General features: G+C 48.4%; 3 protein-coding genes, 1 long non-coding RNA gene and 1 other non-coding gene across 26 annotated transcripts; 1 reads left to right on the forward strand and 4 right to left on the reverse strand.

Moving 5' to 3' along the window:
- Nucleotides 1–23,710: 23,710 nt before the first annotated feature.
- On the reverse strand, nucleotides 23,711–77,082 carry ARFGAP3 (ADP ribosylation factor GTPase activating protein 3). Of its 3 annotated transcripts, none has more exons than XM_036864604.1 (16): nucleotides 76,863–77,082; nucleotides 70,215–70,333; nucleotides 62,551–62,623; nucleotides 60,042–60,173; nucleotides 59,039–59,122; nucleotides 56,320–56,407; nucleotides 53,141–53,203; nucleotides 51,788–51,834; nucleotides 51,063–51,205; nucleotides 45,819–45,947; nucleotides 44,795–44,917; nucleotides 39,283–39,414; nucleotides 31,708–31,828; nucleotides 30,607–30,697; nucleotides 26,010–26,131; nucleotides 23,711–24,792 (listed from the first exon to the last, which is right to left on the reverse strand). In XM_036864604.1, exons 1-16 carry the CDS (start codon nucleotides 76,929–76,931, stop codon nucleotides 24,775–24,777), a joined length of 1,554 nt encoding a protein of 517 aa, XP_036720499.1. In that variant the 5' UTR covers nucleotides 76,932–77,082; the 3' UTR covers nucleotides 23,711–24,774. The 3 variants fall into 3 exon arrangements, with proteins under 3 accessions (XP_036720499.1, XP_036720500.1, XP_036720501.1); XM_036864605.1 differs by having other exon boundaries at nucleotides 53,144–53,203; nucleotides 76,863–77,075; XM_036864606.1 differs by lacking the exon at nucleotides 59,039–59,122 and having other exon boundaries at nucleotides 76,863–77,075.
- A 160-nt stretch (nucleotides 77,083–77,242) lies between these two features.
- On the forward strand, nucleotides 77,243–91,606 carry LOC118901476. Of its 2 annotated transcripts, none has more exons than XR_005021399.1 (3): nucleotides 77,243–77,682; nucleotides 83,198–83,370; nucleotides 91,241–91,606. It is a non-coding gene; the product is annotated as an uncharacterized LOC118901476 (long non-coding RNA). The 2 variants fall into 2 exon arrangements; XR_005021398.1 differs by having other exon boundaries at nucleotides 83,198–83,366.
- Nucleotides 87,948–224,637, reverse strand: PACSIN2 (protein kinase C and casein kinase substrate in neurons 2). Of its 8 annotated transcripts, XM_036864610.1 has the most exons (13): nucleotides 224,491–224,633; nucleotides 196,283–196,373; nucleotides 129,657–129,795; nucleotides 111,194–111,350; nucleotides 108,955–109,190; nucleotides 106,609–106,764; nucleotides 102,516–102,691; nucleotides 100,336–100,456; nucleotides 98,680–98,685; nucleotides 96,505–96,626; nucleotides 94,292–94,414; nucleotides 93,653–93,849; nucleotides 87,948–89,747 (listed from the first exon to the last, which is right to left on the reverse strand). In XM_036864610.1, exons 3-13 carry the CDS (start codon nucleotides 129,714–129,716, stop codon nucleotides 89,635–89,637), a joined length of 1,467 nt encoding a protein of 488 aa, XP_036720505.1. In that variant the 5' UTR covers nucleotides 129,717–129,795; nucleotides 196,283–196,373; nucleotides 224,491–224,633; the 3' UTR covers nucleotides 87,948–89,634. The 8 variants fall into 8 exon arrangements, with proteins under 8 accessions (XP_036720505.1, XP_036720502.1, XP_036720504.1 ...); XM_036864607.1 differs by lacking the exon at nucleotides 196,283–196,373 and having other exon boundaries at nucleotides 224,491–224,637; XM_036864609.1 differs by lacking the exons at nucleotides 196,283–196,373; nucleotides 224,491–224,633 and adding an exon at nucleotides 177,665–177,757.
- On the reverse strand, nucleotides 187,093–187,199 carry LOC118902948. Its single transcript, XR_005021658.1, has one exon. It is a non-coding gene; the product is annotated as a U6 spliceosomal RNA (small nuclear RNA).
- Nucleotides 224,638–247,521: 22,884 nt separating the features above from the next.
- Nucleotides 247,522–284,482, reverse strand: TTLL1 (tubulin tyrosine ligase like 1). 12 transcript variants are annotated; one of them, XM_036867340.1, is made up of 13 exons: nucleotides 284,315–284,482; nucleotides 280,912–280,943; nucleotides 276,177–276,250; nucleotides 275,638–275,778; nucleotides 272,726–272,842; nucleotides 266,299–266,507; nucleotides 264,443–264,623; nucleotides 263,123–263,257; nucleotides 262,250–262,358; nucleotides 258,047–258,190; nucleotides 254,373–254,459; nucleotides 252,406–252,569; nucleotides 247,523–247,784 (listed from the first exon to the last, which is right to left on the reverse strand). In XM_036867340.1, exons 5-13 carry the CDS (start codon nucleotides 272,836–272,838, stop codon nucleotides 247,655–247,657), a joined length of 1,272 nt encoding a protein of 423 aa, XP_036723235.1. In that variant the 5' UTR covers nucleotides 272,839–272,842; nucleotides 275,638–275,778; nucleotides 276,177–276,250; nucleotides 280,912–280,943; nucleotides 284,315–284,482; the 3' UTR covers nucleotides 247,523–247,654. The 12 variants fall into 12 exon arrangements, with proteins under 12 accessions (XP_036723244.1, XP_036723235.1, XP_036723240.1 ...); XM_036867345.1 differs by lacking the exon at nucleotides 284,315–284,482 and adding an exon at nucleotides 284,090–284,108; XM_036867347.1 differs by having other exon boundaries at nucleotides 247,525–247,784; nucleotides 266,299–266,996; nucleotides 284,315–284,451.
- Nucleotides 284,483–288,358: the final 3,876 nt, after the last annotated feature.

The following is a 288,358-nucleotide window of genomic DNA, read 5'->3' on the forward strand; positions in this document are numbered from 1 at the left end:
CAAAAAGCAAAGTCCCCCCTTTCAGCCGATTACCTCCAGTTCTCTCCTGCCTTCAACCAGGTTTCTCCGAAGAGTCACCTCCACTTGTTGTTTCTGTTCTTTCCCTTCCTAGTCTGCCTTGCCTGTTGTCATCTGCCTCCTGCCCCCTACTGGGAATGGAGGCTTTTGCCAGTATCATAGTGACCTGTTTGTGGCCAAATCCCATCAATATAGGATAAACAACAGTATTGTTAACCTTTGTTAACAAAACAACAGACTGAAAGAATTGACTGTAAATTTAAGACCTTAAAGATATCAGTATTTCCAGCTTTGTTTCTGACAAGAGAGGCCCAAAAGCCACAGTAACTTTTGGTCTGCCACCTCCAAGTCTCAGGGACACCCCAGTGCCCAGACTTTGGTTTCTAAGACCTTCTTCACCAAAGGAAAACAGGGTTCCTCGGAACATTAAAAAACAAAATTTGGAGTGGGGGAACAGTCCAGAATGTCCTGTTGTGGCCAGGAAGTAAGGCCACCCTCAGAAATACTAGGAAAGCAGGGGAAAGATGATGGAACAATCAGAAGTCTCTCCCAATGCTAGCCAGCCCATAACAATACAGGCATCAAAAGTTGTTAATGGAAATATAGTTAATTTGAATAAATTCACTCTGTGAAAAGCCATGGCTATAATGATACTCAAAAGTGAAACGTTACCATAATGTGCCTTCAGAGAGGGTTGTAGTATAAGAAAGATGACTGCCATATGACTTGTTTGAATTTTTATGGAACTTATTAAGTTGGGATGTGTTAGTTTGTGTATCTATCTTGTTTCTTTTATTGGTGTTAACTAATTAGAGAGACATGTTTGCTTTATCTGTGTAATCAGAAAAGAGTAAACTCAGAGCCCTGGGCTGGAGGCCGGGGGCAGGCAGAAACTGCACCATGAAAGGAAAGGCTGACTTGTGGTGGTCTCACAGGACCACCGGGTTGATGAGGCTCCTTCAGGTACGCAGTGTGGGGTCACCCTCAGCTGTCCAGGAGAAGGAGGGTTCACAGAAAATGTCCACAATGATTAATTAGCCAAGTGTCACCCCAGTAGAGACAGTCAAGCCCTGTGTCCTAGCCAAGGACCAAGGTCAAACATCCAGATGCAGTGACCTCAGCTTATCTTGGGAGATTATCACAAACATGAGAGGGTATCCAAATTCCATCAGCAAAGCCCTGGGGAGAAACCACAACAAATACAGCAAAATCCCTAAGAAGAAATAAAAGCCAAGTTGGAAATGACGCTCACGGTCTTGACATTTTACAAGAGTTTTAAGTATAAATGTTATGACAGTGTTGTTCTCGGATGTAGCCGTAAGAAATCTGTAACTGCAGTTTAAATCGACAGGGATTTACTTATTCAAGTTTGTAATCAAGGTTGGAATACTCAACAAAAATTGGATTTTTAAGTTTTATTTATGAAGTAGAAGAGCTTTAGGGTCCACATAGTTCTAGGGACTGAGGTGTCTTGATAGCAACAGCTCTGTCAGCAAATGCAGCTGGTGGTTTATAGGCTGCCTCTCTGATTCTCCCGGTGGCATCTGACAGTTGACCATGAACTCTCTGTGCCCTTGGCCTCCTGACCCTCTGACTGGTCATCCTCGAGTGGACTCTTCCTTCTCAACCCACCCGTGCCACACACAGGAGTCCTCAGGCCCTTTTCCAGCCCCCTCTCTCCTTGCCGCGCGCATTCCCCATGTGTCTCCTGTACCTGTGGCCTGGCCTCCATTCCACCCTGGCCTCCTTCCAAAGCTGAAACCTTGTCCAGCCCGCAGAGGGGCTGCAGGTGCCCAGAGCTGCCATCTCCTCAACCTCCTGAAACGGCAGCATCAACGCTCCTGGGCCCTCATCTCTCCCGCTCCCTTGTCCAATCAACCACCAAGTCCTGCCAGTTTCACCTTCTCACTCTCTCGAACACGCCTTCTCCTTTCTGTCCCCTTACAGCGGCCCTCAGCTAGCCATCAATCCATCACTCGGTACTTTCTGACAACTCACAATGTTAAGGTCCTAGAAATACACGGCGGACCAGGGCCTGCCATTCGGAGCCTAAGCCAGCACTTCTCAAGCTTTACTGTGCACACCATTCCCGGGGGACTGGTTAAAATGCAGATTTTGATGCTACAGGTCTGAGCTGGGGCCTGTGACTCTGCATTTCTAAGAGGCGCCCAGGTGCTGCTGCTGCTGGTGGTGGTCCCAGGCCCACTCTTTGAGTACCAAGGTCCTAGATCACACAAGGGTTTTGAGTCTTGCCAAACAGAATGGGCAGAGGGCCATGGAGGGGCCAGGAAGGAGGGGTCTTTTCACCCAAATGACGTTAAGTCCTTCTCCAGGGCCAATGCAATAGACTCTGGTTTCTTTCATCAAATCAATTTCCCTAGGACAGGGCTCTTCTGCTATTCTTGGCTGGATCAGGGAATTTCCCATGATGCTTAGTGAGCCTCTTGCATCCTGAGCTTGGTAATTAAGATGCCCAAGGCTTTCACCCCATCTCGGGAGAAAAAAACAAACAACACTGCCTTCAACCCCTTCCTCTCTCATTGCATCCACCCCAGCCTCTGAAAGGGCTTTTGCCTGGCCAGCCCTGCGTTCCTCCACCAGCAGCTCCTGAATGGTCTCCTGCTTCTAAGATACCTCATCTAATTTTTCTTTCGGAACTTCCCGAAGCTCCCAGGGCTAAGGATGAGGTCCAGCTCCTTTACACTGCCCTCCAAAGGCCACCCTCCTGGATTTCTCCACTGCCTTCCAGCCCAGGATTCACAGGTTTGTTCTAACCAAGCAGAAACATCCTTTCCCTCCTGCTTCTCTGCTCTCCTCCTGCTGGTCCTCAGCCTAAGAATGTCCTTCCCAACTCCTTGACTGACCCTCTAACTTCTTAACAGGATTTTACAGTGTTTACATTTATTTAATTTCTGTGCAAGCTTAGGAAGAACATATTATTTTGACCATTTTGTAGATGACAAATCTGAGGCTCAGAGAGGCTTGGTCACTTACCTCAGGTCACACAACCAGGAAGGCATTGGGTGGAGATTAGAGCTAAGCCTTTCACTCTATCCTTCTGTTGGGTCACCAGAGTTTTGCTTGTTTTTAGCATTTCCTCGTGAGCCATACTTTGATGGAGGGCTATGCATGGTGTGATGTGACCCCAGAGGAGGCTCATCCACCTGTTATGTGCTTGAGCTGACTCATGTCAGCTGGAGAGAGCTGATGGCGGGCATCTCTTCCCAACTCATGTTCAGTGACATCACATTGGTAGCATGAAATTAGCTATGCTGGGAGTATTTACACCATGGAAGTTGGCAAATGCTACAAATCAGGGCTTCCTTCCTGCAAAGCAAGTGGTTAAACATTAGCCAGCACACCTTTGCAACTCATCCGATTCTGGGAGGTAGAGACAGCCTCCCGGAGAAGATGACTTCTGAGCTGAGCCTGGCAGGATGGGTCGGGGGTGGGCAGGTGGACAAGTGGACAAGTGTTGCCTTCACCTGGAACATTCTACCTGTCTGCTTAAGTCTCACAAAAAGTGAGCAAGGCACCTGGTCTATCCTAGAAAGGAAGCAAATGGTTTAGAAGAGAAGAATGCTAGGAGTGCAGAAGGGGTTCTAGTTGGAGGGCAGAGCAGGTACAAGGGTCACCTGACCTTGTGTTGTCACCTGGGAGAAACAGAGTTTACCCTGCATACACTTGGAGGCCAGTGGTGGTTTGCGTGCAGGAGAGAGACACAAGTGAACATTTGGGGGGAAGATCTCCCTGCTAGCAGTGGGAAGGAGTAGAGGATGGCTGAGAGGGGCCAATGAGGGGGCCACTGAGACAACCCACGGAAGAGATGCTGAGGGCTCTAAGACAGCTGCCGGGGGCTGGCTGTGGGTGAACCAGCCCGCCACAAACTCCATGACACCCTGGCTGACAGGTACTGTGGGGCTGGGAGAGAGGCAAGCGTCTAGAAGGAAGCTTAGATTTCTGGTTTGGGCACCTGGATGCCAGTCACTTGAGACAGGAAACCTGGGCTGTGGATTAGTTTTGGGGGAAAAGATGGTGAATTCAAGTTACGTGTGTGTGATATGCATTTGAGGCACCTGTGCCATCCAGGTGGGAGGTCAAAGGCAGACAGACATTGGAGCTAGATCTCCAAACACAGATCTGGGCTGGAGATACACAGTTGGACGTCATTGGCTCAGAGTGATGGACACCTGGACAGAGCTCTGAGGGGCACCAGTGTTCAAAAACCCATCAGGAGAGTCGCCAGATGTCCACTATCAGGGTGGTGGGGTTTTTTTCTCTTAAAAATAATGAGAACTTCCAGTTTCCAGTCCAGCACGTAAAGAACTTGAAAGTCATCACTCCCATTCTCCCAACAAGAAAAAAATCTGAACAAACTGAAAATCAATAACTCTTTTCAGATCCCTCAGAGAACTGAGGTCACAGGGCAAATCAGTGGCCTGAAAACTGGAGAGAGAGGTGGATGCAGAGCTACCCCAGAGCAGAAGCCCACAGCTAGATCCAGCACTGCTGGTAGGACACTTATATGGCGGGTGACAATTGCTGGAGACTCCAGCGTAGATTAGCCTGAGAGTTAAAAACTTAAGGGGACCCCAAACTTTCACGATTTGGGCAGTGAGAGGGGAAACCAATTATTTGGAAATACATCATGAGCATTCTGTTCTCTGTAATGTAAGGGAAATAAAAATTGTTCTCTACCCTCTTAGGGTTTCCAGCTGGGACTGACATAAAAGAGATTAACAGCAGAAAAGCATATGGATTTTATTTACATATAAGTGGGAGCCCTCACAACAAAAACAGAGACCCAGAGAAGTGACTGAGACCCAAGTGAATTAACAGTTAGGGTTAGCTGGGACTCCCCTGGTGGCGCAGTGGTTAAGAATCCGCCTGCCAATGCAGGGGACACAGGTTCGATCCCTGGTCTGGGAAGATCCCACATGCTGCAGAGCAACCAAGCCCATGTGCCACAGCTACTGAAGCCCATGCTCCACAACAAGAGAAGCCACCGCAATGAGAAGCCTGCATACTGCAAACGAAGAGTAGCCCCCTCTCGCCACAACTAGAGAAAGCCCACGTGCAGCCCAACACAGCCATAAATAAATAAATAAATTTATTAAAAAAAAAGAAAACAATGACAGCAACCATGAAGATTTAATCATAAGATTATAGAATGTTTCTCCTTCATAACCTTCCAAAACAGAAAGCACCAGGCCCAGATCGTTTCGCTGGTGGATTCTACCAAACATTTGAAGAAGAAATGACACAGAAGCAGAGGAGACACTTTCCTAACATTCTATGAGTCCAGGCTTACCCTAATACCAAAACCAGATGAAGACATTATAAGAAAGGGAAACTATACAGTTCATACAGCACAATATCAAAAAAACAAACAACCCAATCAAAAAAATGGGCAGAAGACCTAACTAGACATTTCTCCAAAGAAGACATACAAATGGCCAACAGGCACATGAAAAGATCCTCAACATTACTAATTATTAAAGAAATGCAAATCAAATCTTCCCTCCTGCTGCTTCGTGTCTCTTGCCATGGCTGTATTATGGTTATTTAAATGGTCCCCTCTTTCTGGACACCCTTTTAATCTTTTTTTTTCCTTTTCTTTTCTTTTTTTTTCCCAAGGGGGAGTGGCTCTTACAAACAGTGCTGTAATTAAAATGTTTGTGCCTATTAAATCAGACTGGGTTCACATCCTACCTCAGTTCTGTTCCAGCTGTGTGATCTTAGATATGTTCTGTAATTTCTCTGTGCCTTGATTAATTTTCTTTCATTCTTTCTGGTTTGTTAACATAAACAAGTCCTGTCATTTAAAATGTATAGAGCATTGCTTTATCCCGTATCCCAAAAGTTCTGACATGTGTTTTACTATTGTCTTCTCTAAATGTTCTGCAGTTTGAATTTTGATTTCCTTTTTTCCCCCAAGTATTGTTTAAAATTTTCTGAGTGATAGGACCTTTGAGGAATTTGTTTATTTTACTGTCTGTTATGGGCTGAATTGTGTTCCCCCGCAAAGTTCATAGGCTGAAGTCCTAACACAGTACCCTCCCACAGTACCTTAGAATGTGACGGCATGTGGAGATAGGGTCTTCAAAAATTTTGTTTTTTCTATTTTTTGGCCGCATGGCTCAGCATGCAGGATCTTAGTTCCCCCACCAGGGGTGGAACCCGCGCCCCCTGCAGTGGAAGCGCAGTGTCTTAACCACTGGATGGCCAGGGAAGTCCTGAGACAGTGTCTTTAAAGGGGTTATAAAGGATTCTTAACCACTGCACCTCCAGGGAAGTCCCTGGATGACCTGCTTTTAGGTAGAAAGGGGAGGGCAGAGAGCCCTTCCTGTATCTTCTGTTCCTCAAGTACCTTCAGCTCAGAGTAATCGATTTCCAGAGCGGTGTATTTGGGGGTAGCATGTTCTGAACCTCTTCAAATCCAAATCTTGGGGAAGGCAGAAATGCCCCAAAACTGGGGCTCAAATGCCACCCCTCCCCACCCCCGCCAGAAGAAGAGGGATCTCCCCCCACCCCCCGTCCTGATCTCTCCTAGGGACCAGCTTCTTCCATGGGGTCAGAAACGGCTCTGCCAAAGGCTTCCAAGTTCCACCCTGGGGAACGTGACATTCTCGTCCTCGGCTCCAGTTTGCAAAATCCCGGATCTGGGTTTTGACAGGTCCTCTCGGCCCATTGGCTGTGGTTTGGACACGCCATGGCTGGTCAGCGTGTTCTCTCCCTCTGGGAGGACCCTCCCCTCAGTGGCCGTCTGGTGTGGCAGGACATTGAAAACCTGTGAGGGTCTGGGGTGGGGGACACTCAGACGGGGCTGGAGCCAGACCGCCCTCAGTCCCGGGCTGCTGACCGACCACTCAGAGGACGGATGCTTCATTTTCGGTTATGTCAGTGCTTCCGGGGAGCTCCACCTGTGCCCACCTGACCTGCCCCCTCTCACCTCCCCTACTAGGGCCCCCAGGGGATTGGAGGGAACATCTGGGGCCCCCTGACTGATATCCACCCCCAGAGACTGGGGTTGCAGCCCCTGGTGGGGTGGGGGCAGGCATTTGGAGCCAGGCTCAGGCTCGGCCCTGGGGATGGGCCTGGCAGGAGACCCACCTGGTCTCCCCCTCTTGGAGCCTTTGTTCTTTCTGTCATTTGGCCTTTGTTTGCCCCCAGTTTCCTAGGAAATTTGCTTGAGGGAGATTCCCTCTGGTCTTGGCTAAACCAAGAAGACAACACTCTGGTCTGTGCTCATCCCTCAGGTTTGTCAGGCTGGGGCCTGGGAGCGTCCCTGGAGATTGGGTTTGGGGGCGCAGGGGAGTGTGAGAGGGAGGGAGAGAGATGCGGGGGGAAAGAGAGGATGAAAGAGTGATGAAAAGATACAGAGAGAGGACCAGAGATGGGGCAGAGAGGGAAAGGGTCGTGAGGGAGGACGGAGACCAGGCCCAGAGGCAGGGAGAGGAGGCCGTGGGAGGGAGCCCTAGAGGCTGACCCCCTGCCCCCCACACTCCATCCCCAGGGACCTGAGGTCAGTCTCAGCTCCAAGCAGTTTGAGGCCTTTGGCCACCTGGGCCAGAGGCTGAGAGCCCTGGGGGCCCCCTTTGATCCCAGAGCCTGGAGAGAAGGGAGTTGAGAGCTGCCGCTCGGGCCGTGGGCCTCCTGGGATGGACACGTTTGGGAGCCATGCTCCCAGGGTATTGCCGCGAACAGTGGGAACACTGTTACTGGACTGAGCCAGGCCACACGCCACATCGGCCATGACCACACCACCCCTGGGCACTGGTTATGGGTCCGGAGCTCCCTCAGTGCGACCAGACCCTCAGAGGCTACTGGGGGTAAGGCTGTGGCCACACTCATACCAGCACAGGGTATTCTCAGCAGCAGACCCTCTCATTCATTCAGCAGACCCTCTTGGAGCACCCTCGGAGCAGGATCTGTGCTGCCAGCTGGGGACCTGGCCACCCCGGGGGGCTCACGCCTTAGCGAGGGGGACAGGCCAGTCGACAGTCAGGGCAGCACAGTGTGTCCAGGGGCCACGGGAGCCCAGCAGAGGCTTCCGTCCCAGCGAGGCACGTTGGAGAGGCTTCCTGGTGAGAAAGAAGAGAGGAAAATTTGGCTGGAAAAGGCATTGCAGGCAGGGAGACAGCCTAAGCAAAGGCCCAGGGGTGGAAGGACAGGAGCCTGCTGTGGTCTAACCTGGTTTTTTTTTTTTTTATTAATTTATTTTTGGCCGCATTTGGTCTTCGTTGTTGCGTGCAGGCTTTTTATTTATTTATTTATTTATGGCTGTGTTGGGTCTTCGTTTCTGTGCGAGGGCTTTCTCCAGTTACGGCAAGCGGGGGCCACTCTTCATCGCGGTGCGCGGGCCTCTCACTATCGCGGCCGCTCTTGTTGCGGAGCACAGGCTCCAGACGTGCAGGCTCAGTAGTTGTGGCTCACGGGCCTAGCCGCTCCGCGGCATGTGGGTTCTTCCCAGACCAGGGATCGAACCCATGTCCCCTGCATTGGCAGGCGGATTCTCAACCACTGCACCACCAGCGAAGCCCTAACCTGTTTTTTTATTTCTAAACATTTGAATCTTGGTTTTATAGTCTAAGTCTGATATCAACTACCTGTACGTAGTCTTCGGTGTGGGGGGAATTATGGCTACTTTTCTCACGTGTTATATCAGCTCTCAGAGCCTGTGTGTGTGTGTGTGTGTGTGTGTGTGTGTGTGTGTTTGGTAAATTCATATGTTGTTGAACTTAATCTGGAAATCCAGAGAGCTTGAATTGGGGACGTTTCCCTCCGAAGAGGATTTGTACTTGCCCGTGCCAGGAGCCAGCCACAGGCCTCGTGAGCCAAGGCCACAACCAGGCTCAGAGCAGGGCGAGCACAGCAGAGGGGAACTGAGACAACCCAGCAGCGCTGAGAGGAGGGAACAGCGGAAGGGGTCACATCTCCCTCAGGCCCACGTGGGATGAAAGAAAAACTAAGCTCATTATAGCCGCATGAAGCTGGGATCTTCAAAGGGCACGAAAGTCTCAGGTTAGTGATAGATAATCCAGGAACCTGGCTCCTGGCACGGGCAAGTACAATTCCTCTTTGGAGGGAAACGTCCCCAATTCAAGCTCTCTGGATTTCCAGATTAAGTTCAACAACATATGAATTTACAAAACACACACACACACACAGGCTCTGAGAGCTGAAATAACACATGAGAAAAGTAGCCATAATTCCCCCTCCCCACCGAAGACTACAGGTAGTCGATATCAGACTTAGACTATAAAACCAAGTTTCAGATGTTTAGAAATATAAAAGATGGAGTAAAAATAGTGAGCAGGGAACAAGAGACCATCCAAAGCGGTCAAACTGATTTAAAATGAAACCAAATAGAACGTGTAGACATTAAAAATACAATTTTTAAAAATTAAATTCTCAACCAAGAGGGGCTTAAACAGTACATTAGGCACACAGAAGAATTAGCTGGAGGGTATAGCTGGAAGAGAGATATAAAGACATTACTCAGAACACAGCACAGAGAGACCAGGAGACGGAAGTAAGAAGACATAGCCCATCTAACCTGAGTCCCAGAGGGCAGGGGCGGGGGTGTGTGTGTGGCAAAAGAAGAGATAATGGCTGAGAATTTTCCAGAAACGGTGCAAGTCGTGAATCTACAAATATAGGAATCACAACATATATTAAGCAGAATAAATAAAAATAATCTAAACCTAGGTATGTTTTTGATGCCGAAAGCACAGCTTCTCTGTACACCGGTGCAGAACTGAATCTCAGAGACAGAGTTTTGGGTGAAGTAGAAAAGGATAGCTTTATTGCTTTGCCAGGCAAAGGGGGCCACAGCGGGGTCCTATCCTTGGAAACTATGTGTCCCAAGCCAGGGGAGTTTGGTGAGGAGTTTTACAGCAATGGTTCAAGGGTGGGGTTGCTGATAAGATTAGGGTGTGTGTAGGGCCTCTCTTCCTTTAATCTCACCCCAGGTAATCCTTTTTTTTTAACCTTAGTTTGGCTGTTCTACATGCAGGATCTTAGTTCCCCGAAGAGTGACCGAACCTGAGCCCCGGAGTCTTAACCATTTAACCACCAGGTCACCCTCAGGAAATCTTCTCTGGTCCCTTTAATCTTGCCTCAGGTGGTTTCTTGGTTGCTTCTCCCTTAATTGGCAACTGTTTGAATCTGCTCTTTGGAACTCAGGGAAGGTCCTGGAGGCTGGAATCTTGCCTACAAGAAATGGGGGACAAAAAAGGCCTCCGTTCCCAGGAGCCCCACAGGGTCCCATTTGATTTCATTTTCACAAACTGCAAAGTTCAGACACCTCCTCTGAGCTCCCGTGGCCCCTGCACACACCGTGCTGCTGCCTCGATCAAAGTCAGCTCCCCTGGCTTCACAGCTGGGCAGGATGCGGGCTCACAGACTTCCAGGGACTTGCCACTCTGCAGCTCCCCCAACCCCTTCCTCTCCTGAGAGCTGCGCTTCTGCCCTCCCCAGCCTCGTGGGCCAGGTGGCTGGCCCTCACCACCCCCCGAGCCAGGTTGGGGTGCTCCTGCATCACTGCCCGGTCGCCAGGCCTGGCTGGGCCCATTCCTGCAGGCTCCCTGTCCTCAGCCTCAGGAGGCCTGGGTCAGCCACTGAGCCTGTGTGGTCCTGGCTAAGCCCCTGGCCTTCTCTGGGCCTCAGCTTTTTCCTCTTGAAGATGGAATGAGGATCCCTGCCCCAGCAGCAGGAAAAGCATGGCAGCGCAGAGTGCAGCTCACCCTGGAGCAAGGTTTGGATTCTTCCGTGGGTGAGGGTCCTGAGCCCTCCTGTGGGGCTTAAAACATCTCCCTTCCTACTCTGTGCTCTCCTGAGTTCTCGTAGGCTGGGGCTTGGCTGTGGGAAGAATGTCTGGCCTGCGTTTCCTTCCAGTGTCCACTGGGCCCCACCGTCCCTGTGGGACCTTGGGTGAAACACGTCATCTCTCTGAAGCAGAAATAAGCGTAATTACTGCCACACAGCACATTCTCAGGGTGGACGGGAACACCTGCTCACAGCAGGAACTCAGCACAAGGTAGAGCTTGTATTGCTTCTTTGTTTCCTTAGAGTACATACCTCATAGTAATTGTTCTTAACAAGATGGGATCATCTTGCAAAACTCAGGTGCTGCCTGATTGCACCTGAGGGCTGCCCAAGTGTCCCTGCAACTGTTATTTCCAGGTCCCCTGTGTGTGTGGAGGTGGCATCGGGACCAAGCATGATGGTGAGCGTCCTGGGCACTGAAGGTCCTGCCCCCCACCTCTTTTTGGGATGACGGGTGTGTCCCCAGCATGTCCCATCTTACTGGGTGGTTTCTCCAGGTGCCCAACTGCCCCTGTCAAAGGCTAGGCATAGATCCAGCCAGGCCTCTCGTCACCCTGAGTGTAGGTCCATGGTTGGCCGATGACCAATGGCCTCAGCCTGGGCCCAGGTCCTTCATCACTACTGTTGATGAAAAATTAATCAATAGTCGATCTAAGACAGAAATGGAAAATTTTATTCGAGCCAACCTGAGGATTATAACCCAGGAGACAGTCCTTCAGAAAGCTCTGAGGACTGTTCTGCCCATGAGAGGTCAAGGCACAGTGATTAAGTGTTTGAGACAAAGGGTTATACGTCAAATGACATGTTATTGACGGTTTACACAATCCAGATCTACGTGTGGAAAGCAAGTCATAGGTCGTTGTGGCCTCTTACAAGATTAAGAAAGGTTATCTCCTAAGGAGTTTTGACCTTTGGTGAGATTAAGGAGGAATGTTTTCTCCTAAGAAGGTCTGATTAATGCAGATACACAATATACACTAAAGGGGAGGGAGGAGGCCCAAACGGACAAAGAGAAGGTTAATATTTAAGTTTTTCTCATCTCGCTGTAATACAGGAACTTCATTTCATCATTATAAACTACAGCCCCGTGAGTTTTGCTTTCCCATCAGCCAGAGCTCTGGCTCCCCGTCCACTGAGCACCCGCTACGGGGGCTGGCTCGGCTCCAGGGCCTTCTGGGCCTCTGTTCACCAAACAAAAGGCAAAATCAAGAAGACACGCGGGGAGGGAGCGTGACGACCAGGTCGCTTCGCCCTCCCCGAGCCTTGTGAGGTGGGAGCGGAGGACGAGAAGGGGGACTGCAGTCAGCAAGGGGCCGGCAGCCGGGGCTGAGTCGGGCTTTGGAGCTGGGCCCCAGGACCCCAGGGCTCTGAGAAAGCCAAGAGCCAGGCCTTCTTCTTAACCTTCTTCCTTAGGCAGTGGGCCCAGACACAGCAGGGTCAAGGCAAGGCCCCCCACGGCCAACATTTCACTATAAACGTTGCTCCCGTGGAGGTGAGACCTCCCAAAGGGCGAGGCCAGGGTGAGTGGAGAGCGAGGGCCATGGCAGCTGTGCACACCCGCTGGCCCCCGTCCTGCCGCCCGAGCTCAGAACCCGGGTCGTCTTTGTGGGGGGCCTGGGGCTGGGCCCACAGCTCCATGGGCCTCTGGCTGTCTCACAAGTCGGCAGGATTAGGCTGCCCCTGGGTGGGATCTAACTTTCTCTCTCTGACTACCCCGCTTTAAGCTGCTTAGACCTGTTATTTGTAGTCAAGCCAAACAGGATATAAAAATAGTCCCCTAAGGAGTTCCCTGGTGGTCTAGTGGTTAGGATTCCGGGCTTTCACTGCCGTGACCTGGGTTCAATCCCTGGGGGAACTGAGATCCCGCAGGCCCCGAGGCGTGGCCCCAAAAAAAAAAAAAAAAAGTCTCCTGATCGACTTAAAAATGGTTCCCCAGAAAAGCAGGACAGTTGCTGCCCAGAATGTGTCAACCATTTAGGAACCAAGAGAGGACTTTAAATTGTCCTTCGTATCACAGACACATGTGGGAGGGGGTGACAGGCGTTCCTGGTACTCAGGCAGCATTGAGAGGCATTGTCCCTGGGTCCCCCTGCGGGGCAAGGGGAGAGAGGAGGGGCAGAAATGCCAGGGCCCCCCAGTCCCTCTAGGCCAGAGGAGGAAGGGGCCAGAGGCCACACCAGACTCCCCACCACCCACCCCATGGTCCACCCCGCCTTGGGCTTCCTTGGGTGTCACTCGGCTGTTCATCCTCCAGGAGACTGTGGGCCATCCAGAGCCTCCGTTTCCTCATCCTCAAACTAGAAATAATATTCATCCTTCCCTCCCAGGTTCAGGGTGAAGTGCCGGCTACCTGGGGGCCTGGGCAGGGAGGGCACCATGGAGGTGGACAGGGTAACCCTCTCGCCATGAGGGCTTGTGCTTCTGTGGTCCGTGGCCTCACTCCCTTGTCCTCCCAGGACACTTGTCAGGCTGTCCATCCACACAGCTTTGGCCCTAACCAAATTATCTGGGCATCTGGCTCCAGTTCTGGCAGATTCCCTTGCTGTTCCACTCTCCAAATGGATAAGACAAGCAGATTAAATACCAATTATGTCTCCATGATCCATGGCTGGGCTTTCCTGGCCAATGTGGTATTTTTCTGAGTAAGAGGAAGAAATCATCGAGGCAGACTCCTGCCATTTCCGAAGCGCCTTCGGTCTTCTGGGTGAGTTCCAGGGAGACTCTCTTACCACCACTACCCCTACCCTCCAAACCCTGTCTGCATCGCCTCCAGGAAGCCCCAAGAATGTCTCAGCTATAGCCACCCTGAAATATGTCCCCTCCTCAGGCGGGTTTGTCTTTCTCTTTGGGCTCTTCCTGTCCTCCAGCCGGAGCCAGCCAGGAACGATGGGCCAGAGTCACAGCCCCTCTCCGGTTGCAGGATGCTCTGAGAACTGTAAAGTCACCCCAAATGCTTATCGTCATCACCGTTCTCCTCCAAAACAGCCGTGGGGCTGGATCTGTCTGGATTCAAATTCCAGCTCCGCCGTGTGAGCACTGCTTGTGCGCTGTGGGCACGTCCCCTGGCTCCCGAGCCTCAGTCTCCTCCCCAGCAGAATGGGGACGATAGTGAACCACAGGCAAGGCCCGGCTAGGGCCAGCCACGCCACAGGGCTCAGCAAATGGGGCCGATTTCAGCGTAGCAGCTGCCTAGGCCCTGCTTGTCCTTCCAGCACTGGTGTGGTCCTTCAGCTTTAAGGAAAATTTTAAGAAGATTCACAATTGTGTGTGTTCTTTTTCATAAATTTATTTATTTATTTTTATTTGTTTACGTTTGGCTGCACTGGGTCTCCGTTGCTGTGTGCAGGCTTTCTCTAGTTGCGGCGAGTGGGGGCTACTCTTCGTCGCGGTGCGTGGGCTTCTCATTGCCGTGTCTTCTCTTGTTGTGGAGCATGGGCTCTAGGCACGTGGGCTTCAGTAGTTGCGGCACGCAGCCTCAGTAGTTGTGGCTCGCGGACTCAGTAGTTGTGGCTCACGGGCTCTAGAGCGCAGGCTTCAGTAGTTGTGGCTCATGGGCTTAGTTGCTCCCCGGCATGTGGCATCTTCCCGGATCAGGGCTTGAACCCGTGTCCCTTGCATTGGCAGGCGGATTCTTAACCACTGAGCCACCAGGGAAGCCCTCACAATTGTTGAAATAAGAGAAATAACATGTAAGAGTTCAAAAACTAACAATAGTAACAATAACACACGGCTTTAATAAATGGTGTTGAGTCCATGGGATATCCATATGGATATAAGTGAGTTTCAGCACCATTCCCCATATAATGGAGCAGGACCCTATGGGCCTTCCTAGGAGAGAACGACCCCCGCAAAGTTCTCTGCCTGCCTCTTGTCTGTAGAAAAACTTTAGTCAAACAATACATTTAATCAGAAAAATGAAAAAATACAGCAGCAAAGGAAAATAGTCAAACAAGACAAAATAATAACAGTTTAGTCATTAAACAAAGTCAAGGACCTTTAGTTCCTCCTCAAGGGCTGTAGATAATATTCTGAGCCGCATCCTTTGCGCTGTTTTATAGGTACTGAAACCCCCACCAGGTGGAAGGAGTTAACTACATGATGACCAGACTGTAGCCATGACATAAGCTGCTCCATCTTACACAATTCAGGGAACTGGCCTCAAGGAAATGAGAACAAACCAACCTTGGAGCTGAAGATTAACTGTATTTAAAATCATCGAGATGACCCTGATCAGACTACCATATGACCAATTTTAAGATGATTTTCAGAGCTAACTGTGCTGTTCTGCATGTAGCCTCCCTACACCCCTGCCTATGCACCCCTGAAATTCCCCTTTAAAAACTCTTGCCCCTCGGGACTTCCCTGGTGGCGCAGTGGTTAAGACTCTGCACTCCCAATGCAGGGGGCCCGGGTTGGATCCCTGGTCAGGGAACTAGATCCCACATGAATGCTGCAACTAAGAGTTTGCATGTCACAACTCAGGTGCCCACCTGTTGCAACTGAGAAGCCCGCCTGCCGCAACTAAGACCCAGTGCAACCAAATAAATAAATAAATAAATATTTAAAAAACAAAACAAAACCAAAAAACTCTTGCCCCTTGATCAACAAAGGGGAGTTGGTTCTTTGGGACATGAGTTCACCTTCTCCCCAGGATTGCCAGTTTCCTCAATAAAGCTCTCTTTCCTTTTACCCAACACTTGTCTCTAAGTATTGGATTCTTTCTTTCTTCTTTTTTTTTTTTTTGGGCTGTGCCCGCATGGCATGTGGGATCTTAGTTCCCCAACCAGGGATCAAACACATGCCCCCTGCACTGGAAGCTCAGATTCTTAACCACTGGACCACCAGGGAAGTCCCATCAGTATTGGATTCTTGAGCAACAAGCAGCCAAACCTGAATTTGGTAACACCCACACCATACATAAATATCAACTCCCAGTGTACTGAGAATCAAACAATGAGGAAAGCGAACAAAGCTTCTAGAAGAAAACAAGGGAATATCTTTATTGGGTTATGCAAAGCCTTCTTAAAGAGGACACAAAAAATGCTAACCATAAATGAAATGATTGATAAATTAGGCTACACTAAAATTAAGAATTTCTGTTCATTAAGAGAGAGAAAAAGGTAACACACAGAGTGGGAAAAGATATTGCAACATAGAACTTCCCTGGTGGCACAGTGGTTAAGAATCCACCTGCCAATGCAGGGGACATGGGTTCGATCCCTGGTCCGGGAAGATCCCACATGCTGCAGAGCAACTAAGCCTGTGCACCACAACTACTGAGCCTGCGTGCCAAACTACTGAAGCTCGCGCACCTAGAGCCAGTTCTCCGCAACAAGAGAAGCCACCGCAACGAGAAGCCCGCGCACCGCAACAAAGAGTAGCGCTACCCTGCTCGCTGCAACTAGAGAAAGCCCACGTGCAGCAACGAAGACCCAGCGCAGCCAAAAATAAATAAAGAAAGAAAGAAAGAAAAAAGATATTTGCAATATAAATTTATGACAAAGGTCTGTATCTAGAATATATAGGAAACTCCTACAAATCAATATGATAAAGAAGATCAAAACAGGAGCGAATGACTTCACAGAAGAGGATCTGGAAAAGGTCAGTAATAAAAGCGTGGACGTGCAGATGTGTTAGTCATCAAGGAATGAGATTAAATGTATGCTGCCGCATCATAGCACTGTTTACCCGCCAGCAGGTTTCGAGTGAAAAGACAGATGCCACTCACTGCCGGTGAGACTGTGGAGGGGGAGGAACTGGGACACCCACGCTGCTGGTGAGTGTGCCCACGGTTACAGCCTCTTTGGAAAACATTTTGGCAATATCTTCCGAAGACACACACCCTATGACCTAGCAGTTCCACCCCTAGGTACATACAACAGAAAGTGCACAGATGTTCCCCCCAAATCTCATACCTGAATGTTCATAGCAGCTTCATTCATAATAACCCCAAACCAGAAACAACCCGAAAGTCTCAACAAGAGAATGGATACACACCCGTGGTGTATTCACAAAATGGAAAAGTAGCGCTGAAAATGAGCAAATCACAACACCACAACAACAGTGTGGACTAAGCCCACCAATACAACATTGAGTGAGAAAACGTAGACACACAAAAAAGAACAAAACACGCAATGCTGACTGCGGTTTGAGAAGACCTCACGATGGGAGATAGTGACTGGGAAGGGGCCCAAGGAGACTTTCTGGTGCTGGTTTTATGGGGGCATCACTTGTGAAAATCCATTCTGCTGTGTGTATCTTTGTAGTCATGGAATACTTAATTCGAGAACTTACTTTAAAAAAGAAACAGTAATAATTTAAAAACCAACTCCAAATCCTGTCCCCAGGAGAAAGCTGACAGGTTGACAGCTTTTCCTAAATGCATTTTTCCCCAGATTTAGGATGCATATCAAGCCTTAGATCATGTTGGTTCCTGATTCTTCATTTCTACTAAACTGGAAAATTCTATAGGCCATCAGGGTGGATGGAACCTGCAATGGTCAGTTTTATGTCAATGTGGCTGGGCTATAGCGCCCAGTTATTCGATCAAACACTAATCCAGGACTTCCCTGGTGGTGCAGTGGTTAAGAATCTGCCTGCCAATGCAGGGGACACAGGTTCGAGCCCTGGTCCGGGAAGATCCCACATGCCGCGGAGCAACTAAGCTCGTGTGCCACAACTACTGAGCCTGCACTCTAGAGCCCGCGAGCCACAACTACTGAGCCCATGTGCCACAACTACTGAAGCTCGCACGCCTAGAGCCCGTGCCCCACAACAAGAGAAGCCACCGCAATGAGAAGCCCACACACCGCAATGAAGAGTAGCCCCCGCTCGCCGCAACTAGAGAAAGCCCACATGCAGCAACGAAGACACAACACAGCCAAAAATAAATAGTAAGTAAAATAAATAAATTAAAAAAAAATTTTCACACACACACAAAAAAAAGCAGAGGACTTTCTTTGGCTGGAGGCAGGAGATGTGACGGCGATTCCAGGAGTGAGAAGGACTTGACGCACTGCAGCTGGCTCTGATGGAGGCTCCCTGGGTAAGGACGGGGAGCCCTCAGTTTGCTCAGGGCAGCCCCAGCTGACAGCCAGCAGGACAGCAGAGATTCAGTCCATAACTGCAAGGAAGCCAATTCCACCACCAACCTGAATGAACCTGGAAGCAGATTCACCCCCGATCCTGCAGAGAGGAACGCAGCCCTGTTCAGCAGGCATTAGGCCATCTCCAACTCCCCTCTGACTTATATACGGGACCAGACTATGCCACTTTGGCCTAAGGATGATTTTGAGCCGGAGGCATATGAGAATCAACAAATGCAGAAGGATGCCTTCCTGGAACCTCCCTCACCTGACTTAAAGCAGAAACCTCTGAAAAACGGGGACTGCCGCGAATCCCCGCTCCCGGGAGAGCTTTACGGCCACAAAGAAGATGGAAGTTCTGGGCCAAGACGGACCTGCACGAACAAACATTACTCCATTAGTTTCCCTGTATATTTACCTTCCCACAGTTTGCTGCTCTTGAAAGCCTAAATCCCTTTTCCTTTGTCTTCTCAGTTCTCCAAGGATTTATTATTCTTTTCTTAAGATGCTGGGGGCTTCCCTGGTGGCGCAGTGGTTAAGAATCCGCCTGCCAATGTAGGGGACATGGGTTCGAGCCCTGGTCCGGGAAGATCCCACATGTCGCGGAGCAACTAAGCCCATGCGCCACAGCTACTGAGCCTGCGAGCCACAACTTCTGAAGCCCGCGCACCTAGAGCCCGTGCTCCGCAACAAGAGAAGCCACCGCGATGAGAAGCCTGCGCACCTCAACGAAGAGTAGCCCCTGCTCACCGCAACTAGAGAAAGCACGTGCACAGCAAAGAAGACCCAACACAGCCATAAATAAATAAATTAAATAAATTTATTAAAAAAAAAAAAGATGCTATAGAAACCTTGGTCCTAACCATGGGTGCTCCCATGTGTATGTGCGATACACGTGTTAACACACTTGTGTTTGCTTTTCTCTTGTTAATCTGCCTTTAGTCAGTCTAATTTTACAGGGCCCCAGCCAGAGAAGCTAGGAGGGTAGAAGGAAAAAGAATTTTTCCGCCCCTACACTTACTACACTGAAGCCAGGTTGGGCCTCTCTCAGCCTCCCCTCCAAAGCCTGAGGAACTCGGGGAGGGGGCAGGACAGAGGCCTGAACAGGGACAGAAGGGGCACGGGGAGCCTGCTGGGCACTGGGCGCTGGTCACTCGGGTATGTGTTGAGAGCACACGGCGGGTGCTTCAGTGAAGGAAGGAGTGAGACCACTTCAGTGAGGCCGCCCTGCAGAGGGGGACCCCAGGCTGGCACCCCCCATACCCGCATTTACCCATGTGACCTGAGCACATCCTGGGCACACTCTGTGCCTCCGTGCTTTCTCCGTGAAGGGGCAGGGATGATTTACCTACCTTCGGGGGCCTCAGCCAAGGGCCCAAGCTGCAGGCCTACTGTGTGCAGGGGGGCCCCACTAGGCGCCTCATGCACTTCCTGTGGCTCCTCCCATCGCCCGCGAGGCGGTGGGCCCTGCTCTTCTCCCCATTTGGACGATGAAGCGGTGAGACTGTCATCGCCCCTCGTGGCCTGCTCACCTCCTGAACCAGCTCTTACCCACCACCCGTGAGGGTTCCTCCCAGCGCAGGCAACCGCTGGGGAGAGGCCCGGAGGAGAGACAGAGCCTGGCTGCCCCAGGGCCCGCGAGGGGCCGACAGGGAGGAGTCCCGAGGGTCTGCGGACCACCCTGAGGGAGCTGGTGCAGGGCGCGAGCTGGGGGGACAGGGGGGCCTCTGTGTGTAAGTGAGCAGCTGGAGGAGGGGCCCCCGGGGCTGCAGAGCCCCCCTGGCCGGGGACAGCGAGGGCTCAGCTCGGGGGGAGGCCGTGGGATTGGGCACACGTGGGAAGGAGGCTCTGCACGAGCTCTCCGCACGCGGACGGTGGGAGCAGCAGCAGGGCGGCCAGAGCAGCCGGGCAGGGGCCTGGCAGGTGCCGCTCTCGCCACGGCCCCGGTGGTCCTTGGAGGACCAGGTGCGGGTGAGTTGGGGAGGCGAGGGGGGGAGGCTGCCTGCAGGTGAGGGGTAGCCGGGGCCGGTTTGAGGGAGGAGGGGTGGACTCGAATGCCCGGCAGGGTTCACCTAAACTCAGGCCGAGCCCTGGGTGCCTGAGCCCCACGTGCGGCCCGGGGCCGTCTGCGCTGCTGGAAGGGAGGCCAGTTCCCACACCAGCGGCGTGTGGTGCAGACAGGGTGCAGTGACCCAGCCGACAGGAAGGTCAGAGAGTGCAAGAGAGGAACTGGGCGCTCAGAAGACTGAGGTCATGTCTGGTGCAGGCGGCAGGGTGGGGACGGGGTAGGAAAAGGGTGACCCAGGCGTGGGGAGTCAGCACCAAATCCTCAGGGCAAAGCTGGGACACTCAGCGGGCAGGGGGCCCCATGACCCGGCGCCTCGGGCCCCAGAGAGGGACCAGCACAGAGGGTGGAGGGCAGGCGAGGGAGCCTGTGTGGTCAGAGATACCCCTGGTGTCTCCGTCCGTCTGTCCATCCATCTGTCCAGGCCGGGCCCACGGCTGGCGTTCCTGCCACTGCGCTGTTGTTTTCAGCGAGACAAATGACCTGGGCAGGCAGGACGATAAGAACTACAAATAGAGGAAAATGGACCCGGAATGGAAGGGACGGGAGAAAGCACAGGTGCTTTTGTAAATCGATCACATGACTCAGTGCAAACAAGGGTATCTGAGCCACGTAACCACGGAGAGCAGAGCAGTTTTCGGGTCTGGGGGAAGGTCAGTGACCCCACATCCTGAGCGCAGGAGCACCACTGGGGGGAGGGCTGGGGCCTCAGGGTCTGACCCTGGGAGGTCACGGTCACCTTGAGTCCCAGTGGCGGACCCAGACCCTGATGCCGGGCTTCCCGAATCCTCTTACGCCACTGCCGCTGCCCACCGTGTGTCCTGGGAGGTTGTCACCCGTCTGCCCACCTTAGCAACCTGCTTTATATGGCAGTGGGCCCGCCGAGCTCTTGGGGAGGTGGGCAGGGAAAGCGTTGTGAACAAACCAAAACGAGTGGTGGTGAAAGAGATGGCTGGAAAATGTGCCTAAAACAGGGATTGCGGCACGGGGTTAGTGGTGCCGGGAAAGTCTGTCCAGGGTTCGAGCCCCAGCGTCCTGCCTGAGGCCTGGCCCAGCTTCCTGCTTCAGCATCTCCGTCACGCTAGCACTCACCCTCTGCAGGGCAGGGCTGGGAAGACGGAATTCCTTCCCTCAAAATGTGCTCCAGCCACGGTTCTAGGCACCGGCAGAACCCGTGAACCAGACGGACCAACTACCCTGTCCTCAGGGCGCTTGTGTTCTACCGGTGCTGGGAAGACACAAGCAATAAACAGGACGAGGGAGGCAACTGTGGGAAAAGGCGGGAAGGAGAGCAGGACTGGGGCAATCAGAAGTGTCTCGGGGAGGGCTGCAATTTCTAGAAGGGAGAGCGGGTCACTGAGAAGGACGGAGACCTGAGGGTGGGGCCTTAGGTGGGAGGAGGGGCACGCTGGCCAGCACCTAGGCCGGCCTAGGTCCAAGAGGGGCCTGGCAGAGTGGAGGTCTGGGGGAGGCTCTGACAGCTGGAAGGGGCCAGTGAGGAGACCCCGGGTTCCCTAGGTGGCGTCCCACGATTTGGGGGAGAGTCACATTGGAGCCAGGTGTTCAGGCTGGGTGTCCAGAGGCGAGAAGGATACAGGTGTCCTGAAGCCTCAAACTGCCTGTGAGCAAGTGGGAGGCGGGAGTCTGGCCGGAGTCCTGGCGTCCGTCTGAGGCCTTCGGGTCGGCTCTGCTCGGGCCCCCAGCGTCACCCAGGCCCCCCAGGCTCCCCACCCCCCTGGGAGCCCCATGGTCTCACTCTTGGGTTCAAGCTCACTGGGAAAGCCCCCTCCAGGCAGCACCTACATCTCCATTCACATCCATTTACCTACATTCCCAACAGCTCTTCAAGGTGATCAAAAAATGCTGCATTTTCACAGAGAGCTTGTTTGGTAAAACATTCCCTTCCGCTTCCCCTTTCTCTCCCTTTGTTTTTCCTAATTTCACAGAAATACCTGGCCCTCACTGGCTTTGCTCTCAAGAACAAAAGCATAATAAATATCTTTTTCAAAGCACCACTGCTTAACCCTACAGCCCAGTCTCGGCCAGTTTCCTTCAGGTCCTTGGATTGTCATATCATCATTTTCTTTCTTTTTTTTTTTTTTAAATTAATTAATTAATTAATTTTTGGCTGCGTTGGGTCTTCGCTGCTAAGCACGGGCTTTCTCTAGTTGCGGTGAGCGGCGGCTACTCTTCGTTGCGGTGTGCGGGCTTTTCATTGCGGTGGCTTCTCTTGTTGTGGAGCACAGGCTCTAGGCGAGCGGGCTCAGTAGTTGTGGCTCGCGGGCTCCAGAGCACAGGCTCAGTAGTTGTGGCGCACGGGCTTAGTTGCTCCGCAATATGTGGGATCTTCACGGACCAGGGCTTGAACCCGTGTCCCCTGGATTGGCAGGCTGATTCTTAACCGCTGCACCAGCAGGGAAGCCCACCGTTTTCTTTCTTCTTTCTTTTTTTTTTAAATTTTATTTATTTATTTATTTATTCATTCATTCTTGGCTATGTTGGGTCTTCGTTTCTGTGCGAGGGCTTTCTCTAGCTGTGGCAAGCGGGGGCCACCCCTCATCGCGGTGCGTGGGCCTCTCACTATCGCGGCCTCTCTTGTTGCGGAGCACAGGCTCCAGACACGCAGGCTCAGCAGTTGTGGCTCACGGGCCCAGTTGCTCCGCGGCACGTGGGATCCTCCCAGACCAGGGCTCGAACCCGCGTCCTCTGCACTGGCAGGCAGACTCTCAACCACTGCGCCACCAGGGAAGCCCACCATTTTCTTTTTTAATCAATAGATCCCAAATGTGACTTGTTAGAACAATTATTAACTAACATCTTTACTATTTGAAGCACTCATGCAAATTGATTACAAAACAAAACACCATGGGGCGGGTAGTGCTGTGCAGTGGGGTGAGCCCATCCAGATGGGGCTCTTGCCAGCCACGGCCCTGTGGTCCAGAGGCCCTTCGTGTGAAGAAGTTCAATGATGGAGAAAAGCAAGGCCACATTCAGAGTCGGGGGAGGACCTTTCACTGAGTCTCACTCGCTCCCCCCGTAAAATGGGAACATAACCTGCTCGGAGGGTTTCCTGGAGGTGGACTGAGCCCAGGCCCCAGCCTGGAGCAGGGCTAACTCAGTGTGGGAGCGTCTCATGGACACTGTCATGGATGGAATTGTGTCCCCCTAAAGTTCAACATGACTGCATTTGGAGATGGGGCCTTTAAGGAGGTAATTAAGGTTAAAGAGGCCCAGATCCCACAGGACTGTGCCCTTATAATAAGGGGAAGAGACAACAGAGGGACCTCTGCTTCTCTCCGAGGAAAGGCTGGGTGAGACACAGAAGAGGAGGCAGCTGTCTGCAAGCCAGGGAAAGAGTCCTTTCCAAAACCACCCTGACGCCACCCTGACCCTGCACTTCTCGCCTCCAGGACTGTGAGAAAGTACATTCCACTGTTTAGGCTGCCTGGGCTGCGGCACCTTGTTAGGGCAGCGTTTTGGGCTTGAAAGACGCCACTCTGCACACCCTCACTTTCAACAAGGGCTCCAGCCCGCTCCGGTGCTATGGACGACACCTCAGTTCAGGACAGCTGCACCTCAGGCCTCACAGACACCCTAAAAACAGATCCATCTGGAATTACGTGCTAATCAAATGTGCATCAATGTTACAACATGAGCCTTGATTTATGATTCATTGGGAAAGCTTTCCTTAAGAAAAAAAAGTAGGCAACACGATCTGCCGCAACTGTTTATTGTATTTAGAAGTCTACAAATTTGAGCTTTTAAGAAAAATTCACAAAATATTCAGTTGAAACCACATTTTCTGGTTCATCAAATGTCAAATATATTTTACCTGTGCTGAACAATATATTCTAATGCTGTCTAAAACACAGCCAAATTATTTTTCTTTCATTCATTTGTATACATTCTGTAATTTTTTGAAAACCAAGATTAAGATAAAAATGTTAAGAAAACTACCCAATTACAATGACTATTTCCCATGTACTGGAATATTTTCTGTGGGTGTGTCTTCTTACCTTATCATTTTTACTTCTGTACACTATTCGATTTATAATGCACTTAGGGAGTTCTCATCTTACATTTCTCATAAATTCAAACAGCAACACCTTGTCAAAAGATTAATTTGCTTGGCAATGTAGAAGATTAGGCTGTTAAAAGCACTCACTGAAAATTATTTTTAAATTTATCGATCATCCAAAATAAACAATTTCAAAGGGACAGACGTCTTTAAACATTATTTTGAAATCACCTTAATATGTGGAAATATAAATGAAGCAATCTGTCAAATTAGACACCAGCCATTTTTGGTCTTTTGTTTTTATTCTTTGTTCCCTTTTTAATGAAATATACGTTGTGAATTTTGTTTCTCCAGGCCCTTCTCGTATCAGCTGACGCTGGTAACCCTTAGCCCATGAGCCTCACAGCACTGACCGCACCCCCACCGCCCCCAAGGAGAGGCGGAGGAGCCCTTGTTTCCAGACCCCCAGCTGTTGAAACCAAAGAGTCCAAGGAAATAAAGCAGGGGTGTGCACGGATATGCCAGAAGGAAGGTGTGTGCACGTAGTCACGCAAAACAGAAATCGCAAGGAAGCTTCTACTACATCAAAAATAACAATTTCTCAAAAGAAATATTAAAAATCAGTAATGTATGTATACCCTGTGAAAAAGTAGCGAAACAATCCACAAAACTGGCTGGTCTTCACTGCAGTCTGTGATGTGGTCACTGGTTCATTTAAAGAGGAATTTCTCCAGGAAATACATATCGCAACGTCAGTATTAAGAACCATAGCGATCCTACAGAAAGAACCAACACGAAAGTTTACGACTATCAGCATCAGTTCCTCATTCTCAGTGCCACCAAAACGGGTGCCGCAGCGACGGGAACCCGCACCCGAGGAAAGTGGGAGAACTGGGAGCTCCTGGCCCCCGCGCCGCGGCCCCTGGGCTGTGGGAAGGACCGTGAGGGGTGCAGGGCCCCATGGTGAGCCCCTCCGGGGGGCAGGTGTGATGGGGGACAGGGAACCCTGAAATTCTGGTTCAGCTGAGTGATCTTGCAGGAGCACCTGAACCTCTCTGTGCCTCTGTTTTTCAATCTATAAACTGGGGATGATCACCTACAAAAAACAGGGATGTCACCTCCGCGGAAGGACTGACGTGGGCTCGGCTGACCTAAGGGACGTGAAGGAGCTCTGCGAATTCTAACCAAAGGTTGTGTCACCAACAGCAGGAGCCCCAGGGCCGAGGACCTCTCCACAGTGGGGGCACCTCCCCAACCCGGGAGCTCCCTTTAGCGGCAGCAGAGTCCACGTCGATTAGGTCCTACTCCCTACAGCCGTGTTTTACGTTAATAATGGCGTCCTAAAATAACGTGACGTAAGCTAGAAGGTTCACAAAATAGTCTTCGTATAATCAGAGTCAGCCTTAAAGCGTTATACATGAGCATGTTCCACTCTTGCCTCATTTAAAAGATTGAAATACAATCTAAATACCCAACTAGGGGAATATTTAAATAAATTACATCTATTTTCACTCAGAATGTGGTTTCTGAAGACTTTTTCACAACATGGAAGTGCTCATAACAAAACATCATGAAGAAAAAAGAGGATGCAAAACCACATATACAATACAACCCTTTAAAAATTATAAACAGGTATGCACAGAAGTCTAGAATTAAAATAGAATAAACCAAAATATTAACGGAAGTCTCCCCTGTGAGGTGGGATTATGGGTAATTTTTTATTTTCTTAATATTTCTGTTTCAATATAGGAAAAACGTAGGTCATGATCATGACAATTCCTGTAACAATTCCTCTGGAGTCATAAATTAGAAAATTTAAACAAAAATGAAATTATAATTTCTGGTTTTCATGATGTCCTGGGTTACACTGTAGCAAACATTAAATCAATAATATAAAATCTATTTTCCAGCAATTGAAGAGTGGTCCAAATCTCATTTTCAAAACTATGAACCCACCATCAAACTCAGTTAACGTTATCCCCGTTTCACTAACCTGAATCGAAGTCATGACTCCGTTAGCAAAGACGGAGAGCTTTCCAGCAACGGATCTCACTCCCTGCTTAAACTGGGCCATGTCGGGGGCCGTGGGCAGCATGCTCGTGAGGTTGTAGTTTCCTGCACACAGAGCAGACGCTGGCTCGTCACTACCGCAGGGATGGCACAGCCAGTGCCCAGGGACCCGATGGCTTTGGAGAACTCGGCCCCCCTCCCCTCCAGCCCATACGCAGCAGCTGTGGTTAAGGGAAAAGGAGCCTGCGGTGGGTTTCAGCGCCAGCCCTACCACGAAGCAGCTGCAAGACCCCAGGGTGAGAGAAGATGCAGCACTAGGTCTTAGGACCACCACGGGTTCAAATACTGGCACTGCCACTTCCAAGCTGTGTGCCTTTGGAGAGGTTCCTTACCCTCTCTGGGCCCCTGTTTCCTCCAGGCACTTAACACAAGACCTGACAGAGAAGTAGTCAGTCAATGGCAGACGGGTGGACATCTGTGGGTTTTTCGGACTCAGCATCCCTTCCCTCTTTTGGTAAAAGCCCTCCTCCCTTCCTCTGCAGGAGGTCTCTTCCCCAGCCCCCTAAACCACGCGTGGGCACGTGACCCAGACCTAGCCAATCAGAGCCTTCCTGGATTCCCGTATTCTCAAGGGAGGGGAGCCGTTTGCTTGCTCTGGGGTTACTGGTGGGGACGAGGCGCGCCGCTGCTGCAGCCGTCTGGGACTAGCGCTGTCCCCTCCCACTCACTCCTCAAGGAGGGAAGGAGGGAGCCTCTGGCAGTGCGGGAGGAGGCTCACCCCAGGAGGAAAGCCAGATGGTGGGTGAGGCTGTCTGCCGACTCAGCAGGGCCAAGCGCACTGCCAGCGCTCCCAGGTAGAGGCCGAGCCCTCACCTTCAGCGAGGCCGCCGTTGGCTGGGTTTCTGTTGCTTAAGTTTTGGTTGTCCCAACACAGACAGCAGCATATTGCACACAGGTGAAGCGCATCAGAGTTACTACACATAAAGGGGTCCCTAGAGCTGACAGATGGGCTTTTGCGGCGCACTTTTGTCACACAGCTGTAATAAGGTGCCGGAGGGGCTCAGAGACTTTGTGAGAGGACCCAAACCCTGCAGATCCTCCAGGGAGCCAGCCCAGCTGCCCCATGGCTCCGCAGGTCACTCTACACCCACCTGCCCCTTAAGCAGCAGCAGAAGCCAGGTCCTTTTCCAAGAACCAAATAGGAGGCACGCATTTACCCTCCAGCACGGACGCCACCCAGGAGAGACAGTGTGTCTTCCCACAGCGCCGTCCCGTGCCCAGCACTTGGGCAGGGGCCACAGGTGCGGCTGCTTCTCCTCTCTGCCTCTGGGTGACATCTTAGAGTCTTGTAGCCCTTTGCCAATGACAGAGCGACAGCCCAGCCCAGTGGCGGGACTTGGGTTCAAAGCCCAGCACAGTGGTGCTGCCAGCCGGGAAGATGCATCTGAGAGGAAATGAAGAGCTAGTGTGACATCCTGAGCGCAAAGGGCCAGAGTCACAGCTGCTCCGTGGCGTGGCGAGGTCCACAGGGGCGAGGGAGCTGTGCCCCAGAGGTCAGCGGAGGTGACCTCAGCAGAAGTGCCTCCACTTACAAGCTTCCAACTCGAGAAACGTTGAAAGAGGAGAGCAGAGCTGAGGCAGGAGGTTTAACGTGGAACCAAAGCGCTGCAGTGGCCGCTCCACTCGGGCGCACAGACGCCCCTTCTTTTCGCTCAGGTTGACAAGACTCCGGTTTGTGTAACTGAACCTGGTTGGCGACAGCACTGCACAGCTGTGACGTATGACAAACACGTTCAGCAAATCACCAAACAAAACCGCCCGACGGCCGACTGAAGTCAGTGCTTTGGAGGCCGACAGGCCCAAAGAGGCCAGGCTCCTGGACCCCGGGCCAGAGCCAGGAGGAAAGGAGAGAGTGGCCGAGGTGCCTCCAGGGAGCCTCGAGAGCCAGGGACAACAGCAAACGTGCCAGGAGCCCCTGCGACCCTGGGCAGTGCGCACCGAGCCCGGACAGAGGTGTGCGTCCGCAGCGCCCTGGGCTTCCCAGGTGGCCCTGTTCAGACTCAAATGATCAGAATCAGGTTTTGGAAAGAAATACACCGGAGGGGCAAGCTGGGTTTCCAGCTTCGTTTGTTCCGACACTGCTCTCAACAAAGAACAAAGCCACCTCTGCTCTGTCACCTGGTTCCCTCTGAGCCTGAGTGGCTCCCTCTGAGGCAGTGCCCAGCGATGGCCGTCCCCCGTCCCCCAACCGACCCTGCTCTGGAGTGACGGCGGGACGGACACTGTGCCGGCTGCGGATGCTCACGTGTGCTCCTCATCCACTCCCTCCAAGACCGTGGAAGGGAACGGCCTCCGAGCAAAGCCAGGGTTAAAGCACGTCCCCAGGAAGTACTTCACTTCACCGGGAGGCATTTCTAATTTGGAGCTATCTTCCCCTTAACCCTGAAGAAATTATAAAGGTGATCTACCCAGTGGCACTGATATTTCACGGATGGGGAAACATTTAAGATAAGGAACACAGAATACTCTCTTAAAACCAGCTTTTGCTCTTTGCTGAAATGCACTCTAAATAAAAAGTAAATATTTAATGAGAATTGTTCAATGGGCTTGCATTTAGAGCAGTTATTAAAGGCATCTGATGAGAGATGCAGAATGAGGGTAATCGTGGTCTGAACCATCTGGGTTTGGGATGGAGGAGGGAAGGGGAGGGAGGGCAGGTGCCGCGAGCTGGACCACTGGCCGCCGGGGAGGGGCTGCCTCGCACCCCAGGATGGTCCTATCATGGTTGCGAGTCCCCAGGACGGGAGCTTGTCTGGGACCCACAGAGGGCCAAAAGAATCAGTGGACCTTTGTTCTCTGAAAGGGGACAGGAAGGTAAACGTCATCGCTGGCTGCAACAATTGGAAAGGCTGCTCACTGGATCTCTGAAAGGTTTTTTTAACAAACAATAACCTTTCAGAGTGAACCTTCCAGTAACTTGAATTACAAAAACACACACGCCCAGGGGTGAGTTTCAACCTGTTAGGTTCTCTGGACTGCCCTGCCCCCTGTGCCAGGGCGCCCATGAGGCAGCCCAGCACTGACCCACGGGGGGCGGAGGCGGGACCCTGGGAGGCCTCCACAGGAGCCGAGCACCCCTCTGCCGGGGCGGCCACACAAGGAAGTGCCCTGACAAGAGGCCAGGACACCGGAATTTCGCGTATGAGAACACAAGCCCGTGAGCCGCACCTGCCCCAGCCCAGGCGCAGTGCAGGAAACGGCCAGTCAGAAAGCAGCCCCTCCGGCTCGAGGCCAGAGGGCGGCCTAGGATGCTTCCTGCCCGGGGCCCGCACGGGGCCTGCGTCCCGCGGGTCTCCGGTCCGCCCACCTGGCTAGAACCCTCCCTCTCACTGCAGCACCGCAGCCTGGCAGTGCCCGCTTCACCCCGGGGCCACGGCGGCTCTTGAAACGCCCCCCAAGCCCCAACACAGAAGGCCCCAGGCGTTCGGGTCTCCCCCATGACCTTCTCTGTGGAGGCTGTTTCTCTCTGGACTCCGAAAACAGTTGTTCTGTGGCTGCAAGGCCCAGCGGCCGCCCGCGTGGGGTCCCTCCGTGCCCACGCCCAGCTCCTCCAGGGTTGGAGACGAGGGGTGGTCCCGGGCCTTGAAGGCCTTGGAGATTCCCCCCCGCTTGGGTGCTCCTGCTGATGAGTGGGCTTCTGAAATGACCTCAGAGGACCCTGCTCCTTGAACGTCGGCCACGACACAAAGGGGGCACCGTGGCCCTCCCCTTACCCCGAGGCCTGACTCAGGGCTGACTGGGACCGGAACAACGGCTTTCCTACGGCTCAGGGTCAGAGGGACAAGCAGAGAGGCGCTTGGTTCTGGATGCCCGTGACGGGCCTGTGTGCCGAGGCTTACTCCCTGGGGGGGGCCCAGACATCTCCTCACCGGGGTCTGGACCCTCCTCTCCACCTGCCTGGCTCCAAAGCCCCACTCTGTCTCCCCTGGGAGGCGGAGGCTGGTGCACTCACCTGCTCTACCTGCTCTGACCAGCCCTGGGGTCCGGGAGGGGCCAGGGAGGGCCTGCCATGTGCCAGACCCCGAGGTGACACTTTACATAAGGACCTCATTTCAGCCTCAGTACAAACTGGTGAGATAGGTATGGATATTACCCACCCATTTTACAGAGGAGGAGCCCGAGGCTAAAGGCGACCTGAAATCCCCCAGGTCTCACAGTTAGGGAGTGGGTCCCGTCACACGGGAGCCCAGGGCTGTCCCCTCCAAGGCTGTGACACCACACGAGCCAGACACCAGGTCCACACCATGCTAGGCACCCCACCCGCCGTGGCGACGGTTCAGGGAGACGACATGCCGGGTAACTTTGGGGACGTTGCTTAAATTCCATGACTTGGTCTCTTCACGTGTAAAGCCCAGAATAATAACTTCTGCTCTGCCTGACTTACAAAGGCCATAGGAGCATCAGATAATGGCCGCTAACAATCCTGGAAAAGTGAAAAGTCCTATCCGGAGAAAACGTGTTCACACCGCAGACATGGTGGAGGCCAGCCCCGCTACCCGCCTGCCCCTTCCCTGCGCTACCTGCCGTCTGCTTCCTCTGCTCATCAAACAGATCAGCCGAACTGATGGACGAACTTGCCGAAAGCCTCTCCAGCCGGGCCCTGGTTTCATACTAGAGGAGACCAGGAGAAAAGAAACATTAGGCTCCAAAAACCATGAGCAATTTTGCAGAAAGAATCACTGAGGAGCTATCACGGCCGGGCTGGGGGCCGGCATGACGCTCACGTCCTGCGGGTCACAAGCAGACAGATGAACGCACAACGCCACGGCCAACAACGGTCAGTGGAGGGGAACCCAGAGGGAGAGTGGCAGTGACAGCTCTGTCATGTGCCGCCCTCACCCAGCTGCCAGGAAAGGCCACTCCAAGAAGCTCTCTCCCAATAGCCTTATGTTATTTCTTAACTGAACTTGAATGTTGTCAACTTTAAAACAAGGCAGATTTTTAGTGGGTGGAGAATAGCCAAGTGCAACTGTAAATACACTCAAAATGCTAGTGGAATTCTAATGCTACAAAATAAAATCGGTTACACTTGAGGAAATAATTATTCTCTGTATCGTGCAAGAAGCCTAGTAATAACACTTATCTATAAGAGTTTTTGCGTAAGCACATTAGTGCTTCACAATTAGAAGGAAACCTTTACGCTCCCCATTTCCATTTGAGTCTTACTGCTTAGCCAGACTCCACTAAGATAAGCTCATTAACATTTTCTGAGAAAAGAGCAATAATCTCTTTTCTGAAAATAAATATACCTACATTGAGAAACTATCTTATACTTCATTAACTGGTTAATAAAAATTGCTAAGTAAATTACAGGTGTATCAAAAATCTCCTGAAATTTACTCAAAAGATATCGAATGGATGGCTACTCAAAACACTGCGAAAGGAATAAGAGGAATATGAGACCCTGTCCCTACCTTCCAATCACTCCTCTAGCTGGAGCGGCAAAGTGGGGCGATTAGCCAGAAAGACCTGGGTTCGAGTCCTGCTCAGCACGCTGGGGACAGGGTCCCTTGCAGCTTGACTCCATCTCACTCAGCATCCAGCACCTCCTCCCACACCTCCCGTGGCCCTGCTGGCTTCCTGCTCTGTGGGGACCACACAGAAACCCCCTGGGCACTTACATCAGCTTTGGCTTGTCTTCCAAAGTACATATCTGAGGAAATGGCTTTGACATTGCCAAACTTCTTCTGGGCCTCATCTGTATTTTCAACTGGCTCATAGTCTGGCTTGCGGCGAGCAGGTCTACAGTTAGCAACAGGCAAAACAGGAATGACATCAGTAAGATGATGGAATAGGAGTTTTCTACCATTACCCCTTAGAGAACATTGGTTTTGACAATCACCCACAGATGAGGATGCCTTTGTGGGAGTCCAGGAGTCCAGCAGAGAGGGTCCAGCACACTGCTGGAGGAAAAAATCCAAGATTGGATGCATTAAAGAGGGTAAGAGGAATAGTTTCACTGGGCCCATGTCACTCCTCCTCCAAGGCAGCACAGCTCAGTGCCAACAGAGATCCACGTGGCCTGCAATTTCTCCCACAGGGGAAGGTGAGAGGGTGGTGAGCGGGTGCCTGGTCTCCCCAGCTGTGTGGGACATTGCCAAGGGTGCCTATTTCTTTCTCATCCCACCCAGGATACTGAGGTGACCAACACGGCTTAGGGGCTGGGGGAGGCTGGAAGCAGAGCAGCCAGGGCTCAGAACTCATCACAGCCACGCGGATTCCACTAACCACTTACCGAACTCCACGAGGAGGTCTGCTCACAAATCACTGGATACACTTTGCCCGGGGAGCCCCCAACTGGCCCTCCAGTGCTCCGCATGCCTCACCCATGCACCTTTGGCCCCACAGCTGGCTCCCTGCACGTGCCCCTGCAGATGGTGAGGGCAAGCCTTTGCAGACAGCAAGTGAGCATGTGCAGAAAGTCAGCCCAACTCTGTGGGATTCGCAGAAAGCACACAGACTTGAGCATTTCAGGGCACCACCCTAGGGAAAGCAAGCAGGAGGCTCTCGGCACCTGGTCCTGCTTTGTGGGATTGAGAGAAGACGTACCATCCTAAGACGTCACCCCCCAAGAGGAATAAGAAGTGTGGAGTGAGTGCATCCATAGAAAAGGTCTGCGTAAGCCTCAGCGTCTCTAGCAGGGCTGACTATTGAAGGTATTTCCCACCCAAAGCCAGGCAGTAAAGACTGGAGGAGGTGATTGCTCCTTCAAATGCAAAGACAGCAACACAAGACTCCAAGGAACATGAAAAACCAAGGAAACACGATACCACAAAGGGAAACAATAATTTTCCAGTAACTGATCCCAAAGAATTGCCTGACAAAGAATTCAGAATAATTGTTTTAAGGAAGCTCATCAACCTACAAGAACACAGACAACTCAATAAAATCAGGGAAATAATACACAGATAAAATGAGAAGTTCAACATAGAGATAGAAATCATAACCTCTCCCCATCGCTCGCATTACCGTCTGAGCTCCGCCTCCTGTCAGGTCAGTGGTGGCATTAGATTCTCATAGGAGCGTGAACCCAGTAGGTTCGAACCAGAACTGTGCATGTGAGGGATCTAGGTCGGGAGCTCCTTATGAGAATCTGATGCCTGGTGACCTGAGATGGAGGTGAGGCAGTGATGCTAGCGCCGGGGAGTGGCTGCAAATACGGCTTATCATCAGCAGGGAGGTGTGACTGCACAGAGACCGTAATAAATCAATTGCTTGCAGACTCATATCAAAACCCTATCAGTGGGGACTTCCCTGGTGGCACAGTGGTTGAGAATCCGCCTGCCAATGCAGGGGACACTGGTTCGAGCCCTGGTCTGGGAAGATCCCGTGTGCCGTGGAGCAGCTGGGCCCATGTGTCACAACTGCTGATCCTGCACTCTGGAGCCCACGGGTCACAACTACCGAGGCCCACGTACCTGGAGCCCATACTCTGCAACAAGAGAGGCCGCTGCACTGAGAGGCCCGTGCACTGCAGCGAAGAGTGGCCCTGCTCGCCGCAATTGGAAGAGGGCTGGCGTGCGGCAGTGAAGACTCAACACAGCCAAAAATAAAAAATAAATAAATAGGTAAAATAAATAAATTAAAAAAACAAAACAAAACAAAAAAACCCTATCAGTGAGTGGCAAGTGAAAACAAGCTCAGGGCTCCCATTGATTCTGCATTATGGTGAGTTGTATAATTATTTCATTATATATTATAATGTAATAATAATAGGAATAAATACAATAAATGTAATGCGCTTGAATCATCCTGAAACCACCCACCCGCCAATCCCGGTCCGTGGAAAAATTGTCTTCCACGAAACCGGTCCCTGGTGCCAAAAAGGTTGTGGACCGCTGAAGCAGAAGAAAGAATCTGTGAACTCGAAGACAACTCATTTGAAATTATCCAGTCAGAAGAGAAAAAAGAAAAAAAGAAAAAGAAAAAGAGCAAAGAAGCCTATGTGAATTATGGGACATCATCAAGAACACAATTCATGCATTATGGGAGTCCCAGGAGGAGAAGAAAGAAAGGGGCAGAAAGCTTATTTAAAGAAATAATCTCTAAAAACTTCCCAAATCTGGAGAGAGATACGGACATCCAGATACATGGAGCTCATAGGTCCCCAAACAGATTCAACCCAAAGAAACCTTCACCAAGAAATATATAATAAAACTGTCAAAAATCAAAGACAAAGAGAGAACTTTGATAGCAGCAACAGAAAGAAACTCATTCTATAAAATCGAAGCCCTGTAAGGCTATAAGCAGATTTCTCTGCAGAAATCCTGAAGGCCAGAATATAGTGGGATGATATGTTCAAAGTGCTGGAAAAACAAAAACAAAAACAACTGCCAGCCACCAGACCTGTCCTACAAGAAATGCTAGAAGGAGTTCTTCAAGCTAAAATGAAAGGATGCTAATTAGTAACATGAAAACATATGAAAGTATAAAACTCACTGGTGAAGGTAAGCATATAGCCAAATTCAGAACACTCTAATACTGTAATAGTGGTGTGTAAATCACTTAACTCTAGTATAAAGGTTAAAAGACAAAAGTGGTAAAAATAACGATAGCTACAATAATTTATTAGTGGATACACAATATAAAAAGATGTAAATTATGACATGAAAAACATAAAATGTAGGGAAGGAGAGTAAAAGAGTAGAGATTTTGTATGCAATCTAAGTTAAATTGTTATCAGCTTAATATAGACTGCTATAACTATAAGATGTTTTATGTAAGCCTCATGGTAATCACAAAGCAAAAACCTATAGTAGAAACACAAAAGAAAAAGAGAAAGGAATCAAAACATACCACTATGGAAAATCATCAAATCACAAAGGAAGACAGCAAGAGAGGAAGCAACGAATAGAAGAACTACAAAAACAGCCAGGAAACAGTTAATGAGATGGCAATAGTATATGCTTAACTATCAACAATTACTTTAAATGCAAACAGATTAAATTCTCCAACTAAAAGACACAGGGTGTCTGAATGGATTAAAAAAAAACGAAAACAAAAACAAGATACAACTATACACTGCCTGTAAGAGACTCACTTCAGCTTTAGGGACACACATAGGCTGAAAGTAAAGAGATGGAAAAAGCTATTCCACATAAATGGAAACCAAAAGAGAGCAGGGAGAGCCATACTTGTATCAAACAAAACCGACTTTAAGTCACAAACAGTAATGAGAGACAAAGGTCATTATAGAATGATTAAAGGGTCAATTCATCAAGAGGATATAACAGTTGCAAATATTTATGTACCCAACACAGGAACACCTAAATATAATAAGCAAATATTAACAGATCTGAAGGGAGAAATGGACAGTACTGCAATAATAATAGGGTACTTTAATACCCCACTTTCAACGATGGACAGATCATCCAGACAGAAAATCAATAAGGAAAACTGGACTTGAACCAAATGGAACAAAAGACATATTCAGGACATTCCATCCTATAGCAGCAGAACACACATTCTCAAGCACACACAGAACACTTTCCAGGATAAATCACAGGCTAAGTCACAAACAAATCTGAATGATATTTAGGTCTTAACAAATTTAAGAAGGTTGAAATCATATTAAGTATCTTTTCCAACCACAATAGTATGAAAGTAGAAATCAATAACAGGAGGAAAAGTAAAAGATCCACAAATAGGTGGAAATTAAACAGCACACTCCTGAACAACCAATGGGTCAAAGAAGAAATCAAAAGGGAAATTAAAGGATATCTTAAAACACAATCTTCAACAAAGGAGCCAAGAATATACAATGGAGAAAAGACAGTCTCTTCAGCAAGTGGTGTTGGGAAAGCTGGATGCTGTAAATCAATGGAGTAGAACATTCCCTCACACCATACACAAAAATAAACTCAAAATGGCTTAAAGATTTAAATATAAGACATGACACCGAAAAACTCCTAGAAGAGAACATAGGCAAAACATTCTCTGACATAAATTGTACCAATGTTTTCTTAGGTCAGTCTCCCAAGGCAAAAGAAATAAAAGCGAAAGTAAACAAATGGGACCTAATCAAACTTATAAGCTTTTGCACAGTAAAGGAAACCATAAACAAAGTGAAAAGACAACCTACAGAATGGGAGAAAATATTTACAAGTGATGCGACCAACAAGGGCTTAATTTCCAAAATATACAAACAGCTCCTACAGCTCGATATCAAAAAAACCCACAAACAACCCAATCGAGAAATGGGCAGAAATAGACATTTCTCCAAAGAAGACATACAGATGGCCAACAGGCACATCAACAGACGCTCAACATCACTAATTACTAGAGAAATGCAAATCAAAACTATAATGAGGTTATCACCTCACACTGGTCAGAATGGCCATCACCAAAAAGTCTACAAATAATAATTGCTAGAGAGGGTATAGAGAAAAAGGAACCCTCCTTCATTGTTGATGTGAATGTAAGTTGGTGCAACCACTATGGAGAACAGTATGGAGGTTCCTTTAAAAACTAAAAATAGAGCTACCACATGATCCAGCAATCCTACTCCTGGGCATATATACAGAAAAGGCAAAAACTCTAATTCTAAAAGATACATGCACCCCAGTGTTCATAGCAGCACTATTTACAATAGCCAAGACGTGGAAGCAACCTAAATGTCCATCAACAGATGAATGGATAAAGAAGATGTGGTTTATATGTATGCAATGGAATACTACTCAGCCATAAAAAAGAATGAAATAATGCCATCTGCAGCAACATGGATGGACCTGGAGATTATCATACTAAGTGAAGAAAGTAAGACAGAGAAAGACAAATTTCATATGATATCACTTACACGTGGAATCTAAAAAAGATGATACAAATGAACTTTACAAAACAAACAGACTCACTGACAAAGAAAACAAATTTAAGGTTACCAAAGGGGAAAGCTGGGGGAAGGGATAAATTAGAAGTCTGGGATTAACAGATACCACTACTACATATCAGTGTAAAACAGAGGGCTTCCCTGGTGGCACAGTGGTTAAGAATCCGCCTGCCAATGCAGGGGATACGGGTTCGAGCCCTGGTCCAGGAAGATCCCACATGCCGCGAAGCAACAAAGCCCGTGCGTCACAACTACTGAGCCTGCGCTCTAGAGCCCGTGAGCCACAACTACTGAGCCCACATGCCACAACTACTGAAGCTCACGCACCTAGAGCCCGTGCTCCGCAACAAGAGAAGCCACCGCAGTGAGAAGCCCACGCACCGCAACGAAGAGTAGCCCCTGCTCGCCGCAACTAGAGAAGGTCCACACACAGCAATGAAGACCCAATGCAGCCAAAAATAAATAAATTAAAAAAAAAAAAATCCCACCAATTTTCTAAAAAATAAAATAAAATAGATAAACAACATGGTCCTACTATATAGCACAGCAAACTACACTCAATATCTTATAATAACTTATAATGGAAAAGGATATGACAAAGAATATATATATATATTCTTACATATTCAGTTGCATCTATCTATCTATCTATCTGAATCACTTTGCTGTACACCAGAAACTAACACAATATTGTAAATCAACTATACTTCAATTACAAAAAAAAAAAAGAAAAAAAAGGATATCTTAAAACAAATAAAAATGGAAACACTTATGGGATATAGCAAAAGCAGTACTAAGAGGGAAGTTTAAGACCAACAGGTATATGAAAAGGTGTTCAACATCAGTGATCATCAGGGAAATGGAAATCAAAACCACAGTGAGATATACCACCTCATACCTGTTAGGATGGCTATTATCAAGAAGACATGAGATAAGCGTTGGTGAGGATTGGAGAAAAGGGAACCTTTGTATACCACTGGTGGGAATGGAAATTAGTATAGTCACATGGAAAACAGTGTGTAAAAAATTCGTAAAACAGTGTGTAAAACAGTTCGTAAAAAAATTAAAAATAGAACTACCATATGATCCCACTTCTGGGTATATATATCTGAAGGAAACAAAATCAGTATCATGAAGAGATCTCTGCAGTCCCATGTGCACGTCCGCATTATTCACAATAGGCAAGATATGGAAACAACCTAAGTAGCCGTCAATGGGTGAATGGATAAAGAAAATGTAGTATATAATATACAATGGGATAATATTCTGCTATAAAAAAGAAAGAAGGAAATCCTGCCATTTGTGACAACATGGATGAACCTGGAGGAAGTCAGAGAGACAAATACTGTATGTCCTCACTTGTATGCAGAATCAAAAAAAAAGAAGTTGAACTCAAAGAAACAGAGAGCAGAATAGTAGTTCCCAGGGAGATGGGGGAAATGGGCAGATGTTGGTCAAAGGGTACAAACTTTCATTTATAAGATGAATAAGTTCTGGGGATCTAACGTACAGCATGGTGATTATAGTTAATAATCCTGTAGTGTTACTTGAACTGTGGGAAGAGAGTAGAGCTTAAATGTTCTCAGCACAAAGAACAAAAACAGCCAAACTAGGTTAAACTGATTTGAAGTGAGGCAAATGCACTTCTCATTTATAATGTATGCACATGCCATTTTACTTTTTAAAAAGCCAACAGCAGTAATTTTGTAAAAGGATTTTAGGCCACTTTGAAAAGCCTGAAAATTCTAATTAGAAAAATGAATAAATATCCAAACCACACAACATTTGAATGAATTTTGCTATTTAAAATAGTCCTGTTATTTCACTCTTCAGTTAGTTCCACAGATCAATTAGTAAATACTGAATATATTGTCATGCACGTAAGACACTGCTCCACATTATGTAGGATACAAAATGAGTAGGATGACGGTATATCCCAGTCACCGAGGACAATCCCAGGTCACACCTGTTGTCCCAACGTACTAGTATTGTCCCCCTGCACTCTAAAGAGTTCCCTGGTTTGGATGATACATTACACAGCCCTTCACTCATAATCACCAAAAACTGGAGACAGTTCTTTGACAGGTAAATGGATAAACAGACTCAAAAATAAAGAGGGAGGAACACAGCAACATGAATGAATCTCAAGTGCACTACGAAAAGTCAGAGAAGCCTGTCTAACAAGGCTGGTTACTGCATGACTCCAGTTACATGACATTCTGGGAAAGGAAAAACTGTGAGGTCAGAATACAGACCAGGATACAAAGAATATTCTTGAAAGAGTACAACAAAATCATTTACTAGTGTTAGAGAATTTCCCTAGAGATGCATGGAGTCACTATTTACAATCCCACTGCTCTGGTATTCATACCTGTCTGTGTAGCCTGTGGTTTTCAGAATTATGTCAGTGTCTTTGATGGTCTCTTTTTTCCAGTAGGAATCCGAACTGTCATCCCAGCTAGAAAAAGAACTGCTCCTTAACTCCACTGGCTCGTCAAAGTACCTGTGTGAGAGAGAGCAGAACAGTGACTTGGGAGGACCTTTCCGATGACCACTCACATCTGGTACGTGGGGACTGCCCTTCCCAGCCTCTTCGAAGTTGGGGGCAGCCACGTGATCTGGCCAATGCAACAGGAGCAGACATAAGGCGAGTCATTTCCAAGGCCTTTCAGGTGCCCAGTCTTCTCTTCCCTCGCCGCATGGAAGAGGTCGGGTTTTCCAGGTGCTTCAGCCTTGGGCAGGTGAAACCACCATCCACCTGGACAATCAGGATTCCACCAGAAGGACAGGTAAGCTGGACAATCACCTGTACCCTCAGCTGACTTTAGTGAATGAGAGACAAACCATCACTGTGTTAAGCCCTTAAGATCGGGGCGGGGGGGTGGGGGGCAGTATTTCTCCCTGCAGCATAACCTAGCTTATCCCAACAGCGCATGACGCCTTTGAGTGCTACCCCACTCTAGGTTAGTCACAAATAATGCTTCGACCCCATCCGAGGAGCTCTTTGCCGGCAACCCTGCCATGTCAGCCACGGTGTAAGGCATCACCCCGAACAGCAACCAGCACTGAGTGTAAGTGGTGCTGACCAGCCTCCTGCTGGAACCAGTCACAGCGCTGCGATCGCTGATCACAGGACCCCCGCCCCGAGATGCCCTCTCGGTCTGGAGCTGGATGTGAGCTTTGTCTGTAAGCATCTCAGGGGAGCTGCTGGCCTTCTGGGTGGGTTTACACTTTCATTAGCTGAGCGCCACTGAGCAGGGCATCGCTGAGAGAGCAAGACTCAGTGACAGCTTTTGGTCCTGGGTGGTGGGAGAAAAATCTTTGACCAAGAGCAGCAGGGTTTGCCTGGAACAGGACAGAGATTGATAGGTGAGGCGGATGTGCCAGAGCCGCAATGAAAAGTGACCGTGCCATCTCAGAATTCAGGACTGCTTAGGGTGGAAAAAAACCCGGCCAGGCACGCACTCCTTATAAAGGTGGTTCCCGAAGTTCAGAAGAGAGACGCAGATCCCAGTGCTTGGGCCTTAGGAGAGGAAGGATGATGGAAGAGGGCACAGAGGCTTCAAAAATGTCACCAAGGTTTCTGCAGAGAGTAAGAACGGAAGCACACAGGAAACAAGGTGAGGGCCAAGCCCCGAGGGCATAAGGAGTTCAAAGATGAGCTAAGATGGGGGGCGGGGGAAAAGACTAAATATACTCTTTTATTCTCTCAGGAAAAAAAACCAGAAAAAGGAGGGGGGATAAACCTGCCGTTTGAAGCAGATGGTATGACTTCATATGAATAATAGAAAAAAGGCAGAATTTCCAAATGTGGTTTCTGCATTCTCTGGCAAGGAGGTCATTAGAACAAAACTTGTACACTAGCCTTCTCTCCCCAGGAAGGAAAACATGCAGTGTTCAAAGCATATCTGGATTTCAGCTAGAAACTGACCAGGCTCTCCCTGTGGCCGATCAGCGGATGAGCCCTGAGCCACTGCGCTCTGCTCAGAGGAACAGAGACAACCAATCCCTGTTCAGAGAAGAGACCAGAACGGCGAAGAGGCTTGAAGTCACGTCTGAGAAGGAAGGTTTGAAAGATGTGACTCACGTGTTGGCCTGGAAAGTTACCTTCAAATATTTGAGGGACATATTTCTAAGGGACCAAGTGAAAGAACTAGGACCGATTCAATAAGGAATTTTAAAACTACTTAATAAGCACCTATGAGGGGCCAGGCACTTGCTGGGTGAGGATACTGGGTAAGGAGACATACTCAGACCCTGCCCTTACGCGGTTGGCTGACCTGAGCTCAGAAACCCGGGGAGATATGTAAGCATAGGGCCGTGTTTCTCATGGAGCTGCTGTCGGACTGAACGGCTGCCTGGAGGAGGAGGGGGGGGGGGGGGGGGGAGGGAGGGGAGGGGGGAGGGGGGAGGGAGGGAGGGGGAGGAGGGGGGGAGGGGGGAGGGGGAGGAGGGGGAGTGCTGAGGGGCTGCGGCGTCCCCTGGAGGGCTCTGGGGTGGGGCTGGGGGTGAGCACTGGATGGAGGTGGGTGGAACTTCCAGGCCCTTCACAACTCTGAGGCACTGGTACTCATGACTTTTCGAATTTAGTATCACTCTAAGGGAATATTCTTCATTCTGGTAAGCCAAAGTGCTTATCCTGGAATGTAGGGCCATCGGATTTTTTCTTTTTAAATGACTGGACAATTCAAAAATCAGAAGGAGAGAGAAAGCCATTCTGCTAGGGTCCTACTGACTAGCAGGAGCCCGTTACGGCGCGTTCTCTGCGCTGCGGCGGGGAGGGTGCCCTTCCCACCCATCACCAGCAAGGCTCCCTGTGCTCCTACACGGTGCACACGGTGCGGGAGGGCCTCCAGATGCAGCAGGGAGGATGCGGTGGAGGACGGGCACCCACCAATGGCTGTGGGGCACCTGCCTTTCCTCGGAAACACAACAGCTGCCCTGGATCTCCAAATCTTTATTGACTTTCTAATGTTTTGATTTCTAGATCCTTGTTCTTAATACATTTCATTTTTATTTTCGCCCTCCCAGTCTGTCTTCACTCAACCTGAAAACATTCCTTACAATCCCTTGATAAGAGCCCCTAATAGCACATATCTGATTTACAGCTATAGACAACTGTCTATTCCCTTGAAGGCCACACTGGCTTTATAAGGCTGAACAAATTGTTCTAGTTTCATTATTTGATACTCAATATATAATTACATTGTTTATATCCTGGAAATAATGGAACTCAAAAAAACAAACAAACAGAAAAACAAAAACAAACCCCCAAGATATGGTTGGTCTTATTTTTAATAGAAACAGTACTCTTTCATAATTCATAATATTCAAGTTCTAATGGGCTAATGAATTATTTGGAAGCAATGAGAGCTCTTCATGGAATATGCCTGCTTTCCGAGAGTTCATGTTTATTTGACTTCATTTGCCAAAGTAAGTATTGTTCTACCAATAGTGGCTACCACAAGGAGGACCAGCAGAGGCGCTTACGTTCCCATCAGACAACCTGCAGGTGATGACAAACAACACACCAAGGTCTCTGGCAGGAACCCAGCAAGTGCGGTCAACATACAAACGCCATCTGCTCCCCGGTTTCAAACCGTGAATAACTGTTCCATAGCAACGAAGGCCTTTAGGGCTAACTCCTTTGACTAAGCTTTTGGAGAGGGAGGCCAACAGGATTCCTAAAGCACCCAACGGGCAGAGGAAGCCCCACAGGAGCCCGGCGGCGGCCTGGAGTGGGCAAGGCTCCCCAGTTGCCCCCCCAGGGCCCGTCCTCACCCGTAGCCACCTCTCCTTCCAACCCTGTGACCAAGCGGCACCACTCATGGAGCTGGAAACCTACTTCCTTTACTTGCCTATGCTCTCCTCTGCAGAAGTTGTAATGAGCAGTGAAATAATCAAAAAGGCTTTGTGGAGAAGCCAAGCGGGCGAGTGTAGACCCTGCACCACTGGGACTTTTCTTGACCCGGACACATCCTCTCATCTAGTGTGCACACCTGAAGTGACCTGACACACATGCAGCCTTCAAATCAAGTTAGACATTTAATTTTAGCCTGTAGAAAATGTATTTAAATACTTTAAAAGGCATGATTTGGAAGTTACTTCTAAGTAACCTGAAACCCAGTATGTTATATAGGTTACTCACAAGCGGCAAACATCAAACCATCCCTGTCTCTGAAAGCACTGACAGGGAACACCTCTAAACTACTAACTTTTTTTTGGGTAAAATATCTGGACTTGAAGTAATTTGAAGCTATGCTAGGAGAATGATTTAAAGATAGTTCTCTGTATTACAATTCCTTACCTACGAACTTTGATAGGAGAATACAGAATTTCAGGATTAGATTCTAATTAGTTAACATATATTTATATCTGCTATGTATATGAAAACGCTTCAAGCCTGTATAATTGCCAGACAACAGTAATGCCCTTTGAGATGTGGGTGAGTGATGGCGTCTCCTTGTAAGGACCGCCCATTACTGATGGGCACACATTCAATTTCCCCAAACTCCAAACTTGAAGGTGGCCCTCAATGCGGTTAACTTAAGTATCTAACAATAGTAATTAAACATTTAGACTGAGTCACACGGCTCCTGAACTGAGTTTCTATATAATAATAGCAGCTAAACATGACAGCACTATTCCCAGTGCTCTGTATTAACTCATTTAACCCTTGCACACCCTGAAAGGTTGGTACTGCTGGTGTCCCTAACTTACAGCTGAAGAAGCTGTAGCACAGAGAGGTTACACAGCTCGGCCCAGGTCACACAGTCAGTAAGTGGCAGGGCCAGGGTTCAAGTCCAGGTCGCCCAGCTTCCCAGCTGGTGCCCACCTCCTGATATCCCAAGTTCACTTGGTGCCTGTGAAGCAGGCCTCTCCCTGTGCTGCTCAGGTTCTTGGAGGAACCGCACAGAGTGAGTCAATTCAAGTTAAACTTGTTTCCGGCCTCTGCAGGCGGCTTGAACCTGAACCGCAGCCTCTCCATGGTCAGCTTCACACTGGAGTTAGGCAACTTGTCCCCGTCGGATGGGGAGTGCTGAAGGATGGGGCCTAGGCTTTATCCTGGGACACCCCTCTGAAAGCAACAGTGTTTTATGTTCATAAATATGCACACACAAAGAGCATTTATTTAATATTCTATCCTGCCAACTGGAGACTCCAGAAGCTGGTATTCTGAAAACAAAAGAAGCTGCTGAAGGCGCAGCTGTGAAATATTCCAACTGTTAGAATAAGACTAAACAACTTAACATATACCTTTGGGATTTTACATATTTCTCCAATTTCACATTTTAGATAAATACAACTTTCCCACCTCTACTTTTAACTCCGGGTTGCAGAGTTTACTTTATTTTTTTAAAAATTATTTTATTTATTTATTTATTTATTTATTTTTGGCTGTGTTGGGTCTTCGTTTCTGTGCGAGGGCTTTCTCTAGTTGTGGCAAGCGGGGGCCACGCTTCATCGCGGTGCGCGGGCCTCTCACTATTGCAGCCTCTCTTGTTGTGGAGCACAGGCTCCAGACGTGCAGGCTCAGTAATTGTGGCTCACGGGCCTAGTTGCTCCGCGGCATGTGGGATCTTCCCAGACCAGGGCTCGAACCCGTGTCCCCTGCACTGGCAGGCGGATTCTCAACCACTGTGCCACCAGGGAAGCCCCAGGTTGCAGATTTTATTATCAAACATTTCAATATTAGCAAACATCATCCACTAAAGACGGTTACCCCAATTTTTTTCCAAAGGACATCCTTGACTCCAGCCAAAGCTTTTAAAAACAATGAAGTAAACGGATTTGTATTTGTTCCTAATGCAAATAAACTCGTGAGTCCATAGTGATCACTGCTTTTCAAAAAGACACTTCAAAGATGATTTTTAACAGGTTACCTTGAGCTGGAAGCAAAATACGAGTCATCACTGTCATCACTATGCTTTTTTCTTGGTTTTGCTGTGATTGGCGTTTCCTGTTCAATGGTCTGCAAATCTGAAGTCACTGAATGCGAAATACCACTTGAGAAAATAGAGAATGAAATGGAAAAGAATAATATTAGTTCATGAAGACACTTGTGTGTTCACCAAAGAACGAATCGTTTTTTTTTTTTTGGCCTCGCTGCACGGCTTGCGGGATCTTAGTTCCCTGACCAGGGATCGAACCCGGGCCCCCAGCAGTGGAAGTGTGGAGTCCTAACCTCTGGACCGCCAGGGAATTCCCAGGAATGTTTTAATTTATACTCTCAACAAAAATATACTTATTAGTGGGGTTAAAAACATGAGCAATAAAAAAATATTCTTTTGGTGTAAGCATTGAAAGATACTGGACCTCAGTGAGGACTGTGACTGATTATACAAAACACAGTCACATGTGTCAGCTATGTTCACGGCATCCACTTAATGACAAGTCAGACCTGTTTCCTTTTACCTAAGAATCAAATGTGGAATTTTTCATGCTACAGTGAACACCACTGTCCCTCAGCTTCTGAGGGGGATTGCTTCCAGGACCCCAGCAGATAAAATAAATCCACAGTACTCCTTTGTACTTTAAATCATCTCTAGATTACTAATAACACCTAATACAATGTAAATGCTACATAAATAATTGCAAATACAATGTAAATACTATGTAAATAGTTGCCCTTAAGAGTGGTATACGCAGCAAATTCAAGTTTTGCTTTTTAGAACTTTCTGGAATTCCCCCCCCAAACATTTTCAATCCCCAGTTGGTTGAATCTGCAAATGCAGAACCCGTGGATACAGAGGGCTGCGGGCGGCCTGTATTAGAGCAAAAGCAAAACAACTGAAGAAAGTGAGTAATGAGAAAACATTTCTGAAGTTGAAATTAACAAGGAAAATCCGTTCATGATTAGCAAACTAGTTTAAATTCTGAAATCCAAGAAAGCAGAGTCTTACATACCTTCTGCAATTTCCAAATCCCATGCCAAGTCTCTCTGATTCCACCTTCTTTTTGCCACTCATGTTCATCTTTTCATCTTTCTTCATTTCAATTTTAAGATCCTTATAGGCTAATCGTAATGATGACACACTGCCAGAAAAACCAAATGCTCCTTAATTTAGCTTTAATTCTGTGTTCTTAAGTTAAAATACGAAGGACATTAAACATATCACTCTACTTTTAGCTTTGTGCTTCTTTCCATAAAATAACAATTATGAAGGCAAGTTGGCATTTTTTTTGGGTAAAGGTCTTTTTTTGAGTAGATGCTCAAGAAAATCTGAATGAGTTTACAGATACTTTTTGGTTGCTGCTGAACTTACATTACTATTCTAGTTTATATCACTTATTATCATGTCATAACATGATGTATACTGAAATTATTTCTCTAAAGGATAGTAAAAAGCAGAATTTCTTACTTGGACTAATATTTTACTATACTTCAACATTACATATCAAAAATACGAGGTTAGTCTTGTTGGTTTGCTCTGGTTTAAGATAAAAAATATATACAAATTTGACTTAACAAATAGATAAATTAAGAAGGGATTACTTCATTGCAAAAGGGTTCTTCAGTTTACAAGAAAATTTCCTGTAGGGTCTCTTTATGTAATCAGGCTCTGAGAGCATTTAAAATGGAGTTATCTCCAGTAATACCACTTCTGGGCATATATTCGGAGAAAACCATAATTTGAAAAGATACATGCACCCCAACGTTCATTGCAGCACTATTTACAATAGCCAAGACATGGAAGCAACCTAAATGTCCATCAACAGAGGAATAGGTAGAGAAGATGTGTGTGTGTGTGTGTGTGTGTGTGTGTGTGTGTGTGTGTGTATATATATATATATATATATATATATATATACACAATGGAATATTATTCAGTCATAAAAAAGAACGAAATAATGCCATTTGCAGCAACATGGATGGACCCAGAGGTTGTCATACTGAGTGAAGTAAATCAGACAGAGAAAGACAAATATCATATGATATAGCTTATACGTGGAATCTAAAAAAGGGTACAAACGAACTTATCTACAAAACAGAAATAGAGTTACAGATATAGAAAACAAACTTACGGTTACCAGGGGGTAAGGAGCAGGGAGGGATAAACTGGAGATTGGGATTGACATATACACACTACTATGTATAAAATAGATAACGAATAAGGACCTACCGTAGAGCACAGGGAACTCTACTCAATACTCTGTAATGGCCTATATGGGAAAAGAATCTAAAAAAGAGTGGATATATGTATATGTATAACTGATTCACTTTGCTGTACACCTGAAACTAACACACCATTGTAAACCAACTATACTCCGATAAAAACTAAAAAAAAAAAAAAAAGAAAAAACAATTGGAGTTGTCATTCCTCAGCCAATAGTTTCCTCTGCACCACCAGACAGATACTCATCACCTACCTCTCAAATATTTGTGACAAATAATGCACCCAGGTGAGAAACAACGAATAAAACACCATCCTTTACTCTCAGATTTCCAAAAATGCTATAAATACTTAATTTTTCATAAAGAAAACCAGGCCTATATTAACAATTACAAGAGTATATTATCATATTAGTAAAACAGCAACAAAATTTCAGGACCTTGAAAAATGATATACCTACCTTATCATGATTTCTGAGCTATCATCCATTTTATAAAATTGTGTAAAACGTCACGAATTCTTCATAAGAAAGACACTGTATAAATTCCATAATAATATAAATACATTTCTCTGTAGTAAAAGGGAATGACAACAGAATTTCTTACTAGGAAAAAATAATCTTGCTTTTGCTGTTTCCCTCCTTAATGAGTCAAGCAGGATTTCTATTTTGTTTTAATCTGGCAGTTTGTTTTCTTTACTATTATTCCTACAGATCAGGTAATGGTAATATACCCACTTTATTACTTGGAAAATATAATATACTCTTTCAAGTATAATTTTTGGAGGAAAACAATAGATCTGTTTAAAATCAGTAGAACTGTGGTAACAGAGTCTTCTGGAGATGAATGGATAGGGGTGGTATGAGATGGGGAAGTTTTCCTTCTTGGGGTACTTGATGTACGATTGGGTCTATCCTCCATTAAAAGTGTGCACTTTTAACAGCCGGGCCCTGGAAGCACTAATGGAATAAGGAAGCCAGGACTCCAAGCTTCTCAGACCCGCAGAAGCCCTTCCAGTACCAGCTCGGCTCAGGGGAGGGCTGGCCAGACACTCAGGTCAGCAAGAGAGCAGCTCCAGCGGCGCCACTGTGTCTTCTTACTCTTTCTACCAACTGTGCACACAGACGCCTCCGAGGATGGGCCCAGAGACTGCCAGGCGAGGCTCAGGCTACTGCACGCAGAGTTTAGTTTCACAGTCTGACAACACAAGAAACGATACTGCTCCTGACAGCTGACTGAACTGAAATAAATTTATTTACAGCTGTTAAAAAAATGAACTTGCAGAAGACTAACATAAAGCTTGGGCACCTCCTCATAGCTGGCACAGCGCTAGTTTGGTGAAACTGAGCTGTGATGTGTCGGAGCGGCAGGACAGTGATTAGGGCGTGGTGGTGCAGCTGTTCTGAACAAGGCCACGAAAGGGGTCAAACTGGGTTCCCGAGTCCAGTTCATAAATACCCCATGATCTGCATCTTTGCTTTTATGCTGTACTGAATGGTCCTAATGAAAGAGCCACGTTGAGGCTGGTGTTGTTTCTAATAGTAACATGCTAGCGTCCGTCCACCTGACCCGCAGGGAGGGAGCTGCTGCTTCCTGTGTTCCGTGTCTCCTGCTCTGATCAGGCGGGGATTTCACACGTTCTCTGGGAGAACCTCGTGCACAAGCAATCTGGACAGAGCCTGCTCCAAACATACTCAGATTTTTTAAAAACTATTTCTTAAAATTTATTTTATGTATTTATTTTTGGCTGCGTTGGGTCTTCGTTGCTGCACGTGGGCTTTCTCTAGTTGTGGCGAGAGGGGGCTACTCTTCGTTGTGGTGCGCGGGCTTCTCATTGCGGTGGCTTCTCTTGTTGCGGAGCGCGGGCTCTAGGCACGCAGACTTCAGTAGTTGCGGCACGTGGGCTCAGTAGTTGTGGCTCGTGGGCTCTAGAGCGCAGGCTCAGTAGTTGAGGTGCACAGGCTTAGTTGCTCCGCGGCATGTGGGATCTTCCCGGACCAGGGCTCGAACCCGTAGCCACTGCACTGGCAGGTGCACTCCTAACCAGTGCACCACCAGGGAAGTCCCAAACATACTCAGATTTAACCTTCCCCCTTGCCCAGTGTCAAAAAGCCTAGCGAAGTCAGAGACATCAAAGTGAAGTCTGTGACAACTCAGAGTAAAGCTGACATAGAGCATTTCAAATCACATTTTACCCAAATACAGTTTCGTGCTGCCCCCTAGGTTCTGTGAGTTTAAGGACAGTGAGGAATAACGAGCGATTTCAAATGATCTGGGCTCATCACATGAAAGTCCTCTTAGCGCACCGTGAGCATCGATAGCAAGAAGTCGCACTGGCTGAGCACCTACTATGCACCAGGCACTGTTTGATGCACTTTAATGAGAATTCACTAAAGGAATCCGCAAAACAACCTCATAAAGTATCTTCTTCATTAGGCAACCCGTAGTAATTAACTTAAGCTAAAACAGATACACATGAAAATAAGAGAAAACATATAAATAAAATAAACACGCATACAAAAGAGGAGTCCCAAGTTGCCTTTCCTCTCTTCTCTCCTTACCATCCTTTATGCCCAGTCACGGGCACTTTCCAGACGGCCATGTATCCCTTCTGTTTTCAACACAAACAAAAACCTCTCAGGAGCCTTAAGTATCTACCTAAAACAAGTCTCTAGTCTGGTCTCCTGGCCTCCAGTTTTTTCCCGTTCCTTCTGTCCTGGATATCGCCACCAAACGCACTTTCTAAAACATACCCCTTCTTCACAGCACTCCCCTCAGATGTGATGTAAAACTGCTGGCCTGACTTCAGGGTGACCCACAGCATCATTCCCATGTCCCCAATCCAGGCAGGACCCCAGTACCACCGTCTGGATTCCCTCTTCTTCATTCTCTTAGGCTCTTCCTGCTCCCCCTGCCCCGTGCCAAGTCTGACTCTGAGACTCCTTCAAGATCCAGGCTCAAAAGCTCTGGAGATGCCACCATACCCACAACCTTCCATCCATACAATTAGAATTTAGTCACCAAGTTCAACGGGGCTTCGCATTATAAACACTCTTTTCATTACTGAGATTAATTCACATACCATAAAATCCACCTTTCTAAAGTACACAATTCAGTTTAGCATATTCACAAGGCTGCCACCGTCAGCACCATCTAATTCCAGAACATTTTCATCACCCCCAAAAGAAACCCCTGCCCATTAGCGGTCACCCCGCGTTCTCTCCCCTGCCCCCAGCCCCTGGCAACCACTAGTCTGCTTTCTGTCTCTGGATTTGCCTAATTTGGACATTCCATTTCTAAGGAATCATACAATATGCGGTTTTCTGTGGCCAGTTTGTTAGCATAAAATTTTTAAGATTTATCCATGCTGCAGCACGTGTCAGTACTTTATTCCTTTTTATGGCCGAATAATATTTTATTGTATGGACATACACATTTTGTTTATCCATTCACTACTTGATGGACATTTGGGTTATTTCTACTTTTTGGCTACAGGGATTAATGCTGCTACGGACACGTGTACAAGTTCTGGTGTGGCTACATGGGCATATTTTAATTTCTCTGAGAATGTACTGAGGAGTGGAATTGCTGGGTCATACGGTAACTGCCACCAGCAAAGCACGAGGGCTCCAGTTTCTCTGCATTCTTGCCAACACTTGCTGTCTGTCTTCTTGGTTACAGCTACCTTGAGTGAAGTGGCATCTCCCTGACGACTGACGATGCTGAGCGCCCTTCCTGCGTAAGCACCTCCTGAGCGCTGTCTCTCCCCTCCCGCGACCCCATCCCAATCCTGCCTGCACAGCTGCAACCGGAAAGGGCGGCTGCAACCGGAAAGGGCGGCTGCCTCCTTCACCCCTGGTCTCTCCGCTTCTAATCTACACGTCCATGCAGTCTTCGTTATCATAAAACTGAATTTTGCATTATTCTCCTCACACACATGTGTAAGAATAAATGGCATTTGGAAAGCAAATCTCAGAGTTGTTTAATTAATAGGGTTAGTCACTAGAAACATATTACTATGACCCAATCAAACTTACACTGATTCTTCATTAGGTGCCGCCCTGGCCAGAAGGTCTTCCTGTTCCTTCATTTTATCTACGGCTTGGGCTTGTTTTTCAATTTCATTAAAGCACGTATTCGTCAGTTTCTGGGCTCCCAAACTTCCTTTTTTGGCCCCAAGCTAGAAGATACAGTATAAGATTATATTCTACCCAAACTGTTTGAAAACGTTTACAACAAAAGCTAACATTTATCGAGGCTTATTACTTAGTCCTCACGACTCCATGAGGCCGGCACTGTCACCATCCCCGGGTGATGGATGTGGACCTGAAGCTCCCGCCAGTTAAGCGACTCAACCAAGATCCCACAGCTGGCAAGTGACGAGGTCGGGACTCAAACCCCGCACCCGCCTCCAGAGCAGGGGCTCTGAACGGAATCACGGCATCTCAACATTCAACCAATGACAACTCTCCCAGCCTCACCAAACAGCGCTGCTTTTAGAACCGTGACCATGACAGAAACTCCCCGGGAGCCTCTGTTGATTTTTTTCAGAATTTTGTCATTGACAGAGCAATGTTAAACACTCATTCCAGAAAATCTTCACTAAGTATAACATCCCCTCATTGAACAAAACAAGCTTTTTATCAAAGCCACATTCATTATAATATGGCTCAAAATAAAAGTACAGTGACAAAGGTGGCTCTTCTGAGGGCATAAGCCGTTTTACAGCTAAACTACCAGATATTTTATACATAATACTCACTCCTCTTTTAGCTTGATTCGGTTTCTTTTTTATGATAGAGGAAACCTCTGTCAAAAAATAAAAAGTACAAAGTCAGACCAATGGAAATATATAATTTCAGTGTATATTTTCAGTGTATTTTTAAAAATTCTAAGATACTGTGTTTTATTATTTAAGAGACTATAACATCTTCCACATTAGTTTGTCATCCAGAAGGCTCAAGTATACGAGTGTACTTTAGATGAACAGAGTTTCATCAAAATAGAGTCCTCAGTATTTCCACGTAGTATCCAAACTCAGAGAGTACATATTTTTTTGGGACACCACACTAAAGAGAAATAAAGAGACTAAGTTTGCCCCATTCACTACTTTCTTCAGGAGCATTTCATATTACATTAGAACAAACCCTCCTATTAATCTCTACTCTTCAGAAATTTTCAAAATTGTTTTAAAGTAGAAAGTTAGCCAGGCATTACGTATACAACTAAAGCAGTGAAGTGCTTTCCACTCTGATTTATGTTATCATATTAAGCAATAAGAAATATAAAACACTCTATTATTTTGGTAGCATTACATTCTAAATTGCACAAAAATATATGATGCTTTCAGATAAAGTTTCTTAAAAATTGTTTTCTGGGTAAATTTTAATCATAGATTACATATTCTGTGTTTAGAATTATGTTAAAGAGACCCAGTAAGAATAAACCATTATTTTCTTACAAAGTGAGAATGTGCTTTAATAGGAAAAAGATAGCATAAAACCACAAACAACAAAGATTAAAACTTTTAGTCCTAATGAGGGAATAACCTCATTACATTTCAAGTGTAAAAAAGCCATCCCTGGAAATTCTCCTTTTCATCACTTTCTTTTAGATTTGTACTGCGGTAGTCACATAATCTGCTCCCAATCTCCTACAAGTCTATTATAAATACATGATGAAAATACCTGGAACATTTCTAATGGTTTAGTTATTTTTCACCAAAGCAGCTGCTTTCCAATTAATGCAGTGTAATATGCACTAATTTCACATTGTATTTCCCTGATAATGAAAAATTAGAAATTAAGTTCACCTACAATAAAATCAGAAAGCGAAGAAAATGCTCAGAGCTCTTGAGTAGCTAGGAATGACTTGGCTGCTCTGACCTCTGCTTACGCTGGGACATAAACCAGCAAATGAAAAGCGTCAAGAGCAACCTTCGCCGGGCACAGAGGCTGCTGCATTTCACAGTCATCAAGCTGGCCAAAACAGAACAGCATTTTTTGCTTGAATAAATCTCATTACATTTTAAGTTCTAGGCAGAATGTAAAGACAGGATTCATTTTTTTCTTAAGTTAATCTCACTCTCTAAGTCAGAATATAGGGTAACACATACCACCTAAAGCAGCCTTTGTTGGTACATTAAGACCTTCCACACTTGGTCCTTGTTCTGGTCCACCTGAAAGTTGAAAATATTGATATTAACGCAGAATATAGACTCATCAAATGTACTTTTGAATATATAATACACTCAACTCGCTCAGTACTACGAATCTTATCCAATTCTGTCAATGATTGTCTTTTCTTTTTAGCTCCATATTCTATTTTATCATTTTAAGAATTTTAATTTAAAAGTCCATTAAAACAGAAGTATATTTTGTATCCAGTTGCTTTGTAGAATAAAAATGTTATTGGTCTCCTTAATTAATATCATTTGGAATTCTACCTTATGGTCCGGTGTTATATTTTACTTTTATTTATTTATTTATTTATTTATTTGGTTGCAATGGGTCTTAGTTGCGGCATGTGGGCTCCTTAGGTGTGGCATGAGAAGTCTTAGTTGAGGCATGCGTGTGGGATCTAGTTCCCTGACCAGGGATGGAACCTGGGCCCTCTGCATTGGGAGCACGGAGTCTTAGCCACTGTGTCACCAGGGAAGTCCCATGGTCTGGTGTTTTAAAGTAAACTGTACTGAGGGACTTCCTTGGTGGCACAGTAGTTAAGAATCCGCCTCTGGTTTGCAGGGCAGAAATTGAGACACAGATGTAGAGAACAAACGTATGGACACCAAGGGGGGAAAGTTGGGGGCGGGTGGTGGTGGGATGAACTGGGAGATTGGGATTCACATGTATACACTAATACGTATAAAATGGATGACTAATAAGAACCTGCTGTGTAAAAAATAAATAAAATAAAATTCAAAAATTCAAAAAAAAAAAAAAGAAAAAGAATCTGCCTGCCAATGCAGGGGACACGGGTTCGAGCCTGGTCTGGGAGGATCCCACATGCCGCGGAGCAACTAAGCCTGTGCACCACAACTACTGAGCCTGCGCCCTAGAGCCCACGAGCCACAACTACTGAAGCCTGTGCGCCTAGAGCCCATGCTCCACAACAAGAGAAGCCACCGCAATGAGAAGCCTGCACACCACAACGAAGAGTAGCCCCCGCTCGCTGCAACTAGAGAAAGGCCACACGCAGCAACGAAGACCCAACACAGCCAAAAATAAATAAATAAATAAATAAATTAAAAAAAATGCTTTATAAAGTAAACTGTTCTGAGATACCAAGTACATATGTGGACTATACACCCAATATATGTTAACATTTGGAAATTCTAATACCAATTATATCAGTGATAGAAACCTAAATTTTCAGTTGCCAAGAAACCTGCTCTGTTTTCTAGTTGATCTAAAAAAAATGATTCTGGTTAGGAACTCTATTAAAGTTTTTATTTTAAAAATGTTGTTATTTTAATTTAATTTTATTTATTACGTTAAAAATGGATAAACAAAATGTAGTATATCCATGCAATAGAATATTATTTGGCCGTAAAAAGAAATGAAATACTGATACACGCTACAACATGGATGAACCTTGAAAACATTATGCTAAGCACAAGAAGCCAGTCACAAAAGACCACATAGAGTATGATTCCATATATATGAAATGTCCAGAATAGGCAGATCCTTAGAGACAGAAAGCAGGCCAGTGGTTGCCAGGGGCTGGGACAAGGAGAGAATGGAGACTGACTATTAACGGGTAGGGGTTTCTTTCTGGGCTGCTGAAAATGTTCTGAAATTAGATAGTACTGATGGTAGCACAACCTTGTGAATATACTAAAAACCACTGAATTGCATACTTTAAAAGGGTGAATCTTATGGTGTGCAAATTATATCTCAATAAAGCTATTTTTAAAAAAGTAGCAGGCCCAACAGTGGTTTAGAGGAAACTCAAGTATTTTATTTTTATGTATTTTTTAAAAGGTAGACTCTAGTTAAGGCATTTAAACAGGCAAAGCAGGATGAGTGAGAACAATGCCAATTTGTAGAAAGAGAACTGATTCTACATTTATTGATTACTTACTCTGGGCCAGGAACTGCTCCGGGCACTGGAGGAACAGCAGTGAACGACAGCACAGAAGCAGAGCATTGCAGGCCCCACATTCTATTTGTTAAAATTCTTTTGTTCTCTCGTTTTCACTGTGTGACCCTTACATTTACTCGAGACTGTACCTTGTCTCCCGATGCTAACACATGAAATTCTGGGTTAAGCCTTGAGACGACAAGTCTCCCTAACTAACCACAGCTTAAGAAAAATTCTAGATGGAGAAGAGAGAGGAAAATGTTGTTGCAGGTGCAGAAGAGGCGGGATTCCAAACAATAAAACCTTTTAGGGGAAATTCGTCAGCTAGGGACGCAGCTTCTGAGAGATTTCCAAGAAAACATCTTGGTCTGCATTCAGTTCCCTTAGCTTTCTGTTAGTAAAACAAACGGAGACATCTGAACTTCAGAGGTTACTTAGACCTCCCGTGGCAGGTAACCCTCAATCTCAGAAGGTGTTTTATGCTAATAAATTGTAAGAGTTAGAATATTCAAATTAGGGGGCTTCCCTGGTGGTGCAGTGGTTAGGAATCCGTCTGCCAATGCAGGGGACACAGGTTCGATCCTTGGTCCGGGAAGATCCCACGTGCTGCAGAGCAACTAAGCCCGTGAGCCACAACTACTGAGCCCGCGTGCCACAACTACTGAGCCTGCACTCTAGAGCCTGCAAGCCACAACTACTGAAGCCTGCGAGCCGCAACTACTGAGCCTTTGCTCTAGAGCCCGTGCGCCACAACTACTGAGCCCACGTGCCACAACTACTGAAGCCCGCGTGCCTAGAGCCCATGCTCCGCAACAAGAGAAGCCACTGCAATGAGAAGCCCGTGCACCGCAACGAAGAGTAGCTCCCGCTCGCCGCAACTAGAGAAAGCCCGCGTGCAGCAACGAAGACCCAACCCAGCCAAAAATAAATAAAATAAAATACATTAAAAAACAGAACAAAAACTGTAGCAAGTTGAAAGTAAAAATCCTCAGTAATTTCATTCTCCAGTGAACAATTTGGTGTTAACTGTGTGATTTGGGTTCTGTTTTTTATAAAAATGAGATCATATTCCGTGTTCAGTAATCTTTTCTCCCCACTTTATAACTGACCATGGGCATCTTTCCCTAGCAAATGCAAGATTCTCATTTTCTAGTAGTTCCACAGATGCCAGTGAAGCACAGGACAGCACTACAGGGCAGGTCTCAGCACTACCTTCATTGTTTGCTGGAGGAGCGTCCACGTTCCCTGGTGTTAAAGAAGATGGTTCTGGTTCTGCTGATGCCCACCCTGTGCCACTCACCTGAAGCAAGGGGAGAAAAGTCGTTACCAGCAAAGCAAGAAAAGTCATAAAACACAAATAACAGGGGAAGAACCTAGTAATTTAAACAGTCACCTTCCCACCTGGATTAGTGGGAAGGAAGGATAAGATTAAAATATACCTGTTCTTAAGTCTCTGTTTCCATGCTCAAATTCCTTATTTTTCCTCCTTTTCTTTAAATAAAAATTTTATTACGCAATAATTTCAGACTTACACAAAAGTTGCAAAGATAAAAGTTTCTATGGACCCTTCACCCAGCTTCCTCTGATGTTAAAATACCCAGGGTACATTTGTCAAAACGAAGAATCATCATTGGTACACTATTCGCTAAACTCCAGACTTTATTTGGATTTCACCAATTTCCCCACCAGTGTCTCTTTTCTGTTCCAGGACCCACCCAGGACCCCACGCTGCATTCGTCAGGTCTCCTCAGTCTGCTCTGCTTTGTGACAGTTTCTCAGTCTTTCCTTGTTTTTCAGGACCTTGAAACTTTTGAAGGGTACTGATCGGTATTTTGTAGAATGCCCCTCACTTTGAGTTTGTCTGATGTTTTCTTGTGATTACACTAGGTCTGGGGGAAGAACAGCAGAGAGGAGGTGCCCCCTCAGTGCCTCATGTCAACACGACTGTGCACTGGTGATGCCGATCGTTTTCACTTGGTTAGGCTGGCGCCTGGCAGTCTTTCCCCTGTAAAGTTACCGGTTTCCCCTTTCCATCCTCTAGTCCTGGGAAGCGTCACTAAGTCCAGTTCACAGGCAAGGGGAGGGGGGTTAAGCCCCACCTCCAGAAGGGTGGAGAGGTATATGCATGATTTGGAATTTTCTGTAAGGAAGACTGTCCTTTCCCTCCATTTCTTTATGCAATCATCCGTTTGTATTAGTATGGATATTTATTTATTCTTTGGATTATAGTCCAATACTATCATTATTTTGTTGTTCAAATTGTTCCAGCTCTGACGACTGGCACCTCTTCCAGGTTGGTTCCTGAGTCCTTCAGACATGTCCTCGTCCATTCCCCCTGCCCGGCCTCCTAGCACTTCCTTTCTTCTAGCACCATAGGGCGCTCCAGGCTTATCTGCCGCAGCAGCCCCAGTCCTAGAACCGGCCGTCTCTCCAAAGGCAGCCCTGGGTCCTTGCACTGGAAAACAGCATTTAGAAACCAAGGTGTGGTGCTGGGTGTGTCTGCTGTCCCGGGGCGTCACTGTCTCTAGGCCTCTCAGTGGACAGAGCTAGGTCATATATCTGTGTGTACCAACCCGTGTGTACACACGTATCTGCAATTAGTTCTCCATCATGTGTACGTGTGTGTGTGTGTGCGTGTGCATATAGATATATAAACAGAGAGAGAGAGAGAGACACTAAAATAAACATGAATTCATACTAATATCTCCAACTCTAATCCATACCAAACTGTTCATATCTCTCCTCTTTTTAGCCCATCATTTCTATTCCTAACATTTCTCAGCTACTAATCATGGATATTCCGTATCTAGTTCTATATTAAACAATAGCAGCAGATCACGATAGCACACCCTTCTGTTTTCTGTTCCCATCTTTTTTGATAACTATTTCTGGTAACTATTGATTCTGTCAAAGATAACATGTACATAATGTGCAAATTACAATAGCAAAAAAAAAAATCAAGGTTTAGCAATGTATACAACTTTACATAATTTTTACTTGAAAATCAGTTAAAGGACTGAGTAGCAGTTAAGCGAACGGCGGCCCCACCCCATCGGGAGTGGAAGACGCAGGGCAGCTAACAGAACATCTGGGGCTGTAAGCCAGGGTGGCACGCATTTTCTTAAAGGACCAGCTAGTAAATACTTCAGGCTGTGCAGGCCTCATGTTCCCTGATCTAAGCGATCTGGGGAAAATGCACAGAGGGACCATGGATTGCTGTTACTACTCCTATCTGACTACGAAGATGAGGTTAGTGAAACGGCACTTGTTGAAGGCTTCCTCTGCGCTAGGTACCAGCTACTTTTACCTGTGTTAACTCACTTCATTCTCACAATAGCCTTGAGATATGTTCTACGTACACAGCTAAATAGCGGCAATGCGTTTCAAACCGCTCTTAAAATCTGGGTTAAAAAAAAAACCAACAAAAAACTGTCTTCATTCTTTGTCAGTTCCAAAGCTCTGAACTGCACTGGGAAGACCCCTAGTAAGACGTCCTCAGCCTCCCTCGAAGCTGGGTATAGGGCATGGGACTGAATTCTAGCCAGCAGGCTATGAGCAGAAGTGACGTGTGCTACCTCTAGATTGTAAAAGGATGGGGCACTTGCTTTCCCGAATGTTTGTCCTCCTCCCACTGGCTGGGAAAGGTCATGAACTGCAGCGGCCACTCTGGACCCTGAGGCAGGAGCCACACAATGAGAAGAGCAAAATCCATACCCTGGTCAGCCCTGGACGGCCCACCTCTGCACTGCTGGTGGGAAATTAACTCCTACCTTATTCCAGGCCTGACTGTATTTCAGGGCTGTTTGTTACAGCAGCTTAGCCAATATCCTAACTGAAACATTATAATATATGCCCTTTATAACTTTACTGTTGATAACTTTAGTTATGTCTTAGAAGCACACATGAAAATTATGTGAAGTGTAACACATACCTCAGGAGAAGCATGAGAGGCAAAAAAGTCTTCCTCCTTTGGTGGAGGGGACAAAGGTGGAACCACACAGCTATCAAGCCACAGCTGGAACAAAAACACATGCACCGCTCAGCATTTCACCTGCTTTAAAGTGTTTATTTAATGCTCTTCACTCCCTCTCTGGAGGCCTGTCTGCTAAAGATTTGTACTTTCCATTATTATAAAGTCAGGGCCCCTGAGCACATTTTAGTAACACATCAATCCAGTAACTTCTGCCACCAAACCCTATGGAAGACAATCGCCAGCTCCCCAAGCCATTTCCGAAAAGGAAAGAGCCAGGGCTTCACGCCTAAGTGCAGGTTCCAAAGTACAGTCAACCCCCATCATTTGTGGATTCCATGTCTGTGAATTTGTCTACATGCTACAATTGACTTGTGACCCCAAATCTGCCGTCCTGCATGGACACACGCAGAGCAGCAGAGAATCTGTCACCCAAGGTGCACGTTCCCAGCTGAGGTGGAACAAGGCAATGCTCTGCTTCCTTGTTTCGGCTCCTGCTGTAAACATGGGTCCCTTTTACAGGCTGTTTACTGACACGCTTTCCACATTTTTGTGCTTTTTGATGGTGGCTCCATTGTTTACAATGGTCCGGAGCACGGTGCTGAAGTGCCACCTCGCGTTCCTAAGCACAGGGATGCAGTTAGATGAGTGTCACTCAGCTCGAGCCACAATGCCCTTGGCCGCCAGCTCAGTGTCAGTGAGTCAACAATATACACTGAAGAAGGTGTCTTTAAACAGAAACACAGGTAAAATAAGGTTAGTGTTGATCAGCTGACAAAGGTGATGCTGCAGGACTCTCGTGCAGTGTTCACAGCCACGTTATCAAGCAGGACCATGAATAATAAGAATCCACTATACGCTGTTTCCTTGTAAGAGAATCCGGCTAGCAAGTTTTACTGTTTGGGGTAAAAACTACTGAAACAAATGTTCCTCTGAAGGAGACCCCCCAACCCGCTGTGCTTACGTCAGTGCCATGCTTCCGGGTTGCCTGGGAGGCCAGCCCCTTGATTCTCTCCCTGTAGAGCTGGGCAGTGCGACTGTTGTACTTGGCATTGGTGTCGTTGGTGTCACACCCGTGTTGATGGAAAAAGGAAGACTGCAGAGGAAAATATGTAGGTTAACAGCAACGCTGCATTAAATCTGACATGGTGATCAAAAATGTTACTGCATGCTATGAAGAATTTTTTTGAAAATACTAGTGAAAACCAAAATAATTTAAACCATGAAAAATTTTTATAAAATTTTTCCTTGTAAAAGGGGTAATACCTTCCACAGACGTAACATTAATATTCTGGTAAAAGTGGACATGAGATTTGCCTCACAAAACAAAATAACTGGCCCTTCCTTGCTCCACTAAGCCACCTCCATCATCCTGAATGTTATTTGGGGGGACGCTTTCCACTCAGGACTACTTTTAATTTGAGGAAACCACTTTACTTTAGATTCCACTAAACTGGAATTTTTTTTCTTTTTTTCTTTGTATCTATACGAGATTTTTTTTTTTTTTTTTTTTTTTTTTTGGCTGCGCTGTGCAGCGTGTGGGATCTCAGTTCCCCGATCAGGGATTGAACCCGGGTCACGGCAGTGAAAGCCCAGAATCCTAACCACTAGGCCACCAGGGGGCTCCCTACATTGGAATTTTTGACAAGTCAGGAGCCACGCTAACCTTCTCCTTGTCGAGCACTATTTCTTCATCAGCGGAGACCACAGCATAGGCAAGGTGATGAAACAGATGTTTAGGCAATTAGAGGACACTGCTTTCAACCACCTCTGATCTATGTACAGACATGAATTACAGTATTCATATCTTAATTGAAGCAGGTGTTCTAAAAGTCTGCATGAGGGACCCTCTTATTAACTCAATGGGATGAATAACGGTACGGAGCACCCACATGTACCAGGTCTTGTCTGGTCCTTTGTGGGCACCATCCCGTCAAATCCTCGTGGCCAGACTCTCAGACAGTTGGGGAAACTGAAGCAGAGAGGTTCAACAACTTGCCCAACGTCACACAGACAAGCGAGGGGCAGAGCTGGCACTCAAACCCAAGCAGGATGGTTCCAATTCCACTGCCTGAGCTGAAGGACCCCTGACTGACCTGCCTCACCCCATCTGCCCCATCTCCGCTGGCTGAGACAAGGAAGCTGCTCTCTGGAGTTGGTGGGGGACTCTGCAACCTAGGAAGGTTTAGTAACAAGGACAGATACTATCAAACCCACAGTATTAAGTTGAGGAACAAGTTCGTGGACATAATGAAAATGGGTATGGGTTTCTAATAACATGCTTGAAATACTTAAGGCACGCATTCTCAACAGGGGCAAAAATGGTTTCCTGGAAAGTGGAAAAAAAAAAAATCTTAGTTATTACAATGGTTTGTAGCCTTCCAAAGATCACCCTTACCTGACAAAATCATATTCCCTAGTATTTAATTTCTCTCACTAGGGAAAACTAAATCCAATTTAGATTTAAAATAAGTTAATCAATTAATTCAATTTTTCTGCTTAAGGAACAATAATGAAAAAAGGTTGAGATACACTGGTCCAGGGGCATCTGGGTATTTTGAAAACTACTATTTTAGATTTACTGTTTTAATTTTAAATATTTAATTGATGCTAGACATAATTTTTATTTGAAATGTAGACAAATTTGATTTCCAATACTTTGAATGTTTAATGGTATGTCTAAAGGAATTCTATTTACTCAACCTATACCATTTTGGCATACCATTATAAAAACACAATGGTATTTTATATAAAGGATGATTTTGCTGGCTAGATTTATAAGGCTGACAGTTTAGCGTTTTAGAAATCAGATATACTGAATTTATAAATGAAGTTTAAAATGTGTGAGGATCCTTAACTACGTTTATAAACGGGGTTAAGGAAATTTGCTCTTTTAAAATTATAAATTAATTGAACACTTAAAAAGTTATTTTTTACACAGAAATTACTAAGTTTATAAATTGATACATGATATTTAACTGAAGATTTGGAAAACAGGTTTTTTAATTTGTAGATTTAATAAATTAAGTAAATTAAATAAAATTCAGGTAAAAGAAGCTAGAAGCATTCCATCTGAGTACAAATGTCACCCTCAGATATTAAAGAACTGTATTATCATAGAGAAGTCTCCCAATTCCTCTATGCCATCACTTCCTGGTTTAATTTTCTTCACATCACTTATCACCACCTTTTACTTTGTTTATTTACTGCTTTACTTGCTCTCTGTCTCTGCCTGTAAGGGCGGGGTCTCATTTGTCTTGTTCATCACTGTATCCTAGCCCAGAGTTTCGTGTTTATTAGGTTTTTAATAGATTTCTGGATAAACAAGCGAGCTGGGTCGTCCAGCTCCTAAGCCCATGTCTTTCCGCGGTCCGACAGGGCCTCCCAAACTCTTACATGGAAACGTTGAACTTCTTTACTAGTGCTACACATATTTATACAAGAAGAAAACGACAAGTCTGAAATGAACTTACTGCATTAGCATTTCCTCCAACTTGCATGCATCGCAATTGAAACCAAGACCAGTTAGAATCCAACTCTGTAGATCTAAATGGAAAAAATATTCTTAAATGTTAATACTGTTCTTCCCCATAATCAAGCCACTAAACTTTTGAGGATAAGCTTTCCTCGATCTTCAGGATCCTGAAGAATTCTAAGTTCGTGTTAACAGTGACACATGCTTCCAGGATGCTAGGACTCCAGGGTGCACAACAGTTGGTACAAGCCACTCCTGGCCCCTCTCACCCTTCCTAGAAGCCAAGGCTCCAAAAATAGATGTACTGTTTGGATTTTTTTCACGTTGGCTATCGATTTGTCCAGTGTGACCCCTAACAGGAGCCTGGAGGATGCTCACGGTCTTATCATCAAGTAGAAGGGACCTACTCAACATCACCACCATCAGGGAGCGGAGAAGACTCAGGTTTTAATGCTGCTTAAGTGCCTCCTATCCCCCACCGACACCTTATGCCCTACTTATCTATAATCCAAGATCAAATCAGAGCAAGAAAAAGGCAATAATTGTAGTCCCTAACAAAAAGAAATTCACCAAGTGATCACCGTAAAGCAAGATGTGACCGCGCGACGATATTAGAAATCTTTCTATTGAATCCATAGACATGAGCAGAAAGCAAGGCTAACCCACATTCAAAACTAGCTTGTCCCACACTAACTGGAAAGGAATGTGGACGTTTTAAAATGGGTATAGGTTGAACACCCTTTACAAAATGGGCAAGGTAGAAAGAAAAGAAGCTTTAGATTCACCAAAAAATGTCTTTTATGCTGCCGTTCCTATTTCTCTTATTCCTCTGCCTATTGGTATGATTTAACTTTTGTAAATACTAGGATGTTATTTTGAAGCCAACAGCTACCATAAGATTAATAATAATACTAATACATATTATTATTACATATACATAGGACAGATCGCCTTCATGGTAATATATAAAAAGTAAAAATTAAACCATACTTTATAAGAAACAGATTTCTTATAAAGACAAAAAAAATCTCTTTTTAGAATTTGATTACCAAGCAAGGTGACTAAATTATATATCTTGCTCTGAAATCCTTTCCCTGAAAGATCTTGCTTAGTCACCACATTTTTAGGTTGAGTTAGGTGCCATCCCCACCCCCCTTGGTCACAGGGTGGCAGTTAACAGCACAGTCTCTGGAGGCAGCCTGAAAGTACAAATCTCAACTCTGCCATTATGAGCTGTACGGCCTTGGAGAAATTACTTAACCTCTCTGCACCTTACTTTCCTCATCTGTAAAGTAGGTATAATTATAGTATTATCCATTTTGCTCTCATAGAAATTAAATAAGCTAATATCTGAAAGGTGCTTGGCTCATGGTAAACACCACATGGCTAAAATGCTCATCACCACCATCGTGATGATGATAATCGTCATCACCAGTATTGTCACCGTCACCATCATCATCATCATCACTATCACGACCATCACCACCATCACCTTCATCACTACCACCATCATCATGATGATCACCATCACCATCACCATCATTATCATCATCGTGGTGACTCTGTCACACTGTTATAAGCGGCAAGCTCCAGAGGACAGGAGTCTCCCACATGTTTCTCTCAACTCCTAGCACAGGCACGTAATAGGTACCTGAATATGGGCTGACTTTAAACATTTTTAAAAGTCCTAAAATTGAGGATATACGTACTCAGATTTGCTAATCTGCCTTACAACACTTTTTAAATTAATTTTTACTTGAGTATAGTTTCTTTACAATGTTGTGTTAGTTTCTACTGTACAGCAAAGTGAATCAGCTATTCGTATACATGTCCCCTCTTTTTTTAAAAAAAATTTATTTTATTTATTTATGTATTTATTTTTGACTGCGTTGGGTCTTCGTTGCTGCGCGCAGGCTTTTTCTGGTCGCGGCGAGCAGGGCTACTCTTGGATGTGATGCGCGGGCTTCTCACTGCCATGGCTTCTCGTTGCGGAGCATGGGCTCTAGGCGCGCGGGCTTCAGTAGTTGTGGTACGTGGGCTCAGTAGTTGTGGCACACAGGCTTACTTGCTCCGTGGAATGTGGGATCTTCCCGGACCAGGGATCGAACCCGTGTCCCCTGCATTGGCAGGCAGATTCTAAACCACTGAGCGACGAGGGAAGTCCCTCCCCTCTTTTTTTGGATTTCCTTTCCATTTAGGTCACCACAGAGCATTGAGTAGAGTTCCCTGAGTTATACAGTAGGTTCTCATTAGTTATCTATTTTATACACAGTATCAATAGTTTATATACGTCAATCCCAATCTCCCAATTCATCCCACCACCCCCTTTCCCTCCTTGGTGTCCATACGTTTGTTCTCTATTTCTGCTTTGCAAATAAGATCATCTATACCATTTTTCTAGATTCCACATATTTGTGTTAATATACGATATTTGTTTTTCTCTTTCTGACTTACTTCACTCTGTATGAGTCTCTAGGTCCATCTACATCTCTACAAATGACCCAATTTCGTTCCTTTTTATGGCTGAGTAATATTCCATTGTATATATGTACCACATCTTCTTTATCCATTCCTCTGTTGATGGACATTTAGGTTGCTTCCATGACCTGGCTATTGTAAGTGGTGTGGCAATGAACATTAGGGTGCATGTGCCTTTTTTTTTTTTTTGGCTGTGTTGGGTCTTTGTTGCTGTGCTCAGGCTTTCTCTAGCTGCAGCGAGCAGGGGCTACTCTTCGTTGCGGTGCGTGGGCTTCTCACTGCAGTGGTTTCTCTTGTCGCGGAGCACAGGCTCTAGGCACACGGGCTTCAGTAGTTGTGGCACGTGGGCTCAGTAGTTGTGGCTCACACGCTCAGTAGTTGTGGCGCACGGGCTCAGTTGCTCTGCGGCATGTGGGATCGTCCCAGACCAAGGCTCAAACCTGTGTCCCCTGCATTGGCAGGTGGATTCTTAACCACTGTGCCACCAGGGAAGTCCCTATGTGTCTTTGTGAATTATGGTTTTCTCTGGGTATATGCCCAGGAGTGGGATTGTTGGGTCATATGTTAATTCTATTTTTAGTTTTTTAAGGAACTTCCATACTGTTCTACATAGTGGCTGTATCTGCCTTACAACTTTTAATCCTAAACTATCTTTAAAAAAAAAAAAAAAAGGCAAACATTTCTCTATGTTTCTTAGAAATGAAGGTAAGAGGTAAGAACTAATTGTCCTTGAACTGACCTGACAGGGATTTTCTCTCCTAACACTGACATTTCGCAATAAAAGGTTGGTGGTAATGGACTCTGAATACAGTCAGCCGTAAGAAGGCACCCGAACTGCTCATCAGTTCCCATCCCTACAGCAGGGGGCGGCTCCCTGTAGGTGGCTTCTCACCTTAATTTAGATTAAGAGCTACGTGAAAGGAAGGGGTCTGTGACAGTGCTAAGAAAACAGTAAAGCAGAGAAAGTAAGAGAAGTTGGAGAATTCGTGTCACTTTAACAAAATAGCTTCTGTTAACAAATTAGGTAAATGAAAAAACAGGTTTCCCACAACCTCTATAATCCTTATATGAGTCAAGACATAACCTCCTTAAAAATTGCAAGAATTAGCTTCACTAATGGCTACCATAGTCAGTATTTTTTTAAGTAGAGCATTTAAATGGATTTCAGAAACTTATGAAATTCGAATGACTCTCACAAATAAACATGACAAAGTTAGGTAAGCAAAATTTTTACTTTTATTTATTTTTTTGGCTGTGCTGCGTGGCTTGCGGGATCTTAGTTCCCCAACCAGGGATCAAACCCTGCCCCCTGCAGTGGAAGTGCAGAGTCCTAGCCAGGGAATTCCCTGTAATCAAAATTTTTCAGTGGAGTAAATTACACCATAATTAATCCAGACTCGTACAGACAAGCCCAGCAACAGCTTCCAGGCAGCCATTTGTTTATAACTGGCTTGGTTGATTGATTTAAATCATGAGAGATGTTGCCTTTCTAGGCTAACATCATAAAAAGGTTCTCCTCTTGCTGGCACCTCTCCACTGAGCTGGCACCCAGATAATTCAGATCTGATCAGCATCAACAAGCTGGGGGGCTTCCCTGGTGGCGCAGTGGTTAAGAATCCGCCTGCCAATGCAGGGGACACGGGTTCGAGCCCTGGTCCGGGAAGATCCCACATGCCGCGGAGCAACTAAGCCCGTGCGCCACAACTACTGAGCCTGGGCTCTAGAGCCCGCGAGCCACAACTACTGAGCCCGCGAACCACAACTACTGAAGCCTGCGCGCCTAGAGCCCGTGCCCCACAACAGGAGAAGCCACCGCAATGAGAAGCCCACGCACCGCAACGAAGACCCAACACAGCCAAAAATAAATAAATAAAATAAATAAATGTATTAAAAAAATAAAAAACGAAAAAAACAAGCTGGGGTCTGGCCACGTGCCAGGATTCATGTGAGTTCATTTGCTCACTCCTCCCAAAGCCCTAAGATGAGTATAAGCCTTCCCATCTCCACTTTTCAGGGAAGGAAACTGAGACACACAGAGGTAAGGAACAGGCGCAGAGCTAGTAAGGCACGGCGGCGGGATCCAGCCCCCAGCAGCCTGGCTGCAGCATCCGCACTCCTGTCACCCACCCAGCACGGCCTTGTGACTCTCCGGGGCGCCTACTGCACCCAGGCTCACATCAGCCTTCCCGTCCCACGTGTACCCCGCAAGGGCCTCAGGGGCATAAAGTTTAAGCTCCCACACTGGCCCTCCCAAGGTCACACAGATCTTCCCCTCTGAATCTTATTTCTCCTCATTTTCCTATGCATATAAAAACTAGCTACTAAACATTTCACTTTTTCCCATCTCTGTATCTTTTCTTAAAGTCTGAGTGCTGCCCTCCTTTTTCCCTACCTTGTCTCCATTATCAAAATCTCACCAGACCTTCGAAGTTCACTGCAAATGTGACCTCCTCCTTTACACTTTGCCTAATTTTCCAACCGGAAGTAGACACAATGCTCTGTTTCTATCAATGTTCTTTATAGTTTATCTTCTTATTTATGTTGTATTTGTACCCCCAGCCCAACAACAGTGACGCAAGGGGGAGACCCCCTGCACGTGTCACAGCTCGTGACATACTTAATGGTGAACTTGAGAATAAACAGAGCCAGAGACAGGAGCACTGGGAGACTCAGCGGCACAGGCACTGCGCGAAGCGCTCCGAGTCCCGGGGGGTGGGGAGGGGCCAGACAACCAGGTCCACTCTGCAGTCAGCTCCCAATGCAGCTTGCCATTTCCATAGCTGCCTAACCTGCCTTTTCCTTTTTGCTTGGCAAAAGCCGTAGTTTAAAAATTTTTTTCCCTTTGTAAACTTGTTGACTTGAAATTCTACTTAAAAACAAAACAAAACCAAACCTCCTTTTAAATAAACATTCCACCCATGCCAAACTGTTAAAATGTTCAAGCCTGGGAAATGGGACTCTGTGTGTGTGTGTGCACGTGTGTGTGCAGCCAGCTAGCACGGGGAGAGGAAGGAGAGGGAAGGGGGTTCTAGAGCGGGGACTTTCACTTCCTACTTTATATACTCTCTGGGACTGTCTGGATTTTTTTCCCAGTGAACTAATGTTTGTAAATTTTTTAATCAATAAAAAATGTTTAAAGAGCAGCCCTCCACCTCTTAGAAAGAAAATCCTTAGTACCCTTATCATCCTTGACTTTCTCTTGCCCAAATCCTAGACTGTTGCCCTTGGGTTATATGTACAGTGATTTTTTTTTTAAACAGTTGTTCTTGAATCATTTATAAGCATCATGATTCATACAGTTATATTTATCTAACTTTCAAAAGGGTAGCGATTAAACCTGTCACATCCCAAACAGGCCCTGCTGTCCAGCCTCATCAGGCTCTCAGGCAGCCCTGCCCTCAGCTGGGGAACACGTCAGAAAACCACCTGATTTCCTGGAATGGTTCAAACTGGTGTTGCGCTGCAGTGGTGAGGAAAAGGGAGGGCCGGGTTCTGATGGGCGGGACCTCGCAGAGAGGAAGAGGGAAAGAGCACAGTAAGAGAGAAAGGAAGACAACAAACAAGTATTGCCTCGAGTCTAGGCATCGCGGCCTCTGGACAGAGTGGGTCACCATGTGCCAGCTGGTGACAACTGACCTGGGGGAAAAAGTACATGAAGAATAAACTTGCCCTGGCAACCAAATCCCTCCACATTTCAAAAAGAGACAAGGTCAGGGGAGTGTATTAAAAATATCCTGGGTCCAGCATCTAAGAAAAAAGAAAAGACAGGAAACTGATAGATATTCTGAAAGTAGTAAGAACACCCAAGAGAAATCCCTTTTCTAAATCATGACCTATGGAGTTCTATGGCTATAATATTTAGCCCATTCTGCTTTGATAAATTGATTTCTGAAAAAAAGAACTCAGGAAAGTACACAGTTTTTTTCAGTTAATACATTAAAAAGAAAGCTATGGGGACTTCCCTGGTGGCACAGTGGTTAACAATCTGCCTGCCAATGCAGGGGACACGGGTTCGAGCCCTGGTCCGGGAAGATCCCACATGCCGCGGAGCAACTAAGCCCGTGCGCCACAACTACTGAGCCTGCGCTCTAGAGCCCGCGAGTCACAACTACTGAGCCTGCACACCTAGAGCCCGTGCCCCGCAACAAGAGAAGCCACCGCAATGAGAAGCCCGCGCACCACAACGAAGACCCAACGCAGCCAAAAATAAATAAATAAATATGCTTTAAAAAAAAAAGAAAGAAAGTTATGTTGTTATTATTACTGTATAGTTTTTGCGCCAGGATACAAAATATCTTGTTATAAGTTATCATAGATTTTACCCTACAGGAACAAATGCTCTTTATGGTAATCACACTGTAGTATCAGTATTCCTCAAGTCATAATATAAAATAAAACTGCTTGCCATGATTTCAAACAGCCTGCCTGCCTAGCTGGCCCCTTCCCTGGAAAAAGAACTGGCAGGGAAATAGGTGAACTGACCTGGCGAGGCCGGCCACACAGAGGTCTGAGCCACGACTGCTCAGGGGTGCCCCTGCACTTCCAGCCTCCTACTGGCCTGTGGGACTGTGTCCAGAGGGGGCATCTTTCTCTGATGGCCACAAAGGCCCCAGACAGGCTACTACCAAGGAGTCAGAGCAGAGACAGGGACTCGCCAGAGGGGCCCAGGCAGCCCACGTCTTTCACATTGCAAACATTTGAAATTGCCACTAAAGTTCATGCAAAAATCATTCCCTCGGGCTCTGCTATAAGTGTCCTTGGAGGCTGAGCTGACGCATTTTGCTGGGGGCACAGCCCTGCTCTGACAAGGGTCTCCCGCCACCTGCAGTGACTCTCCACCTGGAGGAGTGACAGAGACCCCATCCCCCAGGAGGCATCAGAGCAAGACTCCTGTGTGCTGCTAATCATCAGAGACAAGAAAGGAAAAGGAGATGCTGCCTCAAGCCTTCTGTTCTGACTGTGGCTTCAGCACCGCTTCCTCTCACACCAAGCTCTACAGCACAGCGACCAAGTAGAAAATAACTCATTTTCCGAGTTTACTCAATTACATAAGATTTAAATCTCCATAACTCATAACCAACCTCTCATTTTACTTGACGTCAAAACAAACATAAAGGAAAAGGGGAGAGAGACCCACGTAACGAGGTAATCACTCCCACCCCCAGTGAGGAAAGGTCCCCTTACCGAATAAAACTCAGGTGGACGCCAAGCGAGCGGTGTGACCCCGAGCAGTCTATGCACAGGAACACCCCGTAAGTGATGCTGGCCCAGCTGGGATTCTTGGCACCGCAGTCAAAACACACCTGAAAGAAAATTTCAAAATTCAGTTACTCATCGATTCTTATTAGCCAAATGAGCCATCCTATAGGACAATACAGGATTTGGCTTGAAAGCTGCTTAATCTTTACAATTTAAACTGATTATTAGAGGGAATCCCCTGGCAGTCCAGTGGTTAGGACTCAGCCTTTTCACTGCCAGAGCCCAGATTCAATCCCTGGTGGGGGAACTAAGATCCCACGAGCTGCACGGTACGGCAAAAAAAAAAAAAAAAAAAAAAGAATAATAGATAAACAAACTGGTTATTAGAAAAATATCTCACCTAGACAGTACTTCAACTGATGCCATTTACATTTCTAAGTACTCCTTATCTCAATATGGTTGACTGTTTTCAGTTTTTACTTATTTTTGTTGAAGTATAGTTGATTTACAACATTATATTAGCTTCAATTCATTGTGATTCAGTATTTTTAGAGATTATCCTCCATTAAAAGTTATTACAAGAAAAAAAAAAACACCTCAAATTTCTGTTTCTTTTATTATTATAATAATGTTACTGTATTATATAATTATATATCAATAGACTATTAACATAATGCATTAATTATATAAGTTATATAGTATTGCATATCTATTATAATAGTACGTAGTACGCGTGGTGAAGAGAACTTAGATGTGTTTATTGTCTCAAGTATGACTCATGCATGAGCATCAACAGGGTTCCTACCAGTCACATGAACGAACACTAGACAGGGATGTCCCCTGCTGGAAATGCCCAAGGCCTTACTGTCCCCTGGGCAGTGGCTCTCTACCAAATGGCAGGCGTCTGTGCAGATTTCTTCTCTCCCCAGCCAGAGGAAGAGAGCCCCCTGGATGTCCCCCTGGATCCTGCCCTCCTGGTACTCACCCCCTCATGTAATCCCCACCCTCGATTTGCCCAGGAGGCCTGTGTGACCAATGATACGGCAGAAGTGCTGGCGCGTCCCTTCCGGGGTGAGGTCATAAAAGACCCTGGGGCTTCCTTTCTCTCTCTCGCTCTCCCCCCTGGATCACTGGCTCTGGGGGACGCCAGGTGCCATGTCTTGAGGACACTGGGTCGCCCAGTGGAGAGAGCCACGTGGAGAGGAACTGAGGCCTTTAGTCCAACGGCCAGTGAGGAGGGGAGGCCGGCTGACCACCACGTGAGTGAGCGTGGAGTGGAGGCCCCAGCCTTCGGTGACTGCAGCCTCCTGAGAAGCCCTGAGCCTTCCTTCCTCAGCACCGACTAAAGTCAACATTCTTCACCTGATAACAAGAGCACAAACGTACTTTAGAATACACAGTGCTTGCTGTGGAAATGAAAACTTATGAGTAATTAGAGCTAGGACAACAGGACAGTTAAAAATTCCACAAATAATAGACTTGTTTTGAATTGTTTTCCAGGAAAAATAAAACCATATTTTAGCTAACTGAGCCACCCCCAGATTCCTGGCCCTCAGAACCTGTGTGAGACAACTTGTGTTTGTTGTTTTAAGATGCTGAGCTCCGCAATAGATGCTAATAGAGAGAGCTGTCCCTGCGTGAAATGCCGTGTCCTTCATGACCTCTGCCCCCTCCACTCTGTCCAGGTCACTGTTATTACTCAGACACACAGCTCACGTCCAAGGAGTGGGCCCCCTCCTGCACAGCTCGGAGCTCCTGCAGGGTCGGGGACCCTTCCCTCACCTTGCCTTCCTCCTGCATCTGCACAGAGCCCGGACGTGGCTAACGCTCAATAAATGTTTTCTGTGTGTTTTTTCATCTCCCACAGAGCCTGAAAAATAGTGACCTACCCATACAAACTATTCAGGAAATATATGTTAATCAAATGAACAACTTACAAAACTTATTACCAGCTCAAAAATTAGCACCAACCCCCTCAACAATGAAGTCAAACATTCTTCATCTGATAACAGGACACAAAAGTACTTTAAAATACACAGTGCTTGTCATGGAATTAATATTTGTAATGAATTAACATCAGCACAACGGAGTGGTAAAAATTCCACGAATAGGAGGTTTTTTAAAAGCCCACATCTTTTAGGTATGCTTTATAGGCAGAGCCACCTATGTGAAGGTTGTCCCGACTAAAACCATCAAGAAAGATCTGGGGACTTCCCTGGCGGTCCAGTGGTTAAGACACCACGCTTCCAATGCAGGGGGGAGCGGTTCAAACCCTGGTCTGGGAACTAAGATCCCACATGCCATGCAGTGTGGCAAAAAAAAAAAAAAGCAAGCAAGCTCTGGCTTCTGGCCTTTTGAGGGCAATACAAGCGTGAAAACACGCGTGGATTTTCCAAAGCCCCTCATGGTGACAGGTTCACCATAAGCAGGCAGGAGTAGTGGCAGAGCGGTGACAGCTGACACGAGAGGCACCAGGCCTTCACTTCAGTGTTTACTGATTGCCTGCTGTGTGCCAGGCACTGCGGCAGAGGCTGAGGTATTAAGAAGTGGATGGCGGCACTGACCCCACAAGCGCTTGCTGAGTCTCCCCACCTTCCCCTACCCCCCGCCCCGGACAGGCCACTGAAGTGGGAGTAAAGGACACGGAAATGAAGATGCCCTGTGGTAACAGCCATCAGAGTAAGGAATGCCCTCCCCTGGGATGCCAAACAGTGGGCCCGACTCTGCCAAAGGTGCCGTCCCTCTGCGAGAGGCCACTGTGATCCCTCACTCACTTAGCTAACAGCTGTCACTATCAGTATGCCCCCGGCACACACGGAGTGCACGTACAAAGGTGGCCCGGGAAGACTCAGCCCGCATGGAGCTCACGGTCCAGCAGTCCCAGCGGGCAAGACAACTAGTTACAATGTTGAACCTTAGTAAGCAAGGATAGGATGCAAAAAGTTTTCTAGACAGAGTCCAAGTGGCATGTGGGATATCAAGAATAGAGTCTAAAAGGGCAGAAGGGGCAAAAGCCTGTGCAGGAAATGGCCCTGTGCAGGGACATGACCCAGAGATTGGGAGCACACAGCCCAGAGCAGGCAAGTCTGAGAATCACTCCCGAGGTGGTCGCAAGGCTGGTTACGAAAAGACAGCGGCGGGGTTTCTAACAAGAGGCCTCAGAATCCTCCTGACCCACCAACTAAGATGAGGAATTGCAGGCCTCTCGCCTTCGGAGATGGCCCACACTCTTGTCTGTGGAGTGTGTTTCTCCCAAGGCCGTTCTCGCCTTTTGAGACAGACCGCATTCGGTCTACAGAATATGTATCTCTCTAAATAAATCCATTTCTGGACTCCCCTGGTGGCGCAGTGGTTAAGAATCCGTTCCGCAATGCAAGAGACACGGGTTCGAGCCCTGGTCCGGGAAGACCCCACATGCTGCGGAGCAACTAAGCCCATGCGCCACAGCTACTGAGCCTGCGCTCTAGAGCCCGCGAGCCACAACTACTGAAGCCCGTGCGCCTACAGCCCGTGCTCCGCAACAAGAGAAGCCACCACAATGAGAAGCCCATGCACCACTCGCCACAACTAGAGAAAGCCTGCACGCAGCAAACAAGACCCAAGGCAGCCAAAAAAAAAAAAAAAAAAATCCTTCTTTCTCCTGAAAAAAAAAAAAAGATGAGGAATTGCAGAATGTAGCTCTGTGAGGGCTGGGGCCTTGTTCACCTGAGCTGAGCGCTGAGCACTGAGCCTGGCACAAAGTAGGCACCAAATGCAAATACAGGTGGTGGAAGAGCTCACGAGCCGAGACTGGGCCCTGGGGAATCTGAGGTCAGAGGGCAGTTTGAAATCCAAGTCTGGCTCTCTGTTGGAGCAGGAACTCCATTTTGTTTTGATGGGCAATCCTAAACCAAAGTGGAGATATGGTTTTCTACGCAGAATATCAGTTCTTATGGTGATAAAAAGTAGTTTTGGACGAACAATTTGTTTTGCCACATGGTGAGAATAATTACTATAGAAATCACAGCTAATATTTAGTGTTTGCTCCATGTCATGCACTGTTGTTGGCCAACGGAATCTTGATAACAACCCTATAAGAAAGTACTGTTCTTATGCTCATCGGAGCCAGCTTCCGGGCGTGTGTGTGATCAACGCAGTCACACAGGACACTGCACACAGAAGGGCCCATGGGTGGTTAATGCTCTGCTGTCTCATCTTGAAATTCTTAGTACTTTTCAAACAAGGGCCCTGCACGTTCACTTTACACATTTCAAGTTCCCTGCAGAGTATACAGCGCCAGTTTTCATCCCCGTGTTAGAGAAAACTAAGGAAACGTGAAGTTAAGTGTCATAGCTAAGACGTGGTATCACAGGGACTGGACCCCGGGCAGTCTGCCCCGGATCGCACTCGTCACCCCTTCACTACACTGCCTCTTACCCCGCCAGGCAGCCCTTTATCTGTCCTCCAGGCACCAGATAGACCACCTGCTTCCTGAAGGCAGGAGCCTGTCTCTTTTTCCATCAGTACATCCTCAGTGCTCTGCAGTGCTCCGCACGCTGCAGGTGCTTAACCAATATTTGCTGAATGGATATTTGCTGAGTAACTCAAACAATCAATATAACACTAAGGGAACAGCAGAGACAAGGGAGGATTTCACAAACTAGAAAACTGACCCTTTGAGTTAAAACCTTTGATCCAGAGTAAAGATTCATCACACATGAGAGGGAGAATTGGACACCACATTCTAAAAGTAAACCAAGGTGTTTTTAAGTACTTTCCTGTCTTGTGTGTCTTAGAGCTCTTTTTAACCACCTCATTTTAAAAATGCTTATTATTAACTCTTCCACATCATTAAAACTAGTTTTCATCTTTGCTTAGGTAATGGTTTCTTATTAACAATCAAATAAAAAGTCTTAATCAAGAAATGTAGCACAATACTGTGGAACACTACCAGAAAATATTTTTGCTCGATGCTTTTATGAATCCTACTACAGAATATAAAATTTTCTACAAGTGTGTTGTTCGTAATTAAAATAATAATAACAACAAAAAATTGCTAACATGTATCGAGGGCCAGTATATACAGGTACTGCTCTAAGTGCTTTTCTTGGATTTTCTCATTTAATCCTCACAATAATAATAATAATTCAGATCTCTGAATTAGATCTAGTTCATGCCCCATTTTCAGATGAGGAAAATAAGGCACAAAGTAGTCAAGTGACCTGCCCAAAGTGACAGTTAGGAAGTCCCAGGGTCTGGATAACAATTTACAAGCAAGCCCACACATGTCCCTCAAAAGTGTTCTTGGTATAAAGACACTGACTTCTTATTTAAAAGGGGCATCTTTTGATGAATTCAGTCAAAGAGAATATATGTTGGGTTTCTGAGATAAAGCAGACAAAACAATGTATAGTTTCTACACTGCTAACTGCAGATCCTTATCTGGTCTAGTTTACATCAACCCCTCTTTATAAACAGATTAACCTAAATTTGAAAATCAAGAAAATAGCACAGAAATTGGCACTGGAGAATTCCTGGAACCTTTCCCCTCCTGACTTTCCTATGTTCATCAGATAACACCTCCAATAAACTGTTTCCCCCCTCACTTCTCTTAGGCTGTAAAAACATGGGCTCCCCTCCACCTAGACCTAAAACAAAGACATCTAAGTTTTGTAAAACTCTGGGACTTTCTTTCTATGCCATCATGTCATGGCACACAGAGTCCACGCTGACACGACGGCCCTTTGCACTGTCCAGGTTCCACTCTGACCTGTGATCCTCAGCGGAGGGTGTCACTTTAGCCCGATGTGTCACCACAACATCTCCAGCCAGTAGCGAAAAGTTGTAAGAGTCATGGGTGGGGGGAAGGGACAGTCTCTGGAGATGAAAAAAAAAAAAAGGAAAACCCCCATCTCCAAAGAGAGAGACAAAAGGGAAGGAAGTTGGAAAGGGGTCTGTGGCGGGCTTTCTTAGCAAGAGACAAGAGCTCGAAGCCACTTAGCAGTGATCACTTAGCAGCTTTATCAGACAGGGAAACTGAGGCTGCCACCAGAGGACACAGCTTCCCTGAGGAGCTTCAGAGGTGAGCTCGGAGACGGGGAGGGGGCGAGCCGAGCTTCCCCGAGCGCCCAGCGCTACCAGCTGGAGTTTCTGGCCCGGCGCATGCTTCCCGGCTGGGTCATAGGTGGCCTGCGGTCTCCGCCCCCCATCGCAGGAGCCGCGGGTACGCCCCCTAGCCCTCTCTCGGGCCCCCGAGCTCGCCCCCGGCTCTCTCAGAACTCCCGTCCACTCCACCCCCACCAAAAGCCGCCTCCGCCCCCCGTACGTTCCCCGGCCCGGTGTTAGGAGCCCGCAAGTGTCCGCCCCCGGGCCCCTCAGATGCTCTCGCCTCCCTCCCGCCCCCAGGACTCCCAGGTGCCCGCCCTGCCTCGGACCCTGGGGTGCGCCCCCTCCCCCGCCCCTCCCTTGCTGAAGCTGGGGGGCGGCGCACAGTCCGGACCCAGGCGAGGCCCAGCCGCTGCGGCCGCACAGTGCGACGTGTCACAGGCCGGGCCGGCTCCTCCTCCCGCGGCCGCGGCCACTGGCGCCGCAGGGGCCGCCCGCAGGGTCCGGCAGGGATGCCAAGCAAGCCCGAACACGCCCGGCGGCCGTTACCTTGTTGGTGGGCACCGACCGGAGGCGCCTGAAGATGGTCAGGATGTCCTGCTTGCTGGGGTCCCCCATGGTCAACAAAGAAACGAGGCGCAGCTGGCCCCGCCAACCGGTAAGGGCAGAGCAGGAGCGGTTGCCGCCTCCGGGAGGTAGACGATGGCCGAGTGGCGGGGCTGCCCGTGACGATGAGACCCGGCCTCTCGATGTCCCCGCCCACTGCCGGAGCGCACGCGCCCCTCTCCCCCGTGGCCCTCGCTTAACCGTGCCACTGGCTCCGCCCACTCAGGCCCCGCCCCGCTTCCTGCGCAGGAGGCTCGTGCGCCTCCTCCAGGCCTCCGCCGGGCCTCCGCTCCCGGCAGTGCGTGGCGAAGCCCGGCTCGGGTCGGCTTTGTGCCTACGCGCACGGCTGGTCGAGCCACCGCCGCTTCGGCTGATGCACTGCTTCCTCGGCCAAAGTCCTCTCACCTCCTCCCCGTGAGAGCGGCAGAACCTGTCACTCCAAGTGGCAGAGGAGGAAACTTGCGGGGCAAGGGCCTCCCCGCCGTCTCCCCACACCCGAGGAGGACTCAGTCCAGGCGCCGGATTTTCGCTAGTCGCCTGAGCCCTGGTGGGAAGCGTCCTATGGCGAAAGGGATCAGTTTGGGTTACGTCAGTGAGAGAGTAAGCAGTTCTCCTGAGGCAAAAGGCGCTCAGTCAAATCTGATGAATATAGACAAGAAAAGAAGCTGGCCCTTTCCTACCCTTCGGCTGACATTACTAACTGGAGGGTTTAAACGCTTGGAGAAAGGTGCCTGTTTTGCGTTAGTGGGTGTGGAGCCACTAGGTAAGTGTCACCTGAGGTTCCGCGGGTCAGGAGAAGGATAACAGGTTTTGGAGTCAAATGCAACACCTTGTCTCCAAGCTCAGTCCAGCCAGCTCCTTCCCAGCTCTGTGACCTTGGTCAGATCACGTCTCTAAAGCTGGGTTTGCTCCTCTGTACAGTGGGGTGAGAGATGGAGTATCAGTGCTGAGCAGTGCAGGAGAGCAGCTTCCCAGTGAAGCCCTGGGAAAGGCTTTGGCAGTGGTCTTTCAACCTGTCTGGTTAGATGCCCTCAGGGAAGTTGGAAGCTTGCAGGGTTGGAACTATTCTAAGGAAGGGAAATGTATTACCTTCCAGAACAGTAAGTTACTTTTACAGTAAGTTTCAGCTGTGACTGAAAGTTCTGCCTTGTATTGAGTCAAAGTATATACATACCCCTGTACCTTGTGTCCCTAGGTACGGGTTTGACCCTACACAGAATACCTGGCATGTTTATGAGTCCTGTGCTTTCTGATGGGAATGGGAATGATGGTCCCATTTACTATTTGGAGTTGAAATCTTCTTACCAAGTTATATATCAGATTCAGGATATTGTCTACTCCAGTCTCCAGTACAGAGATCCCTGAGAAGAAGGAAAAAAGTGCAATGAAGTGTAGACAGTATCTACACTAGTTGGGGCATAGGGAGACACACACACCCAAAAAAAAATACCATTTGTACACCCATCTTTCTCTTTTCTATCATCTGCTTAAGCGTTCTTCATAGAACTTATTATCACCTAATGCCATAATGTGTAATACTCCCCTCAACTGAATATAAATTTTTTGAGATCAGATGTATTGCATCTACCTCTCTATCCCCAGCACCTAGAACAAAGCCTGGCACATAGTATGCATTCAATAAGGATGCGCGGAATGGGCTTAGAATGTAGAAAGCTGCAAAGAATGTCACTCCTAACATAGTAATGAGAAAAGGCTGGATAACCTTTAAAATCATAACTTCTCTTGAGCCCATCAGAGAGCTGAGGTTGCAAAGCAACCAAGTAAACTGAATTCCAAAGAGAGCCTAGCCTCTCCAAAGACACTTCGAACAAAGAGCTCTTTCACCTTTGGCAAAGCACAGGGGAAAGAGGTGGCTGCCACACAAGTGGGCAAGAGGAAATCAGTTAAAATTTTAATGAATTCTTAGAGGCCAAGCATGGGCTAGCATGTCAATTTGGAATAGCCAGGAGCCTCAGAAACAACAAGAGTTTACATTCATTCACAAGCTCTTTTCCGTAAACCTCCATCAGAAATCTTTCTTCATGAGAAAGATGGAGACAGAGATCTCTGACACCAGAGAGAAACCCCTTGGTAGGGCAGGCATCCAACTTTTGGGGGACGGGCACAAAACCCCACCCGCTTCCCTTCTCTCTTAGAAAGCAAAAGCAGCAAATTCACTCTCCCTCAGGCTACAAGCAAAGATCCATTGCTGCCAGGAGTAGAAGTAAAATCTAGTCATACCAAATCCTGAAGAGGATAGGAAATCCTCTTGCTCTCAAAGGAGGGTAGGCAGAAATTCATTGCTTCAGATCTGAGCATAACAGAACACAGAAGAGCTTCGAAAGAAGGGCCCAGCCAACAGGCAGGCCCACGTTGCCTTCTGGGTACTGTCCTTGCCATCTGTGTCTTATGGGGATATCCTGCTGTGGCTCTGGCCAAGTGAGACAACATTTAGTTTATTTAGTCCATCCAGTCGGACAGGAGCTTGCTGAAAGCCAAGTGCCACTCTAGGAAAAACCGGACATGCTTACATAGTTGTATGATGAGTCACAAAGTGAGAATAAGCGCAGATCTCCTCCTTGCCCTGGTGGACTTTAGTTAGTGCTGAAAAGAAAACAAATTGTTGACTTTAAAAAACAAAACAAAACAAAAAAAACACACAATGTAAGAGCTGTGAGTTGAATTTATTCAGTGTCTTCCTGAGGATTGTAACCCAGGAGACAGCCTTTCAGATAGCCTTGATGTACTGTTCCAAAGAGGTGAGGGAGGAGCCACGATATATATGAATTTGGGCGGGGGGGAGCTGGAAAAAAACATGTAGTTGAAAGTCAAAAGATTACTGGGAATCACAAAAACAGACATCTCAAGTTAATGATTTTAGTGCTTTTCTCTGTATGGGAAGATACAAGAATCTGGGGTTACTGAAATTTTTCCTTAGTTGTGTATCTTAACTATCTCAGGGCCAGTATCCAAAGGACAGAATGATTCCTGTTTTTCTCCATCCTGAATTCTCCTCAGGTACACTGTCAGTGGGTGACTGCAGTGGCTGTTGGCTTGATCCTTGTAGAACTGGTATGGCAGGCAACATTTTTTTTTCTTTACAAAGTGAACACTATCTCAGACATGCCATTTCTGTACAGGTCAGATACTTTTGAAAATGAGCCCATGGAATCATGAGCAACCTTATCTGCTTTCATTTATTTATTTATTTATTTATTTATTTTGGCTGTGCCGGGTCTTAGTTGCAGCACATGGGATCTTTAGTTGCGGCATGCGGGATCTTTTAGTTGCAGCATGCGGGCTTCTTAGTTGTGGCATACATGCGGAATCTAGTTCCCCGACCAGGGATCGAACCCAGGCCCCCTGCATTGGGAGCGTGGAGTCCTACCCACTGGGCCACCAGGGAATTCCCAGTCTTATCTGATTTCCACCAATCCATATGTGCTCAGGCAGTGCACTTGTTACCAAACTGAACTTGGGTCTGCTTGCCCGCTGCACAACAAAGCCAGTTTACTGACACTGGGTTGTGGTGAAGGAAAGCACAGTGTTTATTGCAGGCACCAAGCAAAGGAGAATGGGCAGCTCATGCTCCAAGACCCAAACTCCTCAATGGTTTTCAGGGAATGGGTTTTAAAGGCAACATTGGGGTGAGGGTTTCAGCTCGTGGGCTTTCTTCTGATTGCTTGGTGGTGAGTTAACAGGGTGATATTTCAGGAACCTTCTGGTTCCAACCAGTCTGGGGTCAATGTGCTTGGGGTCAGCGTGTAGTCAACAACCTCCACCTGTGTGGGGTCTTAGTTTCTTCAGAACAACTCAAAGATGCATCAGATTGTTATGACAATTGTTATGAGGAGGAACTAGGACTCTGCTCTATCGATGAACTAGTTTCTTGACTGCTTTTCCTTTGTTTCTGCATTTCCTCACTTCCTTGATTAGTAGCTGCTTGAGTCTGGTCTTTGGAACACAGGGAAGTTCTGGGAGACTAAAGCTGTTTTTCACAAACAAGAGACAGGGGACACAGAAGGGCTTTTGTACCCAGGAGGGCACCGCGGAGTCCTGCTTGGTTTCACACTTCTGGAAATTCACAAATGCCCTCTCTGCCCCCGTTTTTTTGGCTGCACTATGTGGCTTGTGGTATCTTAGTTCCCTGACCAGGGATCGAACCTGTGCCCCCTGCAGTGGAAGCGCAGAGTCCTAGCTCCTGGACCGCCAGGGAATTCACCTTGATTGATTTTTTAAAAATAGAAATTTAGGACTTCCCTGGTGGCACAGTGGTTAAGAATCCGCCTGCCAACGCAGGGGACACGGATTCGAGCCCTGGTCCGGGAAGATCCCACATGCCGCGGAGCAACTAAGCCCGTGCACCACAACTACTGAGCCTGCGCTGTAGAGCCCGCGAGCCACAACTACTGAAGCCCGCACGCCTAGAGCCCATGCTCCACAACAAGAGAATCCATTGTGACAAGAAGGCCGTGCACTGCAACGAAGAGTAGCCCCCACTTGCCACAACTAGAGAAAGCCCGCCCACAGCAACGAAGACCCAACTCAGCCAAAACTAAAATAAATAAATTTATTTAAAAAAAAAAAGAAATTTAAGCTGATGCCATTACCGCCCTTAATGGGATAAGAGATTTAGAATCCTCATTACTGTGACATTTGCAACATTACAATATTATAAAAAATAATTGGATAGTGAAATGAAAAATTATGTTTACACAAAACCTGTACTTGAATGTTTATAACACATTTATTTGTAATCAAAAACTAGAAACAACCCAAATATCCTTCAATTGGACTGACAAGCCATGGTAAATTCATTCAATGTAAACTACCCACAATAAGTAGTAACAAACTGATCCATGAAACTACGTGGATGGATTGCAGACGAATTACGTGAAGTGAAATACAAGACAATTTCAAAAAGCTACATATTGTATGATTCCATTCATATGACATTCTGGAAAAGGCAAAACTATGGAAACAAGACAGATCAGTGGTTTCCAGGGGCTGGAAATACAAGGAGGGGTTGATTACAGAGGACCAGGCAGAAATCTGGAGAGTGAGGGGACAGTTCTATATCTTGTTTGTGGTGGTGGTTACATGACTTATGTGCATTTGTCAAATTATACACTAAACAGGGTGCATTTTACTGTATGTAAATTATACCTTAAGAAATAAAAAAAGATGGGAAACAAAGACATGCTCAGCAATATGAGACTTCTAACACATGGAATGCCATGCAGCCATTAAACATTTTTAGTGGAAGCATATTTAGGGACAGGAGAAAATGCTCATGATCAAATATTAAGAGAATGAAGCAGGGTACCAAACTACGTTTAGAGTATGATCCCAATTTTGTAAAAAACACACACATTAATGATAAGGACAATGAAACATGGGCACATGTGTATGTATAGAAAAAAGACTAGAAAAAATGCACCAGAATGTCAGCAGTATTACCTCTGGATGTTGGGACTTCAGTGTTTTTCTGAATACTTTTGCTTAGTTTCCAGGTTTTCATCTGAACCTTTGTTCCTTTTACAGCTACAGAGTGGTCATTAACGTGGTTATGTGAAAACTGTTATAGAGGGGCAGGAGCAGCTTGGCTAATCTCGACCAGGAAGTGGCCAATGAGCTGCACACAGTTCGCTTGCAGTCAGTTTCACCTTGTTGATCAAATGCCATGCGGCTGGGGCTTCCCTGGTGACGCAGTGGTTGAGAATCTGCCTGCCAATGCAGGGGACACAGGTTCGAGCCCTGGTCTGGGAAGATCCCACATGCCGCGGAGCAACTAGGCCCGTGAGCCACAACTACTGAGCCTGCGCGTCTGGAGCCTGTGCTCCGCAACAAGAGGCCGCGATAGTGAGAGGCCCGTGCACCGAGAGAAAGAGTGGCCCCCACTTGCCACAACTAGAGAAAGCCCTCGCACAGAAACGAAGACCCAGCACAGCCATTAATAAATAAGTAAATAAATAAAAAAAAAAAAAAAAAAAAATGCCATCCAGTTCGGGGCTTTTTGTTCTCAGACCTCTTGGCCAGGCACTCGGGTTTCTGTGGCCTTCGGTTGCCATGCTGCATGGCAGGGCTTTAGCCCGCTGACGGCCGGTGTTAGTTATCCTTTGCTCAGAGAGTGATGTTATTTATGCAGTTCATTTGTTCATCTGTTCCTTCCTTCCTTCATTTCCTAGCCTTTTCCACAGAGGATTTGAAGAGGTCTAAAACAGTCCAATCTGAGTTTTATTGGGTGGTCCAAAATTGATTTCATTTTTTCTTTTCAGTTTCGCTCCAAAGCACTGGGGCTAGAGAGAAGATTAAGGCCCAGTGTCTGCACCAAGGAGCTTGCTGTTTAAGCAAGAAGACGTGCCAGTAGTGGCACTGAGGTGCTCCAGAGCACGGAGGAGGGCCTTTCAGGTCCGGCGTCTCTGAAATGGGGTAACTCCCGTTCTGGTAGGTATGTTAATGAGCGCCACTGGGGGCAGGCACATCCTCGCCCTCCGAGGCAGGCGACCTCGTTGTCCAACAGCACAGCCTAGTGGGCAGGGACTGCACTGCACTACCCATGTCTGAACCTAGCTCGCTTGGCTGTACGGTACCTTTGGGCAAGTTACCTAACCTCTCTGTGCCTCAGGTTCCTTACCTATAGAAATAGGAATAATAATATTTACCTAGTTCATAGGGCTGCTTTGTTAAATATTAATAAATGTTAAAGAGTTTAGAACAGGGTCTGGCACAGAGTGAAATACAAATGTTTACTATTATTGCCATTTTATAGATGAGCAAACCAAGCCTCGGAGAAATTAAGTATTTTGCTCAAGGTAACGTAGCTAAGTAAGGTCCCACAATTGGAGCCAAGTTTGAGTGCAGAGAATATGACCTCACAGTCTATGCTCTTAACCACTGGCTTCGTTTTCACACCTTTGTAAGACTCGTTAATTTTCAGAGAAGAAAAAAATATTTCGTCAAATTTTGGTGCGGAAAACCCAGCCTTCTTCCGTACAGTTTCAGAGATGGATGAATATACGGCTTGGAGGAAGCATTCACGCCCAGCCTCTGGCTGGGGAGGATCCGGAGTCTCCATCTGGGGTCTGCATACTTTGGTTATTACCGGCTTGAGTTAGGATGGTGTTTGGGGGTGAGACCACTTTCACAACAAGGTGCCTCATATTTGTGTGTTTTAACAAGCACTTTCACACTCTTGACCCCAAATGATGATGAAAAAGAAAAGATAGGAACCATTTCCCCATTTTCCAGATGAGGAAACTAAGGGTCAGGGACACAAGGTGCCCATCCAACCCTCATGAGGCACCTCTCCCTCTACTACCTGGCTGCCTCCTAACCCTCCCTGCCCCTTGCTAGGGATGGGAGGTCACATTGGCCTGTGTCCCTTGCTCCCTGGGCTCTCTTTGTCCATACCGTGCCCACCTCCTCGGCCCAGACTGTGGTTGATCGGTCTCTGGGTCCCCAGAGCTGGGTTAGGAGCATCTGCTGGTTGTATGAACAAATCAAGGAGGACACAGAATCGCTGGTACTTTGGGCAGCTCTGACTTGCTCAGAGGGTGGTCCTGGGTCAGCGTCAGCTGGGGACTTGTTAGATATGCAAGCCCTGGGCCTCACCCCCAACCTGGTGACTCAGAAACTCTGGAATGTGGCCCAGCAAGCTGGGCTGTAACAAGCCCTCTAGATGTTTGAGAACCAGCAGTTTAGACAGCAGCATCTGCTGTTTGGAGTTGGGCATCGGAGTTCAAACCCCACCTCTACCCTGACTTGCTGTGTGGCCCGATGTAAGTCACTCAAGCTCTCTCGTTTGTTTCCTCATCTATAAAATGGCGCTCATACATCGTGAGGAGATTTCTATGATCCTTTGCAGGGAAAGGTGCTCAGCACAGGGCCTGGCATGTAGCTGATACATGTTTAGCCCAAGGCTGGTTGGAAACAGCAGGCTGAGAAGCTGCCTGTCCCCCAAGAGTGCCGGCATCAGCGTGGCTCCTCTGACCCTGTGCTTGGCAGTGGCCCTGCCTGGTGGGGCATGAGCCTCATACCTCAACCTGGGTCTGTCCTTCCCCGGGCAGCGGAGCTGCTTCTATCCCAGGCCCAGGCCTCTCCACCAGGGGGCCCCAGGTCTGTCCATTGAGGCCCTGTGGCCCGGCCCTTCTGCTCGCTCCCTCCAGAGACCACAGAGATCCAGCCCGGAGGTCACTGCGGGCCCGTCTAAGGGAAAACTAAGGCCCGGAAAGGGGCACACACCTCCTGCCGGTGTCTGGGCAGGGGCGCAGAGGGGGCAGCTGCCACCCTGGAGAGAGCTGGGGCTGTGAGAGGGGGTGGGGAGACGAGAGGTAGTTTCCAGGACACCTTGAGAGCAGGGCCCCGACCTGGCAAGTTCTCCCGCTTCTGGACACCCAGCTCAGAGAGGCTCAGGCACCTGCTCGGGCTTCAGGGCCCCCAGAGGTGGAGGTCCCCCCAGTCTGCCCACAGCCCAGCCTGACCTCCACGCAGGCGGGGACGCTTCCCGCTGGAAGTGGGGAAGCAGCTCAAGGACCCCATAGTGCTCCGCCCCTTAGGGTCTTGGAGCCGGGTTGGGAGGCCCTGTTTATCCAAATTTCCTGAGACTTGTAGGCTGACCTCCAGAATCTACCGCGCACACTCAGGAGACCATCCTGCCCCCTCCTTTCTGGCCACTGCGGCCAGTATCACAGTGACTCCGTCCCTCCCTGATCTCTGAAGTCCCCTGAAGGCAAATGTGGGCCCTTCCTCATGTCTGTCCTGGCACCACCGAGTCTTGCACACAGTAGGTGCTCAAGAAATGCTTGGTGAATGAATACAACCCAGGAACAGAAAATAGGGAGGGAGGGAGCCAACTGCCTGCCAGGAGGGGCTACTCGGGGTCAGACCTGGCTCAGCTCCTCCAGCCACTTGCTCTGTGGCCACAGGCGCGTCACTCCTGACCCTCACTTGGCCTCAGTTTCCCCGTGAACAAGGAGGGGCCCCTCAGCCTCCCACACCCCTATCCCATGGATGGCAAGCGGCCCCCCAAGCCTGCCCCCTAGAACTTGAGGCGTTGGCACAGCCCAGACCCACAGGCCACCCAGAGAAGGCCAGGCCAGGCAAGGGGACCGGCCTGCCTGTGTTTAGGTGGATAAGGGCCCTGCAGGGAAGCCTGGGACACCGAGGCCAGCCCTGTCCTCCATCTGCAGGGACTTCAGAAGACCCAGTGTTTTAGCTCCTATTGTGGCAGCATCAGATCCCTGCCCAGGTCACTAGGCCAGAGGTCACTTGCCCTCTGGGCATTACTGGGGGGCTTGGAGAGGAGGAAATACTCCCCCCCCGCCGAGGGAAGTGGGGTGGGCTGCTGAGGGCCCTGGGGACCCCTGAGGGTGGTGTGGATGCAGCAGTGACCCAGGGGGAGAAGGGGCAGCTTGGCCCAGGCAGGGGCTGTGGGGGTGGGGAAGGACAGAGAGGCAAAGAGAGCTCAGTGGCCCAGCATGGAGGGCGTGGGAGGGGCAGCCAAGGATGCCAGAGGGTCCTGACGGGGGACCAGGAGGATGAGGTGTCACGCATAATCATGGCAAAAGTTATCATCTCCTGAGCACCTGTGGCCTTTCACCCCTTAACCCTGACCCCCACCCGGGGAGGCAGGTATCACTCTTGCCTGAGAAGATGAGGCCCAGGAGCGAGTTAAGGTTTCCAGGCTCACCCTGAGGGCCAGGACAGGAGAGGGCAGGTGGGCAGTGTGGGCCCTCCAGGCTTCCTTGCAGGAGCTCTGAGGATACACGAAGCTGAGAAAAGGGCCTCGCCGAGCAGCGGTGGTGTCGGCCCGACTTTTGAGGGCTCCTCCTGCTCACCCACCTTGTTCTTTATCCGCCAGTGGAGGGAGCGAGGACGGGCTTGCCCTCGAGAATCCTGCAGATGTGGGTTTGAATCACGGTTCTGTCACAGGGCCTTGGGCAAGTCACTGGACTTGAGCTTCCAGACCTTCTGTGTCTTCTGCAAAGTGGGGTGACTCCAGCCTCCCCCGTGCGCTGGCATCACAGAACCTGAGCTCACCAGAAGCCCAGGGCTGGCTGGCCAGCAGGCCCAGCTCAAGAGACGGGAGTGGGAGCCTGCTCTGACCCCCACCCCGTTCTGCCCTGGCCCAGCCTGTCTCTCGGAGGAGCCTGGGGCTGGCGAGGCAGAAGCTGGTGACCGCCCTGGGCAGCGGGCAGCGGCGATGGGCTCCAACTCCTCCTCAGAAGCGGACAGCAGGGGCCCCATCACCATCAGACCAGGTGGCAGATGACAGAGATTCATCCTTGGCCCTTCATGAGCTGGGCAGAGTTTACCCCTGCCGTGGCAGCTACCCCCTTGCTCCTCCTGCTCCCCTGTGAGGGCCTGGTGCCCAGGTGGGGCGCTTCTCTGGCAGCCTGACCGACGTTAGTGACCGGCAGCCCTCACATCTCTCCTTTCCCGCTTTGCCCCGGCCTCCTTTCGACTCAGGTCACCCCCGAGGGTGAGGGTGGAGGGCTCTTCAGGGATTTTACTTGGTGCCACAGACCAGCGGGGACTCCTTGGGTGAGTCTGGCTCTTGGAGCCTCTGCTTCTTTCTCTGTAAAATGGAGACGGGGAGACTCATCTCACTCACAGCGTGTTTGGAGATGGGCGAGCTCTTTGCAGATAATGTAAGTAGAGAGGGCCCAGTGCACAGCGGGTGCTCGGGAAATACGTTCAAGGAAGCTCGGGTGATGAGTGGCCTCTGGTCTGGTCCTGCTATTTGGGCCTTGGCGAGTGGGTAGGGAGGTGCCAGCCTGCTGCCCACACTGGGGGAGCCTAGGCCACACAGCGGCAGGTTTGGGGGAGAGGAGAACTGCAAGGGGCTCCGGTGCCTCAACTCCCCAACCTCTAGCTTGGCAGGGGCAGTGGGACAGGGACACGGTCCCCTGGGCAGTGGTCTTGCACCTGGGATCTTGCCCGGCTCCAGAGCTGGTGCATAAATGCCAATGAAGACACGTCCACCAGCTGATGAGAGCGTGAGGCACACGCACAGCACAGAGACTGTCATACTCACGAGATCAACTGTTTATTGATTTTTTTCTAAAATACTATGCGTTTAAAGAAACACCTAAACTGAAAAGACGTGACAATTTTTGGTACATCTGTAGCAAAGGAATGAGGATTTCTGCTGGTAAGTGTTCATGACAGACAGACACACATCCATTTTCCAAGCAAGACATCAAGCTCACTGGAAACACTGAATAAAATGCATAGCTTGTGATGGCAGCAGCCATTTCTCCAATGTCTGAGTTACACAAAATAAAGGTTATCCCTCCCTCCCCTGCCCCGTGACTACAGTGTAGCTTCCTGCCCCAGCACGCCTGCTCCCTGATGACTAAGGATGCTGAGAAGAGACCCTTGTGCTAGGGGGGTGAGATCCAGCTTTTGTTTGCTCACGAGGAATACAGATGACAGTGAAATCTGCAACTGCTGGAAAGACACGGGAGGTTTGTACAGTGTTCTGCTACAGAAAGGACTAAGGCTAGTTAGAAGTTGGACCCACAGCCAGCCAGTGAGGACAGACTTCCCTACCACAGGCTCCACTTCAGAGAGGCCCAGGGCCCGAGCCCGGAGGGTCTCAGCCGACCAGCCAGGCCTGTGCCCAAATGCCACGGTCTTCAAGCAGTTTACAAATTAAACCCACTGTCAAAAGCTGTTAAATCTCATTAACACAGTAGACGAGCTCTTTAGATTCTCTGAATATCAAATAATATATACAGATATACACCAAGACATGACAGTCTAATATAAAGCATCTTAACTATAGATGCATTCACTTGAAAAGTTAGTCTTCTTATTTTTTAACCTTTCAAATCACTGATAAAATTGTTAATTTGCATGAGTGAAGTTTTAAGCACAGAGTGAAAATAGTTTTTAAATATGGTGACTTTAGAGAGTACTGCATAAGGTTATTTGCGAAACTCACATTTGGATGCCCCAAATGTGGACAGCATTCACAACAGGAATCCAACCATGTGTTCCCATCTTTCTACTGCAATCTCTTGTCTCAAACATTGTCTGTCCAAATGAGCTACCGGCTCTCGCAGCTTGCCCCAGGCAGTGGCATGGTTGATTAACAGTACGACATGGAAATAGAGATATTTCCTTAAGACTGGTGTACATCCATCTATGCCATAATTTAAGTATAAATGAATGGAAGAACATGTATATAAAAAAGTAACTGTACACAGCCTTTAAATTAAAAACCTCAAAGTCCTCCCTCAGAAAATGGCATTTAAGTTTGTTCATCTAAGTTGCAGGTGATGGGACTCGTCAGAGAAAGTAATCAGTGGAACCAGAATCAGTGTAACCCACCATTACCATGGACTTGGAGGAGAGGAGGAAAGACAAGGTCAAGAATATACAGATCCATGATAAGCCAACACACAGCGAGTAGGGGAGCGGGAGCGGGGGCGGGGAGGGGCCCGGCGATTTCTGTTGTATTGCATCTTCCTGTTTGCACATCTCTCCATTTGCACTGTGGAAAGGGTGCCGAGTCCCAGGTAAAATGACCAGCTTGTCTGCCTTCAAGAGACACCATGAAGCCAAGAGCAATGGAACCATCATCTTTTGCAGGAAAAGGAGTGGAGGCCCACACAGCTGGCTGGAGGCACCAGAGCCCGGGGCCAATGGCTAACAGAGCTCCTGGGCCCTCCACCTCCACCCCTCCGCCAGCCAGCCCACCAGCCCGTCACTGGATCGCCTCGACGTAGTTCGCTGGGTACAGGCCAACCTGTCCGTTGTCCAAGCGTCCCTTGCACCAGCCCTGCTCATCCTCATTCCCTATCTTGGTCAGCTCATCCCCTGCAAGACAAAAAGGAAGCGGTCTTGGTGACCACCGGGTCAGAGAGTCACCCTCATGTTTTAGCCCCCACCGTGGGCCCACAAAGGGTCCCTAACTTGGGTGGGAGGGGCAGGCATTCTCCTGGGGGCAACGTGGCCCGAGGGCCTGGCTCTTTCTCTACCAAGTTGCATCTGAGGTTTTGTGTTTAGCCATGGGGGCCTCTGAGAGATCTAAAGACGCCGGTCTCTCACACAGTGACCCCAAAGCAAGCCATTCTCAGTTGCCAGCGGGGCTCGCAGAATTAAACGCTGCAGAATTAAACGCTGCAGGACTTTTGCCTTCCTGACTGTCCCAGGCCAGGTCATAGGAATCCTTTCCCAGGGTCCGTGCCACCTCCCTCACAGCCCTGTACTGCCATCCTTCCTTCCCCTGGGCCCTGGCCCGCCTGATCTTGTATCTCCTCCAGCACTTGTTGCCATGGTCTTGGTGCCTTCATTTAATGTGTGTCTAGACTGCAGGCTGTGGGAAGGTTGGGGACCCATTATTCTATCCCCAGCACCTAGCTCAGAACATTTGTCCTCTGACTTAAAGAAATCAACCCCTCCCAACACTGAGAGTGTTGGCACAGTTCTGGAATCTCCCCATGGCTCTGTGTTAGTGCAGTTTATCTTTCGTTTGTTCAAGCATGAAGGAGCCTCTACATCACGCCAAGGCCCTGTGTGGTGAAGGAGATACAGACATGAGAGAGGGACAGATGGAGCCCTGGTCCCTCAAGGAGACAGGCCAGGGGACGAGGACCAAAGGTGTGGTCAGGGCTGAGGTGGAGGGAGGTCCAGGCCTGGCACTTTTCTGTTCAGGACAGACAGGGCAGCCCAGCCAGGGGACAGGAAGGAGCTCTGGCCGGTGAGCACCCTGCAGAGACGGCTGTGGGAACTGGCGGAAGACAGGCCAGCTGAGGCCTGTTCTTATTGTTCAGTTTGCAGCTTTGTATTTCTTGCTGGCATTTTGGTCCATTTTTCAGGCTCAGTTGCATTTTTTTTCCTCAGGCAATTACGCCTTGTTTAGCAACATTTCCCTGACTCCTTACTTTGTGTAGCAGCGATACTGATCCAGATGCCTGGGGGGCCAATACCTGGGCTGCTGGGAGACCTGGCCAAGGCCCCGCCCCTGGGGCCTAGTTTCCTCATCTGTGGACCGGGGGAAGGGGTGGGGGGGCGCCGTGAGGACTAAGTGTTAAAACACAAAAGGGCCCTAGGTCTGTGTAGCGAGCACTCGGTAAACGGGGGCTGCCGTTACGCCCATGAGCGAGATGGTTCTCCTGCCTGCTGCTGTGCACACGACCCGCTTCTGGCAGCACCCGTGCTGGTGCAAGTCTGGCTTGGCAACATCAGGAGCGAATGCAGGGGGCCGAGGCGTGGCGTGCTGAGCGGTAAACCTCATCTTCGCCCACCCCCAGGTGCCCCCGTGGGCCCCCGGCAGGGCCGACACTGACGACTGGTGTTTCTCCCATCAGGCCCTGATGAGCGAGGCTCCCCGGAGCCGACGGGGCACCAGCTCTCTGATGCTGTCACGTGGTGAAAAGTGCACCAAGCGAAGACTCCGCAGGCTCCCAAGGCCCAGAGACGTGGAGAGCGGCCAGAGCGTGCTGAAGGCAGCGGAAGCGGTGCGGGCCGGGAGCTCCCGTCACGCCGGGGAAGAGGAAAACAACACGGAAAACAGACGAAACTAATAGGAACCTTCCAAGTTGTGAAAATGTAAACCGGTGACTAGAGACATTCATTTCAGTTTGCTTTTGGTAATTCACTGGGAACGGAAGGAAACATTTTAAATCTATAAAACTGCTGACTAATCCAATAGGTAAAATTTAGAGGGAATTCCCTGGCGGTCCAGTGGTTAGGACTTGGCGCTTTCACTGCCGGGGACCGGGTTCAATCCCTGGTCAGGGAACTAAGATCCCACAAGCTGTACAGTGGGGCCAAACGAGAAAAAAAAAGATTTAGAAAGAATGAGAAATTGAAAATCAATCAGTCAACAAACAAAGCAGGGGGGAAACAACCCCAACCAAAGATGTCAGAAAACTCGAGGTAATTCCCTGGCGGTCCAGGGGTTGGGACTCTACCCTTCCACTACGGGGGGTACGGGTTCGATCCCTGATCAGGGAACTAAGTTCCCGCAAGTTTCAAGGCACGCCCCCCCCGCCCAAAAAAAAAAGAAACGAAAAGAAAACTCAACAGAGGTGTTTAAAGACACGTAAGAACTTTCTACATCCAGGGCTTCCCTGGTGGCGCAGTGGTTAAGAATCCACCTGCCAATGCAGGGGACACGGATTCGAGCCCTGGTCTGGGAAGATCCCACATGCCGTGGAGCAACTAACCCGTGCGCCACAACTACTGAGCCCGCGTGCCTAGAGCCCGTGAGCCACAACTACTGAGCCCGAGTGCCACAACTACTGAAGCCCACGCGCCTAGAGCCCGTGCTCCACAACAAGAGAAGCCACCGCAATGAGAAGCCTGCACACCACAATGAAGAGTAGCCCCTGCTCACCGCAACTAGAGAAAGCCCGCGAGCAGCAACAAAGACCAAACACAGCCAAAAATAAATAAATTAATTAATTTAAAAAAAAAAAAAAAAAAAGAATTTTCTACAACCAGCCATAGGCACCCAATGACCAACCCTGGGGTCGAGTGTCTGGGGAGAGCTGGCTGGCCTGCTGAGTGTGGAGAGGAGGGCTTCCGGACACAGCCCCAGCTGGGGTGGGGTGGGTTCAGAAGTGAGGGTCTGTCCCAGAGATGGAGCGCGGAGGGCACACTTCAGCCTGTGCTGGTTGAGTCAGGGCCCAGCACAGCCCCTGCCCTGGAGGGATGGGTGCTGAATCTGGGCTGGCTTTGAGGAGGGGCAAGGCAGAAGGAAGGAACTTGGCTCCCTTTGGGCCCACTTGGCGCCAGGCCGATCAGGCCTCTCTGGACAGGCTCTAAGATAGTGCTCTTCAAATGGAGGGTTGCAACCCATTTGGTGAGCTGCAACCAGCATTAAAGAAAAAAAAAAAAAGGACAGGATAGAAAATCTCCACACGCAGAGCTCATACAATCAGGATGCAGACTGTTCTATAAAACCGGGGCTTCAGCTACTGGCAGCAAAGGTGTGTTGGTGGTAGGTGTGCACACAGCATGGCTGCAGGAAGAGCGTGAAAGGCACTGCCCCAAGATGAGGCTCTGCGGGCCCACGGACACGCTGCCTGCTATTCTGGGGTCTGGGCTCCTCTGCCAGCTGTGGGCCTCTGGAGAAAGGCTTCGCTTGGGGACCCGTAGGGCAGCTGCTTCCAGGGGGCCTGGCGATCAGCATCTCCTGTGCACAGGCCTTAGCCCTGCTGGGGCAGCATCTTGGGAAAAGGCACATGGGCACCTCGCTGTCTTCTAAGCTTTGGTGTTGAGGATCTGCTACTTTTTTTTTTTAATTAATTTATTTTAATTATTTATTTATTTTTGGGTGCGTTGGGTCTTCGTTGCTGCGTGCGGGCTTTCTCTAGTTGCGGAGAGCAGGGGCTATTCTTCGTTGCGGTGCATGGGCTTCTCATTGCGGTGGCTTCTCTTGTTGCAGAGCATGGGCTCTAGGCAAGCGGGCTTCCGTAGTTGTGGCACGCGGGCTCTAGAGCGCAGGCTCAGTAGTTGTAGCACACGGGCTTAGTTGCTCCGCGGCATGTGGGAACTTCCCGGACCAGGGCTTGAACCCTTGTCCCCTGCATTGGCAGGCGGATTCTTAACCACTGTGCCACCAGGGAAGCCCCCATCTGCTACTTTTAAAATGGGGGGTGGATTGGCGAACACACAAATGAAACTAGCAGGAATTTTAGCAGACTTAAAAAAACCAACCTCCCCCAGCAGGCTGGAAGCACTCGCCCCCGATGCCAGCCGGGAAGTCCACCTACCAGTCTTGAAGCTCAGCTCATCGTGCTCCTGCCCTTCGTAGTCGTAAAGGGCCCGGACCCGCACTTCCGTCCCCGAGGGTGTGTCCTCGTCAAATGGATTTGAGTCCCCGTTGGCGTCCGTGGAGGAGAACGGGTTGTTAGACTCGTCGTCGGACCAGTCCGTGGGGTAGCTCTGGGTCTTCTCGTAGCTGCTCACACTGCAAGAAAGGGTTGACCCAGGGGCCTGAGCACGGGGTTGGCAGAGGCCTGAGGCCCTGCCTGGAGCCGTGGTCCCCGCCCGGGTGGCCGAGGGAGCCCTGGGGCTGGGCTGGGACCCCTTCTGCAGGATCACGGCCCCCTCAGCAGCCCTGCGTGGGCAGGCTCCCTGCAGGGCCACCCGGCACGCCCATCTTCCTGTGCTGGTGTGCCGGGACCTTGACATGGGTTAACAGAGGGCAGAGAAAAAGCAGCCACAGCTTGTTAACTGGTGCCTCCCTCCCTAAGAGATCGAGAAGCCAGAGACCGTCCACCAGCTGGCAGCCGGGCCACCTCCTGCAGGCCTCATGCATTGCTTTGAGTGCCGAGGGGGTGAGACCCTGGACAGAGAGGAGAGACAAAGGGAGCGAGGTGGAAACCAGAGGGAAACGTTTGTTCACCAACTTTTTGGCCTTAATGTCCTCCTTCTCACTGACGGTGCTCCCCGTGTCGTCCTCGTCCTCGAAGGGGTTGTAGCTGGACAGTGAGTGCGCTGACCGTGCGGGGTTGCTCGGGACACTAAGGTCGCTACGGGGAGAGAGAGAGCTTTCAGGGGACCCCAACTCGGCGGCCCCCACGGCCCCGGTGCTCCCAGCTGCAGGATCACAGGGCCAGGGTTTGAAGGGACAAATCAGCTCCCCGTCAAATAGGAGGAATATGTTGTTGCGCAGAAAGCCTGTTTCAGCAAAACACTTGGCAACGCTTTGGCTGTTAAATGCGCTTTAAGTGTCTAAGAGAGAACAACGTTTCCCTTTGCCCTCCTTGTGTCTGAACACAGTCTATCCTAACAGGAGCCCTGGGGTGCGCACAGGCTGTCGCTGGAGCAAAGTGCTTCTGGGCTCAGGGGTTCTCTCCGTAGTCCGCCCCACCTGGCTCTCTGCTGAGAGCTGGCAGCCGACAGCCTGTGGGGCTCAGCCTGGGGAGGGTGACAGCCGGGGAGGCTCAGAGCCCTGCCGAGAGCAGGAGAGAGGCTCCCGGAGCTCTCCAGACCCCACAGCGCAGCGTACCCTCTCCTTCTGACTACAGAAGGGCCCAACAGCCTCCGCCCTGGTTCTCCTGGGTCTGCAACTTCCAAAATCAGAACCAAAGCCTGCTGAATAGCCCTTTCTGGGAAGAAAGGACCCCTTTTGTGCTCCAGAGTGGGAAAATTCATCTGCATAACTGTATCAACTGCCTACTGTGTGCCAGGCCCAGAGGGTACCAGAGAGAAATTTGACCCCAGCCTGGCCTGAGTGCTGACAGCCAGGCGATGAAATGCAGTGACTACAGGTACAGAGTGCAGAACAAGACAGTAGAGATAAGACAGGCCCCCGAGAGCCCAGGCACCCCACTGTAGAACTCTGAGCTGAGGGACCGCACCACTGAGCTGCAGGGCAGGGCTCCCCAGGCCAGCACCGCCTCCCAAGCCAGGGCGGCATGGAGCGGGCCCACAAGGTGCTGGGGGGATGGCTCAGTCAGAGCAGGGGAGGGTAGGCGAGGAAATGCTTCAAATGCCACCAGAGTGACCCCAAGTGGCCGGCAACTGCCTCACTGGTTTCAGGCCAGGCAAGAGGCACTGGGCCTATGCCTGCCTGCTGCCTACATCCGGGCCACATGTCTGAGACCACCAGGCCCTCCTCCCTCCTCGGCACCTTTCTCCAGCTGACCTGAGAGGGGGTTGGTGCTGGGCAGCTGAATTTGTGCAGCAGCCCTGGCCAGCCTAGGCCGCCCCACCCCGCCCCTAGTCACACAGGTGCTGGCCTGACCCCTGGCACGGTGCTCACTGCTGCAGTCACTTAACCAGGCCCACCTGCCCAGACGGTGGCACAGCAGCTGAATGACAAGTGGCCATGTCAGCCCAGGGAGCCTGGGTGGGGGCTTCACTGCCCAGGGCTACAGAAAGGCCTGTGGAACCTGTGCTGACCCTTCCCAGAAAGCCACGAGCCTGAGGTGTGTTATCACCCAGCATGCCGTGGAGGCCTCTGGGCCCGGGGCCTGCAGGGCAGCCTCAGCTCTGCAGAGGACAGCAAGATTTATCTGCTGGGAACTCTGTGGCCTCATCTGGCACACGCTTTCCAGGAGGTTCTAAAGGACCTCAGTGCCACCTCTTTGATCCAAACTCAGTTTTAGCAAACAATGAGGTCAGAAATAACCAGTGCTCTCAGCAAAGAGGTAATTTGAAAAAGGGGGCACTTGACAATGCCCCACCCCCGAATCAGGCACCTGCATACGGCACGGGGAAGTAAGTACAAACCTGGCCAGGGCACCTGAACCCGCCTGAAGGACCCCACCGACAGTGACCTCCACCTGCCCGTGTGCACCACTGGGGACACATAATGACCAGCACCTAACATCAGTTCTTCCCCTCATTTGGGGCCCAAAGCACGTTTGTGGCAAAGGCTCCCCCTCTGGATCTTTCTGCAGCTCTGGCACCAGGGGGACTGATGATTCTCCCCAGAGATGACCTTGGGCCACTGCCCAGCAGAGCGCGGGCAGCCAGGGAGTGTCTGGAAAGATGGCCCTGGGGTTCCCTGCGAAGCCCCATCGGGGAGTCTCCCGGTGTCCCAGGTGGGGGCGTCCCAGCCCGTGCAGAGGACCAAGGGGACCGTTCCAGGGATTGAGGCTGCCCCAGTGCCCACCTGCTAGGCTTGCTCTGCAGAGCCTGGTCGCCGGTCTGGTTGATGCCCGTCAGGGTCACACCATCGGCAGTCTTCTTCTTCTCTCTCCGGCTGAGAGTTCGGTTCAGGTCTGCAGACCACTCCTGAGCAACGGGCACCGAGGGAGAGGAGTCAGGAAGTTCATTTGTTTGAGGCCACATCAGTCTAAAACACCGGCCAGCCAGCCAGTGGCCTGCCCCGCACACTTAGTGACGTCTAGCCTTGCTGCCTCTGCGCTCCCTTGTTTCCCAGCAGACCCCGGGCTCATGACACCCACCACTGACCCCTCCTCACTGTGCAAAGTGTGGACTCCTCAGGGGGCCTGGAGGTCAGCACCAGGCCCAGCCTGCAGGGACGGATGGATGATAAGAAGACTGGAGCCGACACTCAGGGATCCTGCATTCCAGTCCCAGGGAGCCTCCCCGTCCTACCCCTGTCCCTGTGGCACTCAGCCTCCGGACCCTCAGGCCCGCGGCAGCAGCCAGAGGCCTCGCCAGGTTTCCTCGCGCTTCCAAAGGAGACAGAGCCCACCCTCCGAGGGGCTTGGCATTCAGTGCTGAAGACTCTCCCATCCATGCCCTGAACTGTCAGCAGGGCAAGAGAGCTGGGCGTGGGGGCCTGAGCAAGCCTGCAGTGCGGGAAATGGGCCCTGGGTGCAAACAAAATCAGGGGCCCAGGGGAGCTCCCGCATCACTGCAGGGGCAACCCGGCCACTCAAGTCTCCAAGGAGCAGTGCCCTCCCCTGCCCAGGAACATCCTCCCCCATCTGAGCAGCGTGCTGGGGGCTAGCTAACAAAGCAAAGCAGTGTTTATCTCCCCAGAGGTTCACTATTTTTCCAGCATGTGAACAGGCTTTTATCAACTGCACTGAAAACACTGGGAGAAAAGCACGTGTGTGTACACATTTAATGAACTCTTCCCCCTGCCCCATTTCCACCCATTATCAAACAACTTTATCTGAATTAATATTTGGGATGACTTTGAGCTTTGCTTTGAGTCATGAGCTTTGCTCATGTGTAGTTATGGAATTTCAAGGCTAGAAGCCACCTTAGAAACATTCAAGTCTAACCTGCCAATTTGTCAGATGAGGAAACCAACGCCCAGAAAGAAAAGTGACTTGCCCACGCAGAGTTGGTGGCAGACCTGGGCCCTCAACCCCAAACTTAGGTCACCTATTTATTTGTTAATTATTTTCTTAACTGAAATAAGCTGAGAACTCAACTGGCACTCAGAATCCCCATAGTGACCTTTTTAAAAAATTTTTCTTGAATTTTTGAATTTTACTTATTTTTTACACAGCAGGTTCTTTTTTATTTCTTTTTTTTTTTAATTTTAAAGAGACATGACAACTGAATGCAACACATGAGTCTGAACTGTATCCTTTTGCCCTAATTACATTATTAGGACAACTGAAGAAATTTGAATGGAATCTCAGCTATCTATCTATCTATCTATTTATTTATTTATGGCTGTGTTGGGTCTTCATTTCTGTGCGAGGGCTTTCTCTAGTTGCGGCAAGTGGGGGCCACTCTTCATCGCGGTGCACGGGCCTCTCACTATCGTGGCCTCTCTTGTTGTGGAGCACAGGCTCCAGACGCGCAGGCTCAGTAGCTGTGGCTCACGGGCCTAGTTGCTCCGCGGCATGTGGGATCTTCCCAGACCAGGGCTCGAACCCATGTCCCCTGCATTAGCAGGCAGATTCTCAACCACTGCGCCACCAGGGAAGCCCTACACAGCAGGTTCTTGCTAGTCATCCCTTTTACACATATTAGTATATGTATGTCAATCCCAATCTCCCAGTTCATTCCACCACAACCACCGCCCCCCCGCCAGTCTCCCCCCTTGGTGTCCATACGTCTGTTCTCTACGTCTGTGTCTCTTTTTCTGCCCTGCAAACAGGACCTTTTGAAATATAAATCCGTCCTGACGGGGTGGCTTCCAAGGGCCGATGTGATCAACACCAGGCCAACTCTGAAGGGAAGGGTCCGCTATTAACTTGGACAACAAAACAGCCTGGGCTACACTGTGGCCACGGTTCTTTAACCAGCACACGCTGTTAGAAGCAGGCTGCGGACGCCACACACAGACCCACCTGGGCTGAACACACACTGCAAGAGGTTTGGAATTCAATAAGTTAGCCATAAAATAGGAACTTACTTCATCCTTGTGGCATGGAAAATAAAAACAAATAATTTCATTAGAGAAAGGAAGCATGATCCTGTAAGAGCTGCAAGCATGCACCACATGCAGGCATGGGTTCCCGGCCCGTGGGACCCACAGAGAGAAGGGCCACCATGGGCTCTGGCCAGGACACCCACCCCAGCAAGACTGCCTGTCAAGTCTTCCTTTCCAGACCATTCTGTTCTCTGGGTAGGGACGAACAACCCTAAAGGACCTGGGGGCTGGAGGGGATGCATGTCACAGGGGGTTTCCTGAGCCTCTCCTGAGAGCAGCAAACACTCCCCACAGAGGAGAATCCAGGTGTGTGCACAAGTCCCATCACCAACTCGCTTCTTGCCCGTGTGCCATCACCAGGGGGAGGAGAAGCCGGGCTGTGCTGTCTCCTCTAGGTCCACTTCCACCTGGGAAGGCCCCGGGCCTCTGCTCTTGGCCCCTGTTGGGAGCAGGTGTCCTAAAGGCAGTGCAGGGGGAATGCTCAGCTGCAGGGACCCACACTTTCATCTGGAGGAGCTTTCTTGAGAAACTCCAGGAAACAGAGGCACAGGGATGCGGACTGAAAAAACTATAGGCTAGGACGGGGCCAAACAAGCTTCTGTGTGGTGGGCCCAGGGGCAATACCCAGCACGGACCAGGTCACTGAACCCCCAGCCACCAAGAAGATCGGGGCTGTTGTCATCCCCGTTTTACACATGGGAAAACTGAGTCACAGAAAAGGGCAGATGACTTACTTGCTCAGCATCCCACAGCTAGTAAGTGCTGAGGCAGCATCTGAGTGCAGCCTGGGCTCCAGCCGCTACCGAGTCAGCGGGGCCAGGTGGTTGGAGCCCAAGGCAGAGGGGGCTGCCTCCAGCATCCTCCCAGGGGGAGGCAGCAGCCATGGCCCTGTGGGGCCCTTCCCAGCCCCTGCTTCGCCACGAGGTGGGGAGAATCCTTTCCCTCAGAGAACAGGGTGGTGGGACTCGTGGCCACTGCCTTCTCTGCTATCAGCAGGAGGCCAGGTGGGGCCTGGGGACCCAATTCTAGGGCTGGAAGAGTCTTGAGATCCCCAGGCCCTCGAATTTTGCATGTAAAGATACTGGACAGCTTGGACCCATGAAAATGGGAAAAGAAGAAAGTTAATCCTACACCAAAGCTGGTTGAATTTATATAAGAAGATAAGGAAAAGCCCTCATGTGAAGGGTGAGAACAGCTACACACTGAGACCATGCTCCCCTCTCGTCCTGGACCAGAGGCTGCTGAGCCAGTGCTCTTGGCCCACCAGGCCTGGAATGCACTGTGGCCACTCCTTCCCTGGCCATCCCGCAGGGCTGAGCAGGGAACTGTGACTCCTGCAACTCCTGGGACTCACCACGAAGGGAATGCCAGATGCTCAACAAGTGACCGTCAAAGTTGTCAATTACAAAGAACATAGTTGCATCTTCACCAGGGATTCAGAAGGCCCTTTGGTGATCCTGAAGCCCCCCGGAACATTAAACATCCACTTGGTGTCTAGGGTAGCCACGTGTAAAGGCTGCCACATAAACAGGGCACAGGCCAGCTCTGAGTTGGATGGAGAAAGAACCGTGTATGACTCGACCCTGTGGGCCTAGGCCCCTCCCAGGCCAACAGGTCACAGGCAGAGCCTCCTCTCACCTCAAACTGTGGCCAGTTCATGGACATGCCTGGCCCGTGGTTGGCTCTGAACCACCTCAGGTCCTCCACCGCGTCAGCAGCTTTGATGCTCTGCTCCAGGTCTCGGTAAATGTTTTTGTAGCTAAATCAGAGAGAGAGAGAAGCGTGACTCTTTTCGAAGGAAGGGAAGGCCAGCCCTCAGCCTCGCCCAGGGCCTGCCCAGAGCTGGCGCTATGGTCTGCAGCCGCACGAGAGTCGACTTCACAGGGCAGACCAGACCCCTGCCCTGGCTCAGCTGGACGGTCATCTGGCCGTGATGCACACAGAATGGGGCAAACAACAACCATGGCGTGGAAGCCACAGCTTCAGCTTCTGACAAATCAAACCAGGTGGCAACAACCTGGCTTTGCTCTGTGTCAGATAATACAAAAGGTGCTGGCATCTGGGCTACATGGGCCACCAATCTGTGTGGTCCCATTTAACCAGGTCCAGAATTGAGTGTCAGAAAGCTCCCCCTCATCCCTTCAAAAAAGCAGGAAGGTTTACACTCAGCTGTGCAAAAACAGTAAACGAAGATTGGCCAGTGCTGTGGTGGCTGCAGACCCCACGAGCCACCTGGGGGGGACTCCTGCTTCTGCGTGACCGCTCAGAGCAGCTCGCCTCCCTAGGAAGCTGACCGTGTCAGACAGGAGTGTGACCAGCGCGGGTCCTGGTGTTTTCACTTTTAGTCTGTATGCCTAGCAAGTCAGTTACCCTCTCTGGGCCTGGCCTCAGTGTCTTCCTTCACTGAGTGTGCATAATGCCACCTGTTATGGGGTGAACTGTGTCTTCCAAAAAAGATCATGTTGGAGTCCTAGGCCCAAGTACCACGGAATGGGACCTTATTGGGAAATAGGATCTTTACAGAGGTCATCTGTAAATTAAAAAACCACCTTTTTATAAAAAGGGGGAAATTTGGGTACAGAGACAGAGGGAAGACAACGTGAAGACACAGAAGACGGCCATGTGACTGGAGTGATGCGTCTCATCTACAAGTCAAGGAAGGCCAAGGATTGACCCCAAACACCAAAAGCTGGAAGAGGCAAGGAAGAGTCCTCCCCTAGAGCAGAGCCGTCAGAGGGAGTGAGGCCCCGCTGACACCTTGATTTCAGAAGCGCAAGAGAAGAAATTTCTGTTGTTCTAGGCTGCCCAGGTTTTGGTATTTCATTATGGCAGCCCTAGAACACTACTACACCATCTCCTCCCCAGGGTGGCTTGGAGGACTAAGGGAAGCAAGGCACATCAACCGAGGACAAGCCCTCGCACGATGGGAGTTACTCCACCCGCAGAAGAGCCTGGCAGCCCCAGCCCTGCCCCAGCCGGCGGTGCAGCCTTGGGCAAGTCCCTTAACCACGCCAGCCTGCTCCCTCATCAGCAAGATGGGGAATACTGCCCCTCCTTCATAGACACTCATAAGGACCCATTAGTTGTTGTCAGAGGAGCTGAACAATAATTGTTGCTTTTGATGTTTTTCCTATTAGAAGGAGACAAAAGGAATGTAATTTCCTATTCACGACAAGCTTTAACTTGTGAGTCATTTCTAAATGGCTCTGCTATGTGGATGACAGAAGTCTAGGTCCAGGGTTAGCACGGGCCTCTGCCCCGACGAAGGTGTCATGGGACCAAAGACAAGGAAAGTACGGAAGGAATATCACAGCCTCGGCGTCTCCATTCAGAACCGAGTCTCTGAGGGTCTGTGCTGCCCGCGGCCCAGAACCACTGGAAGTCAAGGAACAAGCTGGCAGTCAGCTGCTCTGGATTGAAAGGACCTCGTAAAGGTCCTCAAAGAAAGGCCATCCCGGGGGCAGGGTGTGCCAGCCCCGGAACTGCTCGACTCGCTCCCGGGTTGATTTCAAATGTGCAACTGTGGCGGGTCCGAGCCGCGGCCCTCCCTTCCTGCCCAGACGCAGAGGACTGCACCCAGAGCTGGCAGAGAGTGGCAGGCGGCTATCCGACTCAGGCCAGCGAGCAGCTGTCCCAGGCAGCAGGACACTGCATGGCCGCAGGCAGGCTCGGCCAAAGGGCCCTCCCTGGGCAGGGGAACTTAAGACCTTCTGACAAGCACTGCCACCCCAAGGCTGGAGAGCAGCAACCGATCTTTATTCCAAAGCAACTTTCCGCTGACTTCCCCGGGATGTGCTTTTCAGCTAAGGGACACTTACCTGGCCACGTTCGACAGGTCTAGGTGCTTCTGAACCTCCAGCAGAACTTCCCGGAAGAAGCGCAGGCGCTTCTCCTCAAACTGCTGGCACTGCTCAAACACCTGCTCCATGCCCTCCATGTACTGCGGCGTGCCCTGGCCCAGCTCCTTCAGGGACTTCTCGTACTTCTCTTTGGTCTACGAGAAAGTGCAGGCACACGAGTTGAAGACTAACTTCCACTCAGCCCGCTTCCCTCTGACCGAGAGCGAGCGAGCCCGGCTCTGCACTGCCCTGTCCCTCGCCCGGCCCTTGTCCCCCTCCACCACTTCTGAATCCATTGGCATCTAGACTCCTCCTCAGGCGACCCCGCGTCCAAGAAGCACCCGATCTGTCGCCTTTGCCCCGCAAGCTCCTGCCCAGAGGACTCACGCCCCACCTCTGCTCCTGACGGGGCAGCCACCCAATCCGGCCGTGAGACAGCCCTCCACACTCCACACGCCAGGCCCCCCCGGCTCATCTTGGATGCTCTCCCCACCACCAGTGTCGCCCTTGGGGAAAGCTGCTCCGTCCCCCAGCCGCCCCAGATTCCAAAACCCAGAGAGCACAAGCTCCAGAGTCTGACAGAATTCCAAGTTCAAGTCCCAGCCCCTCCACTTCTGAAATGCAAATCACACTCCTGGCATCTGCCAGGGCTCTCAGCTGGAGTAAGACCCAAACAGGTAGCCACTGGGGAAGAGGCAGTCACTCGGAGCCCAGTGTGCGTGGCCTCGAGCCCCACGTCACTCGCCCGTGTCCTCTCTCCCACGGGGAAGGGCTGAGCCTCGGATCTTGCCCACAGCAGCAGTGGCTCGACAGTTACCTTAAAGGCAAGATCACAGGGCTCCGAGCGCCAGGCAGACCCGTGGCCAAAGCCTGTGCCGCTCGTTTTCTGGGAGCTTCGCTTTCCTTCTCAGAAAACGGAGTACTTCTACTTCACAGTATCCTGATACTCAAATGAGGTGACAGACAAGGACACCAAGCGGCACCAAGGCATTCAAAAGGGTCCTAATCCCCTTTCCTCCAGCCCAAGACATCCCCAACACGGCTGTTCCTCCCCAGACTGTCCTCAAGAAGGGGTTTTACCAGAAAGAAAATATGAATATAGGTATGCCCTATTCTCAAGGGTGTCTAGGGACAGTGTGTCATGCCTTTAGCCTAAGAGCCATGGCTAAAGTTAGCACGTTTACCTCGCAGGGATGTGCCCGGGGTCAGTAAACCCATGCAGTCTTCCCTGCACCCCACATGTTTTTTTTTTTGTTTTTTGTTTTTAATATTTATTTATTTATTTGGCCACATCGGGTCTTAATTGCGGCCCATGGGATCTTTGTTGCGGCATGCGGGATCTTTTTTTAGCTGTGGCATGCGGGATCTTTTTAGTTGCGGCATGGGGGATCTTTTAGTTGCAGAATGCGGGATCTTTAGTTGCGGCCTGTGGGATCTAGTTCGCTGACCAGGGATTAAACCCGGGCCCCCTGTATTGGGAGCGCAGAGTCTTAGCCACTGGACCACCAGGGAAGTCCCCCTACCTCAACATGGTTTTGATAGTTGGTGGGACCATCAAAGTGATGGTAGCCTCCGAGGGTAAAGTTAGGGATGGCAGGGCTGGGGCCGCTCATTTATCACAAGCCTTTTCCACTATCAAGACCCTGAAAAATGGGGGTTGATCACGGATGGGTGGGCTGGTCACCTAGGAACTTTGCTTTTCTGTTCCTGACGACAGCGTGGGGCCTTCTGAGGAAGGAATGAACCCTCCTTGAGCTTTTGCGGGACCCCGTGCTTTTAAGACCAAGCCCTGGCCTCAGGGCCCGGCCCCTGTCACCTCTAGAGCAGCTTCTCTGCCCCCATTTGGGATCCAAGTCCACTCGCCACCTCCCCTGCTCCTCTCCCAGATGACTTTCTCTGACTCATGCCCTGGAAGACTCCCCTTTATGCTCCAAAGAGACCCTCTTCTTGAAGCCTTCCCCAACCTCCAGAGAGCAGGCCTGCCCACCCCCGGAGCCCCCACCTCTGCCCCTCACCCCTCGCCTGCTATCTTTGGTTCGTTGTTCTCTTCTAAGCCTCCTGCCTTGGCTGGGCTTGGGTCCTCTGTGACCCCAGAAGAAGGTCATCCCTGCCAGAGTTTGGGCATCCCCAGCGGGAGCAGCGCTCCACAGCTGCTCTGGTTATTCATCATCAACTGCCCGTGCCTATACGTGCGAGGCCCCTCGCAGCAGCTCGAGCTCAGACGCCCAGAGACAAGCAGCTGTGGGTTCAAACACTATAGTGGTGCCATCAGAGTGACACAGAGCAACCACTTCTTGGGCTCCTTCACCATTCGGTAACCTCCCTGGACCCCTGGTGGCGGGGGGGCTTCACCCGGCCTGTGCTCACAAGCAGCCCCGTCCCAGCACAGGCCAGGTAGAGAGCACGGTCATCGGTCATCGCCATTAGGGGGAACTGCTAGCACAGAGACAGTTCCCAATAAATATTCACGGGGTGAAATGAGAGGCAGCCCCCCCACCTGCGTGTATTGCGATGCTCAGCACGGGAGGTGAGAGGCCCCCCCCCCCCGATGGCGCTGCGAGATGCAGGCGCTGCCTGGCCCACACGCAACACAGAGGGCGTGTGCAGCCGGTTACTGCTGGTTCTTAGAAACTGCTGAAAAGGGTAGCGGGAGTGAGCTGCCATCCTCTCCGGGCCAGCTCTCCGCCTACAAGGACCATCGCGCCCCGAGGTCACTGGCCAGACCACAGGGGCAGGGAGGGAACCCTCTACAAAGTGCCCTGGTCATCCTGACACGTGCCTTACGTCTGACCTCAGGCCCTGGGTTTGTTGTGCCAGCGTATCAGCTTGGCGGAGTCTGTGCTGGGTGGTTGTAAAACATGAAAGGCACGCACCACTCTCTCTTTCACACACACACACCTGGGTCTGGAGATGCCTCATCTCTCCTCTAGGCACTTTCCTGGGCACCCGATTCCCTGTGTACCTGATGAAGGCAGCCCCTAGAGTCCCCCGAGCCTGTGTTCCTTGAGTCCAGGTGCCCCCCACATTCAGCAGGTGGTCCCAGCTTCCTCACCTGATCCCACGGAGGAGGCCCCCAGGCTGCTCCACAACCCCAGATTCCTGGCTCAGGCCCAGTCTTAGAGACAGGCGCAGGCGTGGAGGGATTCTCGCCGAAGGATTCTGACACTCGCTCTGAGCAACGAACTCCCCTCTCCCACCCTCCTTGCTATGTGAGGAGCACTGGAGAGGGCACGGGCTCTCCCACGCTCACATCACTGGGTGGCATCTGACTGAACCTCTCCGAGGTTCCTCCGTTTCCTACGTCACAAAACAGAGATGACACCATCTAATTCCCTGGGGCTCAGCGATGCTCATCTGAGGCCCGAAAAGGTGGGCAGGTCGTAACACATCAGCTCGGGACTCCTGCTTCCCCTTTCGGGGTCACGACCTATTCCTGAAGCGCACCTCCTCTCTAACGTCACCTTTTTCTCCAGATCCAGGCTGGGACTCTCTTCCATGAACACTGCAGCAGGGCAGGCCCTTGACACGGGCAGCCTCCGGCCGCCCAGCCCTTAGAACAGAGCGAAGGAGGAGGGTGGGGCTGGGGGCCAAGCTGGGAGCCAAGGGCACAGGCCCAGAGCCTTGCTCACGTCGGCCCGCCCCTCCCAGGCTCTCGAACCTTCTCCCAGTGGCTCCCTGCCACAACGCCCCAAGCACCTCACTTTGCCTGCGTTGCAAGGGCGCCGGCCGTCTGGTCCTCATAACCCTCCGAACCAGTTCGCCCATCAGTTCCCCGCTGTTGACATCCACACTGCACAAGCTCTTCCCTCCCGCTGCCCCACTGCCCTGGCCCCCGCGCACAGGAGTCACCCGTTGCCCCTGCCTAACCAGAACTCGGTTCTGCCCTGGTCCTGAGGCGGGCACTAATGGCTGTGGTAAGGTAAGGCGTGACCCTGAGGGCAGGAATGTGTTTCATTGACGCAGCCGTCTGTCCAAGCATCGGACCAAGCAGCGACGAAGGTACACTGCGTGTCAGACACATGAACGGGTGAGGCGTGTGCTCTCAATATGTAAAGAGAAGTGCACGATTTACCTTAAGAACATCTTGCTTGCTTTTTTCTACTTTGTCTTGCAATTTCTTAAGCTGTTCAGGGTTGAGGGATGGATCCGCTTTGCTGTTGGTTTCTCGTGATATTGCCAGCTTCTCCTCTTTGCACGCTGCGTGGTAGGCTTTCTTTGCTGCTTCTACCTACAGGGAGAATGAGTTCCTGAACACCACGTTTAAAGTTCAAAATCCTCGCTAGAGGCTACACAGACTGTGGGAAGTGCTTGCGCTCTCAAGAGGAGAGGAAAGAGCAGGTACAAAGCTGCATGTTCAGTATAATTACAACAAGTAAAACAGAGGAGTTCATTCACCCACTGTTGGCGGAGCGCCTGCTTTGCTGTCAGGAAACATGTAGGCAGCAGGCGTACAGTGCCAGTCAAAAACCTGGGCTCTCATGGAGCTTACCGTCTAGCTGGGAGAGGCAGCCCCAAGAAACAGTTCAAGTACACAGTAAATTAGAAGGTGGCAAATGCCAAGGAGGAGAATAAAGCAGGGAGGAGAGGCAGGTGCAGTGGGTGGGTCTGGGCTGGTAGAGTGGTCCATGGAACGGTTAGAGAAAACCACGCACACAACATAGAGCAAGAATGTGACGGAGGTGTGGATCTGAGGCAAGAGCCGCCAGGCAGCTGGAAACCTAACGCAAGAGGAGAGTAATGTTGGGAGGCAGGGTTATGGGCACATTCCACACACACACACGTGTATATATAGATATGGATGTGTGTGTATGTGTGTGTATATATGTAATTTAATAGACACTTCTTACTTGAGCCAAAGTCACAGATTTCATTCTAGAGAAGAAAGATGAGTTTGTAACCACTGCCTCATGAGGGGGATAGTGTCATTACAAATGGAACCAGAGACAAGAAGGAAGGGAAAGGAGACGTGGCAAAAGCCAAGGCACAGAGCACAGAAGGAAAGCCTGTTGTTACAACCTGAAGACAGAGGTCTGTTCCGGGTGATTCTGAGAAGGAGGAAGGCGGTGCAGCTCCTGAGAAAAGCCAGTGGCGGGAGTGGGGTTGGAAGGAAGTGGCGTGTCCACCCCGAGCCCGGGCGGACCGGGCTGTAGGTCCTCACGTGCTGAAGGCTGGGGGGTAGGTATGACAGCCTCCAGCAAGCCAAGGCTGGGTGAGACTCAATGGTTTCCATTTGCTACTTTTACAAAAATGAGTATCAGTATCATTGCAAATTTGAGAGAAAAACCCATACAAGAGAAAGAACAATTTAAAATTATCCTTTTTACTAGTCCAAATGGACTTTTAAGTCTCTGTAATAGTCAATTTCCCAGGGTTGGGGGAGGCATTGTTAGTGGTTAAGAGCTGGGGTTTTCCATCTAGGATATTAATTACTAGCTCCTGAGTGCTACCAAGAGCTCTTCTAAAACTGTGCTATTCAAAATGTAGTCCTTAGACCAGTGGGCGTGGCATCACTTGGGAGATTATTAGAACTGAGCATTAATAGGCCCCGCTTCTTTTTGTTTTTGTTTTTGGCAGTGCCACGTGGCATGTGTGATCTTAGTTCCCCGACCTGGGGTCAAACCCAGGTCCTCGTCAATGTAAGCACGGAGTCCTAACCACTGGACCAAAAGGGAAGTCCCATAGGCCCCACTTCGGACCTACTGAATCATTATATCTGGAGGTGGGGTCTGGGAATCTGGGTTTTAGCAAGTTGCTTAAATTTAAGAAGCACTATTCTGCAATAGTTTAACCTCAGATAACCTTTGGCAACTGTGGATTTAATTTTTCTTTTAACTTTTTTTTTTGAAGTATAGTTGATTTACAATGTCATTCCAATCTCTGCTGTACAGCAAAGTGACTCAGTTTTACACAGATATACGTTATTTTTTTAATATTCTTTTCCATTATGGTTTACCCCAGGAGATTGGATATAGTTCCCTCTGCTATACAGTAGGACCTTGGTGTTTATCCATTCTAAATGTAATAGTTTGCATCAATTTAATATTCTTGATAGACCAGAAGGTTCATGACATGGAGTTATTGGGGAAAAAAAAAAAAAGAGAGAGAGAGAGAGAGAGTTTGGGTTTTGAGTTCTACGCCCTGTGTGTGGTTTTCATCCTGTTTCCAAGACTGGGAAATGGGTTGATAAGGATTATGTAAAGGAGGCACATAAAGCACTCAGCGTCTTGAACATGGGTAAACGTTAGGCACCACAGGCTCCGGGCCTGAGCGCGGGCCTTTGTCTACCAGCTGCAGCATTCTGTGCCTAAAGCTGAGGCAGGAACCCCTGGGAGTGCAGGAGGGGGCGCTGCAGGTGGGAGGCCTGGCCAGCCAGAAGCAGGCTGCAGGGGCCAGGCAGGGGCCTGCAGGAGGGATGCACCTCTTTCAGCTTCTTGGCCCAGGGCTTCTGTGCCTTCCGAAAGCCATCTTCGGCTTCTTTGGTCTCCTTAAAGCCTCCCATCATTTGCTTGTGAAAGGCCTCCTTCTGCCAGTTCTTGATCTTCTCGAAGTCCTCATTCATCAGCGAGGCCTTCACCTCCAGGTGCAGCTCGCTCACCTTCTCTGCCTCGGACATGACGGCCACCCAGGCCTTCTCCACCGTCCCGTACTGAGGCCCTGGCACAGGAGAGAAGCTGGTGGGTTACTAGGCACTGCGGGGCCCAGACAGGCCCTGGGGGAGGGGATTTCCTCTATTAACCTCCCTCAGCTGTTGGGATGGGGTTTTAGGCCGGCAGTCTGGCTGCCCGGCGGGGAGGTTTCCTTTTGGTTGTTTCAGATACTTTTCTCTCAGTGCCGTTCCTTTTTCAGTTCCTGGGATGAAGAAAAGAATAAGGAACTGAAGCTGGATCTGTTCTTTTGTTAGGGAAACTGGGGGATTACACACATTTCCTTTCTGTAAAGTCACTGAGCTCTTGAAAAACTCAAGTTGCTTCATCTTGGAAGTTTTGACTTGCTTAAGGTTGGCTAGAGAAGGAGGGCCTTCTGAAATGAGCTGACCTCTCTGCCAGGCCACTCTGAGCCCACCCGCGTGGGCTCCTGCTGGCCCCCTGGCTCCCCCTCCACTGGACCACAAGTTCTCCCAAGGCCCATTCATTCCATACAGAGCAGGACCCTGGGAACTGCTTGTCGAATGAAGGACTGTCTCCTCAGCAGAATGGAAGCCCTGTCCTGGGGAAGGAGAGGAGGAGACAGGAATCTACTCTGGCCCAGACAGAATTCTCTAGATAGCAGTGTGGGGTTGCCTGGGTCACCCCACTCACTGTTCTCAGGAAGAAAACTCCTAATCTGGCCCGTCATTTTGTTGAGGGTGTGGCGTGAGGTGATGGAGGGAGAGACGGGCTATGACAGAAGCTGAGGACGGAAACGGGAAGACCCAGCGCCTGCCCTCAAGGCGCTCCCGGGCGTCAATGACTGTTGGAGCCGGGTAATGACACAGAGAGGCGTGGTGTGTGGGTGAGTGTGTGCGTGTGTGTGTGTGAGTGTGCGCGTGCATGCATGAATAAACGTAGAACATTAGCCCCTCTGAACCTCTAACCCCTCATGTCTACAAAACGAGCAGCTCCCTGTCCTGCCTAGGTCTTGTGGCAGGATCCACAAAGTGAGCGGGCAAGAGTGCTTTATGAACCTCAGGTTCTGAATAAACAGAACGGGCGGCGCTGACAGCTGGATCCTGAGAGAGGGGATTCAGGCAGGTGGAAATAAAATAACAACAGCTACCGCTTCCTGAGGGGGCTGGCTCATCCCCAGTCACCCCTCACCCAAGCGCGGCTGCCCCACTCCCTGGCACCCACTCTGTACCATGGCACTGTGCTAAGCTCCATAGAAAACCCGTTTCAGCAACAGGTGAAAGACGGGCAGCTGGTCTAGACCCAACTGAAGTCGCCTGGGGGCCCCTCGCCCTAGCCTGGTTTCCCCTGGTCGGCTCCCCTGAGGACAGTCAGTCACGGTAGAAGAGTCTGCCCCAAAACATACCCTGAGAAAGCCCCGCTAACCCACTTCTGTCCCAGGACGTCCTGTAATCAATCGAGCTCCCCCTCTACTGCTGGGAAGTGCGTTCTGAGCACAGTCCGTATCCACAGCAGCATTGTCACTAAGCTCTAGAATCTTCTGAGTTTTTGCTAGGGAGGGAGGGGAGGCAAAACCTGCATCATACGACACCTGTAGTTATTCCTGTTAAAATTCAATATTAGAAAGCCTGCCCGATGTCGCCACCTAGGCTTATCTGACTTGCTACTTGGCCAGGCTTACAAATAAACAGCCGGAGTGTCAGACACCGCGGTGCTGAGCAGCAAGGCCTTTGACCGGATAGGAGGCTACTCAAGTCTGGGCCCCGAAGGAGCCGTTCTTGGTTAACTCGGCAAGCGCAGCACGTCCTCTGGACGACAAGGACTGCCACAGGAGTCTTGGATGCTTGCTGTCCGAGGACAGGAGTCCTGTGTCCCCAGGAAAGGGGAGGAAAGCTCATGCAGCCTGTGCTGCCGGGTGACGAATCACAGCCCCCCGAAACTGTGAGACAAACTCCTGCCCCGATCTTCCAAGAGAGGAAACTGGCTCAGAAACGGTCGACGATTTGCCCTGGGCGCCTGGGGCTGAGACGCCCCGAGCGGTGGCCTCCCTACCCTTGTCCACAAGCTGCCTCCAGCGCCGGGCCCACTCGGTGAGCTGCTGCGCGTACGCCTTCTCGATGCGCGCCCGCTCGTGCAGGCAGTTCATGAGGTCGCTGCACAGGCGGTGGCCATCCTCGATCCGCTTCACGGTCCGCTTGTAGTTCCCGACCTAGGAAACAGAGCCACGCTGTGAGGCCTGGGGCCGCGGCTGCACAAACGGCTTCCACGCCAGCCCGGCTCTCGGGTGCTCATGCCCCCCTCCTGTTTCAAAGGCACCCTGCGTTGCTAGACGACCAGCTCCCCGTTTTTATCACTAGCAGAAACGCGCAAAACAGTGATTCGGAGCTTCTCAATGTCCATGCGGCCGGCGTCCATGCTCTGGCCCGTGGGTCAGGGAGGGAGACAGGCCAGAGTGGGAAGGGCTCTGATGGAGGGAAGCGAGGGGCTGAGGGCACCCGGAGGGCATCTCACGCAGCTTCCCAGAGTGGGTAATGTCTAACTAGAAAGATGAAAAACAACAAAAACAGAAAAATAATTTTTTAGTAACTCAGATTAAAATGATTTTATAATTAACATCATAGACTCTTGGCTAAAGGCCTTTTGAGCATTACTGGAATAAGCAGGTTTTCAGGTGCCGACTGCTGAGATGTCATCACATGCTAGATTACTATTCCTTCCCAATTAGAGCAACAAACACTATTTCCCACTTTCTGAGCACATGCCAGGCACCACAGTAGCTGTTCTACACCCCCAACATTGCCACTGCCCTAATGAGTAGGAATAACTGTCCCCATCTTAAGATGAGGAAACCAAGGCTCAGGGAAGTTACACTGTTTTCTAAGATCCCACAGTCGCAGTCCTAGAGGCTGGGCTGCAGCTGAAAGCAGGTTTTCAAATGGTTCCAGGTAGGGTCTCGATGGCAAAGCTCACACTCTGATCTGCTTTGACGAGAGCCAAGGTGAGGCTTGATTACTTTATCTCACATATGAGAGGAGAGTGAGCTTATCTATATTATAAATAATAAAAGAGTCATTGAGAAAATATTAGCGGCTAATTTGGAGTGAAAAATCAAAGTGTTCCATATGTTCCATTCATTGACCTGCTGATTAGAAAGGATACCAGGTAGCTGATACTGGAGCACTTGGAGGAAATATGACAGAAAAATGATCAACTGTATTTTCAACCCTTTCCTCCCAACTGTCTTCAAAAACTGTAGTCACCTTTTTGTCAGTTTTTCTGTTTCTAAATGTCTCTGCCTGGCTAATCACTCTCATATTTCATCTCCATTTAGAGTCAGCCTGGAAGCTCCTGGAGAACATGGAGGACTAGTTCCCACTTCTACAGAAAAGGTCACAGTCCTCTCTCTGCCACGTAGCCTGTTTAACTCTGACTTATGAACAGTTCAAACTGCCCGAGTCCCTCCCATCTTGTGCTGAGTTAGCCAGGTGAAGAAGAGGCTACACTGGAGTGGCAGGAAGACCTTGCAAAGAGACAGAACACATGGAGATGGGCATCGGGAGGAAAGGGGACTGTGGTCCCTCCAGGAAGTGCTGTCCCTGAGGCCAGAGCTCTGGACAGGCTGAGATGACCCCACTCCCATGGGAACCAGAATGCTGGGGAACAGCGAGGATCCCTGGAAGGCAGGTAGTCTGGGTGGGCTTCTCCAGAGGTCTGGTATGATTTCCAGCAGTCTTGCTGAAGTGCACAAACAGCTCTCAGGCCCCACGATCAGTCGTCGTTTCCTCCACAGACCCCTCCCGCCCAGGCGTGGCCTGGCTGCTACCCCCAGCAAGGAGAGCAGGTCAGCAGCTCACCAAAACACAGAAGGTGAACCAGAGTTTTCAACTCCATCCTTCAGCGGCCCCTTTTTAGGAAGGAGAAAGCAAGCATTTCACAACCAATTAGAAGTGACATCACATGTTCACTTCCCTTAAAATAGGGCCTTGCTGTCATTTTGAAATTTACAGCAGGATGAAAAAAATAACCAACAAAACACAACTCAGTATTGCTGAGCTGGTGGCAAGAAGAGCTAAGATAATCACAGCTCAATACAGACTTGACAGCCGACAGGAAACCACGATGTAGATCTGGTTTTCATCCCACTGTTACCAACAATATTCAAACTGGCAATCAATATTAAAATATGTTGGCTCTCCAGAAACCTGCCCGCCTCTCTGATTTTCAAAACCCTTGTAAAAAGATTTAGGGAAAAGAAAAGGATATTTCTTAACAAGGTACACATTGGTACAGCCCATCAACACATACCATAGATACTGTTCTTATTTATGTATTTGTTTTATTTATTTATTTAACATCTTTATTGGAGTATAATTGCTTTACAATGGTGTGTTAGTTTCTGCTTTATAACAAAGTGAATCAGCTATACATATACATATATCCCCATATCCCCTCCCTCTTGCGTCTCCCTTCCACCCTCCCTATCCCACCCCTCTAGGTGGTCACAAAGCACCAAGCTGATCTCCCTGTGCTATGCGGCTGCTTCCTACTAGCTATCTATTTTACATTTGGTAGTATCCATATGTCAGTGCCACTCTCTCACTTCGTCCCAGCTTACCCTTCCCCCTCCCCGTATCCTCAAGTCCATTCTCTATGTCTGCATCTTTATTCCTGCCCTGCCTCTAGGTTCTTCAGAACCATTTTTTTTTTTTAGATTCCATATATATATGTGTTAGCATACGGTATTTATTTTTCTCTTTCTGACTTACTTCACTCTGTATGACGGACTCTAGGTCCATCCACCTCACGACAAATAGATAATGTTCATATTTAAATGACAACTCTTGAAATCTGAAAAGCAGCAAGGAATACGAAGGTTGTTCCTGGAAGCATGTGTTTTAGGTTTAAATGCCGGGCCCAAGGGGAAAGGGGAGTGCTCATGACAACAGGCACTGAGATGCTCCAGCAACATCGGCCCTGCTGTCCTTTGCTCAATGGAAGGCTATATATGGGCTTGTGACAGACCATCACTTCAGTCCACACACGGGGACATTCATCAGGTTTCACTGCTTCCATCTCCATAAACCACACAGCAGCAGAGCAATGTGGCTTTCCCACTCCCTGAGCAGGGCGCTGGCGGTCATCCTAAGAGCAGAGCCACTGTTTGTTTCTAAAATAAGACACAATCAACATAAAATAAAAATCACCCTTTACAGGTATAAACTTAGATGAGTTCAGATGAATGTATACTGTGTATAACCATCACCATATCAAGGTACAGAATACTTCTACCTCCCCACAGAGTTCCCTTGCACCCTCTTGCAGTCAATCTTCTCCCCACACAGCCCCTGGCAACCACTAATCCGATTTTTGTCCCGTTTTCATGATGCCCAGTGACGGGCTCCGTCACTTACCACAGCGCTTTCGAGACTGATCCACATTGTCGCCTATATCAGTAGTTCACTCCATTTTATTGCTAAGTTGTATTCTATCGTATGGACACACCACAATTTGTTTACCCTTTCATCCTGTTTAAGGACATTTGGGTTGTTTTTGGTTTGGGGCAATTATAAATAAAGAAGATATCAACATTTCCTATAGGTCTTTGTGTGGACATATGTCTTCATTTCTCTTGGGTAAATACCTAGAAGTGGAATTGCTATATGGTTAAGTGTATGTCTAACTTTATAAGACAAAGTGGCTATACCACTTTGCATTCCCATCAGCAGTGTATGAGAGTTTTAATTGCTCTGCATTCTCACTAGCACTTGGTATTATCAGGTTTTTTAAAAAAATTATTTTAGCCATTTAGTATATAGCAACATCTCATTGTGATTTCAATTTGCATTTTCTTAGTGTCTAATGACACTGGGCATCTTTTCTTGTTCCTATTTGCCATCCATGTGTCTTCTTTGGTAGAGTGTATTCTCTTTTTTAAAACTGAAGTATAATGACTGTTTTTTAAAATCCAAGAAAAATTAATTTCAAATATATGATAAACTGATAATACATTAAAGTCAGGACATACATGGTTAGCTATTTCTGCTCTATCAGTTTTGTAATTACAAAGCTTCTCTCTTGCTTCTCAAAATACTAGCTTGTTTTGAGATGGCCAAATGACAGATAACTTTAGGTAGGAATTGAAAATAAACAAGCTTTCTTCCAATCCTTATTATCAATTGATTTGTTCATAAAATGCCCATTTTAAAAACTAGGTCTGAAGCCATCTATGTTCCTAACTTCCTTTAAATTCAGACTCACCCCCTCAGATACCAAGATGCTAAAGACAGATGTTCAACATGCAAGTGCCTGGGTGCAAGGTGGGGGTACCCCTACTCTCCCCTCAGGAACCCACCTGGCCGAAGGAAGGGTCAGGGGTAGGGCAGGTATACTAGAGCCAACAACCAGACTGAATTTTCAAGGACAAGGGGACAGATTAAAGGTGAGGTGAGGGAAATGATTCCCGGCAGAGACAATGTTGGCAAAATGAAGAAGGTGTGACAGCATGGAGACTTGGCTCTGGGAGAAGTCCATCAGGAACAGAACGTGGACCACAGAATGCAGGCGGGTGACTAGAGACTTAGCTGGGCGCTGGGTACAGCAAGTGGTGTGCGAGGTGGGGTCAGTGAGATGGTGAAGAATCTTGAGGGTCAGGCCTTCATCCGAAAGGGCGCTGTGCTCAGGGAACGGTGGGGTTCAGGAAGGTGAAGCCCCTGGAGGGGAGGTATGAGTAGCCTGCTGACTCTGGGGCACAGCAGTGGGGAGGAGAGCAGGAAAGCAGGAAAAAGGAACTGCGCTGTCCTCCGGGTGGCACAGGGGGCCGGCACAGAGGTAGCAGGATCCCAACTCCCAGGCACCTGGGGGGGCGGGGGGTGGTTCCTGCAGGCTGGACCTATCAGGTGGAGAGAGCGGAGTCCTCCTCCTTTCCAGAGTCCTGCAGAAACCAGTCTCCCGCCTCCCTCCACCCAATCACCAAAAGGCCTGCCTTGGGCTCACCAGGAGCCCGACCAGTCCTGCCGTCCTCCCGGGAATCTGAGTCGCTCTACCCTTTTCTACCCTCAGTGCCCTTCACCTGGGCCCAGAGGCCCCTTGCTGCCCGCCGTCCTCCCAGCTGCCTGTGAGTCTGGATCTCATCATTCCTCCGGCTTTCCTCTGCCCCAGGCCCTGAGAATCCAGCGTCACACAAGCCTTGGTTTCAGTCAGCTAAGACGAGTCTGGGGCTGGAGTTGCAGACATCCCCTGGCAGAAACTGCGTAATCAGGAATCAGAGCAGAGACAGTGGGCTCTGCCTAAAAACCAGCAGGTTTATAATTACAGGGGTGCTGGGAAGGACTGTTCAAACAGGTCGCACCAGTTCCTCATTTATCCTCTGGGTGTAAACAGTCTGGAACTGCCTTTCACAAGGACGCTGGAGAATGTTTGCTTCTCCGACTTTACAGCCTACTTACCTTGGCCAACTCCATTCTGTGGAACACAGTGGCCAAAGGCAACAGGAAAGCTGGAGGATTTCCGCAGGTCAGTGGGACCCCTGGGATCCCAGGTGGATGAGAGGGAGTGCGAATGCGGACGTGCAGCTCCTCCCACCTGTTGGCCCCCAGTGCCAGTGCTGGGCCCCCGTGCCAGCTCAGTTACCATTACCTCTGTGAACTGCGGGCTCAGGTCAGAGAACCTATGGGGTCACCTCACGTACATCTTCCATGTTATTCCTTTTACCCTTCTCTTTGGTTGGTGACCAGCGAGCCCATCTCGCAGACAAATTGCGTGATTACAACCAAAGTCCCAGGGTGAAACCAGTGGCCCAGGTGAGAAGGGAACCGGCAGGGACACCCCAAAGCTCACGCTCTCCCACCCCGTGCTGCCTTGGCCCTGAGGCACGAGCCTCTTCCCTCCAGTGGCTCATCTCAACATCACCGAGAATCCCTGTGGACTCTGGATGTCCCCAGGAACCCCAGCGAGCTTCTGGCTGTCTCACTCTGACTTGATGCACAACACAGAGGGTGCTCCTAGGCCTGCGGCCCGGACCGCCCTGCCCTCCCCCCGCCAGCCCCTCTGCCCATGCCGCCCCCAGACGGCCTCACCGCCTGCCGTCCCGGGCCTGGGCAGACCAGAGCCCACAGCACACAGGACACCAACCCCACGCACCTTCCAATGGTGCCGCAAAAGTATGCACCTTTGTCTTTCTTCACTGTTCTTTCTCGACTGCCTTCCACTCACTGGGTCTTGTCAGGCACTCAATAAAAATGTGAAAGGTAAAACCATAAAGCGACTCGAAGAAAATGTAGGCAAATATCTTTGTGACTTAGGGCAGGGCAGGATTCCTTAAACAAAATTTCAAAAGTAAAAGCCATAAGGTTACATACACACACATCCGTGTGTGTGTGTGTGTGTGTGTGTGTGTGTGTGTGTAAATAAATTTTATTACTTCAAAAATTATGGATTTCTGTTCAGAAACCAATAACAAGGACAAAGTTAACAGATTCAAATACTGTCTACTAATCTGTCTAAATTGTCTAAATTGACAAGGGACTAAAATCTGGAATATCCCAGGAAATCCTACATATCAACATGAAAGAGAGGCCCCCGGGGAAGACGGGCAAAGGTATGAAGTGGTAACTTCAGAGAGAAGTGGAAGTCCATGGGGCTAAAGGCCTAGGCGAGATGCTCACGCTCGTGAGACTGCCCATGAGAGCAGCAAGGTAGCTCTTTACCTGTACAGACTGGCACACTGTAGAGAGCGGGAAATGCCAAGTGTGGGGCGGAGCTGGGCACACAGGACCCCTTCTGAATACAATGGTGGAAACCAGCCTGGGGCAAGCCTGTGAGAGCCGGGCAGTAATTAAGTCACTAAGCATACACATGCCCTAGGAGGACCCAGCCACATGGCTCCAGAGTTTTATCCCCATAGATATGTTGGCTCGGGTCACAGGGCACGTAGGGGTCTCCTCCTTGGGGAATGCATGGGTGAATGTGGGGGGCACCCCAGTGTGGCAGCAAGAAGGAAGTGCAGGACTGTGTAGACACCGCAATGGAACAGACCTCACACACAGTGCAGAGAGGAGAAAAAGAAACAGAACGGCAGGGCACAGGATGCCTTGATGTGAATTAAAAATAGCTGCACATGAAGCAAGGGTACAAAGTTTACAAGAACACACGTTCACAAAAGCCATAATATTAGAAAGGGGGAGAGATTAGGTGCCAAAAGCAGGGAAAGAAATGGAGAAGGAGGTGGTGCTGAACGAGTCCCGTCCTACCTGCCCCAGTTTCAGCTCTCTGCTAAGGCTCAGCTGGTCTTCCCCACAGAGGCTTCCCTGACACCGCCCGCCATCCCTGCCGGACCACCAAGAGGGCGGGCCTGGATCGCCTGCACTAGCAGACAGGCGACACCAATTCCCCACCATGGGGTCCTGCTGGCTGGTCCACCTGGGGGTCACGAGGGCCCTTCCAAACACTGCCCCCATGCCCCACAGTCGTTGCTTGTTCCACATGGGTCACAACTGTGCATGTTAGCCTCCCTGCCCTAGCTGGACTGCAAACCACTTGGTAACAGCCGCCACACACAGAGTTTCTCCATCAGTGGCAGCATCATAATAGAGCACACCTACACTTTGCCAGGCAGCGTGCTCACAGCTCTACATGCAACCTCATTTAATCCTGTGATGATCCCAGGCAGGAGGATTTTGCAGAATAGGAAACAGGTTTGAAGAGGCAAAGTCACCCATAATCATGCAGCCAAAAGGAGGCAGACCCCACCTTCTAGAACCTTCCTCAGGCTGAGAACAGAGAGCATGTAGAATGAAGACTTAACGGGTCCATATCAGGTGATGTGTATGTTTCCAACCAGCCCTGCAGGTTCCAGGAAAGGCCACAGAGTTCAGGACTGTGAGGCAGTATATGAGCCCCACTCCTGAATCCCCCGACTCCTCTTTGTGCCGGTGAGGCTCATGCCGGGACCCCCAAACCTGTACACTACTAAGACCGCTTGACAGAGATGACCTTGACTTTACTCTCAGAATGCTCATGCTCTTTTAACCTGTGACTCTGAACTCCCAAGCCCCAGAGCTGCTCCCTCTACACCCTGGAGAGGCAGGTCCGAGAGTGAGCCAGCTGTGCCGAGCTGACCGGACAAGAAGGAAAAGTGGCTGGTGGTGCCCCTCCAGGCATGTGCACAGAGTCAGAGACCAACATTCTGTCCGAAGCTGCTGCAGTATGCCCAGAGGCTCCAGGAGCTTTTCAATCAGCCTGAAAGATAAGGATGAAAGACAAGCCTGAAGAGGTGGCCATCAGCCCCTGGCCCTCTCTGATGAGGCCGCCTTCTCTCTACCCCCTCTCACAAGGGGAGCAGCAAAGAGCTGGCCCTGCCCTGAAAGAAATGACCAGGTCTCTCTGCCTGCATTTCTTTTTTTTTTTTTTTTTAATTAAACCTTTCTTACAACACTTCTTAATTTTATTTATTTATTTATTTTTGCTGTGTTGGGTCTTCGTTTCTGTGCGAGGGCTTTCTCTAGTTGTGGCAAGCGGGGGCCTCTCCTCATCGCGGTGCGCGGGCCTCTCACTATCGCGGCCTCTCTTGCTGTGGAGCACAGGCTCCAGACGCGCAGGCTCAGTAATTGTGGCTCACGGGCCCAGTTGCTCCGTGGCATGTGGGATCTTCCCAGACCAGGGCTCGAACCCGTGTCCCTTGCATTGGCAGGCAGATTCTCAACCGCTGCGCCACCAGGGAAGCCCCTCTGCCTGCATTTCTATCCCTTCAGCTGTACGGTGGATTTTGTGAGGACGTACGCACTGGTAAGTTCACAGCATAGGGTGGGTTTTTTCCCAGTCAGACGTGCTCTTAGCCTGGGGCAGCCATCACTTGACAAGACCTGGCCATTTCTTCATCTTGTCCCTCCAAACACAAAATGAAGAGAGGGGACAGGAATAGGTGACCTCCAAGGGACCTTCATAATTCCAGGTAGCTGGCTGGCTACCTCCCGAAGCACTCAGAACTCTGTCTTTGAGGGTCTTGGCAACACCCTCTTGCCACTCACAAATACGGGGTGAACACCTACTGTGCGCCAAGGACTATGCAAGGGGCTAGGGATGCAATGGTGAACGAACTGTCATCATCCCTACCTTTGTGGGACTTCGGTCAAGTAACAGTTACAGACGGTGACAAGTCCTGGAAGGAACACTCCAGGAGATCGGGGCTGCCTGGAGGAAACGATGTTTGAGGTAAGAGCCGAGGGACCTCTGGGGCAAGGCCACTTTCTGAAGGCTTGAGGCAGCATGTTGAGGCCCACAGAGCATGAGCTATATGCGATGCCACCCCCTCTGTGCAGGTCCCCCCTCCCCAGCAGCTCATCCCTCCCTGTTACTTTTGCCACGATGTCTGCTGTCACATGCAAAATGTGGTAACATATGGGTTTTGAGGGCAAGGACTGTGCCTTTATTCTTCTCCATCCACCATGCCAGGCACACAGAGGGCACCCTGTAATATCTTCTCAATGCCCGAATGATGCTGGGAGCAGAGATTCCATTCCATGTAGACAGGAGGGGACTGAGAAGTTGCTGAGTGCCCAGCTAGAGGCCCAGACAATGAAATAAGTCACGATCCTTTACTTATTGAGTTCTTAATCCAGTGAGTCCCTTGAGCTCTCCCCACAAAAGCTAAAAAGGATCACCTCTCAGCACATTATCAGATATTAACTCCACAGATGACAAGTGAGCAACTAACTAACACTTGTGCCAAGCACAAACAGGCAGGAGAGCCTCGCAGTTCCTTCATTGCACCTGCACGGCTTTCAGTCAAATTCCAATTCCCAGTCAGTTTACCTCCACATCCCGCCATGTCCACGCAGGCCGAGAGGGCTCCAGGACTGGGCCTTTCAGTGCCACTACTTCCCCACCCGCATTCCCTGCGGAGTGCACAGCAGAGGCCATATCCATACACACCAGCAGGGCCTCCCGTCTCAGGCACCCTTCTTCAATCCATCCCAACCCCTACTCTGAACCTCCCTTTCCAAACAAGGGGTCACAATCGATCTTAAGGTTGTAAAATCTGTGATGCGCTTGAAAGGACCAAGGAGTAAGGCGTATCCTTGGAGAACCATGAACTCTGTGCCTTGCTCTCAAACTGGGCTCTGGCAGTCCTCGTTTCTACAGGATTCCACTTCCAGTTCTCCAACCTACCTTCCAGCTCACCCACCATCGGGCTCCCAATTCGTCCTGCACTGGAGCAGAAGGTCTAGGATCTCCTCACCTCAGTGCTCCCCTGAACCTGACCTCACCGGGCTCCCCATGCTCGAAACAGGGTAATGCAGTTTACCTGGCAGGGCCCCAAGAGGGTTAGACATCAGGCTCCTTGCCGGCCTGCTGCTGCTGTCGTTTATTTACAGCCTCAGTTTCCAGCCACCTTGAGCCTGACCTGTGTGCTGACCCAAACTAGTCCTGTCACTGCCCCGGGCCTCACTCAGTCCCAACTCCTGGTTTTCAGATCTCACTCCCAACACTTACCAGCCCTACCCCCTATTCCTGGAATTTGTATTCATCAAGTAGGAGGGTGAAGAAATTGTGGCTCATCACCCTTGCTGTTTGAGAGTTTTAAAGCACAAATCCCAAACTTCAACAATGTTAAAAATAACTGCATTATCAATCTTTAATCTAAATGTTCAAAATGACAAGCTGAAAAATGGATGAAATGGAAAGTGAGAAATTCCAGTTCTCAGATCTAACTCAAAGCAGAACACATAATAACGTACAGAGGAAGGATGTGTTTAAACAGTTATTTTAGACCTGAACTCCTCCTCAACACTGGTCAGCCAGGCTCACCGTGCTCTGCCCTCTCGGCACACGTTGCTCAGATGTCAGGATAAAGGCCCAGCGACGCCTGGGGACTTGTTCCTGAGCACAGCACATGCCCCACCTGTGAGCCACCGCCCCGAAGACCCTGCCCTGGAGCGCCCAGTCTCCCCGGCATGAGTGTACGTGCACACGCTCATGCTTCAGCCAAGCGTCCGGGAAGCAGCCTGAGCACACGGCTGCCTGGTGACCAGGTCGCTGCCCCTCTTATTCCCCCTCATGCTCCAGTAGGTGCTGCATGAGTGGCACCTCCTCGCTCTAAGGGCTGCCGCCAACCCTGACGGTGAGATAAGTTCCGGCTCTGTTAAGTAAGGGCTCGCTGAAGACCAAGCCGCTTTTGGCAGAAACTCTAACAGTGAAAGGAGGCAGGGATGGTTAGAGAGATTTCTGAAATCGGTGAACCCCCGGGGTAAAAAGCCAAAAGACCTAGTGTGGAGATCATCAGATTGGAAACGTGGGAATAAATAGCACTTCCTCCAGGGAGCACCCCGCTTCCACCATGTCCACCCCCTCCCCAGCTTGCGGCTTCCACAGCGCCCCGCCCCTCCCCCAGCTCCCTGGTTGAACCTTCCTGACTCCTGTTAAAAAAGGAAACCCTCCGCCCCAGGACTCGAGCGCCTCCGCCCCATCTCCGTGCCTGGGCCCCTCAGCACCAGGCCCACCGTACGCACCCACACATTGTATAAAGGTGTCCCAGTGCAGCCAGGCCACCACAGGCTAACTGAGCGCTCAGGACTTCTCCAGTTCTAAAATCATGCATTCCTATTTGTTACTGAGTAGAAATAGAAAACGTTTTCTCCTACAGGGCTTACACAAGTTACTTTGACATCACTGAAATCAAGAGAGAAAAAAAAAAAATCTATCTTCAGAGAATAAGCTTGACAGCAAAACATCTTGAGTGTTCGAGTCTCTCAAGGCCAGAGCTGAGCGGCTCGCTACCTGGCATCTAGAACAGCGGCATTTAGGCAGGGGAGGCGCAGGCCTGCACGGACCAGGGGAAAGGCCACCTGATTCGCCCGTCTTCGCCTGTCTCCACGGGTGCGACGCTCATGCGTGAAGAGGTGACGCTTTGAGACCACTCGGGCTCGGAGCCATTCGGACCCTGGCGCTGCTGGTGTTGTCTGTTAATTCTCACAACCATCCTGGGAAGTAGGAATTAGCAATGCCATGTTCGCGCCTAGGACACTGAGCAGGTTACTTCTCTTCCCTGAATCCTCAGGGTCACACACTAAGAAACGCTGGCACCGGGCTTGAACCCAGACAGGATGCTACTTCTTCACGCCGAAGCAGAGGCATTTAAGTACGTGGCGGTCACTGCAAAGGAATGCCTCTCTTCTATAAGGAGCTCCCAGGAGGCTGAGAGCAGAGGCAGGAGAGCAGTTCTACAGAGCAGGTGCTTGGGCCCAAATCGCAGCTCCACCCACTGCTAGCACCATCAGACCACCCGAGCCTCAGCGGCCCCACCTGTAAAGTGGAGCCCACAATCGCAGAGGCAGTGGAGAGGACTGAGAGCACCCATGTGAAGCAGAGTAGGTGCCTGGCACAGAGCAAGTGTGCAATAAATGCTAGCCGCTATCACCGGTTTTCATTGCTGAACGTCTTGTTGTGGGTTAACATTCCCACAGAGAGTGCACAGACCCTCGCAGAGAGCTTACGGGCACCCCGCTCCAGGACTTGGCAGCACATACACACCCACACATGGGGTACAAGGGGCGGCAAAAGTCACTGCTCTCCTGACGCCACCCCTGACATGGCGCAGTCCACCTGCTCAGGAGGGAGGGCCCTCTTCCACAGCCTCACAGCATTTGCCAGATGTAAAAGTCACTTCTGTCTGTTTATTCATGCTGCACCCTCAAGGCCTACAATAGGATCTGGCACATAGTGGGTGCTCTGTAGGTGTTTACTGAAATAATGATTTCTGTTCAGTATTACGGCTATTTGCATACATATTTTAATTCCAAATATTTGTTTGTAAGCTTCTTATGAGCAGGGCATATCTTATTACCAGCATTAAACCTTATCCTTTCTCTGATTCACCTGTACATTCAATCAACAATCATTTAGTGTGTCAAGCACTGTGCTAAGTATCAGATTCCCAGGAAAGAATCACGTCTTTGCCCCTAGGGAGTTCACAGCCTAGAGGGAGAAGCAAACGGTACAGCATGCTAGGCAGGCATGCGCGAAGGCTGCCTAGTCCTGCCAGGGAGGACCAGGGAAGGTTGCCCGGAGGAGGGGCTCCCCGGGAAAGAAATGGAGGTCAGGCTGGAGAAAAGACCACTGCTCTCAGTCCCTACCCTCCCAGGCAGGGAGACAGCTTTTGGTGGATGGGAGCCTGGGGGGGCTCTGCTTGGCTGGAGCCCAGGGCAGAGCTCCTTAGGAAGGGCCAGGTGTCCAGCAGCTGCCAGCACATGCTCAAGTCTTAGGCATGCTAAAGAGTTTACTTTGAAGTTGATGCAGAAAAGTGAAGCTTCCTACCCGGGGCAGGGAGTTGCACAGGTTTGCTTTTCTGGATGGGCTACCCTGGTTGCAGGGTAGAGAACAGATGGAACGCGGCACAGGGGAGGCTAGTGCCCTAATGCTTGGTCATGGTTCAGCAAATGCTAGTTTGCTTGAAAGAATGAATTAATGGTTCTATTTAGAAACTTTAGTGAAATAAAGGTAAGCCACCAGCCTGCTGGGAGCTGTGTTAAGTGCTGTGGAATAGTGATAAGGCTGATACACCCACAGTAAGGCTGCCATGCAGAGAAGTCCATCCAGATCTGTGTATGTGGGAGGTGGCTGGAGAACACATGGAATGGACCACTGCTGCTGAGAGGCAAGGTGACAGTTACTTTCATACACCTCGTGCTTCCACTCACGGCACCCACCCAACCGCCCATGACTGCCCGCCACTAAAAATGTTGGCTCTGGGGTCCCAAGACTGTGCCCTCATTTTGGGACCCCAGGACTCAGCCCAGGGCCTGGATCGTGGCAGGTGCCAAATAAGGCTTTATGGACTCCATGAACAGGGGGCAGCAGCATCTTCTAAATATGTTACCTACAAAATTGGTCTAAAAGGATGGGAAAAGTACACACCATTCCACACGGATGGCTTTCCAGACGAAACACTGACGCACATGGAGATGTTCTCATGTGATGTGCTGTGTCCACAGTGCTCGAGTCTGAGAGGACCCTGCAGGGAGAACCTTCTCTGAAGGAGACGGCAAATACTAGTCACGTGCCAACTCTTTAGGGCTAACGTTCCCAGAACATTTTACAGCAAGATATTTATGTCCTCTTCATCTCCAAAATATCCTTCTCCTCAAAGGCTCCTTGTGCCCACAGAGAGTGCAGTACAGGCCAGCCCCAGCCTGGCTTCAGCCGGGGAGATCTGAGCTCTAATTGCACGTACTGCTGACAGTTGAACAGAGCTCCTGCCTCAGGGATGAGGCAGATGCAGGGCCCAGTTCCTGAAATCAGCAGTTTGCCCTCCCAGCCTGGCCCCAGGAGCCCTCAGAGATTCAGGCAGCAGCCCTCAGGCCTGCTGGGGCCAAACCCGCTGTCGTGTTCCCAGAGCCTACGAAGGGCAGAGGGGGGCCAGGCTTCCTAGGAAGCACTGGTAACACTTGAAAAGCACCATGGCCTGCAGCCTAGGCTCTCTCTGTACCCCAGCCCCCAGAGCCAAAGAGGAGACCCAGAAGGAGGGCCTGGAAGTGAAGGACGTGGGGGACACCTGCAGGCTCCCCGCACGAGCCAGGACTTGCCAGAAGCGACCGAGCCACCCACGCCCCACTGGGGAGCCTGTGGGCAGGATGTGCCAGCCTCCAACTTCAGCCAGCTGGTGGCTAAAGGAGTCATCCTCTTGGGGAACCACCTCCACTAGGCCTCGACCTACCTAATCCCACATGACTTCTCACCTCCAAAACAGACCCTTGGCTCCAAAGAGGTCAAGATCCTCAGCCCTCTGCAAGGCCATGCTCATTCCAACCTCCAGACGTTGCTCCAGCCTAGAATGCTGTCCGTGCTCCCAACTCATAGCCCAGCCCCACCCACCCCACACATCTTCTCTGGTGATGCCAGCAGCAGACCCCTCTCCTCTGAATACCATGACCCTGAGAAGCAGAGCTGTGGCTTGGCCTCACTGCCCTCACTCTCCATGGAGGCCACCATCCTATCTCCTCCCAACACCTTCACTGTGGGAATCAGATATCCAACCCTCTTCTCTTCTGAATCGTTTACTACGGTGTTGGGGATACAGAAAGTGTCCCCTCCAAATGCCCACTAAATACTTCTGGCTGATATTATGTCCCTGTGGGTAATCTCTCCTCCCAAGATCACTACTTGTTCACTCATTCATCTAGCAAACATCTGAGTGCTTAGTAAGTACCGATCCTGCCCATCTTCCATGCTACCTTTCCTGCCTCCCACCCTAGGGGGAGCCCTACCTCCCCCTTGCACCCCAGCAAATTCTGCAGCACCTCAAACAATGATCTGTCTCCTCCCTCAGGGAGCTTACCTCCAAATGTCACAGCCAAAGGCTCCTGGAGGGCAGGGCCATGTCCCTCCCATGCAGGCACACAGCCAGCATGCAGAAGATGGTTCTGGAATGACCCACTTCAGTTAGCACCTTTTGGTGGGAAGGAGTAAAATTAAGCACAAAAGACTTTTCCACCTCGAGACCGCAAGGCTTTCTTTAGACTGTACAGCTCTGTGGGTCACACCAGTGAGAAGCGGCCTTCCATGGGGAAGAGGGAACTTGCTGGCAGCTTGGGAGCTGTGCACCTGGCAACGTGCGCCTAAGCTGCTCAGAGACGAGCAGGGCCGGTTCAGCCCGAGCAATCCAGGGCACATCCACCAGAGGAGGAGGAGGAGGGCGGCACTGCTGATTTATATGAGATGAAGAGTAATATCAGGGACAGCATCACAAGATGAGCAGAGCCTGAAGAATCCTTAGGATTCTTCATACAAGAGATGTTCTTGTCTACCGACATCGCAGTTAAGAATTTAACAGGGTGCCTAAGGGTTTACATCAATGACAGGACTTGTTCAAGCTACTTGACTTAACATATGCTGACAATACACACTGGCAACTTTCACCTACTTTTTTCTTTTTTAACCAGCAGCTGAAGACTTCTGTAATAGCACTGTATTTAGCTACTTAATTTTTCCACAGCAGCTTCTGGCATCTGGGTAATTACGGCAACGCTGACCAACACACCCCAGAGGAACAGATTATATGTCGTGTGTGTGCTGCTGGCCCCCCATCCCCCAGAGCAGAGGGACAGAGCTCCCAGCCAGCACCTGTCTTGAGGCCTGACACCACTTTACATGCATTTGTTCCCTTAACTCTCACAATCCTAGGATGTGGGTACTGTTAGTATCCCCATTTTACAGATTGGGAAAGTGAGAAAACGAAAAAAAAACTTGCCTAAAGCCACACACACACAGTTAAGTGACAAGGCAGGGAGTCAAACCCAGGCCACTGGCTCCAAAGCCTGTGTCTGAACCTGTCCTGCTGCCTCTCCTGGTCTATCCCTCACAAGGCCGTTCGTGTGCTCTAGCCTCTCCATACTACCACCTCGCTCAAGGCAGGCGCTGATGGCAATGTCACGACAGTTACCAAACAGAAAGTTTCCCCACGACTGTAAAGGATTCTGTCCATAGTTTCAGATCAGTGTTGAGAAGAACAGGAACCTGCATGTCTAAAGGCCAGCTTCACAGGAGCTCACAGGAAGTCTCTGCAGCCAGCACCAGCTCCCCAAGTGCTTCTGCAGTGCTGGCGAGGCCACAGCCTCCCCAGAGGACAGCAGGCGGAGCTTGCCTGCCTGTGAACCCAGGACTGCATACGGGACCAGAGGGGCAGTCCTGAATCCCAGCGATGTCCCAGAGGCACCTCCACACTGCATCTTGGAACTGCCTGTTCTGATCCATTTTTATCTAGTTTTACCACCGACCTTCCCGCATGCTGTGAGAATGCACCTGACTATGCCAGGGAGCTGCTGCTGCTGAGCGGCTGGGATGCGCCGCGACTCCGTTGCTGCCCCGTCACTCTTGCTGCCTTCGGTGAAATGTTTCCCAGGCCACATGTGCCTCTCTGGCTACTGAAATTTGAGCTCCAGCCTGGACACCGACCAGGAAGGCTGCTACCAGCCGAGGGGTAGGGACTCAGGCTGTCACATTTCCCCCTGGAACTCACAGGGCCTAGCACACAGGAGGTGCTCAATAAACACACACTTTTAATAAAACGAAGTATTCAGCTAAAAGTCAATAATGACATTTCCCCCAATACCCAAAGAAGAAAAGTGTTGAGACAATTTTGAGTCCATCTTTTGAAAACCTGGGCTCCTGTGATCACTTGTCTCTGTTAGACTATAATATCAGATGGGGGGCTTCCCTGGTGGCGCAGGGGTTAAGAATCCGCCTGCCAATGCAGGGGACACGGGTTTGAGCCCTGGTCCAGTTAGATCTCACATGCCGCAGAGCAACTAAGCCCGTGCGCCACAACTACTGAGCCTGCGCTCTAGAGCCCACGAGCCACAGCTACTGAAGCCTGCGCACCTAGAGCCCGTGCTCTGCAACGAGAAGCCGCCGCAAGAAGAAGCCCGCACACCGCAACGAAGAGTTGCCCCCTCTCACCGCAACTAGAGAAAGCCCGCGCGCACCAGTGAAGACCCAAAGCAGCCAAAAATAAATAAAATAAATAAATTTATAATATCAGATGGTATTTGATGTCAGACAAAATTATACACCTAATTAATCTAAGTTCATAAAACTAATGTATTTTAGTTTCCAGCAAACCCCAGGGCCTCACCCTCATCTTTTGCAGCACTTGAGCCTTTTGTGTCAGGAAAGCACCCACATGGCGCCGATGTCTCCATTCTTATTTCATCCTGGCAACCTCCCTCGAAGACCAGTATCATTTTCCCTCTTAGAGATGAAAACCCTGAAGCTCAGATTAGTCAAGCAACTTGCCCAAGGTCACACAGACAGCTAGTAATGGCACAGCTGGGATCAGAACCCAGATCTTTCCAACTGCAGAGCCAGTGTTCTTTCCACTAAGCCCACAGATGCTGGGAAGGTTCCGGGGGTTTTGCCATACGAACAAAATTTTATCAAACATGGACTTTGCTTTAACCAGCAGGCAGGAAGTAAGTGGGGTTCAGGAAGAGTAACCTCCAAAAAAAACCCACACACACCACAAAATAATCTGATTAGGAAAGGAATTCCTCATGGGCACAGACTGACAAGAAGATGCTCCAGCAAGCTCAAGGGTAGTGTGTTCAGCCCTCCGGCCACTTGCCTGTACTGTCCAACATGATGTCACATCACCGCTGTCCATTTTTCTATACAAAACTCAAAAGTAATGCCGCTTCTCAGGCCAAGCCCGGTAATTAGTGTACGTCACGCCAAGTCATATCAAGGCTAAACGTGGAAAGGAAGCTCTGAGAATGGACAAATTGACAAGACCTTAATTAACACCTCTAACCTCTCTCATTAATCCAACTCTCCTAACAAGGTAAGTTTACCACCTTCACTGAGAGCTAAGCCATACCTGCTGCCACCTAGATCTGACCACAAATGCCTGGCTGGTTTGGGGGTATGTTCATCTCATCCCCCAAATCCCAGCCAAAAAAGAGGGAGGGGGTGTCACGCACGATTGGCGTGGTCTCTGCATTCATCCAGAAGAAATCATGGGCATTACCTCCCAGAAGCTGTCGCTGGACACTTCGACTCCAACGGAATCATCATAAGTGACAGACATCTCTTCAAAGGGTGAGGGAGCAGCAGGGAATGCTTAAATTCAGAGGTCAGCTTCAGATGCTCAAAATCCGTAGACAAACCTATAAAAGAAAAACATATCATTGTGGTTTTAAATTCCCAAGGTAAAAAAGCAAGCCATCTCCATTTCACAACTTCCATTTCCATTACTGCCTTCAGTACAGAGCAGTCTAAAATGTCTCCTTTTGGTGGGAGAAAGTCAATAAACTCTAAACTTGGCACTGACATACATGTGTGTGTTATATGCATGTGTGTGTGTATTTCACAGTAACAAGTAAACCTTTCAACATCTTAATTGAGGAGCTCAAAGAGCTTTCTGCAAACAGTCCGTGTACTTAAATCAACAGATTGATAACCTTAATCGGCCTCATCCCTTGGAGAAGGGGACAGAGAACATGTGAAGAGAACACGCCAAAGCAGAGTCCCTGCATCTCTGGGCCCACTCTGTTCCAGCCTGTCCTACCCATCCGACAGGACTAGGACCTGGGGTAAAATGTGAGTGGAAATAACCCACCTTCGACACCTGACTCCACTCTCCACAGAGTTTCCACCAGGCTTTGCTTGTGTTGGGCACTGTCTCCCCCTTTCCATGACTGGCTCAGTTCAGCCACTGATGCCCCGATTCAGACCAATTTATTCTGACACAGTCTGTGTGAGGGTCAGTTAGAAAGAGTAAAGTTCTAAATCCAAGCAAGGGTAACAGGGTGATTATTTCCCTTGCCAGAGAGAAGAAGTTGAAGGACCCCCCGCTATATTCACAAGCACAAGTCACGTTGATGGAATAACCCGTCCACAACCAGATGAGATTCCCTGACTTCTTGGTGAAAAAGTGATTCCACCCTCCCTTATACATCACCCTGCATTCAGACCACACAGCCAGAGATCTGAAACTTTCCTAACTGCCGCAGTCAGGAGTCCAAAGCCTCAGCTCAGCCACAGGAGGGAGAAGGTAGGGCAGGGTAGGCAGAGTGATCTACATTGTTACACTTAAAGGTACAAGACTTTGCTTTGTTCTACGTACTTTCCCACATGTTATCGTACTTAATCCTCGTGATTCCCTGTGAGACAGTCTAGAAGCAGAGTAAGGAATACCAGCTGCCTGGGCTCTAATCCCAGACCCATTACTCACTAGCTGGGCAACAGTGGGCAAGGTACCTAAGCTCTCTGTACCTCAGTGGCCTTATCTGTAAAAGAGAGACAATACTGCAAGGAACTACTGTGAGGGTCAAATGCAGCAGGACATACAGGGGTGAACAGTACGTGGTCTCCAGTTAACTGCTATGTAGTAAATGATAATGTAATTATTATTAGATAGTAATTATTATCACTATCATTACTTTTATCTCTACTTTACAGCTCAGAAAACTGATGCTAAGGGAGGCTAAGTAACTTGTCCATGGTCACCCAAGCAATGAATGGTGGAGACCAGCAGGACACCAACTGTGCCTGTTTGTTAAGGTAATGTTCTCTCTATCATACCAAGATGTTTTCTAAAAATGATCTCAAATTTAAATAAATCAGGTATCTTATAACCTAAGATCTAACTGCTAATTAAAAGGTTTAATCTGATGTATTTCACAGCTTCCAAACTTGAACACAGCCCTGTACGGACAATAAATTTGAAGTAAAGAGCAAATTATGGTACCTCGAAGCCAAGTGCCCCAAATGCACGCACTCTATAACCAGGCAGAGTCGCATGGGTGCCACACACGCACTCTTCCAGACAGCATGCTGGCAGGATCTCTGCTCCATAATCACAGAGGCAGCGTGTCCTTTTCGTTCCTGGGATATAACAAAGGCCGGACAGGCTTCTCTGGCCTGGGCCCTGGTGCTACGTTTCACAGCATTCCCTTCCTGTGGAATCCGATGCTCTTAGCCAGGGCCCTCCTAGAAGCACCCCAGTCCATGATTGCAACAGCAGAAAGTTTTCTACCCAGAGCAGCTGGTCTCTGCTCCAGGCTCCTCAGGGAATATCTGGGCTTTCGGCTCAGGCGAGTCTCAAAGTGGCCAAATCCAGCCACTGGCTGGGCTGCCTGGCCAGCTCCGGGGAGCAGCTGCAGGGGACAGGTGCAGGGAGATCGGGCGCCTGCTCTGGGCAGAGAAGCAGCTTGACACCTGAAAAGCTCATTTTCAGGAATTCATTTTCTGCCTGGGTTCAGCCCTGGTTTAGACACTAACAGAAGATGAGTTTTGCACAAGATTTATTGAGAGTCTACTAAGTGCCAGGAGCCAAGAAGAGGTTGCCACCAGGCTCAGCACGAAAAGACACAGACTTCTAGGAGCAAGAGACTGAATCACCGAGTACGGATGCCCTGTCCAGTAACAAAACCAAGAAACACCAGAGCTGCAGAGGGCACTGGAGATGAGGCATGGGCATACCTGACCAGTGGAAACAAGGAAAGTCCACCTTTCTTTGCCCAAGTCACACAGTGGCAACTTGGTAATTTTCCCTGTCAGTGCAGGGACCTGTTTCTCACCGAAGCACTGTGCTCAGTGACTGCGACATTCCCAAGATCAAGGCCAAGCTGACTCCACCGGCACCCCGTGTAGCCACAGCCCAATGTGCAATGACTGCAGTCAGCTCACCTATCTGCGTGTGTGCTGTTTAGAGTTGCTTCTAATGCAGAACCAGCTCCCCCGCACAGATTCTCAGCTCTTGTTCCCCATCTCCTCACTTACACATTCTCCAAGCTTATATATGAATGTCATTGAGTAAATGCCATAATCTAAGTAAAACAAAATCAGGAAGGCCAATCTCTTTCTGTAAAATTGTGCAAGGCCTTCCATTTATATTACTAAATGACTTTTGGAAGCTCTGTGCCACCACTTCACTTCTGACTTGTAATAATTCAGAATTGATGACACTTCCCTTCTGAACCCTCAAAGCAGATCTGTTCAGTCTCCTCTAAGAAGTCAGAAGTCAGCAAAGACATTCAAAGTCCTAGAGAGGAAACCGAGGCAAGGCATAAAAAAAACCCAAGTAGACATAGAGAGTAAGAGGAAGAACTGAAGATCTCCTGCCCAAAGAGTTAGTGAGGTAATGTAGATGAAAGCCTAGGATGGTGGCAATCAGGAAAGCTCAGATTCACGAGCTCTACCACTGATGAGCTAGGTGACTGTGGGAAAGCCATTGTGTTCTCTGAGCCCCCGCTTCCTGAGCTGTGTTCTACCAGGTTTGAGCGAGGGTTAGACGAAATGGTGCATGAAGGCCCCAGGATCCCAGGTTGCAGCCCACGGCAGGGCCTCCCTCAGTGGGAGCCTCGCCCTGGGCCAACACCCTTGGCTCCAAGTGTCCTCACTCTTTCCTTCAGCTCCACATGACAGTCGTAAGGCAGACAGGAAAAAAAGAGGGGCCTGGGGGACCAGGGTCTGTACCACAGAGGAAAACCCAACTGGTAACAAGCACCAGTTGACCTGAAAACTCATCTCTGACATTCACAGAGCAACACCAACTTCTGCGGGGCTTGAGGTCAGGCCACCGCGGTCGCCCAAGCGGAATTCTCAACCAGCATCTCCCCAGGTCCCCCTTTCCTGCCCTGCAGTAGGGGTCCTGCCCAACCCTCCACCCCTCCCAAAGCGCCCTGTACCAACCTCAGTGATCCTGGTCTCTCCTGGCTCTCTCCTCCCTCTCTGATAACCCCCTCTCCTTCTCCCCATCACTGGCACGCCCCATGGTCCATTCTTGAGGCTCTCCCTGTACCTCCCAGCAATGTTTCATCCCTTCCTATAACTTCAAACGTCACCCATATGTGGGAAGCAGCGGCACCTCTTCCAAGAGTCAGCCCCTCAATAAAATAAGAATGAGAATATTTTCCTCACAGGACTGTAGGAGGATTAGAGACAGGGAATCAAAGTCATGTGGCATACATCTGACACCCTAGAAGTGGTAGCCATTGCTCTTAAAATCACCACCCAGCAAACCACCAAAAGGTAGTGAGAAATGCCAGTGACTGGGGCTGGATTTGCTTTTTGTTTTCCCATGACTGTTGCTACTGGGATAAGCACTTGTACGAGGCTTCCCCTACCACCCTGATACTATCACCAGCCCTCCTTCACTCAGCAATGGGGAGGCCAGTCATCACCTAATGCCTGGGAAGACATTCTCATGAGCCAGACACTGCACAAAGTGCCTTGCATGTGCTGGCAATCTGCAAGGGTGCTGACCTAGGATGAGCTTCCACTGAGGGAGGCCCTGCCATGGGCTGTGACCTGGGGCCCTGGGGCCTTCATTTAACCCTAATGACAACCCTCTGAGGGAAGTGTTAGAATCATGCTCCTTGTTAAAGGGATCCTGAGTCACAGGAAGGGTAAGGAGCTGGGCCAAGTGGTGGAGTTGAGATCTGAATAAAGGCAGGTTCACACCAGCCATGCTCTTAACCACTGACAGTAACCACCTCAGTGCTGAGCTCAAATCTTCTAGAACATAAAATGTGAAAAACAAAACACTTGCTGCTGTTTCTTTATGAGTTACTACTGAAGTCCAGTCCTCACGGACAGTCTGCTGATCTTAGCCTTCAGATGCATGTGACTTGTAACACTGATTTTAATCTGATTTCCCTCACTAATGTCTTGTATAAATTATATGCGTTGCCCTATGTCCTACCTTTTCATTGCTTAATGGTGCCACCTGTTGCATAAATATTCTTAATTTTAATATAGTCTAACTTATCAAATATTTTCTATTATAGTTAGTGCTTTTTATGTTCTGTTTAAGAAGTCTTTTCTTGGGCTTCCCTGGTGGCGCAGTGGTTGAGAATCTGCCTGCTAAAGCAGGGGACACGGGTTCGAGCCCTGGTCTGGGAAGATCCCACATGCCGTGGAGCAACTAGGCCCGTGAGCCACAACTACTGAGCCTGCGCGTCTGGAGCCTGTGTTCCGCAACAAGAGAGGCCACAATAGTGAGAGGCCCGCGCACTGCGATGAAGAGTGGCCCCCGCTTGCCACAACTAGACAAAGCCCTTGCACGGAAATGAAGACCCAACACAGCCAAAAATAAATAAATAAATTTAAAAAATAAAACAAATAAAATAACAAATGTTCAAGTACAATTGGTGTCTAAAAAAAAAAAAAGAAGTCTTTTCTTATGCTGAGGTCATAAAGATATCATTTACCTTTATTATCTTTTTTTTTTTTTTTTAAAGAAATGCAGAGAAACTTTTTTTTTTTTTAATTTTATAGCTACTTTATTTATTTATTTATTTATTTTTGGCTGTGTTGGGTCTTCGGTTCGTGCGAGGGCTTTCTCTAGTTACGGCAAGTGGGGGCCACTCTTCATCGCGGTGCGGGGACCGCTCTTCATCGCAGTGCGCGGGCCTTTCACTATCGCGGCCCCTCCCGTTGCGGGGCACAGGCTCCAGACGCGCAGGCTCAGTAGTTGTGGCTCACGGGCCCAGCTGCTCCGTGGCATGTGGGATCTTCCCAGACCAGGGCTCGAACCCGTGTCCCCTGCATTAGCAGGCAGATTCTCAACCACTGCGCCACCAGGGAAGCCCCCTTTATTATCTTTTAAATGGTTTTGTTTTGGTTGGTTTTTACTTTTCATACCCAGAAATTAATTTTGTATGTGATATGATATACAAGTTAAGTTTCATTTTTTTCCATATGGATAGCCAACTGTTCCAGCATGATTTGTTAAAAAGAGCTTCTTTACTTCCATATTCTGCAGTGCCACCATTGTCCACAGATGTGTGGATCTTTATGTAGGCTCCCTATTCTGTATTCTGTCTGTTCTTGTGACAATACCACATTGTCTTAATTACCACAATCTTATAAGAGTTCTTGGCATCTAGCAGAAGAAATCCTCCGACTTTATTCTTCAAGAGCGGCTTGGCTATGCTTGGACGTATGTACATATGTATTTATTTAGCTGCACTGGGTCTTAGTTTCGGCATGGGGGATCTTTTAGTTATAGCATGCGGGATCTTTAGTTGTGGCATGGGGGAATCTTGTAGCTGTGGCATGAGGTCTCTAGTTCCCTGACCAGGGATCGAACCCAGGCCCCCTGCATTGGGAGCATGGAGTCTTAACCACTGGACCACCAGGGAAGTCCCACGGCCCTCTGCATTTCCATATACACCTTAAAATCTCCTTGTTCAGTTCCAACCAACCAACCAACCAACTAACTCTGCTGGGATTTTGATCAGGATCTCGTTGAATCCTCAGACCACTCTGAGTTAATGGACAACTTTACAGTACTGAGCCTCCTAATCTGTGGAATGTACTTCATTTATTCAGGCCTTCTTTAATTTCTCTCAGTATGGATCTGTACTCTTTTTATAGAGTTCACGCACACCTTTGGTCAGTGTACGACTCAGCATTTAATATGACATTGATATTATAAATAGTATTTTAAAGTTTTTTTCACTTTGTTTATTGCTAACATATAAAGCAACTGATTTTTGTATACTTACCATGTATCCACCAACTTTGCACTATTTATTTCCTTTTTTTGTACTTATTATTTCTAATTATCTATAAATTCATTTGGATGACCTATACACACATTCATATCATATTCAAATAATGACAGTTTTATTTCTTCCTTTGCAATTCTTAGGGCTTTTATTTCTTTTCCTTGCTTTTTTGCACTGGAGAGGACTTCCAATAAAATGTAGAGATCCTTTCTGGTCTCAAAGATGAAGTATTCAACAGTTCACCATTAAGTATAATGTTTGCTATAGGACTTTTTTTTTTTTTTTTTTTTAAGAACGGTAACTTTTTTTTTTTTTAATCATTTATTTATTTATTTATTTATTTATTTATTTATTTTTGGCTGTGTTGGGTCTTCCTTTCTGTGCAAGGGCTTTCTCTAGTTGTGGCAAGCGGGGACCACTCTTCATAGCGGTGCGCGGGCCTTTTCACTATCGCAGCCTCTCTTGTTGCAGAGCACAGGCTCCAGACGCGCAGGCTCAGTAACTGTGGCTCACGGGCCCAGCTGCTCGGCGGCACGTGGGATCTTCCCAGACCAGGGCCCGAACCCGCGTTCCCCGCACTGGCAGGCGGATTCCCAACCACTGCGCCACCAGGGAAGCCCAGGACTTTTTTTTAAATATCACTTTTCAGGTTAAGAAAGATTCCTTCTACTACAATTCTACTAAGAGCTTTTATCACATACGGATGTTTGTGTAAGATTGGATTTATTTTTCCTTAAATGTTTGGCAGAATTTGTCAGTGAAATAATCTGGGCCTGGAGTTTTCTTTAAGCAGTTCTAATGACAGATTCGAGTTAAAAAGTAGAAGACTAGTCACGTATTTTCTATTTCTTTGTGATGATTTTGTAAAGTTGTGGTTTTCTAGAGAATCCAGTTCACTTTTTCAAATATATTAGCAAAAAGCTGTTCATATTATCCTCTTATGATCATTTTAAAGACTGAAAGACCTGTAGTAATGTTCCCCTTTTCATTCTTGACATTAGGTTTTTGTGCCTTTTCTCTTCATCAGTCTCATCAAAGGTTTATTGACTTTTGTTCTTTTTTTCAAAGAATCAACCTTTTTTTTTTTTTTTTTTTTTTTTCCGGCCGCGCCGGGTGGCTTGGTGGGATCTTAGTTCCCTGATCAGGGATTGAACCCGGGCCCCTGGCAGTGAGAGGACCAAGTCGTAACCACTGGACTGCCAGGGAATTCCGCAAAGAATCAACTTTTAGCTTTCTTTCAGCTGTCTATTGAATATTTGTCCTCTTTTTCCTTGATTTTTTCCCTTTATTATTTCCTTTCTTCTACCATCTTTGGGTTCAAGTTGTTCTTTTCCTAACTTCTGGAAATTAAAGCTTAATTCATTAATTTTCAGCCTTTCTTTTCTAATGTATGCATTTAAAGCTATAAATTTCCTTCTAAGCACAGTGTTTTTTTGTGTGTTTTTTGTTTTTGTTTTTACTATTTATTTTTTTATTTAGGCTGCGCCAGGTCTTAGTTGTGGCATGCATGCAGGATCTAGTTCCGCGACCAGGGATCAAACCCAGGCCCCTGCATTGGGAGCACAGAGTCTTACCCACTGAACCACCAGGAAGTCCCTAAGCACAGTTTTAGCTATATTCTACAATCTCATTTATTTTTTCATAAGAGTCCCACGAGGTAGGCATATTTATTTTCTTTTTTGCAGATGTGAAACTAAAGGTCAAGTAACTTTTAAAAAATTTTTTTATCGAAGTACAGTTGATTTACAATGTTGCGTTAATTTCTACTGTACAGCAAAGTAATTCAGTTATGCATATATATACATTCTTTTTTATATGCTTTTCCATTATGGTTTATCACAGGATATTGAATATAGTTCCCTGTGCTATACAGTAGGACCTTGTTGTTTATCCATTCTATATATAACAGTTTGCATGTGCTAATCCCAAACTCCTAATCCATCCCTCTCCCATCTCTCCTCCCCCTGGCAACCACAAGCCTGTTCTTTATGTCTGTGAGTCTGTTTCTGTTTCATAGATAGGTTCATTTGTGTCATTTTTTAAAATTTTATTTTTAAAAATATTTTATTTATTTATTATTTATTTATTGGGCTGCATTGGGTCTTAGTTGCGGCATGCGAGATTTTTCGTTGCGACGCGCAGGCTCTTCGTTGCAGCACATGGGCTTCTCTCTAGTTATGGTGTACAGGCTCCAGAGCGCGTGGGCTCTGTAGTTTGCGGCACACGGGCTCTCTAGTTGAGGTGTGCAAGCTCAGTAGTTGTGGCACGTGGGCTTAGTTGCTCACAGCATGTGGGATCTTAGTTCCCCAATCAGGTATTGAACCTGCGTCTCCCACATTGGAAGGAGGATTCTTGACCACTGGACCACCAAGGAAGTCCCTCATTTGTGTCATATTTTAGATTCCACATATAAGTGATATCATATGGTATTTGTCTTTCTCTTCCTGACTTACTTCATTTAGTATGATAATCTCTATGTCCATCCATGTTGCTGCAAATGGCATTATTTCATTCTTTTTTATGGCTGAGTAATATTCCATTGAATATATATATATATATATATATATATATATATATATATATATATATACCACATCTTCTTTATCCATTCATCTGTCAATGGACATGTAGGTTGTTTCCATGTCTTGGCTATTGTGAATAGTGCTGCTATGAACTAAGGGGTACGTGTATCTTTTGTTTTCTTGTTTTTGTTTTTTTAAAATATTTATTTATTTTGGCTGCGCCGGGTCTTAGTTGTGGCATGCGGGATCCTCTGTTGTGGCATACGGGATCTAGTTCCCTGACCAGGGATCGAACCCAGGTCCCCTGTATTGGGAGCATGGAGTCTTACCCACTGGACCACCAGGGAAGTCCCTGCATGTATCTTTTGAATTATAGTTTTGTCTGGATATATGCCTAGGAGTGGGATTGCTGGATCATATAGTAGTTCTGTTTTTAGTTTTTTTGAGAAATCTCAATACAGTTTTCCATAGTGGCTGCACCAACTTACATCCCCATCAACAGTGTAGGAGGGCTCCCTTTTCTCTACACCCTCTCCAGCATTTGTTATTTGTACACTTTTTAATGATGGCCATTCTGACTGGTACCTCACTGTAGTTTTGATTTGCATTTCTCTAATAATTAGTGACCTTGAGCATCTTTCCATGTGCCTGTTGGCCATCTGTATGCCTTCTTTGGAGAAATGTCTATGTAGATCTTCTGCCGATTTTTCTATTGGGTTGTTTGGTTTTTTGTTGTTGAGTTGTATGAGCTGTTTGTATATTTTGGAAATTAAGCCCTTGCTGGTTGCATCATTTGCAAATATTTTCTCCCAGTCTGTAGGTTGTCTTTTTGTTTTGTTTATGGTTTCCTTTGCTGAACAAAGGCTTGTAAGTGGGTTCCATCTTTTTTTTTTTTGCTTTTATTTCTAATGCCTTGGGAGACTTACAGGTCAAGTAACTTGCTCAAAATTATAAATGGTGACAAATGGTGAAATCAAGGTTCAAAACCAGGTTCTGTGCTTCTAAAATTCAAGTTCTTCCTATTATAGTACATTACATATAATTAGTAGTTTATAGGTATTATGAATAAAATGCTATGAAAATATCAAGAAAGCAAAGTCGGGTCTTTTCCTCCACAGGATGTGGGAAAAGCTAGAAAGGGACTTACAGGCAAATAGGCTCTGCTTAGGTACACAGGAGAAGGGCTTCCTATCTGTAAGCAGGGGAAGAGGGGAGGGGCAAGAGGGATTGACAAGATGGGTTAACAGAGGCCAAGAAAATCTCATCTGTCCCTGGAAATCCATGATTGGTGATTTTATAAAAGTAACGGAATCAGCTCTCAGCCTTCAGGGCTCACTCAAGAAATGTTCTCCATGATGAACAGTTAGATCCATTCTTTTATGACCAGAATTTGACTGGCATCACGATCAACCACTATCCCTGGGTCCACATGACCTCTTGAGTCATACCAGTGATAGCCAAGCTCAGAGACGGTCAGGAGGGGACTGGAAGAAAAGAGCACAGAAAGCATCTTGTGGCTTAATGACACACTGGTCTTGTGTCAACTTAAAACTGGAAAGAAGGGAAGACCTGTCATCCTCAGCTGCTCTTGGGGAGCCTCATTCATGCATTCAACAAAGATCTAAATTTCAAGAACTGAACTAGTGCTGGGAATACAAACAGCTTGTAGGCTAGACATCAATTTCTTTTAAGTAAAAATGAAAAACTAAACTAGACTAGAATAATGGGAAAATCAGGAGATACTCAAATGTTAAATTTGTCAAACACAAACAGAATACTCTTTGTCCTTTTAGTACTGTAATTAAAGTGAAATTGGTAGTAAATGCTTGATGACAATCTAAATAAAATCACAGGATATCTGCTCTACAAATTTATATAAGACGAGAAACTGTGATACTCAATGCTATGGGGTCTTAATGTACCAATCAACTTGCAATGTTTTTTCTTTTAATGTATTTGTAACTTAAAAAAACAAAAATAACCCATGTTTTCCATAGAGAACTCAGAGAAGAGAGTTTGGGAGAGAAAGGAAGAACAGGAAGAAAGATTATCCATAGTTCCATCACTCAAAGACAACACAATGCATGCTCTTCCCTCAAAGCTTATTTCCAGCCATCACTTAATGCCCTCCTTAAAGTGCGAAGTGGGGTGGGAATAGGGGTGGACATGTGTGAATAGGAGGCTTGGAGCTGCAGACAAATAAGTCTAAGGTAAGAGGAGAGGGCACAGGGCACAGCCTACACACAAAGAGAAAAATAAGATTTCCGAACAAAGCCCCCGAATGTCCAGCCACACACTGGCGCTCTGTTCTAGTGTGTGCAGGTTCACTTTAGTATGCCCCCCTCCTGAGGGGGGACCAGCTGCAGACCAGGTCGCACCCCAGGAGCACTCTCAATCCCATAGTGAAACCAAGGCCACCAAGGAAGGAACTAGAAGAGCTGCCTAATGGCACCACTCAGGTGTTCAGTAACTATCTAATGACTGAAAGACGGCCCCAAAGAAGGCTCCCTGGGCTGAAGTCAGCCATGTCTGTGTCAAGTAAAGCAAGCCTGCTTCAACCAGGTGTGGTTCTGTTGCTCCACCTGGAGCCCAGGGTAGGCATAAACCAACATCTAAGCAGCTTCCACATACCGGGCACATCTTAGCACCAGCTTTAGACATATTATTTTTGTTCCTCAAAAACCCTGCAAAAGTGAATTACTGTGCCCATTTAACAGGAAGGCAACTGAGGTGCAAACCATTCAAACCATTCGTCAAGGGCCCCACAGCTTGCAAATGCGAGGCCGTGACTCAACCCAGCCTGTCTGACTCCATACTGCCCAACCCTAGCAGGACACCTCAACTCCAGCCTGAGTCATTCCCAGCTCTGGGAACCCTGCTTGGCTGGGAGGCTGCTCCCTAGAAAGGGGGCTTGATTCTCAGAGCTGTCTTATTAAAGGCCAAAGACCCTGACGTGTCAGGGAATATTACTCAGAATTTTTTTTTCCACACACAAACATCCTTAACCATAAAAATGAACCTGGTTTCAGTACACTCTGGGTAAAGAAACATGTAAGTTGGGGAACCTGAGGCTTCTGAGGGCAACAAGAGAACCTGCAGACTCTGTTTCAAAGGGAGATCAGGTTGGACACATTTCCTAGTTCTGCTTCCTTCATTCTTTCAGGGTCTTAAAAGACATGCTATGGCACAAGTTGGTCCCTAATGCCAAATGGTACTGAATGCTCCTAAGATACATTTATCAATGCCAACAACATAAATGTATATTTAATAATTAATTGGGTGCGTCTCAACAGGAAGGTGAAGTTCCTCAGAAGACAGTGTGAGGATGGGTGGAAAACAAGTCTTAGCTTCACCTCTGGGAACCCAGCCCCCTATCCCTCCAGACGGCCCTGTCCGCCTCTGTAAGGCAAGGGCATTACTGGTGCTCCTGCCCTCCCGAGTATGAAGAGGCTCAGGGGTGGTAACAGATGTGGAAGAACTTTGGGAAAGTGCAAAGTGACAGACAAGTGAGTTAGTACTGCTCTTCCCAAGGACAGGTACTGAGTCTGGCACTTCCGTAGTATATTTCAGACTGTCTAGCACCCAGCAGTTGACTGACTATGTCTCCCTAAAGAAACTGAACTACAGTACTCGACGATAATGCTGAATGAGTTCAGTTACCTCGGAACACACGCTGCACATGAGGGAGAGCACTCCTGTCGGACGCTCTTCCTGCGCATGGACCCGGTCCTGATTCTATCTTGTGGGCTACACTGCGCGCCAAACACGCTGAAACAGGCTTTTACACTCTAACCTGGTGATAGGAGAATGCCATCTGAATCCCAAACAACCGCTCTGAAATGAACTTTTAGGATGAGGTAGTGTATACTGAGTTATTCTTGATCCCTTCCCATCCCAACAGGAGAAACAGACAAGAAAATATGTTCCCCATGTATTTCCTTCAACTCTGTTCCTCTCCCCCAAATCACACTAAAACAGCCAGTTCAAGAGAGGTGCACACATCTCTCCCTCCCTGCCCCTAAGGGCCCACTAGGTTGACAAGAAGGAACTTGTAACAGTGCAGCAACAGAGCAGCAGGGAGGATGTGCTAGAGGAAAGCAGACAGGTCTGGGCTGGGAGGAGACTAAGAAAACCATCCCAGAGGCCAGGGTGGGGACGAGCCTTCCCAGGGCAGGGGTGCCGAACAGAGCTGGGGGAGGGGGGACTGAGAAGCAACCATCACAGTAATTTTTAAAACTGCACTTGTGACCATCGAGCCCAGACACCCTTCAGGGAGGCCCACCTGGGGCCTTGCCCAGCCTCTGCTGAAACGCAGACATCCTCCCTCTTAAGGCAGAGGCCAACAGGGAAACCCGGATCAGCTTCCTAATCAACCCTCTTCCTCTCTCATGAACATGAACTGATAACCAAGGATCTTCAACCATTAAATAAATAATAATGAAATAAAAACCCAAACCATGAAAGAGTAGGACCAGGATAAGCAGGACGACTTTTACTTTGAATTGATCTCTGGGGAAAACACAGATATTTCAGGGAACAAGAGAGAAATTCTAATAAACGCTGGTAAGAATTCTCCAAGAAAGTCAAGGGTTATTGTACCCGTAAAACAGGAACAGGCTGCTATGACAAAGGAGTGATTAGGTAGTAAGTAAATTTTTTTTCTTAATTTTTAAGAACCTTATTACCAAAATAAACATTTTAATGTTTGGTGTGTATAATAGAATGACAAGATTAAAGAGGAAGCTAGTGACCTAGATGACAAGATCACAGGAACCTCCAGTCACATAAAACAGGGGGAGTAAGAGGCTGGTTAAGGGACAGGGAGGAGCCAGGCTGGAGGTCTCGCAGGCGGGGAGGCGCAGGGGAAGCCCTGGACTGCAGGCTCTGCCATGTGTCTCACTTACCACTCGGCTCTAGTGCCCCCCAGTGCTGCACACAGTAGGTGCTCAACCAAGATCTGAGTGAGTGAATAGCAGGTGGGGATTTCCAACCTCTCCCTCCTTTTCTGAGGCCTCTGGGAGGAGCGCAGCTCTGCTGTGGCCACTCAGGGAACTGCTGGTCATCAGTGGAGTGGGCAGGCCCTCAGGCAGGCTCCTCTCGGAGACTTTAAAATTCCAGTTGCACAAGGGGTAGGGGCAGTGTGTTTCTGCCCATTGAAGGTGTAAAAGCAACAAATTTGAGACTTGAGAGCAAGAAAATCCTAAGTGTAAAGATGTACAAATCATCCCCCCTCCCCCTTCCCCTCCCAGTCCTGAAAAACACATTCGTGGTCCCCCATGTGTGTCCTGGGAACACAGTAGGCCCTCAAAAGATACTTGCTGAATACATTCAGGAATCCAGGAATGACCGAGGTGAGGGAAATGGTTCCCAGATCTCTGGATTCCAATGACTTCTGCCACTGATGTAAGTAAACACCGTGAGTCAGAGCCATTCCCAAAATGGTGCACAGAGTATCAGAGGTTAACGGAGGCTGCCAAGGGTGCCCTTGCTCCAGGCTGGGAGCTGGCATAACATCTTTCCTCCCCTCCGGGCCTGATAACACATATATCAAGTAAAGAAAGGTACAAATTACATAAGTACATTCAGCTCCCCCTTAATGCCCTTAATTCATTCCAAGAAATAAAAACAGAACAGGTCATTAGGCCAAAAGGATATTACTATAAAGCAAGAACATTCCGAGGGGAGGCACATGTTGCTCATCTCTCTGAAAGTCAGCCTTGGAGAAGCCATCTCTAATCTCTGTAACTGCAGAAGGCAGCACAGAAGGAAGGCGTTCTCACTGCTGCCCACATACAACGCTGGCCTGGCCTGTGCTGCCCTGCAGACCTCGCCGTGAGCACACACTGGATCTAAGGTTTGTTCCTCCTTCATTATCCAGGGTGGGAAATTCTTCACTCATTAGAAGTGACTACAATTTCTTCTAAGCCACTGTTTGGCCTGGAGTGAGGGGAGGATCAATCCTTAAGCAAGGAGTGGATTTACCCATTCATTCTACAAACAGATGTTTGAGTACTTACTATGTGCCAGGCACTCTTCTAAGTCCAGGGTTTGGAGCAGTGTACAAGACAGACACGGCCCCTGCCTGCCTGGGCCTGACGTCCTAATAGGGCAGACTGACACACAGTAAAGTAAAAACAGCCACGAGTGTGAAAAGGGCTAGAACGGAGGTAAATAAGGCGTTATGAGAGAGTGGAGGGAAGAACGGGGGGAAGGACTTGTGAAGGTAGAATGATCGGGAGGACCCAAGGTGGAGAGCAAGTGGGGGTGTGAAGGACAGGGAGGGGCCTTTCCAGCAGAGGGAGGCCCCAGGGAACAAAGGTGGCTGTTCCAGTCCCAGCAGGGCAGGAGCCCACAGGCTTGCCTGAGGTGCCACTGAGGACGCCAGGGAGGAATGGTCGGCGTCACTGGTGAGCTGCATGGTAACTCAGATCTTGTATCTGTGCTACCAGATAAAAATTCAAGCCTCAAGTGCTTGTAAGATATGCTACTGAAAACCAAGCACGTATATATGCATAGTCTTCCATACCTGTCTGTACCTGTGCTGCCTCTCAACATGTGATATATTTAACCGAAGAGAAACACCTAGCCTTTGACCCAACTATTTCTTCTAAAATTTCTCCTACAGATAAACTCACCCAAGGATTACAGGTATTCACTGTGGCACTGTTTTCAGTAGCAAGAAAAATAAGACGCTGAAAACCACCTCACTGTCCATCAAGAGTCGCAAGTGCTGATACACCCGTGGAGTGGAACACAGGCAGCCAGAGGAGAGAGAGGGCGGGGAACTGAGTGTACAGACGCGGAAGAATGACACATCGGTGTTCCCCCATATCAAGCGGAATCAGTGGGTTGTAGCACGGTGATATAATCTGATCCCACTGTATTAAAACACAGTTAGGTACCCACCAAAGTGTGCCAATGCACAGAAAGTCCCAGTGGGGTCTCAGACTTGGCAGGGGGTTGGACTTTCACATTTCACCTCGTTCTAACCTGTTTGAAAATTTTGACTATCACCATGTAATACTTTTAGGATACAGCAACTAGTTAATAAAAAATACCCTACTTTGTTTCATTAATGGCCTGTGCTGGAATGAAGGAGGGGGCCCTGTGTGCCACGTGACTGCACCACAGCCTCGAGAGAGGACTGACCACCCCCTCTTCAGAGGTGCCCGAAGCCCCCGCCCCGGCACCTCTCCGTTGCATAACCGCAGTCATCTCCCGGTGGTGTCCTGGCTCCCCCACTGCCCTTCAGCCTATTCTCAACACAGCGACGCTTTCAAAACTCAAGTCAGACCACAGAGCAGTCACTCAGTAAAAACTTGCTAGATGAATTCAGGAGGAGAAAAGTTGAACTGAAAAGTCTGGGTAGTTTTGATTCATATAGACTGAAGATCCACAGATGGAAAATACTTGGGGCATTTATGTGAAGATGCTTTAACTCTAGTGGTTAGAACTCTCTTATAAACACTCTGCACATGTTAAACTAAACCACAGCTGGGTTTAGTAACCACCGTGCGGGACGCGTGGCTCAGTCCCGGCTGTCTACCAGCAGCCACACAGGAAGCCCTTCTCCTGCTCAGCCACGGGGCCTGACCACCATGGGTGCCCACAAGCTCCTGGGTCCTCTCCGCCTCCAGCTCAGGCTATTCCTGTACGTCTAGTCAGTCCCTCCTGAGAAAGGACGGGCTTTCCTGCTTCTCTCTGGCCCTCAAGCCACCTCCCACCCGGCCGGTGTCCAGGGAGTAGGGCCTGAGGTAATACACTCCTTTGCACCATTAGCAAAGCAGGAACGCTTTTTTTTAATGGCTCAAATGTCCAGCACAGACTATTTTGTTGCCAACGATTTCATCTGGAAAAGTGAACAGTCCTCAAAGGAAGAGATAGAGATCAGCAAATAAAGTGACTTATATCTCTGGAACATTGTGTAGTGCATTGACTTCAACAATGGAAAGCAGCTTGTGCACCGCGAGATGCTCAGTTTTAAAGGCTGCCCACTCCAAGGGAAGCACACGCCACACCTCGGCAAGTCCCAGGCCCCGGACGGGGCGGGGAGGGTCCTCCAGAAGCACCTACAAGGGCGGGCAGTGTGGGCCGAACACACTCAAAGGTACTTCCAGAGACGAAAACAACAGTCAGCATCTCTCACAGACAAAGTTGGTGCTGCTGTGAAAACCACCTCCTGAAACTAGTAAAGGATTTGCAACCACTTGATGGCACAGAACTACCTGCTGCGAACTGAAGTAAGAGCTGGTGAGAGGAAGGGGAATTTCAAGAACTCTATTAGGACACAGAGCCATTCTGCCAAAGACAAACATGGCTCAGACCCTGGAATGTCACAGTTCAGAAGAAAAGACAAAAAGAGTGGGGGAAAAAAACACATCTTATTTTGTTTAGTCAACACTACAGGGCCTCTTCCTCTCACAGAAAAAAATCATGTTGGGTTAGGTTAAAGAAAAACAAAATTTTCTAAACAGGGAAGCTATTCCACAATATCAAATGTGGCGCTGCTTTGGTTCAACACAGCATCAGTTCCAAAGCTGGTGCGTTCCCACTCAGGTGTGACCACCCGGCTGCCATAGCTTTGCTCATTCAACCCGCCCTGTACTGCTAAGCCCGTGACAGTTTCAAGCCCAAATGTCTATTCTTTTGGTCACCACAGGGCCGTCAAAACCAGTGAGGGCTCCTCGTGGTGGGGCTCTGCTCTGCTAGCCTTCATTCTCATTACTCAGCCCTTTCTTCTCCTGTCATCCACTGTCTGTCTGTGCTGCAGTCACGGCCAGCAAGCCACCCTGAGCACCTCCCCTGCTGTCCACGCCGTCTCCCCATCACTCCTAACGGCTATACAGCATCGCGTCTTGGCCCCGCATGACCACGCCAGGCCCTCACAGTCACACCTCGGGGGTTTGGGTCTTTCCCAGTCACAGCCAAGACTGGGGGAATGTCACGGTACATACAGCTTCCCACTCTGTCCAGTTACTTCACTGGGGGCTCTGGGCTCACACATTCTAACGATATTTGGTGAACCTCTCAAATACAGTTTAAAAAGCAGGAGTTCAATCTGACATCCTCAATCTACATTTAAGGGGGCGATTACACACGCATGAGAAAGGATGGAAAGACACCCGGAGAGGCACAGAGAAAAAATGACCCCAAAACACACCTTGGCCTTTGGGGTCTTACTTGTTTCACACAATGAATCTGAGGATATTTTTTTTCTTTCTTTCTTTCTTTCTTTCTTTCTTATTTATTTATTTGTTTGTTTGTTTGGCTGCGTTGGGTCTTTGTTGCTGCATGCGGGCTTTCTCTTAATTGCGGCGAGCGGGGGCTACTCTTCGTTGCGGTGTGCAGGCTTCTCATTGCGGTGGCTTCTCTTGTTGTGGAGCACAGGCCCTAGGCGTGCGGGCTTCAGCAGTTGTGGTACACGGGCTCAGTTGCTCCGTGGCATGTGGGATCTTCCCGGACCAGGGCTCGAACCCATGCCCCCTGCATTGGCAGGCGGATTCTTAACCACTGCGCCACCAGGGAAGTCCCTGAGGATATTTTAGGAGATGAAATAGCACCAATAATATTACACATGAATAAGAAATGGACAGAAAAAGGAAAAGAATAAGCTCGTGTGAAAAGGAGACTTAGCTGCAGTGGGGACAAATGAGCCTCATCACAGCTTCTAACTTCTCACTTGGTAAATACAGAAATCAGATTGGCTGCGGTTTTTTGTTTGTTTTTAAAAAGCTTCAAGTAAATAAACATTTATGAAACTTATAAATATGAAATTCCTTTGATGTATACATTTGCAGAGTGTTCAGGACTCACTCCATTCAACCTTACCTGGACACCTGTTATCCACGCATGGATATCCTGGTGGACTGATGTCCTTTAATCTTAGTGGGATGTTGTGAATGTCTGAACACAATTAATTCCCCCCAAGAGGCAGCGATGGTGGTGGTTAATCAGTCTGGTTTAGGGAATCACTGGGTACACCTTGCTGGGAATGTCAATTTTTAAAGAAAAATACACACAGATATTCATATACCTCAAATAAACAAATGAACTTGGTAAAGCGGTACTGAACATAATTTAATTTTTGATGATTCCGAAGTCATTTTTTACTCTTACAAAGGACTCTCAGGGCCAAAATTTAGAAGACTCACTCCAAATTTGCCACTAAACAGCTGCGGGACCTAGGGCATTTTCTCAGCATCCCACTACCTTCACCTAAAGAGTGTGGGATTAAGCAAACTCTTAGATGTCCTTGAGTTTAAAATGTTTTAAAAGAACCTCCAGGCTTCCCTGGTGGCACAGTGGTTAAGAATCCACCTGCCAATGCAGGGGACACGGGTTCGAGCCCTGGTCGGGAAGATCCCACATGCCGCAGAGCAACTACGCCCGTGTGCCACAACTACTGAGTCTGCGCTCCAGAGCCCGCAAGCAACTACTGAGCCCGTGTGCCACAACTACTGAAGCCCGCGTGCCTAGAGCCCGTGCTCCACAACGAGAGAAGCCACTGCAGTGAGAAGCCCGCGCACTGAAACGAAGAGTAGCCCCTGCTCGACACAACTAGAGAAAGCCCGCACAGCAACAAAGACCCAACGCAGCCAAAAATAAATAAATTTTAAAAATAAATTTATAAAAAAAAAAAAAAAAGAATAAACAGCATACTGATAAAAACAAAAAAAACACCGCCATGATTTGGGTGATCCAATCTCTCAACCTGGTTTGAGTCAATGGGAAAATTTAAGAATTACAAAATGAAAGCTTCTGACAGTTCAGGTTCAAAAGTAAATTTATCATCCTAAGTGAAGTAAATCAGACAAATACCATATGATATCACTTACATGTGGAATCTTTAAAAATGATGCAAATGAACTTATTTACAAAACAGAAACAGACTCACAGACTTAGAAAACAAACTTATGGTTACCAAAGGGGAAAGGTAGGGGGAGGGATAAATTAGGAGGTTGGGATTAACATATACACACTACCATATATACAACAGATAATCAACAAGGACCTACTGTATAGAACAGGGAACTCTACTCAATACTCTAATAACCCATATGGGAAAAGACTGAAAAAGAATAGATTTATGTGTATGTATAACTGAATCACTTTGCTGTACACCTGAAACTAACACAACATTATAAATCAACTATACTCCAATATAAAATAAAAATTAAAAAAACAAAAGTAAATCTAACCTTGAAGTAACTGTATTTTATTTCTTACTGATATTCCTAATCTTAGAGACAGATGCTAAATGTATAGTGTAATGGTTTCTAATGAGATGTTAGATGAGCTTGAACACTTAAATTTGAACTAATATTCAAGTTCCTGGTATATTATATTCTGTGTAACTTAAATGTATTTCCATGTGCTTCACTGACTAAAAGAATGAAAATATTAAGCAAATGAAAGTAATAATCTTAGAAACATCACTACTAAGGCTGCAGCAGACACAGCAAAGGCATAATAACAGCATCTGGGCAAAAGTAGGTGATGAGGGGTCATTTCAGTTATTGGTTACTGTTGCTAAGAGGGGTACTGGCAACACATGAGCTGATATAATAATTTACTGGACTAAAACGTCAAGACTGATAGGGAGCAGGATGGGTACAAGGGAGAAAACAAGTAGGACAAAACAAGGAAACCTGCCAAACCTAGGACAGTAGGAGAAAAGACCAGGAAAAATAAGGGGCCAAAAGCTGACCACAGTTCAGGCCGTCCTGCCCCTCACAAGGGTCCCACAGGGTCAGCATCCACGTGCCCCACAGCCACCAGACGCACACCAGCGTGGGTGGAACTCTAACCTGGACAGTCACGTGCAGCCCAGTACCGCCTCCCACCTTTTCTTCCCTCATCCAACGTTTACAAGCCCTGAACCAGTGGCAGACACCATGGTAAGAGTGGTGAGGGGTTCACAACTGCCCTTGGAGTTGTATGGGACACAGGTCCTGTCCTCACTAGATGGCAGAAAAAACAGTAAGTCAATATTTATTGAGCACTTCCTAGGTGCTAGGCACCATTCATTCTCAGAACAGCCCTACAAGGCAGCTATTATCACCCTCATTTTACAGGTGAAGAAACAAGGCACAAAAGTGTTTAAATAACTTGATCAAGGCCACAGAGGTAGGAAGTAGCAGAGCTGGGATTCAAACCCAGGCCAGGCACCCCAGAGCCTGCCCTGTAGCCGCCAGGCTACATTCCTCCTGGGTGAGACAGAGGCGATGGAAGACCGAAGGAGAGGCAGAAGGGAGGAACGTGAGCATGACTCCGACTAAACAAAAGGTCGGGGGCCTGACGGGATGGCGCTCCAACCAAGGCCCCAGTAAGGGTAGGATGTTAGCATTCACGCATTCATTCATTCAGCATTCACCAAGCACTGTGGAGGAGTCCTGTTCTGGAAGCGTGCCTGCTCAAGCAACTCAGGGTGGTTGGGGAGGGAGACAGACACATAGCCCACACCTGCCTCACTCACAGGTGTATTTCAGAGGTGGGCACAGCGGCCAGCATGACAAGGCAATAATGAGAGAAGGAATGAACAGTGAATGAATCCCTGCCGCACACTAGCTAGATAACCATGGGCAAATTACTTAACCTCTCTGAGCCTCAGTTTCCTCATCTAGAAAATAAAACTAATACTTCCTATTACTCCTTGGGATTCTTGGGCGAATGAAATACCTTAGTTCAGGGTGGACATAGCTGCTCTCCACCACGGTGCTGAGGAAGGCTGGAATAGCAATGTCCAGCGCAGACAGTTTCCCAGCCTGGGGACGCCAAGCTGAATCCTGAGGAGTCAGTGGGAATCAGGCAGGTGTACAGGCGCAGGGGCAGGGTGTCCCAGACAGAAGAATCCTTGGGGAAAGGGTGGGGTCGGGAAGATGGGGGTAGAGAGGGGGCACAGGCCACCCAGGCTTCAGAGAGCTAGACAGCATGGTGGGGTGCCCACCCTGAAACAGGAACAGTGAGGAAGGAAGGAGGAACTGGTGTCACACTTCTATACAAAAATCCCCATGTGGTTTAAACTTGATGAGTTTCTCATAACTTGTAATCGTCCAGCTGCTGGCTATGCTGGGAACTATTTTACACACTACTGTATTAATAATCACAAGTTTTCATTGACAGGATCATGCAGAGATCATTTTATCATTATTAACAACCAGAGTACATTTACTTACACAATACCTCTCCTCAAAAAGAACCCAGAAAACTTCACAAAATCCCAGATCACTAGGAATGCAGGTGGTATTAATAACTCTAAAATTTCAAATCTAAAATGAGAACAAAAGTTTAATGTTTTTCTAAGTAACCCCAATGTTAGGTAGAACAGAAAATCTACCCTCACTTTCAATTTCTAGTCCCCTCAGGACAACCTTCAAAAATACTTAAATCCTGTCACTTCCCTGCTCCAACCCATCGCACTCAGAGCTAAACCCTAATTCATCACCTTTGCTACCGGTCCCATCCTGACCTGGCCCTTGCCTGCCACTTTGGCTGATCTCACCCACTGGCTGATCCTGTTCTATCTCAGCCACGATAATCTTCCTGCTGTTTCTCCAACACACTAAGCTCATCTCTGCCTCAGAGCCTTTGTACATGTTGTTCCCTCTCCTCAGAATGCTCTTCCTTGAGGTAAGTGTGTGGCCAGCTCCCTGACACCACAGGAGCCTCTGCCCAAAGATCCTGAGAGGAGCTTCCCTGACCATCCACTCTCATCCAGCCCCACCTCCCACCACCATCACCTCTATAAGATCTATAAGATCTTTACAATAATATACTGTTGTTAGTAATTTCATTCATGAAGCTATACAGTGACATCTCTTGGATTACATAAGAAAGAAAAAAGAGACTAGTTACTCAGATTATTAATCACAAGTGTTTCTTGAGCTGAGAGCAAAACTGAATTTTTCAGTGATTCTTTAAAAGTCAATTATTCTATAATGGCCAGCTTGTATAGTCACTCAGTCGGAAGACCTTCCCACGTGGAGCCTCCTGGGCAGCCTCCAGAGCACTCAGGACCACGTTTTATTTTGGTTTTGTTGTTGGAAAAGGGGTCCTCTCTGAATCAGTGGAAGCAGCTGTGTTAGTAACCAAAGGTCCAGTCAGTGATAATACACTTTAAATTCTCAAGTATTAGGAATTGCTCTATCATTAAGTCAGCATTAATATTTATAGTAGAATTTGAAAATGTTTGGCCAGACGAGTCCCCTATAATATGCCTTAGATACAGGCCCAGAACCTAGTCTGATACTAGGAAAACCTGGTTATCCCTGAAAAGTGGAAGAGGTCAAAAACTTTAAGAGACTGGAAACAAACTACCTCTACAACTCCATATTGCTCTGGGACTTTCTCTAAATCCCGAACAGTCCTTTAAGAAATACACATTTCTCAAAGCAGTAAAATTCAGAAAAGTATCTCCTTGAATAGTCCTGAAATGCCAGGAAGAGAGAGCAAGGCAAACTTCACCAGTGACTGCCAGGACCAGCACTGTTTTTCTTTTGACTGCAAAATCTTAAAACAAGAAACCTTCCCAAAGTGGAAGCCTCAATCAAGTCCAAAAATAAATGAGTAAACAAATAAGAGCAAGAGAACAAACACACACTCGTGCTTAAGGAGAACCAAGAACCAAGTCTGTTGGATGTCTGGACCAAAACATCCAGTGCCATCACTTCCCAAGCAAAGGTGGCAGCTGCCTGTCTATCCTGTACACTCACTATGGGACCTAAAGGGGAAGTGGCTCCAGACAGACGCCACCGGTCCCCTGCTCAGACGGCCAATGGGCACCCCCTAATAATCTCTACCCACCCTACTCACTGCACGGTCCTTCACAGAACCAAACCTTTTCTCTCCCCAAAATCTGTACTGGGAAAAACAGCTAACTTTTTCAATTTGGAGAAAAATGCTATTGCAGCTGGAGAAACATTCTTGGATATCATGAATAAGATATTCAAATTCTAAGGAATTGTAAATTTGATACTAAAGTGTGTGAAAGTATGAACAAGCAGATTTAAGGAAATATTATGAAGCCATGGTAACAGAAACCACGGAAGAAACTCCAGTTGCACAGAACTGTTTAAAAATAAACCGGATACTAAAATACCAGCAAAAAGCTACAATGACTCACACTGTTCTCCTCAAATACTTATGAGAACAGCCAGCTCTTTGACAGTCTTCCAGGCATTTTCCCCATGGGAGAAACGTGAGACAAAGAAAGTGAAAAGAAGCTTTGAAATTTTTCTCTAATTTTACGAGCAACTTGATATGAATAGGACCTTATAGGTTTTAAAGTTTGATGGGAGTATGGAAATGTACATTCATGAAGAGAGAACTTTTTTGAGGCTTTTAATAAAAGCCAAACTAATTCAAAAATAACCGAGGCCGCAGAGTGCGCTATACTAAGTGCTCAAATACTAGTAAATGTGGTAAAGAACTGCAGCACAATTTCTATCATTAATGTACAACCTTTCAAGGCATTTTGTGTGTGTGTGACCACCTTCTCCCTTTCTTCACCTGCATGAACACCCCACCTCCCTGTCTTGGACCTCATCTCCACTGCATGTCCTTTAACTACACATACACACCTTTTAATGTGCGGCTTCACACAGAGGACCCTCTTGGGCCCACACAGAGAATAAACCCACAGGTCTCCGGCCTGGGGGCCCCACATGTGCAGCACAGTGCTGCCTGAGACTGACCTTCCTCAACAACTCCTACTCATCCTGCAAGCGCCAGTGCGAGTGTCATCTTCTCTGAGGAGCCTCTCAACCATGCCAGTGACCCTCTGTCTAGCACTGTCCCAGTGTAATTCCTCCATGGAGCTATTATTTGGCTGCTATAACTCCATCTCCACAACCAGACTATTAGCTCCTGGGGGTACCCTGGTGCCTATCACAGTACCTGAAGCTCAGTGACAGTCACTGAAGGAAGAAATGGAGCCAGGGAATGAATGCATCTCTCAGGAAACCTCAGAGTCCCGGTGTGTCTGTGCCATATCCTCATTAGTCAGGACCTGGCTCCTCCCAGTTCCCCCTTCCCCAGCCTTACTCACCGTATCTCTTCTCTTCTTCTCCCACGAAAATAATTATTCTCCTGACCAAAACGCCACTCTTTCACATGCCCAAAGACCTGTTTTGGACATACTACATACTCACCTACAATTCTGTCTGGAGTCAGAGCACCAGAAGAACTTGTTTGCGAAACAGCTTTGCTGCCAACTGATAAACAGTTTCAATGAAGAAACTGTACTTAGGCATCCCTTAAAATTCACTTTGCTTGTTTAGGGCTAATTTTTTAATCTTTTGCAACATAAATTATTTATCAAGTCCCATAATCTCTGCGATTCCAATTTGGTTTGTTACCAAAAGCCCAGAAGAACCGCCCCAACACACACTGGCTTTGAGCCATGGAAAGTGTTGCCCACAGAGACAAAGGTCAACTTGAGAACGAGCTCACGGCAAGAAAATGGAACACACTGAGCCAATGAAAACGCAGGTGACCGACCAGCAGCAGCATCAAACACCACCAGGCGTGGACAGCAGGATCTCGATGCTCCCCGCCACCGCTGAGGAGGAGGTTCCCTGCGCATGCCGTGCGGGGCTTCGGGGGTGTCTCTGAGAGCACCAGCTGGGAACAGGACTGGCCCAACCACCCAGGTCTGACTAGCCGTGTGCACCAAGCAAATCACATTACTGCCCTGTGCCTCTGGCTTTCCACTCATAAAACGAAGGGGGATGACCATGCACACCCTGCAGACTTCTTAACGAGGCTTAGCTTAGATAATGCAAGGAAGTGCCTGTCTCTTATGTGGCAAACGATAAACGTTGGTTCCCTTCCCTGGCTCTGGTGCAAATTTAGTGAGATGGAACAGAATGACCTTGGTCTCAGCACAAGACTCCTTGGGGCTTCGATTTCCCTGTTCATAAAGTAGGTGATCTTTAAGTTCTGCGTAGACTCTAACATGCTAAGGGGAGCCTGGGAATGCAGGCAAAGGATGGATGGGGCTGGCACTGGCTCAAAGTTTTAAGTGAAAATGTGTATTATGCATTTTGTTTCAAAACAAATGAAGAAAGATGGTTTTTTTAAATAAATCAAAGCAGCAACCAAAAGGAGGTTTATTTTTAATTAAATTAGCATGTATCCATTGGGAATGCATTGGTAACCTATCCACCCTACTGCTTTTATTTTCCATTCTTTCCACACCCGTAGTCACACGATGTGCTAGGGAATCTAACAGGGTATGGAGCAGACAAAAATCTCTCCACCCTCATGGAGTTTATGCTCTAGCACAGATGACTGACAAAGAAAATAAATTACACAGTAGCAGCTATGCAGAGAAATAAAGCAAGGAAATAAAGCAAGGAAGAAGGATGAGGGTGGACGTGGAAAGGAGACTGTACTTTTAAGTAGGGTGGCTAGAGCAGGTCTCACTGAAAAGGTGACATCTGAGACAAAAATGTGAAGGAGGAGCCCTGAGGACCTCTAGGGAGAAGGCCCCCAGCAAAAGGAAGATCGCATATGATGGCACGGAAGGCCTGTCTGGCATGTCTGAGAAACAGTGAAACAGCTACCGAAGTATTTCCCAGGGAGGGATGACGGTGGCGGAGACCACACAGACAGCAGGAGAAACAATGATACATGAGTTTTGAAAGAATACCGAGGATAAAACAAAATGGCCTCATTCTTTCAGCTTCTATCATACCACAGTGTCTACCCCAACTCCCTGACTAGGTTTCCGGGCTCAAGCATTCAACAAACATGTGCCCAGCAGCAATCGTGCCCTGTGTATCCCTGAGCTCAGCTCTCCCTGACCCAGACTTTCTCAAGACCCACTGCGGATAAGGAGCGGGGATGTGGGCCCCAAGCCCTTTCCGCTGAAGCCACGTAGTTCTGAGAAGCAGGAAAAGTCCAGCACCCCTGCGGGTCCCACACTGTTGGGGGGCCAGCTGCATAGACATGAACCAGAGCAGCTTCTCCTCCCCACCAAGCAGTCCTGGACCCCCATCTCCAGAAGCCTCAGTCTTCCACTCAGTAACTTCAGAACGAGACCGGGAGGTAAGAAGTCTTGCCTGTTCTGCGCAGCAGACTATTCCCAAGCTTATTTCCTCACCACCCCTACCCACACACGCACAGAGTAAAACAAAATCATCTTGCTGAATGCTAGATTGAAGCTGACAATCCTAAAAACCAATGCCACTGAAACTGAGCAGAATGTAAAATGTTTTTGAAGCACACCAGTCACTTCAGGTAAGTTTAGAGAAGATCTTTTGAAATCACTCACTCTGGATCTGCACAAGGACTTTAGTTTCTAAATTGTTTTCTGGACTCACGAAACAGCAGAAGATATGAATAGTGAATACTCAGCTGTGAATTCCTAAAGCCTGAGAATGAAAATTAAGAGGGTTCTGTAGATCCAGAGAAAGGTGTGTCTGTTTATTTTATTTTTACAATTGGCCTGAAGAAGAAAGTAAAGCCCCAGATGCAGAAAGACCTTAATAAAGCCTCTACCTTTGGGATATGCAAGAAGGTGTTAAAAGGCTTGACCTTTCCTTTCCGATTATCTTACAGGAAATGAACTCAAATCTTAAAACTGTTCTATCACACAGCTGGCTTCAGAAGCAGTTAGGGAAGTTCTTTCTTTCAGAAGGGCTCACCGAGTACGTACTGTGTGTCAAGGACCACACCAAGCAGAGGGTGTACAAGCACGCCTGGCCCCAGACAGGCCACTTGGCAATTTCCCTGTGTCCTTCAGGCTCCGCCGTTTCCTCCTGCCACGCGCCATCTGCACAGGCTCACAAAGGTCTGTCTCCAACTTTACTTGGAATCCCACAGGGGAAGGACTCTGCTGTCTTTTATCTATGTATAATCCAAAACAGGTGCTCAAGAAATGAGACTGGACCACAAGGTGAAGGGAAGAGAAGGGCAGAGAAGAGGTGCTGAGTTGGATCTTGAAGGTTACAGAAGGTGACAGATTTTCTGTGCAAGAAATCAGTATTAAAAAATACTAGATTTGGAGTCATGTAGTCACCCTTAAAATGACTATGTTTTGCCCCTCGTGTCTTTTACATCCTAATAGCTGAAAGAAAACAAGTGATGGCCAGCTCCCTGGTCATTTTCTGATGGCTTTTCATGTTCTGGGTAATAACCATCTCAGGTTACAGAGAATCGGCAGCAAAGGTAGGATGAGACTCCAAGTCACCTGGCCTCGGTCCAGCCTATCAGCTGCTGGTTCACCCACATGATTTAATGAGGAGCTGGAGCAAACAGAATTTAGACGTGTCCCCAAAACTCATTTTTCTTATGTAATGGAAACATGTCAGCTGACAGGTCCGAGCCTTGGACTTCTTTGCAGTGGTACTTTATTAGACCTCTGGTTGGCAAGCACCCTGGGAACGTGGAGACTCAGGCTGAAGATTTCCCTAAGCTAAATACTGAGTTAATGCTCCATAGGTTTAAAAATAGAGAAAGTTACTTGAAAAATGACACATTTTCAAATCTACTCCCCTCCCCACAGCTCCTATGAGGAGCCAACCCCACAGTGGGAATGGGACACATCCCCACAGGGCAATATTTTTATGAGAAATATACCCATGTTTTTAAGATTGGGGTGGGACTGGAATGTACAGTGAGACCACAGAGCCAGGAGACCTGGACTCTAGTGCTCACTCCGGCTTTTACCTGCACAAGCCATTTCCCAGCCAGCCTCAGTTTCCTCGCCTACTAAAAGAGACACATTCCCTGCCCTGACTAGCTCTCAGACGATGGAAGGACTGTTAGAAATTGCTGCACAAACAGTATCACTGCACTGAGGCCAGTCCCTCTGGTCATTCGTTTATTTACCAATTAACATATCTTGTGCACCTACTATGTTCAGGTAGGGGAGATCACATGAGCAAGATAAAGTCTTTGACTTCATAGAGCTTGCTTTTTTTTTTTTAATTGGAGTAAAACTGCTTTACAATGTTGTGTTAGTTTCTGCTGTACAATGAAGTGAATCAGCTACATGTATGCCTATATCCCCTCCCTCTTGGACCTCCCTCCCACCCCACCCCATCCTACCCATCTAGGTCGTCACAGAGCACGGAGCTGAGCTCCCTGTGCTGTACAGCAGGTTCCCACTAGCTCTCTATTTTACACATGGTAGTGGATTTATGTCAAACCTAATCTTCCAGTTCGTCCCACCCTCCCCTTCCCCCCCTGGGTCCACATGTCAGTTCTCTACATCTACGTCCATGTTCTTGGATTGGAAGAAGAGCTTGCATTTTAAACGTGGGATTTGCATATACCAGGCCGTTGATAAACTGTTGAATTTGAGAATGCTCCACCTAGCACCAGACCCAATTAGTAGATTTCGGAAGCTGGATTTTCTCCCCCTGGCCCCCTGCATTAGTGCAGCCTGTTGCAGGGAAGCTCCTCAGAGGGTGGTGAGGCTCGAGCAGGACGATCACTGTGATCAGCCTAACAAATGGTATCGATCACTATCATTACACAGCCATTAAAGAACAAAAACTAAAACTAAACGGAAAGAAGTCATGCTGGCGTAAAACCTCAAATTCCTTCTTAACCACTCAGCAATTAAGACAGCATTTTACTCCAAATATAGATTTTTATATTCTATGCATCAAAATGAAAGAAACGCATTGCGAAGTATAATTAGATTGTGATCTGCTCCAGGCAACCCATGTCGTCTTCACCTCTGCATATCAGAATCTGCACATGGCAGAGGGTCACTACGCGTCTACTGTCGAGTAAGTCCCCACAGTTGGCGAGAATGAAGGTTACAGCAGAGCGCCTGTGGTGCTCCAAGGACTGTTCCCACTCTCTTTAATACCTGCTTGTCCTTCCGCAGACTCAGAAGCTGAGTCACCGTGGTCAGTGAGTTCAGTAGGAAGTGGTGTCACCAGAACGGAGCCCTGCACTAAGGACAGGGAAACTAACGTGGCCTGGAGATGGAGACCCGCCAGTCCCAGTCCCTCGCCTTCCAGCTGGCAGCCCACACCTCTCTCCTCCTCCTCCTCCTCCTCCTCCCTCACTGTGGGGTTTTGTGTTTAACCCTGGAAATCACAGTTCAGGAGGTTCAAGAAAAAACAAAATTTTGTTTCTACAAGTGAAAAAGATCTGAACACATCTCAAGAAAAGACAAAGGAATGATATTATTTGCCAGGAGAAGTTGTGGGAGGGGTAATGGTTTAAGTACCTGAAACTTTTACTATTTTTTCAACACCTTTATTGAAATATAATTCATACACAATTCAGCCATTTGACATGTACACAATGATTTTTAGTGTGTTTAGAGTTGTGTATCATGACCACAGTCAATTCTAGAATATTTCATCACTCCCAAAAAAAACTCTGCACCCCCATTCCCCTCTCCTCCAGTGCCTGGCAACCACTAATCTACTTCTGTCTCTATGGATCTGCCTATTCTGGACATTTCATATAAATGGAATCATACGATGTGATCTTTTGTGATCATATGTGATCTTTTGCGGCTAGCCTCTTTCACTTGGCCCAATGTTTTCAAGGTTCATCCATGTTATAGCACTTATCAGTAGTTCATTCCCTTTTATTGCTAAGTAATATTCCATTGTATAGATATACCACAATTTGTTTATACATTACCAAGTTGATAGGCATTTGGGTTGTTTCTACTTTTTGGCTATTATGAATAATGCTATGAGAATTTGTGTACAAGTCTTTGTGTGGACATATGTTTTCATTTCTTTCAGGTACCTAGGTATGGAATTGCCAGGTCACATGGTAACTCTATGTTTAACCTTCTGAGGAGCTGTTTTCCAAGTTAGTTGTTTCCAACAGTCAGCCAGACTGTCTTCCAAGCAGTTTTACATCCCCACCAGCAGTGTGTGAGGGTTCCAATTTCTCCACATACTCACCAACACTTGTTATTGTCTGTCTTTTTTATTATAACTATCACAGGGGGTGTGAAGTCACATCTCATTGTGGTTTCAATTTGCATTTCCCTAATGACTAACGTTGTTGAGCATCTTTTCATGTACTTATTGACTATTTGTACATCATCTTTGGAGAAATGCCTATTCAGATCCTTCGTCCATTTTTAAATTACGTTATTTGTCTTTTTATTGGTGAGTTTTACCTGAATTCTTTATATATTCTAGGTATGAGTCCTTTGTCAGAGATATGATTTGAAAATATTTTCTCCCATTCTGCAAGCTGTCTTTTCACTTTCTTGATAGCATGCTTTGAAGTACAAATGTTTTAATTTTTATAAAGTCCGATTTATCTATTTTTTTCTTTTGTTGTTTGTGTTTTGGTATCATATCTAAGAAACTATTGCCTAATCCAAGGTGACAGATTTATGCCTGTTTTCTTCTAGGAGTTTTATAGATTTAGCTCTTTACGTTTAGGTCTCTGATTTATTGTATCAGTTTTGTATGTGGTGTGAAGTAGAGGTCCAAATTTATTCTTTTACATGTAAATATCAAGTTGTCCCAGCACTATTTGTTGAAAAGACTATTCTTTCCCCCACTGAATTGGCTTGGCATCCTTGTCCAAAATCAACTGACCATAAATTTAAGGGTTTAGTTCTGTTCTCTAAATTCTATCCCATTGATCTATATGTCTATCCTATATGCCAATACCACACTGTCTTTTTTTTTGGCCACACCGCACAGCTTATGGGATCTTAGTTCCCCAACCGGGGACTGAACCTGGCCATGGCAGTGAAAGCCCAGAGTCCTAACCATTAGGCCACCAGGGAACTCCCCTACACTGTCTTGAATACTGTAGATTTGTAGGACTTTTTGAAATTGGGAAGTGTGAGTACTCCAAATTTTGTTCTACTATTTCAAAATTGTTTTGACTATTTTGGGTACTTTGCATTTTAATTTCCATGTGAACTTTAGAATCAGCCTGTCAATTTCTACCAAAAAAAAAAAAAAGGCAGCTGGGATTTTGATAGGGGTTGCACTGAATTTGTAGATCAGTTTGGGGAGTAGTGCCATCTTAACAATGTTTCAATCCATGGATGTGGGATATCTTTCTATTTATTTAGGTCACCTTTACTTTCTTTCAAAAATGTTTTATAGTTTTCAGTACAGAAGTTGTGTACTTCTTTTGTTAAATTTATTCTTAAATATTTTATTCTTTTTGATGTTATTATAAATGAAACTGTTTTCTTAATTTCATTTTTGGATTATTCATTGTCAGTTCATAGAAATACTATTATTTTTGTACATTGATCTTGTATCTTACAACCTTGCTAAACCTGTATATTAGTTCTAATAGGTTTTAAGTGGATTCCTTAGGATGTCCTACACATAAGATCATGTCATCTGTGAAAAGAGATGGTTTTACTTTTTCTTTCCCAATCTGTACACCTTCTATTTCTTTTTCTGGCCTAACTGCCCTCGCAAGCCTCCAGTGCAGTGACTAGAAGTGGTGAGAGTAGACGTCATTGTCATTTCAGTGTTTGACTTTGCAACCCTGTGAGTTTTCATTCATGCCTTTTATCAGGCTGAGGAAGTTCCCATCTATTCCTGTTTCACTGAATGTTTTTATCAGGAAGGGGTGTTGTACTGTTCTGCTTGTTTTTTGTTTGTTTGTTTTGTTTTTGTTTTTTACTGTTACAGAACAAAAAGGTACGACCAAGGACCAAAGTTAACTTAGATTAAAACCACTTGATGTTATATACTTGGATGAGTTTGAAGTGTCATATGGAGCCAAATAAAAATCTACTTCAAGCAACTCAAAGAAAATAGCTTATTCTCTGGCTTTTAGAAAATGATAAATTTGTAATATTAAAGAAACAAAAGATATCAGAGAAAAAGATGGATGTGCCCCAAACTTATATTATTTAAACGTCTGCACAATAAAGTGTAATGCAGAAAGCAAAGAAAAATGGATTTGACACAACTGATAATCTTTCTACCTAAAATATACTAAAGACTGATATGAAACTGAAGATCCATTTCCACTGCATAAAGAAGTTGTCAAAGATGAACATACAGGAGAGAAGACAGCTGGGGCACAGACAGGAACGCTCACAGAAGTTCTCTCTGCTAAGCCAGGTCACATAACTAGTGAAAAGCCTGTGCAAAGTCCCCAGCCTCCTCCTGCCTGCCTGTCATCCACTGAGGAGGATCACACTGCAGCTACAGGAGAGCAAGGTCTCCTGAGTCGGCGTGGCCCCAGAGTGACTGCGTGGACTTGCACCCCAGTGCCCCACAAGGGACATGCAGAGCAAGCAAAAGAGACATCTTGTTACATAAGCCTCTGAGATTTGGGGTTGGCGTGTTACTGCAGCTTAACCTAGCCAAGTCTAACACAACAGATTAACGTGTGGGGAAAAAAGCACAGCTTCCTTTAAAAATGGAAATAACTTGTAAAGATGAGAAAAATTAAAATGACAATGCCACTGGGGCTACAGGAAAAATAGGAATGAACTCGAACACTGCCAACAGACTTCATGGAAAAATCTGGAAACACAGAACAAGGCAGATAACAGTTACCAACCTCTGACCCTGCAGTCCCACTCTGGGGAATAAGCCTCAAGCAAATAAATTCAAAGAAAAAATAGCTTGAACAAAATGTTCATCCCAGTAATATTTATAACAGCAAAGACTGGAGACAAGTCAAATGCTCACAAACTGAGAAATCATTGGTGAACTGACAGAGTGGACACTACGTAGCCATTATAAAAGACAAGTAGGGGAACCACTTTATATTCGAAATTGGGCATACGCAAAAAAACAGAATAAAATAGCACACAGACCTTCATTACACACAAGTGTTAAAGGCAAGGATTATGTATTTTCATCTTTGTAACCCCAGTGCTTAGCATGAGGTAGACGCTCAAATATTTGCTAAGAGACTGAATGTCTGAACCAACAAATAACCAAGTCGGGGGGTGACAAGGTCTGGAGGAGACTCTGGGGACGGAGTTGAGTGCCCCTTATTTCTGTAAAATGACTTCAGTGTGTACACTTTAAGATGCATATATTTGAATTAGGAAAAGGGAAGTAGTATTCTTCCTTCATGTAACAAAGCTGGATTAATGTTTCAAGGGGATGGGTCATGACTTTACACAAAGAAAAACTCACTAAAATCCAAGCTCTGAAACACTAGGAAGGAATCCTCAGTAAGTGGTAACTGTGAAGTTCAAGGAGAGGCTGGCAGGTCGTGGTCTGTGCTGGGCAGTGGGAGAAGCAGGGTCAGGTCCCGAGGAGCTGGTTTAACAGTTTTACTTGTATTGTAGATGCCGATGTGCCGAACCACTTTATAGTGTGTGGACACGTACTGTAAGGGTGCATCATTCAGACACCTGGACACTTTCTTAGACCTCCCCAGTGTCTACTTTCAATTGATTCCTATCTGTAATCATAGAACCTCCTTCTGTAACTATAAATATCCTGTTTCTTCCTTTGGACTAATATTCACATTAATGGAAAAAATTCACCAGAAGCTCAACAGAAGTAATGCTGAGTTGTCACCACACCTCCTCTCTCTCCTTTGTCCTGGACTGGCTGGTGCCACCTGTCTTCAACCCTCTTCAACGCTCAGGGCAGCACTGGAACTAACTATGTCAACTCCTTGAGTCGAATTCTTCCTTCACACCTGCCTGGTGAAAACTCTGCCCTCTACCTATCACGTGGCCCTCAGCCTCCTGCGCAGTTACAAGCAGTCTGCCTTCTGTCTCCCAGCAGCTCTCCCAAGCCCTGTGCAACAGCTCTTGCAGACCTTCTCTCTGGTACCTCCCTGCCCTTCACAGAACATGGGCAAGTGGGCAGTCAGAAGCTCCTCTGTTTCTTGCCACCCACAGGCCGGCCTCTCCACACACACTCCCGTGTAAGGCTGACCCCTCATCTGCCTCTTCCCACTGCCACAGGACCCCCTCCAGCCATCAATCCCTTTCTCCGTCTTCAGCCTTGACTCCCAGACCCTCTCTAGCAGTTGCTCACCCCTCTTCCCTTCATAGCCAAGCTTCTTACAAGAGCTATCCACTCTCAAGTTCTCCAGTTCTCACCCTACCTGTTCATTTCTCAGCCTACTGCTTCCTCTCCCATCTTTCTTTCTCTTATTTTAAAATTGATTAATTTATTTATTTGGATGCATCGGGTCTTAACTGTGGCAAGCAGGATCTTTCGTTGTGGCGCACGGGCTTCTCTCTAGTTGTGGCACAGGGGCTCCAAGAGCATGCGGGATCAGTAGTTGCACTGTGCGGGCTTAGTTGCCCCACAGCATGTGGGATCTTAGCTCCCCCACCAGGGATCGAACCCACATCCCCTGCATTGGAAGGTGGATTCTTAACCACTGGACCACCAGGGAAGTCCCCCTCTCCCATCTTTCTAATAAAACTGATCAGACTAGAAAGCCCAAGACCTTCCTGGTGTGAGGTGCCACCCTAGTGTTAAACCACCCAGCTCTTTCAGGTCTTCTCACTGCCCCTCCTGCACGCTCTCCTCCTACAAGCAAGACCCTGGCGCCCACAACACTGCATCTCCTGATTTTTCTCCTCCTCTCTCCTCAGGATTCTGTCCCAGGCCCTGCTCTCTAGCTGCACACTCTACCTAAGCAAGATCCTCTGTCCCCACACATCAAACTACCTTTAACCTCATAACCCTGGATACGCATCTCTGGCCCCAAACTCCAGACCCACACATCTGACTGCCTACTGGATGCCTCCACTCAGCCATCACACAGTCCCTGCAAACCATTTCCTACCTTCCCTGAGCCTGCTCCCATCCTTGGGTCTCCTCCATCAGGAAATGGTCCCACCATTCACCCAGCTGCTCAAGCCAGAAACTCCTTTTCTTCTCACACCCAACCCCTACCAACCCCACTACATTTAATCAGTTTCCAAGACCTGACAACACTAGTTCTTCAGTATCTCCTGAATCTTCTTACTTTGCCAGTTCCCACAACAATGGCTACCTTTATTAAGGCCACCATCATTTTTTGCCTAGTTCACCAATGGCCTAACTGATCCCCCAGTCAACAGTCTGGTCCCGCTTCCTGTCTATCTCCATAATGCTACCATGGTGGTTGGTGGTATGTCTTTTGGAAGATCAAGTTATGCTTCTACTTGAAATCCCTCCAAGACTTCTTACTGTGGCCAGCAGGGCCTCCCAGCTCTAACCACTGCCCCCTCCAGGCTCAGCATTCACACCGTGCCCCCAGTCACCCTGTACTCCCTCCGCCAGTTAACAACCTGCAGTCAGCTCCACACAAGCACCACGCTCCTCTAGCCTCTGCGCCTTCACACATGCTGTTCCTGCTGAACAAACGCAGGAGTGAATGAGAGGAGGAGGAATTAATTTCTCGCTGCCAAACAGTTTCAAAAGCAAAACTATAAAACTCCTTTCAATTAGTTTTACAATATAAAAAAAATGTTTAAATTAATGTGAGTACAACGTAATATAGCTAATATAATCCAGGGTGAGTGCCCAAAGTTTGCCTCAGTCTAGAAGTGAAGAACAGAGGAAGATAACAAAGCCCCAGGACTTGTCAGGGCAGGGGACACCGCTGCCAGACTGAGCACACGTCACTGGTCCCTCCTGGCTTCTGACTTGGTGACAGCAGTAATGTGCTGTGTGCCCACCACGCTCCAGGCCATTCTCCACAAGGCCCCTCACGCTCACAGCAAGTCTGTAATAGGCCCCATTTCACATGTACTCGAACAAAGGCCGAGCCACCAACTAACTCACCCCAGGCTTCTTCGCATGAATGGGGAAGGGGCTGGAGTCATTCACAGATCTGTCCCACTCACTCTCTTGACACTCAGTTTTCCCTTCTCCACAATGTGGGGGTGGGCTAAATGATAAGGGTCTTTGCAGTTCTGATTTTCTATCATTCCAAATGGAAAAGGGTTATGCCCTGTGGTCATCAGAATCTCAAGGAAGTATCTGCCAGCCACGATTAAACACATTCAACAGATGTGGCTTCTTCTGTCCCCAAAATGTAAGCATTCTATGATGATCGCCCAGGCAGTCACATTCAACAAAGACTCATTTTACAGCTCCAAAGAACAAGTACTCATTGATTGGCTACCATGTCAACCCAGCAAGAAGCCCCAGTTACACCACAGCACGCAAAGCTGCCCGCCAAGGCTGAAGCAGTGTTATTCTAACATAATCTTAGAACGCCTTCACACAAGTGGCATCACGCATACACACACACACCATCCTGGAAATTCGCTGCTCCTCTCTCATGTCCAGCTGGCGGTCAGGGTTGGGAAGCAAGCACATGGGGACGCACTGGCTCATCACCACCACTAGCTCCCCCATTCACTTCAGGATGTCTTTACATCCTAACACAGCACCTAACAAGAGACAGATGTCACAGATACAAGAGATGTGTATGAAAGTTGCAGGGAACTGGGCTGTCGATTCGGGCACCCTCATTTCACCTTTATTCCTTGAAATTCTCTGTGCGGCTCCACCTCCCCTGTGCCAATCTTTGAGGAGCACCGCCAGAGACAGCTATTAAGCTTTATCAAACACTTCCCAAAGATTCCTTCTCTCAGTGAGAATCTCTTGTCCAGTGGGTTACTTCTTCCTTGAGCTGCAAGTTTTCCAACTCAAGAGACATACTTAAACACTAAAAAAGAAAAGTCAGACGAGGCAGAAAGATTCTTCTGGCAAAAGTAGAAGGAAAAAATACAGAATGGGTCAGGAGGTTGTCCTTTGTTCAGGCAAGAAAATGGGGGTATTCAACAAGGGCAGATGTGATAGGGAAAGAGGGGAAGAGAAACACTGACCACTGAGAGCAGGCAGTTATGGGGCCGCCCTCCAAGCTCTGTTAAAGCAGGTTCCCAAGATTCGACAAAGGACATTATTAACAACAAGCATGAGTCAGAGTGGCCCCAGGTCAACCACTTCAGCTTCTTTCAACCCCTCCACTTTGAGGCGGCCCCTTCTAGAAGCAGGACTTCCTGTCACACAAAGGGCCTCTGTGGGCAGTTCCTCGGCCTCTTTTCCTGTGCAGAGCACCAGCACTTTCCGAGGCTCTTCCCTCTCTCAAAGTCTGACTGAGCACTGAGCACTCTAGCGGGGCTGCAGCCTGGCTCAAGGGGTGAAACTTACCCGCCCTGAAAACTAGACACAGCAAGAGAGAACAATACCAAAGGACACGGCACACCTGGATGCATACAGCTAGAACTGAAATCTAGCCGCTGAAATCTGCATCTATGATGCTTCACAAGACATGCTAGGGTGATCCCTTGATGGTCTCACCACCTCAGGCAAAAAACTCAAGAGGTCTGTGATTGACACTGCTCATCTGTAAAGTGGAATCCAATCTGCCTTAGAGGTAGTGCAGATCAAATGGAATCTGTCTGGCGCCTGGCCCAGTGCCACTGTGGGGGCCTCCAGAGTGATGGTCACTATGGGCCAGCTTCAGTCAAACAAGCCGGGCGCCATCACTGAGGCACTCCCCTTCCCACAGGCTTGACGGACATTTGAACAACCTCCTCCAACACAGCACCAAGGCCTAGGAGAGAACACACTATTGGAACAGGAGGGTCCTGAAAGGGTACATGCGGCTGACATTTCAGTGGGAATTCATCAGCTGGAGAAGTAGGGAAGGGCATTCCAGTAGAGGAACCTGCATGGCAAAGAGAAGGTGGGATAAACCAGTGCAGTAGAGGGTCACACAGATCCTGAGGGCAAGCCCTGGGAAGTGGCTTTTAAGGAAAGAGGAGAGATAATTTACAAAGGGCAGGGTGCTGATGGTCACACCATCTGGTCGCCAGCCTCAGTGGCTCATTATGCTGCAAGAAGAGTGACTTCTGCTCTGTCCACCTAACAGCAATAAAAAGCAGCACATCCTGGGGGACTTCCCTAGTGGTCCAGTGGTTAAGAATCCGCCTTCCAATGCAGGGGACGTGGGTTCGATCCCTCGTCGGGTAACTAAGATCCCACATGCCGCGGGGCAACTAAGCCCTCGTGCCGCAACTACTGAGCCACGCGCTCTGGAGCCTGCGCACCACCGCTAGAGAGAAGCCTGCGCGCTGCAACTAAGAGCCCATGTGCCGCAACTAAGATGCGATGCAGCCAAATAAACTAAAAAAAAAAAAGCACATCCTGAAAAAAGCCCACCACGAGAAGGCTAGGAAACCACTGACTAGACTTCACACCCATCAGAGCTCTGTCAGGAAACAAACTACTCAAATACTTCTCAAGCAGTGCTGTAAATATGTGCCTTTGAAGTCTAAAAAAAAAAAAAAAAAAAAAGTCATGCAAACCACAAAAGGGTTTGGTTTTTAAGTATTTTGTAGGTATCTACGCACTCAACTATGGGGCCACTTTCTCAAGACACTATTACATTTCATTCAAACGTACAAGCTGGAGCCAAAGCATTCTGTTCCAGGGGAGGAAGGACACAATGCCAGTGTGGACCTCGAGTGACAAACTGACAACTGAGTTCTAACTTGACTGTGATTTTATTTTTTAAAAAGTTCCCATAACGTGAAGGACTATCCAGTAATTTGGAAAAAGGAACAGGGAACCCACTTATCAAGCAACAATCTAAGGCTACTGAGCTAAAGAAAGTTTCCCTTAAATGGGGAAAGAGAGAGTAGGGCTTGAACTAGCAGTGGTAGCTATGATAGGTGTAAGTTTTAACTTCTAAGCCTCATTCTTCTCACCTGTAAAATGAGGATAAACATGGCTGACCTGGGGCTTCCCTGGTGGTGCAGTGGTTGAGAATCTGCCTGCCAATGCAGGGGACACAGGTTCGAGCCCTGGTCTGGGAAGATCCCACATGCCGCGGAGCAACTAGGCCAACTAAGCCCGTGAGCTACAATTACTGAGCCTGCGCGTCTGGAGCCTGTGCTCTGCAACAAGAGAGGCCGCAACAGTGAGAGGCCCGCGCACCACGATGAAGAGTGGCCCCCACTTGCCTCAACTAGAGAAAGCCCTCGCACAGAAACGAAGACCCAACACAGCCAAAAATAAAAATAATAAATAATAAATTAAAAAAAAAAAAAGAATCTAAAGATACCAAAAAGGTAAATTTAAAGGAGAAACCCTAGAATATAAGTAGATAAGTCAGCTTTCTCTCTGAGGTGACAAAGAGAGAAAATACAAAAGAAAGACTAATAGACTTGGAAGAAATAGTGAAGTCTAACTTAACAACTCATGAAGTTCCAGAAGGAGATAACATTAAGAGCGGGGAAGAAGTAATATTTAAAGATAATTTTTCAGAACGCTGAAAGACATTACATCACAGATCAAGGAAGCCCAATGAACTCAAGCAAGACTTTAAAAAGAAAGAGAGAACCATACCAAGACAAATTAAATTAAAATTGTAGAACCTCAAAGGTACAGAAAAGATCATAAAAGCAGCCAGACAGAACTGATATATTTAACATGCTAAGCAACAAAAACTGCCAACCAAGAATTCCAAACCCAGCAGAATTAGTTTTTAAGAACTAAGAACTAGACATTTTCAGAAAGACAAAATATATACCACCCAAAAAACCCCTGCAGAAAGGGAAATTTTAAAGGATATACTTCAGGCAAAAAGAAATTATCTCAGCTGGAAAGCTTGAAGCACAAGAGAGAATGGTAAGTAAATATACTAGTAAATACACAGATAAATCTAAACAGCATTGACACTATAAAACACAGTATCTAATTTATAGGATTAAAAAATTCAGAAAAGAAATACTGGACAAGTTGGGAGGGGATGTGGAGTTAAAATGTTTTAAATCCTTCCATTAGTCAAGAGAAACATAAAGTCATCACTTTAGATTTTGTTAAATGTTTTTGTTAAAAATGGATATCTAGGATAACCACTGAAGGACTAGACAAAATTTAATTTCCAAGCTAAGAGAGAAAAACAAATGCAATGATTGGGGTTGGGGGGGAGCAGGAGCATGGTGGAACTCAATCAAAACAAAAAGGCACACGAGCGCACACACACACGTAAACACACACACACACACACACACACAGAAGAACTGTAGCAAAGAGAAGGCACAGGAACAAGAAAGGGCTGCATCTATTCAGTACCACTTCTATTCAAATTGTACTGGAGGACTAGTCAAAGCAATAAGAAAAATAAGTATAAAGTATAAGAATTAGAAAAGGAGAATCAAAACATTATTTGTAGATGATATGGTTTTAGCAAGGCTGACAGACACTAAAGATATCTGTCTAGAATGACAGCTCTCAGCTATGACTTGAGAGCTGTCTAGTTAAGTACAGTGCTGGGGGCTCTACACATTTGGTTTCATTTAACATGAGGGAAAGACCATTATAATCTTCATTGTACAGAAGAAGAAACCAAGAGTCAGAGGTTAAATATCTTGCCCAAAGGCACATGGCAAGTAAATGGTTAGTTTTGAAATTAAGCCTATCTGTCTCCAAAGCTTAGCCACTATGCCTGCCACAGAGCGATAGACAAACGACGATGGCACCACACGATAAGCACCATCTGTGCTCTCTCACAGCCGCCTACGACGGTGTGATTACAAGTACTGGAGTACAAGGAGAAGGAGATTAACCTGAAGAAAGCCAGCGAAGAGAGCCTGGAGCTAGGTCTGAAGTGTGCAGGAGAATGCACAGACAGCAAATGGTAGGTACTCTGGAGAAAGACAGAACAGCATGTACTAAGGTTAAAAGGTATGAAAGAATCAAGAATGTGACAGTGGGAGAGCAAAAAAGGGAGTAGCTGAATACAAGGCAAGATAGGTGCCACCAGGCTGGGGGTCTTGAAGGTCACACTGGGAACTGGGAAAGTTATGGGGAGGGACCTGATCAAAGGCCCGTGAAAGAAAGTTCCCTCAGACAGAGAGCAGAGAACAGACCATCAAGCCTGTAGACCTGGGCTGTCCAATACAGCAGCCACTAGCTACTGAGTGCTTGCTTGAAATGCAGCTAGTACAACCAGGTAATTGACTTTTTTGTATTTACTTTTAATTCATTTTAATATAAATAGCCACACATGGTTACCAGATACCATATTGGACAGTGCAGCTCTAGAGGTTAGAGATTGGAGAAAGAGAAAGGGTTAGGAGACCAGGAAAGAGGAGTAATATTCAAGAGAAGAACAGGCAGGATGAAGTAACCTGTGAATGAAGGGCGGAGGGGGAATAAGGCTTAAAAGTTCCTAGTTTTGGAGGCAAGGTAGGTGGTGATGCCACAAAGAGAAACAGAAAATTCAGAAGAAAGAACTGGGTTATGATGAAAAACACTGGCCTGGGCCAGATAAATTTGACGTACCTGAAGCCCAGCTACATATATACTACTGTTCAGCCGTATCAAACTCCCAAACACGGCATATTCCTTCTGACCTCCTTGCCTTCGCATATGCATTTCCCCCTGCTTCTCCTGTCTGCCTGACAAACCTCTCTCTCCAAAACACACCACCAACCTGTGAAGTTTTCCCCGACCTCCCCCATTCTTCACAGCAGATAAGGTCCCTGTAGCACTGTAAGAAGACGTATCACTCTGGAGTTTAGAAGTCTCTTTATCCGTCTGGACCGTGGGCTTCTCAGGGGCAAGAACTCAGTCTTAACCATCATGGATCCCAGGGCCTACTAGCATCATGCCTGACACAAACTGAGTGCACAAGAAACTTCACCAAGCGGGTAAGTTGAATGCATGCGTGCTCGCACAAGTGAACGAAGCAAGTGATCCAGCCAGCCAGCATTTAGGTGGACTGTCCCTCCAGGTAGTGACCTAATGGATGGTCAGAAATAAGCACAGGGCTCACTCAAGTGCCTGCATAGCTGTTAATGAAAGTAGTCAGGTGATGGAACAAGCACAGTTTACATAAGTCTCACACTATGACTTTTCATCATTATGACAACCTCTACCCATCCCAAATTCAAACTCTTCAACCTCAGAAGTCTACTGGATGTGCCTAAGATAAATTAATGCCTTAGAAGTCAACATTAAATATGTAACGATTTCTCCTCAAAAAATGGTCCTGACACTTCTCCGCATGGCCTCGTAGTCTTGTTGTGTAACATTCTTCCCGCACAATAACGGTCGGATCTCACGAATAAGTGAACCTGAGCTGAACACCCTCAGAGGTGGTAAGTTAACAAAATGTTTCTGTTTTCCAAGTCAACAGATACTTGGTCATAAGTGCCCTGTGCTATTTTTTCTTTATGTGTCAGCTTATACCAGAAAAGAACCATAAAAAGATCACTTCATTGTCTCCATATTGCCCTGTGCTTCATTTATTTTGCTAAACGAGCACTACCAATACATGTTAGGAACTTGAGAATCAAAGAAAATTCCAAATTGGTAAGTTCAACATTTTAGCCCTGTTAGTTCCATCAATAACATCTTGTCAAGTAGCAGTCTCCAGCAAAATCATTCTCCCTGATCTCCCTCAAGGACTCCACTGCAGAACAAATTGCAATGAGAAACAAGACTGAGTATGAAATTCGTAGCACAGGCTTCCCATTAACATAAAGAAATTTTAAATCCCGTACTATTGTGATGGCCATCGTCACACATTTCAAATTCAGAACACTTTGTGTTAGATTCTTTAAGTTTTCCAAAAGACAGAACATCGTGCTTTGCGAGTCCACATAGAGGTTCATGTCTTATGATTCACGTATGACAGTCTAATTAGAAAAAAAATTGAGGCCAGATTCCCAGGGCTGTTGGAGACATTAAATAGACACCTAGTCTGCCACTTGACATCAAGGCAGAACTGTGAGATGCAAATGCATTTAGACCAGCCCAGTGAAACACAACTATAGTGCCTTCAATCTCTGTGGAAAGGAGACCATTGCAACCCTTTCATTCGTTCACTCACTCATTCAAATTAATGGCCCATGTTTTCCATTGTTACTATTCACCCCCACCCTGATCCCCAGCACACACACAGTCCTCTTTACCTGCCTCTGGAGCCTGGGATCTACTTGGGCTACTAGGAGAAGTTTCTTCAAAGCCTTAGCGGAGGTTCTAAGGCCACCGCTAGAAACTGGCGTGCAGAGATGCCTCGAGCAGAGACAGAAGTGAAGAAGGCCCAGACAACCCCAACCTCACACACTCTCAGAGACTTCTGGGCCAAGAGCAGCCTCAGGGGCTGCCTTTAAAGTCCTCCTCAGCCTGCAGCAAAGCCAGCACCACATCCCCCTTCACATATTTAAATCTCACAGGCACAATCAGAATTTACACTAATGTGGACAGAAGCTAGGGGCAAGGAGGAATGTCAAATATTACTTATTACTGACTAGGACTATTATATATTAATTATGTTTATATATACATATATATAATTATATATTTATTAAGGCCAACCCGATATGTATTAAGAAAAGGAAGCCAGTTAAAATATTCTATAGTTAATATGTACTGAAAATACAGCAGGACATATAAAATGCTGACTGGGGAACAAAGGTAACTAAATTACGGGAGAAGTGAACTAAGCCAGTCCCTGAAGCAGCCTCCTCACCCTTTCTTTAACCCCCGATGTAGTCATCTGGCTCACCAACTGAAAGCAGCTTCTTCAAGGACAATGACAAAAAGCGGTACCAGAATACCAGGAGGGAAGACACAGTCCCAACCTAGTGCACAAAAGCATTGCTCCTCTCCAGGCAAAGAGGGCAAGAATGCATGTCCACAGTCAGCGTTAAAAAAACAAAACAAAACAAAAAAAACATTGCTCATGTATCCTACTTCATTCCCAGGTTTTATAAATTAAAATAGGTATAAAGTTATTGACCACAATTTCAAGTACAATTAAAATATTTATAAAAATGCCTATTTTCCTGTAGTATATTTGTTTCAGAAATTTTCCACAACATATACTCTAAGTACTTCAGAAAATACAAATAAGTGCTATTCTATGAACCTCTCCAAGGCATTTTAAGGTGACTTTGGACAGAGTGGGAGCCACATCAAGGTCTAAGAACAGTCACTCACTGTTCTCAGCATGCCTCTATTTGCATCTAATTCCCATACTTGAATTTCAGAGGATTCAAATTCAATTTTTAGGAGAGACTATTTTTAAATGTTTCTGGAAGGTTGTAGATAAATTTCATTTTTATAAATTAAATCACTACCCCTTTTATTTACATTATAATGTATTATTTTAAAGTCTATCCTATTCCAAAACCCTGTCAGTCCAGACTGAGAGTTAGCAAGATAGAGTTGTCAGTATTCCTTCCTAGGGGCCAAAATGCTCCCACAGAGTTCAGGGTTTTCCTTTCACAATCTGAAGAATCCTCTTTTCAAAGAAGAATCAAGTACTTCCGTCTATTTTTTTATTAGTTATGATTTTATTAAGTATGGATTTCTCATCTAGCAGATAATCATATAATGAGGTTTTCTTATAACAGTAACAATTGAGTAAGACCTAGTTTAGGGGAGAAACAAGAAAACCTTTATAAAATAGAGAACTCTTTGTTTTTAAGAAAAATCTCTCACAAAGGGAGAAATGTCAATGCTCATTGTGCTTGACAGGTAATTTGTGCTTGAGGTAATTCATTGCACACCTGTGCCGAATGGTGCTCACTTAGGGAAATTCTTGAATAAAAGCTGAGTATTTGAAAATGAAACAAATGAAAATGGACTCATAAGAAGAAAAAAGCCAGTCTTGGCCAAGTCCTATTAATCTTGAGATAATATGTGGAGAAAGCAGATAAAGGAAAAGCCAGTGGCCCAGAAGTCAGGAGAACTGGGTTCCAGACTCACTCAGCCACCAACAAGCCATGTGACCTTGGACAAGTCAGCAAGGCATTTCACCTCTCAGTCTTAATTCCTTTGTTTAAAAAAAAAAAGATGAAGGGGGACTTCCCTGGCCGTCCAGTGGTTAAGACTCCACGCTTAAAAAAATGGTTCTGAAGAACCTAGGGGCAGGACAGGAATAAAGATGCAGACGTAGAGAATGGACTTGAGGACACGCGGAGGGGGAAGGGTAAGCTGGGACGAAGTGAGAGAGTGGCATGGACATATATACACTACCAAATGTAAAAGAGATAGCTAGTGGGAAGCAGCCGCATAGCACAGGGAGATCAGCTCGGTGCTTTGTGACCACCTAGAGGGGTGGGATAGGGAGGGTGGAAGGGAGACGCAAGAGGGAGGAGATATGGGAATAAATGTATATGTATAGCTGATTCATTTTGTTATACAGCAGAAACTAACACAGCATTGTAAAGAATTATACTCCAATAAAGATGTTTAAAAAAAAAAAAAAAGGACTCCACGCTTCCACTGCAGGGGGCGTAGGTTTGAACCCTGGTCAGGGAACTAAGATTCCCACATGCTGCACGGCGTGGCCAAATAAATAAATTAATTAAATAAAAATTAAAAAAAAAATTTTTTTTAAATGAATGGGCCTGACTATAATGACTCCAAGAGCCATTACAACTCTGAAGATCATGTTCCCGCCTTTTTAATTGCGCCACCTCCTAAATAATAGAATTATATGGCTGAGCAAAACAGAATACTAACAATGTATAAAAGTGGGGGGAGGCTTATTTTTACTACTGGCATAAATCTCAGACCTATAAGACATGCTTCAGATTGAAGCTAGGATACCTGTTTATCATTTTCATAAATGCAGCATTAAAGTTCACCTAGAATTAGGTAAGATATCTTATATATGAAGAAAGAAGGAAGTTGAGATATTCTAAATCAGCGGTCCCCAACCTTTTTGGCACCAGGGACCCGTTTCGTGGAAGACAATTTTTCCACAGGCAGGGGAAGGGGGACGGTTCAGGCAGTAACTCCAGCGACGGGGGCGGCAGATGAAGCTTCGCTCTCTTGCCGCTCACCTCCTGCTGTGCAGCCCGGTTCCTAACAGGCCACAGACTGGTACTGGTACCGGTCCACGGCCCCGGGGCTGGGGACCCCTGTTCTAAATTATATGAGCAAGGGTGAAACCTGATTAACGTCTGAAAATAGGAAACCTGATTAAGGTCTAGAAAATAGGAAATATGCAACCTTAAAAGTGTTAGAAATACATACATCACACTAGGTAATGACCTAACAAGAAAATATGCTTGTGTGTGTGGCACAGACTGTACCAGCATGGCGCTTTCTGGAGAACAGAAAGAGGACACTGCCTTTCTAACGTTCACAGCAATAGGTAAGCCAATAAATAGTGATGAATCACTCACATATCGGGATTTTTAAAAAAAATCTTCTAATTAGAATTACAGTACTGCATAAACAAAGGAAAGGGAGAGGGAGCCAAAATTTTTCAATTCCAGAGTACGACTTCAAGATAAGAAACAAATATGTATGTAAAGCTGCTCAGCTATTGAAACAATAAAAGTTTTCCATTTTGCTATCCAATAAAAATGAAAATAAAGTGTCCAGTGATAGCAGTCAGATGGGGACGAGAGCACAGGGTCCAGATGAGAAGAAAAATAAGAACTGACTGAGGAGGAAGACGGAGGGGGGCCTTGGAGCAAGCCGCATGCTAATTCTGGGATTCTGGAAGAGCCGGTCATGAAACAGCAATTACAGTTAACTGGAAAAGCTAATTTGTTCATTTTCTATCACAAGTCCCAGTTGTGAGTTTGTAGATTAGCTGTGGCTGTTAAGAAAGGAAGTTGCAGCATGTAATAAACGTAATGCCTGACAGTAGGGGGAAAAGAAACCAACCCTCTATTAACTGTTAACTCAAGTAATTCATTTAGCTACACAGTAAGAAAAAAATACAGCCAGAGGTATGCAAACTAGTCTAAAACATGCCTAAGTTTTTAATTTATTCCCTCTATTTTGAAATGAAGCATGCACATATGTTCTAAAACCAGAGTAGAAATTATAAAGCATAGTCCTTCATTTGTTTAGGTCAAGATGAATTCACCAAGAAAATCAAACACGTACTCTAACATTTTCTCAAAGCATTTTGGATAAAACACTCCACACTGTTCAGTTGATATTGAACTGAGTGAACATTTCTATCAAGAAGCTCTAAAACTAAGGTGTGCTTAGAAGGTAAGGGTTCTGTTAAATCAATCACTCTGGAGGGAAAAAAACAATCAATGAAAATTTTACTTTCAGAAGGTCTCCCTTAAAGGAAATGCATGTTCTAAATAGCACACTCACGTTTTCCTGTCAAAGGCGGCTTCAACTGCCTAACTTGGCAGATCAGCTTCCGTACCTGCCTCCTTCCGTCCCTGCTGGTATGTCTGACCTCGGCTCCCAGCAGAATTCTCCCAGCACATTTCATCATTTCCTGTTGGCTGCCGACTCCTTGCAGCCGAGATAAGGCCATTCCCCTACACTGCTGCATTCACCCTACAGGCACCAGGTTCTCAGACCGCCGCTGCAAGCCTGCTGGGACCATCACAGAAGAGCTTTCTTTTCAGTAAGTAGCCAAACAGAAATCTCAGTATTCCATGGAAAATCAGAGAGAAAAGGACTGAGAACGAAAGTCAAATCACCCCCCAAAATCAACTTATATATAAACTAACTTACACTGTATATGATGGTCTTAGAGTCTCTTCTTGTATTTGGGATCCTCCCACTTAGGAGGAAAAAAAGACATGCTCTGTTTCTAAGGAGCCAGGAGTTAATGTGACAGGGGTTTACTTGCATGGGATAACCTTCCATTGCCCCACGTGTAAAACTCAGCTTCTCTCTGTGACTCCACACACAAGGCAAAGCAGCTTGACAGTGGGAGATGCAGGGGAAGCCTGACGCAGGCTCATGCTGGACACAGGCAGGGGACCCTGGTCTCAGCAGTGTGACTGCCTCCTAGGAACTAGGGCACTCAAATATGCAAGTGTGATTCCCTGGAAGTAAAAATCAACACAAAAACACCTTACTTCCTAGAGTTTTACAAAGAACTGAAAGTGAAGGAAAAAAAGAATAATATAACTTTAGGTGAGGAGGAAGAGATCCTATCTCCTCATTTTATTTATTTATTTTTTAAGTGTTGAGGGGTTTCCTTTTTTTAAAATATTTATTTATTTGCACCAGGTCTTAGTTGTAGCAGGTGGGCTCCTTTTAGTTGCAGCCCGCGGGCTCCTTAGTTGTGGCATGCGAACTCCTAGCTGCAGCATGCATGTGGGATCCAGTTCCCCGGCCAGGGATCGAACCTGGGGCCCCTGCATTGGGAGCACGGAGTCTTAACCACTGAGCCACCAGGGAAATCTCCCTATCTCCTCATTTTCAAATGTATGTGCCCACAAGAACATACTGTATAATTCCCATTAGATAAAGAGAAGGCACAACTCTGTGCCAAGCGAGGCCAGGACAGGGCAGAGCAGAGAGGGACAGAGCAGGAAGGGGTCACCAGGAATGCTTCTGAGCAGTGTTCTGTTTTTTGAGCTGTTATGGGTGTGGTGTATTTGTGAAAATTCATTGGTATACACACGTATAATATGCACACTTTTACGTACATATATTTATACCTGAATAAAAAGTGTTTTAAGGGGCTTTCCTGGTGGCCCAGTGGTTAAGACTCCGCGCTTCTATTGCAGGGGACAGAGGTTCCATCCCTGGTCAGAGGAGATCCCACATGCCGCAGAGCAACTAAGCCCGTGTGCCACAACTACTGAGCCTGTGCTCTAGAGCCCGCGAGCCACAACTACTGAGCCCGCGCGCCTAGAGCTCGTGCTCCGCAACAAGAGAAGTCACCGCAATGAGAAGCCCGTGCACTGCAACGAGAAGCCCGCGCACCGCAACAAAGAGGAGCCCCCGCTCACCGCAACTAGAGAAAGCCTGCGCACAGCAACGAAGACCCAACGCAATCAAAGATAAATAAATAAAATTGATTCTTCAAGGAAAAAAAAAAATCTCGGTTTAGAAATTCCCTAATGGAAAAACACCAATAAAGCAAAGACCATATCAACAAAAGCCTCAATTATTTGACATGTGATTATCATTCACACTACTCAGAAAATTATGATACCACTTTCCCCGCACTCTCCCCACGAAGTCAACCCAATGCAGACTTCACCGTCCTCTGCCGCCAGCCTAGTTAAGTCAGTTACACCCTTACAGAGGTGCACACGCCACAGCAGCATCCTCTGTTCTGCAGGGAGGCTGGCCACTTCATCCCAGGGTTTGCTGCGGGACAGACAGGATCAGGAACTGAAGGTCTAATGGCCCTAAAGGTCATTTTGTCCAGTGGTGGACACTATGGCTGGAAAAGGTTGAGCAACAAGTCAAAAGGCTTGTTGAGTACCAAGACAGGCTTTCTAAAACCAATGGCATGGCAGTTCTCTTTCAGAGTACGTGCTTTAACTAAGCTTAAGCAGCATAAAAATATGGTCACCAAAGCCTTTGTCTGGGGGTATTCTCTTCCACTAAGAAGGAATACACACCTGAGTTGTTCTAGCAAAGCAAGCTGATTGTCTACCTCTCCTTGCTATCAGCTAGCATGACAGAAAACTCTTCTTTTCCCCAGATCCCCACTTAGCGCTCTTGGTTATGGGAGGGACAATCACAGCAAGGTTTAAGAGGCTCATGCTCTTTATTTTTTTTAAAATCCAACAAACAAAGGCTGCTCAATAAACATTTATATAGTGCTTACTTTATTTATGGTCAATCATGAAAATAACCCTATGAGGGTAAGTACTGTTACCTCCTCCATTTTCCAGGTGAGATAACTGAGGCACAGAGAAGTTATATTACTTGCCCTGTGTCCTGGAGCTGGTTCATGGCGAGGGCCAGGAATGAACCCCATGCAGTCAGCCTCCAAAGCCCAGCTGTTAACCACTACACCACACTGCCTCTCCATCTTGGCTTCCCTAAAGAATCAGAACTGGGTCTTGGATACAGCTGCTGCTTAATAAAAATTGTATATGAACTGAATTAAGAACGCAGATAGCAGTAGGACTATGAAGTAGCGAGACCAGCTTTCCAGCGTGGCCAGGGCACTTTCTCCCTCCTCATAACTTCAGCCACATCTCACCAGTGGATGCCTGGCAGGAGGCAAGCTCTCCTGGCCCTCTGGCAGCTCTCCCATCCTGGGGCAGGGGTGCAGCCCCTGGAGGTGGTGCTGGGACAGAAACACTGCTCCAGGGAAACCCACCTGCTAACTTCTAGCATGTGGGGCCTAAACTGGTATTTCCAGTTCCAAACTGGTTTGTCACCAGACTTGAAACCATTGGGCATTCATTCAACAAACATCAGTGCCAGGCACAGTGCTTAGGGCCTCGGGGCCCCATGACTGAAAAGCCAAGGTCCCTTCCCTGCATTTCTCACAGTTTATGGTCATGGCAGAAGTGTAAATAAATTAAAATGGCACGAGCTGATAAATGCTAGAACCAACGTGCCCCAAGGGTTGAGGGAACAGCGTGAAGGGAGCAGTGACCCAGGGTGGGAAGGCTTCACAAAGCAGGGGACACAAGTGGGCTCTCCAAAAGCTTGCCACCAACCTACTAAACCATGTGGATTAAGGCAGAAAAAAAATTCAGAAGCAGAGAGTCCAGCAAATTAGCTAAAGACTGCCAGGGTCATCCATTACCTCAGTCATCGTTACCAGTGCACAACAGCAGGGGGATTCAAGTGAACAGCAGTTAACCTAGCAGAACTCACAGACATCAGGACAGCGTCTGACCACGCTACCTCTTCTATCTGATACCTTTGTTATATGACTGTCACGTGGTGAAAATGGCTGCCTCTACCGAGCTCTTTTAAAAGATCCCATAAGATAGGTACTACTAGTCCCCTTTTACAGAAGGGAAACCAGCACAGAGAAGTTAAGTGACCTGCCCAAGGTCACCCAGCTAATAACAGCAGAATGGGGATTCAAACTCAGGTTCACCTGATACTTCAAAGCCCATCCTCTTTCTGCCACACTCTTATGCCCCCCATGGAACTAGAGCTGTGAAGCAAACTAGGATATTTAGCAACAGGTCATGTCATATGGGGAAAGAGTAAAATTTCTATGATGTCAATTTCCCCCCATTCCTCTATTGGTCTGTCCTTGCTCTAATACCACACTTTAAAAAAAAATAGCTTTATTGAGATATAATTCACATACCATACAATTCAGCCATTTAAAGTGTACAATTCAATGGTTTTTAGTATATTCACAGATATGGCAACCATCACCCCAATTTTAGGACATTTTCATCATCTCTAAAAGAAACCCTGTACTCTTTAGCTATCGCCCCTCTCCCTACCCCACCATGCCTTCCCCCAGCCCTAAGCAACCACTGCCTCTTACAAGGTGATTCTTTCTGTGTTTCTTTGTTTGTTTGTTTTTTGGCCACACCACAGGGATCTTAGTTCCCCAATCAGGGACCGAACCCGTGCCCACTGCAGTGGAAGTGCGTAGTCCCAACCCCTGGACCGCCAGGGAAGTCCCACAAGGTGATTCTTAAAGAGGTTATGGGCACGCAGTAATTGGGTTGTTAATAAAACAGTGCAAATTGCAGTTCTGTGCTTTATTCCTCCCAACTGGGCTAAAGCTAACAGCTGAGCCAGGACAGAGCCGGACAAGAGCCAGACGACTCAGAGGCAGAGGCTGGGGTGGGAGGCGGGGGTGCCTGGCGGCCCCATGCTACATGTGCTCCACGGTTCACATGTCTCGGAACTTAGCAAGCCCTAAATGCAGAGCCAAGCGGCCTAGCGCCAGCAGGGATGGCACAAGTCATGCAAAAGCCCTAGAAGAGCCTCTCTAGTCACAAGACCTTAAACCATTCGGAATGCCCATCCCCCCATCTCCAGAAAGACAAACACCAAGATCATATCGGCTGCCACAAGCTAAGGGTCACCAGAATAGTGTTGCTCTGAGAAGCCAAACCACTTAAGGACTAACAAGACTCAAGGCTCTGATGAAAAGGTGACACCCCTAAAATCTCGGTTTGTTTATTTGCTCTTCCTCTCAGCCTTCCTCAAGTGCTGAGGAAAGCTGGGGGAAGAGGGTATTACAAACAGACTATGCGTATACTCCTGCAGAGCCCTGATTTCTCTGCCACACTTCTCCATACAGGACATCAAAAAACAACCGTGTGCAGCATCATCGACACGCAGTGGAAAACTACTTGGCGCTTAAAAGGAATGAGCCACTGACAGAAGTAACATGAGGGAAACACAGAAACATCATGGTGAGCAAAAGAAGCCAGATGCAAAAGATACACACCGTGTGTCTCATATTTACATGAAATTCTAAACCAGGCAAAACTCACCTAGGGTGACAGATCAATGTATGCCTGGGGCTGGGGACAGGGGGGCTGACTGCACGGGGGCACAAGGAACTTTTTGAAATGATGGAAATGTTCTATGTCTTGATTAGGACAGTGGCTACACAGGCGTATCTATTTGTCAAAGCCTCTAAATGAGGGCATTCAGTTGTATGTTAATTAATATCTCAGTAAAGAGAAAAGGGAGGGGAGGAGGGGGAGAAGACAGGACAGGAGAGAAGAAGAAGAAAGAAAAAGAGGAGGAAAGGAGCCCTCTGCAGAACTTGAAAAACAGAACTTTCTCCTGCTCCCAGCATCTGCATCAGCGGTACAACAGCGACTGACGTTCACCAGGAATTGAACTTCAAGGTCCTCTGGTTCAAAGGCCAAATGAAATAAGTTCTGTGTAATGTTAGCACTAAGTATATTTTATTAGGTCTCAATTCTTAGAATAATTGATCCTCTAACACACACAAATGATTCTGATGAGCCCGAATGGTCCACTTTCTAACCAGATTAGCTCAGTTCTCTCCATCATCACTGCAGTAAAATTTGATAATGCCAGTCAGCAACTTAGAAATGGCAGCTCTCAGTGACAAGTTTCAATAGTTGACAGTCAGTAAATAAGTAAAATCTAAGAACGATAATTACAGGTATTAGCTTTTCCTTTTTTTTTTAATTGATAAGTAAATCTTAAATTCTAGAAACCTATCATGTTCATAAATGGGTTATGTAAAAACATTCTGATCTTTTTGTTGTTTTTGTTTTTTGGTTGGGGAGAGGGTAGTGGCTATGTTCGAATCTTACTGGTTAGCCTTTCATATTTTTCATGAACCAAGACATAAACAGAGCCATCTTACCTTTACTCTTCTCACATAATGTACATAAAAAGGAATAAACAAAGCCAAATTTCTATCACTCTCTATCAAAGAAGTTGCCAGGGACAAGCTAAGTACCAGTTCTATCTTTGGCAAAGTTAAAATTAAAAAAAGGTTAAAACCTTTTATATAAGCTTCTTTGCTTCTCTGACACTTGCTCAAAGCTTAAAAAAAAAAAAAAAAAGAGAAAGAAAATATGAAGCCAGGCTAATTAAAGCAGAAAGCCCAATTAAGAAAAACTTCAAAGCACCAATGTGATAGAAAAAAACACGTTAATTTCTTTCCTTATGCATTTTATAAAATGCCAGCATGACAAGCAACACCTGGAATTCTAACACAACATCTCAGTGGTTAGGATGTCATACAGCTCCTGCCGCTGCCTCCCAGTCCCAGGAACAGCTCGAGCCTTCTTTGGGCAACACACCCAACGAAGAAGGTCTGAATTCAAAAAAAGAGTGGTGAGCAGAGTTTGTGGTGAGTTTTGGCATATTTTCAGGAATAGAGTTAAAGATATGCTGTGCTAATGTTTTATTAGGGGCTTATTGGTGTCATTTCCCCCCTCATTTATTTACATGTACGCTCTCTCTGCTAGACTCTGGAAGTCACAAGCTAAATAATTCACCACACTTTTCCTTAAGCAGCTTAGAGTTCAGTAGGGTAGACAGACAAGCCCCCAGAGGACCACACAGTGTGACAAGTGCTACGTAATAGACCTAAGCAGGAGTGAAGGGGGTTTGGGGGTGGGAGGCTGGGAAGAGATGTGGGAAGACTCCCCAGGAGAGGGGACCCTGAGCTGAGTCAGGTAAGAAGGGGTTGTGTCACTCTGCACCTCTGGCTATGGCTTCCTCTTCCCCAGGGGAGAGGGCAGGGCACCATATGAAAGCTCCAACTTCACTGACCAGTGCCTTTCATTAAGGGCATGTGAACTAAAATGTTGCCTGCCATATCAGTAAACAAAGGATGTTACAGCCATCAAGCCACCACATTACAGCGGCCCGACGGTGAGCCCTGAAGGAACTCAGGATAGAAACAAGATGCCCACCATCTAGCAGTCAATTGCCTCAGCCAACCCCGATGGTGCACCCTGAGGAGACTCAGGATGAGAAAGCACAGGATGCTGGCCCCATGTAGCTGACGTGCATATCAAAGGAATGATTTCAGTGAGCCCAGACTCTTGCATCTTCCCATACATAGAAAAGTGCTAAATTCCTTAACTTGAGATATCTGGTTTTCTTTTATTAACAGTAACCCTTTGATGTTCGGACTACCTGGTCTTTTGTTACAAAAACTCCTATATATCCTGGCTCCCCACTGTGCCTCTTTGGAACAGTTTCTCAGCATTATCTGAGAAGCTGTGTCCCAAGCGTGAAGTTCTCAGAATGTCCACCAAATAAAACATAACTCTCAACTTTTAGGTTGTGCATTTTTTTTCGGTCAACAGGCAGAATCACCCAACTTAAGGCTGCCAACTTTATTCTGTCCACTAAGGACGTTAAGAAAAGAGAAAACCTAGCACTTAGCATTATTCCATTTCAAAGGCATTTTAATAATTTTAAAAAGGTATTTTAACACTAAAATGTGGGTCATACAACTTCAGAATAAACGAAAAGCCTCAAACTAAGTGTCTTTAGCTTAAACAATGATTATACTGTTGATATTTTAGCGGCACAGCAGTAAAAATACCATCATAAACTTGTGTTTGGAAACCCTGCAAACAGAGGATAAAATTAGGGACTGTTTTATGACATTTTATATACATTTGCCAGGATCTTTACATACAATGATTCTACACTTCATGATAGCCCTACAAGGTGGGAGTACTGTCCCTATTTTTCAGATGAGGAAACTACGGCCCACGGGGCAGTGGCTGTGCATGGTCAGAACTGCTACACTTGGTTCCCTCTGACAGCGGAGCCTGTCCTGGGCCCCACAAACACTGAGTAGGAGCGTTCTAGGTGACCTCTGAGGTCCTTATCAGATACTAAACATCTATTTTATTGCTGTTGCTTTGGGGATAGCAAAGGAAGCCACCTTTTACTTATTTATTTATTTTTGATAGTCCCAAACAACCAACTCAAATCCTTTGTGAAACCAGGAGAGGTATAAATATGTAAATAAATGAACGTGATCCCAAGCACTCCAGAATGCTACCATTACCTTCTCCTTTCTCCTTCCCCATTTTGGACCTGTGCTAGGGATAAGATGGGAAAGATGGAAAAGATCAAGAACCCCATGTGCCAAGAAGCTGGAAACATTTGAACTTTTATTCAAGATTTTCAATCCTGTACTTCAATTTGGCATGTAATAAGAATACATTAAGTGTTTAATAAATGAATGAATCTAAAGCTCGCAGGCACTGTTGAGTGTTATAGAAAGTCAACTTAAAAGACATGGTCTCTAACCTCTAAAAGCTTCCATTCTCAGTCTGAAATATGACTATAAATATAATACAAACTTAGAAGTGTATCTTGTTTTACAAACTTTACGTTTTTCTTCTACTTTCACCATTTAAAATGGAAGTCTACTATACGAAACAGTCTTTTAACACAATGTTCCCAGTCATACTCTGGCACAGGTCACGATCCTGCCGTGTGAGGACACAGGCCAGGTAACCATTGGAGGCAGGTCCCCTACAGGGCCATCCACAGACTTCTGCGTGAGAAAAGCAGCACTGAGTGGGGGCAGAGGTGAGCAGATGCAGGATCTTGGCCAGTCTGTAAGCTTCCTGTGCCTCTACCTGTAACATGAAGACGGCCTCAATAACCACCTCAGGGCTTGGGGAGACTGAGTGAGATAAGGTACACGTAGTGTGTTTTTCAATGGTAGCCATGGAGATCACCTCCTGATGACAGAACTGGACGCTCCAGAGGATGCTGGTCACAACTAAAGTCAGGGAAGGGTCAAAGGGGCCTCTCCAAGAGTAGGGCTGAAACACAAGAGGCACATACTCAGGCAGCAGCAGCATAAGGTTAACCCCCAGGAAATTCAGAGAGTAGGCAATCAGTAAATGTCGGAAAATCAGTGAATCAATGCCATAACAATCCAAATGGAAACGAACTCACAATGACCACAGGAATGGAGTATGGATACGGAGAGGCTGGTTCAGAAGGTCTCATTAAGGAAGATAAAGTGAGGGAACCCTGCCAAGAGGCTGACCGGGCTGAGCACCTGGCGGGAGTCACAGGGAGAAAGCAAGCCACTCAGCCTGGCAGTGGTCACTTTGCATTTGTGACAGGTGACCCATCCTAAGATGAGGGACATGTATCTCCCATGTGTGAAACTAAGCTAAAGACGGACAGGTTACAAAACAGTTTAAATATTATGACCCCATTTGTTTTGCTTTGTTTTGTTTTTAAAGTTGCTATCCTTTAATCATACCAAAAAGTTAGCCCTAATTTGATAAAATATCAAACAGAAAAACTGATTAATCTCATTGATATCTTATAGGCAGAGATGCTATTGAAAATGTCCAGCATTTGACAGGCAAAGGGGATGAAGCACATAATAACAGATTTGAAAAAATATGGAACGCTTCACGAATTTGCATGTCATCCTTGCACAGGGGCCATGCTAATCTTCTCTGTATCATTCCAATTTTAGTATATGTGCTGCCGAAGCGAGCACCCCCGTTTGTTTTTAAAAATCACATTTGTGTGTGTGACTTTAACAATCTGGAGAAGTGTACATCTAGGTATTGACAGTGATTTTCTCTTTTGAAAACCTATATTTGTACTTTACAAAGTACATGTACTGATTTTATAATGAAAAAATAAATGAGTTCCTTTAGGAGTTTTTAAAACCAGAGAGACGATGCCAAGGCTGGGTTCAAAAGGGCTGTCCAGATCCCCACTACTGAGAGGGGGTTCAGGACCACAACTCGCAGAAGTCCTCTGTAAACCGAAAGATACAGGGAGGTCACGGGCAAACCCCTGCCTGCAGGGCATGTCACCTCCTGCAGCTGGCTTCACCAATTGTGCAATATTTCTTGGGGGAAAGAGGAGGGACGGGATTCCTGAGCACTCCACAAAATTTATTCCATAAAGTCTGAGATTTTACAAACCATTTCTGTAAAGAAACACAAGTTCCAGGAAGAGTTAAGACTCTCCAGCTGCGCTGAAAAGCAGCAGGTGCTGGCCCCAGCCTCAAGCCAGAAATCTCATCCACAGTGTGGAAGTTCTTTAAAACCTCCACATCACATGAATTAATTCCATGCAGAGGCAGGTCTAAGGGAGACAATCTGGTATATAATCAAGTCTCAGTTTGCTGGATGAAGAGAACCAAGTGAAAGGCCCCATCCCTAGCGCCATCCACACACAGGCAAGGACGAGACTTAGGCTCTCAACAGCCAGACCGCCCCTTCCCTAAGAGGGGACAGTGCCTCTGACAGCTCACATGACTGGTGACCACCAAACGCATTCAATTAACACACACACACAAAGCTGTCATAAAGGCCTGAAACAGGTAAGAAGAGACAAACCTACACACCAGGAGTAGGGCTGGGGGTAACTGTATAAACAGTCACAAGTTAGTACTAACTTCCAGAGCCAACATCTTCTTAAAGTGTGACACCACCAAGTGTGCTTATTATACATCATGACAATGTTCACTTTTACAACTCATAACTCGGTGACTGTGTTTGCAGGTTAACTGAGGGAGCACAAAGACAGCAAGTTTATCCAGATCCTGGGTCACTTTGTGCTTGTTCCCTCAGTATACCCTTCACAATCCACTCACAATCCCCCACCTATTAGAAAGTGTCTTGGGGTTCAGGAGGAGGGGCTAGGATCTTTAAATGGAATCAGTATTTCTCTACTACATTCACTGAAAGACCAGACTCACAATTTGTAAGGTCAAATTGCTGCACGTATAAGAAATAGGCCGCATCCAAATTCATTAGATTCAAATGTTCTTTACAGTAAATTTGTGACAATAGTCAAGATTTTCTTTCTATTCCATAAATATATTCCAACTAAGTTGTAACCTCATTTTAATTGGAATTATTGTCTGATGGCACACTAATGATTTTTCTTCTTCAAAGATGTTAAGAAATATTATTACATAGTTATTAGCAGTACCACTTAACATTGGTTTAGATGCAAGTTTTTCTTCCTATCCGGGCCTTGAAGAGGAAACAAATACATTTAAGATGAGTAACAGCCTGAACAACTCTGGCAACAATCAACATCATAACACCTACACTATCAAAAACAACCTGGGATTCATTATAGCTGTAGATTGGAAATGTTTTTCTCTCTCTCTTTTTTAGATTTATTTATTTATTTATTGTGGCTGCGTGGGGTCTTTGTTGCTGCATGCGGGCTTCCCCTAGTTGCAGTGAGCCAGGGCTACTCTTCATTGCGGTGCACAGGCTTCTCATTGGGGTGGCTTCTCTTTGTTGTGGAGCACGGGCTCTAGGCACGCAGGCTTCAGTAGTTGTGGCACGTGGGCTCAGTAGTTGTGGCTTGTGGGCTCCAGAGCGCAGGCTCAGTAGTTGTGGCACACAGGCTTAGTTGCTCCATGGCATGTGGGATCTTCCCGGACCAGGGCTCGAACCCATGTCCCCTGCGTTGGCAGGCGGATTCTTAACCACTGCGCCACCAAGGCAGCCCTTTCTCTTTATTTTTTATCGAAAATGTTAAACATATAAAAAAGAGAGACTAGAACAATGACCCCTAGTTTCAACAATTATCAACACATGGCCAATCTTGTTCCACCTATGATTATGAAAATTGTTAAATGCTCACAGAAGCATGCAACTCAAATACATCTTTACTTGACCCTGCAGGTCCACAGCACGCATCCTCATGCTGGGAAGAGGCACAAAGCAAGAAGAGCAGGGGCCTTGGCCTGAAAGGACTAGCAGCCCAGTGGGGAACCAGAGCCACATAAAACATGTATAAAATCAAGGAATAAAAATACTAAGCCTGCAAGGTGAACCTCTGCAGTGATAAGCCATGCTGACGTCACTGTACTCCCTGATACGATACAATGAGGACAGCACTTCACCTCTGCATATTCTTCACCCAAACTCATCAGGCCAGTCTAACAATGTGAAAAACACCAGGCAAACCCATACTGAGGGCCATTCCACAAAATATCTGACTAGCACTCTTCAAAACTGTCAAGGTCATGAAAAATAAGGAAAGACAGAAAGTGTCACAGATGGAGGAGACTAAGGAGCCATGAGGACTAAATGCAATGTGATATCCTGGACTGGATCCTGGAACAGACCGAGAACCTCACTAGGGAAACTAGTGAAATCCAAGTAAAGCCTGTAGTTTATTTAATAACACTGTCCAATGTTAATTTCTTAATTCTGACAAATGTGTCATGTTTAGGTTGTTAACATTAGGGAAAACTGGGTGAAAGGTACATGAAGAATCTCTGTTTTATCTTTGCAACTTTACTGTATATCTAAAATTTTTTCCAAAATAAAGTTTATTACAAAAATAATAATATAAAAAATTTAACTGGCTAATGAATATTCATCATATCCTTCACAAGAAGGAGTCAGTGACAATGTAGTTTTCATTTCAAAATTCAGCCTGGGAAGATGAAACCTAAAGAAACAAAGCAATTTGTTAAGAAGTCTCAAAGAAAGTAAGCACCTTGAAATGAAGGCAGGGCCCTCGGCCACACCAGGTGATTGGTGGCAGCACACCACTGGGGAACCTGTGACTGTGATAATGAACTGGGCTGACAGCCAGAAGTGACTTCCTAACCTTGAGGCTGCCCCTGACTGGTCTCCCGCCCCACCCAGAGCAGTGCTGGTCAGGCGCCAACCCAGTCTCCTTGTACCACCCTAAGCTGCCCCCAGCCTCCCCCCAGTCCTCTCCCCCCGAGCCCACCCTCACAGCACCAGCACCTCTCTTCATTCACTCAGCAATCTCTGAGGGGCTGCAGGTTACCACTAAGCTGAAAGCAATAAAAGGAGGCAGTATTACAAGCCACTACATAATAATTCATTTTAAAAAAATAGTAGTTTATCTAGAGCAAAGATGACCTGTGATCAGAACTGTGCACCAGAAGACCTGAAGCTGCAGCCCTGAACAAGGGAGGGGCTGGACGCAGCAGCAGCGGCAGCACCCTACCTTCAGTCTCTCTGACCTGGAGACCACGCGTGGAACAACCGAGCCTACGAGCGCTCACTCGTGCTTCTACATAGCTTTGTACGTGCTTCTTTATAACAGCACCATCCTCCATTTGAAACAGGACACAATTCTAGGAATGAAAGTACAGACTGGATTTTCAAACTAAGAACAGCATGTGGGGATTTCATTCATTCTGAAGCAGATTTAAGATGACTTTTGTGGCTGGGAGCAATGCAAAAGTAAACACCCGTGGCAGAGCAGCCGGATGTCTGCCTTCGCGCAGAAGCAAACGTGTCTTGCGCTTGAATGTCAGCCCAAATAAGAACTTATATGAAATATTCCTGCCCAAAATGCCCTGCAACAAAATTACTGAAAGACAAAGAGAGGAAACCAGCACTGATGTTTTAAAAATAATCTTAAAATAAGATGACAATCTAAAAAAGTTGTACTTGTTCTCCATAACAATTTGAAAATGAACACAATCTGCCATGTTTCTCATCGATGAGGCAATCCCTCCTCAGCAACTTCATTATTTCTGCTTATCCAGTAATTGAAGAGCGTCTTACAAAATGCAAGTCAAAACTCCCCCAGTGCCCTGAAGTATGCAACTAGGAATCTGGCCAAGACTGTCACTGCTCAACAGCCCTCCACTGAGGCTTCACCCTTTAACGTCACATTAAGAAAAAGGCTACATGTGCTTCCCCCATTCATTTTTTTAATGTTTTCTTAAACTAGAAACTTTCCAAATACGCCTTGGACTCTTTACACATTTGTCAGTTTTGCACAGTTCATGGGAAAGCTCTCAGGCCACACGGCCTGTGGATCCAGCAGGTTTGACAAGCCCCGCACCAGTGCCAGGCGTGGTCCCCTTCCCCAGATAGCCGGTGGGATGGGTGTTCCCCTCTCTGAGCTGCTGTGGAAGCAGGTTGTTGTACTCCATCCAATCTTAGGCCTGTGCCTGTCCCCCCCTCCTCCCTTCCCCATCCTGTCTCACTGCCCTCGTTTCCTTGGCACCTAGGACAGGGCTTAGTACCTAGGGGCACAGCATATACCAAAAGAAGAAAGGAAAAAAAAAAAAAATCCATGAGAGAAATGGCAGCTTCGCCCTTGGGCATGTACAGCTCAGGTGTGAATGCCAAGACTCAGGAATAGAAGTGCACCTCAACTCGAAGCCTAGAACAAATCCCAGCTCACAACCTACCGGCTGTGGCCTCACAAAGTGATTTCACTCTGAGTCTCAGTTTCCTCGACTGTAAAAAGACCAGCCCCTCCCACCCCTTTTCTTTCTCTCTCCATCCCAGACCAACACAAGGTAGCCAGGTGGAGCAAGCGTGTCTGCTCTACGGAAGCAGCTGACCTTTGCGGAGTCTGTGCCAAAGCCTGGAACACAGTCAGGGAAAGTCAGCACGTCCCCCGGCTAGCGCGGCATCTGATGCGCGCACCATATCCTCCGGACCTGTTACAAATGCTGAGCACACTCGACCCCAGAGGCCGCAAGTCTACTCCTATATAAACCTTAGAGAAATGAGTGCGCCAGGAGACCTGTACAAAGAAGGTTCATAACCACAGTACTCCTACTGGTCAAAAAAAATGGAAGCAACGCAATATCTGCTGACAGGAGGATGATAAATTGTGGTCTATGCATGTGATGGTTAAGTTTACGTGTCACGAAATACCCAGATACTTCATCAAACATTATTCTGGGTGTTTCTGCAAGGGTGTTTTCTGATAAGATTAACATTTTAATTGGTAAAATAGATTGCCCTCCAAAATGTTGGCGAGCCCCAATCCAATCACTTGAAGGCCTGGACAGAACCAAAAAGCCAACCCTCCCCAAGTAAGAGGGAATTCTCCACCTGTCAGCCTTCAGTCTTCATTTGCACCATCAACTCTCCCGGGTCCCTAGGCTGCCAGCCTTTGCAGGGAACTGGAACTGCACTACCGGCTCTCCTGGGCTCGAGCCTGTGCTGAGTTGAGTTTGCTAGTCTCCATAATCACGTGAGCCAATTCCTCAAAATAAATCTCTTTCTGTACATATATAGATCCTATCGCTTCTCTTTCTCTGGAGAACCCTAATACAATATACACGGTGGAATATTATTCAGTAGTAAAAATGAAATTCGCAGATTACTTGATTCCCTTTTGATACAGCTCATAAAAACTGAATATATTATTTATAGACACATATATATGTGTGTAAGTGTTCTCTGTTTTAAAAAAGCAAGAGAATGATCAAATATCCTGGAATACCTTTGCCCCTGGCAGGAAGCCCCAACCAAGAGCCTCCCTGTGGTGCACAATGGTTTCAAGCTGGGAGGCTGGTTTTGAGGTTTTTATAATTATGCTTCGAAACTTACATATCCATCACCGATTGTTTACATAAATTTTAAGCTAATAAAGCATTTCTAAACTAGAGGCAAAAAAGAAAAGTGCTACAAGAAAGACCCAAGGAAAAAAACACAGGTGTTCAACAAATGCCAGGCCAAAATCAGACCAATGCTGAGACCCGCCCCTCCCACCAAGGCTTTCCAGGCCAGTCTGGAAGGTCTAATCTGACCTGTACCCCTCCAGGGTTCAGATCATTCAGGCCTTCCCTCCCTCTCTCATGTTGAGAACATTGGTCCACTTATTTTGCATGCGGAAGAGGAAGGGGAAGGTTAGAAATTACGACTGGGCTAATTCCTTGCAGAGAGAAAACAGAACCATGTGCACCTGCGAGGCTAAGCCACCTGCTGCTGACCCTCGGTGCCCTAGATGTCATACTTGGTTCCCAGTGCTCCTACTACTACAACAAAACTGCTCCCCTGGCCATTTAGAGGTGGCTTGTTACTTTCTGCAATCCTCTTCCCCCCTTGACCCCAGGGATTTATTCCTGGTTCCTGCAGGGTGAGGGCAGAAGCCACACCCACGGTGCAATGGGAAGGGCAGGCCTTAGGGACAGGTGGTCATGTGCTCCAGACAGAAGAGAAACACAGGGCCAGCTCAGGCTGGACAGACACTGCCACAGCGGCTCCTCTGGCCCCTCTCTCCACAAGCCTGCCAAGTCCACAGGATCATCTGGGGATTCATAGATGTGAGGGAAGAGTGCTGCATGCAGGCCTCCCCGTCATGCCTAGAGTTTAATTAAATGGCCACTTAACGTGCTCACTGCTGAGTTCTGGTAAGTATTTCTGTACTCGCTCTATGACCACTTTTCTTAAGATTTTTATTAGGATTAGCTGCAGAATTTTATTATATGCCTTCCAACCATCTGCTGATTTAGTCAACGTAGGTTTTCTTTTTGTGAAGTGAATTGTTATGCATGACATTTAATTGAGCACTTACTATGCACCAAGCCCTGCTCTAACCACTTTACATGTAATATCCCATTTAGTCCTGACACCAACTCTGTACGATGGCACTCTTCTTGTCCTGCTAATTTTACAGATGAGGAGATTGAAGCTCAGGGAGATTAAACAATTTGGCCAAAGTCAGAGTTAGTACATGGCAGGACTGTGATACACTATATGCTCTAAGCCCTGGGCCACAGCTTTCTCCAGCTGACACAATTCCTCACATGAGGCTACCCTTGTACTTCTGGAATAAACCTTGCTTGGTCATGGAGAATTAATCTTTTACTACACTACTGTATTCAAGTTATTGTTTTACTTAGAAACATATTTAGAAATGTTGCAGATATATATATATAAACATATATATGCACACACACATAGGAAATTGGTCTATAGCTTTCTCTAGATAATAGATGGAACAGGAAATAGGAAACCTAAACACTATAAAGAGATAAGCATATTTGACTACATAAAAATCTTCAAATTTTATGGAAAAAGACATCTAAACAAAGGAAAAACAAATCATAGAAACAGTAGCCAGGGGGATTGTTGTATCTGCAATACTAACAACAAAGGATTTATAGCCCAATATACAAAACCTCCTAAAAACTGAAAAGAAAAACAATTCAATGCCGGGGTGGGGGTTGGCGGGGGGGACGACAAAAAGCATGTACATAGAATTCACACAAGAAGAAGAAATACTAATGGCCAATAAACATGTGAAGTGATGCTCAACTTCACTAGTACTCAGGAAAATATAAATTAAAATAACAATGGGAGGGAACTCCCTGGCAGTCCAGTGGTTAGGACTTGGCGCTTTCACTGCCCGGCCAGATTTGATCCCTGGTCAAAAAAAAAAACCAAATAAAAACAATGGGATATGAATTTTACCCATCACATTAGGAAAAAAAACATCTAGTGCTGGTGGAAATGCCCAGTAAATGGTGTCCTCATACACTGTTGGTGTATGTCCTACAAAAAGGCTGAAGCTATTCAATCTGGCCTAACTTCCAGAAACTACTGACCTGGAGAGATACCCAGAGTATAGCATTCATTCATTCACTCAACAATAAACACCTACCACATGCAGAGCACTTTGTTAGATCTTTGTTCTGAGAGAGCTTAAAATCAGGAGCGTAAAAGCTAAAGGGAGGTGAAAACAGCAAGTTGCTGAGTGATGCCTACAGTATTACTCCTTTTATTAAAACACACACTGATGTTTGTGAGAGCCTGGAGGAAGTTGTGAAGGCTCTGCTACACTGAAGTGGTCAACGCTCTTTCATCTCAGACTGTTGGTGTTGGAGGTTTATTACCATCTTGCTGTGCATACATCTTTTTTGTTTCGCTTGGCATGAGCATATAGCAAAAAATACAATAACCTGTAACTTTGAGAAATCTAATAAAGAATATTGCAAACAGCTGTCATTGCACACAACAAAGAAGAGCACAAGGTCCACATCAAGTTGGCGGCAGAGCCAAGAGTCCACCCTCTGTCCGGCTGACTGACCGCAAAGCTGGGCTCTTCACTCCAGATGATACCGTTTCTCCTCACTTGAGTTCACCCACCCACACAGGGCAGAACTCAGGAAGGCTGCTATGCTCATGCGGGCAGTAAGTTTCGGGAGGCAGTCTGGCAACATTTCTTGAATTCATAAGAATCACATATTTCTTGAGCTCCTATGGGTGATGTGCTATGTTTTTTTGCCTCTAGAAGCTCAGGTGGACTCACTGGAGATAATACAAAAGTGCATTTGCTATCAGGATGCATCCTGGCCTTTGGTTAATGTGTTATCCATTTCATGGGCACTCTACAAAGCGTTTCCCAACAGGCTGCTCTTTGTCCAGCACCCATTCCTCCTCCTTCTGGCAACAACATTCCAACTGGGCTTTGAGGAATCCCCCACCCCCTGGAAACAATCTCCTCCCCAGCTCCTCTGCAGGGTCCCTCTGGGTCTGTGAAGCTACCTTACCCAACGTCTCCCAAGGAAGTGCTTTTATGCTCAGGTTAGCTTAGCACCACAGAACTGTGACCAGTACATTGTTTCCTGACTGAAAGGAACACCATCCCTCTTGAGGAACCCCCAACAACAGGGGTATTATGAAGCTTTGTCACTTAGGAGAAATAGCAAGTGCTTCTACAAAGGATAGACAAAGAAACCTCAAAAGCCTTCAGATGTTCTTACCACTGCCTAAGGCCCAGTGACAGTTACATCTGTTTATATCTCTACTAACAGAAAAATATTCAACTAAAGACAGAAAGAAATGAATGGCCCAGGTCAAATACCTGCTTCTCCTTGAATTCTCTGATCCCTTCCTGCTGGGAGTACATGCTGTCTCTGAAGGCATCTGCCGCTTTTTAACTTGTGTTACAGATTCTGAAATACAGAAATTGTCCCCACCAGGCTGGAAGCTTCCTAAGAGCAGAATCCCTGTCTAATTTACTAAAAGACCCCCTTGGCATTATGGCCACATGTGACAAACAGAACCGCATGTTGCCCAGTGTGCTAAACAAGTGTTTGTCCCCAAACCTGTTTATGTCAATTGTACATATAAATTGCAGGGACTGCTCTGGTGGCACAGTGGATAAGAATCCGCCTGCCAATGCAGGGGACATGGGTTTGAGCCCTGGTCCGGGAGGATCCCACGTGCCGCGGAGCAACTAAGGCCGTGCACCACAGCTACTGAGCCTGCACTCTAGAGCCTGCGTGCCACAGCTACTGAAGCCCGCGCACCTAGAGCCCATGCTCCGCAACAAGAGAAGCCACCGCAATGAGAAGCCCGTGCACCGCAACAAAGAGTAGCCCCCGCTCACCGCAACAAGAGAAAGCCCGCGTGCAGCAACAAAGACCCAACACAGCCAAAAATAAATAAAATTAAATCTTAAATAAATAAATGCATATGTACTTATAAATATATATGGATGTGTATATGTGAATGTATATATATATACATACATATACACATACATACACACAACTATATAAGCCTATGAAATAAGTGTACAGTTGCTAAGATTTTTAAAAACTTTAAAAACCCTAACTAAATCATAGGTGTGGGTAAGACAGGTAAGATAAGTGGACTGGGTGAAAATTTGTAAAATCTAGGATTTAGCAACTCAGGTTGCTTTACATATCCAAGTTCTCAATCCTCTTCAGGCAAAAACCAAGTATCAAACAATAAATTATAGGCGTAGTTTATGTAAGAAAACAACTGACAAGTCTGATCAGCAAATTCAAAGTAAAAGGTCAATGAAAGATTGGCACATGAAATATAATCTTTTTTTAAAGTTAGAAATAACATGCCTAAACTATGTATTTTTTTAATGATTCTTGCTTTACCTAACTTCTTCAGTTAGCTGACTACTGGCCAGTCTCAGTCCCATGAGACAAATGCTAAGCTACCACTGGTCAGGGGTCATATCAAGTACTGGGGACAGCACTGCCTCATGTAAAATAAACTAGTATAAGACTCAGCTGAAGGAGTTGTGCACAGGCTATGAGGCACCACACTTAGCATGGCATTAAAAACATTCTTCCTTGCCATCAGTGAAAATAGAACAGCTATATAATTCACTTAAAGACCAGGACAAATTAATAAAAAGTATCTAATTCAGAATTCTCAATTTCCAGTCTAAAAGAAAAAGCCCCAAGGAATTCCCTGGCTGTCCAGGGGTTAGGACTTGGCACTTTCACTGCTGTGGGCCTGGGTTCGTTCCCTGGTCCGGGAACTAGGATCCCACAAGCCGCGTGGCGTGGCCAAAAAAGGAAATGAAATGAAATGAAATAAATAAAAATAAATAAAAGAAGGGACTTCCCTGGTGGCGCAGTGGTTAAGACTCCATGCTCCCAACGCAGGGGGCCCGGGTTCAATCCCTGGTCAGGGAACTAGATCCCACATGCATGCTGCAACTAAGGAGCAGGTGAGACCCAGCACAAAAGAAAGAGAGGAGGGGGGGAGGGGAGGGGGGAGGGGAGGGGGAGGGGAGGGGGAGGGGAGGGGGGGAGGGGGAGGGGGAGGGGAGGGGGGAGGGGAGGGGAGAGGGGATGGGAGGGGAGAGGGGGGAAGGGAGAGGGGTGGGGGGAGGGGAGGGGGGAGGGGATGGGAGGGGGGGGGGGGGGGGGGGAGGGGGGGGGGGGGGGGGAGGGGAGGGGAGGGGAGGGGGGAGGGGGAGGGGGAGGGGGAGGGGGAGGGGGATGGGGAGGGTTAGGGGGAGGGGGAGGGGGAGGGGGAGGGGGTGGGGGAGGGGGAGGGGGTGGGGGTGGGGGGGGGGGGGGGGGAGGGGGAGGGGGGAGGGGAGAGGGGAGGGGGAGAGAGGGAGAGGGAGAGAAAGGAGGGAGAGGGAGGGAGGGGAGGGGGGGGGGGGAGGGGGAGGGAGAAAGGGAGGGAGGGGGAGGGGGGGAGGGAGAGGGGGAGAGAGAGAGAGAAAGAGAGGAAGCGAGAAAGAAAGGAAGAGAGAAAGAGAAACAGGCAGGAAGGGAGGGAGAAAGGGAGGAAGGAAGGGAGGGAGGGAGGAAGGAAGGAAGGAGGGAAGGAAGGGAGAAAAGAAAAAGCCTCAGGTTTCCCTGAAGGTACTCTGATGTTGATATGTTAACCTAATAAAACTTTGCTCCCAAATGGATAACTAATAAGGACCTGCTGTATAAAAACAAAAACAAAACTTTGCTCCCACCTGGCACTCATCCACCTCCCCAAATTGAGCCTGGAGATAATGTGAAAACCCACCTGCCAGGGACAAAAGCATGATGCCTATGAGCTTTTGTGCCTGACCCAGGACAGCTGGTTAGCTACACCTGATGCAGAGATGGCTCCAAGTTGAAAAAACACTCCCTTTAGTCAGTGCTTCAGGACATCTGGGAATAAGGAGCAAAGCAAACCGGAAGAAAATGGAAATTAAATTTCTCTTACCTTACCTGTGCCAAAAGATTACAAAGCTTTGGCCTATTTGACCATTACAAGATTAACTTAGCCTGGGGAAGTGTTGAACACCTCCCCCTTACGGAGACAGAGGTCTCCTCCTCCCCTTGGCTCACCAACAATGCCACCAATTTAATAACGATGAGATCTTGCAGTCAAGCTGTTGTGACTACACCAAAAGAGGCAAGTGCTTGCCCAAAAAAAGCGGGGTGGGGCGGGGACAGTGGTTGGAAAACAGAAATGAGGCCAATACTTAATTTTCCTTATTCTAAATTAAACCCTAGAGATGGATACATATTGGTTTGTTTCTTCTGTTTGATAACCAAAGGTCAGGAAAGCCGGATGCTCCCTATAAAGAATGAAATCAGGAAGTGTGCAGGGATGGTGCGACCAGAGAGAGACCCTCTCCTTCAGCTGCACACCTCTCAGGGCGGGGTGCTCACCCCCAGAGACTGGCTGGCTCCTCCCAGGGCTGCTCCTGATGGGCTCCACACTCTGCCCCCTGGGGCCAGCACATGGGCATGCTTGGAGGCTCCATGGTGGTCCCAGGCTCTACACACCCCTGGCTTCACTTCCTTCCACACCCAGACCCAGTTCCAGGGCTCAGCAAGGTTACCCTTTACTAACCAGCACCCCCATCTGACCACATGAACCAGTCCTCAGCCAACCCCTCAGAAGGGCCTACCTGGTTTTGAAACACTTGCTAACATAAAGAGAACAGCACAAAGAACAGCCCCAGCCTCGCACTCCACACCCCAAACACACACTCACACGTCTGTCTTCCAGCTTCAGGTGGTTTTAACCTGTGGTGCCTCTACACCACATCATATTCTGAATGAAGGGGTGAAGTCTGAAAAAGACCTTGAAATCTGACAAGTGCTCCCCACCCTATCCCCACCCAGAAATCACTGAGTACACCCACATCCTCACCCCGGACTCTACAGCCCTATCTCCACTTGGAGCCACTCCACCCACCTCCACCCCACCGTGCCCTCCCCGCGCCGACTGCAGGGTTGATGTCCATTATGGGTTCATATGGAGCCACCAGCCACCCATCCTCACCCCCACACCACCAGCACAAAGGACACATCAAGGTCATCTTGACTGAGCCTCAGGGTCTGGCACACCGCAAAAGTCCAGAATCAGGAAGCTCGAATTTTAATTTCAAAATGTTCTACATTATCTGGTCAGGCAACTCCAAGTTGATTTCCCTTTCCTCAGAATTAATACAGAAAAAACAAGCATTAGACAGGGGAGAAACATGAAAACGGAGACCAGGAGCTACACTGGAGACTTAAAAGAGGGCAATGATAGCTAGCAAAAGAAAACTTGCTCAACGGGAAAGGAAAAGCCATCCAAACTAAACAAAATGATGCCGTTGTCATAAGCCACAAAGCTCGCCCACAGAAGTGGTCGGCAAGTCTGGCAAACATTCCAGCTGTTTAGGAAAAAGCAGTGGCCACCCAACTGGAACATCCACAAGTATAAGCCAAGGGCAGCATTAATCTGGTTAAACGAAATTAAAAAGAAGGACCTTGGAGCCTCTCTCCCCTTTCCAGCCATGCTACCACCAGACCAGCTCCAACCCACCACATCTTAGATCTCACACCACAACTGCTCATTCACACCACACGTTCATCAGGGCCTTGCAAGGCCCGCACTGTTCTGAGAGGAGAGAATACGGGACAGACAGGCCGCTGCTTGTGTGATGGTCTAATAGAGAGGGATGGAGGTAACTTAACACGCACTGAGATCCATGTGGGAGCACGATGACTTCAGACATGCAACAGAGACAGCAGGACAGGGAGCAAGTTTAGACTGAGCAGTCAGGGAAAGCCCGCTGAGGAGGCGGCTTTGGTGCTATAACCAGAAGGATGAGAAGAAGCCATCCAGGCAAAGGACAGTCCAGGAAGTAGGAACCACATGTGCAAAGACTCTAAGAAGGGGCAGCTGTTACTGCAACAAACATTTGCCTCTCTACATCCAAACTCTACCCTTTTCTAGCCATTCCAGAAAACTTTCCTGAAACCCAGATCTGATCTTATCCTACTCTTCTGCTTAAAAACCTTTGTTGATTGCCAATGCCTATATAATATCCAAGTCCCTGAATTTCTCAAGCGAATTTTACTGTATGGAAATTATGCATACCCACACCACACAGAGATACAGACATCTCCACTGTCTCCACGAAGCCTCCCCTGACTACCATCTCCGGCTGCACCCACAGCTCTCTCCCCTCACACCACTCTGACAGCTGTGGAGTCTGCTACCCCCTCCGTGCTTGGTTAATGAGAGGAGACATTTCCCATGGCTGGGGTGTGTCCACATCTCTGCCCCCCAACACAGACCGGGACGGAGCCATGCACATCACAGCATTCAGAGGAACACAGGACAGACATAACCACTGACAACCCCACGCAGAGCTGTGTGTGAGCGGAGGCCACACGCTCACATCCCAGGCTGTCTTAACTGCCCTCTGCGGCCGGACGCTGAGAGGAGAGGCTGTGTCAAGGAGCCCAAGGGTGCCATACACCTACCAGCCCCGTGCTACAGGTAAAGACCAAGACCGGCCTGCCTTCAAATCGTGGCTCTGCACCTCCTAGCTGGTAACACTGAACAAATAGCTTAGCTCCCTCTCTGAACCTGTTTCCTTTATGTGTAAAGAGGAGGTAACAGTGTTAGCCTTGAACCCCTGCAGTGAGGGCTGGATATAATGTATGTGAAGTACCTCCCACATGGTAGGGGCTGGAACATTGATCCCTACTGTTATCTTTCAGGCTGGTTAGCTCTCCACAGAGGAGAATTCTATCTCAAGCCCCTAAACAACACCCCTAAACGCAGCTGACTCTTCCCCTCAAGGACCTCACTGGCCACCCACCGTAGTGGTTCAAGACCACCCACTCTGAGCTCAGGAGGAAAGACCGCACACACCCCTACTGGCACCATGTTCAGAAGTCAGACATGCGCCAAGAGCAGGAGTGGACAGCTACCAAATAAAACTTAAACCCATTTTCATAAAGATACAACTCAACCTTCTATTTCCCCTTCCCCTCCTTCCTCCTCCTCCCCACACACACACCAACGTGAAAGTAGACGGGTAAGATTGATTAATCCTGCCTCCTAGTAATTAAAGCAAAAAATACATTATGCAATGAACTGGAAATTTAATTCAAAGGTTCATATCTCAACAACCCAGGAGAGTCCAGCCTCAGGATCCATCAGCCAAAAGTCTAAAATTCCTTGAACTACAGCAGCTCAGGACTAAAAACACATAGTCACAGGCATGTGGACTACAGTGAAATGCAGCAAAACACTTCTAAATAGCTCTCTGTACTAAACACAGTTCAGTTAGCATTTCTTGCCAAACTTCTTTCTCCTTCAAAAAGAGACACCGGGACTTCCCTGTTGGCGCGGTGGTTAAGAATCTGCCTGTCGGGCCTCCCTGGTGGTGCAGCGGCTAGGAACCCGCCTGCCAATGCAGGGGACACGGGTTTGAGCCCTGGTCCAGGAAGATCCCACGTGCCGCAGAGCAGCTAAGCCCGTGCACCACAACTACTCAGCCTGCGCTCTAGAGCTCGCGAGCCACAACTACTGAGCCCGCAGGTCACAACTACTGAAGGCCGCACGCCTAGAGTCCGTGCTCTGCAACGATAGAAGCCACCGCAATGAGAAGCCCGCACACCACAACGAAGAGTAGCCCCCGCTCGCCGCAACTAGAGAAAGCCCGCACGCAACAACGAAGACCCAACCCAGCCATAAGTAAATAAATAAATAAATAAATAAATAAAATTAAAAAAAAAAAAAAAGAACCTGCCTGTCAATGCAGGGCACATGGGTTTGAGCCCTTGTCCGGGAAGATCCCACATGCCGCGGAGCAACTAAGCCAGTGAGCCGCAACTACTGAGCCCGCGAGCCACACCTACTGAAGCCCACATGCCTAGAGCTCCACAACAAGAGAAGCCACTGCAATGAGAAGCCTGCGCACTGCAGTGAAGAGTAGTCCCCACTCACCACAACTAGAGAAAGCCTGTGTGCAGCAACGAAGACCCAACGCAGCCAAAAATAAATAAATAATAAATTAAAAAAAAAAAAAGAGAGAGAGACACCAAACGAAACTTGATCCATTCTAAGCAATCCATTCTGGCCCCAACATTCCAAAGAAACATTTTCTAAAATTATTTATTGAGCTTACCATAAAAATTACAATGGCATCACAGGCATCTGGGGAAAAAATGTAGAAATTTAAATTTATGATCTAAAAGATGGTCAAAGAAATAGCATTTTTCTTTAACACAATAGAAAACTCATTCTCATAGAGGGAAAATAAAAAGATCTATGTAAGTCTCACTCAGGATTTAAAGGAATCACTGAATAATGTTTTTTTTTTTAATTAATTAATCAATTTTAGCTGCATTGGGTCTTCGTTGCTGCGCGAGGGCTTTCTCTAGTTGGGGCGAGCGGGGGCTACTCTTTGTTGCGGTGCGTGGGCTTCTCATTGCGGTGGCTTCTATTGTTGCAGAGCACGGGTTCTAGGCGCGGGCTTCAGTAGTTGCGGCACATGGGCTCAGCAGCTGTGGAGCAAGGACTTAGTTGCTCCGCGGCATGTGGGATCTTCCTGGACCAGGGATGGATCAAACCCATGTCCCCTGCATTGGCAAGTGGATTCTTAACCACTGCGCCACCCGGGAAGTCCCAATAATCCTTTTTAAATGCATCAACATCACTTTCCCCATGAAGGCTGCCCTGGGCGCCTGCAGTCATAGATGATATTACAAAGCAACAGGTCTGAGAACTGAGGGTCCTCATATTATTCATGTCACATTTGTTCATCCCACAAATGTCTGCCTTCTGTCACATGCCAGTACAAAGCTAAGAACTGTGAATTCCAAGGTAAAAGGCAGTCCCTGCCCTCCACCTCACCTAGCCCAGTGGAAGAAGACCAGCAGGTAGTCAATCATACCATACATGAGAAGCACTGGAACAGGTGTGGACCTTGCACTCTGTAGGCCCAGGGGCAGGATACCTTAGGTCAAGGAGAATGGGGTGAAACTAGAGTTGAATTTTGAAGGATGAGTAGGAGTTCAGCAGGCAAAGATGGGAAGAAAGGGCATTTACAGCAGATGTAACAGGGTCTGTGGAAAGCACATGTGAGAAGGGAAAAACACAAAAGTTCAGTGTGGCAAGATAAGGTTGAAGGGGTAAGAAATGGCCAGATCACAAGTTTGGATTTTACTGTGATGGCAACAGGGAGCCACCAAAGAATTTTAATCTGGGGACTTCCCTGGTGGTCCAGTGGTTGAGAATCCACCTTCCAATGCAGGGGACGCGGGTTTGACCCCTGGCCAGGGAACTAAGATCCCACATGTCGCACGGCAACTAAGCCTGCATGCTCTAGAGCCCGCGCATCACAACTAGAGAGCCTGTATGCTGCAACTACTGAGCCCACACACTCTGGAGCCCGTGCGCCACAACCAGAGAGAAGCCCAGGTGCCGCAACAAAGATCCCACATGCCGCAACTAAGACCCGATGCAGCCAAGTAAATAAATAAATAAGTAAATATTAAAAAAAAAAAAAATAGAAGAAGAATTTTAATCTGGTTCAACTGCTCCCCACTGCTGATAAGGAAATGAAGACTTAGAAGAGAGAGCCCCATAAACCACTATTTCTATTTTGTTTCATAAGAGTTAATGACAAATGTTAAATAAAATCCCTCCTCCAACAGTGAATGATGGAAAGCATGGCCCAAAGACTTCTCACACCTGGCCTTCTCTGTGTCTCAGTTTCCTCATCTGTAAAATGGGCTGTAGCCACCCTATAGGGTTGCTGTGAGGACTATATGGGTAACACAGGTAAAGGGTTTAGAGCAGAGGAAAAGCTCCATTGCTGTTAGATGCTGGTGATGGTACTAGTAGTGCTAGTACTAGTAATACCAGCAGTATATGAGCCAAGAGAACTGCACACGGGTAAAAAGCGGACAAACATTTTACTGCCCCCTGTGAAGCTGCCGGGTAGTGGTACAAAGGTGGAGGCCTCTCAGACCCCTTTGTGACTGAAGAGAAAAGAAGAATGAACACCCATTCCCTGCACACACAGTCATAAAGCTGGGCTGAGGCGGACCAGGAGCCCAGAGTGGAGCCACATTCTCTCAGTCTGATGACAGGTCACACTGCTGCCAGCCCACACAGAAGAGAACGGCCCCTCCCACCTTCCTCAACTGCAGCCACATCCCCAGCCTGGGCACACCCCCACCCATCCAGGCACAGAAGGCTTATTGTCCCTGCACTTCTCTGTACCTGGCAGGCCCTCACAGTCACCTCTGGAAATGAGACACTGCCCGGAACCCACCCACCAGAAAGACCTTCAAGGCTCTGTGCCCAGGAATCTGGAAGGTCCGGAGTAGAGGAAGAGACCGCCTGGGATCCCAGCAGGCATCACCCAGCCCCTGACTCACATGCTGCCCAGTGGTAGCACCTCTGCCATCAAGGGGCTCAAGACATGCATGAAATAAAGAGAAAGCCAGGCTACGTGAAACTGTCATGAAAGGGGAGAAATCAGGGTGCCTAGAACCGCAATTCCCAAACCTTTGGATTTCACCAACTAAAAACTTCCCCCCCCCTTCAAATTTGGAGGACTTTTCAACAAATAGTACTGAAACAACTGGACATCCACAGGCAAAAACTAAATTTCAATCCATACCTTACACCATACACAAAAAATAACTCAAAATGGATCACAGACCTAAATGTAAAACTATAAAATCTCTACGAGAAAACATTTGTCACCTTGGTTAGGCAAAGACTTTAGTTTTGACACCAACCAAAAATGCACAAACCATAGAAGAACAAACTGACTTCATCAAATTTTTTAAACTTCTGCTCTTCAAAACACACCGTCAAGAGAATGAAGACAAGCTACAGACTGGGAGAAAATATTTGCAAATCATATATAAGGACTTATATCCAGAATATATGAAGAAATCTCAAAGCTAATTAATAAAATAAAACCCCCAATTTTTTAAATGGGCAAATGATTTGAATAGATAGTTCACCAAGGAAGATATACAGACAGCAAACAAGCACTTGAAAAGATGCTCAACATCACTGGTCATTAGGGACATGCAAATTAAAACCACAATGAGACACCACTACAGACCTATTAAAATGGCAAAAATTAAAAAGATGACCATACCAAATATTAGCAAAGACATGGAGGAACTGGAATTCTCACTCACTGCTCGTGAGAATGTAACATGGTTCAGCACTTTAGAAATAGAGAATAATTTGGCAGTGTCTTAAAAAGTTAAACCAACACCACCATTATCAACAAGTCATACGACTCTAGTATCTACCCAAGAGCTATGAAAACATACGTCTATACAAAGACTGGTACACAAATGTTCATAACAGCTTTATTAGTAACAGCCCTAAACTACAAACAGCCCAAATGTCCATCAGTAGGTGAATGGATAAACAAACTGTGGCATATCCATACACTGGATTAAAAAGAATGAAACACTGATATACGCTACAACATGGATGAATCCCAAAATAATTTTGCTGAGTGAAAGAAGCCAGACTAAAAAAAAAAAGTGTACACTGTATGATTCTATTTATATAAAATTCTAGAAAATGCAAACTAATCTACAGTGACAGAAAGCAGACCAACAGTTGCCTGGGTATAGTGAGGGGCAGGTGGGAGGAGCTATAAAGTGGCTCAGGGAAACTCTGGGGGGTGACAGATATGTTCATTATCTTGAGTGTGGTGATGGTTTAACAGGTGTGTTCATACGTCAAACCTTATCAAACTGTATACTTTAAATATGTGCAACTTACTGTCAGTTATACTCAATAAAACTGTTTAGAATTTTGGAGAATTACATAAGGCTGCTAACTTTTTATTTTGTTAAGTAAGGATACTCTTTAAAAAACTACCAGCTCATATCAACAACACCAAAAGAAAAGACATTTTAAAACTAAAAAATACAGGACTTCCCTGGTGGCGCAGTGGTTAAGAATCCGCCTGCCAATATAGGAGACACGGGTTTGAGCCCTGGTCTGGGAAGATCCCACATGCCGCGGAGCAACTAAGCCCGTGCGCCACAACTACTGAGCCTGCGCTCTAGAGCCCGTGAGCCACAACTACTGAAGCCCGCACGCCTAAAGTCAGTGCTCCGCAGCAAGAGAAGCCACCGCAATGAGAAGCCCGCACACCACAACGAAGAGTAGCCCCCTCTCGACACAACTAGAGAAAGCCCGCGCACAGCAACAAAGACACAACACAGCCAAAAAAAAAACAAAAAAAAAACTGAAAGATAAAAGGTCACCATCTTATACTAAAAGAATCCTTCCCAAGAAAATGCAGTTGCTAATCTTAACACATAAAAACTACACTGTGAGAACACGGTTTCAGACCAGCTCTTGTGACCCTCTGGGCTGCGGACACGCTGAAGACTCCACAGTCCTCAGGCAGTCCCCACGCTTGTCTCCATCTCCAACCTGGAGCTACTTCTGGAGGGACGGCACTCCAGCTCCAACGCACTGGGATAGTCACGTGTACTGTGGGACACTGCAGCTAGGGCAGCGACCCAAGACACTGTGTCCCTCCCCTCCCGGAGGACAAGAAGTCACAAGAAGAATGTGCCCTGAAAGGTTCCTGGAGCGCTGCTTTGCTGCTGCTGAAGTGAACTGACTTGTTTCTAGAAGAGCTATTTACCCCCGAGCCAGAATATCTGTGCTTTGAGGCAAAGAAAAGTTATATATGACAATGTTAAAGCTGTTCGCTGGGAATCTTCCAGGCTTAAGTCCATGGATAAAATGAAAATAAAATATGAGCTCTAAAAAAGACCATGATATAAACTAGAATCCTTCTGATACTGTGCCAGAATGCTAACAAAATCTAAAAGACCTCAATCAGCCAAGTCTTAGAAGGAGACTTTGGGTAAAATGGCACAATGCAAGCGGTCCTCCTCTGGTGTGGTTGATTTAATGCTAAGAACAGCTGAGCAGGGGAGGCCTGATGTTGAACCCACCTCCCCAAGCCCCAGCTATGAGACAGGGAGGGACACCTCCAAGCTCCGCAGGGTACCGTGAGCAGCAGAGGTGGCATGGGACAAGCACACTCAATAAGTAAGTATGGACTTTGCTCTTTCCAAAAGCCAGATACACAATGAATCCAGAGCAGTGAGTGCCCTGCTCCACAAGGACCCCCAGTGCACTTGTGGGGACACCCCCGCCTGCACACCCAAGCCCCATCCACACACACACGCCCTGCGCACAGCCACCACTTGACCACCTCTCAACCTGAAGCATATGTACACGATGGCATGGTCCACCCGGTCCAGTGGGACACAGCCAGGGAAGAGGCCCAAACGGGTCTTGCAACTGGGTAAGGGGTTACTGGGACAGGGAATTATGGTCTAGAAGGGGAGGCCAGGGAAAGAAGCCACAACAGATGCCTTCTCCAACCCACCCTGCTCAGAAATCCTACAGGTTGGGCTTCAAACCTAGACTCCTCCAACCCTGCCTCACCTTTTAGACTGGAAACTCCATTTAGAACGCCTCCCGGACTCTCTCAGGACTCGACTTCCAACAGTCGCCCCTTGGTCACATAACAAAGGGACAACTTCCCCCTCCGAGCCTCAGGGCTTCTCCGGACCCAGCTGCCCAGGAAGGACGGCTGGACACTGCAACATTTAATTAGCACTGAGCCAGACCCACAGTCCAAGTGTTCCTCCATGACGTGAGATGGCTATAGAGAAACTTCACCCTGGCATTTAGTCACGTTTCAAAATAACTTCAAAGGTGCAGTTTTGTGTTTGACATGAAGTTGCAGCAAGCCTTAGAAGGAAGCAGAGATATAAAGTTATTAAATGTAAATATTTAAAGAACTAACAGCTGTTAATGCCAGGGGGATGGCAGCTTGCAAACCTCCAGTCAGAATAATGACTCTGTTATGTCAGGGGCTGAGTCAAGGTCACTAATACTGTTTCATTCCACCCTCTGCAGAGAATACAAAGTTTTTTAAAGCAACTTTTCAGGAAGTTATTCTGTTCATTGGGTAGTGCCTTAAAAATTAAAACAAGAAAATAACTGTCTGGTGTGGAAAAAACAGTGTGCATATAAATCTCCTTAGCCAAGTACTAAATAATGTGCATTTCAAATGTCACTCATAAGGCAGTTATTTGGGACTGAGGACGGAATTATGCAATCTTGCTAACAGTAAATATATATATTTGGTAACTTCAAGTGTCTGTAACGTCTACCATGTAGAGGCCTGAAAGCATGTTCCACTCATGTTTCCAGCCTTGAGCAAGGCAATTTGATGTGACAGGTGAAAAATTTCTGACCGCTAAAGGAACCAGTCAGAGAATGGACATGTCCAGGACAAAATGGTCACACTTAATTTTTGTTGCCATTTCTGATGATGTCCTCAGGCCTGGCTTGCTGAATTCCACAATCCTAAGCTGAAGACTGATCAAAAGCACCACACTTCCTAGCTATGAGGCCTGTCACTTAACCTCTCTAAGGCCAGCTTTCCACCTGCAAAACAAAGTTGTCATAAGAATAAGTGTAATCATGCATGGAAAAGTAGAGTACCTAGCACAAAATACGCCTCAATAAATACTAAATCGTTAAAAATCTATGCGATAATGATGGTGACGTCAAAAACCAGTTCAGGAAGGTGAAAGTTGGAAGTGAATTGGGAGGTTGGCAAAGAGCCTAGCCCCAAGCAGGCAGGATGAGGCCTGGATGCTCCAGCCCACCGAGGCTGACCTTCCCTCCATGAGGGACACGAGTTGTCTAACCATATTCTGTCTCCCCCGACTAGAATGTATGGTCTTGGTCTACTGTGTTTCTGCTGTAACCCCAGTGCCTAGAACTGTGTCTGGCACATGACAGAAATTCAAATATTTGTTCATTAAATGAATGGGGATTTATGAACCTGTCAGAAGTGAATGCAAAAATGTTTGTGTCCATTTTGCGGGGGGGATGGGGGGATGTAATCTGTTTTCATGAAATTCTGAAGGAGATCTGAGACCCAAATAAAGGTCAAGAAACACAGTGCTGAGTTTCAAGCACATATATCAGAACACCAATGACCAAGGTTAGGTGAGTAGGGAAGTAAAACTGCAGAGCAAAATCTAACAAAGAGGAGAGCTTTCCTAGAAAAGAGAAGGCCTCTCAGGGGCTGGCCACCATGCAATTGGCAGCTTAGCCAGGGGCAGGCCCCAGCCTTTAAGTCTGTGGTTTGCATTCGGGAATGTACTTTGCAACTAGAGCCTTACGTTAAAGAGGAGCAGGAATTTGTTGAATTAAAAAATATAAGGACTTCCTTGGTGGTCCAGTGGTTAAGAATCCGCCTTCCAATGCAGGGGACGCAGGTTCGATCCCTGGTCAAGGAACTAAGATCCCACATGCCGTGAGGCAACTAAGCCCGTGCGCTGCAATTACTGAGCAAGCGAGCCACAACTAGAGAAAAGCCTGCGTGCTGCAATGAAAGATCCCACGTGCTGCAACGAAAGATCCCACTGCTGCAATTAAGACCTGATGCAGCCAAAAATAAAATAAAATAAAATAAAATAATATTTTTTAAAAAATTAAAATTAAAAATATATATGAAAAAATAAAAAATAAAAATAAAAATATATATGTATCACTCTGCCCCAGGAAGGCACCCTAGGAGACACTAGTGAGGGTGAACCAGAATCAGTGCCTCAGAGAATCGAGGGATCCAGCAGAATTCAAGATACCTCAGGTGTAACTACCTTCTTTGCTCCCATGGAGACTTCGGATATTCCTCCTGTTTGAACCTGGTATGGATTCTGAGCTCCCAACCTTGCTTCCAGCTCACAGTTCGGCCCAGCCACAATGGAGACTCCATCTCCACAACATGCCCTGATCCTTGAGGAGGCATGCAGATGCCAGACATACAGAAAGACATATACTAAAATACAGGGCAAACAACTACTGAGCTTGCACTCTAGAGCCTGCGTGCCATGGCTACTGAAGCCCACGTGCCTAGAGCCCGTGCACCGCAACGAAGAGTAGCCCCGGCTCCCCGCAACTAAAGAAAGCCCGCGTGCAACAACAAAGACCCAATGCAGCCAAAAATAAATAAATTTATTTTTTTTTTTTAAATTTGAAAAAAAAATACAGGGCAAGAAAAGGGCAACAATAAACATCTACTGAATTCTTCCCCCAAAAGGACCCTTTTTAAATATTAACAAGGTCCTTAGATCCCTAGACGATAGTACTTTTCGCATTCAATGATTGAGGAAATCAAGGTGACAAAAGGCTACAATAAATTCAAGCTTTAAAATGAATTGGTATTTTATTCATCGTAAGCACAGCCATCATTTTTATACAGTAACATATAAATGTTTTGTGTGTCTGTGTGTCTTTGCTTGTGTACAGGGGCAGTAAAAAAAAAAAAAAAAAAAAAAAAATCCCCCTACAAAGTATGCCTGGTGGGTATAGTTGTGAGTGAGCCATCCCTTTGTAATCATCCCCTAGCATCCTGGAGAACCAGGGTCCCTGTGGGGAACCACCAGTGCACTGAAGAGAGAACCTTAAGGCAGAGCTGGGTCTAAGGAGTTATTAAGCTTCTGTGAGCCTGTTTTCTCAACTGTAAAGTGAGAATCAAAGAGTCACGTGGCAGGACAGTTGGGAGGCTCAGAGGCACACAATGGCTACACTAAATGGGGCTCTTAAAGTGCAGCACTGCCCCAACCAAGTACAGGACACATACCCATTCATCCAGTCCTCACAACAATCCTATCATTATCCCCATTTTAGAGGTGAGGTAACTGAGGCACAGAGAGATCAGTAACTTGCCCAAGGACCCACCATAAATTGCAGAACTGGGATTCAAGCCCAGGCAATCTGCCTGCAGAGCTCGTGACGTGATAAACTCGCCACGTAACACCTGCAGCACAGAACATCAGGCTGGCCCATAACCAGAACTCAGCAGCGCTTGTCCCACTGCTCCAAGAAGGCCCTCCTACAGGGGAGAGCAACCTGGGACCAAAAGCCAGCCCCCCATCTACAGCAGGAGCCTTTGCAGCCCCTGTAGATACTGGCAATCTTCTACCCCTACCCCAGGGAGGGAAAGCCCCCTCTTCTTACCCACCCCCCCAGGAGTTCTGGGGCGGGGTGCAGTGGGGGGTAGGTTGCTGACAGAGTTCGCCTCTCGAGAGTGGGCCTCCGTCTCTTCCAATCACACCACTAACATTAAGTTTCTGTAAGGCAGGGATTTAAAGGTTTGGGGGGTTTTTTTCCCCTGCTTCTTTACTTGTTAGTTAAGAGAGCATGTTATTTTCAACTATTTCTAAATTTCATGAACCTGTAAGTTCCTACTGGAAGTTACAGACAAAAAAGCACAAGTCGAAAATAACAATTCTGGAGATTTGCTCCAATTCTGGAGCAAAAAAAAAACTTCACGGAAGGTGACTTGTCTGAACTTTAAAGGGAGACAATGAGGGACTTCCCTGGTGGCGCAGTGGTTAAGAATCCGCCTGCCAATGCAGGGGACACGGGTTTGAGCCCTGGTCCGGGAAGATTCCACATGCCGCGGAGCAACTAAGCCCGTGCGCCACAACTACTGAGCCTGCGCCCTAGAGCCCGCGAGCCACAACTACCGAGCCTGCGCGCCTAGAGCCCGTGCTCCACAACAAGAGAAACCACCGCAGTGAGAAGCCCGTGCACCACAACGAAGAGTAGCCCCACTCACTGCAACTAGAGAAAGCCTGCGCACAGCAACAAAGACCCAACACAGCCAAAAATAAATAAATAAATAAATTTTTAAAAATAAAGGGAGACAATGAGACAGCCCAGCCCAGCCCACCCCCAATCAAGCAACTTCAGACCCACACCTGCAAGAGCAAGAAGGAAAGAAAGAAATCCAAAAGATAAAAAAAGTCTGGAATGTACTATACCAACCACTTCACTCGGTTTTCATAAAAGGAGGCATACTGCAGCACTCCAATTATCCAATCAGATTATTTTTTTTCCATGACTTCCGCATGGCCAGGACTATCACCTCAGGCCCCACTTCAAGGCCCTTTTTTTGTGGGACTCTCAGGCAAGGCCTAGCTCTGGACTCCAGTCACCGGCCCCAGTTCTAAGAAGCAGAAGAAACTTGATGGAACAATGTGCACCTGTCCAACCCAGAATAAAGCTGGGGTTAAAGGCTGCTAAGGAATCATGCCTCACGGTCCAGAGGTCCATGTCCTGAAATAAAGTAGCCCCATTCCATTACATGCCACACCCTGCCAAGCTGGGGCAATTGGGCAGAGATTTCTCAGGAAATAAAACAGGAAACGTGGAAAAGACAAAGGGAAGCCAAAAGCGTGTGCCTCTGGGGCTTGGTAGTTACCATCCAGCTTGGTTGAGAAGCCATAAGGATGCCTTGGTGCTTCCACCCAGCCTCTACCAGAGCCTTCACCACACACACAGCCAAAAGCTCGGCCAGTTGCCCAGGCAACAGCCAACTTAGACATGTTTAGGTGTCTGTGGAAACCAGGGCAAAGTACAATTTCCATACTTGTGATAAAAACACAGATTACCCAGCACAGAGCAAAGTATTACTCTAAAATTTGGGTTTATTGACTAAATAAACGGGTGGGGAGGGGAAGCAGGAAGCTAGGCAGCACCGAGCTGAGCCAATGCAGTCAGACTAGCCCTACAGTGCTGGCATCAAAAACCTACTTGTGCCCGAGAAACAACACTCTTGTTATGCTTCTGTGTTGTTTGTGATTATTTCCTCTTACTTCTACCTTAGTACATAGTAATGTTTTCTGTTTTGTTGTGTTGTGAACGTCAGACTTTCTTAGCTAGGATAAGAGGAACCAAGAAAAGAGGAGTTTTTGCCCAGGATGAGGCCAGAGAACTAAAGAGGAAGCAGCCTTCTGGGGGTGGAGGAGTGTGATGGAGGCACAGCAGGAATCCAAGGGAGAGAACCCGAGGGTGAGAGTTGACGTCTGGCCACTGCTCCCCACCTGGGGCCCTCCTTGTCCCTGCTAAGCACCTTTTCCTTTGCAGACCCTGAACATGAACCACCAGGAAAATAGGACTCCACTTAATCTTCAGGTGAATACCTAAGGAACAATGGAAGGTGAAAAAGTAAGCCAGCCCAAGGTGAAGTGACATGGTAAAGGACACAGTGACTTCAGAACAGAAAAACAAACAAGACAAAAAAAAAAAGAAAAGAAAAGAAAAGAAAAAAGTGTAAGCACCAACACTATAAACCTCCCAATACTTCTCGGACTTCCCTGGTGGTCCAGTGGTTAAGAATCCGTGCTTCCAATACTGGGGGCACGGGTTCGATCCCTGGTCGGGGAAGTTCCACATGCTGCGCACTGCAGCCAAACAAACCTCCCAGTACTTCTCTGAGATGTTTGCCTCTAGCAATGGTAGGAATGTCCATGAGAGCAGCATCTAGAAGCTACACAGGCAAAATCCAAAGGATCGCGAGATCCCCCAGGCTGTCCTGATGTGTGAAGATACCAGCAGAAACAACCTTGCATGGTCTTTCCCACTATGCGTATTTCAAGTGAGGAAAAGAAAAGACGAACAAGTTCAGAGAGACTGTGGTTCAGAGTATCATGACAGCTGAATTGATGAAGGAACACAACCATAAACATTTACAACCTAGGGAATGCAGAACATTGGCTCAGATGATCAATAAAGAAAGTAGTTAAGGACTTTTTCAAAGACTGTTTCTTGTTTATGAAAGTAAAAACATCTAATTCAAGTAAAATGATATCCAGAAACTTAGGAGGAAATGTGACTCATTTTAGAAAACCTCACAAAAGTTTATCTCACAGATACTTGGAAGTTCTAAAGGCCAAAGCATTTTAGAGAGAAAAAAAAAAAATCCCTCAATTTTTTTCATCCATAAATATCAGAAAGATAAACCCAGAAGCAACGGAGTAGGCTTTCAAAACACTCTAAGATGTTCATACCCTTTAATCCAAGATTTCTATTTCTGGCAATTTATACCCAGGAACTAATTACACAAATGAAAAAAGAAAAATGAAACTGTAAACTGCAAATTCATCTACAATAGCAAAAAAAAAAAAAAAAAAAGTGGAAATAACCTAAAATGTCCAGCATTAGGGGAATGTTTTAACCTCATTACATTAACAGGATTACACAACCATTAAAAATCTTTTTAAGGACAATGATAAAAACATGATATTTGATAAAATAAGGGAATCTGAAGAATACAATTGTGACAGTGTAGATTGACGAGAAGGGGACAACCCCATGTAGCCAGTGCAGGCTTCAAATTCTCTCCCCTGTTTACAACACTGATGACCTTGGACTAAGCACATGATCTCACTCCCTGCAGGGCCCTCATGTTCAAACTGGTAACCTCAGAGCCTTGAGTGTTGCTGTGAGGACAGACAGAGGCAATGCCTCTTGCCTCTTCTGAAGTGTGGAACAAAGTAGTCAGTAGGTGGCAGCTACTGCTTCTAAGATACATAAAAACCCCTATGCATATGCAAAGTAAAATACAGAGTTCTTTATTAAAAAAAAAAAAACTCTATTTCCTATGTTGTACCTTCAATTTTTAAAAGACTAGAAAGCAAAAACACAAAACAAAAAAAAGCCTTTTGACACAAAAGTGACAAATATTTACAAGCATAAAAACAAAGATCTGCTCTAAATTACCTGTACAAATGATGTTCATTTGATATCACAATGTCAACAAAATGTGAAGCTCTTTTACAAAGTGTAGTGCAAATGAATGCTTTACAGAAATGTAATTTCTTCTCCCCTAAATAAGTGCTTTTTCTCTTTTTTTAATTTTTATTTTTTAAATTTTTTATTTGTTTGTTTATTTATTTATTTATGGCTGCGTTGGGTCTTCGTTGCTGCGCGCAGGCTTTCTCTAGTTGTGGTGAGCGGGGGCTACTCTTCATTGCGGTGGCTTCTCTTGTTGTGGAGCACGGGCTCTAGGCGCGCGGGCTTCAGTAGTTGTGGCTCGCGGGCTCTAGAGCGCAGGCTCAGTAGTTGTGGCACACGGGCTTAGTTGCTCCGTGGCATGTGGGATCTTCCCGGACCCCGGACGGGCTCAAACCCGTGTCCCCTGCATTGGCAGAAGGATTTTTAACCACTGCGCCACCAGGAAAGTCCCTCCCCTAAGTAAGTGCTTTTTCAATCTCATATGACACCAAGGCGAGGCGAGAGCACTCCCACCTAAGCCAGGAGCTCTGGACTGCTTAGAAGCCTCTCCCTTTCTGCCCTTATCTCCCCATTTCGTAAATTATTGCAAACTTTTGGATTATCTTAATCAAGTTAGTTGTAGGCATAGATCCTGTCTTAAACAAAAGACCACATAACTTGCCTCTTTTCTATGTTTCTGAGAAGTGGGGAAGGAAGATTAACTTAAAGATTTTTTTCATATTTGAGGGCAAGTGACTCAGAATCCACTTATTCAAGACAGCAGATAAGTGTGGCTTCAGAGCCAGGCTGAGGGTCACCTCTGCCGGTGACCCTGTGAAGGTCACTTCATCTCTCAGAGCTTTGGTTTACTCATGCGTAAAGTAAACTTTATCTTGTTGCAAGAATTAAATGAGCAGGAGCGTGAAGCTTCTTGTATGGTCCCTCAGAAACCCCCAGAGGCCTGTCCCAGACGGTGATGCCCTGCCCCTGATCTACCCTCCTCATTGGCTGCCCATGCTCCTCAGCTGATGGTTACCTTCACTGGTGCAGAGGGCACAATTGCTTCCTTAATTAAAACATTGTCATGTCCAAGCTAAACAGTACCCAGGTAGGCCAGCTCCATCCTCCAGCAATCAGTCAGCTACAAAACCCACTAACAGCAGGCCTGGAGGTCCACATGGGGTGCAGAGCCTGCTCTGTGGTTCTTCTGAAGACCACAACTCACAGACTTGGCACGCTCAGTTGGCGACAACGTAATTGGATACAATGGAACACAAACGTAGTTTAAAATATGAAAATGTTCACAAACTATGGTTTGGGTATCACTTTACAATAATAAAATTTCATTTATTCAATAGGAAACTTCAAAGCACTAGCCACAGCTTATTCTATATGTGAAAGACCACCCTGCAGGCCCCAGCAGAGACCCCCATAACTAGGCTCTCTAAGAGCTATAGACTTGGTCTGAGGCCCACCTGGGGTCCTGGCTGGCCAGCCTCAGGCAAAACCAATGACCCTCCAGTCCTCCCTCTTATCCTCCTCTGAAAAATGAAGAGGGGAGCAGACCAACAAGGCTGTTCTGAAAACAAAATCAGGACTATGGGAAAATTCCTAGTAAACTGAAAATGCCTACACAATCAAGCCATTTATATATATATTTTTTTTTTTAATTACAGAGTCAAGTTATTACTTAAATATTAATTCTAAAAGTAAAAGGGCAATGGAACAGTTTGGAAATCAAGGAGAAACTTTCCGTAATTCTACAACCTTCACTACAGTTGCTGTATATTGTTTTAATATTTTACACTTGTGATGAGTATACCTATTGCTTTACAATTTGCTTTTTCAGGCCTTTAAATTTTTCATTACTTAAGTATGAGCTACTGTCACCATCACACATGGTCCCTTCCAATTCTGAGTCACTAAGGCTAGTCACAACACCAAATGTCAGGTTTTCTATAACCTAGGTAACATTCAACTCAAGCACAGAATCACCAACCCAGACGGGAGCAAGGCCTCTGTGTGGCAGGGCTGCCCTCAAAACCCAGGAAAGAAAAGATCGCCCTCAGGTCTTCACCCCAACAAAGGGGACAGAATCAGAGAGAAGCCTGGAGGTGGAAAGAAGAGACAAGACAGGCCCTGTTAGGGGCGGGATGGGAGGGTGTTCCATGCAGGGTCAGAAGACTCATCCGTGTCGACAATCTCAACAGCATCCCTGTGACCCTGAGTCACCAAGGAGAGGTCCGAGTACACTGAATACACTTAGGCTGAGAAAAGAATAACACATCTTAGAAGGATTTTCAGTAGCATTGGATAATATAACATCAGTTTGAGCCCTTTAAACGTATATTTCTCTTAATTAGCAAACTCACTCAAGTAGACACTGCACTTTGAGCGATACCAAAGTTACTGAGCTGGCACCATGAACCAGGCACAGGTGCTGAGCTCTCGGGGTCTACGGTCCACTCCCTCACATTGCCCTCCCCAAGTCGTATGAGGAGGGGGCTGTCAGTATCCTGGTTTTGGGGATGTTGAAGTATTTGGCCAAGGAAGACCACGGTTACCTAGTAGTAGAGCTGGAACTCAAACCCAGGGCTGTGTGGCTCTGAAACCATGCTACTTCCTATACCTTACTGCAAATACTACCTTTTTTCTGCAGGAACTGGCGGTGAAAGTTACACACTAACTGCATGGATTTGTGAGCATAAGCCATGTGAAAAGAGAAGCAGAACCCAGGCAGCTGCTGTATTACCAACTAAAAACGTAAATTCAGGCAAAGGAACTGAGCTAAGACTGACGCCGGTCCTACTGTGGAAGCCCCTCTCATCAGAGTTTAGCACTGCTTCCTAAGAACTTCCACACTAATCCTTGAGCCTCCAGGGACATAAGTGACTTTTGTTAAAATAAGCCACTTGAATCACCCCTCCCCCATCTGCATCTCTGACTTCTCACCTGACCTCTCACTTCTGTGCAGAGCTTCAACCTGCTGTGTCTACAGCCCCAAAACAGCTTCCCATTGAACTCCACCCTTCAGGAGGAGGTCCAAACCTGAGCTTGGCCTGCAAGGCAGGTCACACAACCTGAAGTCTGACCACCCAGCCTTCCCCCCCTCCACCCTCAGCAGCCCCCTCACACCCCCACGTTCTTTACAACTCCATGCCTCTGCCTGGAGAGCGGCAAAACCACTCCGAAGTCACCTCCCTGAAGGCCAGCTTCTGTGCAGTGTCCTGAGGGCGGTCAGATCCACCCTCCTCTGTCTGCCCCAACTTTGTACACACTCCTATCTGCTACTGTCACAAAGATGGGATTGCTTCTAAGCTCACCTCCTGACTAACAGTCACCTGAATCTCGGGATCCCAGAACTGTGAGGAGAGACAAGCGTCAGGGGCACAGCACACACAGTGGCCAGGGAGGCTCCCTCCGACCCACCTTGCCCAGTTCCCGTCATCGGCATACACTCCTTCCAAACACTCAGCCCGGGAGTGAACTTTAAATAAAAAGCAGGTACTTCGACATAGCAGCCTAATGGAGTTCCCCAGCTCATTACTGACAACTCTGCCGCTCTATCAATATATAAATCACAGACAGGCCTCTGGAAGAAAAGAGCCGACAGATGCCAGTTTCCTGGTCAGAGGAGGGCCCGTGAATACTAGCAAACCTCACGGCAGGTTGTGTAGTTAACTGGATGCCATCCCTGCACGGTGGCGGCAGCCTGGAGTTCACACTTCATCGTGGGCCTTGCCCTCTAACAGCCTCCTCTCCTCACCAATGCCTCTCTGGCGAGCAACTCACCTAGGGAAGCTGACACATGACATCAGGCTTTATGTTCGATGTCAGTGAGGCTGTGCATGTCTGCCTCATCCTCTCCAGTATTCTAAAGAAATGCACTGTGAAATGAGCAAATACCCTTTTCCATGCCTGGAAAGTGAATGATGTCGGCCAATCTCCTTACAGGTATCAGACGTAACATAATAGGAAGACTGGAGGACACACACATATACCACATTTGAGTGGTACCTACTGTATACCATCCTATTACCTCCATGTCTGATTATTCAAAACATCTTTATTATGATGATTCTTTTCATCAGGAATAAACCATTTAACATCTGTGAGGCTTTAAAGTTTAGTATTCTTTTGCTTACACAAGCCTTTTATATAGCTGATACACTGTATTCTGTTAATAAACTGGAAAAAACCAGTCCCTAAAATATTCAGAATCTGGCCAGAAGGCCACAAGAAGTCACTGTTGGATAGTCATGGTCATTGGCACAATCCACACCCAACTCTCAAACCCACCCAGCGGCTCTGGGCCCAGGGAGGGGCCTCTCAGGCTGCAGGAAAAGTCTCATCTGTGAGGACATATTCGACAGAACAAGTCAAATGTTTGGAATTTTCACTTAACATTTATTTCACAAGTTTCTCAAGTGCCACTCAACTGAAAAGTAATCATCTCAATGTACTCTTTAATCAATAAACATTAAACAACTCTGCTCAAAACGCTCAAGTCCCACAAATGTTTCCCTATGAAAAGTATGGCACAAAAAAATAACAAAAACAAAATAAGTAACCTTTTGACAGTCAGGCAGAAAGGTGTTTAGTGATCCAAATTCAGACAAAAAAACAGTCCTTTCAGCAGATGCACAAGTATTTCCTCTGCAAGCGACACATTCTGGGATATTTACACTGCCAAACATAACCAACCACCAAGGAAGCAAAATCTAATGGAAAAACCCCAAGCTGGCAACCAGGAGCCCTGACTCTGGTCCCAGGACAGGCCGCTGGCTGTGTAATGCTACTAAAGTGGTGGACAGGTCTGGTACCCCTTTCTCCATCAGAAGAAGGAATAACCATCACCACCCACGCTGTTCAGAAATATTTTGGGGACAAAAAATGAGAGGTGAAAATGCTTTGGAATGTGTCTTCCATAAATACAAGTCATCATTATTATCAGCTCAAAGATGACCAGGAAAATAGGATTACAGAATATCAGAGGTGAGAGGGAGCTTAGAGATGGGATGATCCAGGAATTCCTAATCTGGGGTCCAGGCCTCTGACGCTGTCCACAAGTGTGCTTTCTGGGAAGAAGTCCATAGTTGTTATCAGATTCTCAAAAGGTTAAGAACCTCTAAGGCTCTCCTTTTACAAACATGAAAACTGAGACCATAAGATACACGATTGTCCTAGGCCTCAGGGTTAGTCAGGAAAAGGCTGGACAGAGCCCAGGGTTCCTAGTCTCCACCTATGCTCCTCCCCCTCTACTATCCCACATACCAGGGAGGAAAAAAGTCACATAAAGCTCATATAGCTAAATAAATAAATTAAAAACAAAAAAAAAGGGACTTCCCTGGTGGCGCAGTGGTTAAGAATCCACCTGCCAATGTAGGGGACACGGGTTAGAGCCCTGGTCCAGGAAGATCCCACATGCCACGGAGCAACTAAGCCCATGAGCCACAACTACTGAGCCTGTGCTTTAGAGCCCGTGCCCTGCAACAAAGAGAAGCCACCGCAGTGAGAAGCCCGCGCGCCGCAACGAAGAGTAGCCCCCACTCACCACAACTAGAGAAAGCCTGCGAGCAGCAACGAAGACCCAACGCAGCCAAAAATAAATTTAAAAAAAAAAACAACCACACACGTGGTTTCTAAAGTTATGGCAAAATTTCCATCCTTTTTTTTTTTTCTTAATGCTTCTGAGGCCTTTGATTGTTGAGATAGCGTTTTATTCATTCTATATTCTCATATGTTGTTCTTTCAGTGCCTAATGTCAGGAAACACTCAGATGATGTTTTAATATTGAAAATAAAGATTTTATTCTAGGAAACAAGAAAACTAGACTACATGATGCTCTGTTTTATTAAGCAAACAGATAAACATACAATCATGGGAATGACTACAAACTAGTATATAACATAAGTAAGGAGTTTTTGTTATTTTGTGTTTTTAATCAAAATACCAAAGCTTGTGCTCTTAGATGGCCACTGTCCCTCAAATAGCTACCTTTGGAACCACACATACGCCAAGAATGTTGCATTGTGCAGAATACTCTGAGACTTCTTCTTTTAACACTGCCTCCAGTCAGCATAGCATAATCGTCTGAATACCACCAGTCTCAAGGAACTCCTACACAGCCATCCCAGGGCCCACTACTGGGCCCATCAGGAACCAGGTTTCAGGCACTGACATGCTTTCAGGTATGCGAAGGATCACTGCCAGGGCCATAAAGTAAGGTCTCTACCTGTGGAATGCACACTGACGGACTTCGTAACTAAGGCACTGCTGCGCTGCCTTCAGGTATGCAGCTGCACTTCCAAACAATCTCAATTGGAAAAAAACTGAGCCAGCACTATCGCTCATGTGAACGTGGTCATTACCCAAATAATCTACAGGGTGGCCTCCACAAAGTCACCAGTACAATGTGATGGCAGATAAGGCAGGCCCGAGTCAGATGGGAGGTGCAGGTAAGGGTAGCCAGAGAGCACTTGGTAAAAGCTATCATGATCTCTAAGCACAAGGTGCCATTACCATTATTAAGGAATCTGTGCCACCTTTTTGATATTCCATAACATCCTGGAATCAGCTGTGACCTGGTCAGAAGAAGGAAACCTGAGCACCAGGCCCTTAACTTGGTCTGCACAGACTTTCAAGTGAATAATAAGAAATGAAAAAATGTAAGGACAAATGCCCCTCATCTCCCACCCCAGAAATTGCCTGGCCATCAGAGATCTGGACTGGGCATCCACGACTGGGGAAAGACAACTTTATCTCCCAGCAACAAGCCATGTTCAAAACCTAGATATTGGGACTTCCCTGGTGGTCCAGTGGTTAAGACTCCACCTTCCAATGCAGGGGACATGGGTTCGATCCCTGGTTGGGGAACTAAGATCCCACATGCCGCAGGGCAACTGAGCCCGCGTGCCCAACTAAGACCTGACACAAATAAATAAATGAATTAATTAATTCATTCATTTTTAAAAATCAACACGCTTTATAAAAAAGGACATGGAGTATTTATTTAAAAAAAACAGAGACAGCTTTCTATATATGCCTGCTTTTAGATCATTTAAATATTATGACCTATATCTTATACATTTGAGACTAAAAGTAATAAAGTTTCAGTTCCCCAACAGCATGAGCTAAGAATGATATTTCCATTCAAATGAATTTTTATTCTTCTCCAAAAAAGTGAATTAAGAGTGCAGACCTAATCACTCATCTATTCCTCTGTGTTACGTTACTTTCCCAAGTAATAAATATCATCAGCCTAATGGCCAGTTTCTTTAAAGCTTCAAGACAATTGTCAAAAGAAAAACACACCACAGAAAAGTTTTTGATGTAGTGGTCTCATATCTCAACTAACATAACCTCACCAAGGAGACTGTGAAACTCTAGAATTAAGTTTAAGTGCACACAGATTATTGTTTCCCATGTGAATCAAGAGAAACCCCAGTTGCACTGGCTCCCATTCAATGCCTCTATGGGGAGGCTGTAGACAGGCTTGTGAATCAAGTGGAATAAGAACTTTCATGCAAGAAGGGGAGGGCTGGCATTCAACCGAGCGCACCTGGTTGGCTCCCTTGCCCTGGGTTAAAACAGAACTTCAGCATATTGGGATAACTGGAGAGGAAGGAACTGCAGAGAAGGGAAGGAATTGGTGTGAGCTCACCGCCTGTAGCCCAGGTTTAAATCCTTTGAGCTGGCCTCCTGATTTTCATCAGGACAGCCAGGGCGTGTTTGGTAAACGGAGTAATGAGTAGCCGTGGAGACTCTGAGCAGCCAACCCTCCTTAACCACAGAAACACAGGACAGTTGGGGTAAAGGAGAGAAGACAAGACCCAGGAATGGTGCACAGACCCCACCTGAAGGCCACCTTCCCTCAGGCACCCAACCCGAGAGCAGCATCCTCAAAGGCTGCAGCTGTGTGGGACTCCCGGCGACAGCACAACTCGCTGCCCTGACCAACTCCTCTGAAAAGAAAACCAGCCTTCCCAGGTGGAGCTGAAACCCAACAAGCCACTGAAATCGAGCAGCAGCAGAAATCACTACCTCTCCAATCCCAGGCCTCTCCGGATGCCCCAGCAGGCTGGCAACTCACGTTTCTAAAAATGACGGTCTGGGAAAACTCCGAGGGGCAACAGGGCAAACACCCCCAGCCTCTCCTGCCTGTTCCCCCAGCCCTAGGACCTGCTCGCAAAGAAGGGCTTGCCATCCCCCCGCCCCACAGAACCAGAAGAGGGACAGGGAGGGTGGGAAGAAAGGAAATGGAGGACGGTCATCAAAGCGCCCCAAATAAGCGCATCCGCATATGTGTCCCGCCTGCTCTGGCCGCCCCCTCCCCTCCAGGCCACCCTCGGGCCCAGCCCTGCCCTCCAACCGGCGCCTACCGGGCCCCCTCTCCTCCGGCGCGGCTCCCCGAGCCGCCCGCGCTTCCCCCAAGGAACCCCTGCACCCCTCGGCTTCCCCGCGTCCCCTCCCCAAGTCTCTCCTAAAGTCGTCCGTCCCCCCTTCTGCAGCAGCGCTCTTGCCTCCGCGGGCCCCGCTCCCCAACTTCTCTCTCCAGCAAGCCCTCAACCCGAGAACTCGTCCTCTCCTCTGTGGCGCCCCCGCACCAACCCCGCACCCCTCGGCCCCCAGCTTTCCTCAAGCCCAGCCCACCCGCCCTCCGGAGGCCCCTCGACGTCCTCTCTGGCGCCCCCCTCGGCCCCCGGACGCCCCTCGGCGCCCGCGGTGGCCCCAGAACACACCCCCTCCCACAGCGACAGGAAGTTCGCGCGCCGCCGGCGCGGCCCCAGAGGCTGCCCTCTGGCGCGGAGCGCGGCCCCAGCGTGGCGGCCTGACAGGGCGCTGGCCCGGCCGCCAACCAGCGCCCCGCGTCCGCCCGCGGCGCCCCAACCGTCGCGGCGTGCCCCTCACCTTGGCCGCCGCTCGCCTCCCGACACGCCGTGGACCCCTGTCTGGCCGCGACCGCGTCTTCAGCCCCGGATCCGGCTCCGGCCCCGGCCCGGCTCCCGCTCTCGCTCTGGCCGAACTGCCCGGCCCTGCCCTGCCCCGCCGCGGCCGCTTCTGCCGCCAGCCCCGAGCGCCCCGCCCCCGCCGCGCCCGCTGTGCTCGCGCCACTGGCTGCTGGGAGCCGTGCCCCGCCCCAAAGCCCCTTCGGCGTCCCTGATTGGGCCAGAGCTGTGAGGAGGCGGCACGCCCCCTAGCGCGCCAAAGGGACCTCCCCTGGGCGTCATTGGTGACTACCTCTGTCAATCAAAGTGGGAGAGCCTACTTAAAGGAGGAGAGGGCAGCTAGGGTCACTTTCCTCGAGTCGCTCAGAGGCTGAGGTCCGCAGGACCTACTCCCTGGAGCCAGTGTTTCGGCTTTGCGGGCGCCCAGAGGTGGGGACCGCGGGAGGGTAGCACCGCACTTAACTGGGAATTCAGGGAAGGTAGTGTTTCTGAAAGTTTTCTCCCGTAAGGCACTCACAGAAGCCAATGTCATCAGGGCTTCCTCAGATTCACTTGAGCCGGCTTAGTTTAAGCAAGACGGAGAGCGGTGTGTGTGTGCGCGCGCGCGCATGTGCACAGAGCCCACGAGAGGGTTTGGGGAACCGATGCCAGGTAACTTGCCGGGGTGCTGGGGGGCGGGGCGGCCCGGAGTAAATAAATAAATGTCAGAGCCAGGATTAGAAACCCTGGTCAGCCAGACCCCAGGCCTGAAGTGGATCCACATCACCACCTTGAAAATAATCACGACGATGGTGCAGCAATATGGAAAAACGCTTAAACTAAAATGTTAAAAGGAAAAGCCAGATACGAAATGGCGGGGACTCTAAAACTGCTACTACATTTGCACAAGGACCAGAAACAGAGTGGTTTTTCCCTTTTTAAGTATTTGTTCTGTTGCAATGTGCTTGTGATAATAATAATTGAGAAAGAGGAAAAAGAAAGGGACCACCTGCTTTGTGACCACCTCGAGGGGTGGGGTAGGGAGGGTGGGAGGGAGACGCAAGAGGGAGGGGATATGGGGATATATGTATTCACTTTGCTATACAGCAGAAACTAACACACCAGTGTAAAGCAATTATACTCCAATAAAGATGTTAAAAAAAAATAAAATCAAGACAAAAAAAAAAGGATCCATACAGTCTAAAGAGAAAGGGGGAGGGGAGGTGGGGGAGGGATGGATTGGGAGTTTGGGGTTAGCAGATACAAACTATTATATATAAGATGGATAAACAACAAGGCCCTACTGTATAGCACAGGGAACTATATTCAATATCCTGTGATAAATCATAACAGAAAAGAATATGGAAAAGAATGTATATATGTGTAAAACTGAATCACTCTGATGTACAGCAGAAATTAACACAACATTGTAAATCAACTATACTTCGATGAAAATAATAATAATAATAAAAGAGATACAATTGACATATATATTTTAAAAAAGCACTACCATGCTGTGCCAGGACCAGCTACTACCAAGAACTCCCTGCCATTCTCCAGGACTCAGCCCTCAGGGACCACTCTGCCACCCAAAACACCTCTGGACCATGTGTGCAGAACCCAGTCATCAGCTGGGGTCTCCCAGACCTCTGAGATCTGGGGAAATTCCAGGTGCACTGCTTTTCCAGGCCCTGTGAAGATCCAGAGTCTCCCCATGGTTTCCGAACAAGTGCGTCACCTCTGCCTCCAGCCTCCTGCTCTTTCCCACATGTTCGCTGGTCCTTGCCATCATCCCCGTCTCCATTTGCACACACACTCACATAATCCCCCGTCACGCCGACCACTGGAGAAGCTAGCAGGGGTTCCTGCAGACTGGACCCCACAGGGAGGCATCCAGCCTGGCACTAGTGGCCTGGCAACATGAGACACCTCCTGAGCCCTTTTGGCCTCTTGGCCCTGAGGTCACTACCTGGCTACGTGACCCAGGCAGCGCTCTGGCCTCTGCACACAGGCTCCCTTCTCTTCTCTCCCCTTCCTTCCGAAGACAAAAACAAAATTCCTCTCATTTCTTTCACCAGAACTCTGACACTTGCTCAGCTCTTTGAGTCTCGTCTCTGTTCCAGCAGCTTATCAGGCTGTTTTTCCAAAGAGAGCGCCCCTTTCCCAGCTGTGAGCATCCCAACTTTGACCCCCACAAACATTTCACAGTGTTGCACCCAGCCTCCTCCCGTCAGATCCAAACAGGCCTGGAGCCCAATCCTGCCTCTGCTCTTCCCCCACTGAGGGGCCTTGGGCAAGTCGCTGCAGCTCTGTGCATCTCTGTGTCCCAATCTGTAACACGGGGGTGATGACAGAGCCCACCTCACAGGACTGTGGCAAGGAGTAAATGGGGCAAATCAGGTAAAAGCACGGGAAGCAGCTCTGGATGCAGGCGTGAGTGCTTAGTATCTGAGCGGTTAACGTGGTCACGCTTTGTCAATGTCATTTTGCTCCCTCCTTCTTGCAAAATGTGCTCATTACCTGAGTCTGGGGCAAAGGCTGACTGGTCCTTTATTAGCCATTTCCCACTAAACAGCCAGTATAAACAGACAGCCGATGTTAAAACATACTTTCACAGAGAACAAAACATTCTCCAAAAAATTTAAAACATCCAGATACAGTTCTTGTACAGTGATATACATGTGTCTTCCAAGAAAAAAAAAAAATCAAAATCTGTTACAGATATTCACTTGATCGACAATTACTTCCAATGTTTAGAGACTGTGCAGGGCAAGGGATGGGGTGGATTGAGGGAGGGACGGACCTGGGTCCTGTTTGTGCTCCTGGGAAGACTCAGCAAGGACGTAGAGTCTAAAAGAGGCCTCCTCGATGAGTGACCGCAGTGATCCCTGGAGGGTGACAATATTGAAGGCAGTGATATTTAACTGAGCCAAAGTGGATGGAAAGGATGCGGGCAAAGGCCCAGAGACAAGAAATCCTGCTGTCCAGGGAGACAGGAGGGTTCTGCTTGGCTGGAGAATGCAGCTGAGCAGTGAGTAGCCGTGTGATGCTGACAATCTGCTTTGCCACTCCAGGTCTCAGTTTTCTCAGCTGTAAAATGGGTATAATCACACAGTCTAACGCTTAGAGAAACTGCAAGGATTCTTGAGATCACACCTGTGATGCTCTTAGGACACAGCTGGCACAGCCAGAGGTTGTTGAGTGTTTTCCAAGGACCTATTTGCATTTTGTAAAAGTGCTCTTTTTAAAAATTTGTGATTAAAAAAAGAACACGGGCCCAAGAACATGCTCTCTGCACCAACTGTTAATATTCTGGAGACATCAAAGTGTTAACTGTTGAGGCCGGAGGAACACATTTCTGAATATACCTTGGAATGAAGCTCTCCTCTGCCAAGTCATGTAAAGATCTGAATTCCATATAAATGTGTCCTTGATTAGGAGGCAATTACCCCAGCCTTTCTTGGTTTGCTTTGTTTTGCTCCATGCTGGCCTGTACGCGTCTGCTCACATAAAATTGTACCAGCAAGTACACGGCTCCACTCACATGCGCCACGCTCAACTCAACACCACTGGGCAAGACCCCTGGGCCTGGAGGCTGCTCCCTCCCAAAGTCAGCAAGATATGGTCACGTCGTCTGGGTCGCGTTTCCCAAAGTGGGCATCTCCAGGATGCCCTGCATTGGGATCACCCCATTTTCCACAAGCCTCAGTTGGTTCTTATGCCTCACACAGTTTGAAGCTCTATTCCTGACACTGACAGATACCCTAACTTTTACTAAGTGGAAAAGCTCATTTGGGGAGTTCAGGGTTACAGTGTTGCCATTGGTGCCAAAGTGGAACAAGTATCAACAATGAGACAAATAGGTTCAAGTTGAGTGTTTTGAAACTTTGAATGAAGGCCTGGCAATGCCCAGACTTTATGTGATACATTGTATTTTCTACCATGTGATAAAGATATAAACTCCCTCAGGAACTCCTTCCTTGAGGCCCTGAATTTCAGGAGGATGAGGAGGTCCTGAACACCACAGTGATTCCATTCTGAATCCGAAGTATCATCTTACCCTTTTTCAGGCTCCCAGATCAGATAAATTGAAGGTCATCCTGTGATTGTAAAGCAAGATTTTGTTTTACAGTGTTGTCATGTGCATCTATTCCGGTGAACCCAGATTTCCTTGATACAAAATAAAATTAGATACTGAAGTTAATTGTTTTTAAAAACTGGAACAGTCGTGCCTCCCTGGTGGCGCAGTGGTTAAGAATCCGCCTGCCAATGCAGGGGACACAGGTTCGAGCCCTGGTCCGGGAAGATCCCACATGCCATGGAGCAACTAAGCCCGTGCCCCACAACTACGGAGCCCGCGTGCCACAACTATGAAGCCCACGTGCCACAGCTACTGAAGCCTGCGCGCCTAGAGCCCATGCTCCGCAACAAGAGAGGCCACCGCAATGAGAAGCCTGTGCACCACAACGAGGAGTAGCCCCCGCTCGCTGCAACTAGAGGAAGCCCACGCACAGCAACAAAGACCCAACGCAGCCAAAAAATAAATAAATGAAAAAAATCTATAAAAAACAAAACAAAACAAAAAGAACTGGAGCAGTCTCAAACTGTGTATTCATCAAAAAAGTAACATTGCTCTTATTATTGGTTAATTTTATAATATTGGTTCATTTAAAATATGTAAATGTTATGAACTTGAACTTTTAAAAGAAGTTGTACACCAACACTTACATTATAAAATAAATGTACACCAATAAAATGCTGCTACTGATTACATGTAGGATGTCATGGAAAGACTCCCACAATTAAAAACATAAAGAGGTTTTGAAACCACAGTTAGAGACAGTGGGGAGCCCTCAAGGACTGCTCTTGGCCCCCAGACCAGCTATTACCAAAGGTTCTGCTGACCAAGAGTGACCTTCATCCGTGTGTCCATGCCTGACTTGTTGAATCACCATCTGTGAACACCGGACAGGGGTTCTGCCTTGGGGGCGTCCACATCTCGCCTGGGTTGGGCGTGGGCACTTCCAGGTGGGTGGGACTTGGGCCCCCTCCTCAGCCAGGGCTCGGGATTATATGTGGCTCAATGTTACTGTCACAGCAGGAGTACAAGAAGCAGCGCTGGAGGTCAAGCTTCCACCCCAACTATTGGTTAAATATTTAGTTAGGTCCTGGTCACTTCCTGGTGTCAGAGGAAAGGAGGAGAAGCCTGAGGGCCACAGGCCCAGTTTTATCCTTTGCAAAAAAGAATCCCCCCCCGCCCCCCGCCAACAATTAGGGAAACCTAGGACTCAGGCAAAGGCTCAGGGGTTCCTTGTTCTTTTTTTGCTTTGTTTTTGTTTTTGTAGAGCAGTTTTAGGTTCACAGGTTTGGACACGTCACCTCCCTTCCCAGCCTCAATGTCCTCATCTGGACAGGGGAACAGCAGCTCACCACCCGCCCGGGGCGGGGTGGGGCATGGAGGAATTAAACATGCTAATGGATGAAAAGGATTTTGCATGGTGCCCAGCGCACAGCAGGCGCTCGCCCGACCGATGCTGATGTTGGTGTTGGCCCAAACCATCAAGCGCCTCCTTGGGACTTCCCTGGTGGCACAGTGGGTAAGACTCCGCGCTCCCAATGCAGGGGGCCCGGGTTCGATCCCTGGTCAGGGAACTAGATCCCACATGCATGCTGCAACTAAGGAGCCCACATGCCCCAGCTAAGGAGCCCACCTGCCACAACTAAGACCCGGTGCAACCAAGTAAATAAATAATAATTAAAAAAAAAAAAAAAAGACTCTGTGCTTCCACTGAAGGGGGCAGGGGTTTGATCCCTGGTGGGGGAACTAAATCCCACGTGGCGCGCAGTGCGGAGGTGGAGCCGGGAGCCCCTCCTCATCTGTAAAGGGGAGGGCAGGCAGGGGAGGGGCCTGGCAGGGCCCAGGGGACGTGCCCGCTCCCGTTCCCTCTCCCTCTCCTGCACCCCCTGCCCCACAAGAAGCAGAGCCACGGGGCGCTGCTCCCAAAAGCAGGCATGGTCCAGGGAAGGTGGACTTCCAGCCCAAGTGAGTGCCAGATTCACTGGCGTCATCACCCACGAAGGAATGTGGGCACCATCCCTCCGGATCACCAGCCGCCCCACCCTGCTGCCTGTGTTCCCACTCCCGCAGACCTCTGCTCTCCCCAGGCCCAGTTCCTGCCCCCGCCTGGTCTCCCTGTGCACCCTTCTCCCTCTGTGGGAGCCTCCGACCAAGTCTGAGATCCGTCAGAATCCACCCTCCCATCCAGACAGCCCCACTGTGGGCAGGGGGCTGGGGAGGCCAACTCCACGTCAAGCTCAAGAAATTCCTGTGCCCTGTGGACTGCCCACGGTCACCCACTCTCTCCTCTCTCTGGGTCCGGGCAGCAGATGGTAGAGCCACACCAGAGCCTGCCAGGGTAGGTCACGGATGGTTTTGAACCATCTGAACTGGAGCTGTGTATGCCGCGTGGCAGGTGCTCAGAAGTGTGTGTGACGAAGGACTATTCCTTTTCCTCTCCAGGAGCATGAATGATGGACAGTAGTTCAGAATGGGGAGTCAGCAGGGTAACAGGCGGAGGGGCGGCATTTCACATTGGAGTGCAGTACTGGGCAGGGGGTGGGGTGGGTGGGAGAGATTGGCGGAGGAAGCTGTTTGGGGGCCACAGAACATCAAAGCCAGAGACCCCAGAGGGTGACCAGGTGAGTCCTTCCCTGCGTCTAAGGTGAGGAGGTGGAAGTCCAGGGAAGTCAGGTGAGTTACCAGAGGTTTTCCAGCCACCAGGGCCAGAGACCCTCGCAAAGCAGGGCCTCCTGGCTCCTTCTCCTGTGTTCCTTACTTCCCCACAGCAATCCCCCCTTTCCCTCCAACACAGCAGACATGTGATGCCGGGTATCGAGCTGGGCAGGAATGAAGAACACGCATTCCCCACTTTCCAGCAAGTAATGCTGGTGGGGGCCAGAGGAGGCGGCTGTGAGCAGTGATGGTGAGGGGCCCAGGCAGTGCCCTGGGGACGGGGTCCCGGAGGGCTCCTGAGAAAAGCAGAGTTTGAGTAGATTCCGGAAGACTCACAGGGCAGGACTTGGGAGGATGGGTCTGAGGGGCAGGTAATGGGAGCAGTGGGAGTTGGGGCGGCGGGTTGCGGGGGGGGGGTCAGTCAGCCCAACGTGGAGCACAGGCTGATTCCTCAAGGCTGTAGGCAAACATCCCTCCTTATGGTTTGAGACCAAGGGCAGGGGCGGCCAGCCGAGGGCACGCTCCAGGGAGCTGTCCTCTGGGTGTCTGGGTCCTGGCAGCTCCTGGGGGGCTGGGGGGCGAAGGGCCGAGGCTGCTTCCGGCTGTCCCTCCAGCAGGCTCAGACACGCCCTTCCTGTTGTGACAACTCTGTCCTCTGTGCAACTGGTTCTAGCCCATGGCTTGGGTTTCAGATTTCGGCCCATGCACTCTTTGAGGCTGATGGGAGTATCTGTGGACCCTGGGGAAAGCCAGCCCGCCAAGCCAGGCCTGGCTTCATTACAGCTCACAGCTTTCTTGTTGCGCCCAGAGAGTGGGGTCCCTGGGCCAGGCACTCCCGGGGACCAGGCCTGGGAGACTGCCGCTACTCACTCATTCAGGCAGCCTTCACCCTGCACCTGCTGGGACAGATCACCTGCTGGGTGTCCACGGAGGGCCCAAGGGGCTGAACTGGCCCTGGCTTCTCCCAGGCCCCAATAACAATCACATTCGCCACCCAAATGACCCCCTTCCATGGCGACAGGCCCCAGGATGGTGCTTTATACAAGAGAACTCCTGCTTCCTCACGACAAGTCCTCTTTGCACTTGGGGAAACTGAGGCTCGGAGGGGTAAAGTGACTTGTCCAAGGTCATAGGCTCTTGTCTGGCTCCAAAGCCATACCCTTTGCACTACCCCACACCACGCTGAGTCTCCCAGTAGAGAGGGCACGGGGAGAGCGGAGGCCATGTCACTCGTCAGTGTCCCCTGGCCTGGGGGCCTCCCTGAGCACTGGCCTTGGAGCCTGGCCCGATGTCGGGCACTGTTTCCAGGCACTTGCTCTGTGGTCTCCGCACCCTCTCCCACTTCCTTGCTCTGCTGTCCCCCACTCACCTGCTAATGTGCCCTCAGTTTACGGAAAAATTGATTAGAAAGTACAGAGTTCCCACCTACCCACATCCCCCCCGACAATAGTTTCCCCTATTATTTACGTCCACATTAGTGTGGTGCATTTGTTATAATTGAGGAACCAATATTAATACGCTATTATTAACTAAAGTTCAGAGTTTGCATTAGGCTTCATGTTTTGTGCTGCACATTCTTTGGCTTTTGACCAGTGCATAATGATGTGTGTCCATCCTTATTATATCCTACAGAATAGTTCCATTGCCCTAAAATCCCCCTGTGCTTCACCTATTCAGCCCTCTCCCCACCCCAACCCCTGGCAACCACTGATCCTTTTACTGTCTCCATAGTTTTGCCTTTTCCAGAATGTCGTAGAGCTGGAGTCATACAGTCTGTTACATTTTCGGAGTGGCTTCTCTACTTAGCAATATGCATATAAGTTTCCTCCACATCTTATTGTGGCTTGATAGCTCATTTCTTTTTATCTCTGATAATATTCCATTGCCAGAATGTACCACAGTTTATTTATGCATTCAGCCACTGAAGGACATCTTTGTGGCTTCCAAGTTTGGGCAATTAAGCATAGAACAGCTATAAACATTCTTGAGCAGGTTTTTGTGTGGACAGAAGTTCTCATTTAGGTAAATACCAAGGAATGGTGATTTTTTTTTCAGCTTTGTATTTACAGGCTTTTGTGTCATAGAACTGTGAGATCAGAAAAAGCACCTATGAGAAATTTGGATAAATATGTGTGGAGTTATATGAAAATGTTTGAGGCCACCAGAACCATACTCAAGCTGGGGGGGAAAAGTGAGGATGATTTAGTGGGAGGAGAGAGAGGTGAGAGGTGAGAGTGAGTTCACTTGTGTGGAACTGAAAAGTCAAGGGCAGGCAGAGAAGAGTGGCAGGTGCTGGGTCAGAAGATGGTTTAAAGACTCAAGGACGTGGTCGTTTAACTGGGCCTCAGGAATGGGCAGGATTTCAGCAGGTGGGGGAGGGGAGGGGAGGATGCCAGGTTGTGGGAACAGCAGGATCTGTGGTCTTGAGGCGGGCATGGGGCATGAATGGCTGGGAAGCGGGATGCCTGCAGGTTCCACCGCACCTGTAAGTAGGAAACTTGCTCCAGGCCAAATGACAGGCATTTCCAGGTACGGGAGCTGAGGCTCCAAGAACGCTTCCAAGCTGAAGGGATTCCTGGGCGGCCAGTTCACTGAAATTTTCCATTTGTCCTCCTGTTTCCTTGCTTTCTCAAAGCCTTTCTGTTTGGGCTCACTCGCCTGGAGGCATGGGACACAGCACCCTCCGGGCAGGAAGTGAGTGTAATGTAACCATGACACCCCCCCCAGCCCAGTTTTTATGGCTGTGACTCAGCCCTCACCCAGCCCAGGGCTCTGTCCTTTCCCCCTCCCCTGGCACTCGCACACACGTTCCCACTCCCCAGCTGGGCTGCTCTCCTCCGCAAGCCAGCTGTTGGGACCTGGAGACTGCTGCCCAGGGGACAGTGGGAATAGAGAAGGTGGACCCACAACAGAGCTTTGTGATCACTGCTGCTAAAAATAGCAGGACAGCAGGACTTCCCCGGCGGTCCAGCGGTTAAGACTCCACGCTCCCCAATGCAGGGGGCATGGGTTCGATCCCTGGTTGGGGAACTAAGATCCCGCATGCTGCACGGTGCGGCCAAATAAAGTTAATATATTTTAAAAATAAAAATAAATAAAAATAAAAATAGCAGGACAGCAACCAGGGCAGCCCAGACCCAGGTGCACAAGCTCGGCCACTGCCTCTTCCCAGCTGGCAGGTGAGGATGGCAATCACCCTCATGTCATCATGCACACTTTGGAGACAAGGAAACAGACTCAGAGACGTGATGGAGTGGACCCCACACAGACAGTCAGTGGACAAGGGTTCTCCCGGGACTCAGATTCCAGAGTCAGGCTTTGAAATCAGAGATTTATTGAGCACCTACTATCCACTGGCCACTGTTCTGGGTGCTGTGGTGAATGAGATGACAAGTCCCTGTCCTTGTGGGGCAGATCCCCTGGGGCAGAGGGGGAGAGGGATACTCCACAAATCAGCAAGTGAACAGAAAATTTGCTCGCAGGGCCCTAGAACTTGGCCCGTCCTCTCCCCGCCAGCGGTGCTAGGCTGGCACAGGCAAGCTGATCTCTTTCCTCCCCATGCCCTGAAATGACTCTTCCCCTTAAGCCCCAGATGAAAATTCTAGGTCACCTCTGAACATTGGGACAGCACATGCCTTCAGCTCAGGGAACTCCTAGAGGCTCAGAGGCAGAGAGGCCCTACCAGCCACCTGTGCCAGTCTTATCCGTGATGGATGCCCTCTACCGCACCCCTGGGAGTGGTACCCTCCCTGAGATGCGAGGCTCATAAGATGACCCATTCTGCACCCAAGCAATGCTACCAAGAAAGGGCCCCCTTACACCAAGCCAACATCTACCGTCCCACTTCTGCCCTCTGCTCCTGGGTCTGCCTTCTGAAACACCCCGACTACATATTATTCCTCTTCACCTAACAGCCCCTCAATTTTTTTTAATTTTTTAATTTTTTTGGCCATGCCGCACAGCTTGCGGGATCTTAGTTCCCTAACCAGGGATTCAACCCGGGCCACTGCAGTGAAAGCATGAGTCCTAACCACTGGACCACCAGGGAACTCCTGGCCCTTCCATATTTTGTGTCACCCCTAAATCTTCTCTTCTTGAGACTAAATTTCTTCCAGTTTTAAACCATTCCTCACACACCGTTTGATCTTGCTCTGACTTGTCACTGCCGCCAGTGTCTGCTGCTCTAACACTGTCCGGAAGTGCTTCACACAGTGACCACTGAGGGCCCCAGCCACGCAGGACAAATGCCAGCCCGCCCAGGTCTTCCTTACCTCAGCCTGGGGGTGCGTGGCCATGACCCTGGGGCAGCAGGAGTCACACAGGTGAGGGCGAGGACCATCACAAATGAGCAGGCACCTTAGACTCCTTCAGTCAGTCATTCAACTGTCATCCATCAGGTGCGTGCCATACTCTGGATCGGGCCAAGCAGAGGTTGTGGTGCCCTCACAGAGTTGATGGTTTTGTGGGGGAGAAAGTAAAAAAGCAGGTAAATACCTAAGATAACTTCAGATAGCGATCAATGCTTTGAAGAAAGCCAGAGAAGATGATAAGACATTGGGCTGGAAGGATGATCAGGAAAGCTTCTCTGAGAAGATGCCCCAAATGATGAGATGGAGCCGGCCCCGCAGAGATCAAGGGGAAGAGAATTCCACGTAGAGGGGACCGCCAGTGCAAAGGCCCCGAGGCGGTGGTGGGCGTGGCACCCTCAAAGGCCTCTGTGGCTCCAGCAAAAGGAGCAAGGGCAGAAGGGAGAGTGGGCGGTGGGGAGATGAGGCTGGAGTTTGAGTTTATTCTAAATTACAGGGGAAGTTTTCTTGGAGGGCGTTAAGTCTCAGATATGATCTGACTTATGCTTTAAAATTTAAGAGAAAGGAGAGACCAGTGTAGACAAGAGCATCAGGAAAGTCTTCATGGAAGAGTCAATGGAATCTTCTACCAAAGAATAAGAGAAAAGTCACAATCTCCTAGGAGGAATGGAAAATTCACCTCTTTAAAACAGTTTCTCCCAAGAAGACATAGGAATGGTCAATGAACCCGTGAAAAGATGCTCAACATCTTTAGTCATTAGGGAATTGCAAATCATGTGAGATACCATGCCACATCCAAAGGATGGCTATAATTAAAAAGACAAATAATAAGGGCTAGCAAGGATGTAGAGAAATTGGAGCCCTCACACACTGCTGGTTGGAATGGAAAATGGTACACCTGCTTTGGAAAATAGTTTGGCAGTTTCTTAAAAGTAAACATATATTTACCTATGACCTAGCACTCTTAGATATCTACGCAAGACAAATGAAAACATTTGTCCGCCTGAAGACTTATACACAGATGCTCACACAGCATTACTCACAATGGCTAAAAAAGTAAAAACAACTCAAATGTCATCAACTTGGTAATGGGTACATAGAATGTGGTATATCTATCCATATGATGGAATACTATTAGGCAGTAAAAAGAAATGAAATGCTGATACCCACTACAACATGCATGGATCTCAAAAACATGATGCTAAGTGAAAGAAGCTAGCTGCAAAAAAAAAAAAAAGAAGAAGAAGAAGAAGAAAAACTCCACATACTGTAGGATTCCATTTATATGAAACGTCCAAAAAAGACAAATCTATAGAAACAGAAAGTAGATTAGTGGCTGCTGGAAGCTAGAAGTAGGAATAGGGAGTTACTGCAAATGGGCATGAGAGATCTTGTGTGGCCAGTGGAGATGCTGTAAAATCGGATTCTGGTGATCACTGCACAACCCTGTAAATCTGCTAAAGGTCATTGAATCATACACTTAAAATGAGTGTGTTTATGGTGTGTAAACTAGACCTCAATAAAACTGTTCAAGACGATGATTTCTCCTCTAGCACCCTCTGGATTTTATGCTTCATGATGTCAGGGACTGACCCATCTTGTTTAGCAAAGTGTCCCCAGGACCTCGAACAGCTATGGTACACGGTGAGCACCCAGTAAATACCAGTAGAATGAATGAATGAATGAATGAATGAAGCCTATTAAAAGTTATAATTTTCAGTTGGGTGCACAGCCCCTCAGAGCCTCCTTCTCTCTCCTCTCCTCTCCCTCACCTCCCTACTTGAAAGACTTATTCCCCACGGCTGGTCCACTTCCTCTGGGATCTCCCTACCACACTGCGACCCTGCTCTCACCAGGCCCACCATGGCCCCCGGTTGTGAAGTCCCAGAGCCCCTTTCAGGGCTGAGCTCCTGTGACCCCACGCAGCTCTCGTCACACTTTCCTACATCCTGGCTTCCATGAGATGCCGAGCTGAGCTCCTCACTCCTTCCTGCCTGCTCCTTCTCAGCCCCTTCTTGTTGTTCCTTGTGGCCTCCGCCCTCAGGCAATCTCCTGGAGCATCCCTTCCCAGCTCCACGCCAGTGGCCCTCGATTCTATATCACAGTCCAACTTCAGATCCTCAAGTGCCAACGTGACACCCCACAGGAGTGTCCCCAAGATTCCTCAAGCTCAACATCCCTAAAACTAAAGGCATCATCTTCCCCTGAGCCCCACATGAATGGTACCTCCTTCCAGAAAGCTGAGCATCCTTCTTGAGGTCTCTCTCCCCTTCTTCACCCATCCTCCCCCACCAAGTCCTGTTGATGCTACTTCCAAACGCCACTTTTTTCTCCAGGACACCATCATCTATCGTCTGGATGACCATTCTCCCATCTGTTCTCCACACTGTAACCTGAGTGACCTTTTAAAGGTTAAAATTCTTTCAGTTGCAGCCAACTCTCTCTAACTCTGGCTAAAAATAGTGGTGGAGTTACAGGAAGGAGACAGGCAGTGTTCCGTGAAATCGAAGGAAGACCTGAAAGGTCAGGACTAGGGAAAGAAAGTGACCGGACAGCCCCCAGCCTCAGCTTCTGAAGCTCATGGTCCTTCTTTCTGGAACACATCTTCAAGGGGGCTCCACCTCAACAGTTTCTGTGCTGACCCGAGCAGCACAGACATGTCCCCAAGACCCACTTGGGGGATCAAGCTCCTTCCAGACCAGGAGAAATCACCTGTGCCCAGCAGCCAGCCCTCCCATCCCCCAAGCAGATCAGATCGCTCCCCTAATCCTGAGGATCTGTCCAGACACAACACAGAGAGCCAGCCTCTCTCATCCACTGCCCTCCGCCCCTCCAAAACCTCTGCCCGGTCACAGTCAGCTCTTTCCAGGCCCTTCATGGCCCCTCCGAGGGTCCACTTGAGCAGCCTGCCCTCTGGTCTCGCCCACCTCTGGGAATGTTCCTTTCTCATCTCTCTCCCCTTCAGACTGAACTCTGCAGGGCAAGGACTTGCCTGTTTTGCTCAGGGCTGTGCCCCCAGCACCCAGTGCTATCAAATCACTAATGCTCCTTCAATATTGGGTGATTTAATGGAAAAACAGGGAATTCCGCATGCTAAGGAGAAGTTTCTGCCTGGGACAGACTGTGTGTGAGAAGAGTTTGCCTGTCAGTCCAGCTTTCCGGCAGACTTATTTTCATTCTTATTCTGAGTACAAGATTCAGGAACTGAAGCAAACCAGTGACTTTCTCGCTACACAGTTGGTACATGGAAACAATATTATTTCATAGCCATGAATTATAGGCTCTCACTGAACAGCTCCTGGAAAGTACTTTAGTTAACATAACTTTGCCAAGTTTACCTAATTCTGCTTCGAAGGCTCAAACCCCTTTTACACACACGCCCCCTGCTGGTCAACTGAGAATTGCTCCTGGCTCTAAAGATCTGCAACCCGGGGTGCACAAGCCACCTCTTCCACCAACCCTCCCACCCACAATATCCTCCTTAGTCCACAACCTCAGCTCTTCTTTGCTGTGCTTCCCTCCAACCTCTCCCCACCTCGATCATCCTCTGAACCACCCCCAGAGTCTCATCTCTAAGAACACCTCCCTTGTCACTCTACTCCTCAGAAACATTCAATGGCTCCCTAGCGCCAAATTCTTTAGCCTGGCATCCAGGATCCTTCATAATTTGGCCCTGAATCCTCTTTCTGAGATTACCCCCCACAACTCCCCTGCCTCCCATCCAGTTTCCACTCATTCTTTAAGACACAGCTCAAGGAAACCACCCCAGATCACCCAGCCGACCCAGAGCACAGCTGTTGGAGCATATGTTATTCATGCCACTTCTCTGGCACTGAGCCTATACTGTCTTTTTCATTGTTCTTACAAGAAATAGTTTGTGAACTCCTTGAGGGCAGACACCAGGTCTTAAAACTCAAGTGACAGCAAAAAACTAACTAATTAGTTAACTAATGCTGATTTGGCACTTTTGCAATCATTGTCTTTCCTTCTTCGTGATGGCTTTGTGAGGTGGGCAGGGCACAGATTATAATCTCCACCAGGCAGATAAGAAAGCAAAACTCAGAGTCATACAGCAAACAAGCAGCAGAGCAGGGAGAGGGCGTGGGTCTTCTGATACCTGACTCTGTCCTTGTTCTGTTACCCCCTTCAGTCTCCCTTGTGCATCTTCCAATTTCCCAAACCTTCTGAATGGCAAGTGGCAACCAATATTTGTTGATTTTATAATCTCCAATTTCAACCCCTGGATACTGTCCTGTTACCATAGGGACCTGGTGTTTCCCTGCCTTTTCCATAGGCGAGAACACGTTGTGTTGGAAAGAGCTGGGTGGGAAATCACATGCACTGGATCCCAATGAGCCTCTGTCTTTCACTAGCTGTGTGACCTTGGGGAGTCACCTCCTCCCGCACATGAAGGACCGGGCAGCATTCTGTGTCTCTCAGATTAGGTGCTGGGTTTTTGTTGTTGTTGTTTGTTTGATTTTAACTTAGTAGGCCCTTAAGGCTTTGTGGGAAATGTAATTTGTAAAAGTTAGATAACTACATGACAGCCCCCCACCCCAGTGCCTGGGCCTCCCTGGTTCTCCCCCCACCTTCCCCGCACCTTGCAGTAAGGGAGGTGGCTGCATTCCTGAGCAGGGACACCGGAGGCCAGCTTCCTTCTCCAAGCTGCTGCTGGGGCCCCTCCATTATCCCCTCCCCACTCACAGCATCTGTAGCACCAACTGAAGAGAAAAACGTGTTTACCTGTTTCTAAGACTGAACAGGATCTCTGCCAACCTTGGGGAAGGACTCAGTCTTTCTTAAAACTCAGCCACGTCAAAACTAGTGCAATTCCCCATGTTAAATCATTAAACATTCTCATAGTCTTATGTTCTTCAGCCAAAGGACAGGAGCACCCTGCGGGGGAACAGGATGGGTGAATCGCTTGTTACCTAGAAGGAGAATGCGCCTGGGACTTTAGGGCACTGGGTGTGTGCTGGGTGACAGGTCTGTGGAGGTGGGCTTTGCTCTGGATTGGATGCTCTGAGGAAGGGCAGGTGATTCTGTGACCAGGTGTCTCAGTAAACCTTGTCTACAGGGAGCGGAGCCTGGGGCAGGTAAGAGCAGTGATTGGTGAAGTCAGTCCTGTGGCTGGGACAGGGTCGGGGAAGCTTGGTCATTTTGCGGCTTGGACAATGTTGATGTCGCTGTTCAGGTTCAGACACGAGGATGGAAGGATTCCGCCTTGATGATCAGTTACACAGTGGCCTGGTCTGATGCCGATGGTCTGTGCGATTGTTTACATTCCACGGGAGAACACCAAGCTGCGAGGGCCAGGCCTGCCCTTGGCTGTCAGGGCTGCTTTCTCTTCCTCGGGGACAATGTCAGCAGACAAAGCTCAGCACTCGTGGGACTTCCCTGGTGGCGCAGTGGTTGAGAATCTGCCTGCCAATGCAGGGGACACGGGTTCAATCCCTGGTCCAGGAAGATCCCACATGCCGCTGAGCAACTAAGCCCATGAGCAACAACTACTGAGGCGCGCGTGCCACAACTACTGAAGCCCACAGGCCTAGAGCCCGAGCTCTGAAACAAGAGAAGTCACCGCAATGAGAAGCCCGCGCACCGCAACGAAGAGTAGCCCCTGCTCGCCACAACTAGAGAAAGCCTGCACGCAGCAACGAAGACCCAACGCAGCCAAAAATAGATAAATAAAACAAATAAATTTATAAAAGAAAAAAAGAAAAGCTCAGTGCTCGTGGTCTCTCCAGATAGATCAGCCCCAGGTGCCTCTGTGGAACCCCTCTCCTTTTTTTTTTTTTTTTTCATTTTTGGCCACACCACTTGGCATGTGGGATCTTAGTTCCCCGACCAGGGATCAAACCCTCACCCCCTGCACTGGAAGCTCGGAGTCTTAACCACTGGACCGCCGGGGAAGTCCTGTGGACCCTTTTTAAGGCATCTTTTTCTCACCTCTCGCCATCTGCTGTGGGGCGTAAGGCCTGGGACACAAGGTGAATGGGGAGCCACAGCCTCTGCTCTGTGGCTGGGCAGGTAGGAGGCACACCTGGAGCTCCGAGCCAGCCCAGCTCGATGTTCCAGCCAGGATGGGAGTCTGGTCCCGAGGGAGGAGCTGCCCGGCATCCTCAGCCACAACAGGAGAGACCCCCGGCAGGAGAAAGCCCTCGGCGGCTCTTCTCTGTGGCCCACCCTCTCCCCAGGAGGATCCCGGGCAACGCCTGATGGGCCGCAAAGGCAGCTCCGGGGCAGGGGAGGGGGGAGGGCCTGGAGGCAGTGTGGGATGGGGAGGGGTGGAATGAACGGGGCGGTGGGGTGGGGGGAGGCGTGGGGGGGGGCAGTGGCAACAGAGGGGACTGAATTCAGGAGGCAAAAACCCAAAAGGCTCAGTCCAGGACTGGAATTAAAAGGTGAAGGAGAGGAGCTTGGAGAATGGCCCCGAATCAGACAGCAGAGGCACGAAAGCCCCAGGGGCATGCGGACTTGCACTGTACCAGCAGAGACACCACACCGCAGCCACTGCTGTCCTTCAGGCAAGAGGGTCACCCACAACCTACATCAGCATAGCAATCACATTACTGAGAAACCCAGAAAACTTGGGCTTTCTCTGAAGCATCTGACTCAGGTGAGAGAGAAACTAGAGAACAGGGGACAATCACAGCCAGGCCCGGGGAACTCAGGAGGGGAGCTTGCGGAGGCTTGGGATCTGGGGAGAGAGAAGGCACGGGTGTGACGCTTCTTCTCCGAGAACAGACGTGGCCAGCCCAGCGCTGCTGAGCCTGCAGGGCCTTCGTAGGGAGTCTGAGCAGGACTGAGACCTGGGAGCGGTGGGGCAAACCTGAGAACCAGGTGGTCACCTGTCACCAGTGGGCCCTTCAGTCGAGGGCCAACTCCTTGGGGCTGTCTCTGCTGCTCATGCACTGTGTTCGTGTCCTAGAGCTGCTGGAAAAAATGACCACAAACTGGCTGGATTAAACAACAGAAATTTATACTCTTACAATTCTGGAGGCCAGAGCCTAACATCAAGGTGTCAGGGTTGGTTCCTTCCAAGGGAGGATCTGTTCACGCCTCTCTTCGAAGCGGCGGCCGGCAACGCCTGGCTTGCTTGGCTCAGGGCGGCATCTGCCTCTGACTTCACACGGCCTTGTCCTCTGTGCCTGTGTCCTCTCTTCTTCTGATAGGGACACCAGTCATGAGATTTAGGGCCCACCCCAAATCCAAGACGATTTCATCTTGAGACCCCTAACTAATTATATCTGCAAAGACCTATTTCCAAACAAGGTCACGTTCTGAGGTTCTGGGTGGACACGAGTTTTGAAGGGACACTGTTCAACCCAGTATACCCACAGAGAAGTCTGGGGTCACTGGTGTCCCACAAGGTTAAGGTTCTGAAGGTGATGCCCCCGCAGAAGTAGACCCAGGGGCCGAGTTCAAAGCCCTGGCTGGCACTGGAGGCTACTCAGTGGGAGTCAGGTGCTCCAAGGAAATTGCTGCTGCCACCCACAGGGCCCATCCTGGCCAAGCTTCCAACCTCCCGGTGTGGAGGCCGCTGGGAACAAGGCCAGCAAAGCCCCACTGGCCCCTCTGCCACGGCTCTGCAGCTTGCCTGGTCCCCCTGCCCAAGCTGCTGCTGATGGCCACGGCCACCTGGGCCATCTGCCAGGCCACCTTCCGTGTCCTGTCCAAGCTACGGTGTCCTCACCGCTAACCCCTGGAAGGAGACTTTGCTCAGAATTTGCTGTCTTAGACCCACTCAAGATCCCGGGGTGAGAACCCAGACTCCAGATATGGGGCTACCACGCAGCATTATCATATAAGAAAAATCAAGGGAATTAAACTTGAAAAAGAAAGGGGAAAAAAAAGGACAATCAAGGGGCGGGGAAGCCCATGGCTCCCTGCAGGGGACCCTGCGGACCCTCAGGCTCCCTTCTGCTAAGGGAGCATGGCAGCCACGGAAGAAATGAGCACGAGATGGAACGCTCGGAACCCTCTAGGCACAGAAGTACGAGGATGCTATCTTCAGCTTAAAGGCATATGAGGAGGGCTTCCCTGGTGGCGCAGTGGTTGAGAGTCTGCCTGCTAATGCAGGGGACACGGGTTCGAGCCCTGGTCTGGGAAGATCCCACATGCCGCGGAGCAACTGGGCCCGTGAGCCACAACTACTGAGCCTGCGCGTCTGGAGCCTGTGCTCCGCAACAAGAGAGGCCACGATAGTGAGAGGCCCGCGCACCACGATGAAGAGTGGCCCCCACTTGCCGCAACTAGAGAAGACCCTCACACAGAAACGAAGACCCAACACACCCAAAAATAAATAAATAAATAAATAAAAGTTTTTAAAAAAAAGCATATGAGGAAATCCCCTGGCGGTCCAGTGGTTAGGACTCTGCTCTTTCACTGCCGAGGGCTTGGGTTCGATCCCTGGTTGGGGAACCAAGATCCCGCGAGCCACGTGGCCTGGGGCGTGGGAGAGAAGCGTATGAGACACAGTATGGTTCAGGCTGGGACAAATCAGAAAAGACATAAAAATACTTCGTCTGCTTGAATGAGAAACAGGAAACAAAATCTGATGGTGCTCCTGTTGCCTCACAGGTGTCCTGAAATGTCCCAGGGCACCCCACTTGGGCACAGCTCCTGTTAATGAACACCTTGTGGGCACTGGTCACTGGGCAGTGCCAGGCGTCGGGCGGGAGGCCGGCTGGCCGGGGTCCCTGCAGCAGACACTCACCTGCTTCCCTGGGCCACAGGAGGCTGATGGCCTGACGCTGGGGAGACCAGGGAAGCTCCTCCCGGGGCTGGCTGGAGAGACAGCAGAGCTGAAAAGTGGACCTAGAGGGATGGTGGAAACTGCCAGTCTCCTGGGGTTAGAAAATCAGGTGAGTTTGGGGCTGGGGGACACCGCGTATGGAGGGCCTCCAGGTCCCCCCAAGCACAGGAGGCTCTGTGGATGGTGCTGAAGAACGACTGTGTGCTGGGGGAAATGGCCACAGGTCAGAAAATGCTCTGGGCCAGAGGGTGGAACCCAGTTGCATGGGGTGGGGCTGCGGGCCGAGACCCAGTGGTCCAGGTGGGAGGCCCATCGAGGAGCTTGTCACCAGGTTTGGGGACTGCCGGGCTGTGAGACGGGGAACATGTAGGAAGACAACTTCATTCTGGGCTTGAGCATCTGCCAAAGAATACTGAGGGAGCAGCCCCTTCAGGAAGCAGGCAAATGATGGGTTTACTCTGGGAAAAATCAAACAAAAAGAATCATTGTGAAAATGACCAGATGCTACAACCCTCAGACTTTGGAAACCACCCCCTCCTACCCCGTCAAATGGAAAAAAATAATGGGAGTTGATAAGAAAACAAAAATTGTCATCCTGGACGATTCCAAATGGGGACACCACTGCCAAGACCTGAGCCGAGTGACCTGACAGTCTGTTTACAGACCAACAATTTCCCAAGGCCTCTTCACACATTGCATACTTCCTACCCATGCATGTTCTAGAAATGTCCAGAGGAAACATCTGCCCCAGAACATGACATCACTAATGTCACAGTCAATATTTGACATAAATCTATTTAGCAGACACTCGCTCTCACCTAACAACCTGGTCATTGGCAAACTAACTTCTTTCCTCCGTGATTGAACTGCCCTCTGAGCTCAGCCTGCGGTCACATTCCCAGCCAGGGACTTCACCCTTTCCCAGACACATCTGAGAGGCAAAAATAAAGCAACATAACGGAGAACCTGGGTTGTGAGAAGTGGTGGGTGGAAAAGCTGTGTGCAGAAGCTGAGGGTGGAGGCCACCAGCCACGTGGATTTTGTCCCCTCCTGGGGAAGAAAACACCGTCAGAGCTGGAACAAGAGCAAGGTGGGGCAGGCAGTGGCACTTGTTATTTCTAAGGCAAATATAAGAAATCCCCTTCTTAAACACTGGGAAGCAAAGGTCCAAAGAGCCACTGTCAGCCTTGGGACAAACTAATAAATGGCAGAGCCCAGGTCTGATTCAGAGGCTCGAAGCCACACCTGCCATCCACAGCGGGCCTAAATATTAAGGAACACACGAAATGCATCGATCAATAAGCTGGAACTGTTCCAGGCTTAACGTGAACACAGCAGACAGATCCCTCCAAATTGCAGTTTATTTGGATTCTGGCTAAATGCCATTTGTATTTCATTTTGTTCACTTTGTATTGTACCAGATCCATTTAAAAGGACCTTTTTCCCTAAATGGCTGTGAAACATCATTAAATATATGTGAGCACATGTATACACACGAGATGTGTAAGCGTGACAGGTGTTCGCATATGGGTACAGGAAAGACCTCTATCTTCTATGTCCTTGGCGTAATTATGTAACAACAAAATCCTATTCCTAATGTTGTAACCAAAAAGAGGTGGGGAGTTGAAAAAGAAACTCAGGACAGTGAATGAAGTATCAATGAAAGATGTCACGTGACAGTAAAAGGTTCTTACTAAGAGGAACACCCCCATGGGTTATTCGGCCACATCAGTTGCTCTACAGAGGGACACGGGTTGCCTTCCCGTATTTTTCTGTAGGTCAGTGGTGACCAGGGTGGCTTGCGGGTAAACACATCACATCAAGAGCTTATCCCGCCGCTGACGGCTGCCAACAGCGCTTACCTCTGCGTCTGTGGCAAACCCAGATGCTGATGTCACGTAAGCCACATGCTGGGAATTGCCTGGGCTCATCTGACCGATAGACTCACCTACAAAACCCAAGTGAGTTGTCTGAGAGCATCAAGACAAAGGACTTTGTAACGATAAATGCTGAGGAATATTTCTAGTCGCCCGTTTTCCTCCAAATCGCAGTCAAGCTAAAAGGATGAAACCAAAGCAGCTGTCAGATTAAATATTTTGCTTTCTCATGGCAGCATGATTCTGTAAGATATTCAGGTTTTGGGTTTGTTTTTAATTTAGTGCCAAATTTTAAAAACGTGAATACCTTATAATAAACTAAGTCACATGCTGAAGCTGTTACTTTCTGTGGAAAGAGCTCGTTTTATACATTTGTGAATCAGTTCTTACAGCCCTAATGAAATAGACTGTGATATTGTGATTTATAAGAAATATATATTTGGTCTCCATCCCCTTTCCTGGCACACAGCTCCTAAAACCCTTGTAATTTCCTTTCTAAGAGTTACAGGGACATCTTTGTTATATTTAGTTTTGTTCCCAGTTCCTGAAATTGCTACAGAGCATGAAGGTGAAATGGGTATCTTTTGTTGTTCCTAACAAGTCCCTTCCAAGCAAGCCAGAGTTTGTGCTACTGACTGGAGGCTGGGGCTCCTGGATGGCCTTGGATGTGAGCTGGCTGCCCGGGGAACCAACAACCACGTGATTGGAGGCGTGGAACTTTCAGCCCCACACCTCAACCTCCGAGGAAGGGAGAGGGGCCGGAGGGTGAGTCAATCGCCAATGGCCAATGATTTAATCAATCATGCCTGTGTAACGAGGCCTCCATAAATATCCCCAGACTATGGAATCTGAAGAGCGTCCAGGGTGGTGCCCCCGGAGAAGACATGGAAGCTCTGTGCCCCTTCAACCACACCTTGCCCTGTGCATCTCTCCCATCTGGCTTTTCCCGAGTTGCATCCTTTATGTAAACCAGTAATCTAGTAAGCAAACTGTTTTCCTGAATTCCGAGAGCCCCACTAGCAAATTAATTGAACCCAAGGATAGGGTTGTGGGAACCTCCCACTTACAGCCAGTTAGTCAGAAGCACAGTTAACAACGTGGGCTTGCGGTTGGCGTCTGAAGTTGAGACGGTGGGGGCAGTCTTGTGCGACTGAGGCCTTACCCTGCGGGATCTGACTCCAACTCCAGGCAGACAGCGTCAGAACTGAGTTAAACGGTAGGACACCCAGCGGCGCAGCAGAATTGCTTGGTGTGGGAAAAATCTCCATACATCTGTTGTCAGAGTGTTGTGGGTGTGAGCGTAAAGGAGAAACAGGGACTTCTTCCCAATAATAGGCTCCTTAACCTTCCAAAGAAATGCCTTTATTTATTTACAGGGTTTAGGAAAGGAAAAAAGCTCTAGAAAAAGGGAGTTTCCAAAATAGGTCTTCAGCAAGGGTGGGTGCAGGCTGGAGTCTTGCTCTCGCTGGTGGTCACTTCCAGGTTGTGAGGACGGTCCTCCCGGAGTCTCTCGATCGGCCCCCTCTGGGCCCCAGCGACTGGCCCGGCCGACTTCTCAGCTCTCGGTCAGCCCCGTCGCCCTGTGCCAGCTCCTCGTCGTACCTAGAAACAGAGAAGCATCTCCAGGGTTCAGCGGCAGTGTCGCCATGGCTGCGGTGCGGCAAAGCAGCCTGGCCCCGTCCCACACGCCTCCAGCCCACCAACCACCGCCCCAGGCCATGGAACACGAGGACAACCGCGTCAAACTGTTACTGTGGGTGGTCCCCACCCCCTGCAGCTGACATTTCATGCAGGCCACCAGACTGAATTTGGCAATGACCCCAAGGAAAGGAAAGAGACCTCCGGGGAGCGAGGGAGAGGAGTGATGTCTGGAAATACTTTACACGCAGCATCTCGCTCAGCATCTGTGGGGCGAGGATGACTAACCCCGCTTCAGACAGGGCACAGGGTGTGAGTGGCCTGCGCAGGAGGAGGCCAGGACAGGGAGAGGCCCTGCAGCTCGCTCACAGGCAAGGCCAGTGCCGCCTCCACCAGCTGTGACCCGCCCCCCTCCCCGGCTCCTCCCCACCAACGTTCCTGCATCAGGCTGGTGCAGCGCTAAAGCACGGCCTGGAAGAAAGTGCAGCCCGGGCTTTTGCATCAGAAAGAACTGGCCTAACAACTACTGAGCCTGCGAGCCTAGAGCCCATGCTCTGCAACAAGAGAAGTCACCGCAATGAGAAGCCCTCGCACCACAGCGAAGGGTGGCCCCGGCTCGCCGCAACTAGAGATAGCGTGCACAGCAACTGAAGACCCAACGCAGCCAAAAAATAAAAAATAAATAAATAAAATAAATCTATAAAAAAAAAAAAAAAAAAAAAGAAAGAACTGGCCTAGAACCTCAGCGCCCCTGACCGTTTTGGCATCTGGGTGATCCTTTCTTGCTGGGGTGGGGCCCCTCTTTTGGGGGTCCCATGAGGGTGGTGAAACCCGCAGCACCTGTTGTGGGCCCTGGCACCACGCAGGCTCCAGAGAACAGGGTCTCCTACCCGCCCCCCCCCCCACCCGCCGTGGCTTCACATCACCCTCCTGACTCAGACCAGGAGGTATTATGATTCCCACTTCCTGTTTGAGGAACGTGGGGCTCAGAAGGGTTTAGTCAGTGTGCTAAAGTCACACAGCTGGTACGCGGCAGAGGTAGGATTAAATAAAACCCAGGAGTCCCGATTCCTAATTCGGAGCTTTTTACCCTGTAGCTCAGAGTGTGAAGTTCCTGTCACTGCTGAAGTGCGTGCGTAGGTATCACTGCTGACCACACCCTGAGGAGCCTCTGCTACACGTGTGAAGACGTTCACATCAAACGCAAAAGGTACTAAGATGCTCAGTTGTGTTGCATTAGCTACATCTTGCTGACTTCTGGAAGAGGGTGTGCTTCCGTTATGAGCTCATTCACAGAGTCAAAATCTGTGGGTTGAGTGTGGGTTAGAGGCCTCTGAGGTTGAAGAACACATTTCTGCATTGGGCTTCTGGTGGCAAAGGGGGCTGAAAGGGGAGGGGAGGGAGGAGGAAGGCCAGTCGCTGAGTGTTATCTACGTGGCAGGCACAACGGGGTTTCCCTCTGCCGGACGTAGATGTCAGACCACAACACGTGGGCCCCCCTCTCCTCCCCATCTCCCTACAGAGAGACGAAGCTGGACAGAGGACTCCCCAGGAACACTGGCGGTTCTGCCTGTGGGGGGCTCTCCCGGAAGCCGCCCTGGCCCCTCCCCTCCCCCCGGGGACTCCCGTTCATACGTCATCACTCTATTGCCTGCGCGCGTCTGCAGTACCGACCGAAGGGCTGGAGTGACCCCTCCCCGCCCCCCGTCTGCTTCACGGTCCTCCCCCGCATCTCACCCGTGGGGTGGCGGGCAATAAGAATCTGCTGAGTAAACAGAGGGGAGACCCACAGGTGGGCTCCCAGTTTCACTGGGTATTTGTGCGGCTTAAAAACAAAACAAACTGAAATGAGCGTTTGGCAAGCAGCTGGCATCCGGGACGGGCTGCTCCCAGGGGTGGTGTGCCCACGGACAGAGCGGGCGTGGAGGAGAGTCAGAGACCGGATGGCTCTTCTCAGGCCCCTCCTGTGCTGGTGGGCTGCTCTCCTGGCCTTTCGACAGGCAGAATCCACTCACTGTCAGGGTTCAGAGCATTTCTCTTTTGAAAGGCCGTAAAAGTAGAACGGGCACCTTCCGAACTGGGCCCCGGAGGGAGCAGATGCAAAGTGCCAGGACCTGTGGCCCCAAGGCCAGGACGGCGAGCTGGCGCAGCGGCAAGAGCGCCTGTTTCTGGGTGCCACACCAGGGGCGCCGGCACCCTCGCTGGGACGCTCTGAAGGGCTCTTGTGAGCACGCAGCGGAATGCAGAGGCTGGCACGCCAGGAGGGCAGGGCGGGGCCCGTGATGTCGGGGCCCTCCCCACGCGGCCCCAGGGCTGTAAGCCCACCCGGGGCTCTGACAGGCCCTCTGAAGCACCGGGAGCAGGTCCTGAATGGAAGGATTCAGAACTGTCAGCCCCGCGCTCGAGCTTTCCTTATCACCTCAGCTGGGGAGAGGGTGGCTGAATGGATTGAGGGGGGCCCACCTTTTTGTCTCTCCAAGTAAAAGCACTGAGGCTTCGGACCACTGCGTCTTCAACTGGAAATGGAGCGTCTGATCACTCCCTCGAGGAGGCAATGGGTTGATGGGGGCAGAGGGTCCCACAGGGTCCTCACAGCCCGCCTCCCCGCCACTCTCAGCTGGACAAAGGCGGACCCACCAGGCCCTGGCTAGACTCCTTCCCCACACAGCCCCCCATCTGTCTCAGGACTGAGCCCACGAGGCCCTCCATCACAGTCTGACGTCCATCACCCGCGTGTCACCCTGCACCGCCCACAGTGCCAACCCCCGAGGCTCTGGACGGGCCCCATCCTGGCCCCACCAGCAAACTCTCCCTCCCTCTGTGCACTCAGAGCTCTGTCCCTCGTCAGCAATGGACAGAGCACCCCCCATCCTCCACCTCATCCTGGAAGGTCCCCTTCACCTTCCTGCTCGGCAACCTGGCTTCCCCTGCAGCCCCTGGAGTGGGCCTGTTTTCTCTCCCACTCTGGAGGAGACTCTCCCACTGCAAACCTCCCTCCCAGGTCAGCAGAATTCACAACCCTCACCCGGCCTTGTTGGTCACCTCTAATCCTCTGTGTCACTGCCCCGAATTCCTTAAGATTCAGGCTCTCGGCTCCCTGTTGCCGGTGACCGCAGTGACCAAACAGATGGGACCCCGATTCCCTGACCTACTGCCCTCTCCGATGACCTTGTCCTCCATCCCAGCTCAGCCCCGTTCCCAGGGCACCCGACCTTGCCATGTTTGGGGACCACAGCCCCTGCAAAACCTCGGCCGCCAGCCTCACTCTGACCTCTGCCCCTTCTCTTCCCAGTTCACTGTCCTACAGCCCTGACCCCATGACCCCTACCCACCCCCGCACTGTCCTCATCTGCTCACACCCTGATGCTTCCTTGCCCTTCTCCCGCACCTGGTGAGCACCCCACCCCGGGCACTTCCACCCTCTGCCTACTCTCTACCTCACTTGCGCGGCAGACGCGCTGGAGGACACAACCGACCGGCCAACTGGTCGCCCTTTCGGTTCCCGACCACCCTCCCCGGGCTGCACACTTACGTCCACATGGCAGCAGCGCTACCAGCCAAGAGCCTGGGATCTGTGCGCTGTGTAAAGTTCACTCACCACTTCTTCATTTTTTAAAAATGCTAAGTTAAACGTACATGTTTACTTTTACAGAATCACGCAATGTGATCCTAGCATATTCAGTCCTTCGGTTGGGTGCTGTTTCCCTCTCTTCCTGGCTCCCCTTCCCCGGCCCACACCCTTGCAGCGGTGGTGTCCATGCTGACCCCCTAACGCGTGTCCCTCCACGCTTCCTGGCCCGTCCACTCTCAGAGCAGCCACCACACGTGGAAATGCCCATCACACCGAGGGAGGGGGCACCGGGACCACTGCCCGTTTCACATGGACCACATCAGGCACCCTTTCCTGCAGCTCGCTTTCCTCCCGGGCCCCCGGCACAGCCCCAGGTCAGTCCTTTTAACGTCCACTCACTCTTCTATGGTGAGAACGAATTGGACTTGCTCGACCACTGCCCTCCTGATGGGTTCTCACTTTCCCCCGCTTTATGTCACTACCAACGTGCCACGTAACCCCTCTGAGCCTTTGTTTCCACACGTGTAAGATGGAGCCATTGACAACCCTCACCTCACGAAGTTGTTGGAGAAATGAAATGTGACAACACGTGTGTCAGACCCTCAAATGCTGCATTTCTTTTCCTCTCAACGCTGTAAGACAGATCGTATTATCCTCATTTAAAAAGAAGTACACACGGAGGCTCAAAGAGATTGATTAGTTTCTCAGTGTCACACAGCTCTCGGGGTGGACCAGGGCGTGGCCAGCCTCTGCTCCAAGGCAGGTGACCAGCTCCTGCTGCCCCAGCAGCGAACGTGGCAAATGCTTTGTTAATGTTTCTCAGGCACAAGACTAGACAGAGGCCTGGTTCAGCACGCAAGCACTTGTCTGCTACAAGATCGACCCCGTAACACCGAAAAACAAAATACTCTACCCGATAAAGTGAGTCCACATATACCTAGAAAATCCCAGTTGGGCCCTGGTGCCCCCCAATCTGACACACACGAGGCCAGCTGCACAGACACACAAACTCACAGAATTTCGTAATTGCCAAGGACTTCCTTTGGGGGTGACTTGTTCCATTTACAGTCTGGAATTTCGCCGTTAGGGACGGCGATGTTGAGGGTGTCATTAATCAGGTTATACTTAAGGATTCGGTCGTTGGCAGTGCTGGAGGTGAGGGATGGGGACGCGTTCACCTACGAGAGGAAAGAGAACACATCCTTTGGCTGGACCACTTACTCGCCTGGAGCGAGGGCCCCGCAATGCAGATAAGGTTGTGATTCACACTGTTCATACCTAACACCTTCAGGGAGCATTTCGTGATCTATCTCATTAGCTGTTAGGTGAAATACAAACGATATTTAAAGACAGGACTAGGAACAGAAGCTACAAATCCGTCACCACGCAAATAAACATCGTAGGTCAACGTCCATCACAAACGTAATTTCAGCGTCTACCTGTGTGACGAGCTCTGTCCTCAGCACCAAAAGCTGCCCAGAGCTTTGCTGGAATCAGTGACCCAATGGCCCTGACCAAGCAGCATCGTGGGTTGAAGGAAAAGGAAAAGGACCCCTTCTGCTGAGAGAGTAAGTACTACCTCACCAACAAAGCAACATTCTGACCAGGTGAGGAGCCCATCCAGGCCTCTGAGGAGGTCAGCCAAGTCACAAAATCCACGTGTTAAAACGTGGCCATTTACTCCGCCGAGAGTCCCACAGGCCCTCAGTCAGCACCTATTTACCCTTATTTTAGGCACAGTTGTAATGACTTTGGTGGGCTGTTTTCTCAGGCCGTGAGAGAGAAGAGACAGCAAATGTGCAAGTTGTTCAGGCTTCCCCCCTCAGTAGTCAGACTGTGTCTTTGTGCCACCGGCAGGGTGGACCTCGGGTGCCCCTGAAATTACCACCGTGGCTGATCGTATAATACTGTAATTCTTATTACAAATATGCTACAGTTAAGACCTGTTATTATTTTAGAAGTAATGTTCACAATTAAGATCCTAGTTCATCAAGGAAAGCTTGAGTTCCATTCAAGTTATTTACTCTGTTTAAGATGGAGGAAAAGAAATCATAAGTATGTTATATCTAAGGACTGACCTATCTGTCTATCTGTATGTACATTTATCTACACACACACACACACACACACACACACATACAGCTTGCCCTCCCGTAACCTGGTTCTCCTGGCAGCTCCCTGCAGGGCCCCCGCTGATTCCCCTACAAGGAACCACTCACTGCCACTTGCTCTTGTGACTCAGCTTTGGCTGGAAACAGGACTGAGCTAAAGGGCCTGAGCCGTCCCGTCCACATGGGTGTGGTGAGAGGACACGGCACTCAGGGGCAATAGCGGGGAGATGAGTCACCAGAGTGGGAGCCTGCACCCTTTCCGCCCATCCAGCCCTGCGCCCCTCAGAGGCCTGAGCCCCTCTTCCTGGTAGCAGAGCAAAGCAGGACCACCCGGCAAGGTGGGCTCCGTGTCAGGGCCTCAGACGGGTGTGCCAGCGCCCGCTGCCACTGTCATCAGGAAAAGGGTGTATGCACCTCGCCCTTTCTAGAACGGCCATCACTACATCCTGTCTACGCCTTGAAACAGGCAGATGAGTCTCCTTCCAAACTACGCCTTCCTCCCAAGAGGTTAGCGCTCCTTATTTCCGGACCGAACGCTACCGCCTCCCAAGGGCTTCTGGGTCTGTGAGCGCCTTTCCTGAATGGGAACAGCGTCCGCCAGGGCCGGGCCCCAGGACCTGGACTCACCCGGAAGCACCCATTCGGAAGGGGGAGGATGGCTCGGGCCCTGTGGGCTGGGCTCGCCGGAGGTGACAGACCGGGAGTGTGTATTCCCCAACCATCAGCAAACCGTCAGACCTGAACATCTGCCCCCGTCCTGCCGCACCCACCCCAGCCTGGGAAACATCTGGCTGGGGCCGCGGAGCCCGAGGCACAGGCACCAGGAGGGTGTAGGGTGACCAGGCACGCGGGCATGCAGCGCGTGGGTACCTCGATCAGCCAGGGCTTCAGCTTGTCGTCGATGATGATGTCATAGCCGTAGCACTCAAAGCAGTGTTTGTCGTTGTTCATCACAGGCTGCAGGGAGAGGACCGGTGGGTTACAGAGCCAGAACTGGGGGGCCCAGCCGAGACCCACATCATGGAGATGCGGGACGTTAAAGCGGCAGGACCCTCCTCACGGTGGTGATGCCAGCGGCTCACTCCTGTGACCAGCGGCTCCCCATCTCCGCCCTCCCCCGTCCCCCCTTCCTCCCAGTGTTTCTCCCACAGGGTCAGGGATGGAAAGGGGGTTCGTGAAGCAATCACTGTCTCCACGTCTCATTCATCAGAGGCTTGACGACCAGCAATGAACGTCTCCATCGGCACAAGACCGTCCTCAGAGTGGACAGAAGTCCAGCTCCAAGCCCAGGCACCCAGAGTTCAGGCCTGTGCAGCTTACACACACACACACACACACACACACACACACACACACATACACACACCCAGAGCCCACCAGGCTGTCAGTCCCTTTACAGACCCCTCGGGATGAGCTTATGAACCTCTGTTCTCTGTGACAAAATTCAAAAGTCAAATCCATTTACTTAAAAGTTTTGGATTTTCTTAGGTTTCTTTTTTTTAAATTTATTTATTTATTTTGGGGTCTTCATTGCTGTGCAAGGGATTTCTCTAGTTGCAGCGAGCAGGGGCTACTCTTCGTTGCAGTGCGCGGGCTTCTCACTGCGGTGGCTTCTCTTGCTGCGGAGCGTGGGCTCTAGGCGCACGGGCTTCAGTAGTTGCAGCACGTGGGCTCAGTAGTTGTGGCGCACGGGCTTAGTTGCTCCGCGGCATGTGGGATCTTCCCGGACCAGAGCTCAAACCCGTGTCCCCTGCATTGGTAGGCGGATTCTTAACCACTGCGCCACCAGGGAAGTCCCTTCTTCTCAGTTTTTAATTCCATTTCAAAAACTGTTCTCCAAGTGCATAAAAAAACCCACCAGCCGCTTGTTTACAGCACAGATTTCCAGGCTGCCCAAGCTGCCTGGATTAAACCCTCCAGGAGAGGCCCAGCCAGCAGCAGTGCTACGCACTCCCCGGGGACTCTCATGCACCCCACAGCGAGGGGAGCACACAGACACGACCGTGAGGATGGTGAGGCCTATTCATACGTTAGTGATGCGTGGACTCTCCCTAAAACACTGGACTTAGAACAGGAAACGTCTAAGGGGGAGAGAGCCCAGTGCAGCCCCACTCACTGGAGGAAAACCAGGCTGGGGGGCTGTTTCATCACGCGGAAATTTAGTGGAATTGCTGCATTTCCACTGAAAGCCTGGTGTCCTAACCCGGCCAGCGCACACACCACTGTCCCCCAAAGCCTCTGCAGCACAGAGGGAACAGAGGAAAGTCACTCACCCTCTGTCATCCCCCAGCCCCGCTGTCTCTGGCCCTCTGAGCATTCTGCTCCCCAGCTCTGCCTCTCGGCTTCTCCGTGGGCCTCCCACGTGGTCCACGCCCTGCACCAGGCCCTCCTCACGAGTTACCGCAGCCTCCTGTTTCCCTGCCTGCCTCTCCCCTAGATTCCCTGAAGGCAACAACCTGGTAAAAACAAGGTGACCAAATATTTGCTAAATTAATAAAAACTGCATAAATAAATTCCTGCTCCCCAAAGCCTCAGAGCCTTAGAAATCCAACAGCTTTTCAGCTCAGGAGGCTGAGGCCCAGGAGAAGACGCCCAGAGGCGCCCGGAGGATCCAGCCTCGAGACAGGCTGCATGTCCGGGGCCAGGACACAGGTTTTCTTGATTAAACAGCCAACTGTTTCTCAGAGTTCTGGCAATCAGGCCAGGACGGGAGCGGAGGCACTAAGGCTCCCACATCGCCTGTGTTACAGCCGCTGCCATTTACCTTCCCAGCCCGTAAATTAGCCTCCGCGGAGCGTGTTCACACAACCAGCCCGAGACATCAGGGTCGAGATCCCAATTTCACAGAGGAGACCCCCAAGGCCCACGGAGCGCAGGCACTTGTGCCACGTCGCCAGGCGGCACATGGTGGCTTCGGCTTGAAATCTGAGCCCAGGACTCTCCACACATCTGCACCATGACCCCCACCCAAGCGTCGAGGTTCAAGGCATGGCTTCCGTGGGGTGAGAGACGTGGAACGTGGCCCCTGAGACGCCTCTCTCCAACAGCTAACTAGACTAACTAGACCCTGGGTTTTTCCCCGTCGAGTCCTCCCTGTGGGCCCGGGATGCAGACTGAAGGCACAGGCAGGGCTCATCAGCACTTGGTGAAACAGGAAGAGCTCGATTCAAGACACAGGAAAGCCAAGGTGTCCACTGAAGGGTCACCTTTCCTGTCCATAATTTTCTTTACACAGTTGTTTCAACAAAGCTTTTCACGTACAGGGGAATTAGTGTAAGTTGGCATTTTCAAAGATAAAAATGGGAGAGCAAATTCCCCAGCGGTCTAGTGGTTAGAGCTGCCGCGGCCCAGGTTCAAGCCCTGGTCGGGGAAGTAAGATCCCGCAAGCCGCACAGCGCCGCCAGAGGGGGGGAAAATAAAAGGGGGGAGAGAGGGCCTTAATCTTCCGCTGAGAAGCTTTCACATAAATATTGTCACACACATCCACCTCGCTGCCAAACCCACATCACACTTTCTCCAGAACAGCAATCTCCCCACGTTTCTGACTCCAGCGAGTGAAGCTCTTTTCACAGCCCCTCCACTCCAGTGTGTGGGCGCTGCTCCAGTCTGCCCACCGGTGTCTGCACCAGAAATAGCGGTCTGCATGCTGGTGCTCCAGGGTTTATTCTCTTCTTCTCCTTTGAAAATAGACGCACACCTGCTTTAGAGCAGTGAGACGAAACACAAAAACTGCAAACCGGCCAACAGATATGAGACTTGAGTGAAAAATAAGAGAGGATCTCTCCAGCCCTAAATGTCTATGAAATAGCAAAGCAGGAAGCCTAAAAATAGGGAGGCTGCTGAAAAGTCCATCTCCAAAGCATCACCTATGACAAAATGCTCATGCTCGACTCAGTGGGCACAGAAGAGCCGATGATGACGTCACGAGGTCCCTGCCCTTCTGCAGAGGTTCCAGGGCCATGGCTGCAGCAACGCCAGCCAGGAGCCAGCCCCTCTCCCTTCCCGAGACCACCCTGGACTCTGGCAGACGTGTAGGAGGTGAGACCATAAAAACAGCTATTTTGGGGCTTCCCTGGTGGCGCAGTGGTTGAGAGTCTGCCTGCCAATGCAGGGGACACGGGTTCGAGCCCTGGTCTGGGAAGATCCCACGTGCCGCGGAGCAACTGGGCCCGTGAGCCACAATTACTGAGCCTGCGCGTCTGGAGCCTGTGCTCCGCAACAAGAGAGGCCGCGATAGTGAGAGGCCCGTGCACCGCGATGAAGAGTGGCCCCCACTTGCCGCAACTGGAGAAAGCCCTCGCACAGGAACGAAGACCCAACACAGCCATAAATAAATAAATAAATAAATAAAATTTAAAAAAAAAAACAAAAAAACCCCCAAAACCCTCAAGTAAGAAAAAAACAAAAAAAAACCCCAAAAAAACCCAGCTATTTTTAACAAAAGAACCACCTGCACCCCCAAATCCCGAACTCGTGCTGGGCTTGCGTGGTCTCCTTCGCTCTCTCTGCTCCCGGCCCCGCCCCCCCGCGCTCCTGGGACTCACCGCCACGGCCTTCAGGGACTGCACGATGACCCAGTGGATCTCGTCGAACAGCTTGCCGGTCACCTCCCTGCCTCGGGTGCTCTCCAGGTACAGCCGCAGGTTGTTCACGGCCCACTTGCCCCCGTGGATGTGGTTGTAATCCTCCTGGCCACAAAAAAGGGGGTGGGGCCCCAGGCAATGCTCCCAGAGGCACCCCGCGCTTGCTCTCACCCTTGAGCGTTTCCTGGTGCCCCTCGGTGTGCGGGGGGCAGGCACCCGGGAACAAAGCAGATGGGCCCTGCCCCTTGGAGATCTGGGCCTCCTACACATGCAATTTTTTAAAAATACAGTTGTCCCTCGGTATCCACAGGGGATTGGTTCCAGGACACCCCTTGGATTCCAAAATCCTTGGACGCCTAAGTCCCTTATATAAAATGACACCGTATTTGTCTGTAACCTACACACATCCTCCCCATCTCCTGTGTACTTTAAATCATCTCTAGATTACTTATAATACCTAATATGATGTAAATGCTATGTAAATTGGTGTAAACACAACAAAAAGGCTACAAAAATAGTTGCCATTGAGCAGCAAATTCAAGTTTTCCTGTTTTGGAAATTTCTGGAATTTTTTTTTTTTTTTCCTGAATTTTCTTTGTTTGCTTGCTTCAGGCAGCTTGCAGGATCTTAGTTCCCCAACCAGGGATGGAACCCACGCCCCCTGTGGCGGAAGTGCAGAGTCTTAACCACTGGACTGCCAGGGAAGTCCCTTTCCAAATATTTTCAACCCACGGCTGGTTGAACCCACAGATGTGGAGCCCTGGGATATGGAGGGCCGACTCCACTCAACTCTGTAGTGTTCTCATAATCAATGCTTCATCCCCTACAGTGCATGCTGTGGATGGAGTGCCACCCAGACACCCCTTCAAGACCAAGGCGCTCCTTCTTGCAGCACAGACCCTTTCAGGTAGCTGCCCTTGGTTAAAAGGACCTGCTTAGTCCAACCCCTCCTCGAGCAGCCCACAGCCAGTGAGGGGTTGGTGCTCGGGTATTGGCCCCTGTCTCTGTCTGGGACAACTCTTCAGGGGCACCCAGCTGCAGAGCGCACTGAGGTTGGCTGGGGCCCCTGCTGCAGCTGTGTCCCCACTTGACCCCCCTCTGCCCCATCCGGCTCCCCCCAACTCCTGGTGTTGCCCCTGACATCATGCCCCAGTAAACCTCCTGCATGCTCATCTCTGCCTCTGTTTCCTGGAGAAGCCAACCTGGGACACACCGTGCCCCGGGCACGATGGTTTAAGAGACCCACACATGAACCTCCCTCACAGCGTCCCAGCTGTCTGAGAGACTCAGGCTCAGAGAGGCCCCGTTACTTGCCCAAGCTTTCATCCTGGCTGTGACAGAGCTGGGATCTTAGCCCAGGTTTTCCGATGCCAGTTCAGTGCTCTTTCTATTTCTCTGACTCTGAACATTAATTCTCCACACACTGCCTCTTTGGAGGCAAAAAGCTAGAAAATACTGAAGTATATTAGAAAGTTATGAGATGGAGATTTCATTTTCTAAGTATAGAGTTGGTAACTGTGAACTAAAACAAAATCAGCTTAATAAGGAACAAACTCAAAGCAGACTCTGTTTACATATAAAAGCAAAGAATTATCCATATTTTTAAAAACATCTTTTCAAAGTCAGAGACAAATTCCTTTTACATGTCAGTTCTTACTAAAATGCCTTAAAAGATGAGGTGCCCAAGCTTGTTCACCTCAAACAGGCTCTCAAATATATTACTTGGTGTTTGTGTTCCTAAAAAAAGGACTGTATCCCTAAAATAAATTATAGGAAAAACTAGTCTAACTGTCCAGCAATACCTTTTCTTTTCCTATATACAGATTCTCTTTATTATCAAGAAAAATTTGTTTACTTAAAAAATAAAGTTCCAAAACACTGTCTTACACGTGCATAGGTATAGATACAAAGTAATGATACAAAAAGCGCTTGCTTTTTGGCCGTAGGAAAGTTATTTTATCAGAATTATCTCAGAACATTTTTCTCCTATCAACGTGCAAACATTGCGCATTTCAGGACCCACCCCTTCTCTTTCAGCTCCTCCCCCTCCACCCTGGCAAACCCGTTGGCAGTCATGGTTAAGCCAGCCTCCTGGCAGGCCCCAAACCCCACCCCTGCACTCTCAAGGCAGCACTGAGGTCTCCTGACCTTTCCTTACACTCAGTCCTCTGCAGTCTGCCCCTCTGGCTGGACTTTGAGCTTCCCGAGGGCAGGGATGTGTCTCGTCATCCTGCCCCAGAGTGCGGGGTGGCGCTCTGCCCCCAGGGGCCCTCCGTGGGCAAGCAGATCCACTGGTCCGCAGCATTTCTGTGTTCAGTACAACATCTATTCTCTACGCAATGTTAAATTAGAGCCATGTGAAGCTTTCATTCAAGGGCGAAAAGGAAGTTTCTCGGAGTAACCTCTTTCTTACATTAAAAAGCGAAGCATTTAGAAATAGGAAGAATATGGAAAGCACCGCTCCTTCCGGTGCATGTAGAGATGCCAGGCTGAAGACAGCCTCAGCTCTCTCCTTCCGTCTTTTTACAAGAATGGTTTCTTTTCCTTATTGATGGAAATAGTGACCTCGCGTTTGATGGCCTGAGAAGGCTCATCAAATGGGACCCTCCCAATTTCAGCCTGGCCCCCCCCAGGGTGAGGCGGCTTAGCAGGCCAACACATCATGCACTGTCCTCAGGACACCAAGTGGACTCGAGGTCGGTCACTGTCATTTCCCACCCCCGCCCAGACTTCACGAAATGTGCTACTTGGCTGTGAAGGGTGTGGCGTCAATGCTCAGCTTTCCCCAAATGGCTGATAAGTTCTGTGCTGTGTCACCTGAAAGACCATTTTCCCAAATTCTTGTGAACAAGGCCTTGGCCGAGTCACCCCTTCTCCTCTAACTGCGAACACTGTAACGACAACACTCTCTCAGTTTGCTCTCAGGAAAACCCGATGGGCAGGTGAACGGGGGTCAGCCCCCCCAGGGAAGCCAGTTGCCACGACCAGCAAGGTAAAAACCAGGGCTCCTGTTTGAGAGGGAGGCTGGGTGACTTGCCCAAGTCACCCAGAGGTTAAGTGATGGGCATGGGATTGGGCCCAAGCTGGTCTGACCAAACCCTTCAGTAGGTTACTCAGAAAAGCTTGTTTTCTATCAATATTTACCCTCTTTCTATTCAAATGATAAAAAGATTAGGGTATTCAGGCTTCCATTCAAGCAAGACCCAAATAGAAGAGTCTTTCCTACAGAAATGAGACCTTCAGGCCTTGTTCGCCAGGACTGGACTGTAGTCCCAAAGCCTGCACAGAACCTACCACGTCCTGTGTCCCGGCCTCCGCTGGCCTCTACAGGGCCCTCTCACTCCACCCCCCTCGCTTGGGGCCTCCAGCTGCCCCGACTCCTTTCAGCTCCTGCGATGCTCCTTCCTGCCACGGGGCCTTGGCACGTGCTGTGCCCTCTGCTAGAATGCTCTTTCTACTCCTCCACCCAGGGAACCCCCGCTCAGACTTCAGCTCTCTGCTCAAGGCCACTTGTGCATGGCGGCCTCCGACCACCTGGACTCCAGGCTCCTTCATTCCAAGCTCCTCCAGGCCTGCACCTCTACCTGCAGAACGCGCATCTCAGTTGCAGTGTGATTATTTGATGACTGTCTTCACCCCACAGGCTCTAGGCTCCATGAGAGTAGGGGTGAAGGAAGTTTTTGCCCATATCTGTAGCCCTCAGCATGGGACCAACCCAGACAGGTGCTCAGTATCTGGTCTTTAACTGAATGACCAAGCACAAGTCCTCTCATATAATCCTCCCACAAGCCCCACAAGGTAATAATACTATCTCCTTTTACAACTCGAGAGACCCAGGCTCCGAGAGTCAATTAACTTGCTCAAGGTCCCAGAACTACTTGAATGTGGGACTTTCTCCAAATGCCCCACCCCCAGTGGGACAAGCACACTGGATATTTGGGGCTCCCCCTCCCAATCAGTGCCAGAGCATCTTAAATACAACTCCTATACCCACCCATCCTCTCCTGCAAATAGAAAAAGGAAGAAACCCACAAAATCCTCATCAGTGCCAGGGCATCTTAAATTCAACTCCTATACCCACCCAACCCCTCCTGCAAATAGAAAAACAAAGAAACCCCTAAAATCAGTCCATTTCCTTAAGCTCAAGGGAAAAGAAGCACTTACCCCGTGTTTCTGAATGGCAACGTTGGTGAGATGAACAAACATGTTGTCCAGCTCACTGGTACTCGGGGTGTATTTTACTGTGCAAAAGCGGCAAAATCCAAGTTTATACCTAAGTGGGAATTCAGATTAGTTCAATACTCTGAGGACAAGTGTAAACAAAATACAACACTTTTTTTTCTCTTAAAAGAGCTGCTTTTTGTTTTAAACTTTTTAAACAGCTGCTTTGTTATTTTTTATGGTTCTTTTTATACAACAGCTTTATTAAGATATAATTTATGTGCCATATAACTCATCCACATAAAGTGTACAACTCAATGGTTTTTGGTATATTCAGAGCTGTGCAACCATCACCACAATCAATTTTACATCTGCATCACCCCAGAAAGAAACCCTGCGACCGTCAGCAGTCCCTTCCCAACCCTGGTGTTGGGCAAACACTGATCTACTTTCTGTTTCTACAGTTTTGCCTCTTCTGGGTACATCACATAAACGGAACTGTACAACATGTGGCCTTCTGTGTCTGGCTTCTTTCTCTGAGTATCTTTGTAAGGGTAAAAGAGTTGCTTTTCGTTTTCAAGATTCACATTCGCGTCAAAGTTACTGCCTTACTCAACATGGATCACATGCCAGGCACTACTCGTACGGGGAGTTTGATCAACCCTTGAAAGGTCTCTGAGGAGTAGGAAGTATTGCGTCAAAGCACGGTTTTTTGTGGTTTTTTTTGGCCACGGCGCGCATTATGCGGGAATCTTAGCTCCCCATCCAGGAATCGAACCCGGGCCCCCCGCAGTGGAAGCCAAGTCCTAACCACTGGACCATCAGGGAATTCCCAAAGCACTGTCTAAAGAATGGAAACAAAACTCTGGCTCTTACATGTAGCAGCGCAGTGGGCGGTACGTAGACACCAGAACATACAAGCGCAGGTCAAACTTCCTGCCGCCGATTAGTAACGGGTTGTTTATGTACAGAGAGATCACATAGGCTTCCTTGGTAGACTGAGTCATGAACCTGGGTGTGTCAAAGTCGAGGTTAGATGGAAAGACCAGAGGTCTCATACAGAACAGACTTGTGGCTGCCAAGGGGGAGGGGGTCAGGAAGGGATGGATTGGGAGTTTGGGGTTAGCAGCTGCAAACTATTATATATAGGATGAATAAACAACAAGGTACTACTGTACAACACAGGGAGATATATTCAAATATCCTGCGGTAAACCATAATGGAAAAGAATATGAAAAAGAATCTATATATGTATAACTGAATCACTTTGTTGTACAGCAGAAATGAAAACAGCATGGTAAATCAACTGTACTTCAATAAAATAAATTTAAAAAAAAAAAAAGACCAGAGGTGTTTAGTCGGCTGGTGACAAGCTTGCTGCTTCTCATTAAGTGAGAGGCCGGTTCACGGGGAGAAAACAAGGGTGGGTGTGGGTGGGTATCCACAGAGGAACCCCCGGGTGCTGGCATCATGCAGTCAGACTTAAATGCAGGACACAAGGAGGCATCCCTGCCACTCCTGGGAATTCAGGGGAGCCATCGGCCCACCCGGAAAGGATGGCACCAATGGTGGCCTCCAGGCGCTTGCCGGCAGTTAAGGACCTCGAAGAGGCAAAGAGTGAGCCTTAGACTAAATCTCCTGGTGTCCTCCGTTCTGAGGGGCCCCCAACCCAGAGAGGAGACCTGACCTGACCGCCACCTAGGTCTTCTCTTACACTGACCGCACACACTGCCTGGCGCTCGGGTCCATACCCACCTCGACCCCGTGAGGCTGGTGCTATTTGTGTCCCCAGTTTACCTGGATGAAGAACCTAAGAGTCTATACAACAAAACTTACTCAGGTGGTGAGTGCCAGACAGGGGTTCAAGCCCAGGCACCCAGGTGTGAAGCATGTGCTTCGCCACCTCAGAAGCACCAGGACTGGACGGGTCTCCCCCCAGCTTTCAGGACAGAAAGCGGCCGGCGAGGCTCCCTGCTCCTGTGACCTTACGCCAGTTTACCCACCATCCCCAGGTGAGATTCTACGACTGGTGACGCTACAGTGGCCACAGAGCCTTGCCCTGCTGCCACGTGTATACCTGCACAAATGCTGCGCACCTGGAAAAGCAAGCGAGGGCCCCCCCCCCCGGCCGTGGCCAAGAGACTGAGGACGACGTGAGATGGCTGGGAAGCACACGCAACGGGCTCCCCCACTTACGAAGATGTTTTGCTGTCCCGGGACCACTTTTTGATTTGCGAGAGCTTGTTGATCAGAAAGATGCCCTTTCCCTGGGCTTTGCCACAAGGTTTCATGATCCAGGTGCTGGAGGGGCTTTTCCTGAACTCCTCCACGAACAGGTTGTAGTCGGCGGGCAGCATGTAGGTGATGGGGACGAAGTCTGAGGGTAACAGAGAGGGGACAACGGTGAGCCAGCCCTCCGGGGGCCACGGACAGAAAGATGCTGCCACTGCCTCTTCAGCGCCTGTTTCACTACCTCACGCCCCCGCCCAGCATCTAACAGGGCAAGGGCTTCTGCAGTTCAATCCCAGTACAACACAGGCACACCTCGTTTTACTGCGCTTCACAGATAATGCGTTTTTTACAAACTGAAGGTTTGTGGCAACCCTGCGTGGAGCAAGTCTATCAGCACCATTTTTCCAACAGCCTTTGTTCACTTTGTGTTTCTGTGTCACATTTTGGTAATTCTCGCAGTATTTCCAACTTTTTCATTATTATTATATTTGCTATGGTGATCTGAAATCAGTGATCTCTGATGTTACTACTGCAAAAAAATTACAACTCACTGAAGGCTTGGATGATGGTTAACATTTCTAAGCAATAAAGTATTTTTAAATTAAGGTATGTAGGGACTTCCCTGGTGGCGCAGTGGTTAAGAATCCATCTGCCAATGCAGGGGACACGGGTTCGATCCCTGGTCCGGGAAGATCCCACATGCTACAGAGCAACCAAGCCCGTGCGCCACAACTACTGAGCCTGCGCTCTAGAGGCCGCAAGCCGCAACTACTGAGCCCACGTGCCACAACTACTGAAGCCCGTGTGCCTAGAGCCCGTGCTCCACAACAAGAGAAGCCACCACAATGAGAGGCCTGAGAACCGCAACAAAGAGTAGCCCCTGCTCCCCGCAACTAGAGAAAGCCCACGTGCAGCAACAAAGACCCCACGCAGCCAAAAACATAATTAATTAATTAATTAAGGTATGTACATTGACTTTTTTTAAGACATAACGCTATTGTACACTTGATAGACTACAGTTTAGCGTAAGGATAACTTTTATATGCAGTGGGAAACCAAAAAAATTCATGTGGCTTGCTTTTATTGCAGTATTCACTTTATTTTAAAACTTCATTCTTTTTATTTGTTTATTTATTTATTTTTGGCCACACCATGCAGCTTGCAGGATCTTAGTTCCCTGACCAGGGATCGAACCCAGGCAGTGGAAGCGTGGAGTCCTAACCACTGGACCACCAGGGAAGTCCCACTGCAGTAATTTGCTTTATTTTGGTGGTCTGGAACTGAACCCACCATACCTCTGAGGTCTGCCTGTAATGAGTTTTCTCTTTTAGCTGTGTGCTAAGTACTTTACAAATCTGTATCATTTAATCTCCACAGCAAACTGTGAGATAGGTATTGTTATCATTCCCATTTATCAGATTAGGAAACGAGGCCCAGAGAGGTCACTTACGTACTTTTCCCCAGCTGTGCAAAAGGGATTCTGAAATTACCCGACAGCCCAGCTTTTCTCACCAGGCGGGGCAGGGATGCACTGCGCTCCCCAGGCATTGCGGGACACAGTAATGATCCCTCCTGGCAGTCTGTAACTCAGGGAGTGTCCCCCACGCCCACCACCTCCTGTGCACATTCCCAAGGCACTCACACAAACTCAGATTCCAAGTGGAGCCCCCTCCCCCAATTCTGGAGACGCCTGGAATGAAAGAGGTGCCCACAAACACGTTCATCCCTCAAAGCCAACAGGCACCATCTCGCGGTCTTGTGCCACTGGAAAATACTCCACTATCTATTTAAAACGTGAGGCCGGTGGCAAGGACACAAACCCAGGTAGAGGTATTTCCCACTTTCGTCCTTCTCTGCCAAAGGACTCCCTTCCTTCTCCAGCTCTTTCCTGTATCTCTTGATGTTCTTCACCATCAGATCCTTCCGCGTCAGTTCATAGTGGTTCGGGAAATGGTTGACTATTTGATCATCTGAGAGCCGGTAGCCAGTTTCGACACTAAAAACATTGCGGATGGTTTGCACACTCATCCTGAAAGAGAAGCACAGCTTAAGGGATGTGCAGGACGGAAGCTCAGAATGTGTCCACGTGGAGGCGGGTGTCGTTAAAGCCCGGGGACTCCTGACCAGGAAGCAGGTTCCCTCAGAGCTTACCCGTCCCCAAGCCGGCACCGAGCCAGGAGGTGCCTGGCCCACAGCGGCAGGCTGTGTGTCCGCTGACTGTACCTCAACTATCTGAGGCAGGGGCTGTTTTGACTCTCTGCCCTGATTGGTTGTACCCTCTGGCACAGAGTAGATGCTCAATAAATGTTTATCAGTTAATGATAACATTGATTTTGATACCAAACTAATGAAAGTCACACTCTGAAGTCAGGAAACTCATTGACTCAATATCTGCACCCAAAGTCAGGAAGGACAGGGACCCCCTAAAACCAAAACCCCGGGGACTTCCCTGGTGGTCCAGTGGTTAAGAGTCCATGCTTCAACTGCAAGGGGTGCAGGTTCCATCCCTGGTCAGGAACTAAGATCCCGCACGTCACGTGGCAAACCCAAAAAATTAAAAACAAACAACAAAAAAACAGGGGTTATTTAAGGACCCTGAGTTGGCATGTGATATTCTTGGAGAGACCCCTGACAGGCCAGCTAAACTGCGGAGCCCCCAGTGAAATGAGAGTTGAAAGAGAAATGGATTCCTTCTCATCCTCTAAGAAAGCCAGTCTCCCTGCCACATCTGTCTGACTTCCCTAACCCCCCCAGAGAAGCAGAAAGGACAGAAGGGCTGGCACCTACAAGGGAGTCCTGGAGTCACAAGACAAGGTCCTCTCTGTACTCCCTGCCCCCAACCCGCCCCCTCCCCATAGCACCAACCAGAGGGCTTCTTTTGATTCCATAATCATCAGAACAAAAGGATTAAAAAAAAAAAAACTTTTTATTATGGGAAAGCTCAAACACATGACGAAGTATAGACAAAAGTGTAACAGAACCCCGTAATCCAGCTTCAACAGTCACCACGAGGCCAGTCTTGCTTTGCCTGTACCTCACAGCACTGGCTTATTTTGAGGCACTTCCCAGATAACATATCATTTCATCCAAAATATTCCTGTTAGAATCTCTAACAGTTAAAGACTCCTTTTTATATTATATGATATCCTATTTTATACTGTTATCACAACTGAAAAAAAAAAAGGAGCACAGCCAATTCCATTTTGTTTTTTTTTTTGCCTGCAACACGCAGCTTGCAGGATCTTAGTTCCCAAACCAGGGATCGAACCTGTGTCCCCTGCAGTGGAAGTGCAGAGTCTTAACCGCCGGACCGCCAGGGAAGTCCCAGGAGCAGTAATTCCTAAATATCATCAAATATTACTCAGTGTTCAAATCTCCCCAGTTGTCTGATAAATATTTTTTTACAACTTTTGCAAATAAGGGCCAGGCCTTCTGATTAGTTGTTCTCTCTCTCACACATCTCTTTAAATCTATACATTCTCCCCCACCCCTCCTTAATTTTTTTCTATGCAATTTATTTGTTGAAGACACCAGGTAGGGGTTCTTACAGCTTCCTTATTTATCATGCTCCCCAGGGCCCTGTACTTCCTGTAAGTTGGGAGTCAGACCTAGAGGTCTGATGAGCTGCAGGCCGATGGGGGCAGAGCTGCGTCCCGGGGTGGCATCCAGCCGGAGAGCCTCTCCCTTCGGGATGTCAGTGACTAATCAGCTGCACCGCCCAATAGAAACAGAATGTGACCCACAGCTGAGTCACATAGTGAATTTTCTAGTAGTCACATTAAAACAAAAGTTAAAGAGGGACTTCCCTGGTGGCACAGTGGTTGGGAATCCGCCTGCCAATGCAGGGGACACGGGTTCGAGCCCTGGTCCAGGAAGATCCCACATGCCGCAGAGCAAGTAAGCCCGTGCGCCACAACTACTGAGCCCGCACGCCACAACTACTGAAGCCCACGCGCCTAGAGCCCGTGCTCTGCAACGAGAAGCCACCGCAATGAGAAGCCCGCGCACCGCAACGAAGAGTAGCCCCCACTCGCCACAACTAGAGAAAGCCCGCGCGCAGCAACGAAGACCCAATGCAGCCAAAAAAAAAAAAAAAAAAGTTAAAGGAAAGAGGTGAAAGTAATTTTAATGTATCTTATTTAACCTAATATATCCAAAATATCATTTCAACATATTACCAACATAAAAATTTGTGACGAGGAATTTTACATTTGTTTCTTCGGGCTAAAACGGGAGCGTACGTCACACTCCGGCACATACACCTCTGTCTGGACCAGCCACACTTAAGTGTCCTATTGTCCTGTGGTCAGCGGCCTCTGTCCTGCACAGGCGTAGATCCTTATGTCGTGAGGGGTTGCAAAACGGTGAAATTCTCCTTTTTCATTCCTCCTTCATTTATTGGCAGGAATATTTCTACAAGGAGAAACTTCCCTGCGTCAACAATTTAGATAACCCATGAATGGTTCCTACAGGGAAGACTGAGTAAGTGTGTGATTCTTTCCCTTTACCAGTTTTCAAAACAGTGAGCTGGTTCCCTACCACCCGCAGACGTGTGATGAGCCGTGTCCTGGGAACCTGTCCCTGCAAAACAATTACCCAACGTTAGCTACTTAAGACAACCACCATTTTATGATATCTCGAGGTTTTGTGGGTCAAGAACTTGGGCAGGGCTCAGCTGAGCGCTCTGCCCCACGCAGCACTGAGGTCGCTGGGTGGGATTCAGCCGGCTGGTCTGGGGGCCCCGAGAAGGCTTCTTCCACATCCGGCACCTTGGCAGGCACGGCTGGAAGGTGAGCGCAGCTGCAACTTCTCCAGCACGACGGTCCCGGGACGGTCAGGCTTCTCACGTGGCAGCTCGGGGCTCCCGCCGGGGGTTCCCACACAGGAGGAGGAAGCTGCTGGTTTCCTAAGGCCTGGGTCACACTGACCGCATCCCACTGGCCAAAGCAGTCACAGAGCCCACCCAAGATCAGGAGGAGGGGAACGAAGACCCCATCTGCAGAGGGAAGTGGTGTCAAAAACGCTGTGGCCATTTTAATGTGCCACAAATTATGTGGGGTTTTGTTCCGTTTCAGTTCTTTTGGGGGGCATTTTTATGAACTCATAGATTCAAACATGATTCATGAGTTTCAGTCTGCTGTAATTATTCTTACGGAAGCTCTAGTTGTCCCTATTTTGGGCAGAAGGAACTCTGTAAGTTGTCTCCTGAGTTTTATTAACGTGAATCCAGCAGGCCTCGACGACGTCCTTGCTTTCCCATAAGACAAGCTATTCCGAGCTCACCTTGTACATTTCTTCCTGAGGCCCAGCATCAGGCATTTCTCCAAGGAGCAAAGGACCTTTTGTTGTAAATAAATGTTCACCTACTGTGTAGCCTGATTGTAAAAAGGGTCCCAATTGTCCACCCCTCAACTCCCATCAGGAGGTAAAATATATTTCCTCTTGAATCGGGGCTGACCTAATGCCTTTCTTTGGCCAAAAAGAAGGGCAGAAGTGATGGTGTGCCATTTCTGAGACTAGGCCCGAAAGGCCTTGAGAGCTACCACCTCCCTCTTGGGCCCCCGACACCACCACAAGCCCAGGCTAGCCGGTTGGAGGGATGTGAGAGATTTGTGGAGAGAAGCCCTTGTCGTCCTAGCCAAGGGCAGCCTAGACCAGCCAAGCCCCAGATGACCCGCCAGGTGACAGTAGATGTGTGAGTGAGCCCAGGCAGGAACAGTGAAGTTCTGCCACACCGAAAGAACCGCTCAGACAAACCCACAAACTCATGTGCAGCAAAAAATGGTTGTTGTTTCAAGCCCCTAAGTTTGTGGTGTTTGTTACTCACCATCAGTTTGTCAATGGATAACCCATACACCCCCTCCAGGAGAGCCAGTGTTCACCTGTTTCACTCTCCTTCTACTTCCTGCCCACATGCAAGCTGCTTTTGCATAGTTGTTATCAGAATACAAATACAATTTCGTAATATGTTTTTCTTCACACTTACTGTTATTCAGTTTCCCAAACTGCTTTATAATCATCACAATTATTTCAATGGCTGTACCGTAATCCACTTGGTTAATCTATTCACCTTTCCCCAACCAGTTAATGTTTAGTTGTTTCCAATATTCTTCCCTAACCAATTTTTAAGACCCAACAGGACACTTAGTGCTTAAAGCATGAGCTCTCAAGATATCTCAAATATCCAAACTTATCATACTGTTTAGCTCTTTTCTTCTCTCTGTCATTCTCTTGTTGGTTAAGAAGAGCTCCAAAACGCTTCTCAGCATGAAGAAGCAAGCACTCAAATCCCCCATCCCTGGCATGTGACCAGCTGCCCAGAGAAGCCGAAAGAATGCGCTGAGTTCTGCTGGGCCCACAGCACTGGGCAGTGGGACACAAAACAGCAAGTACAAAATACTGTCCTGTTCAGCCTTCTTTTCAGAGCTCCCATGAAACAGGGCTCTGGATAAAGGATTTCACTTTACCTTTGAGAAGAAAGAACGTAAACTTGACACTAAACCATACACAGGCACTGAACTACTCCATAAACGCCCTCCCTCTCTGCAGTCCACGCTCCTGAAGGGAAATTAGGTTGCAGTTTGTTTGTTTGTTTGTTTATTGGCCATGCTGCCTGGCTTGTGGGATCTTAGTTTCCCAACCAGGGATCGAACCCAGGCCCTCGGCAGTGAACGTGCAGAGTCCTAACCACTGGACCGCCAGGGAGTTCCCAGGCTGCAGTTTAAAGGGCAGGTGACTTCACTGCTGTCAGGAGCAAAGCTAGGGTCATCTCTCCATCCACCACTGGAGCTGGAGGCTGGGTGCTGCCTACTCCGTGCCCAGGCCCGGCCAGGCTCCGGGGATGCTGGGATAAGCCAGGCCAGGTCCTCTTTCTCCAGGGGTTCACAGTGACACTGGAAGAGGGGACAGCCCGGGAAATCACAAATCACGGCACTCAGCATTTGCTGCCATGGCACCTGAAAAGAGCAGCCCAGGAGGGCGCGAGAGGCGGAGGTGGCTTCCAGGACAGGTGCGCTGGTGCACAAAGGACAGTGACGGCACGCGCTGATGGGGCGCCCGCCACGCGCCAGGCCCTGCCCCGAGTTCTGTGCTTCACTGCTTCCTTGAAACCTCAAACAACGGTGTTTGCAGAGAGAGGCCAAGTCCTCTGCTAACAGCCACACAGACGGCAGTGGAGGAGCCAGGGCTGAAGCCACGCGTGGCTCTGGCTCCAGGGTCTGGACATGTAACTCCTGGATGCACTGCGTCTCCAAATGGGGGGCTGAGGCGGCTTAGAAAGCAAAGCACGTACAAAGATGGAAAAGAAAGATAGTTTCAGCAGTGGGTCAACAGGGGAAAACGTGCAGCCTGCTGCACTGGCGGGCAGTAGGGGAGTCGGGGGGAGGAGAAGTGGCTGAGAGAAGCCGAGTAACATCTCTCAAGCTGGCGGCAGGGAGAGTGAGTCTGGGGTGGGGGGATGTACAGGGTGACAAAGCCCCTGCCAACCCCGACGTGTGCCCCCACTGGCCCCCTGCCCCCTCAAAGGTTCACTGCAGCACTCTGGACCCAGGAGCTGCACAGGGTCGGCGAAGTGTTTGGCTGAGTAACCCAGCAGGGATGTGGAGGCCGCCCCGAGGGAGGGAGCAGACCAGGCCTGGACCAAGGAGGACACAGGACCTCACCCTGAGGAAGTGAGAGGCGGGGAGAGGAGTCTAGGAAGACTCCAGGCTCCTGGCTGGGTGGGTACCACCCGGGACTCAGTGCCCACACCCTGCTTTTCTAGCCTAACTCGCCTTTCTGTGGTTTCTCAGTCAGTCCAGCCAGCACCCTCCTGGCCTAACGAGAGGGAGGTGAAAGGAAGCACCAAGCCCTCCCCACAGTCCTTTCCCCATCCTCCTCCCCACCCCACCCCAGAGGATGCTGACCTCCCCGAGGTGCCAGGCAACGGGGCACCACTGTGACCAGCACGAACTGGAGGCGGGTGGGGCTCTGTTTCTCACCCAAGTTCCCACTGCCGTGTAACCACACTCAGCCGTGCTGAGACATCCCGGGACTTCCTGATAACCAGGAGCGTGGCACACTCCGCCACGTATACTAACCCAGGGCCTTCTCCCCGCGCGCACGAAGGGCCCGGGACGAGAAAAGTGTAAGGGGGAGGCGGCACGATGGCGTGGAGGCGCCTGCACAGGACAGTCCGTGCGCCAGTACGGGATTAACCACGCTGACAAACGGGCTCTGCAAGACAACCAAACCCTGGTTTATACTTACCAGTAAAAATTCCAGTCCTCGTTCTCTGTCACTTGGACCCATCCTCTCTTTTCAAAGTTATTTATCAGCACCGACTTCTCGATATCAGTGACCCATTTCACTTTTCCTGCCATAATCCTGGAAGAGATCACCTTATCGGAGCCATGAAACTTAACAACTCACGTCCCTTCGCCCAAAGGAGTCCTCTACACAAGGTGAGCAGATGTCCCCCACCCCCAGCTCAGTCCCCCCCCACGGTGGCTCTCAGCCAGCGCAGGTCACCCCCTGGGGGACATCTGGCAACGCCTGGAGGCACTTTGCTTGTCAGGACTGGGGTGAGGGATGCTTGTGGCATCTAGAGAGCAGAGGCCAGGGACACTGCTCAACACCCTCCGACGTAGAGGATGCCCCGCCCCGGCCCCCGCCAACAGAGCATCCAGCGCCGAAGGCCAGTTGTGCGGAGACTGAGAATCCTGGTTAAGCGGGAAATAAAGGCAACACACGCTGAATGGCAGCTGCGACTGGAGCCACGAGGAGAGGCACAAGGACAGGCACCACTGTGAGAGCGGAGGCAGCTGGGAAGGCTGCCCTGAGCAGGGACCCTGGAGCTGACTTCTGACGGGCGGGTGGGAGGACTCACCCCAGTCTGGGCACCCCCCGTCCCCTCAAGTCCTGCCTATCTCCCTGCTGCTTCCTGATTCGCTACACCAATTCACTCTCTTTAACTGTGGGTGATTTTTTTTTTTTTTTTAATATTTATCTATTTGGTTATTTATTTTGGCTGCGCCAGGTCTCAGCTGCGGCATGCGGGATCTTTTTAGTTGCGGCATGTATGCGGGATCTAGTTCCCCGACCAGGGATCAAACCCGGGCCCCCTGCATTGGGAGCACGGAGTCGTAGCCACTGGACCACCAGGGAAGTCCCTAACTGTGGGTGATATTAAGTGTTTGACCACATCAATCCCGGTGAACAAGCAACGTGGCTCTCACTGTACTTAAAATACGCAGCCCCCTGGCCCTCACCTGATTTTCCAGGTACATCTTGTGCCACCTTCTCCCTCACCCGCTGTTCCTGCCACATTGGACTTCTCTGCCCACCTCCTCTTCTACCTCAGGGCCTTGGCACATGCTCTGCCTGCAGCACTCCGCCCTGCTCTGCCTGGCCAAGCTACCGCCCACTCGTCTGCCAGCATAAGTGAATGTCATTTCCTCCACAAAGCCTCTCTGACTCTCCAGACCAGCTACATGGCCCCTTGGCACCCTGCAGTTCTGTCCTTGCTAGAGGGCAGGAGCTGGCTTTCTTTGTCACTGCTTTGTGCCCAGGGCCTGGCACCGTGCCTGGCATGCAGCAAATGATCACTTCAGAGAGAATGAGTGACTGTGGTCACAGGCCTGTCAGTACCACCATGTGACTTTGAGAAAGTTTCTGGACTTGTTTCCTCCTTTGAATTCTGGTTTTCAAACTGCTGGGGCAGTCCAGGATTCCAGGCTCCCACCCCAGCTCCGACCAGAGAGGGCTGCATTTGTTACTTCTGTGTACCTCTTCACAGAAGGTGAAGGGCTTTCAGGAAGAAGGGCTTCCGTGAAAAACTGGGCTTGAAAGCCAGGGGACCTGATGAGCCTCGAGGGCCTTTTATGAAAGGAGGCACCTCCCCCATGGACTTGTAATAGCTTCACATTTGGGGCAACTTAACAGGGCAGAAAAGGTATGGGACAAAGAGACGGGGATCCAGGTATGTGTTGCCTGGGAGAGGAAAAGAGAGGACACTCTCATGATAGAATCCACCAGGATTCTCGGGGTGCTTCCATCCAGCGTCAGCCCACTCCCTCCTCGCGCTGCCCAAGAGGCGGGTAGTGTCATCGAGGGGGGACTGTGGTCAAGCATAGGTCCCGGAGCTTGGGTTTGAGGCCCAGCTCCACCACTCACTAGCTGTGTGACTTTGGGCAAGTTACTTAACCTCTCTGAACTTGTTTCCCCCTCTGTAAAATGGGGATAACAACAGTATCTACCCATGTCATAGGTTAGAGTGAGAAGTAAATGAGTGAACACATGTAAAGCACCGAGAACAGTGCCTGGCACGTAAGGAAGCGCTCAGGAAACATCTCATACTACTGTCATCATCCCCGGTTTTCAGATGAGGAAGCTGAGGCTCAAAGGTTAAGAGCCTGTGTAAGAACAGACCAAAGGGACTGATGGTGGCTTGAGCCAAACCGAGGGTGACCCTACTCTAAACCTCTTTCCACACAGCCCATCCCTTCCCTCTGTGAACTTGGCCTTCATCAGGATGATGACAACGCCCACAGGGTCACAGTGAGGAATAAATGGAACCACTCTCTGCAAACTCTAAGTGCCACATGACAGCCACATAAGGCTGCTAACTGATCGGTCATGACCCACGTGCAGGTCAGCAGCGACCACATGGAAATGATGGCAGAAGCACCACAGAAGCCGCGTCCCCGTGTGCCGGTAACTCACATCTGTACCGGAGCAAACCCCCGCACGCCTCACACCCCCTTGCACTGTCCAGGCCGACTGCTGAGGGGAGTTTACTTTTTCACCACGGGTGATTTGCACATACTGCATGTTACAAATTGAAGCTTTGTGGCAACCCTGCATCGAGCAAGTCTGTCGGCACCATTTTTCCAACAGTATTTGTTCACTTCATGTCTCTGTGTCACAATATTCTTGTAATATTTCACACTTTTTCATTATTATGTATGTGCTACGGTGATCTGTGATCTAGTGATCTTTGGTGTTACTACTATAACTCACTGAAGGTGTAGGTGATGGTTACCATTTTTTAGCAATAAAGTATTTTTTAGTTAAGGCATGTACCTCTTTTAGACAAGTTGCTAACTCCCAATACAGTCTGCAGTACAGTGTAGAGACAACTTTTAAATCCAGCAGGAAACTAAAAAACTCATGTGACTTGCCTTCTTGCGATAATTCACTTCACTGCGGTGGTCTGGACCGGAATCTGCAGTTATGTCTGAGGTCGGCCTGTATTTGATTTCAGTCTGAACAGCCCTGCATCCCTGACCAATCCTGCTCGTACTCTGCCCCCTAGAGTCCAACTGCAGACACAGGATTTCGGTGAGAATCACCCCCAAGCCAGGTAGCGCCTACATCACAACCCACACCCTGCACTTCAAACGCCAGTCTCACTGGGCGACCTCACTCCCGCCACACCTCCCACCTGGAGATGACGCAGAAGTAAGAGCAACAACGCAGAATAATGATAAAGGTCGTACTTTATACGCGTGCTGCGCTTCAGTCATAAAATAGTCTGAAAATGCTTCCAAGGGTACAATCCTAAACCCAATAAGGCTGATGGGGCAAACATTCTCACCTTCACTTTACTGAGCAGGAAATGGAGCCTCCGAGAAGGGTGGGTTTCCTCTCGGCCCCCTGCCCCCTCCACCTGCTGTGTGGACGAGGGGTCACCAAGGAAAACATCTCAGCCCGGACCTACCATAGGTACTTATGGAGCCAACGGGAACGTCCAATTTCTCTTCAGTTTCACCAAATTTTGACTCGGATTCTTACCTAAAATAAAATACACAAATGACTGGCACAAAAACAGACATATGGATCAATGGAATAGAACAGAGAGCCCAGGGACTTCCCTGGTGGCGCAGTGGTTAAGTATCCGCCTACCAGTGCAGGGGACGCGGGTTCGAGCCCTGATCCGGGAAGAGCCCACATGCCGCGGAGCAACTAAGCCCGTGCGCCACAACTACTGAGCCTGCGCTCTAGAGCCTGCGAGCCACAACTACGGAAGCCCGTGTGCCTAGAGCCCGTGCTCCGCAACAAGAGAAGCCACCGCAGTGAGAAGCCTGCGCACCACAATGAAGAGTAGCCCCTGCTCGCCGCAATTAGAGAAAAGCCCATGTGCAGCAACGAAGACCCAACGCAGCCAAAAATAAAAAAATAAATGTATTTAAAAAAAAAAAAAAGATTAGAGAGCCCAGAAATAAACCCACATACCTATGGTCAATTAATCTTTGACAAAGGAGGCAAGGATATACAATGCAGAAGACAGTTTCTTCAGCAAGTGGTGTTGAGAAAGCTGGACAGCCTCATGTAAATCACTGAAGTTAGAACACACCCTCACACCATACACAAAAATAAACTCAAAATGGCTTAAAGACTTAAATGTAAGACATGACACCAAAAAACTCATAGAAGAGAACACAGGCAAAACATTCTCTGACATAAATTGTACCAGTTTTCTTAGGTCAGTCTCCCAAGGCAATAGAAATAAAAGCAAGAATAAACAAATGGGACTTAATCAAACATAAGCTTTTGCACAGCAGAGGAAACCATAAACAAAATGAAAAGACAACCTATGGACTGGGAGAAAATGTTTGCAAATGATGCAACTGACAAATGCTTAATTTCCAAAATATACAAAGAGCTCATACAAGTCAATAACAACAAAAAAAAAACAACCCAATCAAAAAATGGGCAGAAGACCTAAATAGACATTTCCCCAAAGAAGACATACAGATGGCCAACAGGCACAAGAAAAGATGCTCATCATTGCTAATTACTAGAGAAATGCAAATCAAAACTACAATGAGGTACCACCTCACACCAGTCAGAATGGCCTTCATCAAAAAGTCTACAGATAAGAAATGCTGGAGAGGGTGTGGAGAAAAGGGAACCCTCCTACACTGTTGGTGGGAATGTAAATTGGTGCAGCCACTATGGAAAACAGTATGGTGGTTCCTCAAAAAACTAAAAACAGAGTTGCCATATGATCCTGCAATCCCACTCCTGGGCATATATCTGGAGAAAACTAATATAATTTGAGAAGATACATGCACACCAATGTTCATAGCAGCACTATTTACAATAGCCAAGACATGGAAACAACTTAAATATCTATCAACAGATAAATGGATAAGGAAGATGTGGTATGTATATACAATGGAGTATTACTCAGCCATAAAAAAGAATGAAATAATGCCATTTGCAGCAACATGGATGGACCTAGAGATTATTATACTAAGTGAAGTAAGTCAGAAAGAGAAAGACAGATATCAGATTTTAGATGGAATCTAAAATATGACACAAATGAACATATCTATGAAACAGAAACAGACTCACAGACATAGAGAACAGACTTGTGGTTGCCAAGGGAGAGGGGGTGGTGTAGGGAAGGATTGGGAGTTTGGGATTAGCAGATGCAAACTACTATATATAGAATGGATAAACAACAAGGTCCTTCTGTATAGCACAGGGAACTAAATATATTCAATATCCTGTGATAAACCATACTGTAAATAAATATGAAAATGAATATATGCATGTATAACTGAAACACTTTGCTGCACAGCAGAATTTAACACAACATCGTAAATCAACTATACTTCAATAAAATTTTTTAAAAATTAGGGGAACTTCCCTGGTGGTCCAGTGGTTAAGAATCCACCTTCCAAGGCAGGGGATGCAGGTTCGATCCCTGGTCGGGGAACTAAGATCCCACATGCCGCGGGGCAACTAAGCCCGCGCGCTGCAACTACTAAGCCCGCGCGCTGCAACTACTGAGCCCGCGCGCCTCAACTAGAGAGCCCGTGTGCCACAAACTACAGAGCCCATGTGCCACAAAGAAGAGCCGGCACGCTACAACTAAGACCCAATGCAGCCAAAAATAAATTAAAAAGAAAAAAAAAATTAGGGACTTCCCTGGCAGTCCAGTGGTTAACACTCCATGCTTCCAATGCAGGGCGCACGGGTTTGACCCCTGGTTGGGGAACTAAGATCCCACATGCCATGCAGAACAGCCAAAAAATTAAAAATTAGAAAAAACATTAATATACAGACGAAACGTACACAGCACAAGATCAAGAGGTGTCCTAACAGTTTATGAATATAGCCAAATGATAACTAACCAGAATATTCGGTGGATGGCGTCTTCTGTTTAAGTGCCCAACGGAGGATGCCTTGGGTTCCTCTCTTGTCGTGATAAGTACTTCTGAATTAATTACTTATTGGCTCCCGCTGACCTTCCCAAGCTTCCAGGCCACCCCTTCACTTCACGCAGCCCTTGTTCTGGCTGAACGCACCCCCCTCTGCTGCTCTGTGCTCACGCGCTCACCCGCGAACCTGTGCCCGCGCTGTCCCTCCATCCGAACGCCTCTCTCCGCGGCTCTTTATCCAGCTCCACCAACCACGCGGGGCACAGTTCAAAGGCCACTTCCCCCAGGGGGCCATTCTCATCGCCTTCACTGGAATTAGTGTTTCCCTCCTCAGGACCCCCTGCAGACCCTTCCTGCCATCCTTGCCGGTACTCAGAACTTCCCAACTTGCATTTCAGTTCTTTATGTATGTTCCTTCCATAAACGTGTGAGGCGAGGGACTCTCGTAGTCACCGTTTCCCTCTCAGCCCACTGATTCTAGATTTAAAGAGGAGCATTTGCAGCAAACCCCACAGTTCATTTGCCTGACCCCATTATCTCCAGCCCTTCAGCACATGAGACGCAAACAATGACTCCTTGTTGTGTGAGTGACTGAATGGACAAGTCCTCAAGGCTGGGTCCTTGGAACCTGACTCATCGCTTCCCTGGAAATGTTATGGGTTGAACTGTGCCCCTGAAAAGATACATTGAAGTCCTAACCCGGGTACCTGTAAACATGACCTTATTTGGTCAAAGTAGGGTCTTTGCAGTTAAGATGAGGTCATTCGGGTCAGCCTTAATCCAATGACAGGTACTCTTATGAGATGGAAAGTTGGACACAGACACACAGGCAGGGAACGCCTTGTGAAGACACAAGGACGGACAGACAGAGGGAAGGCAGCCATGTGCAGACGGAGGCAGAGATCGGAGGTAATGCTGCAACGAGCCAAGAAATGCCTGGGGCTCCCAGAAACTAGAAGCCGCAAGGAACCCTCCCCTAGAATCTTCAGAGAGAGCACGGCTCTGCCAACACCTTGATTTCAGGCTTGTGGCCTCACTGCGCCACCCAGTTTGGGGCACTTTGATACCGCAGACCTAGGAAACTAATACAAGAGACGACCATCCTAAACACTAGGGAAAAATGAAGAATAAGAAATTTACACCCATAAGGAGGTTTACATATATATATTTGGGGAACAGAGCATAGTAAAGTGCTGAGCAAGAAGACAAAAGAGTCATTTACGGTTAAAAAAGGAAAAAATGAAGTAAGGCCCCCTCTCCTTTAAAAGAACATCTTTTCAGAAATGCCCCAAATCAATGTGGAAACCACCACTGAGAGCAGATGAAAAGGCAGCCTTGGGAAGAGCCAAAGGAGGGACGGCAGTTCCCTCCACACCTGAGGCTTAGAGACCCAGTTCGCTTAGAGACGTGTCTGAGCCACGGAGCAGCCGTGGATCCTGGCATGTCCTCTCCGGGCCTCAGCCTCCCCAGTGAAATAAATGGGAAAGAACTGATTCACTCTGTTACAAAGCAGAAACTACCACACCACTGTAAAGCAATTATACTCCAATAAAGATGTTAAAAAGAAAAAAGAAAGAAAGAAAGAAAGTGACAGCTCCTGGGCGGTGCTGCTGGGATTACCGCAAGGTCAGGTGGGCGTGGACCTGGCACACAGCAGGTTCTCCGAACAGTCAACTGGGTTTGAAACAAGTGCATCAGGCAGAAAGAACTTCACCCTGAAGCTGCCCCTGATTCGGCTCCGCACGTGCCTCCTTTCCAGCTCCTCCTCCTGGCGGGCGTGCCGGGCCCGCCCTCACACAGTAAGCGAGTACGTACTTCCATCATCCCTGAAACAACAGCTACTGCTTCCCGAACACCAGGACGCATCAGGCCCCGGGCTGGGCGGTGTGTGTAGATCCTTCTCTACTGGGTACCTGGTTACAGCTCACCTGAGGCCAGCAGGCAGGTACTCTCCCTACTTACAGACGGCAATGTGGGGCTTGGAAAGCAAGAGGCAGAGCAGAGACTGCTGCCTTGGCAACCCGCACAGTCTCCCTCCCACACGGGGTGTCAACCGTCATTACTTGCATCCCCCTTGTCCGGCGTCATCGACCCCACAGGGCAGGGGGTGGGTCCCCCAGCACCCAGCCAGGGCCAGGCACAATGAGGGGGCTCAGGTATCATCTGTAGAACAGACTAAGGAACCAGCTGGCCAATCCCCACATTACAGAAACCAGGGCTGACGCCTTCCCAACCCTAGGAAATACTAAGCCTTATCTATTTATCAGGTAAATAGATAAATACCTGAGGTTAGATTGTTTTCCTGTGACTTCCTCCTAAAATAGAAGAGAAAAAAAAAGTGGAATTAGCGGTATTATGTGATGAACTTGACACGTTGCCTCTCTACTGGTTCATATGAACTGACGCCTCAGAATTTTAAGCCACAGGGTCAGCTACTCTCAAAACTGAGCATCATAAAAACCTAATCAGGAAAAGCAGCGAGTGATGTGCTGGCCCTCACGCTGCTCACAGCCTGGAGTCAGCGTGGGCTGTCACTACCTGAGCTATGGCAGCCTCGGAAAGCCATCCTGAAACCAGACGGTTGCTGGTTATTTCCAGAACACCGTGGGTCCCACTCCTGGGGCAAGTGGGCAGGATCTTCACAAGCTTGAGAACAGGTTTCCGCTGTGACATCCCTGGGCGTCCGGGCCACCAATAGTGGTGGCCATCTCATCCATCCACTGGGCACCGAAGGCCACTCCATGCCAGGCGGGTGACGGGAGATGGAAAGCCACCCGGGACCACGTGCTCCTGGACAGTCCTGATCCAGGGAAGGCAAGAGACGCGTTCAACCAGCGGCAGCCCCGGCGGCAAAGTGCTTTAACAACCTAACAAAATCCAACCTCAGTCCTGGGGAGGAAGTAACCATCAGTCCAGTATAGCAGCAAATCATGCCCGCTCCACCCCCAGAAAATTCCGGATCCGTCTGTGTCTCTCCCCAGCATTCCCACAATCCAGGCCACAACTGGCTTCCTTGGTCCCATTCTCACCCCATTGCAACACAGACCAATCTTTTCAGACACAAAGCAAATCTTGTCACTCTCATAAGCCCGCAGCGGCTTCCCACTGCACTGAGAATAAACCTAGCAGTCCACCCATGGCCTGCAAGGCTGGCCCAGCGTGACCGGGGCCCCCATGCCTCTCGGGCCCTGTCTCCCAGCACCCTTCCCACCTGTCTTCCCTCTCCAGGCCCCAGCCTCTTTCGGCCCCTCACACCCACCAAGCGGCATCCGGTCTTAAGGCTTTGCTCTTCCCCCACATCTGGCCCTTTCTCAAAGGTCAGCTCCTCAGAGTGGCCTTCCCAACCTCAATCCTCCCCCTTTACAGAGCTGTCGCTTTCCTTCTCCGTGGCGCTCACGTTGTACACAGCTGTTTAGTCGGTGCCAACTCAAAGCATGGTCCGCGGACCAGCAGCATCCGCATCACAACCTGAAGCTCGTTAGAAGTACAAATCTTCCAGCGCCCGCCATGCGCACACAAGAGTGTACACATTCAGACTCTTCGGGAGCGGGGCCCGGGAATCTGTGTCTTAACAAGCTCTCAGGCGATTCTTATGCAAGCGCAAGTTTGAAAAGACCTGGTCTATGAGACTTCCCTGGTGGTCCAGTGGGTAAGACTCCATGCTCCCAATGCAGGGGGCCAGGGTTCGATCCCTGGTCAGGGAACTAGATCCCGCATGCCTGCTGCAACTAAGAAGTCCGTATGCTGCAACAAAGATCCCGTGTGCTGCAGGCAACGAAGACCTGGCGCAGCCAAAAATAAATAAATAATAAATTAATTAATTTAATTTAATTTAATTTTTTTAAAAAGGGACTTCCCTGGTGGCGCAGTGGTTAGGAATCCACCTGCCAATGCAGGGGACACGGGTTCGAGCCCTGGTCCAGGAAGATCCCACATGCCACGGAGCAATTAAGCCCATGCACCACAACTACTGAGCCTGCGCTCTACAGCCCGCAAGCCACAACTATGGAGCCCATGCGCCACAGCTACTGAAGCCCGCGCGCCTAGAGTCCGTGCTCCGCAACAAGAGAAGCCACCGCGATGAGAAGCCCGCGCACCTCAACGAAGAGTAGCCCCTGCTCGCCACAACTAGAGAAAGCCTGCATGCAGCAACGAAGACCCAACGCAGCCAAAAATAAATTAATTAATTTTTTAAAAAAAGAAAAGACCTGGTCTAGTTCATGTATTTGGTTCCTTGGTGACTATCTGTCTGACACAGATATGTCACGTTGTGAGCAGCAGTGCTGTTCCGCTTTATCTCCTCCTGAATCCCCAGCACCCAGAACAGTGTCTAGCAACAGCAGGCTCTCAACCAATATGTGATGAATTAACAAAAATAAAGACGTGAGTTCCCTCCACACACACAATTAAACAAGCACTGTTTGTGCCAAGCAGTGAAGTAGGCGCAGCCCAGCCCTACAGGGGCTGTAAGTCCCAAGGGGGAGACCCTGGAGACAGTCACTCATAAACACTTCCACAGCTTTACCCTGGTGAGAAATAGGAGGCCGGGAATTTAGCTGATTTCCGCTGAGCAAGGGAACATCTTGGGAAATCTCTGTGCCTACAACCCCAGAAGGACAGAATTCTGCCAAGAGGCCTTTTACCTCCTGGAGTTATGACTACTCCCAGACAAAAGTCAGAACCACCTCTGAGGAGAAACAGCGGGGGGCGGCGGGGGTGGGGGGGAAGAACTCACACTCATGGGAGTCACTTCACTCTTCTGGGTCCAGCCGTCGGAAAATGGGAGCAGTCTCCGCCCTCATCCCCCTACCCCAGACACTTTGATCACTATCAGTTTCAATAAAGTCCCAGCTAGGCCAGGATCCTTGGACACTTGCATTCTTTTCCAGCTAGTTAAGTCTTTTTTGAAAAGGCAAAAAGAGCCATCTTTAAATAAAGTAACAATATAAATGACGACTTCACATCAGTGCCGTGCAGCATTCGGTCGCAGTTGTGTTGCCCTGTCCGTCTCCTCACCCCCATGCTCCACGTACCTGTTTACCAGTGCCTGTAACTCCCTGAGTGCAGGGCAGGGTCAATCTTTTTGTACTGCCACAACCCAGCACCCAAATGTGCTCATTAAATATTTCCTGAACAAAGAACCGCTTTGCAAACAAACCTCCAAACGGCTTACAACTACCAGATACTTTGAGGTCTAGAATGAATCTCCTGTAATGCCCCAGCTACTCTAGGGGTGTATGACTACCACCATCCCACGCCCTCTAATGATGGGAAAACAGTGCCCCAGAGAGAGGTGAGCAGGGCGGGGAACACTTATCTCCTGTCTCCTGTCCAGAGCTCTAGCCACAGGTACACCGCGCCCTGCAAGATGCCAATAGGAACAATACAGATTGCAAATGAATGAAAAAGCGTAGGAGCAATGAAATTCTGGGATAACCAATAATAAGAAGAATGCAATTACAAGGATCGAGCGGCACAAGTTAAGTCACAGGAACTCGGAGGAGGAAGAGGGGCACAGTGGTCAGCGCAGGCTTCCCGGGGAACGCGAGTCCAGCGAGCAGCATCTAAACCGCACCTTCGCGGCCCCGTAGACCAGGGCCCCCAATTGTTCGCGCATGCGCACTCGCCCACCAGCACGGCCACACCCTCGGTCCCCAGAGGCGGCGGCCTCAGCGGCGGGACCTACCTGTGGGCGCACAGTGCGGAGGAACGCCCAGGAGCGCGGAGCACGGCAGCCCCACGCCGCGGTCCGGCCCCGCCTCCAACCCCACTCGGTGCTCAGAGGAGGACGCAAACCGCTACCCGGCGCGGACGGGCTCTACTTCCGGGGCGGCGCCCTGGCAACCGAAGACGCGGCCCTGCCAGCGCCGCGACTACTTCCGGGGTCAGACTTTCCCTGCCGGTCTCTACACCCCTATCCCGGTGGCCCGCTACGCCTGGCGCTGAGATCCTACGAGGAGCCAGCCGTCCACCCCCCGGAGCCTTGCAACCTTCAGGGCCCAGAAATGAGGTTGCGAGGGGTCGGGATAGAGCCTGATAGTGGGAGGTAGAGCGGTATGATGCCGGGGGCCCTCGGTCCAGTCGGCTCTTTATCCCCTCTGCTGCTCAGCTTCAGTATCTGTAAAACTAGGACTGTTCATAGCACCTCCCTCGTAGGGTTTGTTGTAAGGATAAGAAGTTGTGCTCAGCAACTAGTAATCAATAAATGGCCTACTCAAAGGTAACCTCGTTGGTAAAGTGTTCCCTGAGCGTGGGACAGGTTTAGTTCCTCAAACTAGATATTTAAAACGCCTTCTGTTAGGAAGAGGCAGCCTAGCCTAGTGAGAAATTTAAAACTGAAGCCAGGGGAATTCCCTGGCGGTCCAGTGGTTAGGACTCCGCGGTTTCACTTCCGAGGGCGCGGGTTCAGTCACTGGTTGGGGGATTAAGATCCCACAAGCCGCGCGCGTGTGGCCAAAAAACCCAGAAAAACAAGCCAGGCCTAGATTGAATCCTCGCTTCAAAATCTACTAGCTTTGTGGCTTTTGGCAGGTCACAGTCACTTCTCCTGCCTCAGTTTCTTGTCTGTAAATGGAACAACAGCACCTATATTGAAGGGTTGTTGGAAAGATTATTTAAAAAAGAAAAGGCACAAATACTAATTGCTCAAATACTTGTTGAATTAATACACAATAAAAGAGCATGTACCCCAGACATCTGTCAGCCATGAAAGTGTACTTGAAGGCAGCATGAAAGAAGAGAAAGAGAATTTATATCCCTGCTCTGTTATATTCTAGGTGTCTGGGCATGGGAAAATCCCAGCCTTTTTTTTTTTTTTTTTAATAAGTTTATTTATTTATTTATTTATTTATTTATGGCTGCATTTGGTCTTTGTTACTGTGCTTGGGCCTTCTCCAGTTGCAGCGAGCGGGGGCCCTCTTCATTGCAGTGCAGGGGTTATCATTGCGGTGGCTTTCCCTGTTGTTGCAGAAGACGGGCTCCAGGTGCGTGGGCCTCAGTAGTTGTGGCACACAGGCCCAGCTGCTCCACGGCATGTGGGATCCTCCGGACTGGAGTTCGAACCCACGTCCCATGCATTGGCCGGAGGATTCCTAACCACTGTGCCACCAGGGAAGCCTCCAGCCTCTTAATTACAGTTTTTTCATGGAGAAATGGGAATAATGATCTCCATCTCTTAAGGGTGGAAAAGTGTTTAAATTCCTAGGTGAATAGCACCTAGGAAGATGTTTAACATGTCTTACCATGTCCTGCCCCTGTGCAGAGTACATGCCACTCCAAACAGCATCACCAGCAGCCAAAATACCAGAAGGCTTAGGTGCAGGCAGTGGGAGGAGACCAACAGCACAAGAGCAAATAGTAGGAAAAATTCTGGCCAATGTGAAGAATTAACTGGGAGCTAGGTAGTCCCAGGAGAAAGACAGGAAACTAAGAATCTCAATGCTAATCTAATCATGTAAATCTAGTTAAGTCTTTAAGGACTTTCCATTGCCATCAAGATAACATCCAGATTCCTTAATATGTTATTAGTTTTAATATAGTTAAAATCTGTTAACCTTTTTCCTGTATAGTATCTCAGTTTCCTGTTGGGCCTAGCCTAGAAAGATCCATCTTCACAAGTTGTAAAAACATAACTTATAAGAGGCCAAAAATACAATCAACTAAGTTAAATGATAAACTGAAAATGTGTCCATCATCTGACAAAGCATTAGTTAATATCCACAATATACAAAGAGTTTGCACAAGCCAATAAGAAAAAAATACAAAAATTGGCAGAAGAGATGGAACCACAAATTCCAGAGCAGAAGGATAAAGCAAGATGGTAAGTAAAAATATGAAAATATGCCCAAGTCACTCAAAATTAAGGATATTAAAATGTTTAATGAGGTATTTTTTACTGACAAAATTGGCAAAAATTTAAGATATAGTTACAACTAACGTTAGAAAGGATATGGGAAAAAGCACTCACATCCACTGCTAATAGAAGTGAATATTAGCATAGCTTTTAGAAGGCTGGCAATTTGGCAATATTCATCAGACTTTTAATACACGTTTAATTATATACTCTTTAACCTATAAATTCCAGTTTTAGGAGTTTATTCTATAGAAATTCTCTCACAGGTAAACAAAGATATGTGTACAATAGCATTTAAAGCAGTATTATTTCTAATAATTAAAAATTGGGGGCTTCCCTGGTGGCGCAGTGGTTGAGAGTCTGGAACCTGGAAACATATACATAATATATTAAATGAAAAGTGCAAATTACACAACTTTATATAGTATGATTTTAAAAATCATTAATATGTATATGCATTAAATATAATTTAAGAGGCATAAAAAAAGCCTGAAAAAAGATATGCAGTTACTGTTAAGAGTCATTCTTTTCAGGAGTTGGAATAGAAAGTACTTTCTCGGGCTTCCCTGGTGGCTCAGTGGTTGAGAATCTGCCTGCCAATGCAGGGGACACGGGTTCGAGCCCTGGTCTGGGAAGATCCCACATGCCATGGAGCAACTGGGCCCGTGAGCCACAATTACTGAGCCTGCGCGTCTGGAGCTTGTGCTCCGCAACAAGAGAGGCCGCGGTAGTGAGAGGCCCGCGTACCGCGATGAAGAGTGGCCCCCGCTTGCCACAACTAGAGAAAGCCCTCGCACAGAAAGGAAGACCCAACACAGCCATAAATAAAATAAATAAATAAAAAAAATTTGAAAAAAGAAAATGCTCCCTATTTCACTTACAAAATTAATTAAAAAAAAAAGTACTTTCTCTTCTTATAGCCTATATTTTTTATTGTCTGAATTTTTTAGTAGCACAAAAGTATTATTTTTTAATTTTTTAAAGCTTCAATAAAATAAAGTTAAAAAACAAACTTTTGGAACTTCCATGGTGGTCAGTGGTTAAGAATCTTCCTTCCAATGCAGGGGATGCAGGTTCAATCCCTGGTCGGGGAACTAAGATCCTGCATGCTGAGGGGCAACTAAGCCGTGCACCACAACTAGTGAGCCCACATGCTCTGGAGCCCATGCACCACAACTAGAGAGAAACCTGTTTCTCAATCAAGAGCCCACCTGCCGCAACTAAAATAAAAATAAATAATAAATAAATAAATAATAAAAATAAATATTTTTAAAAATTAAAAAAATAAAATAAATAACTTTTTTCCATTTTGAAATTACTGACTGAACATCTTTTCACACACCAAATCTCACTGAAAAGGCAGAAGAAGAAATAGAAAAATACAACAGAAGATTAACTATCCAGGAATCTGAATACCAAAAACATCCAAATAAAGGAATTTCTCTAAAAGGTTTTGTTTTAAGATCATCTGTTTCTGGGAATTCTCTGGTGGTCCAGTGGTTAGGACTCAGCGCTTTCACTGCTGGGGTCGGGTTTCCATCCCTGGTTGGGGAGCTAAGATCCCGCAAGCCCCGAGGCACGGCCAAAAAAAAAAAATCATCTGTTCCTAGATCATGCCTTTGTGGCTATTGAGGATCCGTTTGCCATGCTGCGTTATCACTGGTGTTCTTAGCTCCACCAGGCAGGCAAGAGGGATTGCTCATTTGGGGCAGTCCCATCTTCCTCACATGGGGAGAAGGACTCAGGCACAAGGGGAGATGTCACCTGGGGGTATCACAGCACAAGTTATGGCAGATCCCAGTTTATGGGTTTTGAAGGATAACCATTGTATAAAGTACTGAACTGCAATTGTGCAAACATACGTTGGTTGTTAAATTC

The sequence above is a fragment of the Balaenoptera musculus genome, chromosome 10 (assembly GCF_009873245.2).
Source record: "Balaenoptera musculus isolate JJ_BM4_2016_0621 chromosome 10, mBalMus1.pri.v3, whole genome shotgun sequence".
In the NCBI taxonomy this organism is placed as follows: Eukaryota; Metazoa; Chordata; class Mammalia; order Artiodactyla; family Balaenopteridae; genus Balaenoptera; species Balaenoptera musculus.

Excerpts from the sequence above, each read along its gene's own strand:
- ARFGAP3 (XM_036864604.1), bottom strand. The coding sequence starts at position 76,931 with ATGGGGGACCCCAGCAAGCAGGACATCCTGACCATCTTCAGGCGCCTC. Across the intron at positions 53,204-56,319 it reads TCCTCCAGCAAACAATGAAG|GTGGACCAGAACAAGGACCA; the intron begins GTAGTGCTGAGA and ends TTCAACTTTCAG. Across the intron at positions 26,132-30,606 it reads GCAGAGGAAGCAGACGGCAG|GAAACTACAACCTCACGAGC; the intron begins GTAGCGCAGGGA and ends CTCTGTGTGCAG.
- TTLL1 (XM_036867349.1), bottom strand. The coding sequence starts at position 266,806 with ATGTTATCATTAACTGATAAACATTTATTGAGCATCTACTCTGTGCCA. Across the intron at positions 263,258-264,442 it reads CGGGACAGCAAAACATCTTC|GTTCATGACTCAGTCTACCA; the intron begins GTAAGTGGGGGA and ends TGACACACCCAG. Across the intron at positions 247,785-252,405 it reads CTTGGCAATTACGAAATTCT|GTACGACGAGGAGCTGGCAC; the intron begins GTGAGTTTGTGT and ends CTCTGTTTCTAG.
- PACSIN2 (XM_036864607.1), bottom strand. The coding sequence starts at position 129,716 with ATGTCTGTCACTTATGATGATTCCGTTGGAGTCGAAGTGTCCAGCGAC. Across the intron at positions 106,765-108,954 it reads GGGCCAAGAAGCTGAAAGAG|GTAGAAGCAGCAAAGAAAGC; the intron begins GTGCATCCCTCC and ends TTCTCCCTGTAG. Across the intron at positions 93,850-94,291 it reads GAGGACATTAAGGCCAAAAA|TGTGAGCAGCTACGAGAAGA; the intron begins GTTGGTGAACAA and ends CCTTTCTTGCAG.